At 37.5% G+C, this 203,979-nt stretch overlaps 2 protein-coding genes and 1 pseudogene across 2 annotated transcripts; 2 read left to right on the top strand and 1 right to left on the bottom strand.

Moving 5' to 3' along the window:
• Positions 1–11,549: 11,549 nt before the first annotated feature.
• On the bottom strand, positions 11,550–200,932 carry LYST (lysosomal trafficking regulator). Its single transcript, XM_072822986.1, has 53 exons — positions 200,736–200,932; positions 177,346–177,433; positions 173,326–173,524; positions 160,627–160,717; positions 156,365–158,444; positions 153,939–154,968; positions 152,095–152,256; positions 150,052–150,205; positions 147,660–147,886; positions 147,100–147,166; positions 142,888–142,997; positions 141,074–141,500; positions 138,151–138,295; positions 136,799–136,972; positions 133,547–133,707; positions 132,130–132,320; positions 129,522–129,767; positions 126,136–126,309; positions 125,047–125,196; positions 120,497–120,634; positions 115,669–115,867; positions 113,191–113,322; positions 110,354–110,981; positions 109,263–109,440; positions 107,113–107,282; positions 101,837–102,067; positions 100,123–100,289; positions 99,329–99,481; positions 87,646–87,837; positions 86,402–86,580; positions 84,591–84,797; positions 77,216–77,392; positions 76,617–76,693; positions 76,289–76,477; positions 73,831–73,976; positions 73,646–73,742; positions 72,624–72,685; positions 71,150–71,205; positions 66,050–66,202; positions 62,653–62,897; positions 58,586–58,652; positions 56,909–57,065; positions 54,133–54,273; positions 51,254–51,471; positions 38,050–38,280; positions 35,604–35,793; positions 31,789–31,925; positions 28,517–28,615; positions 22,175–22,314; positions 21,805–21,902; positions 15,405–15,561; positions 14,688–14,759; positions 11,550–13,589 (listed from the first exon to the last, which is right to left on the bottom strand). The coding sequence occupies exons 3-53, from the start codon at positions 173,515–173,517 to the stop codon at positions 13,451–13,453; spliced, it is 11,403 nt and encodes a 3,800-aa protein (XP_072679087.1). The 5' UTR covers positions 173,518–173,524; positions 177,346–177,433; positions 200,736–200,932; the 3' UTR covers positions 11,550–13,450.
• LOC140631459 (ATP synthase subunit f, mitochondrial pseudogene) lies at positions 104,915–105,391 on the top strand (annotated as a pseudogene).
• On the top strand, positions 199,954–201,672 carry LOC140631759 (uncharacterized). The gene is made up of 2 exons (XM_072822987.1): positions 199,954–200,815; positions 201,446–201,672. The coding sequence occupies exons 1-2, from the start codon at positions 200,080–200,082 to the stop codon at positions 201,538–201,540; spliced, it is 831 nt and encodes a 276-aa protein (XP_072679088.1). The 5' UTR covers positions 199,954–200,079; the 3' UTR covers positions 201,541–201,672.
• Positions 201,673–203,979: the final 2,307 nt, after the last annotated feature.

Raw genomic sequence — 203,979 nt, 5'->3', positions numbered from 1 at the left:
CAGGGGCCGTAAGTATACCTACAGCCCTAACTCTTTTTCGTAAGTGATGCACTTAAAATTCAACAAATCCAACATTGGACTCATTATCTCTACCCCCGCATTGACTTCTCCTGTATTTCTTGCCTCAGCAGCACCTCCTGCTCCTCCTCCCCACAGGTGGTTGGCAAAATCCTCCTTTCTCGTCATCCAAACTCCCATCTCAAGCAAGCCCAAGTAATGAGTTGTAAGGAAAATCACTACACTTCCAGGTACCCCTCTTCCTTATTTTATCCTTCTAATTTATTACACTCTCTATCAAGGCGGGTTTGTAATTCACTTTAAAGACAAAAAAGAGACTCTGAGCCAGTGGTTCTGGAGTGGATCCCAAGGCCAACAGTATCAGCATTACCTAGGAACTTGTTAGAAATGCAAATTATCAGAACCCATCCCAGCCCTTCTGAATTATGGGGCGCAGCAAACTGTTTTATGCCTTCCGGGGATTTCTGATTCTGTCCATCCCTGTTTTTCACCCGAGACTGCTAGGATTCGGACATTCATCTTCCTTCCTTTGTCCCTGGTAATAATAGTCCTTGTTTTCAACTCTTTATCCAGTTATCAATGTGACCACTGCAGATTTCTTAGACCGGTGTTTGCATTGAGTATCTTTTCCCATCCTTTTATTTTACCCTATGTCTTTATTCTTTTTTTTTTTCCTATGTCTTTATTCTTAAAGTGGAATTCTCTATTCTTGAAGAGAACACAGAGTTGGATCTCGTTTTTGTTTTTGGCCTTTTTTTTTTAATTAATTATTTATTTATTTACAGAGAGAGAGAGAGAGCACGCAAGTAGGGGGAGCTGCAGAGGCAGAGGGAGAAGCAGACTCCCCAGCTGAGTGGGGAACCGGATGTGGGACTCAATCTCAGGACCCTGAGATCATGACCTGAACCAAAGGCAGATGCTTAACCCGACTGAGCCCCCCAGGTACCCCTGGATCTTATTTTTTAATTCAGCCAGGCAAGCGGTACCTTTTACTTGGGAGTTTTTAGGTCATCTACTTCTTATGTAATTATCATACGGTTGGGTTTAAATCTACAATTTTGTTGTTTGTTTTCTGTTTGTCTTCCTTCTTACTCTTCATTTCTTTTTACCTGCCTTCTTTTGAATTAACTAAGTATATTTTAGTATTCCATTTTATCTCAAGTATTGGCATATATCCTCCCTCCTTCTCCCTCTCTCTCTCTCATTGTTTAGGGTTTATAAGAAGCATCTTAAACTTATCACAGTCTACCTTCAAATAACATTATACTACTTATTTTCTATAAGATTTTTACAGCAGCATGTTTCCTTTACTCTTCCAGCCTTTGATTTTTGTCATATTTTCCTTTTACGTATATAATAAACCTCACAACACATTATTATTTTTGCCTTAAGTTGTCAATTTTCTTATTTTGAAATGATTTTTTAAAAAGTCTTTTATACTGGGATCCCTGGGTGGCGCAGCGGTTTAGCGCCTGCCTTTGGCCCAGGGCGCGATCCTGGAGACCCGGGATCGAACCCACATCGGGCTCCCGGTGCATGGAGCCTGCTCCTCCCTCTGCCTGTGTCTCTGCCTCTCTCTCTCTCTATGTGACTATCATAAATAAATAAAAATTAAAAAAAAAAAAAAAGTCTTTTATATTTACCATTTCTGATGCTCTTCATGTGAAGTTTCCAATTTTTATATGATTATCATTTTCTCCTACCTGAAGAACATCTTTTAACCTCTCTTATAGATCTCCTGGTGATGAATTATCTCAGCTTTTGTTTGTCTGAAAGTCTTTATATTGCCTTCACTTTTGAGGGATCTTTTTCTAGTTTGACAATTTGAAGCAGTTTAAAGATGTCAAGCATTAAAAAAAAAAAAAAATGTCAAGCATTGTGCTTTCATAGTTTCCCAGAAGAGATCTGCAGTATTATTACCCTTGTTTCTTGGAATGTAATAAATATTTTTCTATCTGCTTATATGATTTTCCCTTTATTGTTGCTTTTCCCAGTATGAGTATGAGGTGGTTTGGTGTGGTCTTCTTTATGTTTATCCTGTGTGGTATTCATTGCATTTCTTGGATCTGAACATTTATAATTTTTAAAAAAGATTTAATTAATTTATTTGACAAAGAGAGAGGGAGCAGCAGGCAGAGGGAGAGGGAGAAGCAGGCTCCTACTGAGCAGGGAGGGCGAAATGGGGCTAGATCCCAGGACCCTGAGATTGTGACCTCATCCGAAGGCAGATGCCCAGCTGATTGAGCCACACAGGCACTCTCATGTACATTTATAATTTTTAACAAATTTGGGAAATTTCCACCCACTGTTTATTTAAATATTTTTTCTGGCCCCCTTCTTCCTTGTCTCCTTCTAGGACTCCAATCACAGTACTGATAGACCATTTGGTACTGTGCCACAAGTTACTGAAGCTCTGTTTATTTAAAAAAATCTTTATTCTCTATTTTAGTTTGGACAGTTTCTGCTGCTATGTCATCAAGTTCACTGGTCCTTTCTCCTGAAGTGCTGAGCCAAATTTTTGTTTCGTAATTCAGACATAAAGAAAACTGTATGATCTCATTTATATGGGGAATCTAAAAGAACCCTACAAACTTAGACACAAAGAGATGATATTTGTGGCTATAGAGGCAGGGGGCAGGGGTGAAGTGGAGTTGGAAGAGGGAGGATCAAAAGGTATAAACCTGCAATTTTAAGATAAGTACTAGAGATGTAATATATGATGACTATAGTCAACACTGCTGTGTGATAGAGGAAAGCTGTTAGACTAAATCCTAAGAGTTCTCATCAAGGAAAAATAATTTTCTTTTTTTGTCTTTTCTTTTTATTGTATATATGTGAGATGATGGGTGCTAATGAAACATACTGTGCTAATCACTTCACAATACATCAAATGATTATGCTGTACACCTTAAACTGATGCAGTAGTTAGTATATGTCAATTACAGCTCAATAAAACCGGAAAACATAAAATGGTAAAATCTAAAACAAATTTCTTTTTTTAAAAAAATATTTTATTTATTTATTCATGACAGACACAGAGAGAGAGGAAGAGACATAGGCAGAGGGAGAAACAGGCTCCCTGTGGAGAGCCCGATGTGGGACTCGATCCTAGCATCCCAGGATCATGCCCTGAGCCAAAGGCAGATGCTCAACCTGTTGAGCTGCCCAGGTGTCCCTAAAACAAATTTCATTTCAGATATTGTCTGTCTCTAGAAGTTCCATATAGTTTTTAATCTTACATTTTCCTCATTTGATTCCTTTTTCTTTAAATCCTTGAGCATTTTGAACATATTTTTGATAGCTATTTTAATATGTTTTTATGGGAGGGGTACCTGGGTAGCTCAGTTGGTTAGGTATTGATTCTTGATCTCAGAGTTGTGAGTTCAAGCCCTGCATGGGGTTCCATGCTGGGCATGGGGCCTACCTTAAATAGATAAAAATAAATAAATAAACAAGCAAATAAGCAAGCTTTATGGAAATTGCATCATTTCCTTTATTTTTTGATATATTCCTATCAGGTGAGCTTTCTCCTATTTTGGGTTACATTTTCCTATTTCTTGGCATATTTAGTAGTTTTTAAATTGGATGTTAGACATTGTACATGTATGGTGTTGCATGCCTAGATTTTGTTATCTTTAAAAAGTAGGCTTTTTTTTTTTTTTTTTTTTTTCTGGTAGCCAGCTAGGTTACTTATGGATGAGTTTGATTCTTTACATAGTTATTTTAAAGATTTTGAACCTTTATTCTAGGACTCTTCTGAGGTCTTATTTGTATGGATTTATATTCAGTGAACTCTTCCCCTCTGAGCAGTTGGAACTCAAATGTATCCCAACCCTCTGTGAGCTCTGGAAAGTGTTCAGCTTTGTTGCTTCCTGGACAGTCTTTGCTCAGAGCTTTTATCCTCTTCACATGTGACTTATGACTCAGCCAGAGTCTCCAGGGGTTCACAAATGGGAACCTGGTTCTCTTTGTCTGGGCAGCAACATTCTTTGGGCACTCTGTGCCACAAACTCCAGTTTCTCTGCCTCCTCAAATACTGATTTCTGTGTCCTCATCTTGGCTAGACTTCTTTCTGGGCCCTTCTTAGGATCCTGGGCTGGTAAGTGCCCTCAGGCAGGATCCTCAGGAGGCAGTGTCAGGATCCACTTACTTTGCAGCCTCTTTCCCTGAGATCAGTCCTGTGCTATTTTCCACTCCCTGAAAACTACTGTTTCTTGTATTATTTCCAGTTCCCTGTTTACAAGGACAGGGTGAATCTGATCCCATTTTTCCAAAGTGCATGGAAGCAGAAGGTTCTTAGCCTGTTGTTTGAATTCATTTCCCCATCTCTATCCTTATGTGACTGCCTCCATTTCCTGCTCTCCAACAGCACTAGCTGCCTTCTACCCTGGAGCAAATCTAGTAAGTTTCTCTTTTCTTCAAGTTTGGCTAAATCATTACTATCTTTGGGGAGCCTGACCTGACTGCTCCCCCCACTCCCTATTTTTGTCATTCTGATAAGCAAAAGTGACTGTTATAAAATTTACTTCATTATATCACAATCCTTACTTCTTTCCTTCCTTCCTTTCTAAATACCTTTCCACCATTCTATGTGTTCTTTGAGAGCAGATCTTATAGATCTTTGTGTCTGGTATATTTTAGAGGCTCAAACGATGTTAAATGAGATCCCATGTTCAATGGGACATCAAGAAAAAACATGTATTTATTAATTTGCTTGATTTTAAATATTTTTAGGGGTTTGGCAGACAATTTGGTGTAGGCAAAGGCAATTGAGGAGGAAGACTATAAAAGCCTTAGCTTTTGGGATCCCTGGGTGGCGCAGCGGTTTGGTGCCTGCCTTTGGCCCAGGGCGCGATCCTGGAGACCCGGGATCGAATCCCACATCGGGCTCCCAGTGCATGGAGCCTGCTTCTCCCTCTGCCTGTGTCTCTGCCTCTCTCTCTCTTTTTCTCTCTGTGACTATCATAAATAAATTTAAAAAAAAAAGCCTTAGCTTTTGAACATTATTCCTGAATAAAAAGTTTGTAAGGATCAACTGATAGGTTGATAATTAAAAATGGCAATGTATTGTCTGATATGGAGAAAATATAAGGATTACTGGATTGAAAGACTGCTTGCTTCAGGCACAATTCATCCCTAAGTAATAGTCAAATTTTTGGTCTTAATTAGGGGTCTACATGAGCTTTTTTTTTTTTTTTTTGGTAGATCTATAAGAACCAATTGTAATCCCCAAATGTCTATGTATATACAACTCTGTCGTTCTTATCCTATTTTAATCTTTAAAATAAGATAAGAATTATCCGAAATAAACATAGAATAACTGTGATCTATTAAGACCATGGACAAGAAAGGAGGTAAGGGACTCTTTGGGGGAAGTCAAATAAGTTTACTCCAAGACAAGGAGCTTCCTAGCAAAGAAGAAATTTGAGGAAAGTGTGAAAGTGAAGATAAATCAAGTGTGGGCTTCCTATTCTGTGGCAGACATTATCCAAAGATAAGGAAAGGCAACCCAGGACTTGAGTTGGGAAGTTTTCTTAAAGACAAGCAAAGAAACAAACAAATGGCATACTGTCTGTCCAGCTGTCTACTCACCCATCCCCTTGGTGTCCACATATCCCCCCATCTCCCAATCCCTCCCTCCCTCCATCCATGCATTCATCAATTCTTCCTTCTTTTCCAGTATCCACCTATTCTACCCCATTTCAATAATAAATTGCTCAGATCATTTTCTTCTTATGGAATTATCTGCAGAATCACAATTTTTTCTATCACCTTGTAATTGTACTTTGTTTTCGACTAAAACAGTTATCAAATATTTTATTTATCAGATTCAGCTTTGAATGACTTTCGGTTGTTTATAGGAGAAAGATCTCCCAACATTGAGTATCTGCCAAATAATCAACTGTAATAACTGAAAGAAATCTAAAATGCAGGAAAACACGGCAGGAAGTAAAGCAATGGGGAGTGGCTCATGTAGTGAGCACCAATATCAAGCACATGTATCTATGAGGCTGGCTTTGCAAATGATTCCTGCTCTGAGGGCCAAAGAACATGTTTGTATATAAATATGCACATGGTAGAAAGGACTAGGAGCACACATGAGTAGGTTTTACTTTTATTTATAGTAAAATACTATTATATAAAATATTATCTAGAAAACACATAATGGAATTACTTAATTAGCTTTTGGTGTTTAGGTCATATCAACAGGTATGAAAATTATAGCTTGATTTTTCTTAAAAGCTCAGAAAAGATAGCTTTTATTCTTGATGTTTGAACCTGGATTCCAAGGATTTTTATTTTTATTTATTTATTTTAAAGGATTTTATTCACTTATTCATGAGAGACAGAGAGAGAGAGGCAGAGACATAGGCAGAGGGAGAAGCAGGCTCCATGCAGGGAGCTCAATGTGGGACTTGATCCTGGGACTCCAGGATCATGCCCTGAGCCTAAGGCAGATGCTTAACTGCTGAGCCACCCGGGCATCCCTCCAAGGATTTTTAAAGCTCTTTCAACAAAATTAAAATCTGGGAATGAAAGAATGGCTTTTTTTTTTTTTTTTTTAAGATTTATTTATTTATTTGAGAAACAGCACAAATAGGGGAGGACCAGAGGGAGAGACTCTCAAGCAGACTCCTTGCTGAGTGCAGAGCCCAACACAGGGCTTGATCTCATGACCTATGAGATCATCACCTGAGCCAAACTTATTTGTTGGATGCTTAACCAACGGAACCACCTAGGCACCCTGAGAATGGCTTATTGCTATCAGCCCTCAGAAGTCGTGGTAAGACAAGTTTAAATCACTTTGGAAATGAGCCAAACTTTGTCGCAAAATCTTTTCTATACTCATCTCTCATTAGCTTTGTTCATGAGAGGAGAAACAAGCTCAGCACTAGAGTGAGAATATTATAGCCTGGCCTCAGATAACCATCTAGTCGTTTTGACCTCTAAGGACACATTGCATTGTTTAATTTCTCTCAAATAGCTGAGTTGCAACCCAGTGTCCCCAAAGTGGCAGAATATATTTTTCTGTTCAGGTCATATAACACACAATAAAATTAGTGGCATCTCTTTCCCAACTCATTGGATATTCAAGTGTATACATTTTGTTTTGGCAAATATAGTTGCTTTTTAAACTGTGAAGTTTAAATTGAACATACCTGGGGGAATGTGAACATAAAACGTGTGATGTGATACTCAGTGTGATACTCCAAAATACCAGTTTGTACTGAACCTAAAACCTCTTTTACTTGCCTTTGACCTCAGTTTTGACTTGTTATTTCAAATGGCTATCTACTCTGATCGACCTAACTACTAATGCTTTTCAGTTGTTTTTCTTAAAGATTTTAAGCCAGTAAAATTTTGAGGTGCTTTGGCATTATAGTATATGGAGTGTTATCCTGAGAAGGGGAGCATATTTAAAAATAATAGGGTTGTCTAAGAAATAGGACAGATTGGGAAGAAATGGGTATATGCTGCCCCCAATTTGTGACAAGTAGGGAATAGCTGAAGGTAATCAGTGAAGTAAAGGTAACGTGAATAATCCGAGAAATCCACAATAGTTTCAATCTCCCACTGTTAGGTAATTGAGTTTCTTTCCTCCCTACTCACTTTTCTAAATATTGACCATGTATCTCTTTAATTTTTGGCACTTTAATTATAGTGTATCTTGGTGTGGATCTCTTTGGATTCTTTTTTTGGAACCCTCTTATGGGCTTTCCAAATCTGGTGTCTGTTCCTTCCCCAGGTCAGGGAAGTTTCAGCCATTATTTCTTCAAATAAGTCTTCTGGCTCCCCCCTCTCTCTCTTCTCTATAATATGAACATTGGTCTGTTTGATGTTGTCCTATATGCCACCGAACTTATCTTTTTTTTTTTTCCTGCTCTCATTGCGTGAGTTCCACTGTCCTATCTTCGAATTCACTGATCCTTTCTTGTTCTTCATCTAGTATCTGCTGTTGAACCCCTTTATTGTATTTTTCAGCTCAGTTATTGCATTCTTCAGCACTGTGATTTCTATTTGGTACTTCCTTACATTTTCCTTCTCTTTGTTAAAATTCTCACTTTATTCATGCCTTGTTCTCCCGACCTTGGTGAGCATCTTTATGACCATGATTTTATACTCTTTGTCAGGTAAACCACTCATTTCCTTAAGGTGTTTTTCTGAGATTTTATCTTATTCTTTCATTTGGAACATATTCCTCTGCCTCTTCATTTTTCTTGACTTTCTATGTTGGTTTCTATGCATTAAATAAAACAGCCACCACTCTGTCTTGAAGGAATGGCTTCCTGTAGATGAACCTTATTCTTCAACCCTGCCTTAGCTCTTAGTTGTCTCTTGAACCTTTGTGATTATCCAAGTGACTTACTGGTTCTTAGTGGCCTCCAATAGTTTAGGGTGTGCCAAGACCAGTCAGTATACCTAAGAGACTATCTCAGTCAGCACCTAGATTCAAGCTCATTGGAAGCTATACCTTGGGCAGTAACTTTAACCTACACAAATATACTCCTTTAATGGGGAGACCAGAAGATGATCTGGAAGATTTCTGTTTGCTCCTTCTGCGCTGAGCTCTGATGTGTTAGTGAGTTAAGAAGTGTGTGTTTGTTAATGTCTCATTGAACCCATGAACACCCATTGGCACCCAGGGCCAGCCTGTTAAAGAATATGTCCTTTGGGAAGCAGCCACAAAAACCAGGATGCCAGATATGTACCTAAGCTCCTTTCTTGAAAATGGCACCCTGGGGAAGGGCAGAGGGACAGCATGAAGATGCTCTCCCTGGTCTCTAGAGAGGATTGCAGCTGACCCCTGGAGGTGTTTAATTAGAAACCCCCCATGCCTCCCCAACTACCTCCCTCCAACAGCTATGAAGATAAGCTAATAGACCCTTCTCAGGGAGAAACTGAAGTTCATACCTGCTGCCTCTGTGCTATACCCTGAGTGGGTAGCTGGTTAAGAACTAGTTCTCTATTTGTTTTTTGTTTTTTTTTTTTAAGATTTTATTTATTTATTCATAGAGATGCAGAGAGAGAGAGAGGCAGAGACACAGGCAGAGGGAGAAGCAGGCTCCATGCAGAGAGCCTGACATGGGACTCGATCCCGGGTCTCCAGGATCATGCCCTGGGCTGCAGGCGGCACTAAACCACTGCGCCACCAGGGCTTCCCTAGTTCTCTATTTGTTACAGTCCTGTGAGAGCCATGAACAGAAGCCCCACTGGCCACCAGAGCCTGGTGATCAGGGGGTGTCCCCTTGGTGGCACTGTAAAAACTGGGGCCCCAGACATGTGCACAACCTCCTTTCTGAGACATACTTGGAGCGAGGCAGAGGGAGAGTACCAAGATGGTACTTACCAGCCTCCACAGTCTTTGAGAAGTATTTCAGTGGCCTCTAGATGTGTGTTGTATTAAACGCCTGCCCTTCAGGCTGAAATTGTTTAAGATAAACAACAGGCCTCTTTCACAGAAAGACTGGTTGGATTTCAGTCAGTTGCCTCTATACCATGCCCCAGCAGTTTAGCCATGATGAGTCCACAAGATCTGTTTCTCAGTTTGCTGTAACCTTGTGTTCTTGTGGATATAAGCCCCATTGTCTTTCAAAGCTAGGTATTTTGGGGTCTCTTCTCTCAGATGCACATCTTAAAATTTAGGCACCAGGTGTGGCATTCAAATCCTTTGCTTCTCAAGGAGAAGCTCAAAGTTGTGAATTCTCTATTTGTGGGTTGTCACATTAAGAGTGTGGTTTACGGTGACATTGTGTCTCAGCCTCTCCTACCCTTTTTGACATGTTATTTCCCCCCCACCAAGATGTACGAGTTGCTCAGCTAGTTTTTGGATTTCTTCCACAGGGCATTTTCCTTCAGTGTAACTGTGGGAGGAGGGGAGTTCAGGATCCTCCTACCTCACCACCCTGAACAGGAATGCCCTGTAGTTCTTTCTTTGATCCGAAACATTAAGTCATCCAAAACCCTGAGAAGCAGATCATAGTATGAGCTCTGAAAGGCTAGAATTTCCCTACTCTTCTCTTACCTTACCCCATCACCTAGCCTTGGGCTTGTGTATAACTGGCATTCAATGAGTGTAGTTGAAAGAGGTGATTTGAGATTTTTGGGTAAGAGGGGACATTTAGGTTGGCAGGGTTCCACTGCTGGATGCTACTCTTGAGTTTTTTTGGGGGCAGACACCTAGAAACAGCTGTGCTCTACTCTCAAGAACCCTCAAAATACCTCAGATGCAAAACAGAATAAAGGAATAATTCTGGGTTCTTGAGCTGCTATTTGTTGAGGTTCACAACCACTTTGCAACCCCTGCCAGAGAAGCTGAGGAGTGTAGAGGATGCTCGTTCCTTCTTTGGGCCTTTGTTCATTGATATTCCTGCCTTGGGCACTTGTAAATGTATTGTCTGGAACATGTCTGCTCCCATCTTTAGCTGTCAAATTTCTATTCATCCATTTGGTTTGAACAAAAATTTCACTTTCTTAAGAGGTTTTCCCAGATCTTCTTGATCTGAATTGAATTCTTCCTGTTATATTCTCTCAGAGGACCATCTACCTTAACAGCACTTAACTATATTTTATAACTGTACACATTGTATGCTACTGATAGCATGTTCCTCTTTCCAGTCTGTAACCTCCAGGAGTGCAGGAAACAACTGTACCCTCAGCACCTAGTACAGTGTCAGGGGCTTATTATGGATCTGCTGTTGGGGGTGGGAAGGGCAGATGTTTTTTTCTTTAAAAAGTGTGGTTTAGGGGATCCCTGGGTGGTGCCTTTGGCCCAGGGCGCGATCCTGGAGACCCGGGATCGAATCCCACGTTGGGTTCCCGGTGCATGGAGCCTGCTTCTCCCTCTGCCTATGTCTCTGCCTCTCTCTCTGTGTGACTATCATAAATAAATAAAAATTTTGAAAAAAAAATAGTGTGGTTTATCACTTGACGGGATGAGCACTGGGTGTTATTCTGTATGTTGGCAAATTGAACACCAATAAAAAATAAATTTATTATTAAAATAATAATAGTAATTTCACCATTTTGGCTTTTGGGAGTATGTTGAAAAAAATCAAATAACACATTTTGTTCAAAAGACAAAAAAAAAGTGTGGTTTGACTTTGGCACTTCTGTCTAAACTCTAAGGTATTAAATAACAGATTGAAATAAAGGGTATTAAAGGGTTGAAGTAAAGTTTTTCATAAAAATTACACCTCATAAAAGGGCACCTGGGTGGTTCAGTTAATTGTCTGCCTTCAGATCAGGTCATGATCCTGGGGTCCTGGGATCAAGCCCTGCATTGGGCTCCCTGCTCAGCGAGGAGACTGTTTATCCCTCTGCCCCTCCCCGACTTGTGCTCTCTCTCTCTTTTAAATAAATACATAAAATCTTTAAAAAATATATAATTAAAAAATGAATGTTATCTTTTCTTAGTGACATCAATGTATAGGGGAGCTAAAGAGAGAACCAGTATAGGTTACAAAGCAATAAAGCCACCAATCTGAGCTCTGGTCATAATATTTAAATTGTATAAAGAATAGGTCTTTAAATCTATTTTTATGAAATTTATTCCCAATATGAAGTGGCAGTGTATACAAAGATAACAGAGCTTGTGATATTTTACAGAAATGTTTACTACGACATGCACATTATGAAGTGTTTCAAACATATACATATTAAGTTTCATGCTGAATAAATAATCCCCCCAAATTAATTTTTATTTTTACATAAAAATATAATATTGCACTCTTAACAAGACCAGTTATTTTGCATATTTTTTTCTTTAAATAAGTGATGGAATTCAGCCTTAAAAAAACAAAGAGGACTGAGTGGCAACCCTATTCTAACAGGGGACTAATTCAAAGTTCTTAGTAGAAAAAAAAGCCAGACAGTAGCTGCAATTTTTTTTTTTTTTTAAAACAAAGCAAATCACTTCAACGTGAATAGGAATAATCTCATCTCTGCACCTATCTGGACCTCAGAGTTTGGACCTGGTCTGTGCAAACCATGATCTAAAAGGCAGCCTGTGAGGTGTTCTTATGGATGCATGCCCCTGCAGGCTACAAGCACATGTGGCCACTCTTCTCTTATACATATCTCGACAGCAGAGACATCGGAATTGAATTTTATACAGTTTTTAAGCAGAATGTTTTAGAAAGTCTGGAAGTTACAAAAGGAGTTCTGTAAACACCATATGAATTGAATTTCCATAACAAACACGCAAGTTATTCTTAGGCAGGAATACATATTTTTATCCCATGGTAACACATTACTGAGCTTATTTTACAGTGTTTTCAAAGCCAATGAAGCAGCACCCCAAGTAAAAATAGAGCTGTAATATCATGGTAGAGATAGACTATGCCGAGATTTTTAGGAATTTTGTCTTTTTGGTGTGCAAGTTTTCTGTGGCATATACTTAGATTTTCTGTTGTTCCTAGAATTCTCAGGCAGCATAGATTAGTACAAACAGAGCAGACACTGTTTCCTATAAGAATTATTCTGCATCCTGTTGGAAACAAAGTAAGCTGTAATTCTCTTGTGGGAGAAAACTCTCTCTGTACATTAGATTAAATGCCTTATCTAGAATGTATTCTTAATATCTGCACCATCTTTCTGCATAGTGGAGGCTTTCTATTGCAAACTGCTAAGTATTCAGTGCCCTGTAAATGGCAGATAGTAAAATAATTGTCATTGTGTTTAAATCTTAGTGATTCAACTAAGTAAGGATATTCAATATCTAGTGTTATAGATTTTAAGCAGGATTTTTACGAAGAAACAGAATGTGTCTGAAATCAAATGTGTGTTTGTGGCTATCAAAAAATTCTGGTTCCTCTTTGAGCTAAGAAGGCAACTGGAAAAAAAATGCCTAATGTTGAGATTCATTAGTAATTTTAGTATTCATATATTCCATAAAATGTTTGGTGCAGAGGCACCTACTGAATAATCTACTTCTCAAAGAAAGCACTTTGCAAGTTCTAACTTTTTGTTCTTTTCTTTACTTTTTCTTTTTGTGTGTGTGTGGGGAGGGTAGATTATCTTGGCATAAAACTTTTTAAATATAATTTTTAGAGTATTTTATATAAACAATTAGCTACCCAATTTAAATTCTACTGAGTCTTTTTGGAATAATAGAAAAAGGAGACACCTTAATCCTTTCTTTAGAATACCCTTGTGGGTAAAAACTTTGAGAATACGATTTTAATTTATCATGTAAAACTTATACCTTGTTGGTTAGAACATACTCACACAACCCTCTAGATTATCACTAAATGAGAACAAAATTGTTCTCTCAGGACCTTGTGAGGCTGCAAAATATTGTGCAGATGAAGAGTTGATCGTTATTTGGATGATATTTTGGTCATCCATTTCTTCAAGTTCAACCTTCTAAAACTGGGTGAGGTCAACAAATCTAGTTTGGAGCTAAAGTGCTTTGGAGAAGTGATGTTCTCTCTCATCCAGCTGCATAGCTGCTAAGGAAGGAATAGAACATTGGCTGTTTCAAGCGCTGCTGATCCTTCCGGCACCAGGCAATCACGGTCCCATCACTATTTGCTGTGTACAGATGGTGGCCATCACAGGAAAATGTAAGGCTGTCAAAAGAAATTCCATGCGTACATTATCTCTTAAAATTGCATTAGCATATTGGTGATCATACAGAAATTAATATTAAGGAAGCTAAGATCTCTTTATCGGAGTAGAGAGACCAACAAAATGACTGCTTACAACCCACTGGTTTCCAATGTAATTCTTTTTTTTTTTAAGATTTTATTTATTTATTCATGAGAGACACAGAGAGAGAAGCAGAGACATAGGCAGAGGGAGAAGCAGGCTCAGTGTGGGACTTGATCCCAGGATGGAAGGATCACGCTCTGAGCCAAAGGCAGACACTCAACCACTGAGCCACCGAGGCATCCCTCCAGTATTAATTCTAATATAGTTTAGTTGCTCTGCTGGCAACTTTGTGAAGCTCATTCTAACTGGGTAATGGAGAATAAAATCAAGATCAAAGAGATCCGCACATTCTGTTCCTTCTTTGCATATTTTCTCTTACTGCCTTGTGTATACTCTATTACTTAAACAACAAATACTTGAGTATAGGAAAGTTAGATAATATAACAGTGCTACATTTTCTCTATGTAGAAATAAATGATGATTAGAGGGAGATATTTTATTTCCCTGAAATAGGAAAAGGTAAAAATGTAACATTAATAATTAATTTAAGTTCATTAAAATTTATTTCAGTGCATTGAAAACAATTTAATAAAATATAATTTGAATCACTTACTTCCAATTGATTTTTAAAGTCAAATTTGTTTGTTTAAAGCACCCTCCTGTAGCTATCAATCACCATTATTATATTTTTATTTTTTATTTTATTTTTAATTTTTTTCATTATTGTATTTTTAAAAAGGTAGAAAAGAAAAATATAGTTCCTACAATTTAAAAGCTTCTTTGGGCCCTTTCTCAGGATGCCTTTCTATTAGACTTGGAGCTTCTGACTCAGATATTAAGCTCTACAAAGACATGGACTGTGTTTCCTCTTGCAAAAGGTCCTGGTCAACCTGGTATTTGATAAATGGTCAGCTGTTTAGGACTCTCATCACATTGTTCACAGTCTGTGTACTTTAATATCTCTCTAACAAAAATAGAGTCACAGAGTATATTATAAAGAATCCAGGGGTATTTACCTTACAATTGGCTTATTTGATTTAGGAAATGTGATTTCCCGTACAGGCTTTAGGTCCCATGTACTCCATAACCTAGAGAGGGGAAAAAGTCATCATCTAATTACACAAACTGAAATTTCCTTCACTAAAAAAACCACTATATATGTTTGTTCGTTAAAAATCATCTGGAAGGAAACATAATAAACAATTAACAAAAAAAAAAAAAACAATTAACAGTAGTTACTTCTGGGAAGTCTGCAGCGGGTAGATTTGGGAGTAAGAAAACTTGGTAAATTTTCATATTGTTCATCTTTTATAAAATTAATAGACAATATATAATTTCTTTTTTTTAAAGATTTTATTTATTTATTCATGAGAGACAGAGAGAGAGAGAGAGAGCGAGGGAGGCACAGACACAGGCAGAGGGAGAAGCAGGCTCCATGCAGGGAGCCTGATGTGGGACTCGATCCCAGGACTCCAGGATCATGCCCTCAGCCAAAGGCAGACGCCCAACCACTGAGCCACCCAGGCATCCCGACAATACACAATTTCAAAACTACATTAAAGCCAAGTTTATTATTTAAAAATAAAACAGGAATCAGTGAAGAACCTATATCTGCAGGCAATTTTAAATCTCTAAATATTAAATATTAACATGCCTATATTTTAAAAGCTAATTTGTGCAACTGCTGTGTCCTTATGAACAGAGCAAACAAAAAGAATCAAAACTCCTCTTACCTGACAATTCCATTCTCTAATCCCCCAGCAATCACATTGATAGATACTCCCTCAGGCTGGTTAGAGAAGGCAACGGAACAAATGATCTCCCTGCAGTGGACATGTCCAACGAGGTCCCCGTTCACGGTCCAGAGTCTGAGGTCACTGCCTCCACCAGCTAAAGCACCAAAATCACCCCCTAGGTCAGCAGAGTGTGGGTATATCAGAGCTCACCACCCTGGGTCCCAGAGGGGCATCCCTGTGCACCAAACTCATTTGTTTTAGTGGTAAAATTTACAGGCAGCTCATGACTGAAGCTGTATAAGTAAAATTATTACAAGTCACAAAGAGCTCTGCATATTTATCTAGAGACAATGACCTATAGAAAAATAAAAAGATTAATTTAGAAATAAAAAGCAACTAGGTAAATTAATTATGTATCTTTGTGTAATCATATTTTAGCAAATGGGACTATCAAGATTGAGTTGAAAGTATCTAGAAAGTTAAACAATCTCCAAAAACAGAAGAAAATATTCTGTGAAACCATCTGTAAGAAGTGACTTCCATGACTTTTGAAGAAAAAAAGTTACAATAAAACTTAGCTGAGTTAAAAGCAACTTCTTAAAGAAAAAAAAAAAGAAAGAAATCGAATTCTTCAGAATGTCTAAGATTGAATCTTGTAAGTCAGCGACTTATTAGACTTTTTCTTTTCAAAGACCTTGGGTAACTAAACTTTCTGGAGTTTTCTAGGAGGGAGTGGAGCTTGCCAACTTCTACAGTTGGGGCCTCATGATGATGTGTCTAGCCTTCTTTGAAGAAATATTCTCAAGCTGATAAAGACCAGTTAAGAAGCATGGTAAAGGTTAGGTGCCATCGTTACTCCACCTAATTTTATCTCTCCATTAGAGCTAACAAAAAATGCAGAATTTAACTCTCTCCTTTATTAAGGCAATGAAAAGACTGTACAGATTTCATATTTTATAGCAAAGAAACAAATTGTGCAAATACTTATGTCAAGATATGCTGAAGACCTTCAGATATCACAAACCCAAATGCCTTCTGTGTTACAGCATTATCCACAATAGCCTAGAAGTGCAAACAACCAAATGTCCGTCAACAGACAAAAGGTAGATGTATACAATGGGATACTACTCAGTCATGGAAAGTGATGAAGTTCTGCTACATGCTACAACACGGTAGCCTTAACATGATGCTAAGTGAAATAAACAGACATAAAAAAGACATAAAAGGATACATAGTGTATGCTTCCACTTAGATAAAATATCTAGAATAGGCAAATTCACAGAGATTGAAAGTAGAATAGTGGCTACCAGAAGCTGTGAGGCAATGAGGAATATTTCTGTTTGGGGTGATGAGAAAGTTTTTGAAATAGTGGTGATGGTTATACCACATTGTAGGTGTGGTGATGCCACTGAATCATATACTTTAAAATGGTTTAAATAACAACTATCACTTTGAACATATTTATCACATATGTAGAGAAAAGAAGGTTAACAAATGCCCAGTGTTTTACTTAAGACTTCTTACTGATTAGGGGAGATTACCTAAAGAAAACATCAAGATGTAGGAGTTCAATAAACTACAGAATTACAATCGTAGATAATAAACTCATCTTTTCCATGAGTAGATATTTTAATCTTTTGAATTTAATATATTTTTTTAAATTTTTATTTATTTATGATAGTCACAGAGAGAGAGAGAGAGAGAGGCAGAGACACAGGCAGAGGGAGAAGCAGGCTCCATGCACCGGGAGCCCGATGTGGGATTTGATCCCGGGTCTCCAGGATCGCGCCCTGGGCCAAAGGCAGGTGCCAAACCGTTGCGCCACCCAGGGATCCCTGAATTTAATATTTGATAAAAGACTTAAAAATATATAAAGCAACCACATGTGTACTAGTAAAGTCAGAAGACCTATCAAAGATACTGATGTAGGGATTGATCATTACCCATAATCAATAGCTACTGCAGGCTTAGTCTTTCAAAACCAAAAATCTAAATGTGGGCCGGGACTCTCTGAAATATGGTATAGAACTAAATAGGCAAAGAATCATCCAACCAGATTACAGCAGCATCTTGGGCTACCACAAAATAAAGTAACTACTCATCTGCCTAAGATTATAAATATCAAAACTGAGGCCTTCACTCAAGACCAGATTGCTTTCATGTATAATTTAGCACATCAACTAAAAGGAAGTTGGGAATTCCTGAAAAAAAAATCTTTATTCTTCCCTATACATCTTCACTGAAATTAAAATAAATTGGGGAGTCACTGCCCACCCCAAATTTCATATTATATTTACTTTGTAATGCCATTGGCAACACATGACCAGGCTATAAACCTAGTTTAAAGGCATATATTTTGATCTAGTGGCAGAATGATTTTAAAAAATACAGAAACCAAACTCAACACCCAAAGAACAAATAATCCAGTCAGGAAATGGGCAGAAGACATAAACAAGTATTTCTCCAAATAAGACATACAGATGGTCAACAGACATATGAAAAATTGCTCAAATCACTTGGGATCAGGGAAACACAAATCAAAACCACAATGAGATACCACCTCACACCAGTAAGAATGGCTAAAATTAACAAGTCAGGAAACAACAAATGTTGTTTTGGCAACATGTGGCAAAGGATGTGGAGAAAGGGGAACCCTCTTACACTGCTGGTGGGAATGCAAACTGGTGCAGTCACTCTGGAAAACAGTATGGAAGTTCCTCAAAAAGTTGAAAATAGAGCTACCCTACATCCCAGCAATTGCACTACTAGGTATTTACCCCAAATATACAGATGTAGTGACCAGAAGGGGCACCTGCACCTCAATGTTCATAGCAGCAATGTGCACAATAGCCAAACTATGGAAAGAGCCTAGATGTCCATTGACAGATGAATGGATAAAGAAGATGTGGTATTATATATACACATACACAATAGAATACTACTCAGCCATCAAAAAAATCTTGCTATTTGCAATGATGTGGATAGAACTACTAAGTGAATTAAGTCAATAAGAAAAAGACAATTATATGATCTCACTCATATGTGGAATTTAAGAAACAAAACAGAGGATCATAGGGGAAGAGAGACAAAAATAAAATAAGATGAAGTCAGAGAGGGAGACAAACCATAAGAGACTCTTAATCATAGGAAACAAAGTGAGGATCGTTGGAGGGAGGGGGTGGAGGGAGGGGGTGACTGGGTGATAGGCATTAAGGAGGGCACATGATGTGATGAGCACTGGGAATTATATAAGACTGATGAATCAGGGACTTCTACCTCTGAAACTAATACTATGCTATATGTTAATTAATTGAATTTAAATTTAAAAATAGAAAATATTAAAATACTTACTTAGTTTAATAAATTTCACATCTTATCATTATAAAAACCACATCCCATAAAGACTGGAGAATGATCAAGAGGAAAGAGCTTGCTAGTGTAATTTCAGCCCTGACACAGAAATTTTATATACACATATGTAATGTGTATGTACGTGCATACACACATATATAACATACATACATATATATGTATTTAAATTTTGATTTATTTTTAAATATTTTATTTATTCATATGACAGAGAGAGAAAGCATGAGTGAGCACTAGCAGGGGGGTGGCAGGTAGAGGGTAAGGGAAAAGCAGGCTCCCTGTTGAGCAGGAAGCCAGACATGGGGCTCTGAGGACTCTGGGATCACGACCTGAGCTGAAGACAGATGCTTAACTGACTGAGCCACCCAGGGGCTCCTAAATTTTTATTTTAAAGTTTGGTACTCACTAATGGGTCAAGATGTTTGGTAGGCTAAATCTGATAACTTTCTTTCCTTCTTGGACCATAAGAATAGGAGGATGAACTCTTGTTTAGGTCTCTAAACATAACTTTGGCCTCTCTTTTTTTTTTTTTTGGCCTCTCTTTAAAAAAAAAAATCATTATTTTTATCATATTCTCCATACACCAAATTCTTTTTCTGACTTCTCTTATATGTGTACTAAGAGGGCTTAAAAAAATGGAGAAGGCCTTTTTGTTCAGATTGGAAAAAAGAAGTTCTAGCCATTACTCTATTAAACTATGCACTACCTAGGGACACCTGAATACCCTACTTGCAAGTTAGTAATTGCAGCAAAAGTAATTTTGTTTTTTATTCCCATATGACTAGCTGATATAATATCACAGATATAAATCACTACTGGCAGCAGGAAAGTAATTAACTTTACAAAATTCAGCTCCCTAAGGATCAGTCCTAACTTCCAAATGTTGCTAAAACAAGAAAGTTAGAGAACTCTATATAAATAATCATTATATTATTCCCCCAGATTCCCTCTTGATATGACATACTAAAAGCTGCTAATGTATAAATCAAGGGAGAACAATTAGCAAAGTCATCAATCATTGGCCCACACTTGCATTATCAAAGTCAACTGTTTAAAATCTTTCCCCTTAGTTAGATGATTAAGAAATAGAAACGTTTCCAATGGCATTATTTTATAACTGGATGCTAAGATTGGCAAATGCTTCACATCTGATACCTATAAAGCATGACTGAAGACATTACTTTTCTGGAATACAAGAATTAATGAATGTTTAGTAAAATCAACATTAAACTCCAAGAGGGAACCCTGGGTGGCGCAGCGGTTTAGCGCCTGCTTTTGGCCCAGGGCGCGATCCTGGAGACCCGGGATCGAATCCCACGTCGGGCTCCTGGTGCATGGAGCCTGCTTCTCCCTCTCCTTCTGCCTATGTCTCTGCCTCTCTCTCTCTGTATGACTATCATAAATAAATAAAAATTAAAAAAAAAATAAGCTCCAAGAGATGGCTGTAGTATAATAAATAATAGTGAAAGGGAATATAAGGGAAGGGAGAAGAAATGTGTGGGAAATATCAGAAAGGGAGACAGAACGTAAAGACTGCTAACTCTGGGAAACGAACTAGGGGTGGTAGAAGGGGAGGAAGGTGGGGGGTGGGAGTGAATGGGTGACGGGCACTGGGGGTTATTCTGTATGTTAGTAAATTGAACACCAATAAAAAATAAATTAAAAAAAATAGTTATTTGGTCTTTGTCCCAGGTTCCTGGCAGAGAGCTCCTAAACCCTTGTAATTTACCATCTTTTGTATGCTAATGAACTGACTTCTTGAGTGGTTAGGTCCTAGATAGCTTCAGGATGGGGGCCTCTCACCAGAAAAATCAGCCCAGTGGTTAGGAGGTTAGAATTTACAGTACCTCCCCACCTCTGGGGAGGTGAGGGAGGCTGAAGATTGAGCTCAATGGCCAATGATTTAGTCAACCTACATAAGAAAACCTCAGAAAAATCCCTAAGCAACAGGGTTACGAGGGTTCCTAAGTTGGTTGGGCACATTCCTGTGCCAGAAAAGGCAGTGCACTCTGACTCCACCCAGACAGGCCCTCTGGATCTCCCCCTATATACTTCTTCAGCTGCCAGCCCATTCCTTTCTTTTTAGGGAGAGAGCAGGAGTGAGGTGAGGAGAGAAGGAATCTTAAGCAGGATCCCCCAGCGTGAGCCCCAGGTGAGGCTTGATCTCAACAACCCTGAGATCATCACCCAAAATCAAGAGTCAGACTTCAAATTTGCTAACTTCAAGTAGTGTCAACCACATCACATTCTTGACCTAGGTGGTGTTACAGGATTGGAAAATTGTTGGATATCAGAAAAAAACTAACAATATAAAACATGCAAGCAAAGGATAGATGACCACCCAATATAGATACGTTGAAGATACTCTATACTGAGTGGGCAGAAAGAGAATTTTTTAAAGGATTCTTTTGAGATTAAGATCCTTAAAAATGGAAATGCAAACAGAAAATTTATGAATTTTCCAACTGTTCTTTCCTGCTGTATGCGTCAAGTTTTTCAATACTACTTGAAAAAACAAAAACTAAAAACAAAACCTCTGATGAGGAGATAGAACTGTCATGTAAATTTTAAGGCAAATTATATCTCCATTTAGGATTCCATAGTATTGTTCTCTCTCAGGAACTGGAAGATATATATATTCAAAGTGGATCACTGGCTGATGCTTTGCACTTAGTCAGGAGGAAGGCAGAAAGTTAATAGTTAAAAAGCAGAAGCCAAAAAAAAGACAGTAAAACAAAAGCCAGGAAAATTCAGATAATTATGTAACAATTAACTTACATGTGCTCAAATGCAATCTTACATATATCAGAAAAAGAGTTAAATGATGACAATATTAACTTTTGCATAAGTTGGTCCCTCAATTGATGAACTCGCTCTTGGACCTTTTTGTATTTTAATACACAAATACACTGCTACCAAGATATTAAGATGTCGTTAGGGACCTGAGAGATATAACCAACCCAACAGTTTAACTTATGATGGAACCAGCTTATAATGGCTCTGTGCTTTGGTTTTGGGGCTTGCTCACCTGAATCACACACAGTGGCAATGTCACCTGTAGTTTCACTGGCAGACACTGCTGTGACAGGACTTTTGTGTCCCGCCAGGCTTTGTACATAGCATAGCCTGAAAGACCAAAGACAAATCATTAAATGTAATTATATTCTCTTATATAATTCCTTTCCTTAGGGTATGGATCAATTATCCAATTATCCATAAGGCATTCCCCACTATATTCCTATTTGATCTTTTGATTTCAATTCAATTACAAAGTAAAGTTTATATTTCATGCTTAAAATAATCATAATGCAAAGACATTATTTTAGTGCATCTGTTTCACACAGGAAGAACTGAAACATAGAGACATCTATGTTTGAGTTGGAGACCTTCTTCTGTACCTGTTTAAGTCCCATATGATGCAGGTTCCATCTCTGCTCACACTTATCATTATGCTGTAGGGTTTGCAAACAAATAAGCTGGTTATCTCTTCTGTGTGCCCATACAGATGTATCTGAGACTCCATTTCTATCTCTGAGGGCTGAAATTTTAAAAAGTCAGTGAAGTATAAGATAAAAAAGCATGACAGAAGTTTTCCTAGTACTATGTCTCAAAAATAAAAACAACTCAATTGACTCAAACATTCTTCTCAAGCATAATATGTTTCAATCCACTGTAGTTCAACTCTTTCCTGAAGAGTAAAACTAATTAACCATTAAAATTTTTTAATTCTCCACAATTTCAAGAATTAAAATGTTTTTCATTTTTTTGTCTTCTTGTCCAGTCACACATATATTTTTATAGTTATGATTACTGCCACCCAAATAACTTATAGTTTGTATTTAAATATTCTCCCCCAAAAAAATTCTCTCATAAGTATTTTCTATTTTTGACATTGTCTTCAAAATGATTTTAATGGTGTTATGATATTCTATACAGTTGGCATGCCATAATTTACTTGAGCATTTTTATTGATAGACATTTAAGCATTTTATTGATAGACTAAACTTTTATAGCTCTTCTGAATTATTTCTTTACAATAAATTTCCAAAATCCTATTAGTGAATTAGCTAATACTAATAATTTTATAGTTAGTGTACACTGTACTTAGTGTACTCTCCAAAGGTATTATACCAATTCATGATGCCACCAACAGTAACACTCGAACACCACCATTACTTGTCCATAGTTACAGATTGGTTTTCTAAATGAAAGATTGCAAACTGATGTTCCTAGGTCCATGTTGGCTCACAGATGCCAGGTGTCTATACTAGGTTTGACACTTGTTTTCATTAGACTAAGCTGTTTATTGTCTTAAAGTATTTCAATATTGCCACTTCAAAGGATATAGGAAAGTAGAAAGAATAAGTATAATAAAAAGCTGTATGCTGGCCACTCAGTTAAACTAATCCTAATATTTTATATAATCAGTTCTTTAACCAAAGAAAAAATTAAACATTACACAGTTTGTGTATTGTCCTATTTCTTTTGTCCGAAGTTACTACCTCCTGAATTATTTGTTTCCCTTGTATGTAGAACATATGTTTTACTATATGTTGCCATAACCCAAAACAACATATTATATGGTTTTTCATGTTGACAAATCACTTTATATGTGTGCTATTATTCTTTACGTATCTTTTGTATCTTGCTTTTTTGTTTACCACTGTTTTGGAAACATATCTGTGTTGATATAGTAGCTGCCACTCATCTATTTTAAGTGCTATATAGTCCAGGGTTTTATTCACAGAAAAAGACCTACTTTACGCTAAAAGAATCAAATGACCAGGCAAAATACCAGGCTCACATTCTTAGAACAACTGGCTTCTCAGCTCTGTAGCAGTCTCGGACATGAGACCCTCAACCAAATACAATCACAGAGAGATGTGCTTTCACAAGGGCCAGAGTCCCAGGCCTGAGTCCCTGCTGTCTCTCCTCTGTGACCCTCCCCACAGGGCCAGGAATCTGCAGGGCCCAAGGGTTGTGCCCCAAACCCTTTCAGACCTTGCTTTAGGGTACCTGGAACCAAGGAATTCTCTGACGGAAAACGCCTAAACTCCTTTCTAAGTTTCTGAAAATTTCCCAGCTTTTAAATGTCAATGAAGGTTGCTTTAAATCGCATTTGTATTACAACCAACTTTAACTTTTTCACATATTCGTTTTCTTACATGTAAATTTGTGTGTTTTCTGTATTATTATATTAAAAAAAAATTGGGACGGCTGGGTGGCTCAATGGTTGAGCATCTGCCTTTGGCTCAGGGCATGATCCTGGGGTCCAGGGATGAGTCCCAAATTGGGCTCCCTGCAGGGAGCCTGCTCCTCCCTCTGCCTGTATCTCTGCCTCTCTCTGTGTGTCTCTCATGAATAAATAAAATATTTAAAAACAAATTATTTGGTGGTGCCTAGGTGGCTCAGATGGTTAAGCCTCTGACTACCTGCTCAGTGGGGAGTCCGCTTCTCTGCCTCTCTCTCTGCCCTTCCTCCTGCTCATGTGCTCTCTGTTAAAATTAATTAATTAATTTTTAATTAATTAATTAAAAAGAAAATAAAAACTTATTTGGAGGAATTCCTCTACTTGTGGAATAGAATGCAAATATCTTCCCTGTTTCTGCTGGATGACCTGGACCACCATATCAGTCTACAGACACCTTACCTAAGTCAAGTCTTGAGATCTGGACAACTTAGAGAATTCCAACCCAGGCTGTAATTCCATGCAAGAGGTGGCCCCACTTGGCTCATCCTCACCCTTAGGGTATAGTCCTTCAGGGACCAGCCTTTGGAGGAGGGTGTCCTTGGGACTCCCCAGCTTGCTCAGTCCTTGGGTATTGTTATCTATTCCTTTCACAAGAGCTGTCTCCAGAACTGACAAACGCCCTCAAGCAAGAGCTCCTCCCTGACTACTTACCTCTCTGGCTTGGGAATCATAGAGTTTGTCAACAATTTGATGCTTTAATTACACACACACACACACATATGTGTATGGTTTTTTTAACTGCATGATCATGAATAATATTTATAAGGTACATACAGGACTCCTATCCTGCAGTGATTCTTAATATTTTTTTTAGATTTTACACTTTATTTTTTTATTTTTTAAAGATTTTATCTACTTGAGAGAGAGCGAGCGAGAGAGAGGAGCAGGGGGAGCAGCAGGCAGAGGGAAAAGCAGAGTCCCCACTGAACAGGGAGCCCGACATGGGGCTGGATCCCAGGACTCTGGGATCATGACCTGAGCCAACAGCAGATGCTTGACCAACTGAGCCACCCAGGCGCCCCTAGATTTTATACTTTAAAATTATTTCAAGAGTTGGTGTTACTACATGATTCCCTGACAGATCAGAAAACCATTTCCATGGGCAGAATAGGAACCATGGCCTACTTTGTTTAAAAATGCTCTTGAGGGGCACCCTAGGTGGCTCAGTTGGTTAAGCATCTGACTCCTGGTTTCAGCTTAGGTCATGATTTCATGGGCCATGAGACTGAGCACTATGTCTAGCTCCAAACTCAGCAGGGAGTCTGCTTGAAGAGCAGACTATGCCCCTCCCCCTCCTCTAAAATAAATAAATAAATCTTTTTAAAAATTGCTCTTGAGTGACATAATACTATCTCAGATAAACCTCATATATATATACTCCTGCCACCACTGATTCAGAACAGAAATGTAGGTGTTTACTTATATGAAGATGAGGTGGCCATACTATTTGTTCAGTGAAAAAAATGACTCAAAAGTAAATATTTTAAAATCAGTTATCACTTTTATTTTTTATTTTTTTTAAATATTTTATTTATTTATTCATGAGAGACAGAGAGAGACAGAGACATAGACAAGGGAGAAGCGGGACTCGATCCTAGGACCCTGGGTTACGACCTGAGCCAAAGGTAGATGCTCAGCCACTGAGCCACCCAGGTGCCCCCAGTTATCACTTTTAGAAGACATTCTTCTCTAATATATAAATGGCTTATAATAATTCCTTATAACAAATCAACTTATTCATCTTTACCTAGCATACATTGTAGAAGATGATCTTGAGAAATTCAACAGAAACTTAACAATATTCAGAATTAGATATGCTTCACTAGCTAAGGACCATATTTCATAAGATCCTCTTGGAAGTATTTTCTAACAACAATTATTTTGGTCATATCCTATATGGCACTTGGGGAGCCTGTCTTTTGTCCCTGTTAAAGCTATGAGGCAAATGAGAACATAAATACTTTTAGAACCCTGGCGTTCAGTGGGTTGGGAGAAACTAGAACATGAGGTGCCTTCTGCTAGCCCTATAGGCAGGGTCATGATGCAGCGTTTGGGATGCCAAAATGGCGACGAGGTCCCTGAGCAAAAACCACAACAGCATCCACAAAAACCCACATCACCTTCGCTCAGAGCAAACAATGATAAAACCATAGAGCTAAGATGAGTTTTTCAACATGATTTAAATAGTAACTGTTAATCTCATGACTTGATTATCTAATACTATTATACTTAGGAGAAAAAAGAAAACCCTTATAAATAAAGCTGAAAATCTTACTTTCAGGCAAATATATAACTGTGGGAAGGTAAGCAATGGAAGGCTTCACAAGCTTACAGTGACTTCCAAAGCAAAAGAAGCATATGTCTTGCCATACTCACACTGTAAGAGCTATACCTCTGATCTGCTACGTTTGAAGCTATGCTGTGCACAATTACTCCTATACTGACAACTTCGTCTTTTTTTCTTTAGCCCATACTACATACTGTGTTAGTGTACAATTAAAATGTTAAATTAAAATGAAAAACAGAAGTAAGGAAAACTAAGGACAAGGCTATTCAAAGTGCTGCAGAAAGCAAAAGAAAATAAAAACAAAAGCAGCAGAGGATCCCAGGGTGGTTCAGAGGTTTAGCGCCTGCCTTTGGCCCAGGGCCCGATCCTGGAGTCCCGGGATCGAGTCCCATGTTGGGCTCCTGGCATGGCCTGCTTCTCTCTCTGCCTGTGTCTCTACCAATCTCTCTCTCTATGTCTATCATGAACAAATAAAATCTTAAAAAAAAAAAAAAAAGCAGCAGCCAGTTTTTAAGTAGGAGCCTATGGTATGGTGCAAAATGATCTGAGTACACAAGTAGACAACTGCTCTAGCAGCAGGGATTAGAATATATTTGGAGAAAAAAGAAACAGAAGGGTGAGCTTAGAAGACAAATGTGATGTCAGAAGTAATATTAGAGATGCTATAAAATTAACATCAGCTTTAGGTCTTTAGGAGTAAAAAGAAGACACTTCTCTGCTGATACCTTGGCATTCTTTTTGTGCGGGTATATAAGAACTTACCTTGTCTATCTCTCTCGCCCTGCTTTGACCACACGCCCCAGCATCTCATATCTAAACTACACATAAAAGTATTCACCAGTCCCCAAGTTACCAAGCCTTTGTTTCCGTGGGGTTAGTTTCATGTCCCTGAAATACTCTGTTCTTTTCTCCAGTAGTGAAATGATCCTTTAAGATCCAGCTCAAGTGGAACTTTTCAGGCTTTCTGACGCCTGGCCGCTCCTCTGTGCTCTTCCAGCCTGTGTGTGAACCGATCTCAGAGCACACGAGCACGTGCTTCCTTGTTCTGCAATAACCTGGACTTGCCTGTCTCCTGAGAAGGGCCCTGCACCAGAGCCCACCTGGGCCACTGCAGAGGCCAGTGGCACCCTTGCCTCCAGTCTCCTACCCCCAGGTGTTGGTCCTGCCAGGTGCTACAGTGGGCTGCCTAAAATGCTGATGGGATGGTATTACAACTGCTGAAAGCATTTTAATGGCTCCTTAGGCTAATGGATCCTTATGCCCCAGTGATCATGGGAAAGAACCTTAATAAGAGCTTAAAAGGGAATAAACTTGGACAGAAAAGTAAGAGGAACCTAGCATCACCCCATGCTAGGAAGACTGGATTCACCCAGTAGAAGATATTTAATATAATGGAATGTGATGGGCACTGGGTGTTATACACAACTGCTGAATTATTGAACACTGCATCTGAAACTAATATGTTGGCTAATTGAATTTAAATAAAGTAAATAAAATTAAATTAAAAATATTATAATGGAGAAAGCTATAATGGGGGGTAGAAGCAAAAGAAAGTTCTAAAATAAAATGATAATTATCTTGGTTCTAGAATAAAAGGATAATTATCACCCCAAATTTGCCATTTATCGTCAACAACACCACAGAGAGTTAATTCAAGAAAGGAACAACAGTAAATTAAAACAAGTATTGTATAATATGTCTTTTCTTCACTAGACTGTTTGATTAATTTTTAAATTGGAAATTCAGCAAATGGCTAAAATAAATTGAGTGGGCCACTTGGATTTTGCTACAGTCCAGAGACTGCAGGAAGGTTAAATATTAGGTGTTCTAAGCTTCCAAGTTTTACAGAAGCACTCTGGCCGACATTAAGAATACAGGCAAACAGACATCATGATGTCATGAAAAATTCTAAATACCAAACAGATCATGACTCAAAATACCATCTGTCTTTGATACCAAAAATAAGATCATAATAATTATTTTCAAAAGTTTTCATGATCCTAATAAACCTAAAACTAAAGAGTCAGGTATGTGACCTTTTACATTTTAAGAGCTCATGTGAAGAAAGGATTAAAGAACAAAAGACTGAAGCACAGACACTTTCAGTTAATCTTGTACCAATGAATTATATTTCATAAGTAATTTATTCTTCTCACAAACATGACAATCCCAAACTACCCATAAAATGAGTGCAGGACCTACCGTGCTGCTCGTAAACCTGTTTGCGTAAGCTGTGATGACCCCACACTTGCTCCCAGTGAACAGCTGGCAACTGTCAGGTACCCAGGCACAGCTAGTTACCTTCAAAATGATCATACGAAAAAGCATGAGAAATGCTTCAACTTCTCTGACAATTACTTAAATAATACATAACCACAAAATTTCATAAACATTTTACTTGAACTGATTAAAAAGGTGCAAGAGATAATAATATCCTGTAACTTTAAGCCAAGTGTCTTGGTGGTTTCCAAGTTAAAATGTATTATAATACCCCATTGTCTATGATGTTACATTTTTCTGTACACACACACACACACACACACACACACACACACACACACACGGCCATTTGTTCCTCTGAAATTTAAACAAAATGATCCAGGATTGACTAGATCCAAGGTTGAGTATGTGTGTGTATGTGTGTGTGTGTGTGTGTGTGTGTGTGTGTGTGTGGTTTCATGTATTTACCTGATTTTTACTTTTTTTTTCTTTTTTCTGCTTTTGGTGGGAATTGGGGAACATACACAGAAAGGTATTGCTTCTCACAGTTCTAGACTGTTAAATAGTTGGAGAAGGAAAGATATGTGGAGACAAAGATCTCACATTATTCCTTGGAGACTGTAAACCCTTTAGTCCTGACCGTGGAGTACTATTCAAGGCCACTCAACTCTCTGGCTCTGGGCACCAGCTGACTACCAGCACTGCTTCCTAGCGGCTCTGCTCCCATGTGTCCCTTCTCCAGTACTGTCCCATGGCCCACAGTCCCCTCATGCTGCGCTAAGACAGAGGTCATCAGCCACTGACCTCATCCTCTTCCCTTCTTTGTGTGTCACATGTCATGCCTTCTGATTTAAAGGAGGAAGCCGGGGCAGCCCAGGTGGCTCAGCGGTTTAGCGCCGCCTTCAGCCCAGGGCCTGATCCTGGAAACCCGGGATAGAGTCCCACTTCAGGCTCCCTGCATGGAGCCTGCTTCTCCCTCTGCCTGTGTCTCTGCCTCTCTTTCTCTCTGTGTCTCTCATGAATAAATAAATAAATAAAATCTTAAAAGAAAAAAAAAAGGATGAAGCCCCTCTACTTTTAAGGGGCTATATACCCCTAGCTCTATACCACACCCAGGGTTCTGAGGAGCCCTGGTCCTTGCTCTCAGAATGTCAAGCTGTCTTTTGCTGGCTTCTTCCCCCAGACCTGCAAATGTGCTCAGGTGTCTGCTACCTTCAGAATGACTCTCTTTCATATTTGTAGGGTCTAATATTTCATTTTATTTTTTATTTTATTCTTTCTTAGAGTTCTTCCAGAGAATGAAGAGAAAAATGTATTTTTTTTATGTACAAAATAAAACTTAGTGTCACCATGTGGGTCTACCAAACCCTTCCTTAAACCTAAGTTCTATTACAGCATTTTAATAATTTCATCTTCCCTCTGTCTTGAAACATTTTGCTGTTTCATTACTGTAGGAATTATTTCATTACTACTCAACAATTATTCCCAACTCTTCTTAAAAAAAAGAAAAAAACAAGGAAAGGAAGAATAATGGATCTCTGGGAAGGAGAACATAATCTGTGAAGTAAACTGTCATCTTTTGGTTTTCTTATTGTACTGTCTAAAGAATGGTGTCATCTTTCAAGAAAGTATAAAGGAAGACTGGAGACACTGTTTCTGTACTCTGCTTTTAGCTTTCATTGAACACAGCTGGCAATTCAAAATTTTTCATATTCTACTGATAATAGAAAAAAGAAGAAAACTGAGAAATAAACTAGGTTTCTCGACTATGAGATCAGTCAGAAGGTGAAGGCAAAGAGATGGTAGGACCCTAATGATGAGACAGTGATCGTGGAAGTGAAATCTGAGTGTGGGTCCTCATATGATAACATCTTGGATGAATTTTCTCAAACTAAAGAACTACTGAGTGGATAATATATTTCTAAGGATGAAAATGAAAGGCAGTCATTTGACTGGAATTCTTTATTACAGGGTATTCTGCTTAAAGAATCTGGACAGGGGATCCCTGGGTGGCGCAGCGGTTTGGCGCCTGCCTTTGGCCCAGGGCGCGATCCTGGAGACCCGGGATCGAATCCCACATCAGGCTCCCGGTGCATGGAGCCTGCTTCTCCCTCTGCCTGTGTCTCTGCCTCTCTCTCTCTCTGTGACTATCATAAATAAATAAAAATTAAAAAAAAAAAAAAGAATCTGGACAATCCTGTTTTGCTAAAAGGACTTAAGACCGTGTTCTTTTGTCTTTAAAGATGCTTGTGTGCCAAACTTTACACGGTGGAAGTAATTTTGCCATGCTTAAATTCTTATTAATATTTCTAATAAGGTTATTTTCCACTGTCTTATGCTTACTTTTGTTAGTTTACACTATACTAACAAAAGTAAGCATGATCTTTTTTTCAGGTATATTGAAGTTTAAGCAAACTGTTCTCCTTTCATTGCCAGAAATCCCCACAAGTAGCAGCTTACTCCATTTCTAAGGTGCTCAGGGAACGGGGAGATGTTAGGACACATGAATAGGCAGGAGATGTTATGTAGGTAATGGGAGTCATGGCAAAAGAATTTCCCACCGAAAGAAAGACACTCACAGAAAAAGGGTTTAACATACAGTTTAGTATGGGAAAAAGTTGTGGCAGTATTTTATATATACACACACACACACACACACACACACACAGTCTATATACAGTTTACACACAACTAGAAACATTTTTACAACAGCTTTAGGAGAGAGTAGTGGGGAGTACTATTACACCAGTTTCAAAGAAGTGGAAAGAACAAGTTTGGAAGGGTTAAGGTGCATGCCAAAGGCTAGAGAGTAAATAACAAAGCCAGGACACTAACACAGATCAGAGGGCTTTAGTTGGGCCGGATGCTCTTTCTATACATCATGACGTGATGCCTGAATACCCAGTCCATTTAGCAAAACCAAGTACAGAAGATAGCACTCTGGTTACAGAAAATGACAGAGTGACAAAAGGCAAGTAAACAGAGAAGAAAGCAGTGTTGATTTTGTTCCAACACTGTGCCTATTGCTGATGCTGACTAGGTCTCAATAAGATACTGGGGGGAAGACAAATTTTGGGAACACAGGATAGCAATGGTCAGGGAATCTGAGCACTGTAAACACTGCCTAAATCCAGTGTCATCAGCTTCCTGGGAAGATTAAGTGTAGAATATTAAAGACCAACGCTACCAGTCTGGCTCCTTTCTAAAGCATTACATGTAATTATTATGATAAAGTACTTCGTAAAAAACGTTACCTGATACTGTTGTGAACTTTGTATAAAGTTTATTGGAGGCTCACTCTGTTTACTCTTCAGCCTTAAAATATTGTCAGCGTATCCCCAGCTCAGGATGGCTGACCACTGAATGTCAGTACTGTTCATGCTTCTCACACCTCAAGAAGGAGAAAGAAAAGTATCAGATTGCCATAGCTCCACTGTTATTTGGCAGCCCCCTAAAATGGCGGGGTAAAAGCTGAAGTTTACATAGCAGAACACAGTATCTTTCCAGTGCAAATCACCTTTGTATTCATTAGCTGGACCAATTTAAGGTAGTTTTATTCCTTTAATACTAATGAAATTCTAAGAGTGGAACTAATTCTTTTTCACTCATGGTGTTTTGGTTAGGATTTATTTGAGTTAGTACTAAAATGTCTGTTAAATTTTTATAGAAGACGATAGTCAAGCTTACTCCATTCATGTTCTGTGACCCTTTTGCCTTTAAAAATAAATATAAACTAGACACTGTTTAAATAACTTTGTATTTAAAAGTTATTTAAAAGCCACCCCAGTGGCTCAGCGGTTTAGCGTTGCCTTCAGCACAGGGCGTAATCCTGGAGACCCAGGATCGAGTCCCACGTCGGGCTCCCTGCATGGAGCCTGCTTCTCCCTCTGCCTGTGTCTCTGAACCTTTCTCTCTCTCTATGTCTCTGGTGCATAAATAAATAAAAAAAATCTTTAAAAAAATAACTTTGTAGCTACTGCCTGGACAACCATCAATACTAGAAAGAACATTGCTACCCTAGAAGCAATACCTATCCTGCAAAGAGATCATTTAATCCTGTCAACTGCAAGGGCTTCGCATAGTAGACTTTGATTTAATGAGGTTCTGCTCTTTTTCTCTTTTTTACAACATAGTTTTATGTCCTTTAGGGATAAAGATTTGGTCTTTTTTTTTAAAGATTTTATTTTTGCATGAGAGACATAGAGAGAGGCAGAGACACAGGCAGAGGGAGAGGGAGAAGCAGGCTCCATGCAGGGAGCCCAACATGGGATTTGATCTTAGGTCTCCAGGATCACACCCTGGGCTGAAGGTGGTGCTAAACCACTGAGCCACTGGGTTTGCCCAGATTTGGTCATTTTGTCATCCTTTTTCAGTACTGTTCATAATCTATGCCTTGTTGGTATGCTTAATATAGCTAATGTAGCATAAATTGCTATAATTGGTACCACTCTTGAAATCTGCATTGCTTAAGTCCCTTAAGGAGAGAGAATGTGCTCTATTTATTCCAGCACCTAGAAAAATAAGCCCACATATAGAGGACTAAAACAAATATATATTTGTTGAAAGAATCAATAGCACAGTGAAGATGTAATTCAGATTTTTGTTTTCTTTTGTTGAGTACAATACCAAATGTTGACATCAGTTTTGCAACAAAGGAGTTGGAATATACCCATTTAATAAAAGCTCCTCTAAATATAAGCTGCTAGGGAAAGCAATCACATTCCATGAATCTCAGGGCTGATCAAATTCTACCATAATGCTTGGCATGTAGTGGGCACTCAATGAATGAAGTACATCTAGTAACTGTCCCCAGTTTCTTGTTCTAGCACTTATAAGATGCGCCATCTCCCTCTCTCTCTCTCTCTCTCTTTTTTTTTAAGAAAAATAAACTTCTCCTTTATTATTTTTTAAGGATTTTATTTATTTATTCATGAGAGACACAGAGAGAGGCAGAGACATAGGCAGAGAGAGAAGCAGGCTCCATGCAGGGAGCCCAACATGGAACTCGATCCCAGGACTCCAGGATCATGCCCTGGGCCAAAGGCAGGTGCTCAACTGCTGAGCCACCCAGGCGTCCCTCCTTTACATATTAAGGCAGTGAATCTTAAACAGGAGTTCTCAAGAAAATGGCGTATCCAGCAAGCCTAGGCTTGGACTTGAGCATCAGAGATTCTGACATTGTGGCTCAAATGAGATCCAGGCAAGAATATTTTGAAATTCTGAAAGCATTGTAGGCAATTTGGAGGCACAATTTTCAAGTAATTGGCCTACACTGGGTTTAAGATATCAAAACCTTATTAGTTACATTGTTTTATGCATGTATAGCACAGCAAAACCAGTTACTCAATGAAATAGCACTCAACACCTTGCAGCTGTAGCATGTGACTAAACTCCCATCTGCTAGCTGAGCTATTACTCCCAAAGCCAATACAGTGCATTCTTGTGTGCTGGGTGCAGCAATGAGAGCTCGCACAGTCCCTGGGCACAGGGTGCTGTGTAGCCTGATGGAACTTTACTGAGCACTCAGAATGAGTCAGGAATTGTGCTAATCATTCCCTATTTAATTTAATCTTTACACTAAATTACCCTATGAAGTAAATCCTTTTGTTATTCCCAATGTATACATCAAAAGCCAGGATTTAGAAGGTTTAAGTATTTTCTCAAGGTCAAACAGCTACTAAATTGCAGAGGTGGGTGGGATGCAAACTCAAGGCACTGCCCCTCCTGAGGCCAGTGTCTTGCATCTGTTATATTATACTGTTGTATATTATAATGGGTTGTATTATACCACTTCCCCACACAACCTAGATGCTGGCAAACCCCGAATACATTCTACAAGGGAATAAAGTACAATTTGAATGAACACAGCTATTAAGGGCTCTGAATATAGTGGCACAAATAAGATAGGTTGACAATTACATTTGACATATTTAGGTCTCATCGTGCTAACTGGTAACACTGCCCTTTTTCTTCTTCTCAACAGAGACAAACTTCAATCCACTTTAATTTTTTAAAGGTTAATTACTCACAGATTTGGTACTTTAAGTATTAGTAGTAAATTATTTGTAACACACCTCACAGCTAATTGCAACATATTGGTGAAAATAAACCACTGATATCACAATCATTACAATTAAACAGATTTATCTTATCCTACTAATTCACTAAACTTAGATAAAATGGTAAGCAGCCTCTTTTACTACTGAGAAGTATAAAGGCAATCATTGATTCTATGATATAAACAAGAGTAAGTCTAAAAAGAATTGTGGTCCAGCCAGCGCACTTCATTTCTTTGAGTGTCCTTGTTTAGCATGGGTAACATGCATCCTTATAGTGCAGGGCTATCCACGGTGGAAGGCTACACAGGCCCAAGGAGGACAGGGCATCAAAAATAATGTTAAACACAGTGTGACTGTCAGGAGGCATCTAGCCACCACATGCTGGCTTTTAGGTAAATCTGCACACACTTGATAGGAACAGTTGAGCATCCTCTCACAGATTTTAGTGCCCAAAGCCCATGCCTAGGGAGTAGGGAGAGTTTTTTTATGTTGAGCGAAATAGTTAATTACATTAACCATAAAGTAATTACAGCACTTTTCATGTGTTGCTGTTAGTGAGTTAGTACACAAAGGGTGAGAAAAGCATCGCTTTCCAGGCACACCTGTTTTTAAAACCTATCTTCAAGGACTTCCTTGTCTTGTTCGTTTTAATCTCATGACTATACCTTCTGAAGTACTAGTTTTGCTGGTCAAATTAGACTGCCTATTCTGGGATTCAAGAGCCTCAAAAGGTACATCGCTGTAAGATTGATATTGTTTTCCTCTTGTGAGCATAACCATTTATTCTGGCCTTTGATTCCTCTCATTTCAAATGGCAATGCATTTAATCCTTTTTTTTTTCATACAGTATGATTAATTCTTACTTTGCACTAAATAGCCACAAATTTGAACGATTTTTCACCATGGACTCAAAACTTACAAGTAAAACAAAACAGCAGCACAGAGAAGCTGGAAACATCAAATCTCATGAAAAATATACCTAGAGAGATTCTCATTATGTTTTCTTTTACCTTGTTCTTTGCTGTATGTCATCAGAAGACAGAAATTTTGGGACAAACCACAGATGGCCCTGGTGGGTAGAGCCTGGAGAGAACCAAATCTTTCTCCATGGGGCTGGCTGAAACAGACCACAGGTACTGGAGCACTTGGAGAACCCACATACTCCCCCCACTTTAAGCCTTTTATCCATGACAAAGGACTCTAAAAGGAAAGTAAAAAGTATGATTAAAAAAAAAATAAAAGTATTAAATATAGAATGACTAATTTAATTTAAATTCTAAACAAAGAGTAAGCAACCTGATTATAAACTCTTTGTAGGCAAGGATTATTTTATATTTTTTTACTTCCCCCATACTTAGCATATAGAAATATATGCTTCTTCTTGCTAGACACAGTGATGAGAATACAGACAAAGCCCAGTCCTCATGGAGTTGTGTTCTAGCTGGGATGAGGGGCAGACAAGAAATAGAGGCATTCACATCAGGTGCTGAAAGCTCTTCGAAGAGGGAAGGGAGAGTGTTGGAGCTGCTAACTTAGATTTGTGATTTGTGATCAGGGAACTGAGGAAGGGACATCTGAGCAGAGAACTGAAAGAAATGAGAGAGCAAAGTGGGGCTTGTTTGGGGACAGGCCATCCTAGGTGGAGGGAACAGTCAACACAAAGATTGTGAGTGGAATGAGGCAGGTCAGTACCAGGCTCCTATTCTGAGAGGACACACAGCTCAGATCTTTACATGTACCAGCTGCAAAGTTAGCTAGCACTAAGTATAGTGTAAATCAAATGGAATCTATTACTTTTCAGGGATGTGCTATTAAATTATTTTGACATGATAAAAGAATAGAATAACTCTTAACTCTGAAACACAACATCGGTGATCTGGTTTTGGCAAATACTACCATACTGATGCTTTAAATTTGAATTTTATTGGTTGTATCACTTTGGTTTAACAGGCAAATTTGACATGTGAGCTATGAGCATAAAAATTTACATATGTTCTGCGTTCTATATTTAGTATATTTAAGTAACATTATTTTAAGAAATGATTGTCAAAACAAGGTCTGTGAAAACCATTTTCTCTTAAAATGGGTCATGGTTTCCTGCAGTTGGGGATGTGTTGCTTCTCTCTCCACTAAGATTCTTCCCAACCATCTAGCACCTTTTCATTTTCTGCCATTCCCCTCTGCAACCCTTACATTTTATAGTAATTCACAGTCTCCCATCGCATGCTGCTTTAATGATGAAGAATTCAGTTGAGGGTTAGAATCCATTTTACTCTTAAGGTTTGCCTGCTTTAGTTTTGTATTTCAAAGTAAAAATTATGGCAATACTTTTTACCATTACAATCTAGGGAGGCCAAAGACATAAGTAAGGTCCTCCCTTAATTGTAAGCCAAAACATCCACAGTTAGTACTTTTGGTGGAAGATAGCCATGGCCCTGCTGTGCATGTGTGTAAAGCCATACACATACACACAAACTATTCTCCAGTCCTGGACAATTCCTCTCCTCTGGCTGGCAGGTTCTTCTTAGGTCACTGCCCAGGGGGGCTTTCCCTGGTAGGAGTCCTCTGGGAGTTGGCCATCAGACCTGAGTTCCCCAAAGCACTCCCTTGTATCACTAACACAGCATTTACTACACACAGAATATTGCTGTGAATGATGTGCCTCTGTGTTCAATGGCTGCAGCACACCTTCTGGCTATAACTATTCTATTAGTTGTGGTGTCCCTAGGGCCTTGGAAGGGGCCTGTGGAATTGAATCAACTTTTTGTTGAATTCTATTGAAATTCAAATGCCAAATGATAATTGTCTTTCTCTGATTGACTTATTTTTTTTTTAATTTTTATTTATTTATGATAGTCACACAGAGAGAGAGAGAGAGAGAGAGAGAGGCAGACACATAGGCAGAGGGAGAAGCAGGCTCCATGCACCGGGAGCCCGACGTGGGATTCGACCCCGGGTCTCCAGGATTGCGCCCTGGGCCAAAGGCAGGAGCCAAACCACTGCACCCCCCAGGGATCCCTGATTGACTTATTTTACGCAGCATAATACCCTCTACTTCCAACACATTGATGTAAATGGTAGGTATTCATCCCTTCTGATGGCTGAGTAATATTCCATTGTATATATACCATATCTTCTTTATCCATTCATCTGTCAAAGGATATCTTGGCTCCTTCCACAGTTTATCATTTGGTTTCACTCATAGGTGGAATATAAGAAATAGTAAAAGGGGCCATAAGGGAAGAAGGGGAAACTGGGAAAAATGAGTGAGGAAGACAAACCATGAGAGACTCCTGACTCTGGGAAACAAGCTGAGGATCACTGGAGGGAAGGAGGGCCAAGGGATAGGGTTAGTGGGTGACAGGCATTGGGGGGCACGTGATGGGATGAGCACTGGGTGTTATATGTTGGCAAATTAATTTAAATTAAAAGAAAAAAGAAATTCAAATGCCATACCGGATAGGTAATTTCTTTGACCTGTTCTCGGGTTTCCCTGAAAGCAAACTGCACCAACAAGCCCACAGCAGCAGGAAGCTCTCCTTCAAGGTTGAGCTTGGACCCAGGTCTGCTGGCATGGGCTGACTGGAACAACTGACGAGGGGTCTGGCCGTAGGTTTTTATCATGGTTTCTAGTGCGCGCCGCTGAACTGGATCTTCAACTGCAGAGACATCCATTCCAAAATATGTCTAAAGAGTGAAAGAGTACAAGAGAACAAGAGGTATATAAAATACAAGACCACCAAAGGGGAAACAGCAACTTGTTTTATTCTCTAGGTGGTAGTTTACTATCCTCTTTTTCAAATGGAAATGATTTTAAAATGTTTTTGATTAGTTCCTGGTTCACTGAGGGAAGAATAGAAGTATTCTTGGTCCCACTGAGAGAAGAACATAAGTAAAGTAATTGAAGTTTCTGAAAGGGGAAATGAAAATAATGTGTCTTGGTTGATTGGTGCTAATTATGTATGTTTATAAAACTTTTTTTAAAGATTTTATTTATTTATTCATGAGACACACACACACACACACACACACAGAGAGAGAGAGAGGCAGAAACACAGGCAGAGGGAGAAGCAGGCTCCACGCAGGGAGCCTGATGTGGGACTCGATCCCTGGACTCCAGGATCACACTCTGCCTCCAGGGCCGAAGGCAGATGCTCAACCACTGAGCCACCCACGGATGCCCTATAAAACCAACTTTTAATTTAAGACCAAAAGATATCATAGAAGATTTCATTTATATGCACAGCAAAGGAAATCATCAGTAAAATGAAAAGTCAACCTACTGAATAGGAGAAAATATTCCCAAATCATACTTCTAATAAAAAGATTTATAGCCAAAAAATACAAAGAACTCCTACAACTCAACAGCAAAACAACAACAACAACAAAAAAACCTGATTAAAAGATGGGCAGAAAATCTGAATAGATATTTTTCAAAGAAGACATACAGATGGCCAAGAGACACATGAAAAAATGCTCAGTATCACTCATCATCAGGGAAATGCAAATCAAAACCACAATGGGATATCACCTGATAACCTGTCAGAATGACTACTACCAAAAAAGACAGGAAATAACAAGTGTTGGGGGCAGCCCTGGTGGCTCAATGGTTTAGTGCCGCCTTCAGCCCAGGGCCTGATCCTGGAGGCCCAGGATGGAGTTCCACATAGGGCTCCCTGCAGGGAGCCTGCTTCTACCTCTGCCTGTGTCTCTGCCTCTCTCTCTCTATGTCTCTCATGCATAAATAAATAAAATCTTTAAAAAAAATAACAAGTGTTGGTGAGGATGTGGAGAGAGAGGAATGTTTGCTCAGTTGGTGGGAATGTAAAATGGTGTACCCACTGTGGAAAATAGTATGGAGATTCCTCAAAAGTTAAAATGTTAAAAAGTTAACATTTCTATGATCTAGAAATTCCACTTCTGGGTATTTATCTGAAGAAAACAAAAACACTAGTTGGAAAAGATAGGTACTCCTGATGTGTACTGCAACATTATTATATATATTACAATAGCCAAGATACGGAAACTACTTAAGTGTCCACTTGTGGAAAATGGATAAAGAAAATGTGACACACACACACACACACATACACACACACACACACACAGAGGAATATTATTCAGCCATAAAAGAGAATGAAATCTTGTGATAACACGGATAGGCCTTGAGGGCATTATGCTATGTGCAATAAGTGAGAGAAAGACAAATACCATATGATTTCAATTATACTGGAATCTAAACAAACAAATGAACAAACAAAAAACAATAAACCAAGCTCAAGGATACAGAGAACAGATTGGTGGTTGTCAGAAGTGAAGGGTAGGAGGTGGGTGGAGTGGGTTGAGAGTGTCAGAAGGTACAAACTTTCAGTTATGAAATACATCCTGGGATGTACTGTATAGCATGGTGACTATAGCTAATAAGACCACATTGCATATTTGAAAGCTGCTATAAGAATAAATCTTAAAAGTTCTCCTCAAAAGAAAAATAATTCTGTAACTATATATGGTGATGGATATTAACTGGATGTATTGTGGTGGTCATCCCAGAATATCTACAAATATCAAATCATTATGTTGTATATCAGAGACTAATATAATATTTTTTGTCAATTATACCTCAATTTAAAAAAACAAATGAGGCTTTTCTTTGGTCTTGTCTTTCAATGAAGACTGATGAAAAAATAAGCAAGATTTTCACTTAAGTTGATCCAAAATAACAAGCAGATTAGCAAGTGTATATATTTTTTCTGTAGCTGCCTGTCAAATAATGGTCAGAAAACTAAAATGAAGGGGTTAGTCAAAACGATTTCAGGTGGTCAACAAAACTGAACAAGACAATGTAATTTTCAGGTTATGGCAACAAAGAGGCAGAAGAAGAGTAGAGGATCCTGCCCCACCCTGATTTTCTCAGTTTGTAGAAATGAGGACTAGAAGTTCAAAGCCATTTGTATCTGCCTGAAATTATGTGCTATCCGAATACTCTTTTGTTCTTTGACATTAATATGCTTAAAGAAAGATTCTGATTCCTCTTCTTTCAAGACACAATGGCTGGTTTCACAGGATGATTTTCTGTTGCTAACTCATGTAGGGGCCAAGGGCAGCCTGCCCAAAGATGGGGCACTTTGGCATATTGGTTAGTTTATTTTAAAGATTTACCACTTATTTGAAAGACAGAGAGAGAGAGAGAGTGCAAGAGGATGCAAGTGCATGCACAGGAAGTGGGGGAGGGGCAGAGAGAGGGAAAAGGAGAATCCTAAGCATGGGGCTCAATCTCACAACCCTGAGATCATGACCTGAGCCAAATTCAAGACTCAGATGCTTAACCAACTGAGCCACCCAGGCATATCAATTTCATTTTAAATAAAAGTTACTTAGGAGATAGCCTGTGTAAGAAGACCCAGACCCTCCCCTGTCCCCCTGCAAGCAAGAAATAAATTTCCCATGTGAAAGGTACCCTCCCCATAGCAGGAACTAAAGAGGCATCTTTATCACCGGAGATGGGAAATTTAGAGTGGAAAAGGCTGTATAAACAATGCTTGTTACTTTTTACTAATTTAATACCCCAGCCCAAATTCTGTTTAGAAATCCTTACAAATTAAAGCTCTCAAAGTTAAGTTTTCTTTGTCCCATCAATTCTTCACAGATTTATTGTCTTTTTGTCTAAAAAGTATAGAAACTGCCTGCCTTGGTCATTTCATTAGGTCTTAATTTCATTATTGAGCCTCTGTGTGAACATAATTAAACTTTGGAGTTTTTTTTCCTATGAATCTGTCTTATGTAAACCTAACTCTTAGTCTAGCTAGAAGATCTTGAAGGGCAGAGAAAGAATTTTTCGTTCCCTTCACTCACATACATCATCTTGGAGAGGTCTATGAATATCAACTACTGAGGCATGTTTTCTCACCAATATATAGAAATTAGTAAGGAGCCTAGATTTTTGAGGTCTCTATCTATCCCTTTTTCCTGGGCAGAGGAGTCAGGAATTTTAACAGTAGTATCATTGAAACCCAAGCAAAGTCCTTCATGCTAGCATCCTTCTTATGACACGAAGCTGAAGAGAAAGCAGGTGGTGGTGGCTGGGGGGCAGGGCAATAATCAGCCTGGAAGAGGAGTAAAGATTCAGGACTTGCCATGGTCCTTTTCTTTCTCCTTCAGGTTTGGAATAAAAAAAAAAAAAAAAAAGACTTTATGTATAATACTAAATTATGAAAAAAGTCATTTGTTTAAAGTGATATATAGAAAAGGCAAAAATGACGTTAAGATACGATGTTGGTAGGTAGTTCAAGAGAGTATCATTTAGGTTCTAATGAAAACTGTGGGTGACTGAAAAAGTGTGGTGAAAATTGTAAGCTCTGTTATGTAAAGAGCACTATTACACTTTTCTTCCCCCTGTTGTCATCCCCTGCAGTCAGATGGAGAGTGATGCGCATTTCCTTCTTTACTTCTACAACTAACAGTCAGGAGCTGGTACAGATTTTTCATGTTCTGTGCATATGCACTTGTACAATGAGCCTTTTAGCATTTCATCAGGCGTAGCCAATTTTATTACATATCTAGACATTACCTTTCTATAAATGCCAAAATAAAATTTCAAAGATTCTTTGGAAGTTAAATAATCAGCACTACTCTTCTTGTGTCCACCACCCCCGCTGCCACCACAAGAGATCAAATACTTATTATAAATGCTTATCTAAGCATGGTCTTTTTTTTTTTTTTTAAGATTTTATTTATTTATTCATGAGAGACACAGAGAGGGAGAAGCAGGCTCCATACAGGGAGCCTGATGTGGGACTTGATCCAGGGTCTCCAGGATCATGCCCTGGGCTGAAGACAGTGCTAAACCACTGAGCCACCAGGGCTGCCCTAAGCATGGTCATTCTTAAAGGCTGCTTGACATGGTATACTCAAAAATTCAAATGAAGACTGGAATAATCCTCTAGCCAGGGCTTTAAAAAATTTATTTGAAAATAGTGTTTCTCGGGCAATCCGGGTAGCTCAGCGGTTTAGCGCCACCTTCAGTCCAGGGCATGACCCTGGAGACCCAGGATTGAGTCCCACGTCGGGCTCCCTGCATGGAGCCTGCTTCTCCCTCTGCCTGTGTCTCTGCCTCTCTCGTGTGCACTCTGTGTCTCTCATGAATAAATAAATAAAATATTTTAAAAAATGAAAATAGTGTTTCTCTATTCTATGGTATCAATTTCTAAGTGAATCTTATATATTAGCATTTCTACATTCTTTAACAAGATTAACATTAAAAAAAAAAAAGATTAACATTTATTTATACTTAGTTCCTCGGCAGACATTATCCTGTATGAATTGCCTTCCTTATTTATGAGGTTGGTATTATTGTTCACATTTTACAAATTTGTATATTTAGTTACAGTGAGGTTAAGCTATTTGCCCAAGGTCACAAGGCAAGTGGCAGCATCACAGGATGAGGGTTTGAACTCAATTCTGAATTCAGAGACTGTACACTTAATCACTCTACTTTCTCTGGCTCTGTGAATTGAATGTTATCATAGTCCTAGAACAATGGCATAAACTCTACTCTTTTTAAACCTCAAAGTCCCAAAGAAATAGTGACAAAAATTCCAGTAAAATGACAATTATGTGGGATATTTCAGCATGCAGATACTGTTAATGTGAATTTTACATAAGAATAATTGAAAAGATATGTTAGGATTATAGGCAGAGTATAATGAGTTATTTTTAAAAAATTTTTTAAAAGATTTTATTTATTTATTCATGAGAGATAGTGATAGAGACAGAGACACAGGCAGAGGGAGAAGCAGGCTCCACGCAGGGATCCTGATGTGGGACTCCATCCTAGGTCTCCAGGCATGACCCTAGGCTGAAGGCAGCACTAAACTGCTGAGCCACTCGGGCTGCCCTATAATGAGGTTAATGTCAAAATTCCTAATTGCTTTTAAAGTTATATTTTAGATCAAATATAAATGAAGGTAAAAAATTACACCTGAAGCCTTGCCTTTACTTTATACTACTCTTTTTTTTTAATTTATTTTTTATTGGTGTTCAATTTACTAACATACAGAATAAACCCCAGTGCCCGTCACCCATTCACTCCTACCCCCCGCCCTTCTCCCCTTCTACCACCCCTAGTTCGTTTCCCAGAGTTAGCAGTCTTTACGTTCTGTCTCCCTTTCTGATATTTCCCACTCATTTCTTCTCCCTTCCCTTATATTCCCTTTCACTATTATTTATATTCCCCAAATGAATGAGAACATATAATGTTTCTCCTTCTCTGACTGACTTACTTCACTCAGCATAATACCCTCCAGTTCCATCCACGTTGAAGCAAATGGTGGGTATTTGTCATTTCTAATAGCTGAGTAATATTCCATTGTATACATAAACCACATCTTCTTTATCCATTCATCTTTCGTTGGACACCGAGGCTCCTTCCACAGTTTGGCTATCGTGGCCATTGCTGCTATAAACATCGGGGTGCAGGTGTCCCGGCGTTTCATTGCATTTGTATCTTTGGGGTAAATCCCCAACAGTGCAATTGCTGGGTCGTAGGGCAGGTATATTTTTAACTGTTTGAAGAACCTCCACACAGTTTTCCAGAGTGGCTGCACCAGTTCACATTCCCACCAACAGTGTAAGAGGGTTCCCTTTTCTCCGCATCCTCTCCAACATTTGTTGTTTCCTGCCTTGTTAATTTGCCCCATTCTCGCTGGTGTGAGGTGGTATCTCATTGTGGTTTTGATTTGTATTTCCCTGATGGCAAGTGATGCAGAGCATTCTCTCATGTGCATGTTGGCCATGTCTATGTCTTCCTCTGTGAGATTTCTGTTCATGTCTTTTGCCCATTTCATGATTGGATTGTTTGTTTCTTTGGTGTTGAGTTTAATAAGTTCTTTATAGATCTTGGAAACTAGCCCTTTATCTGATATGTCATTTGCAAATATCTTCTCCCATTCTGTAGGTTGTCTTTGAGTTTTGTTGACTGTATCCTTTGCTGTGCAAAAGCTTCTTATCTTGATGAAGTCCCAATAGTTCATTTTTGCTTTTGTTTCTTTTGCCTTCGTGGGTGTATCTTGTAAGAAGTTACTATGGCCGAGTTCAAAAAGGGTGTTGCCTGTGTTCTTCTCTAGGATTTTGATGGAATCTTGTCTCACATTTAGATCTTTCATCCATTTTGAGTTTATCTTTGTGTATGGTGCAAGAGAGTGGTCTAGTTTCATTCTTCTGCATGTGGATGTCCAATTTTCCCAGCACCATTTATTGAAGAGACTGTCTTTCTTCCAATGGATAGTCTTTCCTCCTTTATCGAATATTAGTTGACCATAAAGTTCAGGGTCCACTTCTGGGTTCTCTATTCTGTTCCATTGATCTATGTGTCTGTTTTTGTGCCAGGACCACACTGTCTTGATGACCACAGCTTTGTAGTACAACCTGAAATCTGGCATTGTGATGCCCCCAGATATGGTTTTCTTTTTTAAAATTACCCTGGCTATTCGGGGTCTTTTCTGATTCCACAAAAATCTTAAAATAATTTGTTCTAACTCTCTGAAGAAAGTCCATGGTATTTTGATAGGGATTGCATTAAACGTGTATATTGCCCTGGGTAACATTGACATTTTCACAATATTAATTCTGCCAATCCATGAGCATGGAATATTTTTCCATCTCTTTGTGTCTTCCTCAATTTCTTTCAGAAGTGTTCTGTAGTTTTTAGGGTATAGATCCTTTACCTCTTTGGTTAGGGTTGTTCCTAGGTATCTTATGCTTTTGGGTGCAATTGTAAATGGGATTGACTCCTTAATTTCTCTTTCTTCAGTCTCATTGTTAGTGTATAGAAATGCCACTGATTTCTGGGCATTGATTTTGTATCCTGCCATGCTACCGAATTGCTGTATGAGTTCTAGCAATCTTGGGGTGGAGACTTTTGGGTTTTCTATGTAGAGTATCATGTCATCGGCGAAGAGGGAGAGTTTGACTTCTTCTTTGCCAATTTGAATGCCTTTAATGTCTTTTTGTTGTCTGATTGCTGAGGCTAGGACCTCCAGTACTATGTTGAACAGCAGTGGTGAGAGTGGACATCCCTGTCTTGTTCCTGATCTTAGGGGAAAGGTTCCCAGTGCTTCCCCATTGAGAATGATATTTGCTGTGGGCTTTTCATAGATGGCTTTTAAGATGTCGAGGAATGTTCCCTCTATCCCTACACTCTGAAGAGTTTTGATCAGAAATGGGTGCTGTATTTTGTCAAATGCTTTCTCTGCATCTATTGATAGGATCATATGGTTCTTGGTTTTTCTCTTGCTGATATGATGAATCACATTGATTGTTTTACGGGTGTTGAACCAGCCTTGTGTCCCAGGGATAAATCCTACTTGGTCATGGTGAATAATTTTCTTAATGTACTCTTGGATCCTATTGGCCAGTATCTTGTTGAGAATTTTTGCATCCATGTTCATCAGGGATATTGGTCTGTAATTCTTTTTGGTGGGGTCTTTGTCTGGTTTTGGAATTAAGGTGATGCTGGCCTCATAGAACGAATTTGGAAGTACTCCACCTCTTTCTATCTTTCCAAACAGCTTTAGGAGAATAGGTATGGTTTCTTCTTTAAACGTTTGATAAAATTCCCCTGGGAAGCCATCTGGCCCTGGACTCTTACGTCTTGGGAGGTTTTTGATGACTGCTTCAATTTCCTCCCTGGTTATTGGCCTGTTTAGGTTTTCTATTTCTTCCTGTTCCAGTTTTGGTAGTTTGTGGCTTTCCAGGAATGCGTCCATTTCTCTTAGATTGCCTAATTTATTGGCGTATAGCTGTTCATAATATGTTTTTAAAATCGTTCGTATTTCCTTGGTGTTGGTAGTGATCTCTCCTTTCTCATTCATGATTTTATTAATTTGAGTCTTCTCTCTCTTCTTTTTAATAAGGCTGGCTAATGGTTTATCTATCTTATTAATTCTTTCAAAGAACCAACTCCTGGTTCTGTTGATCTGGTTCCACAGTTCTTCTGGTCTCGATTTCGTTGAGTTCTGCTCGAATCTTTATTAACTCCCTTCTTCTCTTGGGTGTAGGATCTATTTGCTGTTTTTTCTCTAGTTCCTTTATGTGTAAGGTTAGCTTTTGTATTTGAGTTCTTTCCAGTTTTTGAATGGATGCTTGTATTGCGATGTATTTCCCCCTTAGGACTGCTTTTGCTGCATCCCAAAGATTTTGGATGGGTGTATCTTCATTCTCATTAGTTTCCATGAATCTTTTTAATTCTTCCTTAATTTCCTGGTTGACCCTTTCATCTTTTAGCAGGATGGTCCTTAACCTCCACGTGTTTGAGGTCCTTCCAAACTTCTTGTTGTGATTTAGTTCTAATTTCAAGGCATTATGGTCTGAGAATATGCAGGGGACGATCCCAATCTTTTGGTATCGGTTCAGACCCGATTTGTGACCCAGTATGTGGTCTATTCTGGAGAAAGTTCCATGTGCACTTGAGAAGAATGTGTATTCAGTTGAGTTTGGATGTAAAGTTCTGTAGATATCTGTGAAATCCATCTGGTCCAGTGTATCATTTAAAGCTCTCGTTTCTTTGGAGATGTTGTGCTTAGAAGACCTATCAAGTATAGAAAGAGCTAGATTGAAGTCACCAAGTATAAGTGTATTATTATCTAAGTATTTCTTCACTTTGGTTAATAATTGATTTATATATTTGGCAGCTCCCACATTCGGGGCATATATATTGAGGATTGTTATGTCCTCTTCTTGGATAGATCCTTTAAGTATGATATAGTGTCCCTCTTCATCTCTCACTACAGTCTTTGGGGTAAATTTTAGTTTATCTGATATAAGGATGGCTACCCCTGCTTTCTTTTGAGGACCATTCGAATGGTAAATGGTTCTCCAACCTTTTATTTTCAGGCTGTAGGTGTCCTTCTGTCTAAAATGAGTCTCTTGTAGACAGCAAATAGATGGGTCCTGCTTTTTTATCCAGTCTGAAACCCTGCGCCTTTTGATGGGGTCATTAAGCCCGTTCACATTCAGAGTTACTATTGAGAGATATGAATTTAGTGTCATCATGATAACTATTCAGTCCTTGTTTTTGTGGAATGTTCCACTGAACTTCTTCTTAAAGGGGAATTTTAAGAGTCCCCCTTAAAATTTCTTGCAGAGCTGGTTTGGAGGTCACATATTCTTTCAGTTGCTGCCTGTCTTGGAAGCTCTTTATCTCTCCTTCCATTTTGAATGAGAGCCTTGCTGGATAAAGTATTCTTGGTTGCATGTTCTTCTCATTCAGGACCCTGAATATATCCTGCCAGCCCTTACCGGCCGGCCAGGTCTCTGTGGAGAGGTCTGCTGTTACCCTAATACTCCTCCCCATAAAAGTCAGGGATTTCTTGTCTCTTGCTGCTTTAAGGATCTTCTCTTTATCTTTGGAATTTGCAAGCTTCACTATTAAATGTCGAGGTGTTGAACGGTTTTTATTGATTTTAGGGGGGGGATCTCTCTATTTCCTGGATCTGAATGCCTGTTTCCCTTCCCAGATTAGGAAAGTTTTCAGCTAGAATTTGTTCAAATACATATTCTGGCCCTCTGGCCCTTTCGGCACCCTCGGGAACCCCAATTAAACGTAGGTTTTTCTTCCTCAGGCTGTCGTTTATTTCCTTTAATCTATCTTCATGGTCTTTTAATTGTTTGTCTCTTTTTTTCCTCAGTTTCCCTCTTTGCTATCAACTTGTCTTCTATGTCACTCACTCGTTCTTCCACCTCCTTAACCCTCGTCGTTAGGACTTCTAGTTTGGATTGCATCTCATTCAACTGATTTTTAATTTCTGCCTGATTAGCTCTAAATTCTGCAGTCATGAAGTCTCTTGAGTCCTTTATCCTTTTTTCTAGAGCCACCAGTAGCTGTATAATAGTGCTTCTGAATTGGCTTTCTGACATTGAATTGTAATCCAGATTTTGTAACTCTGTGGGAGAGAGGACTGTTTCTGATTCTTTCTTTTGAGGTGAGGTTTTCCTTCTAGTCATTTTGCTCAGTGCAGAGTGGCCAAAAGCAAGTTGTATTGGGAAAAGGAGAAAAAGAGAGGAGAGAAAGAAGGAAAGAAAAGAGAAAGAGAAAAAAAAGGAAGAAAAAAAAAACGAAAAAAAAAAGAAGAAAAAGAGAAAGAAAAAGAAAGAAAGGAGAAAAAAGGGGGGTGGGGGAAGGAAACAAATCAAAAAGCAAAAAGCAAAAAAAAAAAAAAAAAAGAACCACGGGGGAGTATCTTCTGATTCTGTGTACTTTAAGTCCCTTGGCTTCCCCTGGAAGTTGTCCGTCTAGCTGGTCTTCTGGGGGAGGGGCCTGCTGTGCTGATTTTCAGGTGTTAGCAGTTGGGGGAGCTGCTCTGCCCCTGCCTGGTGCAGGGCTCAGTGGGGGTTGTTTACCCCGTGAGGGGGCAGGAGGCACAACCCCAGTGGCTGCGGCAGCTCTGGAGTCCTGGATTCAGCTCCCGCAGGAACTACTGTCTGCAGGGCCTGGAGGCTCCGGGGCGGGGCCGCTGATCTGCTCAGCTGGGGCAGGAGCGTCCTCGCTGTCCTGGGACCTCCCGGCCTCTGCCTGTCCCGGGGCAGGCCGGATCCTGGGCTGTGTCCCCGCGCCCTGTGCTCCGAAGCCCGCGCTGTTGGATTCGCGCTCCCGCCCCGCAGCCCCCTCCGCGGAGCCGCCCCCGAGCCCCCCCAGCTGCTCCCGCCCCGCAGCCCCCTCCGCGGAGCCGCCCCCGAGCCACCCCCCCGAGCTGCTCCGGGTCCCGCGGTGCGGGCTGCAGCCCTTAGGGAGCTCGGCGCACTCTCCCGGGGCGCAGGTGTCTGTTACTGTCCCGGGGAGCCCGAGGGCATCCTCGCCCTCCTGGGTCCTGCTCCACCTCCCTGCGAGCCCCTTTCCCCCGGGAAGGTTGGTGCAGCTCCTGCTCCTCCGGGACGGGGCTCTCCTGTCCTGGGGACACTCGCCCCGGCCTCCGCCCGGCTCCTCACGGGCCCCTCCCCCTCGGAGGCCTTTTGTGTCTTTATTTCTTTTTTCCCCGTCTTCCTACCTTGATAGCAAACTCTTCTCACTGTAGCATTCCAGCTGGTCTCTCTTTAAATCTCAGGCCGAATTAATAGATTTTCAGGGTAATTTGAAGGTTTTCTAGGTAATTTGGTGGAGACAGGTGATTTGGCGACCCTACTCTTCCGCCGTCTTGCCCCTCCCTCTCCTATACTACTCTTATGTAGAAAATTATTCACCCACTAAGCTGTATTATCCCCTTTTCCAAAACACTGTGCCACAGCATTTCTCTTATCAGAGTCATCAGTAAATCTTACTCTCTTCTAGACCTTTAAGTCTCTGAAGGAATTAAATTTTCTGTTATTGTAAAGATACTTAAAATAATTAGTGAGCAAAATGGACTAAAGAGAATTTTATTTTGAAATTGCTAGTTAGGAATGGGTCTCTGGCATAAATCAGCCCAGGTACAGAGCACATAACCATAGGTTCAGGTGTGCATTTTCCCTGCATTTGTTACAAACACTCCTTAAACCTACGCAGAGAAGTATAGCTGGAGGGGAAGTCCGAGTCAGTCTCACCCTACTTCCTGATTATAACATTAGGAAAGCAGAGAGGCTAAATGCCTTACATAGTGGATTAATGGCTACTCTGCTATACTCACTGTCTCTGAGTGGCCACTAGGCAACACCAGGCAATAGCTTTGTCCATATCATTTGCCTTTTTGCCCCATTCCTTGAGGAATTTTGTTCTAGAGGCCTAATCTGGACCCCCACTACCAAATCCATCCAGGCACCACCACCCAAACATTCCTTCTCACCCTTCTGTCCCCACTTAAATCTTACTCACCTTCATACACCCAGAGTTTAGCAAATTAAATGTTTCCTTAATGGATAAGATTTTTTAAAATAGAAGGCAGCCTATCTAACATCATCAAAAAGTATATGTGAAAGTGTAACAATTCTACTTAGAGGAATTGATATTGTGCTGAAGTTACCATGGCAGGCCCTAACTGCCCTCCCTGGACAGGTCTGCTTACAAGGTTGGCCCTTGGCTGGTACATGGAAACACGGATTTCAGGAGAGTTCCTAATGGGATAAGAGTGGCTTACTGTGCCAAAAATGTTTGCACAAACAATGTGGCTTATACTGAACACCTGATCTCCTTCTGGGAGCCTGGGATTTCAGTACATGTGAGAGAGCGTTTTTGTGACCAGCCCTTAATAAAAATCCTGGGCTCCTACTCTCTAATGGGCTGCCCTGCTAAACAACATTATGCATGTTGCTGGTGGAAATAAGCATGTTCTTTGTTATTTATTGGGAGAAGATTCTTGGAAACTGGAGCCCAGTATCCTCCAGCTTTGCCTTATGCATTTTCCTTTTGCTGATTTTGAATTGTATCCATCACTGTAATAAACCGTCTGTAAGTACAACTATTTGCTGAGTCTTTAAGTCCTCATCCAGCCTGGGGATGGTCCTGAGGAACCCCTGATGGATAGCATCTCAGTCATTTTTCAAGAGGTGAAATACAAAACCTGAAAAGTCTTGGGTAACAGTTTAGGCTGTTGCCAATTCTCTCTGATAATGGGTATTTTAAAGAAACAGCCCAACAGCTGACCTTTTATTCAGGTTTTGCCTTATATAAATGCATATTTTTAAAAGAGTCACTTACAGCAGGATGAAAAACGTTGATGGCTTGAACAGAAGCTTTCCCTTTTTGCTTATACCCGAATACCAAGTCAATCCACTGACAGATGTTCTGGGATACGTAGTCAGACTCTAGAGCCTGTCGATGAATGAGGATAAAAAGACGAGGATCGTTACGTGCCCAAGGAGGGAGGTTGACGTGATTAACCCGTTCACCATTCTGACGCACACCAAAATCAAAACCTAAAAGAGAAGATTAATATTAATGCTTACCTCCCCAAAGCATGCCTCATTTGGCCCCCTGAGCAGGTGTTAAGAGTTCCCAGAAACAGCTAAACAGCTATTAAAAGCAGGAAAAGCAGAGGCAAAGAGAATAGTGACATCATTGTTTATCTACTTACTTACCGAATGATAGAACTACATGGGTTAATGCTATCCTAATTAAATTTGACATCTTTCAACTTTATCCTTCTACCACTTTATACCATATTGAAAAAAAAAACAGCAGAAAATCACTGTCTGCTAATTTCAATATTCCACTTATCAAAACTTCAAATATAAGTGCTTACATATCTGTTCTATTCAATTATAAACTTGATTAAAATAAAACTAAGGCTTTGTATAAGCATTTCTGAATTATTGGTGTTAAAATCATAATCAAATTAAGACTATATTTAGTAAATATTAGCATTCTGTAGTTTAAAAAAATCCAACTAATACAAAATATATACATTCCTAAATGAACTGTTAACTTTATGGTAAGTATAGAGATCTGTCCTGACACCATTTCTACTAAGCATTCCTATGGACAACAAAATTATCGCAACACATTGAATTAGAGAGTTCTTCTGTGATCTAAATGAGCTGTTCTCTAATTGTTTCATTAGTCTGCTAGTGTAAACAAAAATCTCAGAAGTGTTTGTTTAAAAAAAAAAAACTGTCCTAAAAGAAATGTTACAGAGATGTTTTTGTGCTACCTTTTACAGACACCATAATAGAATAGAAACTAAAAAGGATCTCTTAAAAGCTGATTACACTCTACATAAAATTGAGTCGCTACTTCCTTTTAGATCTTGTGAAAACAGAAGGATATTCGTTAATTTTGGAAGTATTTTGAAATGATATGATGTGAAATATAAACCAAGGGCTTATATAAATTAACATGGAGTGAGGGTGGGGGTCATCTCAAAAAGCTCAGCTCCTCCCACAGACAGCTGCAGAGGGATTTAGGACAGACTGGCCAAGAATCTACAGAACTCTATGTGAGCCGCTTTGGGAGAAGTGGCAGGGATTTACTGATTTAACAATAGTGAATGAGACATCTAAGGACTGAGCTAGGGAGGGGCTGAGCAGCAGGGAGTCTGTATAAACTCACATCATTCTCAACTGTTATGTGCTTTAGGGACACATCACAGGCTGGCACACACAAAGCAGATGACTGGAGGTACAACGAAAGGCTTACGGGAATGCTGATAGGAAATGACATGATGTACATGATAGCAAACCATATTTTCCAAAAATATAACAACACTTGCTTTATTGCATGCTTTTCCAGAATCTTGCTGCTCCCCCATCAAGTGGTAAAATCTATATTCTTTCCTTTTGAATGTGGGCATGCACTTGTGACTGCCTCACAAACAGAATGCAGGAGGAGTCTTCCTCTGGACCTCCAGGGCTTGGTTAGAAGAGCCTGTGCAGTTTCTCCTCCTCTCTTGGGACACTCGCCTTTGGAATCCTGAGTTGCCAAGGAGAATGTCCAAGGCCACCATGCTGTGAGGAAGCCCAAACTAGTCCAGGTGGAAAGACCACATGGAAAATCACAGACACCACATAAAGAGAGATGCCTGCCAGCACCCAGCTGCTCTGATCCCCTGGCTGGTCTAGCTCCAGCTAATCTGAATGCAGACCCTAAGCCAAAACCACTAAAAGCACCAGGCTGAGCTGCCCCTGAATTTCTGACCTGCAAAACCTGTAATGATAACTTTATTGTTGTTTTGAGGCACTAAGTGTTGGAGGTATTCGTATGTACCAAGAGATAATGGAAACATACATATAAGGAATCACAGACACAGAAAACAAGCATAGATTTAAATGAGCCCAAGCCCGAAAGCTACAAGGCAGGTACCAAATTGTGGATGCTGACAATTCACTGAGGCATTTCTCATTTGGGCAACACTATGAAATGTGCTCCAGGTTATTAGCAGTATGGATTTATTAATGATTTTCTAAACAGCTCCAGAGAGGCCAGTTAGTATAGAATAAAATTCTAAAGTAATTTTCCCAACACTAACTTCTTTAAAAATACAGTTATCAATTTCATATATTCGTAAAGGTCACATAAAAATATAAAATTATGTAGAACAATGAAATTATGTAGAACAAACACCTCTTAAAGGATTATCTGGTCTATTTAAAAGTAGGTAAGGTTGGTCAAGATTGTTGGTGTTTGGCATCACAGAAAACTCGATTTTATCCTCTACCATCTCTTTTTGGTATTAGAAGATTCTGGCTAGGGTATGTTATTTCTATGTTGGTCACTCATAAAAATCATTAAGATTTTGGTTAAGTTACGTTGCACTTTCAGTAAATTCGTAACTTTTAAAATAATGAACATATGATAACCTTTGCAATTAGAAAAAATAAGCAATTTCTGTAACAAAACTAAAATACATGTTTACAAATACCTTTAATAGTTAAAAGTTACCAATTGTCCACACATATTTAGTCCTATAAAATAGTTAAAATCTTCATACTCACTTGGAAATAAAATGATATACTTGATAAATAAAAGGTATTTCTCTTATTGGGGAACTCAAATTATAGGACTTAGGAAAGCTCTTCTTATTTTTAGAAAATTATAAAATAAGTAGAGAAATATAAATTAGAAATGATTTACTGCTATACCTTCACGGTTGACTAAGAACTCTGGAAGATAAAAAAACTCTGGGATAAGTTCTTTGACATCAGTCATAGATTCAAAAGATGAGAGGCGCCAAGTTGTATTTGTGGAATGAAAAGTTCTGTCTGGAATGTCAAAACTTTGATCTACAAGGAAATACAAACAATGCAATTAAGACATAATGACCTTATTCTATTTGAAGCTTATTATAATTAATTTACTTCTGCTACTTTGAAAAGATTAAAATGATGTTCATTTAGTTTTTCAATTTAAAAGACGTTATTCATGTTCTTGAAAATAAATATTTCTACACACAAATTGAGACCATATTATAGTATTTTTAATCTGTATTATGTTTTCCTAGTACATATAACTGGATGAATTTATATCATTTATTTAATTGATTACTGTCTACCCAAGCAGAATTAAAGCCCCATAACAGCAGGGAGCTGGAGTATCACCCACAACAAGCACATATGAGGGACTTGATGTGACTTATTTATTGAATGAGTGAATAATAAAGAAGGAAAATTAAAGTTCAAATATGTAAAACAGGTTTTTCCCCATCATAAAGCAAAATTACTATTACTTCACCTTTAATAATTAAGATAACTTTTTTCTTTTTTTGGGGGGGGGAGTATTGCTTTTTAGATGTTGTAATTGAGCTAAAGAATGAAGTACAATTTCCTATAAGTGAAAATAAAACTAAACACAGTCACTCCTCTGCTAAGTTCTTCTGCTGTAGATGAGTAATTAAGAACTGAGTTTTGACCTGTCTCTTTCCTGTCAACAGTTACCATCCGCTAGCCATAGGGTAAGCCAAGAACATTAAATGTCATCCAAAGGCCAGCCCCTGAGAACATCAGCTGTGTAGACGCTTCTTAGGAACCATGCTGTATGATCTAAAACTCCTTTGAAGTTGTTGAAGTTTCGAACTTATCTTTTCATTTAGAGACTGTCACAGACTAATCTCAGCATCAAGCAAGGCATAGTTTTGAAAAGGTGTGCTAAATTTCTTCCCCAGGTCTGGGCTTCCCCGCCCAGTAACATTTTCTATTACTTTCACTACTTTCTCTTCTATTTTGTTGAGTCAGTTAGCTCAAGAGAAAAAGTAACCAATCTAAATGGAACCCAGAAAAACTAAAGGCAATTATAGATAAGGCTATGGTGGAGTCATAGTCTCTAGAATAGAGACTATGAAGCTGTGGCATAAAAGCAGCACAGTAAGGGTTCTATTCAGATTTTCAAATTCTTCATTATTTCTTAGCTTAAAAAAGTAATACTACAAATTCCTATGATCTAGAATGTGCATATACTAAATGAGTGATTCTTAAGTTAGCATTTCTGCCCCTAAGGTGACATTTAGCTATGTCCAGAGGTATTCTTAGGTTCTCACAACTGAACTGGTGAATGCCACTGGCATGAAGTGGGCAGAGGCCAGGGATGTTGTAAAATAGCCTATACAACACAGGACGGTCCTCAAAACACAGAATTATGCACTTCAAAATGACTGCCGGGCCAAGGTGAGAAGCCCTGGACTAAGCCAGAAGTCTAGAAATAAATCCAAAAGCCGACATCAGTCATTTCAGATGGCTAATCAGATGAAATTGATGGAGATTGCAGCAGCCTCTGTTTTTTAAAATCATTCTTAAATACACAATGAAGAAAACTTAGCATAATAGCAATATATATTAAAAATTAAGAAATTTTAGTTGATTGGGAGTTTTATATTAATAGATTCTTGGGCTACATGAGAAAAAGAAGGTAGTAAGAGTTCTGTTACACATTGCAGTGGTCCCAAACCATATCTGAAACATTCCTTTTTATTCTGAGTGTCACTTTTTAATAAGGGCATTGGCAAACCATAACATGTCCAGAAGGATGATCAAAATCGTGACAGGTTTGGAAATCAGAACAAACAAGGATAGCTTACACATTAGTTTTTAAAACTCTTTAGTAAGTATGGAACAGTCTTATTTATCTTTTGTATTCCTTGCAGAAGCTGAATAGAGGAGGCTCTCAACCTGATGTCCAATTAACTAAGGATAATTAGCCTGGGGATAAAGAAGACTGAAAGGGAAAAAGGAGACAGGGCAATAATTTTCAAATATTTGAACAGCTGTCATGTGGAACATTTGTACTTACACAGGGACAAATATAAGAAATATATAGAATATAAGAAGAATATAAGAAATATATAAAAATATATATAAAATATATACAAATATATATATATATATATAAAATATATACAAATATATGAAAGCCCCTTCTATATAGACCACATAGAGACAATATAAAATTCATTCTGCCAAGAGGTGGCATGTGAGTAAAAATATATAAAGAAGTTCAAGAAGGGTTGAGTAAATGAACGGAAAATGGTCCCACGAAGGATTCTGGGTGCCATGAGGAACAACTACAGAGCTCATACCACAGTCCTCATTAGAAACTGTTAGGACAGTATGTCCCTATTTGCACACAAGTCAGTAAATTCACCTCTAAGTAATCTTCCTGCCTGCAGTAGGTACTTAAACACTGAGATAGAAGATGATGATGATGATGATGATGATGATGATGATGATGATTCTTTTCTTGAGAGAGAGAAACAGGGAGAGAGAGAGAGAGATGCTTTTTTGAAGAGAATTTTTTTGAAAGAATAAATAGAATTCTTTTTCCGGTGGTTTGATTAGTCTCAATATGTTCTCAGAAAGAATGTCAAAAAAATTTTTTTTTCCTAATGACCCAATAGGATATTTTAGGTAGTTACAAAATAATTCTTACCTTGATAGGCTAAAAACATTTTTGTGAAAGGAGGCATTCTGACCAGGAAGTGAAGCACAGTGCCACTGTTAGAATAGTGGGAGCCGTAGTGGTAGGGCTGCACAGGAGGCATGGGGTCATCTTCCCTAGCTCCTTTGCGGTACTCTTCCTCCAAGTACTGAAGGAAACAAGGAATCAGACAGTATTCATGAGAGAGTGCTCCAGACAAAGCTGGAAAAGCCTCACTAATTTTCTTTCCATTTTCTCTACTGTCTGCCCCTTTTCAAAATTTTTATTTTATTTTACTTTTTATTTTGAGAGAGAGAGTAGGAGCAGAAGACTGGGTGGGGTAGGGGCAGAGAGAAAGAGAGAATCCCACATTGCGCAGGCTCCACACTCAGCATAGAGTCTGACACAGGGCTCTATTTCATAACCCTGAGATCATGACCCGAGCTGAAATCAAGAGTCAGACACTCAACCAACTGAGCCAAGCAGGCGTTCCTCTACTGCCCCTTTGACACCATTCTCCATGGCTTGCCCTCCCACTTGTGTTTGGACCTCAGCCACCTCGAGCATCTCCTCCTTGGTGTCCTGCTGAGGTTTGGCCACCTGAGAAGCATGGCACAGTCTGCACCTTTAGCAGTCTGGCTCCCAACATGACTTATAATGTTTAAGTTAATCAATCGCTCAATAAATGAGAGCTACTACTGTCACTAGAGACGTCTGCATTTTAAAAATGAGTCTCAAGATACAATGCTATGTTCTTTAGAGAAACTCTCTAGCAGTGGAAAAGCAACAGCAATGGAAAAACTGTACCACATTACTGAAATTCTTAGGTATTAACATTACACATTATGGCTGTTTTGCAATGTAGTTATACTGAGATAAAAATGAATACAGTGATTTTTTTCATGACTCCTATATTCCTATCATGAAGTAGGAAGCTCAACTGAATATTTAATATCTGTCACTCATCTCCCATAGCTCTGTCTGGCTCTGATAACAAAGTCGGGTGATAGTGAATTTCTAGAATCACTTCTCGATTCCATAGCACTACCCCATTTTCAACTGCAGAAGAATCAAGGAGTGACAGTTATAAGATGGCTGGAGAGATCTTTCTGGAACTATGACACAAAACAATGTGAATGCGAGAAAACTGCTTCTCTTACCTTCATACTGCTGTGAAGATGCAGCATGTGGCTAATGAGTTTTTAAAAAAATTTCCAACACAATTCCATTAATGTTAATTTCACAGAAATAGATAATTTATACTTTGATATATTTCTGCTAATAAACTAATGCATAATTTGCTGAATATGAATAAAAGGAATTTATGGTGCATTATAAATAGACTGATATTGTTATATAAATAACACCAGGGGATACAAATAGCAGGTCTCTGAAAATCTCAGTGAGTTTTTTTTTAAAAGGAATATAGTTATTTACATGTGGATTACAGTGGATTATTAGCTTCCAATTTATGCTATAATAAGTGTATTTCTTTGGGCAAAGTGTTTTCAGAGAATTGAGACAGACAATAATATTTAAAATCATATAATGATTTCCAGTTGTCTGTCACTCAAAGCACAAGAAAGTAAAAAACAGAAAAATTAATATTATAAAATTAGGCAAAACACAAGTCTATAGAATATAACTTAAGTTTTCATTGATCAAAATATGAGGAAAAACCAAACCTACCTTGTATGTGTCCACATAACGATCTTCCTTTTCTTTATACTGCACAGCTATAGGCTTAGAGAGATTTCTACAGACAAAGAGAGGATGGAAAAATATGAAGTATTTTGATACTGTCAAGACTAAGCTGCCTACACACCACCTGCATCGTGTAAGTAAATTGGTGATCAGCAAGCACTCAGCCCTTAGTTTAGTGCTTACACATCCTGCTTTGGAACTAACAGCCATCATTCAGTATTATGATTTAATCAATTGACCTAAGGTAGAGTTTTCCTAAACATATCCAAACCAATCTTAGGAATTCCTGACTTATGAGTAACAGATAAGAAGGGCTGTCACCGCCTCTCCTCTCCCTGCTTCCTCTACTTCCTCCAGAATCACCACGGATGCTGCCCCAGGCAGATTCCGGCCAAGTCCTGAAGTTCCTGCCCCATCTTCCAGACCTACACTGGCTAGGCAGTGAAAACCGAAGGGCAATTTGGATGGGAAATATGCTCATGAGGGGATGTTATATAATTATTAGACTAGTTACTGAAAATTAAAGAAATTTAATACTTAAAAAAAATTTTTTTTTTAATTTAAGTAGGCTCCACACCCAGTGTGGGGCTTGAACTCATGCCTCTGAGAGTAAGAGTGACATGCTCTATTGACTGAGCCAGCCAGGTGCCCCAAAATGACATGTTTAAAATGACCAAGTGGAGATTTGGAGTGAGAGTACTGAAATAAATGTTTTGTTGTCTAATTCATAGATCAGGAGTGACATCATTGTTCATAAAGTAGAGAATGTTTGCACACATGTGGATGTGTCTGTGCTGGTGTTCACGCTGTACCAGGGAGGCTAGAGAACTCTAGAATGAATCCTCACTTTTACAAGCTAAGAATCAAGTAGTGTCCCCGTGTGACACTTGAAAGAGCAAGAGGAAAAGATCAAACAAGGCAGAGCAGCCTGCCTAGCTGAGGAACCATCTGGTCTGTCATCAGGGTGTGGCTATCTGGAGTTTCAACATCTGGCTCAGTAACTAGATCAACATCTAAGATTTGCAGATATTTCAGTAGGTCAAACCAGATCTGCTGAGCCAGTTATTAATATACCAATTTTGGAGCACCTGGGTGGCTCAGCAGTTGAGCATCTGCCTTATTAGGCTCAGGTCGTGATCCCAGGGTCCTAGGATTGAGTTCTGCATGGGGTTCCCCACAGGGAGCCTGCTTCTCCCTCTGCCTGTGTCTCTGCCTCTCTCTCTGTGTCTCTCATGAATAAATAAAATCTTAAAAAAAAAACTTATCTCCTAGGGATATTGAAATTAGTGATAGAAAACACTAATTTTGTTTTTGAGAGCTTTCTAATCCTGAAAAAATTGTCAAAAAGTATAACGTTTTATAGAATAGATACAAATTCACCCCTCAAAATCATGTTTAAGATGGGCATGCAGTTTTTCCTAAACAGTGTTAAGTAGGTTTTTTTGAACACAAGTAATACTTATTGTTGTGGCTGAAAAATCAGAAACTACTGATGAGCAGATTGAGTAACTCCCAAATCAGCTATTCCTACTACTAATACCTACTACTATTCATAGGTAAAATATTTTGGTATATACCTTTCCAGAGGTTTTCCTGGTTATCTGTATATGTATACTCATGTTTAAAATAAAAACATCTTCCCCACTTAGACTATATATTTCTAAAATACCATTTTTAATGGCTGCAATGTAAAAGTTCACTCAAACCTCATCATGTTGGGCATTGAGGTTATTTCTAAATTTTAGCTACTTAAAGAAAATGATAGCAGTTTAAGGACTATCTGTATGGCCAGATCTTTGCTTGCAATGCCAGAGTCCTTGCCCTCATGAAACTTTAGTGGGAACCTTTCTGGTAAAGTACATATTCTTAAATATTACTAAAATAGAGTCCCAGAAGTTAATTTGCTAAAGCAGAGTATGCATATTTGGAGAGTTCTTTTGCTATATATTGTCAAATTGCCTTCCAGAAAGATTGGATCTATTTATACCAGTAGTGTAAAAATGTCTAAATGTCTATCAGCAGTGTATAAAAATGTTTGGAAGATAAATAACACGCCACTTGCTGTTTTTTTAAATTGACAAATACATTAAACTGTATCTGATTTCTCAAAAATCATCTTAAACTAGGCCTACTTTTCTGAGGTTAACACATTCTAAAAAATATACATTCTAATATACCAAGTAGGATATTTGCAGTCAATTTTTCTTTAAATTACATAAGGAAAATTTAAAAACTAAATAACCAACCAAACAAACAAACAAAAACTAAATAACCAGAATATTTCCTCAATTTGGTTACTCTAAAATGCAACTCATTCAAGAAAGGCAGGATAAGTGCACAATTCTTCTGCTTTAAGCGCCAAATTTCAAAAGTAAGGAATGGTGTCCTAGTTATATCCAATGGCAACCAGTAAATTTTGGGGGAGGGCCTTTAAAGTATCATTATTATTATTTTTTTTAATTTAAATGTGTTTTAATCAATTGTAGTCATTATTCTTCCTGATGCTCAGATTGTCCTGTCTTTGACAGTGAGAGCCATTGAAGTTGGCTCCTGAGTCCTTTATTTATTTATTTTGATTATTGTAAAAAACACACGATACAAAATTTACAATCCTAACAGTCCTCAAATATACATACAGTTCAATAGTGTTTACCATATTTACATTGTTGTCTAACAGATGTCTAGAACGTTTTCAACTGGCAAACCCCCCACTGAACAACTCCCCATCTCTCCCTCCCCTGTCCCCCAGCAATCACCATTCCATGCTCTGCCTCTGAGTCTGACGATCCTAGATAACTCATGAATGTCATTATATTTGTCTTTTTTTGTGGCTGGCTTATTTCACTTAGCACAATATCCCCAAGTTTCATCCATGTAATAGCATATGACAGGACTTCACTCCTTTTTAAGGCTGAATAACATTCTATTGTATGTATGTACTACATTTTCCCCATCCATCCATCCATCCATCCATAGACAAATACTTGGGCTGCCTCCCCAATTCGGTTGTTGTGAATCATGTTGCAATGAACATAAGCATGTAAATATGTAAATATGGTCCTTAAATCCTTCTGACAAGACTATTAATTTCCTTGCTTTCTGACACAACAAATATCCCAGGTTCATCTTATATGTTTTCTTCTGAAAAATTTAGAATGAGAGAATAGGAAATCACCATTTTGTGACCCCTAGTGAAATAAATAACTGACTTAAGAGATAATCATCAGTGACAGAAACAAGTTTTGTGGAAACCCGATACCGTGGATCAATCTGAGCATCATTAGCATGGAATAGCATATGTCTCCTGATATGGACAATATGAAGTTCACAACACCATCTACAAAGCATTCTTCCCCCAAAAAGTTGAACTTCAATCTAACCAAGCCTTTATTTTTTTTTTATTTTTTTATTATTATTATTATTTTTTAACCAAGCCTTTAGAACTAGTTTCCAGTCTCTAGGAAATACAGAAGCTAAAGGAAGAAGCTAAATACTAACATGGGAATGGGGGATATCCTACAAAATAAATGACATGTTCTTTTTTTTTTTTTTTTTTTTAACAAGTCGATGTTAGGAAAAAAGAAAGAGGAAAATGCATACCAAAAAACAAATGCTTATTCTAGAAGTATGACTGTAGAGACATAGCAACCAAAGGTGATAGTGGGCCTGATATAAGCCAATGAACCATAAAAAGACATCTTTCATATAATTGGGGAACAGTGTTAGATGACATCATGAAATTATTGTTAATTTTCTTAGATATGATAATGGCACTGTAATATGACAAGTAAAACAATGTTCTATACTTTCTCAGGAGATGTGTACACAGGAATAACATAACAAAATGTTTGTGATTTGTCTTAAAAATAAAAAAAAAAGATGATGCAAGTTTGGCAAAAACCTTCATATTTGTCAAATTCAGATGATGGACAGATGAGGTTCATTGTATATTCCTTTTGTAGTGGTGCACGGTTGAAAATTCTCATGATAGGTCTCTAATAAAACAAAGACAGCATATGGACAAAGCTAAAAGGTGATAATATTTTAGTTACCTGTAGACTGATGGATCACTGAGGTCAAGGGTCTCACTAACGTAGTCAGCAAGTATGAACGGGAACACTGGATACTGCATGAGATCATTGAAGGATCGGCCGGCATGTTTGTTTAAGTGAGTCAAATATTCAAAGTTAGTAATTTGTCCAGTATACCATAAATTTGTCAAAGCGTTGATGTTGCCATATTCCAGGAGATTAGGGAGGTTATTTGTTAGTATACTATGGTACACGTCATCACGAACCTGCAAAGGAAGGATAAAAAAAGTACCAGGCTACTGACACTTTTCTCCAAAGTATCCATATTTTAGGCATGTTACTAATCTCAAGGCCACTAAGAAAATACTTGTTGCTCGATTAACATCCACTGATGGAGAACTGAGATTCAACTCTGGGTCTTCCTCCAAAGCCTGGGCTTTTAACCATTATGTTTTGCTATTGGAGAAATCAGTTAATAAGAACATGAGAAAAAGTCTGTATATAAAAGTCACTTATATATAGATCCTGAAAAAAAAGTGGTAGATTTTATCTACATAGATATTGTAGAAAGAGCATGGTTTTCTTAATTAGACAGACATGGCCTGATTGTGCTAGTTACATTTGTAATATGGGAATAATAATATTTATTTAATGAGAGTTAAATAAAATATCGATGTAAAATATGATATTTGATTTTCACTACTGATTGAAAACCAATAAACTTTGGTGTTTTGCTTTTCCTTTTTTTCTTTTCTTTGAGATTCACAGAACTTGTCACAAAAAAAGGTAATCTGATTTTTTCTAAAGCCGTTGAATGTCGATTGGTAATAAATTGGAAAAAACAGTCAAGCCAGGCCTTTACTAAAAAATAAATTTGGAATATCTACCTTACATGTGTATGTACTTCAGGCTTAGGAATGAGAGTCACATATGTGGATAACCAGAGATAGGACTAAAAGTAAATGAGAAGAATGGGGAAAGGGAGTTATGGCTATGGAACAGGCAAGGTCACAGTCAGTTTAAGGACCTCCACCTAGAACACGTTTCACAACAATGTAAATATACTAGACACATTAAAATGGCTAAAATGAGGGCACCTTGGTGGCTCAGTTGTTTAAACATCTGCCTTTGGCTCCTTCCAGTCATGATCCTGGGTCCTGGGATGGAGCCCTACATGGGGCTCCCTGCTCAGAGGGAAGTCTCCTTCTCTCCCGCCTACCTTCATGCTCACTCTCTTTCTCAACTAAGTAAACAAAATCTTTTAAAAAATGGTCATTTTATTTTACATATTTTCTTATCACAATTAAAAAAGAATAGGTTCAAGGAAAAACAAAAAGCCCTAAACCTGTAGCTTAAATCTGAAGGCTGCCACCTTCTAAAGCTAAGGATGATAGAAGGGAGTTTATGATAGACTGCATACCAAACTCTGCAAGAAAAAGGAAGCATTCATTCATTTGACAAATATTGATCAAGTACCTATATTCACGCTGTTGATGCTATAGTACCTAGTAAAACAAAATGTCTACATTGTATTGCAGAGACAATATTGGATGTTATTAAGTCCTATATATAAAACAGAGCAAAGGAAAGGAGACTTGGGGATAGGGGTGACAGAGGTGTTGCTATTTTATTAGAAGTAGTCAGGAAGGTCTCTCTGAAAAGGAGACATTTGATCAAGGAATCTGAAAAGGTGAGTGAGTGAGTCATGTGAATTTCAAAAAGGAAAAACACTCCAGGCAGCATTCCAAGGAGCAGTAAATGAAAAGGTCCTGAGGCATCAGTGTACCTAATCAAGGAAAAGAAAATCACCATGGATGGAGTGAAGAGAGAAGGGGATAGAATGACAGAAAAGAAGGTGAGTGAGATAACAAGATGCCAGATCACTCAGTGCTTCATTCAGCTATTATGAGGACAAGTGACACAGGAAGTGATCGGACAGTTTTGAGCAGAGGAATGGCATGATCCAACATACCTTAGCTATTGTGTTGAGAATAGTCTTGAAAGAAGGGAGAGTATGGGGGGGGGGGGCAGTTAGGAGGCTTTTGCAATGATTTAGGCCAAGAGATGATACTTGCTTAGACTAGGATGGTAGAAGTTAATGTAAGCAGTCAGATTGTGGATGTATTTTTGAGGGAAGAGTCAGCAGGCCTGAGAGAATAGGTGTGGGGCATGAAAGAATAAAAGGAGTGTAGGATAATCCCCAAATTTTTAGATTGGGCAATCAGAAAGATCAGAGTTGCCAAGTTTTGAAATGGGGGAAAGTGGCAAACAGATTCTGAGGGAGAAGATTAGAAGTTTGGTTTTGTGCATACTTAAATATGAGATGCCAATTCAACTTCCAAGTGGAGATGCCAAGCAGGGAGTTGAGTATTTGAGTGTGGCATTCCTGGGAGAGGTTTGAGTAGTGATATAAACCTGCAAGTTGTTACAATACAGGTAGTATTTAAATTTATAAGAGTGGATGAGAAGACAAGAGGTCTGTGGAATGAGCCCAGAGGAACTCCAAGAAGCATCTGCAAGTAAAACTGAGAAGGAACTCCCTTAAGGCAGGAGGAAAAAAAAAAAAAAAAAAAAAAAAAGGCAGGAGGAGAGCTAACAAAAAGTGATGGCCCAGAAATCTAATGGAGAGGGTTATTTTTTTCCTAAAAGATTTATTTATTTATTTATTTATTTATTTATTTATTTATTTATTTAATAGAGTGTGGCTGAGGGAGAGGGGGAGAGAATGGGGAAGAAGGAGAGAAAGAGAGAAGAGGAGGGAGAGGAGGAGGGAGAGGCACAAGCAGACTCCCCACTGAGCGTGGAACCTGACATGGGGCTCTATCTCATGACCCTGAGATCATGAACTGAGCCAAGACCAAGAGCTGGACGCTCAACTATTCAACCAACTGCACCACCCAGGTGTCCTGGGAAGGTTATTTTTTTTTAAGAAAGAGAAAACAATCACTGGTGTCAGATGTTGCTGATAGGTCAAGTAAAATGAGGACCAAGAAATGTGACCATAGGGTTTAGACATGGAGGTCCCAATAACCCTGGCCAGAGGAGCTATAGGTGAATTGAGAAGAAAACCTGACTAGACCATTTCAAAAGAGAACTGGAGATAGCGAGCACAGATAACTTTTTCCAAAAGGTTTTCTATAAAGGACAGCAGACAAACTGTAGCTGGTTATGCATTCACTTGCTTTTTATAGATATGGTCACTTTGAAGAATCTGAATTAATACAGTTTTGAAGGACAAAAACCATTCTCAGCCAAGGGTTCGCTTTAGGACTAAGAAATAAGGCAGTTTTTATTTGATGTCAGAAACAGTGAACCAAAGTTTAAATAAGTTAAACTTTCATAAAATCAGTATGAGTATAGTTACACTGGTCCCATGATAATTTCAAAAATATGTATCTGTTAATAAGGCCAAACTTACCTTGGTGTTATCAAATGCTAACAGAAGTGTTCTGCCATTTGTTAGAAAGATTTCTACAGCATTGTCTCTCAACTGCCACCAACGTTTGTGAACTTCTTTAATTTCTTCATATGTCCAGGAGAAAGATGCTGGTTCCAATTCTCCCTGAAGGCTCTAAGACAAAAGAAATAAATGAAGTGTTTGCTTTATAGGAAATAAAAATAATCATTTTAATTTTAGATTTTTAAGATATCAAAATGAAATAAAAGGTCTTCCTTTTGTGACAATCTGACAGATAAGAGTCCCTGACCTGTCCCACCCTCCACTACAAAACACTTCAAAATGCTGGATAAAATTTAAGGAATTAAAAAAAATACAGACTTTATTTTTATTTTTTAGTAGGCTTTATCTTTGAGAGCAGTTTTAGGTTTGCAGAAAACTGAGCAGATAGTGTAGAGAATTTCCATGTATTCCCTGTGTGCACTCACAATTTCCCTATGTTTAACATCTCCCAATTGTGTGATAGGTGTGGTGCCTTTATAAGAATTGTTGAGCCAATACTGAATATATTATTCTTAACCAAAGGCCATAGTTTACATTAGGGTTCACTCTTCGTGTTATGCAGTTCTGTGGGTTTTGACTAAGGTTTCCTGAAATGTGTCCACCATTATAACCATCTCCTCATCCTCTCTCCAACCACCGATCTTTTTGCTGTCTCCATAGTTTCTTCTTCCAAGAATACCATATGGTTAGAACCATACAATACGTAGCCTTTCTAGACATATTTTAAAGCTGAGCTTGCAAGAAATTAAGGGAAAATGAAATCCCCAGGAGCCAAGAATAACAAGAAATGTGAAAAGCAGCAGTGAGGTGGAGGTGACACTTTGGCAGCCTGGTTGTGTGTCTGTCCATATGCATGCAGGTCCACACCTGGTTTCAGAAACTGTGATTTAGGTTAACAATCACTTGAAGAATGAAGATGAGGCATGGGTTTTCTGGATCAGAGTATGGAAGTGAAATTACTTCAGAAATCTGAAACCCATTAAGGGACATTTTCCCAATCACAGACAAACACACATGCCCATCAACAGAGGAATGAGCAGGAGCTTGTCTCTTTTGGCCTGGGGTCTGAGTGAAGAATAAAAAACAAGCCTCTCCCTGAGAACATGGATTTTGGTTAAAATTAACCTATCTGCATGGCCTGGGAGAGCCCCAGCATTGACACATACTTCCCATGCCTCTGGATCTTCAGGAAAGGCAAAATAGCCTCCTACAAATTCAGTCCCACAGACTGTAAGCTTACAGATCATCATGCCCCAGATGGCTATGTTCCTCTCCTGTGTGGTCAGCAAAAGGAAGGAAGAGATAAAGTGACCACCAGAAGGCTGGATCTCCCTGACAGCATAACATTAATCCTGGCCTCCTTCAGCAAATTCCCATATTCTAGAATGAAGGGTTAGGGACCAAGGTCCTTTACTTCTTACCATCACTGGGTGCTTGCCAAAGTACAAAGTCAAGAAAAATTTTAAAAACATGTCTAACTCTTTTGTAAACTGCAATTGAATACATGAATTACATACTCAATGCTTTTAATAGAAAAACCATGATAAAAGCTTCTACCTAGGTTTAAAATTAGTCAGAATTTATCTCATCAAATTACCCTGCATCCTACTTTGGTTTGTTGTTGTCAGTTTTCCCTTTTGGAAACAGCATTTATTTACCCTTTTGTGTTGGGACAGGAGCTCAGAGCAAAATTTAGAACTCAATTGCAATGACTATCTCATCCCAGGCTCTTCATCCTTCTAAAATCTTTTTTGAAATTTTTAAACTTTGACTTGCCCTCTTCTATGTGTGTTATAGTATTGTACTAGGCTCCAAATGACTTTTAGAAGTAGGGGTAGGAAATACATTACAAATAAAATTAAACATTTTAATGAAAATGTAGTAGTCTCATACATAAAACCAAATTCCTTCTTACTGAGCTTCAACTTTCATTCATTCATTCAGCTCAGCAGATGTTAATGGAGCATCTATGAGCAAGGTGCTCTGCTAAGTGCTCTGCACGAAATACATCTGTATAAGAAGGAAAGTGTATACACACTTAAAATGCAAGACAGCAAATGGCACATAAAATGTAGGGACAAATGCTAAAGAGCAGAGGAAAGGATTCTTCACTCTATTAAAAAAAGAGGGACAATAAATGGTGCTGGGAAAATTGGACATCCACATGCAGAAGAATGAAACTAGACCACTCTCTTGCACCAGACACAAAGATAAACTCAAAATGGATGAAAGATCTAAATGTGAGACAAGATTCCATCAAAATCCTAGAGGAGAACACAGGCAACACCCTTTTTGAACTCGGCCACAGTAACTTCTTGCAAGATACATTCACGAAGGCAAGAGAAACAAAAGCAAAAATGAACTATTGGGACTTCATCCAGATAAGAAGCTTTTGCACAGCAAAGGATACAGTCAACAAAACTAAAAAACAACCTACAGAATGGGAGAAGATATTTGCAAATGACGTATCAGATAAAGGGCTAGTTTCCAAGATCTATAAAGAACTTATTAAACTCAACACCAAAGAAACAAACAATCCAATCATGAACTGGGCAAAAGACATGAACAGAAATCTCACAGAGGAAGACATAGACATGGCCAACATGCACATGAGAAAATGCTCTGCATCACTTGCCATCAGGGAAATACAAATCAAAACCACAATGAGATACCACCTCACCCCAGTGAGAATGGGGCAAATTAACAAGGCAGGAAACCACAAATGTTGGAGAGGATGCAGAGAAAAGGGAACCCTCTTACACTGTTGGTGGGAATGTGAACTGGTGCAGCCACTCTGGAAAACTGTGTGGAGGTTCCTCAAAGAGTTAAAAATAGACCTGCCCTACGACCCAGCCATTGCACTGTTGGGGATTTACCCCAAAGATACAGATGTAATGAAACGCCGGGACACCTGCACCCCGATGTTTCTAGCAGCAATGTCCACAATAGCCAAACTGTGGAAGGAGCCTCGGTGTCCATTGAAAGATGAATGGATAAAGAAGATGTGGTTTATGTACACAATGGAATATTGCTCAGCCATTAGAAATGACAAATACCCACCATTTGCTTCGATGTGGATAGAACTGGAGGGTATTATGCTGAGTGAAATAAGTCAATCGGAGAAGGACAAACATTATTATGTTCTCATTCATATAGGGAACATAAATAATAGTGAAAGGGAATAGAAGGGAAGGGAGAAGAAATGGGTAGGAAATATCAGAAAGGGAGACAGAACATAAAGACTCCTAACTCTGGGAAATGAACTAGGGGTGGTGGAAAGGGAGGAAGGTGGGGGTGGGGGTGAATGGGTGATGGCCACTGAGGGGGGCACTTGACGGGATGAGCACTGGGTGTTATTCTGTATGTTGGCAAATTGAACACCAATAAAAAATAAATTTATTATTAAAAAAAAAAAAAAGAGGGACAGCCCGGGTGGCCCAGTGGTTTAGCACTGTCTTCAGCCCAGGGCGTGATCCTGGGGACCCGGGATTGAGTCCTACGTCGGGTTCCCTGCATGGGGCCTGCTTCTCCCTCTGCCTGTGTCTCTGCCTCCCTCCCTCTCTCTCTCTCTCTCTGTGTGTCCCTCATGAATAAATAAATAAAATCCTTAAAATAAAAAAAATTTTAAAAGACAGTATTTTAAGTAGAGTTTTAAAGGGAGGAAATGGCATCTTTTTGGATTCAGAAAAACGTTGGCTCCTATATCAATGATTAAATTCCTTGGTTGCTAAAAAGTGACATCTTGAAAAATAATGTAGCCATACTTTTACTAGCTGGGATCAATGCTGTGGCAGTTGCTAGGTAAATCACACGAAAGAATGCCTACTCAAATTTTGGGGCTATATTAAATATTTTCATGACTTTTTTCATATTACAACAAAATTTTATGTTTTAGCTCATTAATATTTTAAACTCAAGTATGTATTCACTATTAAAGCACATATAAATTTATTTAGTATATCCTTAGCAATTCCTGGTTTTAGAACTTTTCTGAAACAAAGGCCTTATTTTTATTACAGGAATCTCAAAACAATATTTTAATGGCATACAAGCTAATTCTTTGTCTTATTATACAAAGAGTAATTTTTGTTATTTTCTGATTAATATTAGTACTTCCAATAGAATAAAAATCATGGTACTAAGGTATGTGAATATCATGATTTAAGTTATTCAATTATACAACATCTTCCTTTCTTTGTGAAAGTAAGCGTACTTGATAGTGAACTGGGAGTGGTAAGGAGTATACATTTGTTGCTATGAGAATAGTGATAAAAAGAATAAATTAAATAAAATAACGGGAGCACTTTTTTCATTTTTATTATTTTTATATTTTTAAAGTTTTAATTTTAATTCCAGTTAGCACACAGTGTTATATAGTTTCAGGTGTACAATATAGTGATTCAACACTTCCCCCTGTGCTTATCACAAGACAAGTGCCCTCCTTAATCCCCATTACCTGTTTAACCTACTGTCCCACCCACTTCCCCTCCGGTGATCATCAGTTTGTTCTCTGTAGCTAAGAGTCTGTTTCTTGCTTTGTCTCTCTCTCTCTCTCTCTTACTTTTTTCCCCTTTGCTTGTTCACTTTAACAAGAGCACTTTGGAATTTGACTCATAATACTAATTGCTATGAGATCAGACTGTAAGCCAGAGGAGATGGTATGGCCTCTTTTTAAAAGTATCTTTAGGGGATCCCTGGGTGGCGCAGCGGTTTGGCGCCTGCCCTTGGCCCAGGGCGCGATCCTGGAGACCCGGGATCGAATCCCACGTCGGGCTCCCGGTGCATGGAGCCTGCTTCTCCCTCTGCCTATGTCTTTGCCTCTCTCTCTCTCTCTCTGTGTGACTATCATAAATTAAAAAAATAAAAAATAATAAAAAAAATAAAAAATAAAAAATAAAAGTATCTTTAAAAGAAAAAGCTTGGAATTAAGACTAATCCTTGTGTAGAGTGACAATATATGAACTCTCATAGTGCTACCTGCTCTCTGGTTATACTAGAGTTATACATTTTGGGCATCTGTCTAGATTTATGTAAATGCAAACTTAAGCCTCTACTCACCGAACTTTCGACTGTATCAGAAGCATTATCTTCCACAAAATACATCCCACATTTACCTATAGAAAGTAATTAGTTGGGAGTTTAAAAATAAATCTGCATATTACCATACGTGATTACAGATTTGACCTCTGGAGTCGGTTGGCCTAAATTTAAATCCCAGCACCCAGCAACAGTCCCTGTCACTCAATATATATTTTTTAACAATATCCATGGGATCTTGGGCAAGTTGCTTCTTTGTGTCTTAATTTCCTTATTAAAAAAAAGGGGTGGAAGACAGGACTTAATTTCACAGAGTTACTGTGGGAATTAAGTTAGAATATATGTAAAATGCTTATTACTAGTGCCTGGCATTCAGTGCTAAAAAAAAAACTTGGCTATTATTATTTTCAGTACTCTTCTTATATTACTAGCATATTAATTTGTTTTATTTTCTCACATGTTCATTGTAGTTAACTTGTAAACAAATTTTCTAGCAAAAGAGGAATCCTTAATTATATGTATTTAAACACTCAATAGAGCAGAATAGACCTTAAAAGATAGCCCCCAATGTTTCCTGCTTTATATGTTGACTGTGTTAATACATGTCCCTGCGCCATGGTAACCAAATGGTAGGAATTTCTCTGGGGCTCTGTATTGTATCCTGGTCACCCTGGAGCACTGAGCACTGATGGCTTAGAGAAGGGCATCATCTCCATCCTCCTGACCATGGGGCACAGTCCTGGCAGCTTGAAGCTCTGCATCTTGAGTCTTGGAGGCTGTAGTCCTTGCTTACAGCAGGGACTTTCAAGTTTGAAGGTACATCAGAAATCCTGGAGGGCTAAAGAATGCAGATTGCTGGGCCCCACCCACAGAGTTTCAGACTCAAGAAGTCTGGGCTGGGGCCCAAGAATGTGCATTTCTAAGAAGCTCCCATGTGATGCTGATGTTCCTGATTTGGGGACCTTGCTTTAAGAATTACTGGCCTAATAGCATATAAGCTGATTCTTTAAGGAATCAGAGACCAAGTGGTGCAACCTATTGCTTTATACCTTGAGGACAAAATTTCTCACTAAACGTAATTACATAGGTATCCATGGATGGACAACCTTGGTCTTTCTCTCAGAAGCACAATAGAGAATATAAATTATGAACTATCTCAAGGTGGACATATTTCTTAATATTCTAATAGTTCTTCACTTTAAAAACAAAAATTGCTGTACAGTAAAAAGAATGATTAAATATAAAAATATATACTTATGAGGAAAGTGAACTTTATAAAAATTAAGATGCTATTCATGTGCTTTTTAGAAAATAAGATTGTCATTTCTTCACATTTGTGAGTCATAAGCACTATATACAATGTTAAGGCAAAATCACCTATGTGATGTTAAGGAAAGTTTATCTGATTTAATGGTATTATGTCAAATACTGCTTCAAATTATCTAAGAATACAATAAGGCAGGGTATGTATAAAACTCTTCAAAATGTGACTTACCTAATAACAATTCACCAGCTGTCTCTCGAGATGGTGCAACACTGATACATCTTCGATTCACTCTGTCAAAACATTGAAAATCACTATGATTAAATGTTTTCACCAATTTTAAAGAGTATGGTATAAGACATTATTTATCTAGTAAAAGAGTTTAGCACAGCAGAGTAGTTTCAAAAACATGTCTTAAAAAAAACATGTCTTGTCTAAACCCACATGATAATATTATCTCATTTTTTAATGTTCTAGTAGAGGAGAAAATGAAATTTTTAGAGAAGGCTCATAATTCCTATGCCATGTCTAGAGAATATAGAGATTCATTGTTTTTAAAAGAAATTTCAGTATTTTATATTTTCTAGTAATCAAGCAAATGCCGGGTCATACCTCTGGTATTTTCAAACACATAAAAGAATCCTTGTATTCTAGGAAAAACAGAATTTAGACTCAGAAAAGATCTTTTGAGAAAAGATCTACTCTTTCAAGTCACTCACCTTCTTCGAGTCTCAGTTTTTCATCTGTTAAATGGGCATGATAATAACTGCTGCAATAATGATAATACTATCAATAGCTAACATGTACTGACTCATTTGATACTCAACAATACGCTGATACTTTGGGTACTGTTATCTTCCTCACTGACACGGAGAGGCTAAGTAACTTGCCCAAGATCAGATAGCTGGTAAGATGAGGAGCTAAAATTTGAACCTTTAATCACTGCACTAGATTGCTTGTCTCGGACGCCACTAGCAGTGCTATCTTTTTCACAGACACATTAGGACAGGTCAACCACAAAGATTTATGTATGCAGATAAGGGCCAGAATACGATGACTGAAGTCCACTGAATCCTATCAAAAATGTCTTTTCCTTTTGGGTTTTGGCCATTCAACCTGTCCTCTCTTGAGCCATGTGTAGGACCTTTCCTAAACCACAGCATTATCTGGAATGAATATAAACACTACAATAAATCACAAAACTCTTTAACTACTTCAACAAAAGTGAGGACATTTTAAAGATTCACACTTACCTTATAGACTCACTTGCAGCTTTGTCTTTTACAGTTGAAGAGAAAGAAGAATGAGTTTTATCTTCAAATAGGAAAGACAGTGGTGGTTTGACCACATCTGTTGAAGAAAAAAGTACATATTGTCTCTACGTAATGACCACAGTTACATACCACATTTGTATGTTGCGTTAAGAAGCCATTATTACCTTCTGATTTTTGTCTATCCCGAAGGAGATATTTATTTGGAATAGTTAAGTAGCATCTCTGTAGACGTCTCCTCTCTCGATTTGGCCCTTCTGTGGGATCCAGTTGCCATGAAGTCGGATAGTAGAGAGGGTCATACCAGGCTGCTCTGCAAGTGACAATAAAAGAATGTTCTAAGTGGCAATCTACAGTACTTATAGCTTATAATAAAATTATTATAGAACTTGAATAAAGAAATCAAAATTGATCTAATAAATTAAAAAACCCCAACTGCTTATCTAATTAGACTAGGGAATACATACATAGAGTACAACAGAATAAGATAAAAAAAATATATGTTCTACTCCTAAACCCCAGTCTTCTGGTTCCCTGCCTGGAGGCATGCTTTGCTACCACTTTCTTATACCTATTAAATTTTTAAAAGGATATATCATGACTACTTTGAATGCTTTAGCAACATGTATGCTTTAGCAGTACACTGATTGGACTTAATACGGCCTGATAAAATACATTTTCCAAAGTAAGTTTCTATATTTCTCATCTTGCCTACTAACGTAATGAATAAACTTAGTTCATTTTTGTAGCACAAGTTACACTTCTTAAAAAAATAAGCTCATATTTTAAATGAAAGGACAGTAGAACTGCATTGAATATATTTTTAGAAATAGGTAAGAGAAAAAAAAATCACCCTCAATCCTACTCCCCTAAACATACCTAATCAGGGCAGCCCAGGGGGCTCAGTGGTTTAGTGCCGCCTTCAGCCCAGAGCCTGATCCCGGAGACCCAGGATCGAGTCCCACATCAGGCTCCCTGCATGGAGCCTGCTTCTCCCTCTGCCTGTGTCTCTGCTTCTCTCTCTCTGTCTCTCATGAATAAATAAATAAGATCTTTAAAAAACAAACAAACAAAAAACAGATCTAATCACTGGTAGAGATTATTTTCTTTCATTTTTTAAAACTGTAGTTATAATTATTATGTATATACATTTCTAAATCCCTTCTTCTTTTACTAGACATATTTTAATCTTTATTGTCATCATTGAAAATAGCTGACTAATGCACTGAGTGTATTATCATGTATTTAACTCTATTACCATTATTATATATTTTCTTCCAGTTCATTCACTAGCAATAAATAATGCAGAGATGAAAACTTTTACAGTTATTGCCTTTCTATATTTTGAATATTTTCCTTAGAAGAGAATTGCTGAAATAGGATAACCGGGGGTAGAAATAACATATTTAAAGGATTCCTGACATATGCTGTCAAGTGTATAAAGCCATTGAGTCTCTACCATGGACTAGATTACATTTCTTTCTTTTTTTAAAAAAAAAATATTTTATTTATTTATTCATGAGAGACACACACAGAGAAAGAGAGAGGCAGAGACATAGGCAGAGGGAGAAGCAGGCTCCATGCAGGGAGCCCAACATGGGACTCAATCCCAGGTCTCCAGGATCATAACCTGGGCCAAAGGCAGCGCTAAACCACTGAGCCACCAGGCTGCTGTAGATTACATTTCTTTCTGCTGTGGGTATTAGTACCTAAAAAAAATTTATAACATAAAAGGTAAAACATGGTATTTAAAGGTTTTTAAAAAATCAAATTAGCCTCTAGTCACACTGGATATTTTCCTGTTTATTAATTCTATTTGTTTTATGTGGAAGAGTGTATTCACATCTCTTGCTCAAACTTTTTGGGATCTTAACATTTTACTTTTAAATTGGCATTAGTTTTTAAAACCATAAAAATGTTAACTTTGATGCGTTTGTTGAAAATAAACTTTCACATTTTGTTGCTTTTGTTAGAGTTATTAAGTCCACTGGAAAAAAAATTAAAGCTCAAATCCATTTTTTTGTTCTTGGTGGTTTCTTTTATGGTGTTTGAGCTTAGAAAGTTAACCATCTATCACAGAGTTGATAAACACTATTTTCTTCCACTGTATAAACTTTGAGTTTAATTCTTTTGTTCACCTGGTATCTCCTTTAGTGTATAATGTTTAGTGCATTTTAGCACCTTAAGTCATGCTTATACGTTACCTTAACCAAATTTAAAGAATAACACCTTAATTTTCCTCTTTTCATTATCTGTGATACATCTTTTAGATATTATTACTAAAATCTTATCTAGAAAAATATCTATTTCCCAACTATCCTGTTTCAGTGATTTCTCTATTCTTCTACAAAGATTCTATTTTAAAATTAAAACAATGTATAGATTTTATTATCTAGAAGAGCTAATGCCTCTCTTTCTCATTCCTCCTTCCCCCTGACCTTGCCCTCAAAAATTTAAAAAAAGATTCTTGTAGGATTATTCAAGATGAAATATATCACAAGTGATTAAACAAAAAATATTTAAACTAATGAAACAGTGTTATGAATCTTTATTCTGAAATGAAAAAAGTGTTTCACATTAATAAAATATGCTGGACAACTTGAAACGTCCTCCCACTTTGCTTACCTATCATGTGTCAGCTGTTGAATAAGTTCCTGCCAGTGTCTGCTGGCACTCAGATCTACTTTGTACATTCCTCTGATATATTGAATCACCTTTTTTCTCTCAATTCCTTGGGAGAGAGACACGGCCTGGGTGATGTCTGCAGCGATTTTAGATATGTCCTTTGATTTTGAATCCAGACGCTGAAAGAGACTAAATAAACAAACGAGACTGCCCGTAAGTTAAGCCTATCCGTTAGATAGACAGAAAAGCATGATACTTTAACACTAAAGGTATGTGTGAAGTCCAATGGATTAAAAAGGCATGACTTTTAGAACATAGCAAATCCTACCTTTGTTGATTATTATTAACCGTTCTCTGCCAGGTGGCTTTATTTGTACCTTCTTCAGTTTCATATTTCTTTTGTTCCTAAAAGATTGGGATAATAATATGCAGTATAAAACATATTATTTATCATTTGACATTGCCACAGAAGCCAACAAACTCATTTTAAAACCAAGTTAATAAAAAAAAAGTACTGTTCCCAAGAGACTAGAACATTAAAACACATTAACCGCTTAAATAATAATTCTCCTTTGTTTCTACACAGTTTGGGGGACAGAAATTAGGGTAGAATAGTTAACAGGGTTGCCAAACCTAAGGGGTTTACACAGTTGCTTGCTTCAAGGCTGATTCTTCAACGTGCTTGTTCACTATAACAATCTTTCCTTCACTGAAAGTTACTGATTTACGATAAGGATGACTACAAAGGATAAAGTGCTCCTTACAATAAGCCTATTTATTCTCTCATAGTAAAAAAAGTGGTATAAAAAATCATATCAAATTTATCATCAGTGATATTCTATAATAAAGAGAATCCTTCGATCATTCTTTAATTACATTCAATGGGATCTCCTAAGAAAATTGTGTCTTATGATTTCACTGACTCACCTCTTTGATCATTTTAATAAGGTCTGCTTTTGTTGTTGCTGTGGGAGGGATGCACTTCTGCCCGCACAGTTTTAAAGCATTCATAAGCAGTTCTGCTGTGTCTAGTTCTTCTTCAGTCAATTCATCTTGGTGATTATGTATCAACTCTGACAAATATAAAACCAACTTGGCTCCATGCTTTAAGAAAAAGAAACAATTTTTTAAGTCATAAAGAATTGTTATTTCTTATGTTTAAATTATTTAAGAGTAATTAAGTTAAATTATATTGTTAGATTTATTTGTTGGGATCTGGTTGGAATAAAGCAGCTAAAAGACATCTTGGGGATGATTGAAAAAATTTGATTTTGCATTGGAAATATGGTGACATTAGGGTATAAGCTAATTATGTTAGGTATAATGATGTTGTTATGGTTATGTAAGATAATGTCTTTTGAAAAAGATTTCTGTAATTTACTTTATTTTTTATTTTTTTTGTAATTTACTTTAATAAAAAAAGAAATGATGTCAATATGGTTAAAATATTAACAACTGTTAAATTTAGGTGATGGTTTTTATATGATACTCATTATATAATTTTCTATTTTTCTTACTATATTTGAGAATTTTCATTATAAAAGTAAAGAAAGAAAAGGAAAGTAAGAAAAGGAGGAAAAGAAAAGCAAGCAAGTAAGCTTTTGGGGAAAAATTTTTGGAGAGGATTTGCTGTAGGAACTGAGGAAATAAACTTGGGATAAAGGAAAATAATTCTTAGTTCTTCTCCTAGGAAAAATGAACTGGAAGGTAAACTTTCCTTTAAACCTTCAGGTAAGAGAATTATGCTGATTTATTTTTTTCCCTTTGATTTTTGCTTGGTAGAATAGAAGTTGGTGAAACTTCCACAATACAACCCTTTCTTTGGATCAGCTTGTAAGCAGTCATTACTCCCCATGGACAACTAAAGGTGATAAAGTCTAAAACCAGCAAGACTTAGGCACCAGTTCTGTGCATATGCCCAGAGAAGGGCTGGTTTGGGTCAGTCTTTTCTTTTTTTAAAGATTTTACTATTTATTTGAGCAAGAGTGTGTGAGAGAGAGATCATACACAAGTGAGGAGAAGCAGACTCCCCACTGAACACAGAGCCCAATGCTCTATCCCAGGACCCCTGGGATCAGGACCTGAGCTGAAGGCAGAGGCTTAACCAACTGAGCCACCCAGGTTCCCCCAGGCCAGTCTTTTATGAACTGCCCTGTAACCAAAATCAGAATGTTATTTAAGGCGATGTCAACTGTCTTTCATAGAATAGACCTAAACCAAACTTTGATTCATGATTTTTTAAGTGGCCTTTCCATGCTATAGATCTTATGCCTAATTGTTATATGTACACTATGTATTATTGAAACATTAATTATGCCAAAAAATGAAAGATGTGTTTTACTTTTTAAAAACTCGCATTGATACAAATACCACTGCATGGGACGCCTGGATGGCTCAGTGGTTGAGCATCTGCCTTTGGCTCAGGGCATGATCCCAGAGTCCCAGGATCGAATTCCACATTGGGCTCCTTGCATGGAGCTTGCTTCTCCTCCCTGTGTCTCTCTGCCTCTCTCAGTGTCTCTCATGAATAAATAAAATCTTTTAAAAAAATACCACTGCATTTGGCTTTATGACATTTTAAACTGTGAACAGTATTAAATGTCAACAAATGAATTTGGAAACTCTTACATTTTGGGTGATATTTAAATTAACACAGTGAATCACATCATATCATTTCCCAAAAGCATAAGATGAACATATGCAATGATGAAAATAGCAAAGCTCATTTTAATGCAACATTTTAAATTACTCAGGAGACAGCTGCTACCTGACCAAAAGAGAAAAGTGCACAAATACTCTGCGAGTAAAAGGCCTAAAAAGTTGGCAAATAAAGAAAAATAGTAAATGTCTAGACTATTTTCATGTGTGTTTTAAAGGTAATGCTCTTGATATAATCTAAAAATAGTTCAGTTTAGTATTCAGTGACCTTCTAAAATCACCTTGAAGAGCTATCAAAAATGTTTTCATTTATCCTGAATATCTAAAACACACGTGGTTTTCTCAGTGCCTGCAGTTGTTTTTAGAATCTCATCTCAACATCTGACCAATAATTTATTGATCATAGTTCCTGGGACCTGAAAAGGTGTTATAAGGGATGAACACAAAAAAGGGAAAAGTCTTGTTTTTAGCCCTCAAAAAATTAATTTAAGGAACTGAATTTATTAAACACAAATTCTTAGAAGATAATAAAATGCTAATGTGTGTGAAAATAACATTTTCAGGTATTTGTCTAAGAAGGAAGAGCTCTGAATGGACTCTGAAGGTAAGGAAGGTTTTGAAGGTGGGGAAAGGGAGCTGGACGTATGGATACATTGACCGAACAGGTATATAGATGGACACAAAGAGGAAGGAGGCACTTCGTGCAGAGTGGACAGCACAAATGGAGCAGCAGGTCATTAGAATACACAGGATGTAAAGAGGTTGCAAGAGACAAAGATGAGCTGATCTTGTAAAGAAGAGCTACAGACCGAGGGATTAATCAGAATCAAGTTATAACAATAGGAGAGAGGCACTGGGTTTTAAAAATCAAGCAGATTACAAACAGAATATAGCTTGTTGCCAGTTACAAAAATGCACAAAAAGATCTCTATGTACTGTTATGGAATGACCTCTAGAATGTACTGTTAGTTGAAGAAAGTGAAGTGCAGAATAAAGTGAAGAGTACAGTTCTCTTTGTGTTGAGGAGAGGGTGGGGATAATACATATACTCTGTGTGGTGTGTGCACGCACATGCACAGATTTGCTTCTATCTCCAAAAGAAATAGCAATAATAAAAAAGATGGTGACCTATAGAGAAAGAGATGGAATGAAGGGAGGGAAAGAGTTAAAAGCTAGAACCTCTCTGTGCCATGTTTCACAATTTTGATTTTGGAACCACGTAGACATTTTATATAATTAAAAACAAAGTAAAACAAATAAAAACCCAGTGGAATCCCTAAAAATAGAAAGTGAATGGCAAAAAAAAAAAAGAACATGACTAGTTAGTTGACGTTGGTGGCATGACTAAATAAAGAAACTTATTTGAATAGCTTTTACAATAGCTTTTTTTTACAATAGTTTATTTTCATGGCACACTCATTGTGATATCCTAAGAACAAAGAGCCATGAAAAAGTCTTAATTTGCATTCACTGAGCTTGTTATGTGAAAATGTTGGTCATCTTATTTTGAAAAGATATAGATATCTATCTATAGATAGATAGAGAAAGAGAGAGAGAGAGAGAGGGAACAAATAAGTGAGTATACTAATGGTATCAGGAACCAAGATTATCAATATTAATAAAAGGAAATACAGGTATAAAATCCAAGAAAATATGAAAATATAAGTAGGAACTCATGATTCATTTTTCTTTCTAAAAAGATTCATATTTTCCTAGCTTTGTCCACTAGAAATGCTGAGAAGAAATGACAACTGAATAGAAATGAGTGCACCTAGTCCCTAGATTTATAATTTCTAAATACCATTATCTCATGAAAAGGAAACAGGGGGTTCTTGGGGAGTGGGGGGAGTCTGGTTCTAGATCCAGGAAGGAAGGTGCAAGATAAGCCAGGGACATTCTTCTATTCCAGAAAGCAAAGAAGTTAGTCATATTAACTTGCTAAAAATTGAAAAGCTATATTAAAAAAACGCAACAATTTGAATCTACAGAGGTGTTAATTTGAATATCACATGGAATAATAACTGCAAAGGTTTGAAACTACTTTTGTAAAAAATACCTGAATTCATAATGACACCTCAAAAATAAAAACGAATACAAAAATTGGAGGTTGCTAGGGCACCAACTCATTATCCTAAAAATTAATAAACAGGGAAAAGAAGCAAGCATTTATCTTGCCTTTCCGATACAGACTATATTTTAGGGTACTCAAATAGTTAATAAGGGAATATTCTTCCTTACACAAGAATCAGAGCTAAAAGATGATGGTGGAATGAGAAACTTTGAGAAATAACTATTTTGCAATTCCTATTGAAAAAAGTGCATCCTGGCAACTATAATCAGCGGCTGCTAAAACTGTTAGGTTAAAGATTGAGGGTGAACTTTGTAATGCATGGATCAGGCTGATATAGTCTCAAAAAGCCGGACAACAGGCAGCCCAGGTGTCTCAGCGGTTTAGCGCCCCTTTCAGCCCAGGGCGTGATCCTAGAGTCCCAGGATCAAGTCCCACGTCAGGCTCCCTGCATGGAGCCTGCTTCTCCCTCTGCCTGTGTCTCTGCCTCTCTCTCTCTGTGTGTCTCTCACGAATAAATAAATAAAAATCTTAAAAAAAAAAAAAGCAGGACAACTAGACATTCTCTGTCTCCTGCTATGCTGTAATGGAAAACGCAAAGCACTTTTAATAAAGAAGTCTTTTTTTTTTTTTTAAATAAAGAAGTCTTTAAATAAACAAACACAAAAACAAATATGATTCCAGGAACTAGAATCCAGTCAAATCTTGAAAACTTGAGCCACAAGCATTTGATCAGCTAAACCCAGAATGTGGGAAATCCTGCAGAACAAATAACCCAGTTTCATCAATAAATAGCTGATATTTTAAACATGGCTGGGGAGGGTACCTGTCAGGGATTAAAAAGACTAAGCATACATCAAACAAATGCAATGTGTGGGCCTTGTTTGGATCCAGAATCAAGCAATTATAAAAATTATAGAACAATTGGGAAAGTTTATACACTATTAGATGACAATACGGAACACACTCATTACTGAGCATGACAAATTTTGTAGGAGTCCTTATCATTCAGAGCTGTAGACAGGTAAAGGATTTAAAGATAAAATGAATTGATACCTGACATTTATTTCAAAATACTACAAAGAAAAATTAATGCTGGGTAATGGTCACATGGGTCCTTGTTTGATATTTTAGGTATTTTTGAAAGTCTCCATAATCAACTTAAAAAACAGGTGCACAATAATGTGGTTTTAAGGTAGAGAGGAGGTTTTTGTAGTCATCTGAGCACAGGGGTGAAAGTCTGGACTAGGGTAGAGCATGTAGAAAACAGTTAAAGACAAAATAAATGACTGGCCTTGGTGATGACACCAAATTTTAAAAAATATTTCATTTGTTTATGAGAGAGAGAGAGAGAGAGAGAGAGAGAGAGAGAGAGAAAGAGCAGGGGGAGGGGCAGCAGGAGAGGGAAAAGCAGACTCCCTGCTGAACAGAGAGCCCAATGTGGGGCTTATCCAGGGCCCTGAGATCATGACCTGAGTGGAAGGTAGACACTCAACCAAGTGAACCACCCAGGCATCCCAAGACATAGTATATTTTTATCACTTCAGGAAGTTTCCTAATGCTTCTTTCTAACCAATTCACCTTCTTGCTTCCTCCTTCCTCACGGACACAACTACCATCCTGAATTCTATCACCGTATCTTAATTTTGCCGGTTCTTAGACTTCATATGAATAAAATCACAAAATGTTGCTCTTTTGTGTTTGGTTGTTCTTTTTGCTAACATAATGTTTTTGAGGGTTTCATCCATTATGGTAGGAGTATCAGTAGCCTGTTTCCTTTTACTGCTATATAATAGTCTATTATATAAATATATCACAATTTGGTTATATACTCTCTTGTTGATTGACATTTGGGTTATTTCCACTTTTTGGCTATTAGCAAAAAGGCTGACATGGATATTCTTGTATAAGCCTTTTTATGGATATATGTTTTAATTTCTTTTAGGTAAATACCTAAAAATGGAATTTTAGGGTCACAGGTTAAGTGTATGTTTAATTTTTTAAATTTATTTTTTATTGGTGTTCAATTTACTAACATACAGAATAAACCCCAGTGCCCGTCACCCATTCACTCCCACCCCCCCGCCCTTCTCCCCTTCCACCACCCCTAGTTCGTTTCCCAGAGTTAGCAGTCTTTACGTTCTGTCTCCCTTTCTGATATTTCCCACACATTTCTTCTCCCTTCCCTTATATTCCCTTTCACTATTCCCCAAATGAATGAGAACATATAATGTTTGTCCTTCTCCGACTGACTTACTTCACTCAGCATAATACCCTCCAGTTCCATCCACGTCGAAGCAAATGGTGGGTATTTGTCATTTCTAATAGCTGAGTAATATTTCATTGTATACATAAACCACATCTTCTTTATCCATTCATCTTTCATTGGACACCGAGGCTCCTTCCACAGTTTGGCTATCGTGGCCATTGCTGCTATAAACATCGGGGTGCAGGTGTCCCGGCGTTTCATTGCATTTGTATCTTTGGGGTAAATCCCCAACAGTGCAATTGCTGGGTCGTAGGGCAGATCTATTTTTAACTGTTTGAGGAACCTCCACACAGTTTTCCAGAGTGGCTGCACCAGTTCACATTCCCACCAACAGTGTAAGAGGGTTCCCTTTTCTCCGCATCCTCTCCAACATTTGTGGTTTCCTGTCTTGTTAATTTTCCCCATTCTCGCTGGTGTGAGGTGGTATCTCATTGTGGTTTTGATTTGTATTTCCCTGATGGCAAGTGATGCAGAGCATTTTCTCATGTGCATGTTGGCCATGTCTATGTCTTCCTCTGTGAGATTTCTGTTCATGTCTTTTGCCCATTTCATGATTGGATTGTTTGTTTCTTTGGTAAGTGTATGTTTAATTTTATAAGAAAATGCTAAACAACTCTTTAAACTGGTTGTACCATTTAAACTCTCCACCTATCACTCTTTAATAGAATTTATAGGCTCTGAAATTCTTTGAAGTATTTAGATTTTGATCATTCCATTTTTAAAAATTTTAACTTCCTGTAAGTTTTTTTTTTTAAGATTTTATTTATTTATTCATGAGAGACAGAGAGAGAGAGGCAGAGACACAGGCAGAGGGAGAAGCGGGTTCCATGCAGACAGCCTGACGTGGGACTCGATCCTGGGACTCCAGGATCACGCCCTGGGCCGAAGGCAGGTGCAAAACCATGAGCCACCCCCAGAGATCCCCAACTTCCCATAAGTTTTTTTAAAAAAAATATATCATATTTCAAAATATGTTATTTGAGCTACTCAATTTAGATGTTTTATGGATAACATAATGCTTTTAAAAAAGAAAACACTTGAAGATTTAGTAAAAAACTACAAAGGATCTTGTAGGAGCTTAGATACAGAATTATTAATTTTAGCTGGAAGAAGAAATGGGAAATAAAGAGGTCAATTTGAGTCTGGTATGGAGCATTTGAAGAAAGACCTCAGGAGATATATTCTTGATAAGAAAACTATGTTTAGGATGTTTGGCATGAAAATACAGTTTTATAACTTTAGTTTTTGTCTTGTTAAATTTTATACTTCACCACTACTTTTTACTTATGAAGTGCTAAGATACTTACTTGCAGGGATGGGCTAAGACAGTCTCGTAGTATCTCTTGATGATTCGGTTCATGAACTATTTCAAAAATTTGCTTTCTCTCTTGAGAAGAGTGTGCTGGTGACAAAATGTGCACTAGGAGTCTGCCAAGCTGCATTCGGAAGGTTTCCTTACAAGACCATAAGATTTTAGTCCACTGCTGTTTGGAGCCACTGGTTTTACTTGAACCCTTCAATCAGAACAGGGATGAATTAGGATCAGACTTTCCAAGCAATAATACACTAACCACTCTACACAGCTCTCTTCTTTAGAGAAGATCATGGAGCATGTTTTATTACAGATTGCTTTTTTAGTAGTAGAAATTAGAATGACATATGCATCCCTATGAACAGGTGGTTAAAAAAGATAGACATATACCAACGTTTACAGCAGCATTGTTCAAAGAGCCAAGAGATGGAAACAATCCAAATGTCCACTGATGGTTGAATGGATAAACAAAATGTATATACACAGAATGGAACATTATTCAACCTTTAAAAGGAATGAAGTTCTGATGCATGCTTTAACATGGATGAACTTGAAAATATCACGCTAAATGAAATAAGCCACATAAAAAAGGACAAATATTGTATGAAATATTATATTGTATAACTTATATGAGGTATCTGGAAAGTTAAATTTATAGAGACATAAAGTAGAATAATGGTTATCAGAGGCTGGGGGCCAGGGGGATGAGGACTTATTATTTAATGGGTACAGAGCAGTTTGGGATAATAAAAAGTTCAGGAGATGGATAGTGGTAATGGTTGCATAACATGAATACACGAGGCAGCCCAGGTGGCTCAGTGGTTTAGCGCCACCTTCAGCCCAGGGCCTGATCTTGGAGACCTGGGATCGAGTCCCACGTCAGGCTCCCTGCATGGAGCCTGCTTCTCCCTCTGCCTCTGTGTGTGTGTGTGTGTGTGTGTGTGTGTGTGTGTCTCATGAATAAATAAATAAAAACTTAAAAAAAACCAATGTGAATATACTTAACAACAATGAATTATACCTTTAAGATGGTTAAAATAGGAACTTTTATATTATGTGTATTTTACCACACACAGAAAAGAGAGCGATGGGTCAAGAAGCTAAGGTCACTCAAATTATGGCTTAGAAATTTTAAACTAAAAAAAAAAAAAAGGACCATCAAAAAACAATAGTAGATTGATTTTATAATTTATAAGAAAAGGAATCATAATAAAGAAGTAATATTAAAATATTGAATATAATAGTCATGAAATAAGAACTGACCATTCATATTCCTTAATAAGTAACCAAATAAGCTGCTTCAGCTGTGGTCCAACCAAAGCTAACTCAATCTTAATGAAATCTCCTGTATCTGGTTTAAAACTGGAATCAGTACATTTTAGAATTTATTCTGAGTTTTGGGAATGGCTCTCCAAATTACTGCCAGTCCTAAGGGCCCTGTGTAAATGGTTCAGCTCTAAAGTAAAACCTGCAGACACCAAAATCTAGTTTACATTTAGAGATTGCAGAATCATGACTCATGAGTTCTACTAGAATTAGATTGACTTTTGGCATCTATGAAATGTACTGGCTGATTTGATTTGTTCCCTATGGTCAACTGTATGTGACCCACAGAAACCCAAGCACATCAGTGATTAATGGAGCCTGATATCTGTTAGTATTCTCTATATAATTGTGAAGGTGTTAGATATGTTAAAGCTAAAATCTAACCTTCATAATAACTCATAATAACTCAAGAATAAGTAGACACATAAAACCTCATTCTTTTGTGTGAATGAACATGTCCCATGAAATTAATTTACTTACAATAGATGCTTTGAATCCTTCTATCAGATATGTGAGTATCTCCTTCTGAAATGGATGGAAAATGGAAGGCTGTTCATGATGAACATTTTCTTCAGAAATTTCAGTTTGGGAAACTGAGATCTTTCTCTGAGTTGCATTTTCTGGAGTACTCAAGATGTCAATAATATCTGGATTAAATTCTGAATTAAAAGATGAATAAATACGTAGTCAGAACACTGATGCCTAGCCATTACAAATGGTAATGAACTTGGTAAAAATATTCTATATAATTACTAACTCAGTTGTCACAATATAAATGTGTAGCAAGTGTATTAGATGTAGAAGATAACAATATACTGGAGAAAGTGAATTCACCTAAAACAATGTAGAAATTTAAACATATATGCCATGTAATTGTAAACTAAATATTTATTTTATTAATGAAGATGCGTTAAACTGCAAAATTATTAAAGCCATGAGGTTCTTGTACAAATCAAACATAAAGACCACATGATATTTACATTAGGTGGATATGCAGAGCTGTTTTAGTGCATGTGCTATCCCATTAAATCTACATGTGATAAATGGTTCAATTTCAGTTTAGTCTGGGATCTGGTTGCCCCAAATACAAATGAGAAAAGTTAAAGATAAGAGCCTTGGTTGTATTGTGTATTTCTAGTGATTAACAATTATTGTTTTCTTTTTCCTATTTTCTTGAGGTTACTGGACATTATTTTGGAACTCCATTTTGACTTATCTATAGTGCTTTTAAGTGTATTCCTTTGCATAGCTTTTTAGTGGTTGCTCTAGGTACTAAGTTTTATATATTAATATATAAACTGGTAGCCCCCATAAAAATGCAAATGCAATGTGATATCACTATACATCTATCAGAATAGCTAAAATTAGAAATAGTGACAATGCCAAATAGTGGTTAAGGATGTGAGCTCCATATGAGTGATTATTCAGGCAGCACATATACTAAAAAAAAACTGCATGTGGATCTACGATTATCTCAAAGAAACATTAAAATAATATATAGGGGGTGCTGTACTGTTTTAAACTCAATGGTCACTCCATGCCAGCATATAACTTAAGAAGTGAATTTTTATTCAAGTTCCAAATAAGAAATTCTTTAAACACTGTGATGTTGAGAATGAAAAATTAATGCTGTATAAAATTTTGAAACCTAATCAGTTTCCTCTTAAATCATTTTCCTTTTAATCTCATATCTGAGCAAGCCCATATTTATCCTCTAGTCCTACCTTGATAAATAATCCTGTTAACTGCTAAAATGGTGAGCCTCTGCAGCCTCTGTGCAAGCTCTGTTTCTGTTGCCTGGACGGGGTTCTCCTGGCTCATTCTCCGTTGCATCATCACATGCAGCTCATCACTTGCCACTGAGCGCATTTTCATCAAAAGAGAGTCAGTTTGAGCAAGAGGAAATTTTCGAGGACCTTCAAGTATATAAATTAAAAACATCAAATGCTGTGGTTAACAGATCAAGGAAATTATTTTTCTTTTTTTTATTTATTTTTATTTTTTTATTTTATTTTATTTTATTTTTTATTTTTTATTTATTTTATTTTTGTTTATTTATTTTATTTTATTTTATTTTATTTTATTTTTTATTTTTTTTAGGAAATTATTTTTCTTGAAACTTTTTGAGTATTAGACCATGAAGCGAATCTTAATTTATACCAAGGTAATTTACACAAAGGAAAATGCATGATTCAGAGAAAGTGATGTTTCTCCTTCTTTGATGAAGTATAACAGTACTTCTGATTTCAAAGTCCAAATAAGAATGTTGAAACTAGTGACATAGCTTAGTGAGATGGCCATCATTTGGCAAAATTTGAGTCCTCTGAAAAGCTCAGAAGAATTAGAAGGGTATATGTAAGTAGTTCAAAATGTTCTGACAAAATATGTTCAAATACTGTTTCACTTCCTTGTATTCCAAAATAATCAACAGGTTTTTAAAGCACATCATATTTCAGTAAGAACGTTACTATTTCTGGATAATTACCATTGTTAAATTTTATAAAGTAGTTTTGAAAAGTACATATAAGTGAGATAGTGGAAATCAGTCCAATGAAAGTAAGGAGATTGGAAAAGTGAATATAATTCCAGTGATTTGCTACTGAAATGATTCGGTGCATTTCCTACAGAAGCATTTCCTGAGAAATGTTTCCTCAGATCGAACAGTTAGGAGTAGCATTCCTGCACCATAACTGCACCTGCTTTGAAAGGTACCACACAAGTAGTGGATCCAGGAGGATACAGGGAGAATGAGTCTTGATTTAACTGGCTGAAGGAGCAGGACATCGGAAGTTGACCATAGGAACCAAAATGATGTTTTCGTAGGTGAGGAATAATGGAACCTTCATTGGAATTGAACCTTTGTTTTAAATTATGAAAACATACCAAACATAAATTTCCAAATATAGTCTCTATACATATTACTTACATGACTAAATTATGATAGGTTTTAATGACTCATCCTGTAAGATATTTAAATATTTTAATAGCATTTTAATTTATGCAGTATTTTAGGTAATCAGTATTTCTTAGCTGTTAATACATTTTGGTAGGTGGAGTTGCCTTTGAGACCAAAACAAAGCAAATAAGAAATATTCATTTTGGATAGGGTATATTCAAGAATAATATTGTCAGATTATGTTCTTACTTAATTTAAGCAGATTCTTCCTACTGTCTACATTTCTGGCAGCTTTCATTCTCTATAAGCAGCAGATAATCCTAATTCAGAGGCAGAGCAATATACTGAACAAGGAAATGTTAAGTCTTCTTCACTATTATCTACTTGAAAAAGTGAAGAGGTGGTATTTCAGCACTCATGCTGTGAAGCTATACCAGCTGGGGTGGCCTCAAGTATACTTCTTTCTAAGCCTCTGTTCCCTCCCTATGTTAACTGTAGATTAGAAAGGAAAATAGAGCTCACCTCACAGGTAGATATTTATCACTGTCTGACATGATATTAAATGTACTTGTTTACAGGTTTATTGACCATTTTCTCCAGTAAGAGACAAGCTCCATGAAAGCAGATAAAACAATACCTGGTATGTGGCTGATGCCCAATAGATATTTGATATTTGAATGAATGGATAAAGAGGGTTGTTTGATTGATTAATAAATAAAATAATGGATGGAGTGCCTAGGTGGCTCCGTTGGTTGAGTGTCTGACTCTTGGTTTTGGCTCATCAGGCTCCAACGCATAGTGGGGAGTCTGCTTGAGATTCAATATCCCTTTGCCCCACACCTGCTTGCACTCTAAACAAACAAATCTTTTAAAAAATTAATTAAATAATGGACATAAAACACAATGCTTATTTCATACAAAGCATCAAAAGTTGTTAATAATTGGTATTGTTATTGATGGTTGAAGTATAAAGGAAATTTATTTGTATATGAATCATTAGTAATACAACATATATATTTATGTTAGTTTATATGTATATGTAGCACTTAATGCTTACTTCTATCTTCATCACTAAGGTGAATGTTTAAAGTTTTTCATAGTGATAAAGTGGACAAGTGAAAAAACATAAGAGAATGTACATTGCTATCCTATTTATAACAGCAAAAACAAGTTTAAAAAAGCCTTTGTTTATTGATAGAGATTAGGAAACAAGATCATGGCAAATCAATATAATAGATTATCATGTGTTCATTAAACATAAAGAATACTTTTATTATATGGAAAGGTATCTATAAATATATTGATTAGAAATAGAAATCAGTTTACAAACAGAAGGTAGAGCATGATATCATTTAGGCAGAGTGACATCTCTCTCTCTTGTCTAGACCAAAAAAGATACAGAGGCTGAGGAATCCAAGTTTTGTTAACTGGGTAGCTGGAACCATTGAGGATATTGAGCAGGATAATGGCATACATGAGTCAGGCTGTCAGATCAGTCTGGCAATAAAATAGTATCTAACTCCTCCAAGAGTGTGAGAACTTAAAATCTAGATATGACAACAGTGCTGCTGAAGTAACTCTGGGCCTAAGCCATGGGTGTCCCGGCATCCACAGTCTGAGCAGATCTGTTAATGACCAAAGCATGTGGTGCATGGTTGGAACAGAAGCTGCAGCTGCCAGGTGACCCACAAGCCCTGCTGGAGGTGTAGGAGGTGGCAGTGGGGTTGGACGTGTCCCTTGTCAACAGTTTTCAATAAATGCTAAATGAGGAAGAAAACATTTCCCCAAAATATTTATCACTAATGAGAACAGCTTACTTTAAATTTTGGAAGTAACGGCTCGTTATATCTAAATGATGGAAATATAAATTCTTCTTAGTAACTTTAGCATCATGAACAAAGAGACTTAAATGCGCTTTTATAACCCATACTGCTCAGAAGCAGAGGAGCTCCAGGGACTTGTATCTTTTGTACCTGGATATACACAGCCAATACACTTTGAGAATGAGGAAATGAAACACACTCTTTCCCAAATACATGTGTAAAAACACGCAGAAGGGATTACAAAGCAACATAGAAGGGGGTATTTTGTAAATGGATTCAAAGAGACAGCATTTAAGTAACGGTTGTATGGAAAACAGGAAGAACTGGTGGGAGAGACCTCTAAGAGATGGGTCCTAAAGACGTGGCAGAGTTGGAAAGAGCAGATGTGGTGCTGGACACAGAGGGAGGAGCATCAGCCCTCTTCTTCCAACAGTCTCTAATGCCAGGCCTCTGTGCTTCTGTAAAATGTGGGAGCTGGTCCAGCAGACTTTTAACGTCTTTTCTCAAGCTCAAACTTTGTAGGACTCTATAAGCCTCATGTGGCTTACAGTAATTGCATTTACGTGGATATAGTGAAAAATGGAAGCCAAGGGTGAGAGGCTAGAGCAGTCAGGAAAAAAAAGGAGAATGGTTTAAAGAAAGGACTAAAAGTCTGTCATCCACTTTAAAAGGCCTCAAACAAATAAACAATTAACAAGCTTGGAGCTATGCACGGCTCTGAGGCTCAAGGTAATAAAAAATGCCAGTATCTAAAGAGAGAAATGACTGACTGTGAGGGAAATCACAGACCAAACAGAGGACAGCAAGGGCCCTATTGTGTCAGCCCAGGCATGAATTGATCAAAAAAGAAACCAGGGATCTAGGTATAAAAGCACAGGAGAAATGGACATGAGAATGAGAGATGTTAGCAAGAAAGAAATAGCTCCTGTGATCTGTGACACTGGTAAAGGCATATTTTCCTATATCAAAAGAGGGTGAATTCCACCTAAGCAGTCACTGACTATACAAGGAATCCTGCAATGGAAAAGTGGTTTGAAAGTCATCTCTTGGCATGCAGTTAGCTGAGCATTATTGCCAGATTCAGTAAAAGGCAGAATTCTACCCAAGACCAGAGTTACCACTGGGAGGTCCATTCAAGAGGAGAGGCTGCATTCAGATATTATATTAAGGGAGGATACGCAAGGGCAATAAAGTTATGTGGATGTCTCAGAAATTTTATTTACATAGCTTATATTTAGTATAAGCTAAATTCATAGCAAGCCCTGAGGTGGCATGCATTCTAAACACATGAGAGCCATATCTTCTGCTTTGACTGCTGATAGCTTCCTATCTGAACCCCCACTTCCTTTCTTTCTCTCCTCTAATCCACTCTACACACAAGCCAGAGTGGTCTTTACAAAATGAAAATCTGCTTATGTCATGACTTCCCTCTAGGATAAAATCTCAACTTCCTCACATGGCCTATGTCATTATCTATGCACTGGCCCACACCGTCCTGGACAGCCTCATCCGGCATCACGCTCCTCATTCTCTCCAGAGTATTCCACCCTAGCTAAATGACTTTCCTTCAGTTCTCGGAAGCTTCGCCTTTTCCTGCTGTGAAACCTTCACATAAGCCATTCATTCTCCCTGTAGTACTCTTTCTCTTGACTCTACCTTGCTGGCTCCTTTCTTACTCTTTACATCTACACTGAAATCTCACTTCCTCAGAGATGTCTCTAACTCCTGATGTAAACCAGGTTGCCCTGTATAGTCTCTACTTTGATCCTTTACATTTGTCTACTAATTTGTAATCTCTGTGAGGGCAGAATCTGTATCTGTTTTTTTCATCACTGTATCTTTAATATCTACACTGTGCTGGGCACATGGTAGTTGCTCAAGAGATAACTGAATGAGAAGAGCACTGAAAGAAATTAGTAGAATGGTTTTCACTGGGAGGAAACCTCAAATTTTATAGTTTACCTATTTTTTCCCAAATATTTATTTATTTATTTTAGAGAGGGGGGGGGGAGGAGCAAGATGGCGGAAGAGCAGGGTCTCCAAATCACCTGTCTCCACCAAACTACCTAGAAAACCTTCAAATTATCCTGAAAATCTATGAATTCGGCCTGAGATTTAAAGAGAGACCAGCTGGAATGCTACAGTGAGAAGAGTTCGCGCTTCTATCAAGGTAGGAAGACGGGGAAAAAGAAGTAAAGAAACAAAGTCCTCCAAGGGGGAGGGGCCCCGCGAGGAGCCGGGCTGAGGCCGGGGCGAGTGTCCCCAGGACAGGAGAGCCCCGTCCCGGAGGAGCAGGAGCTGCACCGACCTTCCCGGGCGGAAAGGGGCTCGCGGGGAGTTGGAGCAGGACCCAGGAGGGCGGGGATGCCCTCGGGCTCCCGGGGACAGTAACAGCAACTGCGCGCCCAGGAGAGTGCGCCGAGCTCCCTAAGGGCTGCAGCGCGCACGGCGGGACCCGGCGGGACCCGGAGCAGCTAAAGGGGCTCGGGCGGCGGCTCCGCGGAGGGGGCTGCGCGGCCCCGGGAGCAGCTCGGAGGGGCTCGGGCAGAGGAAGAGGCTCCGTGCGGAGGGGGCTGCGCGGTTCCAGGAGCAGCTCGGAGGGGCTCGGGCAGAGGAAGAGGCTCCGTGCGGAGGGGGCTGCGCGGTTCCAGGAGCAGCTCGGAGGGGCTCGGGCGGCGGCTCCACGGAGGGGGCTGCGAGGCCCGGGAGCGCGAATCCACCAGCGCAGGCTCCGGAGCACAGGGCGCCGGGACACAGCCCAGGATCCGGCCTCCCCCGGGACAGGCAGAGGCCGGGAGGGCCCAGGACAGCAAGGACGCTCCTGCCCCAGCTGAGCACATCAGCGGCCCCGCCCCAGAGCCTCCAGGCCCTGCAGACGGAGTTCCTGCCGGAGCTGAATCCAGGTTTCCAGAGCTGCCCCCCCACTGGGGCTGTTCCTCCTGCGGCCTCACGGGGTAAACAACCCCCACCGAGCCCTGCACCAGGCAGGGGCACAGCAGCTCCCCCAACTGCTAACACCTGAAAATCAGCACAACAGGCCCCTCCCCCAGAACACCAGCTAGACGGACAACTTCCAGGAGAAGCCAAGGGACTTAAAGTACACAGAATCAGAAGATACTCCCCGGTGGTTCTTTTTTTGTTTGTTTGTTTTTGTTTTTGTTTTTGTTTTGTTTTGCTTTTTGATTTGTTTCCTTCCCCCACCCCCTTTTTTTTCTCCTTTCTTTTTCTTTCTCTTTTTCTTCTTTTTTTTTTTTTTTTCGTTTTTTTCGTTTTTTTTTTTCTTTTTCTTCCCTTTTTTTTCTCTTTCTCTTTTCTTTCCTTCTTTCTCTCCTCTCTTTTTCTCTTTTTCCCAATACAACTTGCTTTTGGCCACTCTGCACTGAGCAAAATGACTAGAAGGAAAACCTCACCTCAAAAGAAAGAATCAGAAACAGTCCTCTCTCCCACAGAGTTACAAAATCTGGATTACAATTCAATGTCAGAAAGCCAATTCAGAAGCACTATTATACAGCTACTGGTGGCTCTAGAAAAAAGTATAAAGGACTCAAGAGACTTCATGACTGCAGAATTTAGAGCTAATCAGGCAGAAATTAAAAATCAATTGAATGAGATGCAATCCAAACTAGAAGTCCTAACGACGAGGGTTAACGAGGTGGAAGAACAAGTGAGTGACATAGAAGACAAGTTGATAGCAAAGAGGGAAACTGAGGAAAAAAGAGACAAACAATTAAAAGACCATGAAGATAGATTAAGGGAAATAAACGACAGCCTGAGGAAGAAAAACCTACGTTTAATTGGGGTTCCCGAGGGCGCCGAAAGGGACAGAGGGCCAGAATATGTATTTGAACAAATTCTAGCTGAAAACTTTCCTAATCTGGGAAGGGAAACAGGCATTCAGATCCAGGAAATAGAGAAATCCCCCCCTAAAATCAATAAAAACCGTTCAACACCTCGACATTTAATTGTGAAGCTTGCAAATTCCAAAGATAAGGAGAAGATCCTTAAAGCAGCAAGAGACAAGAAATCCCTGACTTTTATGGGGAGGAGTATTAGGGTAACAGCAGACCTCTCCACAGAGACCTGGCAGGCCGGAAAGGGCTGGCAGGATATATTCAGGGTCCTAAATGAGAAGAACATGCAACCAAGAATACTTTATCCAGCAAGGCTCTCATTCAAAATGGAAGGAGAGATAAAGAGCTTCCAAGACAGGCAGCAACTAAAAGAATATGTGACCTCCAAACCAGCTCTGCAAGAAATTTTAAGGGGGCCTCTTAAAATTCCCCTTTAAGAAGAAGTTCAGTGGAACAGTCCACAAAAACAAAGACTGAATAGATATCATGATGACACTAAACTCATATCTCTCAATAGTAACTCTGAATGTGAACGGGCTTAATGACCCCATCAAAAGGCGCAGGGTTTCAGACTGGATAAAAAAGCAGGACCCATCTATTTGCTGTCTACAAGAGACTCATTTTAGACAGAAGGACACCTACAGCCTGAAAATAAAAGGTTGGAGAACCATTTACCATTCGAATGGTCCTCAAAAGAAAGCAGGGGTAGCCATCCTTATATCAGATAAACTAAAATTTACCCCAAAGACTGTAGTGAGAGATGAAGAGGGACACTATATCATACTTAAAGGATCTATTCAACAAGAGGACTTAACAATCCTCAATATATATGCTCCGAATGTGGGAGCTGCCAAATATATAAATCAATTATTAACCAAAGTGAAGAAATACTTAGATAATAATACACTTATACTTGGTGACTTCAATCTAGCTCTTTCTATACTCGATAGGTCTTCTAAGCAAAACATCTCCAAAGAAACGAGAGCTTTAAATGATACACTGGACCAGATGGATTTCACAGATATCTACAGAACTTTACATCCAAACTCAACTGAATACACATTCTTCTCAAGCGCACATGGAACTTTCTCCAGAATAGACCACATATTGGGTCACAAATCGGGTCTGAACCGATACCAAAAGATTGGGATTGTCCCCTGCATATTCTCGGACCATAATGCCTTGAAATTAGAACTAAATCACAACAAGAAGTTTGGAAGGACCTCAAACACATGGAGGTTAAGGACCATCCTGCTAAAAGATAAAAGGGTCAACCAGGAAATTAAGGAAGAATTAAAAAGATTCATGGAAACTAATGAGAATGAAGATACAACCGTTCAAAATCTTTGGGATGCAGCAAAAGCAGTCCTAAGGGGGAAATACATCGCAATACAAGCATCCATTCAAAAACTGGAAAGAACTCAAATACAAAAGCTAACCTTACACATAAAGGAGCTAGAGAAAAAACAGCAAATAGATCCTACACCCAAGAGAAGAAGGGAGTTAATAAAGATTCGAGCAGAACTCAACGAAATCGAGACCAGAAGAACTGTGGAACAGATCAACAGAACCAGGAGTTGGTTCTTTGAAAGAATTAATAAGATAGATAAACCATTAGCCAGCCTTATTAAAAAGAAGAGAGAGAAGACTCAAATTAATAAAATCATGAATGAGAAAGGAGAGATCACTACCAACACCAAGGAAATACAAACGATTTTAAAAACATATTATGAACAGCTATACGCCAATAAATTAGGCAATCTAGAAGAAATGGACGCATTCCTGGAAAGCCACAAACTACCAAAACTGGAACAGGAAGAAATAGAAAACCTGAACAGGCCAATAACCAGGGAGGAAATTGAAGCAGTCATCAAAAACCTCCCAAGACACAAGAGTCCAGGGCCAGATGGCTTCCCAGGAGAATTTTATCAAACGTTTAAAGAAGAAATCATACCTATTCTCCTAAAGCTGTTTGGAAAGATAGAAAGAGATGGAGTACTTCCAAATTCGTTCTATGAAGCCAGCATCACCTTAATTCCAAAGCCAGACAAAGACCCCGCCAAAAAGGAGAATTACAGACCAATATCCCTGATGAACATGGATGCAAAAATTCTCAACAAGATACTGGCCAATAGGATCCAACAGTACATTAAGAAAATTATTCACCATGACCAAGTAGGATTTATCCCTGGGACACAAGGCTGGTTCAACACCCGTAAAACAATCAATGTGATTCATCATATCAGCAAGAGAAAAACCAAGAACCATATGATCCTCTCATTGGATGCAGAGAAAGCATTTGACAAAATACAGCATCCATTCCTGATTAAAACTCTTCAGAGTGTAGGGATAGAGGGAACATTCCTCGACATCTTAAAAGCCATCTATGAAAAGCCCACAGCAAATATCATTCTCAATGGGGAAGCACTGGGAGCCTTTCCCCTAAGATCAGGAACAAGACAGGGATGTCCACTCTCACCACTGCTATTCAACATAGTACTGGAAGTCCTAGCCTCAGCAATCAGACAACAAAAAGACATTAAAGGCATTCAAATTGGCAAAGAAGAAGTCAAACTCTCTCTCTTCGCCGATGACATGATACTCTACATAGAAAACCCAAAAGTCTCCACCCCAAGATTGCTAGAGCTCATACAGCAATTCGGTAGCGTGGCAGGATACAAAATCAATGCCCAGAAGTCAGTGGCATTTCTATACACTAACAATGAGACTGAAGAAAGAGAAATTAAGGAGTCAATCCCATTTACAATTGCACCCAAAAGCATAAGATACCTAGGAATAAACCTCACCAAAGATGTAAAGGATCTATACCCTCAAAACTATAGAACACTTCTGAAAGAAATTGAGGAAGACACAAAGAGATGGAAAAATATTCCATGCTCATGGATTGGCAGAATTAATATTGTGAAAATATCAATGTTACCCAGGGCAATATACACGTTTAATGCAATCCCTATCAAAATACCATGGACTTTCTTCAGAGAGTTAGAACAAATTATTTTAAGATTTGTGTGGAATCAGAAAAGACCCCGAATAGCCAGGGGAATTTTAAAAAAGAAAACCATATCTGGGGGCATCACAATGCCAGATTTCAGGTTGTACTACAAAGCTGTGGTCATCAAGACAGTGTGGTACTGGCACAAAAACAGACACATAGATCAGTGGAACAGAATAGAGAATCCAGAAGTGGACCCTGAACTTTATGGGCAACTAATATTCGATAAAGGAGGAAAGACTATCCATTGGAAGAAAGACAGTCTCTTCAATAAATGGTGCTGGGAAAATTGGATATCCACATGCAGAAGAATGAAACTAGACCACTCTCTTGCACCAGACACAAAGATAAACTCAAAATGGATGAAAGATCTAAATGTGAGACAAGATTCCATCAAAATCCTAGAGAAGAACACAGGCAACACCCTTTTTGAACTCGGCCATAGTAACTTCTTGCAAGATACATCCACGAAGGCAAAAGAAACAAAAGCAAAAATGAACTATTGGGACTTCATCAAGATAAGAAGCTTTTGCACAGCAAAGGATACAGTCAACAAAACTCAAAGACAACCTACAGAATGGGAGAAGATATTTGCAAATGACATATCAGATAAAGGGCTAGTTTCCAAGATCTATAAAGAACTTATTAAACTCAACACCAAAGAAACAAACAATCCAATCATGAAATGGGCAAAAGACATGAACAGAAATCTCACAGAGGAAGACATAGACATGGCCAACATGCATATGAGAAAATGCTCTGCATCACTTGCCATCAGGGAAATACAAATCAAAACTACAATGAGATACCACCTCACACCAGTGAGAATGGGGAAAATTAACAAGGCAGGAAACAACAAATGTTGGAGAGGATGCGGAGAAAAGGGAACCCTCTTACACTGTTGGTGGGAATGTGAACTGGTGCAGCCACTCTGGAAAACTGTGTGGAGGTTCCTCAAACAGTTAAAAATATACCTGCCCTACGACCCAGCAATTGCACTGTTGGGGATTTACCCCAAAGATACAAATGCAATGAAACGCCGGGACACCTGCACCCTGATGTTTCTAGCAGCAATGGCCACTATAGCCAAACTGTGGAAGGAGCCTCGGTGTCCAACGAAAGATGAATGGATAAAGAAGATGTGGTTTATGTATACAATGGAATATTACTCAGCTATTAGAAATGACAAATACCCACCATTTGCTTCAACGTGGATGGAACTGGAGGGTATTATGCTGAGTGAAGTAAGTCAGTCGGAGAAGGACAAACATTATATGTTCTCATTCATTTGGGGAATATAAATAATAGTGAAAGGGAAAATAAGGGAAGGGAGAAGAAATGTGTGGGAAATATCAGAAAGGGAGATAGAACGTAAAGACTGCTAACTCTGGGAAACGAACTAGGGGTGGTAGAAGGGGAGGAGGGCGGGGGGTGGGAGTGAATGGGTGACGGGCACTGGGTGTTATTCTGTATGTTAGTAAATTGAACACCAATAAAAAAAAAATAAATAAAAATAAAAATAAAAAAAAAATATTTTAGAGAGAAAGAATGAGAACAGGGGAAGGGGAGGGCAGAGGAGAGGAGAGAATCTCAAACAGATTCCCCACTGAACATAGAACCCAAGAAGGGGATGATCTCACCACCCTGAGATCATGACCTGAGTCAAAATCAAGAGTCCACCACTTATCTGACTGAGTCACTCAGGTGCCCCTCCAGTTTAACTTTGAAACTAAAAAATATTTTAAAAGTGTGAATGGCATCAGAATATAGGAAAGTCAAGCCACCTTCAATTTATAATTATTAAAATATTATTTCAATACTCACCAGCAACGCTCTTCCGCTTTTGAAATACTGCATGATGGGGAGCAGAAGGTAACTGGAATGTATCTGCAAGGTTTTCAGAGTCATGATTTGCAGTGGTCCTTATAAATTCCATAGCAGCTTGGAGAACTCTAAACTGTAGTGCAACAGCCATATCTAAAGACAGAAGACACTAGAATGTTTTCAAGCCATGTGGATGTTAATTTTTTAAATTGAGTTTTTTATTTTCTTGTGACATGAACTATCAATAATGTTTTATTAGATATAAATTTAAAAATTTTGATCAATGTGGGTTCTTGATAGTACTAAACATTTTTAAACTGCCTTTAAAAGAAATTTTAAAGCAAATTTCTAAATGGTCATTATAAAAAATTCAATGGAAAAATACCAGCTCACAAATTTATTTCATTTTATGTCACTGTTTTAAAGAACAGGCTTTTTAATATATAGGGCAAAATTTAACTAGAAATTGTCCTATTTTTCTGTTTCATACTTATTTAATATTTGCCATTAAAGAAAACTAAAGGGTATTTTTATTCAAAAGAAGTCTTTTAATTCAACTTGGTAAGAAAAATCACAGGCTTCTTTAGTGATGTGTTGCCAGCTACCAATTATATTGAGGCATCACTTGTTTAAATTTTGCCATTTAAAAAGACTTCTTTTTAAAGCTGATAGTTTTTATTGCAAAATTAAGGATGAATCTTCAGTAAAACAGTTTCCACAAGAAAGATTAGGTTCAAATAAAAATTTTGGCTACTATATAATTTCCTCCCAAATCCATAAAAACTAAATCTTACTTTGTGTCCTCTTGTTTTTGCTATTTTGAAGATATCCAAGCAGTACAATGAGGTCTTCGATAACTCTAAAATATTGTGAGCCTGAGGAACTGCAAGCATGAATTGTAACTGCTACAAAAATTTGCTGTATATCACAAGCAAGCAATTTGTATTCATTCAAAGGAACGCTAAAGAAAAGGAACAAACAAGGCAAAGAAAATTAGTTTAAATTCCCATTCTTACAGCATTCATTCATTCATTCATTCATTCAGTATTTACTCATGTTTACTCTATGGCAGGTTATTTGAACTGCATGCTAGAAACAGAAATAAGAAAACATGCTTCAACTCCTTCAAAAAGTTAACTGTTCTGCAGAGGACCAAAGAGATAACTATAAACAGTGAGTGGTGGTAAGGGTAATAACAGAGAATAACACAAGATCCCATGAGAACACATAGGTCTCTAGACCACACTGAAGGTGAAGATTTAGGGGATATGAACAGAAATGTTCTAGAAGGCCCCTCAGAGAAGGTGAATTTGAATATATTTATTACTTAACCTCTCTGAATTTCACAGCAATTTATAGTTACTTTAAGGATTAAAAGAGATAATAGATTTGAACACATATTAATCACTTATAAATATCTATTAAATATGAGTTAGTTACTTCTATCCCTCAATTGGGCCAATTAATAGAGTAGCATGTAAGGACATTCAGTAGGTCCAATTTATTAAACAAAAAAAAAAAAAAAAAAAGGCAACAAACCAGCAACAAACTACTTTTAGAAGAAGCCTGCAGGCAACTCTTCCCAGTGTGATATATTGTATTATAATCAAGACTAAATGTTTTGAGGAAGTAAAATATTTTCTTTGTCTTTCTTTGTATTTCTCATATGCCCAGTACACAAATCCTGAATTTAATAGATACCCAGTAACAATTGAACTGAACTCAGCACAAGGAGTCTCTCTTGCTCAGAGAACCACCCTGGCCTAGAGAATTAACTAATCATACACTTGCCTTCTCTTGAAAATACAGATAATGTTTAATGTTTTAATGTGCAGTAAGATGGTACTTCTGAAGATTTATATTTTAACACTATGCTAATAAAAATGTTGTGCTATACATCATAAATGCAGGCATAAAAGGCACAAAATCCAAGTAAAAATATAATCTCACACATTTTTTAAAGCTGTTAACCAATTTGGTATGCAGCCATTTATTTGCTGATATACATCTAGAAACAGGAAATTCATTTACGGTAGTAGAGAGCAGGAGAGCATCTTAAGTTCAAAACACAGCTGTCTGAAGTGAGACAGGTTCCAGTTTCAAGCCCTGTGCTATTTACTAGTTGGGTGATCTTCAACAAGTCACTGTCTCTTTCCAATCCTCAATTTCCTATTCCTCATGGGGATAATAATTTTTATAAGACCACAGTGGAAACCTGGTAAACGTTTATTTGAGGACAGGTGAATTTATTCAACTTGTCTTGGGTTCTAAATACTTTAAAGTAGGTCATATAAATATCTTTTTTTAAAGTAAGCTGGTTGAAAATGATGGAAAATATTCCTCCTCCAAATTCAATTTAATTTAATTACTCTAATCAGTTTAGTAGGAAGAATATCCTTTGAAAATGTTTTGAAAAATAGGATGCTCTAATGTAACCTATTATTAAAGTTTTCCCTTTCTAAAGTATTTATCAGATGATGTGGTTTTAAATAATGCTTTAAAACTTACTTTTTTTCTAATCCATTCAGAGCGGCTACTGTATTACACAACACATAGAGGAGACCATTATCCAACAACATATCTGCTACCTTAGAACAGGAATTTAATATTTGGAGAAGAAGTAATAGAGAACTATGCAGGAGCATATTGTCATATAGAGAGGTCTCTATGAGTCCCAGAAGAGGAATGACAGACCACTTCTGAAAAAGTCCCATGTTTTTCACATCTTCCAGATCAAATCTATAATAAATAATAAACAGTTAAGAGCATGTTAGAAGCATTTAACCACCAAATAATCAAAAATGATTGCAACATGAGTTGTTTTAATAACTTGATTTTGAAGCTATAAAAAATGAATTTGGGGAGCATGGAATCTCAACCTTTAAGATCATAGGCCCCACCCCCAACAAAATAAACGTATTGTTAGAAGTCTGTCCCAAGGTAAATATACACACATTCAAATGAAACATGTATACAATTTCATGTTTTTAATTGATTTGCTTTAATTTGTCCACAGGCCCTTTAAGGTGTCCAAAGGACTCCTGCTTCAGAGGTTTATATAACAAACGCACAGGAAGATATTATGAACTAATTATTAATAAAATAAAATTATTAACAATAAGTTAATTATAATTATAGTATGATCATTAACATATAAAACAATGTACATAATTTGTATAATTATATGCATTACTATTACATTAACATATAATAATAATAATATTCGACAGGGAACTAGTAAAAAGAGGTCCTAATGAAAGGAATGAATCTTGAGTTCTTGTTCCAATACTATTTGCCTCTGCGATGGAAATAAATTATTTAAGTGTTTTGTACCTTATTTTCTTATGTGTCAAACATGTGGAGACACCTGCCCTACTTTCTTCTCAAGGCTGTTGTGAGCAAGGAGATACTGCAGAATTGCTTCGAGAGAACTAAAAGCTGAACGCAAATGAAAATGCTATTGTCACTACTATGATTAGTAAGTAAATTCCTCAGTTTTTCCCCATTGAGAATGATATTCACTGTGGGCTTTTCATATGACTTTTAAGATATTGAGGAATGTTCCCTCTATCTATCCCTACACTTCGAAGAGTTTTTTTTTTTTTTTTTTTGAAGAGTTTTAATCAGGAATGGATGCTGTATTTTGTGAAATGCTATCTCTGCATCTATTGAGAGGATCATATGGTTCTTGTTTTTTCTCTTATTGATGTGATCTATCACGTTGATTGTTTTACGAGTGTTGAACCACCCTTGCATCCCGGGAATAAAACCCACTTGGTCATGGTGAATAATCCTCTTAATGTACTGTTGGATCCTATTAGCTAGTATCTTGTTGAGAATTTTTGTATCTGAGTTCATCAGGGATATTGGTCTATAATTCTCCTTTTTGGTGGGGTCTTTGTCTGGTTTTGGAATCAAGGTAATGCTGGCCTCATAAATGAGTCTGAGGATGCATCTGTCCCTTTCTATCCTTCGAAACAGCTTTAGTAGACTAGGTATTATTTCTTCTTTAAACGTTTGATAGAATTCTCCTGGGAAGCCATCTGGCCCTGGGCTTTTGTGTCTTGGGAGGTTTTTCATGACTGCTTCAATTCCCTCGCTGGTTATTGGCCTGTTCAGGTTTTCTATTTCTTCCTGTACCAGTTGTGATAATTTGTGATTTTCCAGAAATGCATCCATTTCTTCTAGATTGCCTAATTTGTTGGCATATAGCTGCTCATAATATGTTTTTAAAATCGTTTGTATTTCCTTGGTATTGGTTGTGATCTCTCCTCTTTCATCCGTGATTTTATTAATTTGAGTCTTTTTTCTTTTAAAAAAAGGCTGGCTATGGGTCTATCTATCTTATTAACCCGAGAGCCTTTCCCCTAAGACCAGGAACACGACAGGGACATCCACTCTCACCATTGTTATCCAACATAGTACTAGAAGTCCTAGCCTCAGCAATCAGACAAAAAGAAATAAAAGGCATTCAAATTGGCAAAGAAGTCAAACTCTCCCTCTTTGCAGATGACATTATGCTGTACATAGAAAACCCAAAAGACTCCACCCCAGAATTGTTAGAACTCATTCATACAGCAATTCAGCAATGTGGCAGGATACAAATCAATGCACAGAAATCAGTGACATTTCTATATACTAACAATGAAACTGAAGAAAGAGAAATTAAGGAATCAATCCTATTTACAATTGTACCCAAAACCATAAGATATGTAGGAATAAACCTAACCAAAGAGGTAAAGGATCTATACCCTAAAAACTACAGAACACTTCTGAAAGAAATTAAGGAAGACACAAAGAGATGGAAAAACACTCCATGCTCATGGATTGGAAGAATAAATATGGTGAAAATGTCTATGCTACCCAGGGCAATGTACACGTTAAACGCAATCCCTATCAAAATACCATGGACTTTCTTCACAGAGTTGGAACAAATAATCTTAAGATTTGTATGGAATCAGAAAAGACCCCAAATAGCCAGAGAAATATTGAAAAAGAAAACCAATGCTGGAGGCATCACCATGCCGGATTTCAAGCTGTATTACAAAGCTGTGATTATCAAGACAGTAGGGTACCTACTGACAGTAGGGTATTGACATAGATCAATGGAACAGAATAGAGAACCCACTGGAAAAAGAAAAGTCTCTTCAATAAATGGTGTTGGGAAAATTGGACAGCCATGTGCAGAAGAATGAAACTGGACCATTCTCTTACACCAGACACAAAGATAAACTCAAAATCGATGAAAGATCTAAATGTGAGACAGGAATTCATCAAAATGCTAGAGAACACAGGCAATGACTTTTTTGAATTTGGCTACAGTAACTTCCTGCAGGATACATCTATGAAGGCAAGGGAAACAAAAGCAAAAATGAACTATTGGGACTTAATCAGAATAAAAAGCTTCTACACAGCAAAAGAAACAGTCAACAAGACTAAAAGACAACCTACAGAATGGGAAAAGATATTTGCAAATGACATATCAGATAAAGGGCTAGTATCCAAGATCTATAAGGAACTAATTAAACTCAACACGCAAGAAACAAAAAATCCAATCATGATATGGGCAGAAGACATGAACAGAAATTTCACCAAAGAAGACATACACATGGCCAATAAGCATATGAGAAAATGCTCCGCATCACTTGCCATCAGGCAATACAAATCAAAACCACAATAAGAGAGTAGACACCCTGGATTCCAAGATGGCATCATCTGTACCAGTGAAGGAGAAGAAGCTCATGGAGGTGAAACTAGGAGAGCTGCCAGGCTGGTACTGATGCAGGATTTCACCCCTAAGCGCATGCTGGAGCATTTCAAAGAGGCTACTACTGGTATTACAACAAGTATATCAATGTGAAGAAAGGGGGTGTCGCTGGGATTTCTATGGTACTGGTTGCTTATGTGCTTTTCAACTACTGTCGTTCTTACAAGGAACTCAAACATGAACGGCTATGCAAGTACCACCAAAGAGGGGCCAGTGTGGAAGCATGTTTGGCATTCCTGACCATGACTTTTGCCTGGCACCCTTGAATCCTTCCATTGCCTAATTCACAATTAATATCCAATAAAAGTTGACTTGTAAAAAACAACAAAACAAAAAAACCACAAAAAAACCAAAACCGCAAAGAGTTACCACCTCATACCAATGAGAATAGCGAAAATTAACAAAACAGGGACACCTGGATGGCTCAGTGGTTGAGTCTGCCTTGGGCCCAGGGTGTGACACCGGAATCCTGGGATGGAGTCCCACATCAGGCTCCCTGCAGGGAGCCTGCTTCTCCCTCTGCCTGTGTCTCTGCCTTCTGTGTCTTTCATGAATAAAAAAATAAAATCTTAAAAAAAAAAAAAGGGGGATCCCTGGGTGGCTCAGTGGTTTAGTGCCTGCCTTCGGCCCAGGGCGCGATCCTGGAGATCTGGGATCGAGTTCCACGTTGGGCTCCCTGCATGGAGCCTGCTTCTCCCTCTGCTTCTCCCTCTGCCTGTGTCTCTGCCTCTCTCTCCCTATCTCATAAAAAACAAATAAAATCTTTAAAAAAAAGAAAAGAAAAGAAAATCAACAAGAGAGGAAACAACAAATGTTGGAGAAGATGTGGAGAAGAGGGAACACTCTTGTATGGCTGGTGGGAATGAGAACTGGTGCAGCCACTCTGGAAAACAGTGTGGAGGTTCCTCAAAAAAGTTAAAAATAGAGCTACCCTACAACCTAGCAATTGCACTACTGAGTATTTACTCCAAAGATACAGATGTAGTGAAATGCTAGGACACCTGCACCCCAGTGTTCATAGCAGCAATGTCAACAATAGCCAAACTGTGGAAGGAGCCTCAATGTCCTTCAACAGATGAATGGATTAAAAAGATATGGTATATATACAAGGAATATTACCCAGCCATCAGAAAGGACAAATACCCACCATTTGCTTCGATGTGGATAGAACTGGAGGGTTCTGATGCTGATGCTGATGAAGTAAGTCAATTGGAGAAAGACAATCATCTTATGGTTTCACTCATACGGGGAATATAAGAAATAGTGAAAGGGATTATAAAGGAAAGGAGGGGAACTGAGTGGGAAAAATTAGAGGGAGACAAACCGTGAGAGACTCCTAACTCTGGGAAATGAACAAAGGGTTGTGGAAGGGGAGGTGGGCCAGGGATTGGGGTAACTGGGCGATGCGCACCGAGGGGGGCACTTGACAGGATGAGCACTGGGTATTATACTATGTGTTGGCAAATCAAACTTCAATAAAAACAAATGAAAAAAAAGTAAATTCCTCAAGGTCTGAATCGGTGTACTCAATAAGTAGAAGACACTTAATGATGACAATGATAAGACACACATTTCTCACTACTCTAACACAGACAGTGGTATCAGTTTCACTTTTCAGGCAAACCAGGAATTCCAGGTGAGGGATGTAGTGTTTTTTTGTTTTTTGTTTTTTCTTTTTGAGGGATGTACTTTTCTCTCAGAAAACGTGGAGGCTAAGGGGACTAGGAAGCTTCTCTACGGACCACTCACGTGATCTGCTGCTGTGAAAATAAGAGCCTTCTTTCCAGTTACGCTTCTCATGTTAACTAAATCTAACTGATCACCTTCTTTCTTTTGATGAAGCATTTGTTTCTAGTTTCTTACTAATGTTGAAATACACAGGAAGAAACTAATTTATGGAAAATGACATTTAGAAGGTTATTTTTAATGACCAAATAATTTTATTGAGAGTCAGCTTAATAAATTTTATTTTTAAGACAAAAGATCCCAATTATGGTAGAGGAAAGAATCCACTTACTCTTCATCAAGGCCAATACGACGACCAAAGAACATTTCAATGAAGCATTCTAACAATTCCTGTGTTCCCCGATGAAGATACAACTGGTTGGCTAGCAAGGAAAAGCCACGGTTCTTTAGGAATTTATCTTTTTGTTCCTTAGATGCTCTATTAAAATATGCATCTAACAGCTAAGAAAAGAAATGAAGACAATTTACATAATGCATTAACATTTTATATGATGTACACAAATCAGACAAATACTTGTTAACTTACCATTTAATTTCATATCTTTAGAACATAGAAAGCTCAAAATTATGCGATCTCCACAGCAAAACAAAAATAATCTTTGTTTCTGACTACTTTAGAATGCTAAAGATGACTTTATCTTGGAGATCTGAATATTTTTGTTATGGGGAGACTAGCTTTTTAGCTGAGCATGGACACCTAGTAGATTGGTAGCCTTAGTTGAGCAGAAGTACAATATTTGTGGTTTATTCTGAAGTGAAAAAAAATTAGTCAACATTGTACTACCCTCTCTGTAAATATGTATGTGTGTGTGTGTGCATCTCCTCTAGGAGAAGTCTACCTCCATTTCTAGACCTCTTGACAAATTATTTCTCCTGAGCACAGGCCTAAATTTCTACCCTTCTCTGGCATCTTAAGTACAACACGTGTAAAATCCAATTAATTATTTTCCCTCCAAACGTACATCTTTCATGGTTCCAATCTTACAGCCACAGTAGCACCATCTTCCTAGATTTCACAGCTAATCTTACTTTTGGCTTTTCCAGCCCTGATTGCCCATGTGTAATTATGAAGGTCTCTCCCCTTCATTCCAGTGAATGTCTCTCAAATTTGTGCATCCTTTGACTTCCCACCTACTTCCCCAGATCAGAACTCATCACTTCTCCCACGGACTACTGTGCTATCCTGCTAAACAGAATACTTCCACCTCTCTCTCCCCTGCAATCACTTCCTCACAGTGCTGATAGATGATTCTTCCCCAAACACACATCTATTTACTGCCCTACTTAAAAAGCTTTCTAAGTTTATAGCTTAATACCAAATATACCTTTTGCATGAAGCCTTCCCTGGCTCCCCCATCAGAATTAATTGTTTTTCCTATACTACCATTCTTCTTTATTAATGTTGTCACTGAAGCACCTACCATAAGAGGTCTTTATATTTTACTTAGTTGGGTATATGCCTTTCTCTCTCACTAGATAACCGCCTGGAATGTAGAAATTATTCTAAAGAAAATGAGAATCTTTAAAAGACCATTTCAATATTGGTTTTTTTCTAATGGAAACCATTCATATTAAACATTTATTCATTCAACACTATGCTTAGTACCTAGTGTACACTAGCACGAGATGCCCACCCTCATGGAGCTGATATGTCAGCATGGGAGACCAAAAGAAAAGCTCACAGACAGAATAAAAAGATAATTACAAGACATAACTGGGATGCTAGAATCAAAGAGGAGTCAGACACTAGAGGGAAGCTATTCTGAAAGGTGATCAGGTCCCTGAAAAGGTGACATCTGAGCAAAACCCTGAAGTTAAATGCTTAAGATTTGATACTACACTGCAGGAAAGATTTCCAATGAACTCTGTGTTCCTTGGTATGAATTGATATATGGAGGAGAGCTTAAAATTGTATGATAACAAATATAAAAGTATGACTAAGAAGCAATAAAATACAGTTGGCCCTTGACCAATATGAGTGTTAGAGGTGCCAATCCCCTCCCACAGTTGAAAATCTGCATATAACTTCTGACTCCCCTAGGACTTAACTCCTAACAATCTACTGTTGATGGGAAGTCTTACCAATCACGTAAAAACAATCGATTAACACAAATTCTGTATGTTCTATGTATTCCGTGTTGTATTCTTACAATAAAGTAAGCTTGAGAAAAGAAAGCGTTAAGACAATCATGAGGAGAAAATATATTTATAGTACTCTAGTGTATTTAAAAAAAAAAAGTGTATAAGTGAACCCATGCAGTTCAAACCTGTGTTATTCAAGGGCCCACTGTATGTATCAGTTCATTGTTCCTTAGAATAAAATAAAGCTTTAGGTCTACTTTAACATACATATTCAAATTTTAAACTACGCACATGTTTACTTTTCTGAATTAAAACAACACATCTAGAGTCTGTCCTTACTTTAATAACTCCTTGTTGTATAGCAGGTGATGGGTGATTAACAAGGACTAGCAGTGTGTCTGCCTGAATGAGCTTGTCCATCACATCTTGAAGCATAACATCAGGCAAGATGAGAAGAACTCCGCTTAAGAGCTCATATAATCCACAGCATATAGGAACCAAACAGTCTTCTGTTACACTGAAACAGAGACCCCAAAAGTCTTACTAACACAATATCAGGAAGACAAGTACATGATTACCTTAAGAACTGTGAGGAGTAGTAATAATTTTAACATGTGAAACAAAAGTTCATAAAATTATGGGGCACCTGGGTGGCACAGTGGGTTAGGCATCTGCCTTCAGCTTGGGTTGTGGTCCCATGGTCCTGGGATCAAGCCCCACATCAGGTTCCCTACTCAGTGGGGTGTCTGCTTCTACCATCTGCCCTTCTCCTCTGCTCATGGTCTCTCTCTCTCTCTGTCTCTAATAAATAAATAAAATCTTTATAAAAAGCTCATAAAATTATAAAATGTTTAACTGTGACTAAGAAATTTGCCGTCACTTTTTTCACTTTATTTAACACCAATATAGTTTAGGTACATAGTCTATTAAACACCATTCTATTCCACAGCTATGATGTGCAAGAGGGTGGTGGTCACTAGCCACTTACACTATTTAAACTATTTAAAAGGACTAAAAAATTCAGTTCTTCAGTTGCACTAGCCACTTTCAAGTGGTTAGCAGGTATACATAGCCAGTGTCTACTGTACTTCAGGGCACAGGTAAAACTTTCCCATCACCACAGAAACTCTCACTAGATATTGCTTGTTACTTATAAATATTATAGTTTCCCTGATAAGTTTTTTTCCCTAAAAACCATAAGAATTAAATAAACCACAAGGCATTTTTTTTCTTTAGGAGCTACTTATGGTTTAGCCTTTGGTAAAATATGGAATTCAATATTATATAGCATTCAAATAAAGAGAAAGGTAACTTTCTGTTTGTTATATATGTTGTATATGTGAAGTGACATAATGAAGACATTTCTGGAAGGTAGATATTCTTCTAAGAACAGTAAGAAAAAGGGTAGGGGCTGCAAAACACCTGAGTACCTGTGAGTACTTGCAGTTCGGCTGGAGTATGGCTCATAACCAAGAGAAAAGGCAAAGTTTTCCCAGTCATCGGTGTTCCTATCAACGAGACTTGGCCAACGTCCAACTGCTGCAGATCCATTCTGGGAAGGAAAAGCTAGCCCTAGGCTTGCAATAGTGCTGTGGCTTCGCTGGAATGAGGCCAGTCCCTTCAGGTAATCAGGTCGGCGTGGGCAGGACTCGTCCCCAGGACTGTCATCATCTAATCTGAGTTCTGCTGCCAATTCTTTATGATCGACTTTGACCCCCAGAAATCCCAATGTTCCTTTTGGGACACCATTGACAGAGGTGCGGGCTGAAAGGGCAGCTTCCATTTCACACACAGTTTTTGCAGAATCAAAGCTACTGACAAGTACATCTTCTTTGCCTTTTTTCAGGGTCTCAGAACTCGCCAGAGAATTCAGTTTCTCTGCTTGGGAAGCAGCATAATTATCTGCAATATTTTGTAACTTGTCAATACTACAACCCAAACTTCCAGTCAGTTTTTGTGGTTGCACTCGAGGTGAAGCAGTAGGAAATGCTGGTAGGCTTCTAGAACGCAGCATGTTGATGGTCATCCGTTGTGGGATAATATTGGAGGAGTTGTTTCCTGGTAAGGGTAGACAGAAAAATACTCTTCAAATCTATGAAGGGGGAACACTTGTTTTCTGCACTATCAGTCACAACCACAGCAATAACCCACTTATCCAGCAGTGTTAAAAGAATCCACATTAAAAAAAAAAAATCCACATCGGTTAATGTTCCTAGTAACTTGTGCTTAAAATTCTTCAGTGCTCAAAAGACTTTTTCTTTTAACTTTTTATTAAAATCTTCCAAAAATGTAGGTCTTTTCCTGTCTCCTTAACAAAATAATGTTGATTGAATGATTCAAAATCATAGGATTAATGGCTCCATTGTATCGAAATTAAGTGAAAATTTACTGTAGGCCAACAGTCATTAGGATGCAATTTGATGTAGTAGAAAAGTGTGGGCTTTACAATGAGATATAACTAGATTCAAGTTCTGTTAGTTAGGTGGTCTTAGGTAAATCATTAAATTATTTGAGTGTTAGTTTCTATAAATGTAAAAGGAAGGTTCAAATATCAAGTTTGCAAGGCTGCTTTAAGGATTAAGTGAGATGCTCTATTTGTGATGCTCCCAGTATAGTGTCTGGCATATAAGAGGTACTCAGTAAATGGTAGTAATACTCATACTTGTTATGATGCCTAGACTAAATGCCCCTGGACTATTCTGTCTCTCATTCTTTTTTTGTAGTCACTTCTTGATGTTGTCAGTGAGAAGCAATGGTTTTTTGACTTCTAGCTGCCCAGTTTGCTACTTTTAATACTCTATGTAAGGCAAGACCAAAAAATCACTGTCATTCTAATTGCAGGATAAAGTGAATGCTGCTCAAGGTGTGGCTTGTGAGCCAGGAGCATGGAGATCCACAAGCACAACCTGTGTGATTGTTAGAAATGCACATTCTCAGGCTCCCCCGGATCTACTGAATCAGAATGTATGAGGGAGGGGCCCCAAGTTCTGTTTTACAAGCTCTCCAGGCAATTTCTTTTGTGTGCTAGAACTTGCGTATAAATATAAATAGAAACTGGATGAACTGTTTCAGAACATAGGCTTTTTGGTAGTAGTAGCTCTGTAGCTCAGAAGTCTTCCCTAGTTATTTCTGCATTTTGGCTGGGCAAGGTCGCCAAAAGATTCTGTTCAAAAGACCTGGAAAAAAGCGGGGGAATGACTGTATTTGAAAATGTTTTAGAGTAATGTACAATGATTTTAAGAATAGATAATTCCTATAAAATTCTAAATAAAACTAGTTAAAACACATCCCTCTTCTCTAGAAGAGTGCAGCTGTCAGGAATGGAAAAGATGCACAGCCAGTTAGCAACTAGGAGATGTGTACCTATTTTTTCTCTATAAAAGTAGAGATGAGGTAGTCTGTTAAGTATGTTAGGAAGATACAAAAGTGCTATAAGCTTAAAGACTTGATACACTTGCTATGGAAATAGAAGAGGGAATTTATTTTGAACACACTAAAGAATGATAGGGCAGCATTAAAAGACCAGCTACAGTTGGAGACTCCTGTAAAGTCAGAAATTCTCTCTGGCAGCTTTCAGTGGTCTGAGGATGGTTAGATTGAGACAGGGCTGGGTTTTTTTAGGTCAGGAATGCCCAAAGGCCAAGGAAGCTGCAGGCAGTGTCAGGAAAATGACTGGTTAATGGGATCTAGGTGAGATAGGGAAAACAGGCAGAAGGGAATGTAGGATGGTGATAAAGAAACCAGAAGACAAGAGGTTGTTATCAGAGAGTAAGATACTGAAGTTTCACAGCTGGGACGTATTCTTGATGATGATGGAGTCCATGCATAGTAGTAGTAGATAAAATAGAAGGAAAGGTCCCCAGAGTTCAGGAATTCGAGCTGGAGTACTAGATGAACATTGTCTAGAACAATGTTTAGAGAGAAAGGAGAGAGTAAGCCAGACAAAGCTTTTGAAGAAAATGGTAAAATAAATCCGAAACTTCATGAAAGACAAATGACTATGATAAAAGGAGACAGTTCCAGAGCGATACAGCACATGCCTCTTCTGTTTCCTAACTCCCTGGAGTATCTCTTGTTATACTGAGTGTGAGCTACTGATCCAGAAAGTAATAAAGTGGATTCCTTAAATATAGTCTATAATTTTTGTTTAATCATCCACTTACTTGATCTATCACATATATCATACTGCTAAAACATGTACAATTTATTTATCTGCTAATATTCAGAACTATATGAGAAAGGGTTACACTGTCATCATTATGTTTACCTTCAGGTGGTGAAGCAGTAAAACCAGATGGGCTTATTACCATAAATCCAGGGCTAGGAACAGACTTTCCTCCACTGCTGGAATGTCTCAGGTACATGATTGACTGTACTTTCTCCTGAAAGATCTTGCCATCTGAAATTTTTTAAAAATTGGGATAGTAAAATTTTTAAAAGGATAAAATGAAAATATAATTTTAAAAGCAAATAATTAAATAGAAATTTTTACAAAAAGATGTTCAAAGTGAAAAAATATAGCATGTTTTATACTAATGCACATTTGCTATGTGAGTACATGCTATTCTTTCTTACATGTAAATTTTTTATACTGTTACTTGCCAAGTTAACTTTTATTTTCTTTGAATTATAACCATATTTACAGTTATTTCTACATTTCAACAGCTAACTGTTCACTCCTTGAGTAAAGGACTATGTCCTATATTTTTATATATCCCCTTAAATGTCCAATATGACTCTAAAATGGATACCTACAGCTTAATCTTCTTTTCTGAGCTTCATACTTGTAAATTCAATGGCTTGATTTCTTTTTATTTTTTTAATTAATTAATTAATTAATTAATTTATTTATTTATTTTCTCAATGGCTTGATTTCTTAAATGCATAACAAATGCTACAAATCTAAATCTGAATCCTCTTTCTGCCCTAAATTCAGTCCTGTTTTGTTTTCTGGTTCATTTGGCAGAAGTACCCATTTCCCAAGTAGAAGCCAGGAGCCACCCTTGGCCACTACCTTTCCATCATCCATGTGAAGTCAGTCTCCAGGTTCTGCTGACTTGATTCTGCATCTTGAGCTCCTCTTATCCCTAGCACAGTGCCATAATGGGGGCGCTTATCATGGCTCACTTGGACGTGTGTCGCAGACTTGTAAACGGTATCTACAATGGGCATCGGTCACCCTCAAATCCAAGCTTTCAGAATTCTATCAAATGTCAACCCCTGCTAAGAACCCTCTAGTGGCTCTCTGCTGCCTCCTTCCCACTCTGGATAAAGCCTAACTTCCCCTTTGTAAGAATCTCCGTGATCTCCCTTCAGATTCCTTCCAGCCTTTCCTCATGACACTTCTGTAGCACCTATTTCTCACAGCTCCCAAGCAAGCTGTTTGCTTTGTTTGGAAGCCCCCTCCCTTCAACTCCTACTCAATGTTTAAGCCTCAGAGCAGGCAGGCATCACCTCCTCCAGGAAACACCTCTTCTCCGTGCTCTATGCTACCAGAAACAAACAAACAAACAAACAAAAAAAAAAACAAACAAAAAACCATCACTGTCCTTTCCACACGATGTCATTACCTGTTTATGTCTCTTTCCCCTCAAATAGGTTGTAAGCTTAGTATGGGAATGGACACATTTTATTCATCTTTGCAACTACCCTGTTTCCAGAGTCCTGACAGAACTTTATTTACTAAACGTGCTGAATCTAACACAAAGTCATGTTGTCTGTTTGCATTTGGATTTTTACTGCTGTTGAATCATTTTATTCATTTATTACATTCCTAAATGGATGTTTTACAAGTTTTCCTCTCCAAACTTACTATCTAGTTTTCTCAGAAGTATATTCATGCTTGCTTTCTTGCCACATTACATTTTCCTGGTTCTTTTTGAATTCTGATTTTTCCATCTTTCTTTATACTAATTATTCTTTCTTATAGTTCTATCCTTAGCTTCCTTTTTTCTTTACTCTCTCTCTATACCTTTCTTCGGTGGTCTCATCTAGTCTCAGAGCTTCAACTCACTTCTACATGGGAGATTCTCCTTCTTGAATTTTATTGCAGTAATTTACTTACATATTTCTTTGCTCAAAACAAACACAACAAAACCAAATCCTTTAGTGATCTCTAAATAGAATGTAAGTTCAAATTCTCTGGCCTCACCTTCAAGAATCCATTTAATATGACATCAGGGGAAAAAATAAATAAGTGGTGGTCCCAAACTATGTTTATGGTTTTGTTTATGGTATCACTGATCCTTTAAAGAGCCCACATACTTGAGTAAAATTCATTATTCTTTATTTTCTCTATTTTTTTTCTCTCTTTAAGTCATTCTCTTCACCTGGAGTGCTAATTTTCTAATATACATCTCAAATTTACCTAAATTATTCAATGCCCATGTCATATATAGGATCTATTAAATCTTCCCTCTCCATAGTGGCCTGATGAAACCCTCACTCTTCTAAAATCAAGTAGTTCTTCTTTTGTATCTACTATTAGGTACTTGCCAGATATTGCTTTTTACTATAGATATTTGGGTATTTGACTCCTCTCTCCTCTCAGCAATAAAGCTCTCTGAAGGCAGAGACTGTGTCTGGTTCATTCTATATTCCTTTGCCCTGTTCCAACCCCACTGTGTGATTAGGATAGTTCTTAGCATACAGAAGCCAATGAATATCAGACAAATGTGGATTGGGTGGGAAGAAAAATAATTAAAACTGAGATAGCCAAAATCTAACAAAATATGATTATACCTACCTATGTGCAAAGAAAAGTAGAAATTTGTGGGGTTGTGACAAACGTAAGTATTAGTAGGAGGGTGAACTGCTAAAAGGAAATTGAAGATAATTGTCAATAATTCCAAATCTGGAGGAGATCCAAGGACTTCTGCTATAATTTTCACAAATGAGTTACAAACCTCTCGGGGCATGGATGTAAGCTGCCCCTCTTTGTGTTCCTGAAAAAATAAAAAAAACTCTTTAGATTTAAAGAGAACTGCCAACTAACATTTTCCATTTAAGCAATAGATTCCTTTTAAGACAGAATTATGTTGGTTTACTACTCTAGTCTGATCATATTTACCACTAAACTGAGTTGCAACTTCCCCATTCAATATATCCTGCCATTAAAAAATTCATTAAAACCAACAGCAACTTACTCTCAGTCCATTTATCTTAATTAACAGGGCAAAGTTATATTACGGTGCTCATGAGCATGGCTCTGAAGCCAAACCACCTAGCTTTGCATTCTGGCCTCTCCACTCATTATCTGTGTGATTTGGGGCATATTTAATACCTCAATGCCTCAGTTCAGTAATATGGGAATGGTCATGTTACTTCCTATGGCCGTCATAAAGATTAAATGACAGAAACTCTTGGAAGAGCACCTCACATTTAGTAAGTGCCATATAAATGTTAGCTAATAGTTGTACTACCACGATGACTATCCCTACTTCTGTCCTACTATGATGGGATCACAAGGAGAAATTCCTGATAGACCAAACTGATTACATTACTACAATGTGTGCCAGTTTACAAACCACTTTCTCATAACCGCTCTGAGAGGTTTTATTCTTCATTTCTAGAATGTGAAGCTCAAAGTGATTATATGACTAACTTAAACCACACAGAAAATATGTAAATAGTTCAGACCTCTGATTCTTCTCTACTGTGTCATCGATTGCCTGGTATAAGAAGACCTGGCAGAGTGCCAAGCAACTACTAAAAATAAAGACAGGTATAAATAAATAATTTATATTCTCCAACTCCATCTCCCCTAGTAGGTAGCAGTCACCCTCTAGATCAAGACCAAGGGGGTACACTTCCTCATCTTCCCTCTCCCTGTACATGTGATACATCCAAAAAATGATACATCTCTGCACCCACTTTTCTTCATTTACTCTTTTGTAATTGCTGAATTAGAAAACTAAAATCTAGATGTTAACTTTGAAACCTCAGATTTAAGAAGAGATCACTGACTCTACAGAAGAACCAAAACCCCTCCGCCAAGATTTTCATTAGTGCCAAGTGGTCAAGCCAAGCCAAGCCAGGCACATAGGTCTTCTGATTTTCAAGTCAGTGCTACTTCTGCCATAGCCATCTGCCCTTTTTCTGAATTAGGCACCTGGTGCCTTCCACTTCCCAGGTCACCACTGCAGTCATTCATTCCTATGTCCATCCCAGGCCATGTTTCCTCAATCTTGTCTTTTCCACTGACCCCTTACAAATAGTCACTAGTATCCTATTTCATTAAAAAAAAAAAAAAAAAAAAAAAACAAAAACATCCTTTGGGACACCTGGGTGGCTCAGTCAGTTAAATGTCCGACTCTTGGGCAGCCCGGGTGGCTCAGAGGTTTAGTGCAGCCTTCAGCCCAGGGCGTGATCCTGGAGACCTGGGATCAAGTCCCACATCGGGCTCCCTGCATGGAGCCTGCTTCTCCCTCTGCCTGTGTCCAGTTCTCTCTCTCTCTTTCTCTCTCTCTCTCTGTGTCTCTCATGAATAAATAAATAAAATCTTTAAAAAAAAATAAATGTCCGACTCTTGATTTTGGCTCATGATCTCAGGGTTGTGAGATCAAGCTCTGAGTTGGGCTCTGTGCTGGGCATGCAAGCTGCTTAAGAGCCTCTCTCCCTCTCCTTCTACCCTTCCCCCAGTCTATTAAAAAAAATCCCTTAACTTGAACTTTGGGAACCTTTTATTAACTGTTTCTTTTACCCTTCACTTCTAGACTTTCTAATCATTATTTATTCTCACTGCTTCCAATGAGTCCACCACACGTGCTGTCTAAAGTCCTTAAAACCAGGATCCCTGGGTGGCGCAGCGGTTTAGCGCCTGCCTTTGGCCCAGGGCGCGATCCTGGAGACCCGGGATCGAATCCCATGTCGGGCTCCCGGTGCATGGAGCCTGCTTCTCCCTCTGTCTATGTCTCTGCCTCTCTCTCTCTCTCTCTCTGTGTGTGACTATCATAAATAAATAAAAATTATAAAAAAAAAAATAAAGTCCTTAAAACCTAGTTCTTGCCTTCATTCCACTGAAATCTTGAGTCATTAAGAATTTCTATCAGTGACCCTTTCTTTACCTGTCCACATTTTCTTTGAACTTTCCACATTATTTGGTTCCCTCTCTGCCCACCCTTGGTTTCCTGGTTCTTCTCTTAGCTCTTTGACTACTCTTTCTACATCTTTCAATAGCTCCTTTTTCCTGTTTCACACCTGAAAATGGATATTTCCAGAGGTACAAGCCACAGCCCTCTATGATCCTTCCACTACATTGTTTATCCTGTAGTGCTTATCCATCCCCGTGGCTTCACTGTGACATCAATGCAGACAGTTCCCCATCTGTCCCTCCCATCCCTCTCCCCAGTTCTAATCTTGCATATCTAGGTGCCTAGTGGTCACAGCTGCTGAACGTCCCACTGTAATCTCTGATGCACAATGGATAAGCTATACAACTTGCATGTTCAATTCCTTCTTTGATGATGCTATCATTCTTCTAGTCTCCCAGCTGGAAATTCTCTATTATATATTTCATTTCTCCTGCAGCTCCTATTTAGACAGGATCAAGCCCTTTTAATTCTCCTTATAATCTTCTTTATATTTGTTCCCTTTCTTTTACACTCTATTTTCATCACTTGAGTTCAGGTTCTTTATACTGTACTCATGAACTAATGAAACTGCCCCATGTCCAATATACTACCAATTTATCAATCTTTCTTAAATAATCTGAGATACCATAAAAGCAACAATTAGGTTCATTTCTTTATATAATTCCTACAATACCTACCATAAAACTATTCTTAATAGCTGTTTATTTGGTAATGGGCTCTTTCAATGAAGAAGGATGAAGAGATATACTTTTTAGGAAAAGGAACTGGTACCTCAATTTTTCTAGCATTTTTATAAATAAATGAAAATGAGAATATATATAGAAATCTCCAGGTTTACAAGTGTTACTCTGCTGACATGGAAAGACTAAAAGAGAACTTCACACTGTCTTGTGAACTTTTTGAAAATTGGTCAGCAAGTTTCAAAATGGATATACAAAGAAACTGATTTAGAGAAAAAATGCTATATAAATGTTACATAAACCATTCCACAAGCTAAGGGCCTCAGAGCTCACTGTATTGTATTCCTGAAGACAACAGTCTAATTTAATTTACTATAGGGCCCAAAAAAGGCAATACAATGTTTTTTTGTTTTTTTAAAGAATTCATTCATCCAACAAATATTTATTAGATACCTGTATGTGCCAGTGTGATCAAGAAAAAACATTATCCCTGCCCTCAGCAGATTTACAGAGGGAAACAAATCATAATTTTATAAATGATGTGATACTAGGAAATGGAGATATGTGGAGCTAGTGGAGGAAGGGGAAGGGTTACTTTAAAATGCATAGAGATAGGAGGGCTTCTCTCAGGAAGTAAATTTAAAGTGGACGTATGAAGGATAAGCAGGAGGTAGCTAGATGGAAAGAACAGGATTAATAACTTCTCAGTCAGAAAAAATATTATGTGTCCTGAGGAGTGAAAAGAACTCACTGTTTAGGAAGAGAAAATAAGCCAGGGGGCCGCAGTGGCATGAAATGAGGCTGGCATGGTCACCAGGGCATATAGGCTTTCTTTAGGTATAGTCACAGATTCTGGATTTTATTCCAAGTACAATGGGAAGGCCTTGGTGTTATTCAAACAAAGGAATTAAAAACATAAATATTAATGCTCCCAGGGAACATCTGAACTTCTCTGACTTGATAAAGTTCTACTAGATGCCTCACTGAAAAAACAGACGACCTTGAAAAATATTCTCATATGCCAACCAAGGTTGTAAAAGAATATTGGCGAAGGCAGAGCTAAAAAATTAACTAGAAGCCAGGCCATAGCACAGACACTACTGGTGAGGTGCCATTTTTTAATATAACATTTAAAAAATTTTTTTAATTTATTTATTCATGAGAGACACAGAGAGAGAGAGAGAGGCGCAGACACAGGCAGAGGGAGAAGCAGGCTCCATTCCATGCAGGGAGCCTGACATGGTGGGACTTGATCCCGGGTCTCCAGGACCACACCCTGGGCTGAAAGTGGCCTTAAACCGCTGAGCCACCAGGGCTGCCCTTAACATAACATTTTGGATATATTTTCTATACGCTAATTCTAGTGCATATAATAGATCTTTGGCAAATATATGCTTATTAAGACAAAATATATTTGCTTGTTATTTAAGGAATGTGGAATGAGTTTCAGTTAGCAATAATCATGTGTCAGTTAAACTTTACTGGCCACCATACTACTACTGTGCAAAGCTTTGCTATTGTTGATATTTAAGAGATTACAAAATTATTATTATAACCCAGCATAAAGAGGCATTGTAGGTATACAATAGTTGTTGTTCTTTTGTAATTGAGCTATGAATGACAGTATGAAGGTCAAGCTGTAGGAGGCAGGAGTTGAGAAGAAAGAATCTGGGAGATTAGGGAAGATGGAGAAGACAAAAACTCCACTGAAAGTCCCACAAAAATCTGAGTTCACGGCACTGAGTTGTTAAACAAATAACTGTGGAAAATATCTCCCAAAGTAAAGTTACATGAAAAGTACCTGCAAAACCTGACATGTGAGTAGAAAGTGATGGACCACTCGGGCTTTCAGTAATTGCTTAATATTAAAGACCTGCTGGTGGTGATCTGCTCTGATGAGGACTTCGAGAGCCGCCAGCAGTGTTTCCCAAGCTCCTTGCTGAGAAAATAAAACACACACAAATCAGCACATGGTTCCTAAAAGACATGTTACCTGCTTTTTAGAAGACATAAAGCAATCTAACATTGTGGGTATATTCATGGCCAAAGATTAAATTCATCTGAAAAAGTAAATCTTAAAATTTACTCCACACTAATGTTTTTTGTCAATAACTCATTTCTAAAAACTTATGTTGAATGCAATATTGTATTAGGTGCTTTGGTACATTAATGTACCAAATATTTTATAATGTATAGTATTTTCAATAGATGAATTATCTTGAGGAATTTGATACAAACACCTGTTATCAACATAATTGCTTACAAATTGTTTTCAGAGCCTTATTAAAAATGCATAAACTTCTATTAAAAATGCATAAACTTCTATATGTATATAGCATTTAATTAAATTATTTTAGAAAAGATTGTACTAAACTGAAAAAAACTCACTGACAATGAGAAAATTCTGCATTTTGGGATTGATTTACTTTTAAGTCCAAATAACAGAATTCTGTGCATAATTACTGTGTATCTTCAGACTTCCTTTTAAGGTGCCTTAAAAATGATTTTCCCATGTGGAATCAATCTTAAATTACCCTTAATAATGGAGAAGGGGGAATCTTCTATAGATAACTAATACTGAAAAATAATCTTTGCCTCATTTTATTATTCCAAATGACCTATCAGCAAAGCTATTCACAAAAGACAAAATTAACTGGCTTGGGCTGCAGGTCTTCCTATTTCTCCTTGGAAGGTAATGAACAATGAAAAGGCCAGGGAACTGACAGACTTAATCATACTATTACACCCAAGGTCTTTCTCTTCATAAGATAGGGGTCAAGATGCCCTAGAAGAACAAGGCATATGAGAAATGGAGCACAAGGCAGCCCAAGTATGAAAACTTGATTCAGGTATGAAAAAGAGTACCAAACAGAATAGTGGCAAAGTAAAGAAATGACTGAAAACAGAAGACAAACTCAGTTAAAAATTATTAGGAGAGAAAATCTTATTTCGAACTCACAGAAGTACTTGTGTGTAACACTACTGAATTCAACAAAAAATGTTTTGTTTTTAATCAACAACCCCAAAGTAGTATCCTCTTTTGAAATACTAAAACGACTGTTGACCAGTTAGGTTCGATCTTCCAATCTACAACTGAGCTGTTTACTATACACTTATATTTATACTGCCTTTGTTTGTTTACATCTGCTATAACTGTACATTTTCTTTTTCTTCATGCAACATTACTCATATTTTTGTGCATACACATGTATGGTTATTTTTTATTCTAAAAGAGAGAGTTTATTCAGAATGAGAAAAGAAATAACGACAAACTAAAAAGTTTTAGAAATTGATAAGCACCATAAAGTCCAGAAGAAGCAATAGTTCAGTTAGCTGCCTAACACAATACTATAATATCTTCCCCCATGTGTGGCTGCATATTCTTTAATTGCTTTTTTTTCTTTTGAAGCATAATTGACATATAATATTATATTTATTTCAGGTATACCACACTTAGTGAGATTCAATATTTATACGCATTATGGAGTGTAGAAATCACAAGAAATGCAGTTATCATCTGTCACTATATAAAGTTGTTTATACCATATTATCAACTATATTCCCTATGTTGTATCTTATATCCCCATGGCTTATTTATTTTACAACTGGAAGATTATACTTTTTTTTAAAAAAAGATTTTATTTATTTATTCATGAGAGACAGAGAGAGAGACAGAGAGAGAGAGAGAGAGACAGAGAGGCAGAGACATAGGCAGAGGGAGAAGCAGGCTCCTCACAGGGAGCCTAATGTGGGACTTGATCCCTGGACTCCGGGATCACGCCCTCAGCCAAAGACAGACACTCAACCACTGAGCCAACCAGATGTCCCAAGATTAAACTTTCTTTTTAATTATTTTTTTAGAATTTTTTAAAAGATTTTATTTATTTATTCATGATAGACACAGAGAGAGAGAGAGAGAGAGAGAGGCAGAGACACAGGCAGAGGGAGAAGCAGGCTCCATGCCAGGAGCCCGATGCAGGACTCGATCCTGGGTCTCCAGGATCATGCCCTGGGCCAAAGGCAGGTGCTAAACTGCCAAGCCACCCAGGGATCCCCCAAGATTATACTTTCATATAACAATACATTTTACAAATAGAAGAACAGAAAAATAATTCTGTCTTTCCTCTAGCATGCTTGATCAAAATTTATCTTTATTAATAATAGATTACAAAGGTTTCTTTCAGCATATCTCAACTCATTTTAATAATGAGTAAATTTTCAGGGAGTATTGCCAAATTTAGGAATAACTGATTTTTTAAAAAATCTGAAAGGTATATACTTTGGTCTTTATGTTTGATGGTAATGCTGCTATATCTAACTCTAGATAATCTATAGTCTACACTAGAACTAAGAAGTTTATATGAGCCCATACCATGAAGATTGTTTAAAACTAGGGCATGGGGCACCTGGGTGGCTCAGCTGAGTGTCCAACTCTTATCTTGGCTCAGGTCTTGATCTCAGAGTTCAAGCCATGCGACGTGCTCCATCCTAAGCATGGAGCCCACTTAAAAAAATAAATAAACAACCTCTTGCCCCCCAGAAAAACTAGGGCAGAAAGGAAATAGCCTGTATCCATTCCCTGGCTGAGACCAGTGCATCCACCCAGTTGGGTTGAGATGCTGTGCCTAAGATCAACCATGTTCCTCAACTTATGCCTATAATGAAGCCAAGATTTCATAGCCTTGCCCTAATTCAGCTCTATGACTCGTGGGCAACTTGACTGCCCTACTCAGAAGTGTGTACATTTTTCCCTCTCCTTGACTTGACTGTCTAGTAAGTCTCTAGACTAAGACTCTAGTCTAAGAGTCTCTGGACTCTTAGCAGAATCCCTTTTGAGATTTATGGTAAATGCAAATCCTCACTTGATTTGAATGAGCCCCATGTTCTCTAGCCTGCTCTAGCTATTTCTAGTACTACTTTAGCTATATCCAGTTATCCTAAGTTCTGATCCTAATCTTCCAGCTCAGCATTACCATGGATGTTCAAAAACCTGCACAGAAAATAATCTCCACATTGCCATTTATAATTAACATTACACTAAAGTAGTAAGTTTGTTCTCTTCTCCAGAAGAATGATGAGATGAATATTTAAAAGCACATATCTGTCTGTGCAGCAAAGGAAACAACCAACCTATGGAATGGTTGAACATATGGAATGGGAGAAAACATATGCAAACACATATCAGATGAGGGATTAACATCTAGAATATATTGAGGACTTCTACAAATCAATAACAAAAAAAATCAATCCATTTTAAAAATGGGCAAAGAACTTGAACAGACATTTCTCCAAAGAAAATATACAAATGGCCAACAAGTATATGAAAAGATGCTCATCATCACAAAATATTGGGGAGATGCAAATCAAAATCACAATAGAATATCACTTCATACCCAATAGATAGCCACTATCAGAAAACCAGAAAATAACAATTGTTGGCAAGGATGTGGAGAAATTAGAATCCTTATACCTTATACAATGTGGGATTATAAAATGGTGGAGTTCTTATGGAAAATAGTGTAGAGGTTCCTTAAAAAATTAAAAATAGAATTACTATGATTCAACAATCCCACTTCTGGGTATATATATCCAAAAGAATTGAAAATAGGACCTCAAGGAAGCATTTACATATTCATGTCCATTACAGTGCTATTCACAACATCCATATCTAGAAGCAACCTAAATATCTATTGATAGAAGAAAGGATAAAGGAAATGTGGTATATACACACAATGGGTATTATTTAGTGTTACAAAAGAAAGAAATCTTGTCATTTACTACAACACAAATAAACATTGAGGACATATACTAAGTGAAATAAGCCAATCACAAAGACAAATACTGAATGATTACACTTCTATGACATATCTAAAGTAATCAAACTCATAGAAACAGAAAGTAGTATGTGGTTGCCAGGGACTGCGGAGTGACGGGGTAGGAGAAATAGGGGGAATTGTTCAATGGGTATAGTTTCAGGAAAGCAAGATGAAAATGTTCTAGATATCTGCTGTACAACAGAGTGTATATAGTTAGTACTATATTGTACACTTAAAAATTGTTAAGAGGGTAATTTATGTCATATGTTTTTTACCATTAAAAATAAAAAGCACATGGGGGCATCTAGGTGGCTCAGTTGGTTCAGCAACCAACTCTTGATTTTGGCTCAAGTCGTGATCTCAGTCAGGGTCATGAGAGTAAGCCCCATGTCTGGCTATGGACTCAGCAAGAAGTCTGCTTAGATTCTCTCCATCCCCCCTCCCTCTGCCTCTACTACCACTCACACATGCACGCACACTTTCTCTCTTTCTCCGATAAATAAATAAATCTTAAAAAATAAATAAAAGCACATGCCTTGGCTTTATTCCATATCTTCCAGTCAAGCAACAGCTCCTCTAGCAGTTTAACATCTTGGATTATAGCATTAGACTCTACATCCAACTTAAACTCTCCATTCTCATTGACATGAATAATATCTTCATCACAGCAACCTTCAAGAAGTGTCTATGGAAAATTAGCATTAATACAGGATGCGTTAATAATTGATTAATCCAAAAATTCAACAGAAACGTTAAGCTTTCAATCTTAGCAGTCATTACATTAAATTCAAAGGAAAATTAGTGATAATTCAACATTTCACAAAGTATCTTTAATTTGTTTTGCAAAACAATTCAAATTAGAAAAATACAAACTTCCAAATATTTGTAAATGACTATTCAGTAATATAGGTGAAATAAACATTTTATTTTTTATTTTTATTTATTTTTATATTCTTATTTTTTAAGTTCAATGAATATGTTAGACTTTAAACACTTTTTCCAAAAAAGTACTAAAGATTCATGCCATAAATGTAATAGTTTAAGGGAGTTGGGGATTGAAGGGACGGGTGGAGACATAGTCTTTTGCCTTACTACTAGTACCCTCAGAGACAAATAGTTTCACAACATTACCAAATGCTCTTAGTTAGAAAAGTATTTTAAATATATGATGATAGCTGGATCAAAATAAAAACTAATACAGCTTTGGAAAACTAACTCTCTTGCAGCATTGCCTACTGGAAGTGGCATAGTAGTAGGTGTCAAGAGAACGGAGTTATCTTCCATAAGGGGGAGCTGAGGCAAAAAAACAGTGTCTCTGTGGGTCTTAATCTCATCAATCTATGGAATGAGGGGCCAGCTCTAAGACACAGCTCCAGTTTATCCAGATCCAAAAATTTTTTTCTTACTCTTCTAAAATGCTTTAAACAAGAAAAAATGTAATTATGTAAATGATGAAGAAAACCAGAAGTGTTTAATACACAACAGTGTATCAAATATACACTGTTGAGTTTCCTTCGTTTTCTTCAGGAATAACTGAAACATAAAAGTTTATTGTTGGAAGACTAGTGAAGAAAGAAGTATCATTGCATATGAAACTGTAAGAATAAATATTATGAGGACATACCTTCAAAACATGAAAGCCAACAATGCATTTTTGTTTAATCAACACCTGATGAATCATAGAAAGTCCATTACAATTTTCTAATTCATGTATTCTCTGTTGGTTGTATTTAGTTAATGAGAGTATAACTCTCAGTGCTAATGCTTGGGTTTCTTCACAGCTACTGAGTTCCACAACCTAAAAAAATATTTTTTTTAACTTATTAAAAAAAAATTAACATGTATGATTATTGACTATTATATAACATCAATCTATCAGTTTTATTTGAAAGCTATTTTTTTGCTCACACTTTGCTTGTCATTAAGCATTATAAACAAAAATGAAAGACATAAATCCCATGATCCTTAGTCTCTTAAATATACTATAAATGAACTGAAATAACATTTAAAACTGTATAAGTCAGTAGCATTTCATTAGTGATCTGAAATGCCAGCAAAATGCCTCAGGTTTTTTATTGGTCCATCAACAAATCAACTCTACATTACATGCTATGGAAGATAGCAAAGAAGTAAAAGGCATGATACTTGCTCCCAATGGGGCCTACTATCTAGTCAAAAGATAAGTTTTATGTATGAAAACCATAGATTTGCCCTGTACTTCAATTAAACCAATGCTTTCTGACCACTGCTATATATGAGAAACATACACCTTATTATCATGATTACAGACAAAAAAGAATGAGATATGAATGTCATAAGGGCACAGAAACTATTTCTGACTCTACTTTGCTTAGGTTAGGGAAGCCTAAATGGAGAGAAGATGGTCTGGAAAGACAGTAAAACACTAGAAAGTAGGAATGGCAGGTAGCCGGGAGCAAGAGACTGTAGAAGGTTAAGGGTTTATTTTTATTTTTATTTTTTTTAAAGATTTTATTTATTTATTCATGAGAGACACACACAGAGAGGCAGAGACATAGGCAGAGGGAGAAACAGGCTCCCCATGGGGAGCCCAAAATGGGACTCATCCCAGGACCCCAGGGTCACAACCTGAGCCAAAGGCAAACACTCAATCACTGAGCCACCCAGGTGTCGTAGGGTAAGGGTCTAAAGCTAGAAGTTCCTGGTACAGCTAGGAGGCTGCAGGTTGCCTATTTGACTGATTCGGATCAAAATGCAGGCTATGTATACAAGGTTTTTAAGGACCAAATTTTATTTTTGTAGGGGAGGAGGAAAAATAGTGAAGAAAGTTTATAAGTTTTTTTTTGTTTTTGTTTTTTGTTTTTTATTTTAGAGTGATCCCCAGACCAACAGCATCAGCATTACCTGGGAACTTTCTCTCTCTCTTTTTTTTTTTTTTTTAATTTTTATTTATTTATGAAAGTCACACAAAGAGAGAGAGAGAGGCAGAGACACAGGCAGAGGGAGAAGCAGGCTCCATGCACTGGGAGCCCGACGTGGGATTCGATCCCGGGTCTCCAGGATCGTGCCCTGGGCCAAAGGCAGGTGCCAAACCGCTGCGCCACCCAGGGATCCCGAAAGTTTATAAGTTTTAAGCATGACAACATACTTTAGAAGTCTTATTGGAAAGATCCTAAATGTTGGCAAAATAAAATATTAATCATTGTCTCTAGGATCTAGTCACTGTGTAATAGTAATCATAACAAAATTACATTCAGTAACAAAATGTATATTTTGAAATTATACAAAGCTATAACAGTTGATTACAAAATGTTGATAAGGAGTTAGACAAAGAGCTTTTAATTTTAAAATACTATGGGAAAATTAACTAGATATTGGATGCAAAAAAAATTGAAAAAGGAAGAAGAAAAGAGAAAAACAGCTTAGAGTATGGCAAATCAATGCTGACAAAATATTTATAAGAACAGTAATGGTAGTATCAGACACTGATGCACCCCTTGCTGCAAAATCAATCAAAAGTGGTCGTCCAATTGAAGAAAGCAAGCCAGTTAGGAAGACTGAAAATTTGAGAATGCTGCAGAAATTACACTTAGGAATAAAATTCTGAGGATGAAAGAAGACCAAGGCTGCTTTAATTAAACAAGGATATGGGCCTTGAGGAAGGAGGGATGATTAGTACATTTGTATTCCCTATTTAGGATTTCAGCAATCCCTGTAAATAGTATATACTTATTGATTGTCTATGTCAGGCAAGTTATTGTCCCTGCTCTAAGACGACTAAGTAGAACAGATAATTGAACAGTTATTTCTAATACAGTACTCATAACAGTCAAACAATATTTCTCCTTCTCTTTTAGAAAAACTTCAAATAGGGGTGCCTGGGTAGCTCAGTCAGTTAAGTGTCTGCCTCTGGCTTGGGTCATGGTCCCAGGGTCCTGGGATAGAGCCCCAGGTCCTGCTCCCTGCTCAGCGGGGAGTCTTCTTCTCCCTCTGCTCTTCCTCGCATTCATCATATCTCAAATAAATACAAAATAAACATTAAGGAAAAAACCTTCAAACAGGGGTGCCTGTGTGGCTCAGTCGGTTGAGCATTTGATCATGATCTCAGGGTTCTGGGATTGGCCCCAGGTGGAGCTCCTCACTGAGCAGAAAGTCAACTTGTCCCTCTGCCCTCCTCCTGCTCATTCTCTCTCTCTCTCTCAAATAAAATAAAGAAAATATTTTTAAAAAATGACTTCAAACAAACTCAAATTATTTTTTGTACTTATTTGCGGACTCTTGTTTTTTTCCGTGTATCTGTAAGCTTGGGAAAAACAAGTTTCACAACCATTATTTTAAAGACTACATTACTAAGGCTCCTGAGTGACGCAGTCGGTTTAAGTGTCTAACTCTTGGTTTTGGCTCAGGTCATGGTCTTAGGGTTATGAGATGGAGCCCTGTGTCAGACTCTATGCTCAGCAAGGAGTCTAAGATTCTCTCTCCTTCTCCTTCTGCCCCTCCCCCCCACTCTTTCTCTTTCAAATGAATATTAAAAAAAAAAAGAAGAATATATTCCTTGTCTATGGCCATACCACCTTGAACATGCTCAATCTTGTTCAAAGAACACCTTTCTTCTTTTCATTACTATAACATGTAATTTTTCTTATTGACAATTTAAATCTTGTACATTGAATGACTGATTTAAATGTAATACCTACCCAATGTGGCACTTGAACTCATGACCCCAAGATCAAGAGTTGCACACTGTACTCACTGAGTCAGCCAGGCACCCCATTAAATCTTGTGCATTTAATATTTAATTGTTCTAATTACATTTCTGGATAATAGAAAACTTCTAAAATCTCCACAATTAAAAGAATTTTCACCGTTTGTGGCAGAGAACTTAATGACAACCTAATCATGCAATTTTTTTTAAAAGTTTATGATAATTGAGGTATAAATGGTTTTGTAATTTAAAAAAAAAACACTGAAATTTATCAGTATTAAAGAAGAAGTTTCTCTTCAGGTAAAACTATAGTCAGTGATTCTTACCCTAGCAAAGAGAAAAACAAATATACCAGTTCCACCAATCTCGTGCAGAATGCCTTGAATAGTTTTACATTCAGTAGGCCGTAGATTCTTTAGATGATGAGGTTCTAACAAGATGCTCTGAACTTCTTTGGAGCTGAAGGGTCTTTGAGAGAGTTGGGTTTTCATCTGACCTTTAAGTCTAATAACTGGTTCATAGATGGTATACTGAGCAGGACAGTTAGTTGTATATACAACTGAAAGACTTTCCTGAAACACAAATATTTTCCTTTAGTCACTAAATAAAATTTAAAAAGTTATCAACCAGCAAATATATATTTCAAACTGAAAAGGTGCCGAACAATTTTTTTTGACAGACACTACACTAAATAAAGATGAACATGAGAGGCAAGGTGGCAAAGATCCATTTCAATTAGCAGTGACCAATAGTATAAACGTTGTCAAGGCTGAGAAAGATTCCGGCTTTAATCATTTTAGAATAAACATGAAATTATACTTACTTTTGCTACTAAGAACAGCTGAGTCTCATACCACATTCATTACATACCAGGCTTTGTTGCTTGCACTTACAAATATTAACCAATCATTACAACCTTATGAGATAGGAACTCTGGGTCAATGCATTCAAAATTTTTGCTTTAAATTTGTTCACAGGCTGGCTACTCATTTAAGAGTGACTGTGAGCCAGATCTTTCTACTAGAATAAAATCCCAGGCTATCATCATTCCTAACTAAAACAAAGGAATTTTCAATATTTCTCCCCACAGAGAGTAGTTTCCATCAGGTTCTAACTTTAGGTGAGTTGCTCAGGCTTAGGAAAATCATGTACTGTGTCAGTGTCTTCTCACAGAAACTGTGGGGGCTCTGATCATTTTCAACCATGATGATATTAAAAGTTTCACCTAGACATCATGTAGTATATTTGCATACCAACTAGCATGACTACACAGTCTATTGTATATGATTATGCTGGGCAAAACAAAAACTTAAACCTGCAATAGTTTTCATCAGAAAGCTGACAAAATGGTCATCTATGTAAGACAATCCCACCTGACACCAGTGCCTTGCCAGACTTTAGCTCATGACCTCATAATCCCCAAGTTACTAAATCAGGCTTTAAAAATTTGCTTTCTAGAGTTTTCACATCAAACCCTTAGAATTTTCATTTGTGATAATTTATGTTAAATTTTGTGACTTATATAACCTATATTCTTTTCAAGCAAAATAAAAGTATTAGGGAAATTTTATGTATGTGTAAAAACAAATGATTAAAACCTAGAGTTAAAATTATTATTTGAACAAACACTAGTTGTGTGAACTCCCTGGTCTCCCTAAAGCATGGATTCTCAGTGTGTGGTCCTGAACCAGCAGCATCAGCATCATCTAGTATTTGTTAAAAATGCAAATTCCAGGGCCACACTTCAGACCCTACTGAATCCAAAACACTGGCCCAGCAATTTGTTTTAATAAGTCCTCTGGGTGATTCTGATGCACGCTCAGGTTTGAGAAACATTTCCCTAAAGCATGTTTTCTCAATGGTGAGACATTTAGGGTGGGATAATTCTTTGCTGCATAATACTGCCCTTGTAGTATGGAACACTTAGCACCTCTGGCCACCACTCAATCATAGTAGATGGCCCAAATGCCTTCAATCCTCATTTTTAAATACTTTCTAGGGAGAAAAAGATCATATATGCAGTGTCAGATCATTAGCTAAATTCCATAGGTATCTATTCTCTATCCACTTTATAGATATATATTTAACACCATTTAAGACTTGTGTTTTACAAAATATCTATGCTAGAATTTCTCCTTTCCCTTAATCAAATGTTACAGCTTTAAAGTATAATTTAAAAAATATGAAATACACATCTCATTAACAACAACAAAATACATTCCAAACCAATAGTTTCCTTCAAGTAAAAACTATCTCTGACATATAACTGTACCTCTTATAAGAAGCAAGAGAAGGAGGAACACAGTTTCATGGCCAGATCTACCAGTTTTTAGTAGATCTTCTAAGATTATGAAGGCTCAGCTTTCTAGTTGCTATAATGAAAAATATCCACCACAAGTTCCTAAATTATATTCTAGAACAAAATATTACAATATTGTATAAAAAACAGTCTGAGAGTCTCATATAAGCAGAGTTAGCAATATTTTGAAAGCCAATTCCTGTTACTGATATTAAACAAATATTCTAAAATCTGAATATATGTAATTAAGACCAATATTATAAGTAAAAGTTAGTATTCACTTATAAATATGGAAATGAAATGCAATGAGCAATATTGTTTAGGCTAACATATGTTATATTTTCACTATATCATAAACATTTTTCTTAAATGATCAGGAGATGTAAACTAAACCAATACTTAGTATAGAAATATAGTTCTAAGGAAAAGGGGATAAAAATTTGAAACCTGAAAAAAATTTCTGAGTATTTAAATTGTTTTAAAGAAAAAACTGAGTTTTAAGGAACAAAAATGTTGAGAAAGAAAGAAGAGAAACTTTAGAAATTTAATTGATAGCTAATTACATATTTAATGAACAGTTACTATATTTAATTATCAGTTACTATAAAGTTAAAAATCATAAAATGAAAACTTACAATTAAGAGACCAATGTCCACTTCTTTCTTGGTCATAAAAAGTTCTCTTATTTGTTCACATTGCAAAATTTCTTTATTAATATATTTGGAGTAGTCATTCACAGGCTTGCCATATCTGCATGGCATTATAGATGTGTGGTTGGGTCCACAAGCATATAGATAAAAGGCCTCTTGTGAATCAATCTTAGCTCCTGAATAGCAGAAAAATAAGCTTACTGATTTAGATCACTCCAGTCAGAATGTTTTAAGACTTTACATTTATTTATTTGAGAGTACGAGCTGGGGAAGAGGCAGCTGGGGGAGAAGCAGACTCCGTGCTAAGCAGTAAGCCCGATGCTGAGATGTTGGGTACTCCATCCCAGAATCATAACCTGAGCTGAAGGCTGATGCTTAACTAACTGAGCCATCCAGACACCCAAGCAGAATTTTTCATAAAAAGCAAGAAATCAAGAATTAATTTATTTTGCTAGATTCTTTTATCTCAATAAAATTGATAAAGCCTCAAATTCCAATCTGGTTTCATTAGCAAATAACCTATGCCAACTACGGATGGAAAATGAATATACAAAGTTAACTGTGAAGCTTGTGATAAAATAAAATCAAAATTTCTATTTGTTCCTTAAATAGAAAACAGCTATTTTGGTTTTGTTCTGCCTTTTTTTTTTTTAAGTAAATGGAAACTATAATCAGTAAATTTCTTTTTAAAATAAATATGGATTGATGTCTCTATTCCTTCCATCCATCTATATATTCAATAAGCACTGCCTGAATGTTATTATGTGTCAGGTTTAGTGATATATATATATATATTTTTTTTAAACATATTTTCCCTAAAATTTATTATTTTTATAGAATACCCTAAAATTTTAAGAGAGACAACCATTCTAAGTTTACTTGTCATAATACTGCATATTCCAGGATTATAAAATAAAATTGATTTTTTTTAATAAAATTGATTTAATATAAGCTTTCTTTTTGGAGGAGAGGGGTTGGGGTATGACGTACATCCCTACATTAAATATATATATCGGGATCCCTGGGTGGCGCAGCGGTTTGGCGCCTGCCTTTGGCTCAGGGTGCGATCCTGGAGACCCGGGATCGGATCCCACGTCGGGCTCCCGGTGTATGGAGCCTGCTTCTCCCTCTGCCTATGTCTCTGCCTCTCTCGCTCTCTCTGTGTGTGACTATCATAAATAAATAAAAAATAAAAAAAAATAAATGTATATATCAATTGTAAGAAACATCTCCAATATAAAAATGTTAAAATATTTTAAAAGTGCATCCTGGCATCTAAGTAGTATAGTACTTACTTAAGTGAAGGAAGAGGGATTAATATCTTATCCTGGATAATTTATTAGTTTAATAACTTGTTATCTGAGAGAAAAATTTAGAAGTTCTTCAAAGGAGAAAAATATACCATTGAAGAGGAGTAAATTTCCCAGGTCCCATTTTCCAGCCAACTGTAAAAACTCTTCTTGGGATGATAAACAATGGCCAATCATGCAAAATGTTTTATTGCTATCAGATGATAGACTTGTTCTTCTTGGAAGCACAAAATCCAAAGAAACATCAGGCTTCCTGCATCAAAAACAAAGTTAAATCAATTATTTCAGTGACTTAGAGTATTTCAAAAGTATGAATGTTTAATAATGGGAAATTCTTGAACAGTCTTGGTTTAGTATCACAGAGCTGGTGATGGGAATTATTCTATTAGTTCAGAAAGTGATAAAGATAGTATCAAATTTAAATCAAAGGAATAATATATTTGTCCTTGGTCACTTGCTCATTGCTCTATTAACAAAAGAAATCATTACTTTGTACCAAATGACAAAAAAAAAAAAAAAAAAAAAATCCTTCAAATGTTTTCTCAAAGAGAGACACACATGACAAGAGGACTTCATTATCTAGTTGGAAGTATAGTATGCTAAGTTCTATCCCTATTTGGTGAATATTTTAAGCTCCATAGTAAGATAATTAAGGTAACTTATAAAGGTAAAGTTTATAAATAAGATAGAATATGCAGACATGGTTAGCTCTTAATGAGAAATTCTACATTGGTATATCTATTTATTTAAAATCTCTTCCCTAAGGCTTTCTGTTTCATATTTAACATATAAATTTATTTTAAAGAAATATTTTCTGATAAAGATATGAGACAACTTTTAAAAATTGAGTTATAACTGATATACAACATTAGAGTAAGATCATTTCTATTACCTGCATCTTTCTTGAACCAAATATATGGCCATGACTGAAGCACTACTGCCACCTATTGGCAGTATGACTTAATATAGTTTTTAAGGGTAAATGCTTTACAAGATGAATTTGATAAATATTAAATAGCTACTATGTGCCATGTATTTCTACCAGATTTGTGTGCTCATCATTAAATAACAACATAAACTATTAATAATTTGTTTTTAAGTGTCATTATGTATTATTAAAAACATTCTCTGGAAATGTGTTATAGAAATTATTCTATTAGTTCGGAAAGTGATAAAGATAGTACCAAATTTTAATCAAAGGAATAATGTATTTGTCCTTGGTCACTTGCTCATTGTTCTATTAACAAATGAAATCATTACTTTGTACCAAATGGTAAAAATAAATTCCTTCAAAGTAATATAGAAATATGTGAATTCAGTGGCTATGCTCACTAACTGTCTACAATGAACAATCTAATCTAAACTCCCACTCTGAACAAGTCTAATAGTTTAGGACTCCTATAGCTGTCAGGTGGTCTGATTCAGAAAAAAAAAAAAAAAAGCTGTGGGGCAATAAATCTTCAGGTTCTAAAACATGGGTTGTATCTGGGTTCAAGTTTCCGGTGTATTCCATTCTTGTGACATGACTTTACCCCCCACTTTGGGTCTCAACTTTCTCATATGTAAAACAGAGAAAACAATATGCCTACTTCCTAGTGTTATCAGGAGGACCAAATGAGGTAATTTGTGTAAGGTGTTGAATACAGTGCCGGGCACATGTTGAGAGCTCAAGAAATGCGAAAAGAGTCCAAGAGAAAGAGGTTCACTATTCCAGCCCTATCCCCAACTCCAACGGATCTCACTCAAGGTTCTGAAAAAAATTTACTAATTGGCTGTCTCAGAAAATATTTTATTTGGAATAGAGAAGCTTCAATGGCATATTTCCATGTATTTTAAAAATGAATACACAAAAACTGAAGTCTTGATTTTTTTTCCAAAGCCTGTTCTTTCCTGTGGCAGATACCAGGGACTGACTACTCCAGGTCATTCACAGACCCCATCTCCTCTGCCTTCCTCTAGCATTGAGGCTGGACAGCTGGAAGCCATTAACTTGATAGCCTCCCTTTCAGCAATGACCCAGCACACAGCCTTCCCTTTGTTTTCACAGGCCTTTCCTCTCCTCTGTTCAGAGCATGCTCCATCTCCCCTTGAGGTCTCAAATAATCCTTGCCCAAAGAGGCCTTTCCTGATCCACCTCTTAAGTAGAAAACCAGTTATTTTCTGTCTAGGGATCTGTTTTATCTCCACAATATTTGTCATAATTTGTATATATTCATTTAACTGTTTGCTTGTTGCTGCTTCCCCATTAGACTGTGAGTTCCAAAAAGGCATGGAACTTGAGTCTTGAGTCTTGTTTACCATTTCCCTCAGGCCCACTACGGCACATGGTGGGTACACAGTAATTCCTCAATATAGATTTAATGGATGAACAAATGAATGACTAAAAATAGATTCATCTACGCTAAGGCATATATTGTTTCTGTGGTCTAATCTACTTCAAGGGATATTTGAGAGAATTAGGAGGTAATGTTTATAATGCACCTAGCAAAAGATCTTTAACATAACAGGTATGCAATATTTTATAGTCCATTCCTTACATTCTAGATGCCTCATCTTGAAATTCAAAACTTGCCCATCAGCTTTACCATATCCATTCGTTTTTCTTTCTCATTATTCAACTTAGGATCTTTCTTCGAGCCAGCTTGATCCCATTCCATGCTATACCAGTTTCCAATTCTGTATCCGCTTTCATGTTATTTCATTCATAAAATACTTCCCAACTCTTACAAATCCAAGATAGCTCTCTTGGGGTTAAGTTTTACATTAAGATATTCCAGAAAATATTTCTTATTAACTTGACCCACAATTCTCCTGGTCGGTAAACATCACACAGTGTTATACCTGAATCTATCACCTGGTACATTTCTAGGACCCTATCTCAATCTATCACCTGACACACTGGCTTATATTTTTCTCTAGTCATTCTAACTTCTTTTGAAATCTGACTTAATTTAGGTATTAGCCTTAAAAAAATTAGGTATTAGCCTGATTAGTCAATTAATTGAAATAATTTCTTGTGGAGTCATCTTATAAATGTATAGACATGAAGGACCAAATTATAGGTTCTGTTCCTTGATCTAACGTATATTCTACATAAATGTCTAAGTGTCCAGATTTCTGCATGTTCCCCCAAACCCAAATGTTAATTTTCAATAGTTACTAGTATGAGAAATTAATTTTGTGTTAAAGTGATAAATAGGAAAAAATATCCAACTCTGACACAGATTCTTGCATTAACATACAGGACATTTTATCTATAGTTTTCTGTAACATATTTCAGAAGCTATGACAGACTAAACTTAAAAATGTAACTGAAGTTAGTGTTTACTAAAAATGTTTCAAACCTCTGCCCAGAAATCCATATGGAGATTTTCCCATGGTTATTCTTTTTCCCTTGGGACTGCTGTAAGTAGGTAAGGACTAAATGCTGCCATTTGCTTGGGACGAAAATATTCTCCTGTGATTCAACCTGTGCCAGTAAAACAGCTTTCATATCATCATTTGAATCCAGGCACATACTATAAAAAAAGAGAAAAAGTATAGGCTGAAAACATGAAATTTCTGATCTCAGCATTTAATAAATGTATAACAACAATAATTCTAGATATTTAAATGAGATTAAAAAGCAGTTCTACTTTTAAACTAACCTGAAAGGTCAGTAGGTCATTGTTTTATACCATAAAATATGCTTAGTTATTTTCTTATAGTATTACCTCAATTCATGAGATGATGCTCATTTGCTGGTGCTAATAATTTAGGCATTAATTTTCAAAATTCAATTTGCAAAAAAACCCTTTATTGTTACTATTTCTACAGTCATTGCTCTTTTAGACATTAAAATGTAATAGTTGGTTCATACAAAAATTAATACATGTTGTACATAAATGTCTAAATGCCAGGATGTACTAGAGGTCTATCCCACTTGGAAGGACTACTGAGAGAATTAAGATAGGATGTATATAAAGTACCAAGTAACATTTACAACAAAAAGCATGTATCATCTAAATAACGTATTTTGGTTTAAAGTTTTATAAAAATAGTATCATACTATTTATACTCAATACAAGTAAAAGATTTATATCTACACTAGTTAACAAAGGAGGTAGGAAAAAAAGACAAGATTGTAAGAACTGAAGTTGATCAGATAATGCCTATTAAATACATAATCTGCACGGAAAACAGCTGTCTGATAATAACATCTTAAGGTAATTGCAATCTAACAGAATAGTTCCATAGATAATACCTCAGCAAGTATTTGGTCTAAAATCTGAGAATTAACATAATCTACTTTAGAGTTCAGTTACAGATTTTTGGAATGAATAATATATTGTTACAAAGGTGGTATTAATAACTATTAGAATGTTTGTTTGTTTATTTATTTATTTATTTATTTATTTATTTATTTATTTATGATAGACAGAGAGAAAGAGAGAGAGGCAGAGACACAGGCAGAGGGACAAGCAGGCTCCATGCTGGGAGCCCGACGCGGGACTTGATCCCGGGTCTCCAGGACCACGCCCTGGGCCTAAGTCAGGAGCTGAACTGATGAGCCACCAAGGGATCCCCTGTATCTTCTTTTTAAATACTATTTTTATGATTTGCTGTAGTGATCTTTATTAGCAGATTTCACATTAATGTCTCACATAGATTATTTAAATACATGATCTATTCATGGGCAGTTGAGGATAATCAATACCGAAAGATAAAAGTGCCATTGTGGGGATCAGCCCACACTTGGATCATCAGCGCTTTGGATCCCAATGAAATCATGTGAATACATCCTTCTTCTATGAGCCTTTCACCAGGATTTGTGTACTCTGCACATTCTGGACTGTTGTTTTCTATGGTAAAAAGATGTTAGAATAATCAGTAAAGCAGTTGATAAAAACTGAGTAGAAAAGTGAATTTAAAAGAACACAAAGTGTGGTTGTTCATTTGTAGTAAATTATTTACCTGGATGTCAGAACCTGACCTGTTTCAAACAATATTCCCAAAGTTCTGATGTTAACTCCAAAAAAGCCCCAGGAGTGAAAACAGTAATTGAATGTATTAGAAGTTTTATTAAATGTTTCAAAATACATGATAACTGAGGGCTAATTGGGGGAATGAACAGACTGCTGATGTAATAGGTCACTGCAGTGACCTATTACAATCTGTGCCACAATTCTTTTATTGATTGGATTGGGCCACTCTGACATTATGGATCCCAGCCCAGGGAGCACACATTGTCACATGCACTACTCCAATCATCCTATATTATTACAATAGCATGATTTTTAAAAATTGATTTTAGAAAAATTGTGGTGTTTAAATATATTCCTGTGTAGGCTCCCTGATGAGTCATCTTTGAATATAATTGCTAAGTGAGTCTAAAATTCTAAAATGTTTCTCTAAGGTGTGCTAAGGAAATGCTATATGCTTTGGACTGTCTGGTTATTCATCCTGACTTAGTTTCTTATCCAGCTAATTCTAGCACCATCTAAGTATGTATAGTGAGCTGAATCCTCAAGCCACCCACACTTCCTGCTACTATGCTGCGTGACTTTACGTAAAGCTATGTTAATGAAGATGCACCAAAATGCACATCTGAGGGCTCAGACTTTCTGAGAAGACGAACACTATCAGTTATTAGGCAGCATATATATTTGTTGCCATTTTTCAACAGTTATAAACCCTATCAATTTTTCAGAATACACCTCTTAAACAATTGTAGTCTTTAAAAGGAAGAGTTAAATTCATTATTTGGAGAACTGTTGCAAAAGATAACGAGATGTATAGAGAACTCATGGCTGATATGACACTAATGTTTCTATGTCAAAACTGACTTTGCATAAATAAAAGACTATAACAAAAAGCATGTGTACGCAGGTGCTGTTAGGTAGGAATACGACAAATATTTCTTAATTTAATGCGCATAACAATCTTATGAGGTAAATTTTATTGTCTCCATTTAGAGGGTGATAGAATTGAGGTGCTGAGAGGTTCAAGAACTTGCTTAATGTCACAAAGTTGGTTTAGTGGCAAAGGATGCATTATCACTATAATATTTTCTTCATCGTTCCCTTCATAATTTTGGGATATATACTATTTTTTAAATGTTCTTTTTAAATATTTATGTAGGGTCCTCTTTCTAAAATACATGTTTTCTAACATATTTTTATAATAAAAATTTTAAAAACTTCCCAATACTGACTTTTCTCAGGTCACTATGTATACTTATTTCATTTTATTAGAGCCTGTTTACATTGTGATCACCCCCACTTAAATACAAGAAAGCAGTCTGTACTGTTTAGAGTGTAGTGGTGGCATTTGAGCTCTGGAATTAAATATAGGTGAATTTAAATCCCTTTCCATCACTTACCAGCTATATAAGTTGGTCATGCTGTATAATTTCATCTACAAATATGGACAGTATGAGCACTTACCTTACTGAGTAGTTGTGAGGGTTAAAAACATATGTAGAAAGAGTAGAGCAAAGTGATGCCCATAGAGAGAGCACTCAATGCACATGAGACAGCATCATCAACAGGATCACATATGTGTTGCTTTGGGGCTATCAATTCTTAGATGGCAAAATTCAATTCATAAAAGAAAATGCTATAACTACCTTATTTCAAAAAAAGTTTGGCTTTCTAGGCTAACCCACAAAAGTACCTAAGTATGCTATGCTGAGAACATGGAAATGTGTCTGGAGGAGTGAATCCAGAGCTCTACCTGTGGATATCAGGTGACATTTCCTACTCTTTGGTCTTGAGAGTGTCATTACAGTCTTTCCTTTCTATCTGTGTGAGTCAGTGGTGGAGAACCTGCCCTGAAGGCATCGTGCTCTGTAGCCGGGTGCCAGTGGGGCATGTAAGCTCTGTGCAATTAGAGCTCCTGAAGCCGGGACCTCCCAATAACCATAAACCCCTAACCGTCTGTCTCCTCTAGTCATTTCATTCACCCCATGGCCTCTATTAATTAGCCCTGTATTACTTCTCACCACAATAACCTGCTTTTTAGCAAACAGGTTCTTCCTGCCCTCATCATATGAGGAATGAGGCAGAGCTTAATGGAAGCATAAAAGTGATCATAGAAGGCACTAGAATGGGAAAGATTCTAACTCTGAAGAAAGGCTGACACATCCAGACATGCTGTGACAGGAACCAGGAGGGGGCACTGAGGTAGGATGAGGCACGAGGAGGAGAGGTGAGCTACAAGAAAGAAAGGAGATGAAGTGGGGCTCACGGGGGCTGGGGTGTAGGGAACAGAAAGATGGAAAAGTGGCCTTAGGGTTGCATCTTCTCCTTCTCTAACATCAGGAATCACCCTAATCCAGTAACAGGAACAGGAAAAAGTCAGGAAATGGGGCTGGTGACCCCCAGGAAGTTGTATATGTGGTGGTCCTGCCACCATAGAACCCTCAACCCTCACCCCAAAGCAAAAAATACAGAAGAAAATGAAGTTTTCAAAGCTATCTGACAACCCAGGCTTTGGTAAGTCAGGGCCTGCCATCACTAAGGCACTTAGGGAGAAGAACATGCTCAGAGCACATGAGAATGTCACTGTATTCTTACAGCTCAACCCAAAATGCTGTCTGAAAAAAGCGTAAGAGGTAACAGATAACAGGAACATCATACCTGTTCTGTCCAAACTACTGTCCCGTAAAACTAAGGATTTATTTCTTTTCTTGATCTTCTTTCCTTTCTCCATGATGCTCTCAGCTTCCTGGATGCACTCGATGTTAAACCACAGGGAGACACTGAAGCCTTCTGACAGGTGAGGCCAGCAGTTCTGCCCCAACAAAGGCAAGTGGATTGGAGCAATGTGCCAGGAGGAAAGCAGCTGCTGCGGGAGACTCTCACTGTCCGCCTCCTTCCTGCTCCGAGAACTCCGTGCTCTTCTTAATAATCCCAGGGCCTTACTGTTTAGAATGCCAGGACACTTCTGTGATGAGACGCCATTGCTTAAATTTGGAGTATACAGTAAGGGAAAGGTTAGGTACTGTGAAGGGCTCATTATAATGTCGCTTTCAATAATTTTCAGAATACCCACAAGAAGAACTTCCTAGAGAAAATGAAAAACAAATAAAATGTGACGATCATGTATGTAATATGTACAAAGTACATAATAATTTTGGAATTCAGGTTATAAATGAAGGTACAAGCTCACCCACAAACATATCAGCATTCCTAGTTATGTACTTTCATATCCAACATAGCATTAAAATGCTCATAAGATATGAAATGGAGATTTTATTCTTAAAATATATAATCTCTTGTGGTTAATTTTAGATTTAGGTGGGGTTTTTTTTGGTACAAGCCTAAAAGTTATGAGTTGGTTTTAAGTATTAGAAATTAAATACAATAATTATACCTGGTATCATTTCTACTAAAGAAAGAGGTTTATTTTCAAGTAGGCTATAGTTACTTCTCTCAATTATTTTTAAGTGAGGGATAGAACCAGAGATCTTAAAAATTCTCCAGATTTCAAATGATATTTATAGCATGACTGGCTTCATAACATTGAGTGGCTTAACTACTTTCCAACTTATTCTACATGACTCTTCCCTAATCAAATAAATTTTCTTTCATCTGTTTGGTAAACTGAAATAAGAGTTTTTAGGTTTTATTCATTAATTAAAAATTTTGGGTTAAACTGAAATGCAGAACTGTAGAAAAGATAAGAGAGGAAATGAGCATTTAATTAAAGAGAAAAGTAATACCTAAGAGACAAGTAAACTAGAAAAAAGAAACCTAGTCCAATGCCCTATGCAGTGTATGCCCTACGCATAAAATAACAGCTAATGTTGATGATGATAATGAGAACTGCACTCAAGAAAAGTAAAAGAAACATTCAATATATACAGTCAGTTATCAAGTGTCTACTTTAGTGATTTTTAACCTCGTGTTCCACAGAGCTGGAATAAGGTGGTGATATGGGCAGGGCTCAGGAACATTCGGCCTTGCTTCAAAGAAAGTAGCTCTAAGCTTTTCTGTTTTATTTGCTTATGCTTCTAGTCAAGATTTGGTTATAAAAATGAGTTTCTCAGCAAAGAGTCGAAAAGTCACTAAGCTACACCAATAGAAAGAAGTGATAGAAAATACTTGAAGGGTAGATAGTAATTTTCTTAAAAAAGGATAATCCTTCAAATAGTGTAAACTACTCATAATTAAGTTCTTTAGAAATTAAAATTATTTAGCATTTCTTAAGCACAACAACTAGGGGTGGGATGAGGCAATGAGACTATAAACCCAATGATATCTGGTTAGCCAAAACAGAAGTGAAACAGTTAAGTACGTGCAAATAATAAAATGATTGAAAACTTTACACATAACAATTGACTACATAATAACTTCCATATTACAAGAGAGATCTTAGTGACTTCCAAATCATTTTTTAAAAATATTCTATTAGGTATTAGTGAAAACATTTTAAATTATAGTATATTTACTGTACAAGGAGATTTCTCCAGAAATATTCTCAAAAGAAGGGTTAGCTCTTCTGAACATGTTCTTGAGCTCATCAAAGATACCAAAAGATCCACCAATACCCTCTGGCATGCTAAATTAAAGAAAGATAGGGGGAAAAAAATTAGAGCCAATACATAATTAAAGGTTCCAAACACACAATTTCACTGAAAGAGATCAAATACTATTATCATATCTTCAATGGATTACAAGCAATTTAATAATCCAAAAATGTGCTGAAAAAATAGCAATATGATTAAGTGTAAACAAACCCATTGACAAAAAAAAAAAAAAACCCTACTTTTCTTAAAGATAGTTAATTCACAGGAGAGGTATTATTTAAAGAAGCATAAATTAATAAAGTATTTGTTAAATAAGTTGACACTTATTTAGGTACCATAAAATATTCTACAACCTTCTTATCTTGAAATTGTTTAAGTTATAACTTTTAATTTCTAAATTAGATGACATAAATAAAAGTGTAAATATTAAAGATATTAAAATACTATATCATGAACAATTATTTTGAACACTTTCCTCATTCCATCATGGAGTTTAGAATAAAATATAATGGGTAGTACACAAATTCATAGAACTTTTTAGAATAAAGTAACTAATAGTTGTAGCACACGTTATAGTGTTCAAAGTATATTTACATGCATTATCTCAGCTAATCCTCACCAAAAAAAAGTCCTACAAATGAAATATTATCTCCATTTTAGACATGACAGAAATAATCCTGATGTGCAAGCTGGGAAGAGAAGCGATGTCTCAGCACCGTGTTTTGTAGAAGCAGCGAGCTGATGCAGTAGTGTAATAGGTGTATCTGGAAAGAAACTTGCAACCAGACTATAGAACAGCATGGACTTTACCCTGTAAGTAACATGAATCCATGAAAGGTTTTAGAGTAAGAACTATGAAAACTAGTAAATAAAGAAAAATAATTATTTCTCCTGCCTTTCCTTTACAAATTTTATCTTAGAGTAACCAAAGAGTTGATGAGAGCAAGTTTTCTTTAAGTATTCCAGCTTATCCAAGAAGATGAAATGATAGTGTGTTACTGTTTTCTAAGTCCCTAGGCTATGACTATCCACGGCTCCTAGGGTCCCCCAAAAAGAGATAGTCAGACATTACGTGCCTCTGATAGAGGCACAGACTCCTGCCCATAAAATATTCTGCTCAAAAAATGGAACTCAAATCTGATTAGGTTTCTAGATCTTACCACCAATTAAAGGAAATAAAAGACAGAGAGGATCATGTTAAACAACCTCTCAGGGACATAATCACCAAAATTGCAGGAGATGCCTCGTGCAAGATGACCTGGCTTCTTCAACAACAAAAACTGCAAGAGGGTGTTGTTGTGGGGCAGGAGGGGAGTAGACATCCACAGATTAAAAGACTTGAGACATATCTGCTAATGTAATATATGAACCGAACTAGGATTCTGATAAAAAAAAAAAACCATTATAAAATAAAGTGTTAGATAATCATGGGGGGTGGGTGGGGGAAGAAAGTAATATGATCAAAGTGTGTGTATGTGCTTAGACTTATTTTTTTTTTCAGTTCAAAACTAAAAGGTTCCAGTTCAAAATCAGGGAATGAAGATATATATATTTACATATATTTGCCTTTGTCTACTACTGAAAACCCACTGAACTAAAAGTACAGAATTACAAAAAGAAAGAAACTCATAAAAGTAAAAAAAAAAAAAAAAAAAAGTGGGGGTCAGTGGGCACTGGGGGCACATCAGGTTTAAAAATATTTCTTGAAGCTGGAAGGGTAGATAGATAAAAGAGAAAGCTGTAGCTTACAATCTCTTTGAATTACAAAGTGGCTCAGAGAAGTAGCCCATCTGTCTGTCTACATTCTGGAGAGGAAGTAAGGATGGGGCTACAGATGCAGGAGTTAATAATACAAGGTCTGTCTGGAAACACCTATATCTCTCCTTGATTCTGAATTAAGAGCACAGAGAGCTCAGCTTTTACTTTTATGCCTCAACCTGATAACTCTTTAAAGAAACCCACTGAATTCCCAGGCAAAAGCTGAGATGGAGAGTGAGACATCAGGAACAGGGGTACCAGGTACACAGGTACAGTCTGCAGACAGGCCAAGTTGCTTAACCAAGGGGAAAAATATGGGCTAAAATAAAATCTGAATTCTACTGACCAAACCATGCATCCTGGCATTGGGCTACGTTGCCCAGATGAAGGGATGACTTTCTCTTGAACAGAAACACTATACACTAAGACAAGCCCTATGTGTGGAGGATATATTTTTCTAATGTACGCAAGATGCCATTATAAGGTAACAGTAGCCCTAATGGCCCTCCCACATAAATCTCTCTTTATTATAGTATTTGGGGAGCCTCTATCATCCACTGGTACATCCACACAGAGCTCTTCAACAGATTGCCCATTCAGGGAAGATGCCAAATAGAAAAGCAAATTTACAGCATTGGCTCCAACAGATTTCTCTCTCCCTCTCCGTCCGTCTCTCTCTCTCTCTCTCTCTCTCTCTTTTTAAGATTTTATTTATTTATTCATGAGAGATACACAGAGAGAGACAGGGACACAGGCAGAGAAAGAAGCAGGCTCTCCACGGGGAGCCTGATGCAGGACTCAATCTCAGGACCCCAGGATCATGACCTGAGCCAAAGGTAGATGCTCAACCACTAAGCCACACAGGTGTCCCTCCAACAGCTTTCTTAAACAGAAATGGGCAAAATAGGTTCACAAAATATTTGAGAATCAGCAACATAAATAAGAAAAACCAAGATATGGGATCCCTGGGTGGCGCAGCGGTTTGGTGCCTGCCTTTGGCCCAGGGCGCGATCCTGGAGACCCGGGATCGAATCCCACGTCGGGCTCCCGGTGCATGGAGCCTGCTTCTCCCTCTGCCTATGTCTCTGCCTCTCTCTCTCTGTGTGTGACTATCATAAATAAATAAAAATTAAAAAAAAGAAAAACCAAGATATAAAAGACAAACAAATTGATAAATTGACCTGAGAGAGAAAATAAATAACTTAGAGTAGGGAAGATACCTTTCTAAATAATGTTAGTTACTAGATAGATAAACTTAAGAAGATATTATATCTTTATATGAATATGGAATAACCAAAAAAAAGAAGCTCTTATATATTAAAAGATAACTGCCAAAATTAAAAATTGAACAAAAGGTTAGAATAGAATGGGAGAAATCTCCCAAAACATGACACAAAAAGACAGAAGTAGGTAATGGGACAGAAAGCTAAGACATATGCAAGATCAATCTGAGAAGGCCTAAGATTACAATTAGGATATAAAAAAGAAGACAGCAGCAAATACGGAGAGGAGAAACTTACTTTTTATCTGTAACAGGAAGTTAGACTTTCCTAGATATCAAAAGTAATGGGACAAGAGCAAAACAGATACATTGGACTTCATCAAAATAAAAAATTTGTGCTTCAGTTATACATCATCAAGAAAGTGAAAAGTAAGCCAAAGATTGAGAGAAAATATTTCAAATCATACACATCTGATAAGAGGCTTTTATCTAGAATATATGTGGAACCTCTTAAATTCAATGATTAAAACCACAGTAACTTTACAAGGCAGAAACCCAGCAAGACACCACCTTAACCAAGTGATCAAAGTCAACATCACAGTAATAAAATACAGACATTACAAACCACAAAACAATGCACTGTGAAAGGAACGTCACTTATGAGGTCTGCTTTCCAAAAATGAATCACTTGAATTTAATCATGAGGAAACATCTGACAAATCTGAATCAATGTTTCATGTATGTTAGACTTCTCCAACTAAAATCTAGTAGGTTTCTATTACCTATAGCCATATTATATATTCATTATGAATTCTTCAAATGTCTGTGAAAGGACAGAGTAGAAAGTGGCACTCAATGTCTGATAAAGCAGCAACACAGTGTTTGGACCAGAGAACAGTCCTTGCAAGGCCACTTCTACGTACATGACAATGAACAACTCACTTGATCCCTTGGAATTGTGACTTTCTCCTCTATAAAATCAAGATACTCTATTATCTGGGTGATTCTGAATAACAAAAGAGATGATGCATATAAAGCTACTTTTGAAACCACAGGACACTATGCCAGTTGAAGTCATTATTATTAACTCTTCATTTCACATAACAACAAAATAATTTCAAAGCTATTGTGTAAAACTAACAGTTTCAACGCACCTTGAAAATCAGAATCAGCCTGTGTTAAAATACTCAAGAACCCTCCTAAAAGATTTTTCACAGTTCCCTGAAGATTAAAAAACAAAACATAAGAAATTAAATTTCTTACCTCATGAAAGCATGAAGCAACTGTACTGTCATAATAACTGATTTGATACTCTACTATATATACATATATAAATATTTTCAAATAATGGGGAAGAATGCTATGTACACAATTATGCACTTTTCATTTTCTTTCTATTTTAGGTGGCTTATACATTTATTTTTTTCATACTGTTTTTGTTTTCTGGTTTTTAAAAAACAGTAACTATATATTAAATGTAATTTCTCATAAATAAATGAGGATTAGTTAATGACATTCATTTTTTTAATGCGGCTTTAGAGAACTATAGAATTTTTAGAATCCACTTGTAGGTTAAAGCATACCTAAGGTCTTATAAAAGATAAGCAATCATCTCAAATAATTTTTAGACAAGTTGGGTTCTAAATATGGAGATGAGTGATTGGGGCATGTATGTGATAAATCTTGAACACATTTAACTAAATGCATCTTTTACCTGTTGCATGAGTAGAAAAATATTCTTTTCCTTCTGTCTGATGATTTTCAAAAAACTCTCAAATACGTGGGCAAGCACATCAAGTCTGGCTTTACCAGTAGAAAGTAAGCTTAATTCTAGCATACAAATCTCAGGATATATTATTTCCCCGTCAGTAAGGTTTTCAAGCCAGTCCTTTGGACTGCTTGATGCACTGAAACTTTCTGCTTCAGGCTTTATGTCTACACCTGAAAGAAGAAAACAAAAGATGATATTTATTCCCTAACCACTGAATAAATATTTCAAATCTCACTTAACATTTAGGGAGATCTTGTGGCAAAGCACTCTTTATAAAAAGATTCTCACACAGCCTTTTCCTACAAGGTAACTTTTGATTACAGTAAGTAATCAAGTCTTAGATATCAAGTCTTGTGGATATTTTGAAGATAAATGAGTAGCTTAAAAGTAATTTTGAACTTCAATAGAATTACAAACATCCATAGTAACTTTTATAGACATGTGATACAGATTTAACACATTCCTCCGACATAAGTGGGAAAAAATACTATTCCAAACTTTCTGACTCCCAAAATACCTAAATCCTAGGGTAGTTCATTTGCCTGCTTAGTTATTTTTAAAATAATAGGTTTGGCTATTGGTTGGATGAATTCTTTCTTTTGTCTTCTTCATAAGCGAGAAACAGTTGCTGAATATTACATTTTGGAAAATTTGACTGATGTGCTCTTAAAAGTGACCACTGTGCTCTTTGAAAAAATGTTCATGTAGTTAAGAAATTTATAAATGTCTACATAGACCAGAGTTCTTTAAATTAAGATCTAGTTAGCAAACCTATAAAAGGAACAAGTCGTTATAAAATATCAGTACACCGATAAAATCAACACCATTGAACTAATATTTTTTTAAAAGCACTTGTTCAGAGGTGGGGGTGGGGAGAGATGGAGGAAGGTAGTCAAAAGGCACAAACCTCTAGTTACAAGATAAATAAGCACCAGGGATGTAATAGACATAGTTAATACTGCTGTGTGATGCATAAATAAGTTGTCAGCAGCATAGAACCTAAAAGTTCTCATCACAAGGAGAATTTTTTTTCTTCTTTTCTTTTTACTTTACCTATATAAGATGATGGATGTTAACTAATACTATCGTGATGATCACTTCACAAAATATGTAAATCAAACCATCACGCTGTATAACTTAACCTTATATAGTGATATATGTCACTTATTTCTTAATAAAACTAGAAACAAACAAGAATAGTTTAATAAATCAAGTAAGCTATATACGTAGCTTATATATACCCACACACATATGCAGATTCTTCCATTTGTAGCTGTGCTTTTGTTCTTTTCACTCTATTATACACAAACGAATACTTTTTTTTTTTAAGATTTTGTTTATTTATTAGAGACACAGAGAAAGAGGGAGAGAGAGAGAGAGAGGCAGAGACACAGGCAGAGGCAGAAGCAAGCTCCATGCAGGGAGCCCAACACGGAACTCAATCCCGGGTCTCCAGGATCACGCCCCGGGCTGAAGGTGGCGCCAAACCGCTAAACCACCGGGGCTGCCCAACAAATACTTTCTATGGGCCCATTAAGCCCTTTTCAGGACATCTGTGATTATTTCTTCATTCAATGGGAAAGAGAAACTAGATTGAGGAAGACAAGCTCCTGGAAACAGTGAAGACTAGCAGTACTGGGACGGTATAAAGCCAACATTAAAAAGATGGAGCCCTCCCAGAGAGCTCTTGACTTCAATCAACTTGTTCTGCTTGCTCTACCCAAGTTTTAAGCCCAGAGAGAAAGAAAGGATCATGTGCAATGTAGTTCCATCCTAGGGAAAAGTCGGGTTGTGGTGAGCTATGAAGAAATCTGTGCTGCAGCATCCCTGGATGTAACAAATCCTTGAATGTCACAAAAAGATGCCTGTATTCCTTACATTATTTAATCTTTATAACAAACTGCCTGAAATGTTCTTCCTGTCAGTCTCTGCCGAGATAGATTTTTAAAATTTAGGCCTCAATATAAACCGAACATCTTCAGTGAGGCTTTCTCTGACCAACCATTCACTACCACATCACCTTGTTTTTTTTCTTTATGTTGCTCACTCTGACACCTATTGTTTATTTTTTCTACTAGAATATCGATGAAAGCAGGGACTCTCTCTTCCCTTGCATTCTCAGGAATTCAGTCAATGTTGACAATAACAAAATATATTTGTTTTAAGTTGCATATACAAATGCCAGGATCTATTCTTAAGATCAAATAAAAATGAAGCAATGCACTTTTTAAATTGCAAGGCAATACAAAATTCCAAAGTGGTATTATTGTAACTATTTTGCTAGTTAATAATCTGACTTGCAAATCTAATCACAAGTACTTCAGTGATATTTTACCATCATCTCGGGTTTCACTATCCTCAGGATTGCTCTCACCGTCTGCTTCATAACCTTCTTCTAGCAAAAGTTTGAGACTGCAACACTGAGAATCCTCAGCTTCTTCTGAAAAATCACCAGGTTGAGGTGACAATTCTTCTTCAGACTGATGACTCTATAGGATCAGTGCAATTAGAAGGCAAAAGCTTTAATATCTGCTCATGTTTAGTACTAGAATATTTATTACTCAGTGTTTATTAGTCATTTTAAGGGAGACTTCAGTGTTTTCTTTGAGAAAACAAATCTCAGGAATCAACATGAAGCACTATAAATTATGAAATTCATGCAGCAAAATTTTCCAGAATCTCTCAACTTTATTAACATCTCAGAAATGGGGGTCTCTAACAGATGAAGCTATAGGTCATTTCAGTTTCACCGAAAAAGAAGTCTATAAAATTTCCATCTAGTTATATAATAGGAAATGACTAGAAACTACAATCAGGTAGAATTATACTTCTTACAATTTAATGTTAGGAAATAAATATTATTTTTACACATTTGTTCATGGAAGAAGACTTCTCCATAGGATTTTTATAAATAAAAATTTTCAGTAGCTAGATAACCAGAGTAGACATAAAAATTATTCAAAGGGATTAATTTCAAGATTTCAGAAACATATTGTCTACAAGCATTTAAAAAATCAAGAGTTTTAGCATTAACTTCTGGTACAATATCTTGCAGCATGAAATCTTTTTCTTATAAAAATGCTACCAATACCTTCATTTTAGAAAACATTTTCACTTAATCTCAGAGTACTGTATTACTGCAACAACATTAATTAAAAGTAGAATAAAGTAGGTATTTTAACATTTTCCAGTAAAACAATGGATTCAGGAATATGAAGGCATCAGCTGCTATTTCAGTAAGTTTTTTAAAGTTATGACAAATAGCAACATAAATATTGTGGCAGGAGATTATAAAATGTCATATATATGGCTAGACAGGGAAATTATTATTTATTTATTTATTTATTTATTTATTTATTTATTTATTTAATTTATTTATGATAGTCACAGAGAGAGAGAGAGAGGCAGAGACACAGGCAGAGGGAGAAGCAGGCTCCATGCACCGGGAGCCTGACATGGGATTCGATCCCGGGTCTCCAGGATCGCGCCCTGGGCCAAAGGCAGGCGCCAAACCGCTGCGCCACCCAGGGATCCCTAGACAGGGAAATTAAAAGAGAAGTTACATAAAGGACAGATGACAATTAGTTAAAGGTAAAAGAAACACGAAAGAAGAGGGTAGTGAACTAAATATGCATCACTGTTTCAGGAAGAAAAAATAGTCCTTTTAGAAAAAAATGTTAATTTAAAAACTATGATTGCTAATTTCTGTGCAAATACTAGTCATTTTTCTGTTGAGTGATTTAAAATTAAAGTGGATAGAAGGTTCTGGAAATACTAACTGTACCAATATAGGATCAGAAAAGATAGCTGAGTCATTATCATCCTTGAATTATCTTTTTTTTTAATGGTAAGATTTAAAAAAATTTTATTTTTTTTATTTATTTATGATAGTCACAGAGAGAGAGAGAGAGAGAGAGAGAGAGGCAGAGACATAGGCAAAGGGAGAAGCAGGCTCCATGCACCGGGAGCCCGACGTGGGATTCGATCCCGAGTCTCCAGGATCGCGCCCTGGGCCAAAGGCAGGCGCTAAACCACTGCGCCACCCAGGGATCCCTGAATTATCATTTAATAAACTATCAGTTATATGTAGTTCTTATCAAATCAAATAATACATTTCTATCTCACTGAGAGTAATTCACAGTAAACTGTCAGCTTAGATGAAAAAAAAAGCATGTCTCATTGCTCTTCTGTTTTTTATGAGATAGGGCACTGAGTAAACACTGTCCGTCTTACATGATGAAGATATGACCTACAGAACTCACCTGACCAAATCCTGTTCCATGCATTCTAACCACATTCATTAGTGCCCTAGTCCCATCCCACACACATCTGCCTCTACTGGTCAGACCCAAACAACACAACGGGATCTTGTCCGTACCTTCTCAGTCATAGCATCATGGTGTTCAAAATCTGCTGAATGATCCCCCAGTGCAACTCGAAGCAGGGCATCAAATAAAGGCTTTGCTAATTCTGTTTCAATCACCTTTGACTGGGAAAGATGGTCCCTCATTTCAAACAATATATTTTCCACAGTAAAGTTCTAAGGTAAAATAAAGGATATTAAGAAAATTAATAACATACTTTTAAAAAATTAAGGTGACAAAATTAATATTTACTTAATAAGTGGAAAGCTAGTCCATTTATTTGTAATAGATATGGAAGCAAAATGCCTATAAATATCTAGCTCTTATACAAATACCTACCATTACAATCAATAATAACATTTTTATTTATCAAATGCTTCACTAATCTTATTTCATTCTGAATTTTAATGTACCATAAATTAACTGTATCACACACAAAAAAGATTAATTGAAACTTCAGAGTTTTGATTAACCATCTCTACATTTTACAAATGACTTATTCTTAGAGCTTCTGTAAGACTCTAAGAAGTACTTACATTCTAATCCCTTCCCCCCTCTCCCTTTACTCCCTCCCTTCTGTCTTTGAAGGAAACTCTTGCTGTTTGCCTATGTCCTGTATTAGGTGATGATGCCATAAAGATGGATATGAAACTGACTTCTCCCTTAAGGAATTTTCTCAGTCCAGCATAAGAAACAGATACACATAGATATGATGATGACCACACTGGAGCTATAAAAGTTCTCCAAGAAACAAAAGGAGAGAAGGTGCCTAAGAGACCTGTTAAACGTGTCCCAGGGGAGGGTTTGTATGAGATGAATGATGAAGAACAAGTAAAAGAGAGCAGGCATGGGGGCAGACGGGGAGAGTATACGAGGTGGAAAACCATATGGAAGTAATAACAAAGAGTGGCATCTTGAGAAGCTGCCAGCCAGCTCAGTGGTTGATGGCAGCATGGTAAAAGGATGGCAGGAGATGAAGATAGGTAAGGAAGTGAGAACAAGACACTGAAGGGCTCTGTACGCTGTCCAAAAGAGTTTGGATTTTTAACTGTGAGCATGTGAAAACATCAAGATTTTTTAGATAGGAGGAAGTAGGGAGATGGAACGGCAGTTGGGAGAGTCTGTTGGCTGACAGAACAGTTAGGGGTGAGGTATTAACAGGGGATCTGCCATATTTGAAGTTTCCTTAGAAGCAGGGCCTGAAACTGAGGATTTCCTTTTCAGTTGGGAAATGCCCTCAGGAGAAATCTGTAAGATCATTAAGAAAGCAGAATATATTGGGGGTGGGGGGTGGGGTGGGGAGAGAATCCAGATAATAAATGCTTGGCTCCAGCCTAATTCCATGGGAAGCTCTGGAGCCTGAATGGCACCACAAGGACTGTCCCCACTCCACAGAGCTACTTCTATGCATCACTGGCTACGAGCATCCTTCCCACACAACTACAGAAGATGAGTGTAGATGTGAGTCCTTGTAGCAGGTGGCAGACGGGTGCATCAGCTTGGTAAAGGGGACCTGAGCAGGACACCAAACAGTATCACACTGAGACTGTAGTCTAAACTTTGAAACACAAAGTCCATTATTACTCATCTGACATTTGATGTGTATTGAATGTCTTTCAGGGTTGGTAACCTTGACATGTGTGCATTTTGCATTTCAAGCTAAACTGTACACTTCTTGAGGGCATGAACTGGGTCACGTACTCCTCTGTCCTTCACAGTACCTGGTACTGTGCTAAGCATACAGGAGCTTCTCAAAACTTAGAATCTTTGGAAAAACAAAACAATAGTACTATGTTAGAACTTTGAAATAAGTAAACATATATATGGCACAACAGCTGAACAAAGGACAAGTTATTACCTGATTAGGTAACTCTAATTCCATCTTTTGCTGACTAGCTCTGGTGCTGTGAAGACAAATGGCCAGAAGGGCTTCCAAAAGTCGTATGCTCTGAAGTGAGGTCTCATTCTCTCGACTCGTAAATACCTTTGTTTCCTCAGGAGCAGCTTCAGTAGCTGAAATATGTCCCACATTTATGGACGAAATATGCTGTGACTCTAATTTACCTAAACTGTCAGGACTCTTGTTTAAACTACCCAGTTCTGATGGTGTGGGGTCTCTCTTTATAGTCAAAGATAATAAATCGTCCTTCATGGTGATCTCAGGTTGAGAAGTTCTCTTTATATCTTGGTTTTCATGTACATTTAGGTCTCCTTCCCTTTTTCCTTGCTCCTCTTCATGACTTCTGAACACTTTCTGGATGATCATAAATATTAATTTGTGGCATGCTTGGAAACCACCAAGCCTATAAAACTGTTTCTGGAAAACTGGATTCAACATGTAGATCCAACGACACATGGACCATATGTCTGCTGCGTGGTGCATATGTTTGGGAGAAGGCAAGACAAGGCTCTCGGGAGATAAACACGGTGGCATATGATGCAAAGGTTCACTCGCTGTACTGTCATAGCCAGAAGTATCTTCTGAATCATTGGCTGACTCTCTATCAGATTCTGCTTCTTTACTTACACATAAGAATGCCACACAGAGGAACAGGTTTATCATGTTGATATGAACATCCTGGTTAACAGACTTCCGTTTCTTTGGATAGGCTTCTTTGAGGCTGGCATAAAATTTGCTAAGACTCTGAGGAGAATCTGAGTAAGCTTGCTGGTTACGAAAAGAAGTACCTACATTTAAAGATGACAATTCCTTCTGTTCGACGTCTATCCCATCAATACCTGGAACTGAAGAATCTTTTTGTTGTTCCCCTAGGCTGATTATCAGAGTTTCAAATGCTTTTAAGGAATGACTTCGAATACCATCTAAGTAATTTAATTCAATTATTTGATTTACTCCATTACAACTTAAAAACAAATCTCTTATTACCCTGTGAAAGAAAAAAAATACACAAGATTTACACACAGAAACATTTATAAACAGGTACATATACTATTTAAATATGTCATTGCTGCATGTGGTATTTACTAAACACTAATCTAATTCATCAATTATCTGGCTGGCTTTCTTCATTAGATCAGGATCTCAAATTACTTTCTAATTACTTTCATGCCCTTCTTCAAATACTGCACATATGACTCTAGCATCATTTAGAAAAAATAGATTACATGCATCCCAAGTTAAATGAAACCAGTTCAGGGAAGAATACTTTTCCCCAAAGGGAAGATTCTGTATAAATCCTAAATGCCACAACCACTTCTACACTTGAGATGCACAAACTCTGAAAACAGGCAGACATCTGTGTGTCCATTCATTTGTCTGCCTTGTGGTTTACTCAGGACTTTTTGTTTGCTTTACATCTGCACCTCATAGAGAGAAGGAACCAAACTACAGATCTGAAGATTTTCAGCTCTGTCTCTGTCACAGATCTGGATCACTGGAATCCTAGTAATAAGTCAGCTCAGCAAAGATCCAGGTTGTTCACAAATATGCCCAAAGAGTTACAAAACTTTTCAAGTCAGTTCTATTTAAACAATGTCAGAAATTAAGAAGATAATGATGATATATAGGTTATATTTTATGTTTTTAAAATGGTGTATGCATTAATTTGAAAGGCCAGACAATCAGAAGCAAGCTTTATTGATAAAATTATTAAGGACCAGTCTTGACAATCACAAAATGTGAAAAACTCATTGGTAGAATTCTAAGTAATTTTAATTTTTTTTGCTTATCTGTATTTTCTATTTTTTTCTATATACATTATGTACATAATAAATGTAAATGTGGTATTTAAGAAACAATGATCCCCTTCAATCTACTGCCTTCACAAATAATTATCATTTTGGTTCTGTGTGTATTTCACAAAACTATAAATAAGTAGGTGATATTTTTAATTTTGTATATTTTATTGATAAAATGTTATAAGCAGTTTTTCATGTCATGGTATGCTTTTTGTAAACATTATTTATAATGGCTAATAATATTCTGTCTAAATATAAATTAATTAGTTTAACCTTGCCTATACTGTTGGATATCTGTGTTGTGTCCATTTTTTCCTCAGAAGTATATCTAAAACTTCACTTTATTTCCACTGAGAAATTAAAAATCAATGGCTCGATGCTCTCCTCTATAACCACTCCAATAAAATGAAATAAATAAATACAGAAATAGATCAATCAATCAATAAAAGTAAAACAAATTCTGACATGAGACAGTAACTTTTTTTGTTGTTAAACTAAAATTAAATCTTAGGGCAGAATCATGGGTAAAGACATTCAAAAGCACACAATAAGAAAAAGTATCTGCACACGTGCACACATACAAACCTTGATTTAAGCAGTGTAGGCAGAGTTTTTAAATAAATCTGAAGCACTTCCTGAGGTAAACACTGGTTATGATAGCTACATACATGAGTCTGAGCTGAAGTGATGCTAAGGTGTTGACAATGATGTGCTAATTCAACTCCTCGTTGGAGCACAGGATTAAACACATAATTATACAGTTTCCACTGAACAACTACATTGCCTTTCTGGATTAAATTGCAGATGTGATTTGCAATCTGTATACTATGTAACCTATCTTCTTCAAAAACAAAATTCTGATAAGCCTCTAAGGCATCCCACTTCCACAGCAAGTCTTCAGATCCACTGCTGGGCAGGATCCCGTGAAATCTGTAAGAAAGGCTGGATAGATTTGGGGATGATTCAGCATCACATGAGTTTCCCTGCAGTGTCTCTTCTAATTTGGCTAGTTGATCAGGGTCAATGGTACAAATATTGCAAGCTGCTTGTTTGATCTTTTGTGGTTTCTCAGCTCCTCCTAACTGATCCAAAATAAGTTTGTTAAGGATATTCAATATCTGCTGCTGGCAATGTTTCAGTACTGGCAATTTAAAAGCATGGAGCAAAGGAATGATTACAGATTTGGGGTCCATGCAGCAGCATATTCCGACATTATGAACACCTGACAGAATCTGGACGCAGGTGCTGCTCAGGGAAGCCTGCCGGAGTAAGCGTAAGCACTGGTGAGCACACACTGCAATACAGCAGCACCGCTCGGGATAATAAACATCTCCGTCTGCAGTCTCTTCAAATGGGTTTTTGGAAACCTGATTTTTAAACGCGGAAACCAGAAGACCCGAGAGATCTCTGTGGTGGTGCATAAAGTGAGAATATTCACATCGTCTGTGCCTTTTTCTTGTACACATTGAATGATGAAGTTGCTCTGATTTCACTTTTTTGACAGTGCTCATTATTTTCAGCACACTACTTATTAGGGCTTTCAAATGTTCTGAGGCCTCAGTAGGAACTCCATCTCTTACAACCAGCCATTCCATTTGAAGAACGGCTGTTTCAAACAAATTGAATCCATGGTGCTGAATGAATTCCTGAACCAGATCCATGGCTTGACTAAAGGAGAAAGGATTCGAAGCTGCACTTTGAAGACAGCAGATCAGGATCTGCAGAACCCCTTCCAGCAGCTCAGGCAAAAGAAGGGCTCTATGACGATACTTTGAAAACACAAAACCTTCTCGAACCTCCTGTAGTGTTCTCTTTTGTCTTGGTGCAAAAGGGTCAGGCTGCTTTTCTAGGCAAGTTCTAATTTTTAAAGCTGCTCTAAGCAATTCTGTTAAATTTTTCCTAAGATTTTCTGGCATCATCTCTTCAGTACTGATATCTACTGACATCAGATGCAACACTGTTCGAAAAAGCATCCGTTGAATCAAAGCCACTGGTTCTTCAGTCCAACCTGTGGAAACCATCTGACTCTCCAAATTGTCGCTTAGATTACAACAGTCCCCAAAGCCTGCTAGAAACTCAGTCAGTGTGGGCACGACAGTGGCTGCTAGAGCAGAATTATGATTCAGGGTAATGTCAAACTTACAAACTTTCTCTAATAAAGACAACAAAACGTGACATAAGTCAAAAGGAGAGTTATTCATGTGACTGATAATGGACAAGGCAGCTGGCTCACTCAGGATGTCAGTGTTTGATTCCAGTCTTGGAACAACCTCCTTGGGATTTTCCAAAGCCATGGTGTCAGGAGGAGTCTCTTCTTTGGTTGGTAAGCGGTCAAGTTTAGCTGTAAGGTGGTCTTCTTTAGGAGATTGTGTTACAAAATGTTGCAGCAGACGGGGTCTTCTGTGCTTACTCATTGCTACACTCTTGTCATCTGAATTGGCTTCTGAGTCTGAGGTGGAGAGCCGTGTCTTTCTTGCATCTCTTATAGAATAGCGGTGGGTAATTTTACGCTGTCGTCTGCTTTTTCGAAAAATGTTTACTTTTGCAGAAACCTGACCAGATGGGGCACTTCCTTCTAAATATAATTTTTCCTGAGTAGATCTTTGTGAACTTGAGTTCTTTTCTTTGGTCAGGATGATATCAGCTGAGAATGGTAGATTAAAATCTAATAAAATAGAGAAAGGAAATTTAGAATAATACCTTAATATGTTTTCAAAATCTATTTGTATAGGTGATTACTCTCTTACTTATCTTCCACTTTAGGAACTTCTCCTCAGTTTATTTTTACTGGGGCTGATTTCTTTTAGCTATTTGTTATTTCTCTGGATCACTTCCCTCTACACTTTTTTTTTTTTTTTTTAAGATTTTATTTATTTGAGAGAGAGAGAGAAAACACAAGCAGGAAGGAGGAGCAGAGGAGATGGAGAAGCAGACTCCTTGCTGAGCAGGGAGCCCAACACAGGGCTCGATCCCAGGACGCCAAGATCATGACCTGAGCTGAAGACAGACACTTAACTGACTGAGCCACCCAGATGCCTCTATCACACAATTATTCTTCTCATGCTAAGTACCAGGTGGCATTAGTTCAAAGGATACAAACTGATTTTGAAAACAACAAAGGAGAACAAAACAAGGGAAGTAAATCTGATTTAATACCATACACTGCACTCTGACACCAACATGAGACCATAGATTATCTAGGATTTAGTATTACTATTTGCACCATTTTACTAATAATCTCCTCCAATACTTCCACTGATTAAGAAACAGTAGTGTAGGGGATCCCTGGGTGGCTCAGCGGTTTAGCGCCTGCCTTCGGCCCAGGGCGTGATCCTGGAGTCCCGGGCTCAAGTCCCGCATCGGGTTCCCTGCATGGAGCCTGCTTCTCCCTCTGCCTGTGTCTCTGCCTCTCTCTCTCTCTCTCTCTGTGTGTCTCTCATGAATTAATAAATAAAATCTTAAAAAAAAAAAAAGAAACAGGAGTGTATTATATTCTCAAAAATAGCAATTAGTTTATATCCCTGACATGACTTAAGAACTTTAAGATTTTCCAAAATTATTTTAAAATCATATAATAGATACCAACTGTTCTCTAAGACTAAGGTTAAAACAGTTCCTCATTCAAAATATTTACTGAATGTACCACACATTGAACTAGATGCAGGCATCTCTGTTTCATCCTCTATTTCAACCTAGGGCCTGGCATGTGGCCTGCATGCAATATCTACTTCTTGGGGAAATTAATAAATCCTCCTTACTAATTCAAAAGTTAATAAAATTGGTCTTTCCCCTTGCAATAGTATATAGTAAGATCTACATGAAAAATATAGTTGCAATTTAGAATGAATAAATAACAATCTATAAATAAAAGATCTGTGCCTTAATTAAGAGAGGAAGGGAAAAAAAAAAGGAAAAAAAAAAAAAGAGAGGAAGGGAAAAATTAAAAGGAGTCTGACAAATTCTACCTATACAAAAGCATCAGGCAATGAAGATAACTTTCCCAAAAGAACACCAGTCAGATATCTTAACTGATACACAATTTGTGAATTCTACAAATTCAGAAGAAACCGAGAGCAGAGAGTTAAACATTACAAGGCCTTAGATAATCCCCTAAAAAGAGAGCTTTGTATCAGAAATGTATTAAAATGTCACATATGGCATATGGCATTAAAATACAATATAGGAGGATTTATGTTTAACCTGAGAGATCATTAAACATCTCACAATTCACATATCCCAGAAATGGTTAAGGGGAAAATTGTTAAACTGTTAATTCTTCCACTGAAACGGTTAAACTAAGTTTCATATACTTATTATGGTGTGTGTGTGTGTGTGTAATTAAAAAAATTGTTTTCAAATCAAAAACTAAAGGTATATATTGACCTTCAGTGTAATAATTCTACCCAGTCTTGAAACAAAATATTACTTCAAATTAATCCCTTCAAAGAACATTAAAAAAACCAAATTGCAAAAGTCACTGGTAGAGTACTAGTAATAGAAAGCAGTCTTTAAAATAAGCAAAGGAGTTTTCATTTCTTTCTTCATACTTTCCACTATCCATTTCTCTGATGGGGTCACACACCTAGATTTACTCCTTCCACTAAGTGTTCTGGTTCTTCATATATTTTCTGATAATCATTACATTTGAGTAATCCCCTATGAAGCACCATGGTTTTCGTATTATTAGCAGAAATAAAAATGCACTTGCCTAAACAATTTCTCATGTCAAGTATCATGCTAATATACACAGTTCTGTATCGACTATTAAGACAGAAGGAACTTTTCCATGGAACTTCTTTTCCTGGTGGAATTTTGATAACACAAGTAATGTGATAAAAGAAACATACCTGTTGCCTTTTCTTCTTGAACAGGTATCTTCCATACCAGTGGAAGAAGTGACAGAAGTAGAGTAAGGAGTTCTTCTCTACATGTCAATGCCTGTATTAGAAACAAAGCAATCCTTCATGTTCTGAGGTTCGGAGACACATAATTCCTAGTACCTTGTCTGAAATTGAACCAAAAATATCCTTTTTCTTGAAAGGTTGCATTTGAGAAACTAAGAACCAAATTAACCTATCTTAAGTCCAATTAAAGCTGTGGTACTTTTCAATTTATAAACCTTTCCAATGACAGAAGAATGTAAGACTATTTGACGGTATTTAGCACAGTCTCGCAGATTTTTTCCCAAAATAGCTGTTATCACCACCATACACATGGCAAGAATTTCTCACCTATGAAAAAAACAAATTTGCTAGGTGAAAATGAAAAGTTAAGCCCTATTAATTAGCAAACTGATAACATGAAGCTACTAGAAAAACAAAGTCTTCATGCAGTTAAATGTAAAACTCAGAGAACACAATTTTAAAAAGAGAAATTGATGTTATAATAAATAATATATATAAAGAGAGAAAGACTTATTAGTGAAAGTAATCTAATAAATATGTATTGACTGCACACTATGTCCACAGTGCTTACTGTATTACCCTTTCTGAAGGATATGGTCCTGGAGAAGGTCCCCTCATTTGGTCCATAAAATACATACACACAAACAGTTAAAGAACAATAGAAGGCATGTAGTATAAGTAAGTACTCAGATGTGATACAGATACTCAGTTTAGGAATTCAAAAAAAGGAGCGATCATTACCAGTTAGAAGTGTGGAAGTGGGACTGCAGCTAGAGAGCTAGATTGGGGCACTGGGGACATGAGTGGTCAAGGAATTCATGACAAATCAAGTTTCAGTTCCTCACTTCAGTTAGTGGGGAGGAAGGCAGAATAATATAATCCAATTTGCTTGTTAGAAAGACCACATTGTATAGAGGACAGAATTGGGTGGGGAGGGAAAGGGACTGACCAGTGTTAGAGGCAGGGAAACAATAATCCAGATGAGAGATAATGATAAACGGAAGTGCTCTACAGTAAAATTGAAAAGGAGACATACTTGAGAAATTGCAAGGAAGAACTGAAATGCCTTGCAGTTGATTATCTATGGAGTGGAAGGGGAGGAAAAAAGAAAGATCCAGAAGAACTTAAAGAATTCTGGTTTAGGCAACAAGGTGACTGATACATGTCTTCACAAGATTGGAAATTTAAGACTGGTACTAGGTAGGGACAGAGATGATGATCCACTGTTTGGACATGTTAAGTTTGAGGTGTCTATGGGATATTAAAATGGGGAGAGCTTTTTAGTCAACAGTTGGATATATAGATCTGGACCTTAAGAAAGAGATGTGAAGTACATAAAAAGACTTGGGAGTCACTGGGGCAGAAGTCAAGGACACAGGAGATTTCCTAAGGATGGAATGCAGAATGACATGAGGACGGATAGGAATGGAGCTCTGAAAAAAAAAAAAAAAAAAAAGGAATGGAGCTCTGGAGAGCAACACTTCAAGAATGAAGAATGGTAGTGCTGGAGAGAAGCCTGCCAAGGAAGCCGAGAAGTACTTCCCCAGAGAAGAACCAGAGAAATCAAGGGAAAAGAGCAGTTCAGTAAAGAAGAAAGTCAACTAGGTCAAGAGCTGTTGTTCTTTAGCTGGTAAGATGATGGCAGAAAAACACTCATCAAGTAGAGGGCCACTGGCTACAGTGTTAATGTAGTGATAAGGGTACAGAGTTGAAAGTGGGCAGTGGGCTTCAGAGTTGAAAGGGAATGAGAAAGCAGGGATATGGCTTCAGACTATTCCTTCAGACTATTCCTTCTAGTGCTCTGGTTATGAAAAGGCTGAAAATACTTCAAAAGTAAAAATCTGAACTTCTTTTCAGGCTTTGAAGACCCTTCATGATGTGATTCCTATTGATTTATCCAGTTTCAGCTCCCACCACCAACCCTGACCCATCCCCATGTCCTACAAAACCACAGGCCTGTACCCCCCAATACATCTTCCTTACAGGCATTGCTCTTGCAATTCTCTACCACCACCCTCCCATCTCCCCAATGCCTACTCATTCTTCAGGCAAGTTCCTCTGTGGAGTGACTTCTCTAATCCCCCCTCGGGCAAGTTAGATATCATGTTCCTGATTGATTTCTGGTACAGCAAATAACTTGCTGAATTGTTAATGTCTGAATGCCAGACACTCTGGATGGAGTGGTGAACAAGGAAGACAATTCACCTTCTCATAAAGCTGATACTCTAGCTGATACTCTAGGAGCTAGAAAAGAATGGGTATGAATAAGAAAATTTCAGACAGAATGCTATGCTATGAAGAAAATTAAACAGGACAGGGATTATAAACTGACATTTAGATAGGCTGTTCAGGATGGGCCACTTAAGCAGATACTTAAAGAGAAGGAATCCGTGCAAAGATTTGCAGAAAAGGAGCTCTTAGGGAAGTATATAGAGGGTCAGGAATGGGCTTGGTTATTTCACAGAACAGCACGCAGACCAGTGTGGCTGGAGTAGCAAGGGGGAGAGTGCCAGGAGATGAGACTGGAGGGCATAGGTGGTAAGGTGGACAGTGTCAGATCTCGTGTGGCGTGTGGGCCACGCAAAGGAGTTTGGATTTATCTCTAAATATGATGGGAAACTTTTATAAACACACTTCCCAGTCCTCTCTCAGAGCATGGACTCCCAAGCCCAGGCCCTAGTCCTTAGCGGTCACCTCTCTTTCCTGACACCCAATACCTAGTAAAGAGTTGGATGTTAAATGTTATCTGCACGAATGACTTTAAATTCTGGATGCAAAATCAAAATTATTTCCAAGGAGCCTATTTCCATGTGTTTTACTTCAAAATTAGGAAGACTAAAGAGGTCTGGATAACATTTCCATGTACAGCTCATAGTCAGTATGCACCTTGACATTTTTAAAGATGCCAGCCAAATGTATATGGTCTTTTAAAAAATGTAAACCAATTTTACATTTTTTACTCTACTCCTGTAGAGTCCTCCTGGTCTGAGTCTTTACCTTTGGTTGATGAACTAATAACATTCTAACAGAGCTTGCAGAAACCTTAAGAGTGTGTGAAGTGCCACAGCCCTTGCTCCACAACAGTACACTGGCAAATCATCACTGCTATGCGAATTGGCATTCCTGCCTCCCAGCCTCTGCGTGACGCATGGTCTGCAACTTCTCTCACTCGTTCCCACTTAGCTAAAGGATCCTTTTGAGGCCCACCCCAGCAAAACCTCTTTAGTGAAGCTTTTCCTCCCACATCAACCCAAATTGACTGTCTTCCCCACCCCTACTCAGGACTTCATGCCTTTGCCCCCATTTCACCAAATGGATTATTTTTTGGAAACCATGGGCCTTTCAAAAAGAATGAGATTGAAGTGTAGGATTTTGGTTTTTGCCACCTCTGCTGGAATTGCAGTCCCAAGGAGAACATCACTCGCAGCCCCATGGCCCAATATAACAGTGAGTGAATGACTCTTGACTTTATTCAATCACAATGATTTCTAAACAATTCATCACTGGGGAAGCCCTTGATAATCTTCTGGATCTATTACTTTTTTTAGGTACTACATGTTTCCAGATTATTCTTTCAAGTTTCAAAGAAATCACACATGTAATTCTATCCCTTTGCAAGTCATAAAATCTTTTTCTCTTCTTTGCAGGCATCCTGGCAAACTAGAGCTTGCACTCCTCTATTTCAAACAAAGTTCTGGTTTTCCTCTCCCAAGTTCCTAATCAGTTGCTGTGTCCAGAGGAATGGGATGTTACCTCATGTCAACAAGGAGAAAGTTCTCAATATGCCATATTTGGCAGTATATGCCATAAACAGATGGATTTCCTGGCTATTCCTAGACTGTCCAATCGATAGAAATCACACCACACCTCATTTAATACTTACATTTTTATATCTCCCCTTCTGTAGGGAAAGGACTACATACAACATGCCTTTTTAAATTCCCCACAGCAATAATACACAGCAAAATCACTCATTCAGGTGGTAATTTGTTAGCTCAATTGAAGAAACATATTTTAGGTACCTACCAAGTGTCAGGCACTGTTTCTTCCACAATTCAAGTGTTTAGTTTAGACAGGAATATTCATTGCCTACCCTAGTCATCCAGAAGTAATAGTGTTAGGATGGGAGATAAAGGGCAAATGAATCAGTGGAAAAGGCTGAGACACAAGGCAGACAGTGTCCAGGGGGCTGTAAAGGCAGGTTGGTACCAGATCAGTGGGGTTTGAGGACCTCAGGATGACAGGCTAAGTTTAGTGCTTATCACTTCCATCAGAATGTGATAGAAGACTACTGAAGTTAAACTAATTGGTATTAACGTTATTACTTTAAATCAGCATTTTGACATGCTAATTAAATTTAATGTCCCAGATGTAAACAGAAATACAAGTCCTTTACTTCTTAAGTCTTTTATTTCTTCTCTCAGAATTTTATAATTACTTCTAATGTACATGTGTGTATACACATATATATAAGAACATTTCTTCATTAATACCATAAACAGAATTTTTCTTGTATTTTCTAGCTATATAGCTGTGGCTAAATGAAACAATGACCTTTTGGGTTTTCCTGTCTATATTGCTTTAAAAATGGTATTTTCATTTCTTCATCCTTCCCGCATTTTAGCTGTCATTACTTTCATGATCCACTTTACTATTGCATGTTTTTAAAACTAATGATATCACACAGAAATAGTCATAAAGAGCTATTCTTATTGTAGAGCTTCTTCCTAAAAAATATTATTAGTTTTTCTATTCTTTGTATATAACACCCTCTATAAACCCTGTATAAAACTTCTTCAAAGTTTTGTTAAGAATGGATTAATTTTGTCAAACATTTTTGATGTCTCAGTATATTTTTTTTTTAATTTTTTTAATTTATTTATGATAGTCACAGAGAGAGAGAGAGAGAGAGAGAGGCAGAGACACAGGCCGAGGGAGAAGCAGGCTCCATGCACCAGGAGCCTGATGTGGGATTCGATCCCGGGTCTCCAGGATCGCGCCCTGGGCCAAAGGCAGGCGCCAAACCGCTGCGCCACCCAGGGATCCCTGATGTCTCAGTATAGCTAAATGTACTGCTTTTTCCCACTGATGTCAAACACTATATGCATACTTTTTCTTAGATAACAGGGATTGCAATCTTTTTTTGCAAACAGCCAGAGAGTAACATCTTAGGCTTTTTTTTTTTTTTTTAAGATTTTATTTATTTATTCATGAGAGACACAGAGAAAAAGGTAGAGACATAGGCATAGAGAGAAGCAGGCTCCATGCAAGGAGCTCGATGTGGAACTCAAGCCTAGGACTCTGGGATAACGTTCTGAGCCAAAGGCAGATGCTCAACAACTGAGCCCCCCAGGTGTCCCCAGGTTAGGCTTTTTGAATCACACGTGGTCTCTGCTGTATATTCTTTTAACAACTCCTCAAAAATGCAAAAACTAGGGCAGCCTGGGTGGCTCAGCAGTTTGGCGCCTGCCTTTGGCCCAGGGCATGATCCTGGAGACCGGGGGTCGAGTCCCACGTCGGGCTCCCTGCATGGAGCCTGCTTCTCCCTCTGCCTGTGTCTCTGCCTCTCTCTGTCTCTCATGAATAAATAAATAAAATCTTTCTTTAAAAAAAAAAAAAAAAAGCAAAAACTAGAGGCTCCTGGGTGGCTCAGTTGGTTAAGCACCTGTCTTCCATTTAGGTCATAATCTCAGGGTCCTAGAATCGAGCCCCATATCAGGCTTCCTGCTCAGTGGGGAGCCTGCTTCTCTCTCTGTCTCTGCTTGCTTCTCTCCCTGCTGGTGCTCTGTCAAATAAATAGATAAAATATTTTTAAAAAATAAAAATTCAAAAATTATTCTCAGCTTGTGGGCTGTCCAAGAACAGATTACTGGCAGCAGAATTTTGGTCTGCAGGCCACAGTTTGCCCAACCAGTCCCTGTTGCCTTTCCTCCTCCCCTCTCAGCAAAGCAGGGTTATAAAATGGCTGTATTACTCTTTCTTAGGACTCCAGAAAGACTTTAGGTGGTACCTAGTAAATCCCATAAGCTAGATAAAAGTATTATTAAGAATCCTGTAGGCATTATTTCACACAAGCTTTACATTCCTAAAGTAGAGAGGTCTGTCTCAAAAACAATTATAGATGTGCTTTTGGGGGATGTGGGGGACCCCATTAAAATTCAGAGGAAACCCTTAACATTTTTAAAGAAAGCTGTATTATTAAAAAATACCAATAGCTTGGACTAAAAGGAACAGAGACAATTCAAAATGAATAGAGACCACTGGGTCCCCACTTTTCTACAGGAGTGAAGCAGGGTGAGAAAGCTGCATATTATAAGCTGTCTCTTAAGGAAAAGAGAAGATGTGTTGGAGGGTGGAGCCAAGAGCCCTGGAGAACCATGGATTAGGGAAGCACTACCACAGAAGAAAAACATTCCCTGCTCCAAGAATAGAGGGGGACCAATAATATGTGCCTGCCAGGAGTTCAGTGGATCAGTGACTGCTACATGCCTCCAGTCACTCTCCTTTTTGAATACGCACATCTAGTGTGGTTAACTTGTCCCTACCCAGGGTGAGTGTGGCTTTTATGTTCATAAGTCTCTCCATTAAGAAGAGTTGTAACTAGAGCACTACACCTGGAAACCTCATCTGCATCCAGAACTGCTGCATAACATGAAATCAGGAAGTTCAAGCCTGAAGCCAGAATGCAATGATACTCTGAGAGTCATGTGGGAGAGGGGATGTGGGAAGAATGCTAAAGGTTGCGGCCAGGGAAGAGACTACGGTAGATAAAATATGGCCACCAATTATCTTCTCCCGAAATGATGGAGTCTATGTTACCATCCCTTTATTCTATGCTGGCCTTGTGACTTGCTTTGACCAACAGAATGTGGCATAAATGATGTTAAGTGACAGACACTTTGCAGCTTCTCTGCTCCCCTCTTGGAATGCTTCTAGAACCATGTAAAGAAGCTGAGCCTCATCTACAAAAACAGGAGAAGCCATGTGGATGAGAACTGAGGCAGCCTGGCTGACAGCCCCATCCAACAGACCGCACATTCAGAGATAAGCCCAGCTGACATCACAAGAAGCGGAGGCGGCGATCCCAGCTAAGCCTACCTGAGCTGCCAACTCACAGAAACATGAGCAAAGAAATTGTTATCGTTTTATGCTACTAAGTTTTTGGAATGTGGTCTGTTATGTGGCAATAAACTGATATACTCATTGCTCCTATTAACCTGGGTATGAAGAGAGATAACTCACCAGATTACCTACTCCCTGAGGATAGCTCCACCGTCTGGTGGCCAAAATGATACTGTCCCTCCTCGAAGTAGGAAAACCAGCATCTCCCTACTCCCTCATTCCTGCCAAACTAATCACAAACAAATAGATCTTGCCACATGTGTAAACAGAATCTGTAGAACTAGAGTAGCAAACTGAAGTTCACTTATTATAATACCTTTACTCAACTTAATACAGTATTCAAGGCTTGCCATCATACGGCCTCTGCCTTCCAGTCCTCTGACTAGCCAAAACCACACATGCAGCCTTTGCTCCAACCCCACTAAACTATTACTTTCAGGTTACTGAAAGTTCTTTCTTCTCTAGCCTCCAAGGTCCGCATTTTGCAGTTCCCCTGGACTAATGCTTCCTCCCTTTTAACACTGCTAATTCCTACTTAGAGATGCCAATTTCTCTAAGAAGCATTTCCTTATGGCCCTCTCCTCTGTGCTCCCCCCCAAATACTTTCACACCATTTTGTCATCATTGCCTTTCTTCAATCTGTCTCTTCAAAAGCTAAGAGCTCCTGGTAAGGACAGTCTCTGTTCTTTCATCTCTGCATCTAGCAGAAGCGCTGGCATTTAGTAGGAACTTAATGGTCCACTGAATAAACCAGTGAATGAACTCTTTAGCACACTTCTAAAGGTCTGCTATTTTTCTACTATACTTATTTTATATATTATAATGATAGGCCATTTATGTAGTACTACATATTAAAGTGATAATACTACAAAAACGAAAGAAGAAAAAAGTAATCTCTTACACAGAAAATAGCTCAGAAAAGAAACCTATTATAATTTTTAAATAATGTTTTGTTCATAAATGTATAACCTCCTCCAATAAAACTGCATATTTTACTCAGCAAAATAAGTAACAACTTTATAGAACATTCATAAAGTGTGAACAGGTATGGAAATTTATATATTGAAGTTTAAACAGTAGTATTTATCACACGTTAGTAATAAATTACTGTGATTTTCTATTTATTATATCAGAATTAAGCTATATATATCTATAACCAGGGTATAGGAAAAAATCTGAAACTATTATTATCAAATGTTATATGAAAACAAATACTTTTTATATATTAAGTCTTCCAACTTAATGTATTTAAATTGTTCCTGATGAGGATACACAGATATGAAGCAGTTAGATCATGAACTGAAGTCACCCATCTCATTGATACTGGTGCCAAGATTAAAATCTAAGATAACTCTTACTTTTGGGCTGGACAAATTTTCTTTCATAAAACCTGTAAAGTTCTGCATATAAACTTCAACCATGACACCTTTAACCGTTGAAAAGAACATATATTTGCTATTCAAGGAGAGTATTTTTTTCTAAAGAATAGACAGATTAATTTGTCTATATAATAAACCATGACCAAATGGGTTTTATCCCAGGAGTACAAATGATGGTTTCAACATTTAGAAACCATCATGTAATTCACCCACATTAATAGGATAAAAAAAATATGATAGTCTCAATAGATTCAGCAAAGGTATTTGACAAAATCCAATATGTATTCAGGATAAACATTTTAATAGGTTGGGAATAGATGAGAACTCCCTCATTCTGATAAAAGAAATCTAAGAAAAACCCAGAGGTATTAACAACATGGTTACTGTGTGGGGAGGAGGAGGAGGAAGGAACCGTAGCTCCTGCCTCATGCCATACACAAACATTATTTTAATGTGTGTCACAGACCTAAAAATAAAAATACTAATTAAAAAGCTTCTAGGAAAAATTCAACACAGGACATATTTGCCACATTGGGATGCAAGATAAGGATTTCCTAGAAAGAATACAAAACACAATATTCACACAAAAAGTCTGCTGTTCTAAAGGCATTGCTAAGAATTGAAAAGGCAAGCCACAAAGAACATACTTGTAATCCAACAAAGACTTGTATCCAGAATACATTTAAAATAAACTGTAACTGGACATTAAGCAAATAACCTGACTTTTAAAATGGGCACAAAACTTAAATAGACGTTCACAATGGAAGATGTACAAATGACCAACGAACACATAAAATAGTGCTCAGCATCATTAGTTTTTAGAGAAATGTAAATTAAAATCAGTGAGATACTACTTCATATTCACTTAGGATGGCTAATAATAAAAAGATTGACAATGTCAAATATCAGAGAAGATGTAGAACACCTAGAATTCTCCTACATTGTTGGTAAGAATGAAAAATGGCACAACCACCTTGAAAAAATAGTTTGGTACTTTCTTATAAACACCTACCCTTTGATACAACAACTGTATGCCTAGATATTTAAACAGGAAAAATGAAAATATATTCACACAAAGACTTTTTAAAGAATGTTCACAGCAGCTTTATTCATAATAGCCAAATGGAAACAAAAGCCAAATGGTTTAACAACAGGTGAACAGTCAAACAAATTGTGATATATCCATACAACAAAATACCGATCAGAAACAAAACATGGTGAGCTACTGATTCACACATAATGGATAGAGCTTTGGGACACAAGAGTACATACCGCATGGTTTCATTTATATGAAATCCTAGAACAAGCAACACTACACTTAGATGTTAGAAATTAGAATTGTGGTTGTGCTGCAGTCGGGAAAGGGGAAGGCTGCCTGAAAAGGGGCGTGAAAACCTTTTTCTAGAGTAGAAATGTTCTAAACTTTGATTGAGGCTGTGGTTACACAGGTGTTTGTAACTGTCAAAACTCATCCAACCATACATTTTACATTTGTGTATTCACTACATGTAAATATATAGCAATAAAAAGTCTGTTTCATTATTTCTACCAAATATCTATTAATAAAGTCCGTGCACAAAAGTGGAAGGGTAGGGGCTTAATTTCCCTCTTGCTCAGAGTACCCAAGAAGTGCTCCTATTCATGAGAAGCACAGATATAGAAGCTGAAGTTCCTCTTGAAATGCACAGCTTTGAATCTACCGTTTTGATTCCACCCTAAGTGATTGAACCTACACAATTAAATTCCCCTTAAAGACCCAAATTATCATCATCCATTTCCTGGTTTATTTTTTTTTAATTTTTATTTATCTATGATAGTCACACAGAGAGAGAGAGAGAGAGGCAGAGACATAGGCAGAGGGAGAAGCAGGCTCCATGCACCGGGAGCCCGATGTGGGATTCGATCCCGGGTCTCCAGGATCGCGCCCTGGGCCAAAGGCAGGCGCTAAACCGCTGCGCCACCCAGGGATCCCCATTTCCTGGTTTAAATAATTAAATGTCAATAAGCCCTATTTTTTAAATGGTTACTTATTTGCTCTCTACTTCTACTATTCATACTATCATTGCTACAGATATTCCAAAAGTGAATGAGGAAGAGGGAATACAAGATATTACAAGATTTTACCCTAGTAAAAAATATTGTTGCAATTATGACTTGAATGATTTTAGTCATTTAATAATATATTTAAGGTATTTCATGACTTAAAAGAAAGTATATAATCTATAGAAACAGAAAGTAGATTAGTGTCTGCTTAGGGCTGAGGGGGATAGGAGGGCTGGGGAATGACAGCTACAGGTCCCTGTTTAAGGTGATGAAAATGTTCTAAAATTGAATATGGTGACAGTTGCACATATCTGTAATTGTGCTAAAACCACTGAGCTGTACATATGAAATGGGTAAATTCTATGATATATGGGTTATATCTTAACATCTACAGCTTTAATTAAAAAAAAACCTACTGAGATTTTGATTAGGACTGCACTGGAATCTATACATCAATTTGGAGGAAACAAGTATCCTTACAATACTGATTTTTCCAACACACAAAAAACTATGTATTTATTTGGATTGTCTTTAGTTCCTCTTAACAATGTTTTATAGAATTATGTACAGAAATATGTACATATTTTATTAGATTTATTCCTGGGTATTTGATATTTCTGATGCTACTTATAGGATATCCTAAAAAAAAGAGCACTGAAATGTAGGTGAAGAAAATGAACAGAGCATGATATGCTTACTAAGTCATCAAAATTTTGAAATAAAAATCACTATACATGATCTAACAAATCACTTTTTCTAAATTTAACATTCATTTATGGAAAAGTCATACATAACATAAAAACTAAATTACATGTAGTCACGCATTTAATAAAGAACATTCATGAAAAGGAGTAACAATACATACTATTTTGGAAAATATTCTGGACAATTTCATGACAGGTGGACACCACGATGAATAAATACTACCTGATATTTATTTGTGAGGTTCTTCAGTGTAGAGTAAAAACAGAGACATTGTTTAATTTTAGTTTCTGTTTTTATCCAATATATGCATTCATTAGCAAAATGCCTTGATAGCAAAGAAATTTCAACATGGTTAAGTTTCTATCTAAAGCCAGTAACATTGGTAAGTGTTGATAAATGTCTGTCGTATTGGTGCTACAGAGACCTTATCATCTTTTCAAGTTAATTGAAATATTATCTAACTACATTAATTAGTCCCCTGAAAACAGACAATATAATTTTTCTTTCATAAAATACATATTTGTTTTTTTACTAAAATGAAGTAAAGACATAAATCATGTTTGGGCTACAAGTTAACCCTGTCTGAGTTAGTTAATGTTCTGCTTCTCAGTTTTTTGTTTTTGTTTTTTTTTTTAAAGATTTTATTTATTTATTTATGAGAGACACAGAGAGAGAAGGCAGAGACACAGGCAGAGTGAGAAGCAGGCTCCGTGCAGGGAGCTTGACGTGGGACTGGATCCCGGGTCCCCAGGATCACACCCACCCAGGGCTGAGCCACCCAGGCTGCCCTGCATCTCAGTTTTCATCCAAAAAAGAAGGTTGGATGGCATCTCTATTTCCCAACTAACTTTAGAATTCTGTTAATTCTGTAATAAGGAAACAGCAAAATACTTTCTGTTCAGACCATATTTTAAGCACACACAATGAGGTATAAAAAACTGGATGTATACAAGCTAAAGGACCCAATAATTATTGGTTTAAGGATTCTCTACTTTCACCCCAGAATTAGTAAGCTCTTTAAATATAATTACACTAAACCTTTCAAAAGCATACCCGACACTTCTTGAAAGTGCAAATGTTTTTCTGAATCATAATCTTATATCTCTATTAATAATCATAGTTATCTCATACTGATATTAGGATAAAAAACATAATATATATGAAATAATTTTAGAAGAAAAGCCATTTAAAATCCTAAGACATTCCAGACATTTTGAAAAGTATTCAAATAAACAGAATGTTCATAAATGGGTTTACTTTTCCTTATTGGAGTGATGTGAGAGATAGGACTTTATCTCAAAGAGACTCTCAGAAACTACGCAACCCAGAAATTATGCATCCATAATCAACTATAATATACTGATAAAAAAATTATTTGATATGAAAATGTTACCTGATCAATGATAGAATTTAGCTTGGTAAGTAATAGAAATCCTCGACCATGGACAAGGTATTGTCCAAGGGTAGCCATGTGTGTCTCCTCCTCTTCTTCCTCCCTGGCCTCCACCCTCTGGACCACTGCATTGCAAAGCCGGTTGACATCCGTCAGAAATTCACGTGCCAATGAGTTACTGTCGATGCTCATGACCGAGCTATAAAATAAATATTGCAAAAAAAGATTAGAGAAATGAAAACTTATGTTTATTTTTTTTATTTTTATTTTTTTGAAAATTTATGTTTAAAACTAAGTGTCTTGAAGGCTGTTTGTTTTTAATCAAAGACTGACTTTAAATTATTGATCACTGGTATTTAACGCTATAATATTTTCAGACATAGTTCTGATCCAGTTAGGTGCTCCTTAAATATTCTTACATGGCAGAAATTACTCCTGAGTGTGGTACTCCCTGAGCATAACCAAGAACAGGGAGTGAAAGTACCTAGATATAAGATACACTAGTGAGTGGTGGCAGTTAAGGTAGATCTTGACCTTCTTAAATAGCCTCATCATAGAATAAAAATAAACCCATTACTTATAAAATATTCTTGGTCTATATGATTTATAAATATGAATGATCTTTTAAAAATATACACTCTTTCTGGAACTGACAATCAGTGAGTGGTACACCATCCCCCACAACAACCAGAGTTCAGTTAATGGAGAGAAAAGGGATTTACCCGTTAGGTAAATAAAAATTGAAGAATTCCAGCAGCTGAAGTTACATCACTTCATTTCTTACTGTACATTTAAATCAAAGGGCAATGTGACGTTTTAGGATCAAGGAAAGTAATGAGATAAAGCAGACAGAAGAGAGGAAAAACGTCAATATAAAGAAAAAAGTGTAACTATTTAGAAAGGAAAAATCATGAACAATAAAATTCCCAAAGAATTTCATCTTAGGGCTAAAAGTAATTTTGAAACACCCAGCATTAAAATTTTTAACTTGGAGAGATTAAATTAAGATATACATTGTGGAGTCAGTCTTTCTTCATCCACTTTGGCGAGGGGGGTGCTACTTCCTCCCCCCTGCTGAGAAGGCAGTGGACCATAGGACTGTGCCTATTGCCAGGGAGCAAGGTCAGCCTCTGAGCCCTAATCAACTGAAGCACACCTGATTTAGGAGCAGACAACAAACATCTGGCTGCCAGATGTGACTTGTATGATGCAGCTTGCAAAGAGGCATCTGGCCAATCAGGCTCTTTGTGCTTCATGGGAATTTGAATTAAGGGACATAGTTGATGAGCCAAAAAGTCACTAGAGAGATGGCCTTCGTAGTCATTATGAGGTAGTTAAGACTCAAAAGCCAACTGGGTGAAAATGAACCACTAGGATGCAAAGGGAAGCAGATAAACATGAAAGGGAGAGACGAAAGAAATTTCTAATACTACTTTTGTTCCTATTCATTCTTGGACCTGATGGTTTAGACCTGGATTCCATCAGAATGCTAGGTATTATTACCATAACAATCCCCTCTGTAACATAACAAAGATCATTACTTTTAATACTGTTGGATCACTAGGAAAAAACATAAAAAATAAAAGTTACATTACTCATTATCCCAAAATGTAGCAATATCCTCTCTTATATAAATATTGGCCCTTTGTAAAGTTTTCATAAGGTAAAATTGTTCAATAAATCAAATAATTTAAAATTACAATAAAACTAAGTATATATTATAATATTTACATAATATATAAACTTATTTATATTCAAGCTATTGTTATCCAATTTTATTTACTTATTTCACCTAATTTGTCACTGATTTTAAGGTACATAATTATTTAGTGTACCATTAAAACAAATAACTGCTGGGATCCCTGGGTGGCGCAGCGGTTTGGCGCCTGCCTTTGGCTCAGGGCACGATCCTGGAGACCCGGGATCGAATCCCACATCGGGCTCCTGGTGCATGGAGCCTGCTTCTCCCTCTGCCTGTGTCTCTGCCTCTCTCTCTCTCTCTGTGACTATCATAAATAAATAAAAATTTAAAAAAAAAAACAAATAACTGCCAGTTAAAGTATAACACAATACCTTCTTATCACTTAGAATGTTTCATACAATATTATCTTGTAGGCCATTAAGACCCACCCACCATGCACCATTTTTTAAGAGTGCTACACTATTACTGTTCCTGGGATTTCTTCCAAAGATACTGCCATCATTCTGTAAGTTTTGATGCTGGAACTTTCCTGATCTTACCAGACAGATCAGCAGGAAGTTTCCCAAACTGGAAATAGTTTAAACTTGGAAACATTTAAAACTCATCAGGTATAGTCCCTATGATGCATATAACTCAACTGAAATGCTGATATGAACAGCCATGACCAAGTCCCCTCATGAGGAACAACAGCTCCCTTACCGAGGGCAGCCTGCTGCCAGTGCTAACTAGACAACATTCATTACAAGGCACACTGCAACTTTAGCAATATTAAAGACGTGAGAAACTTAAAAATTGTGCTTATAATTAGTGCCTATTTTCCAGAAATTAAAATAATGAAAATTAACATGAATATTTAGGCATGACAATTACTGAGGAAATCATTTCAATCCCACTTCCTAAAAGCACCAGATGCCAGGTTGGCATAAAATATTATAAAATATGCAGAAATATATGTTATTCCTGATTTTTAAATGTACATAAGACACAGACACAGTTACACAAATAAATAGGGTATTATATATATAAATGATCTATTACCTGTTTTGATTCATATAGCTATTTTGGAAATCTTTTCACATGAGCTCTCTCTTACTCTTTTTGCTACCTTCCTGGTGTCCTGCTGCATGTATATATAACATGTTTTTCATTATATAGATGTACTATTAACTATGCAGCCAATCTCTCATTGAATATTTAGGCTATTTCTAGTTTTTGTTATCATAAACAGAACTGCAAAGAACATCCTTACACTACTTGCACATTTATCCTCTATGTCCTTGTGGTAGAAACTGTTACTTCATATAATAAGTTTTACACATTTCTTGTTAGGTTTCCCCCAGAGTGTTTTGTAGTTTTTGCTGTTATTTTGAATGGGATTTTGTTTCCATTATATAATCAAATTAGGATAGAAAGCTGGTATGTAGGAGGCAAATAAGTAGTAGGTTTATTTTGATATAGTAAGCATATATCCAAGCTCCTTACTGAAATCTCATTTTTTTGAAATTTCCAGATATAAAACCCTATCATCTACAAATAACGAAAATTTTATTATCCACACACTTCCAATATTCACACACTTTCCACTCTTCTAACTATTAGCACTAACAGAACAACATTGGTAGGGGTGAGGGGGATACTTTTGCCTTGCACATTAAGAAAATATTCATTTTTTTCCTGCTCATCTAATAGTAATGTTGAATTTCACTGAATGCCTTTCAGCCACTTTGAATGTCAACTGAAAAGATGATTGTATAGTATTTTTTAAAGATTTTAAAAAATATTTCAAATATTCAGAAAAGTACAAAGAATGTTTAACATGAAGTTATAGCCAATACTCAGATTTGGCAAGTCTTAACATTATGCTGTGTTCAGATCTGAGAGAGAGAGAGAGAGAGAGAGAGAGTGTGTATGTGTGTGTGTGCAAAGAAATCAAACCTTACAGTACAGGAAAGCCACACCCCACCCCACTTCTTCTCTTTAGTTGGTGTTTATCATTTCTATACATGTTTTTATAATTTTTTGTTTATAGTCATAAAAATATTGTGTTGTTTTAACTATTTTAAAAATGTATATAAATAGTATGCTATATGTATCCTTTTATAACTTTATTTTTCATCTCAACATAATGTTTGTTTCTTTAAACCATTATGTAATATGCCATTGTATGAATATGCCACATTTACATATCCATCTCTACTAATGGAAAGTTTAGTTGTTTGTACTTTGGGTTTTAATTATGTTACATAATTATATAGTTTCAAAGGATTAGACTGAAACAAGTATTTTGACTGCTTAAATCTATTACATTAAATACTTACCAATCTCTCAACACTTTTGTAACATTGAGTCTTTATAATTTGAGCTCATGAATCAGATGAAATAAATATTCTTAGAATAAAGCTTCACCTATTTAAAAATAGAAAAATATATTAATGGCAACAGTGAAACAAATAATTTTAATAAAGTTCTGACACAAAAACTTATGGCCAGTCTTCATATTTCATGTAAGAGAAGCCAACTAAGTTTTTGAACCTCAAGGACACACTAAGAAATTTCTATTGCTCCAAGAATGGAATCTTGAGACAGGAAGTGTTGGAACATACTTGATCTGAACGAGGCAGCTTGATCACAGCAAACCTATTCCTCCTCTCCTCCCAACTCCTTACAACCTCCAGGTAAATCACCAGTTAACTATAAAGAAAGGAGAATCAGACCAGTTAACAGTCTCCTTAACACTGAATCCTGGAGGCAGTGGAATACCACCTACACACTTGGGTAGCCAAGTCATTACTCTCCTGTAAAAGTGAAAGGTATTTGAGGATATAGGAAAACTCAGAAAAATACTAAAACCAAACAATGAATAAACTACCACCAAATTTCATATCCTTGTTGAAGTTTTAAAAATGAATTAACCTTTTGTGTACAATACAATGAAGGCTATTTCTGAATACTAAAGGATAAATTCCTACTTCTGGGCTAGCAACAAATGCTTCTGTTGAGTTACCTGTTTTCCCCTTCTCTGTAGTTGTGACTAAGCAGAGGCATAGAAAATATTTCCTTATTACAAATACAAGGCAGCCATGAATGTTTATTTCAAAACAAGTTTTTAAATCAGCATTATCTTTGATTCCTTCAAAATGCCCAAGTCTAGAGAACTTTCTTGAATTCCCTTCAGCTTGGTAAATAGTACTTGTACCACATTATTCTGGGCACTTCAGGATAAAGGAGGCAGGAAATGGGATTAGCTGCTGTTAAGACCACACAAGGCTTTTCGTGATGCAAGAAAAACATCTCTCCCCAGACTAGCAGCTCCATTGGGCACACAACTATCCAAGCCCAGGCTAGATTTCAGTCCTCTTACCCCACTCCAAGCACCGTCAGCCAGTGCTTCTGCTGCCCAACCAAATGAAAAAAGAATGAAGTCTCAATATACTCTCCAAACCTGCTCCTGCTGCATCCTCAGCTAATAAAAATCAACCATATATTTTCAAGTCTAGAAGGACAGAAGGGGAAACTATCAACCAAATTATGAGCATAAAGATGGTATTTGACTAATTGCTGTGACTCCTACTACCCTTTAATTTGGACTACCAGAGGTACAGCTGTCCACCTTGAAATGCTACAGTGATTCATTCCAGCATGGTCATTACAAGTGGAAGCTGACAGACAACTGGATCCAACTGTTTTTCTCTGTTATCAGGGGACATTTCTAGGGTATGCAGCGGGATTTACCTAATGCTTTTAAACAAGGATGGCTTCTTTATCTGTATTTTGCATAGCCCAGCTTAGATGTCCATGGAGTTTCACTCTATCCAAGATTGTAATTCTATCAGCCAGCACAGTCAGTTCTGACCTCCTTTATACTGCCACCACCCTTGATAAACAGAGCTACATTCCAACTTTTATCAACCTGTATTATGCTGGGTATCCATGAAGTTTGCAAATATAGTTTAAAAAAACAGACTGAAGATGTCCTTGGGGCATTATATGTATTTGTCTCTGTTTCTAAACTACATAAACACCCTATAGTTACTTATGACTGTCTTCTCTAACCCTATGTCATGAATTCCTTTAGAACAGGGACCCTGTCTTATTACTTTTTCTATTTTATAGCTAAAATGCTAAATTTAAAAATCATCATTATCATATTCAACTTCCAGTGCAACTATTATAATGTCATAATAAATAAAACTTACTCGCAATATTACAAGAATTTTTGTGTTCTTAAAATAAATGAAAAGCATAATAATAAATGATCATACAAATAAAATAATCATATAAACAATCTCAGGAAAATAATAAGTTTTTCTAATACAGTGACCAGTAAAGTATAACATAGGAATGGCCAAAACAAAAAGCAAAAAGCTGAGAGTGTGTTAGCTACACCTCTTAGTTTTATTTCATCAGAAATTTCATTAATATGGCATTTAATTCAAAAAACATTTATTGAATATTTATTATCTAGCTACTATCTATTATCTAGCTACCGGCTACTATTTTTGGCACTGGGAATAGAGCAAAAACAAAATCCCTACCCTTATGGATTCCAGTGAGGTAGAGACAGATGAAAAACAAACATATTGTAATGTCAGGCAGTGCTACATGCTATAAAAAATAAAACAGAATAAGGATACAGAGTGACAGGAATGCTACTTCAGATAGGGTGACAAGGATTCTAAAGAGGAGGTATCTGAGCAGAAACCTGAATGAAGTATGAAAATGGGTCACATGAGCATCTGGGAAAAGTGTTCCAAGGCTTTGAGATTAGTTTATGATATTGAGTGCAAAAGAAGTTAAAGAGTATTACAGAGTGAGAAAAGACACTCATTCACACTGGCCAGGTTCTGAAGTAAGATGTGGAAAGATTAAATAGAAGTGTCCCCCACCGGAACTGTTTCTCCCTAAGAATGGCCTCCCACCCCAGAGAATCCATAAGGTTTTTTAAGCCTGTGTGAAGAGCAGTGCTGTTTAGTGACAGACAAGACTGACAGAGGGAGCAGGATGAGAGGGAAAATCAAGTTCAATGTTAGCTATGGTAACTTTGACAGGTAGTGTGGAAACCAAGCAAAGGACATGCAGTAAATACCTGGATGAGCCAAACTGGAGTTCAGGCGGGGAGGCTGGAACTGGTGAATCAATTTGAGAGTTATCAGTATCTAGATGTATTTTAACAGGACTAGGTGGATGAAATAACCCAGAGCAGTACTGTCCAACAGAACTTTCTACAATGACAGGGCTGTGGCTAGTGGCTACTGTACTGATCAGTGGAAACCTATAGAATGCATGCAAATGAAGCTGAGAAGAGACTCTAGGACTGAGCCCTGGGGTTAGCCATCCTGAGTAAGAGGGAGGGGGAAGATCCAGTACAGGAGACAGAGAAGGAGCAGCAAGTAGGCAGGAGAAAAATCAGAAAATTGGTGCCTCCCAAAAGCCCGGTAAAAAAATCTTGAAACAGTTAAGACTGACCAACTGTGTCAAATATGGCAGAAAGGTTGAGTAAGATAAAGACTGGGAACCCACCACTGGATTTAGCAACAGGGAAGTTACTGACAACATTGTCAAAGAGTAGTCTCAGTGGAGTGGCAAAGGGGATGAGGAAGTGGAGGCAAGGAGCTTAAGACAACTCTTTTGGGAAGTTGTTCTGCCATAAAGGGTGGCAAGGAGGTGGGGGTAGCTGAAGAGAACATGGGATGGGGGAGGTGGTGCGTTTTTTCTTTTTCTTTTTCTTTTTATAAGTGATGTTATAGCATATTTGTAAGCTACTATTATAGCATGTTTATATAACATCTTTCTCCAATGGAGAAAGGAAAATAGATGAAAAACTAGAACGAGAGGAGGTAACTGCAGGAGCAGTGAGCAGGCAGTAGGAAGAGGATGTAATGCACGAGTACTAGGAACACTCACAGTTCATGTAATGGAACAGAAAGGATGACAGAACACATAAGCACACACACAGGAAGGTCAGTATATCTGGCTGTAGATGGACCAAGATTTGGACCAAGATTTGGGTGCATCTCTTTTCTTGGTGAAATAAATGCAAGGTTGCCAGGGGGAGAGTAAGGAGTAGGAGGCGGTGTTAACTGATGAGTGGAACAGGGTCAAAAACAGCTACCTGGAAGAGACTTCCCAGGAGGCTGCCATTAGTAATTGAGATTGAGTTTCAGCTGTTCAATCCCTGGACCTGTACTACAGTCCAATTCCCAACATGTCCGTAAGCATGGAATGACAGAATGGATGATGTCAAATAGATGTCTAGATATATTAGAGACACAGCATTCTCCCCATCTGTGCATGCAGTGTCCCCGCCAAAGGTGGAAACTGGGTTATCTGGAATGAATTATTTTTACAAAACTCTTGTAACTGGTGGAAGGGGAGAGGGTGGGGGTGAGTGGGTGACGGGCACTGAGGGGGACACTTGACGGGATGAGCACTGGTGTTATTCTGTATGTTAGTAAATTGAGCACCAATAAAAAATTAATTTATTAAAAAAAATAAAAATGAAAAAATAAAACAAAACAAAACTCTTGTAACTCTTACTGCTCATCTTTCCCTTCTGTAAATATTTGAGAATCTTTTAAATCGATCTCTAGAATCTTTTGTGGAAGTAACATCAAGCTCACTAAAGTCTATGGGATCTATGTTGTTCTTTTATAATTTTTTGGAACTTTAGTTCTCCACGTCTTCCGGTAGCGTTCAAATTCCCCAGAGTTGCTCAAAGATTACCACCTCATCAACGACATTAACACATTTTCACAGAATCTGAACCTGAGGTGTGAACACATTTAGAGCAGCCAGAGGTTCTGGTACAATTTCCTCTCTAATTGTGCGTGGGCTTAAATTTTCTATTATTATTCTTACATGTAGCTTTATTAATTTGTGTGGAGATCATTCTTCATGTCAGAGAAGTTGGAAACAATACAGAAGCTGGGAAGTTTCATTTACTCTGTATCCAATTATAGGGTCAGGTTTTTTTTTTTAATTTTTAAATTTGAGTATAGTTGACACACAATGTTACATTAGTTTCAGATGTAAAACATAGTGATTCAACTTCTCTATACTAAGCCATACTCACCACAAGTGTGGCTACCATCTGGGGTCCAGTTTGTTAAAAACAAAAATCTATTATTTGCTTGCTGTTTTCATCTCTCTATATAAGTTGTAAACGGTCAGCCTTAACCTTTTTCAAAACCTTGGCTCATTATTCTCTTTGGGTGTATTCCTCTTTTATATGAGATATCTGTATGTACATCTATATATTTTTGTTCCATGTCCTTCTTTCCTTCTTCTGCACATATTATTTTAAAATATGAGTTCAACTGGACACATTGCCTCACTCTTTTCTTCACATACTATTTCCAACTGTTCAATAAAACTCTACCTATGGCCATCTTATCTGCACTTTCCCTTCTGGAGACTATATGCATGGCATCCTATCTACCCTTATTTTAAGATTTAGGAACTCTGTCTTTCTAATTCTCTATATTCCAGGTTTCCTCCACATTCCTCTTCCTGTTTCTTATTTATTCATTTAACTACCATTTACTAAAACACTCACTCTGTTTTAGGAACTAAGAATACAAAATGTGAAAATAATTTTAGTCTCTGCCTCAAGAAGGTTCCATTATGGTGGCAAAAGCAAACCAATACACAGGTGTTGTGTACTGATAAGGGACACTGAATCCAACCTGAGTGGTCAGGGAAGCTTCATGAAGGATGTGATATTTCAGTAAAAGCTGAAAATACAAAGGAAGAGAGAAAAGGGGAGAAGAAAAGCATACAGACACAAAGAGAAGCTCAAGTCAAGCCCCTGACAGAATTATGATACATTTGGTATCAAAATGCAAAATGAAAAAAAAAATAAAAAAAAATTTAAAAAAAAATGCAAAATGAGAAGCAGGAAAATGATGGAGAGAGTAGTGACCAAGGATAAATAAAAGGACCCCCTGGTGGCCTGAGAGCTCAGCAGAGGTTGAAAGCCATGAATTTCAGATAGTATAACTCTTCTCAGATGTTTGAGATTCTCCAGCAGGGCTCAGCTGCTTGGATCTAGTAGATAAGGCAGATTGTATCACTGATGTAAAAATGGGAGTTTTGGTGGGAGGAAGAAGTTTAAGTGAAAGAGAATTAAGGTACAAGTGAGAGAACAATCCATATGGTCAAAACTAGGATACAAATTGGCTAGGAAAGAGAAATAGGCTAGGCAGATGTTGATATACAAGTTGAAATACAGGCAGGCAATCAATCTCTCTGAGACTGAAGAATAAAAATGAGGGAATATTAAAAAGAAAAAACCATGAGGAAATGAAGGATATTAGAATTTTTAGATTTCTTCTGAAAGAGGATGTGGCACAACTATTTTTTGAATTTGTTAAATGAATGATATGGTTTTCTCTCAGGATTCCCATTATGTTCACTTGTCTAATTAAGCCCTCATAGTCAAATTTAGTCTCAGAGTTATCAGCTCCCCTCCTTATTTCCTTAACCTTTGTAAAATGAAATGGTCAATAAAATTAGTCAATAGCAGCACTGCTTTTACTGAGTAAGACTCCCCACAGACATTTGGATAGTTGACTATGTATCTTAGCTCTATTCTGATTCTGTGATTAATTGCCACAACCTATTATCCAAAGGAGCACACAATTAAGCTATCACCCTTAGTCTTGTGGATTTTGACATAGTTATTTTATACACACAGTATAAAACTACTACACTCTCCCCCTATGCCAAGTCATCCCTTCATATATTTTCCAGTTTTAGGCATTTTTAAATACCTTGTCATTTCTGTGTCTTAATCAGTGCTACCAATAACATTACATTGACCATTGAAAATAAAATCTCAAGCTCAACAACACAACAAAGAGGGCTCCCTACGGGGTTGCCTGGGTGGCTCAGTAGGTTAAGCTTCTGCCTTTGGCTCAGGTCATGATCCCAGGGTCCTAAGATAAAGCTTCAGGCATCAGGCTCCCTGCTCAGTAGGAAGCCTGCTTCTCCCTCTCTGTCTTCCCCTCCCCCTGCTTATGCTCTCTCTCTCTCTCTCTTAAATAAATAAAATCTTAAAATAAAAAAGGGAGGGACTCCCTATGTCACCAGGTTTCCTCCCCAAGAACTATCAAGTCACTCACTCATTCATTCATAAATTCAACCAAAATTTATTACTTATTCAATAAATATTTCAATAAATATTCACTAATATATTTATTCATTCTCTTTTTCTAAGTTTTGAATCTGTTGTGAATAGTCAAACAGGCAGCATTGTGACAGTGGTGAAAATAAAGGCAGAAGAGTGCGAATGTAGCAATTACTAGCCGCCACACAAAGCTATGTGATGTCTGGCTTCCTTTTCCATGAAACATCTATCCCACAGAGTTACTATGTGGATCTTCAAAGATTATATAACATTAGTAAACATTCTTGATAAATATAGTTCCTTTGAAGTGCTCAGCACTAGGTGACAGCAGAGAGTGCCATCTGGAGGAAGAAAGAGATCATTACAACCTTCCCCCAGAGCAGTATGGAAATGTCAATGTTTGGCTTTATGACTACATAGTTTCCAAGGAAGCTCTGAAAATAAAAGTAGGGAGTACCTGTATATTTTGTCTTTTCCCTGTCTTGTGACTTCTAAAGAAAAGGAGAAGAGGAAAGACAATGAGAAAGTTAATAATAATGAACTATTTACTCTTATAGCCTAATTAGAAATCATACATTTTCTTCATAAAATGATAGTTATCTGAAGGGCTCATTTCCTAACTTTCACCAAGTGTCCAAAATCCTGATAAATTCATTTAAAAAATAATATTGGGTACTTACATCTAAATTTCTTAATTAAAATAATATTAGAGAAATTACCACTGGAAAAATATGTTTTAGAAATGTATTATGTACCAAAAAAGAGGAGACCACTATCAACTGCAGGATTATTGTGAGGATCAAACACAATACTACACAGAATAATAAATATTCAATGAATTCTTTTGAATCAGAACCTGTGGTGATTTAAAGCAGCCTTCTTGAAAATAAGGGTTGGTCATTATGGACTACTTATTATGCTAAATCCCATCTTCTCCAGAGTTCAGTATATATGGAATATAGACTGATTAATGAACTTTCCCAAAGATCTCATATATTCTTTGCAACACATCACTAAAAATTAAAAACCCTTAGAGAAAAACAATGATAACACTATGCCACTTCATGAGTAACATAAATAAAGGTATCAATGTTAGAATCATACATTCTCACAATGGCAGAAACTTTAGACATCATACTCTCCAACCCTACATTCTACAGGTGACAAAAACTGAAGCCCACAGGTCCATGGTCCCATGGTTAGGTCCCACAACAGTTGTCTTAGGAGTTACAGGATATTTTTAGAGCTAATTAACTAGAACTAAAATAGCCAAGTTTAGAAGACACAGCCTTTCTTCTGTTAGGTCAATTAAAAATTAGACAATGGACAAAGAAGTTTCCTTAACACTAAATACTATCTCTAAATGTTACCCAGAACCTTTACTGAAGTCTACTAGATTGCAATGTGTTCACCTGGAAACAAGCTTCAAAAACCTCTATAGGGGGATCCCTGGGTGGCGCAGCGGTTTGGCGCCTGCCTTTGGCCCAGGACGCGATGCGATCCTGGAGACCCGGGATCGAATCCCACGTCAGGCTCCCGGTGCATGGAGCCTGCTTCTCCCTCTGCCTGTGTCTCTGCCTCTCTCTCTCTCTCTCTCTCTCTCTCTCTCTCTCTCTGTGACTATCATAAATAAATAAAAATTAAAAAAAAAAAAAAAAAAAAACCTCTATAGGGACGCCTGGGTGGTTCAGCAGTTAAGAGTCTGCCTTTGGCTCAGGGTGTGATCCTTGGGTCCTGGGATTGAGTCCCACATTGAGCCTGCTTCTCCCTCTGCCTATGTCTCTGCCTCTCTCTGTGTCTCTCATGAATAAATAAATAAAAATTAAAAAAAAAAAAAAACCTCTCTACAAACTTTCGCTTGTTGCACTAAGTGCAACTTAGTAATCCTGCCTCTCTGTCCTATGCTGTTTCACTCCTCCAGGCAAATATCCCTCCACCCCAAACTTCTCAGGGTATTCTATAGCTTCATGTTATCTTTCTCTATGTGTTTCCACATTTCTCATTTATATCAAGAAGTAAGCAAACAAAGACAAAACAGAAAACAAAAAACTCTGCTCCTCCTAGAAAGAAGTATTTACATTTTAACAAGAAGTAATACCTTCAGTTCTAACTGGAATTACAACAAAAGAGGGGTAGAAGTTGGCTCTGATGTAGATGTTCCATATTAAAAATGTAGGGCTATAATAATCCTTAACCAGTAAACATGGGGGATGGGGAACAATTGAACTGTTCTTACTTTTATTTGGTATTATGCCTTTAGGCTAAGTTAAAGTACAAAAATGTGCTGAATGAAATATTTTCAATTTATGTAGAATTGTATGGGCTATAAAGAAAATAATACAATAAAGAGGGCAGTGGTTTGGGGGCAAAGGGTGGAAATCTAAGAAAGCAGTGGCCCCAGAAAAGTGAACATACTGTTTTTTCCATATTTCGAGGATTGACAAACAATACCACCTGCTTCCCTTCCCTTCCCTAAGCTCACATCTTGGTTACCACTCTCCATCTTGCCTGCCTGGACACCTGTGACTGGCCTACAGAGAAGTCATCATGGCTCCTCATTTGACAAAGCTGGCCCAGCCACGTGTGGCAAGGCAGAATTGGGTCTCCTTTATTAAAACAAAACAAAACAAAACTGTTTTGCCTAACACAGTGCCACAAAAGTAAGAGCTCAAAAAATCAACACCAATCCACTTAATGCTAACTTTGATAGAAAACACTCTAATATTCAAATTCCTGCAGGAAATCTTCCTGCAGCTAAACCTCTGAGAAATAAATAGCCACATTTACAAAAGCCTTTTTCTGTTCCTTAGCAAGCATTTAAGGTGCTAAGGAAAACACTACAGAAATACATAAAAACTTCACCAAAAAATTTTAGATTAAAAACAAAAAACTTAAGCAATAAAATCTTGGATGTTTATTCTTCCTATAAGGACTATAAAAGCATCTGCCTTTGGCTCAGGTCATGATCCCAGAAGCCCCACTTGTGGATGGCTCCCTGCTCAGCGGGGAGTCGGCTTCTCCTCTCCTCCCTACTTGTGCTCTCTATCACTCTGTCTCTCTCTCTCTCTCTCTCTTAAGTAAATAAAATCTTTTTTTAAAAAAGAGATTATAATCAGAATATACAGTTTAGAAGTTCTTTAAAATCAATTCTATAAATAATGGTTTTCTATACCTCCTAAAGAGACACTAAAAACACAGCTTGGTGTCTTATCCTCCATGTGAAATGAAAAAAATAAAAATAATTTATATAGCAACACCATAATGATCAGTAGTTTTTAATAAATATTCTGTATAAGGTAAAAGATTCTGCAAAATAAGTTTCAGAAATACTGAACAGATATGTACAAGCTTTAAAGACACCACATAAGTGTATATAGCAAGAGTTTCCTCTTATTCCTTCATAGAATAAGAAGACACAGTGAAAATTAGCTAGAAAATTATAGGCACAGTGAAAATTAGCTTCCCTTCTAAAAATCATTTAGTTGAGGCAGTCAAGTACAGACAAATGTGTTTACTGCTATAAAAAAATTTTTTTTGCTATAAAACATTTTACATCAAGAAAAATTAACAGTGAGATCAAATTCAGATCTAGCTGCTTAATCTACTGCTCTTTAACCATCCATGAAGATGGATAGATAGTAGGAGACAAGGGAATAGGGAATGAGAGCGATAGAGAACAAAAACAGAAAAGTAATATATATTAAGCAAATGCATTTCAGATTCAACCTACACTTTTTTTTTCTACTTCATTGAGTATCATCACAATTTAGTTTCTACCACCAAGGTATAAACTTAGACACATGTAAAGACAAAGGGCTAAAGGTATAAATTAATTACATACTGGAAACCAGCCATCATCACTTTCCATAGTGTATAAGGTTTTGGCTATGAGATTAGTTTCTTAAAATGTATTAAAATGTTCAATAGGTTAGTGGCATAGTAGAAAGAATACTACACTAAAAGTCGAGACTTTTGGTTTTTTATTTTGCCTCAGACACTTCTTAGGATCTCAGGCAAAATGCTTAACCTTTCTGTGTCCCATTCTTCTTAAACACATTAAAACAAAAACAAAACTAGATCTCTAAATATCTTTTAGGCTGTGAACTTTCATGATAGTGCAGCATTCAGCAAATAGTAATATAGTAACAGTAAACATCAAAGTTCAACTAAGATTAAAATTACACATTCTAGGGGCACCTGGGTTGCTCAGTCAGTTAGGCACCCAACTCTTGGTTTCGGCTCAAGTCATGATATCAGGGTACTGAGATCAAGCCCTGCCAGGCTCCACTCAGTGCAGGGTCTGCTTGAGATTTTCTCCCTCTCCCTCTGCCCCCTCCTCTACTCTCTCTCTCTAAAATAAATAAGTAAAACCTTGTAAAAAATTATACATTCTAAATGTTTCCTTAAATTATGCATAATCAAGTTTTGTCAAAACTACCTTACCGGGATTCTGTATTTTTAGAAGTCAAGTGTAGAGAAAATAAATATGTTTCAGCTGTATGGAATACATGACTCCAGAAATATTCTCCAAAATACTGAAATAAGGCTAACAGAAAAAAATCACAAGAACAGTAACCAGCATTACCATCTTTGGAAACATTACCAAAGAGGAAATCCAGAAAACAGTAAAGGGTTTTAATCTTTAATCAACTCTGAGCTATAATGCATTAAAGATCTAATAAAGTCTAGACAAGCAAATATTAAAAAGTAGCATAAGAGCAAGTTGATAGGTATAAGCAGCTGTTCTACAAGTTACACCAGTAAAACCTCCTTTTGCCATTGGCCAGGATACACTGAACTATGCACTTCAATGAATCAATACCCAGAAGCAGTAACAATGAATGCATTTTATGAACTGATAAATGTTTTGTTGCCTTTTTAAATAAGCCATATTAATATAATAAAAGAGGAAATCATTCTTATCATTGTTTTAATTTCATACTCATCCAAACTCAGTATAATAATTACTCTGTTGGAATAATATATATGCAATTATGATTATTATTCTTCCATCCAAGGAGCTCAGACAAGTGAACTACAGAGCTAACAAGAATTCTATTGTAGCAAATCACATTTTTATCAGAGCAATCTTAAAGACTGATGAGAAAGGAAAAAAATTAATATCCTATTATTGTTCTTTAAAAGTTCATAATACTCAAATGTAAGAAAATACAATTTCATTTTCAAAATTCATTTTTAAACCTCATTATTTTGTGAATATGTGACACATTTGAGCTATATGTATGCATATGTGCATTTGTGTATATAAAATATGGACGAGATTTTAAAACAACAATCTACATTCCTATGCCAAAGCTCTGCTGACATAATAAATGATGTTGAACCAATAAAAAAATTTAAAAACATTTTTTAACGTTCATAATACTCAAATGAACATATAGAATTGATTTCACTTATGCTAAATAAATTGCTAAAAACACATTTGGCCAAAAAACAAATGCTACAACAAAAAATTTAAATACTTAATAATGAAAATATATTTCCAATAAGCAAAGACACATTTAACTTTGAAACAGTTAAGCACAAGAACAAATTCCTAAAAAAACTAGCAAATCCATCCCAACAACAATCGTGGGGGTGGGACATGGTTAAACATGCCAAAAACCAGGCTTAAAAGTAGAGAAAAAATAACATTTTTCACAAAACTATTGACAAATAATACTAAAATTTATATGGAACCATTAAAGATCCTGAATAGCCAAAGCAATCTTTTTTTTTTTTTTTAGTATTTAAAAATTTTTTAATTCTATAGTTAACATACAGTCTTATATTAGTTTCAGGTGTACAACATAATGATTCAGTACTTCCATACATCACCCAGTACTCATTATGACAAGTGCCCTCCTCAATCCCCATCACCTATTTTACTCAACCCCTGCCCACCTTCCCTCTGGTGACCATCAGTTTGTTCTCTATAGTTAAGAATCTGTTTCGTGGTTTGTCTCTTTTCTCTTTTTTTCCCTCTGCTCGTTTGTTTCTTAAATTCTACATATGAGTGAAATCATATGGTATTTGCCTTTTCCTGACTGACTTAATTCACTTGGCATAATGCTTTCTAGCTCCATCCATGTTGTTGCAAATAGCAAGATTTCATTCTTTTTTTTTTATGGTTGAGTAATACTTCATTTTACACACACACACGCACACACACACAGGGATACATGAATTACTGTTGGGCAAAGCAATCATGAAAAAGAAGAACAAAGCTAGAGCTGTCACAATCTCAGATTTCAATATATACTAAAAACCTGAGGTAATCAAAACAATATGGTACTGGCACAAAAACAGAAACATATCAACAGAACAGAATAGAGAGCCCAGAAATAAACCCACGCTTATATGACCATTTACTCTGTGACAAAAGAGGCAAGAATATACACTGGGAAACAGGCTGTACTGGACCACTTTCTTATACTATACACAGAAATAAACTCAAATGGATTGAAGACCTAAACATGAGACTTGAAACCATAAAAATCTTAGAAGAGAGCTCAGAGAGTAATGTCTCTAATAACAGCCATTGAAACATTTTCCTAGCTATATCTCTTAAGGCAAGAAAAAGCAAAAGCAAAATTAAACTATTGTGATTATGTCAAAATATAAAGCTTCTCCCCAGCAAAGGAAACCATTAACAAAATGAAAAGGCAACTGCCAAATGGCAGAAGATATTTGCAAATGATATATCTGATAAGAGGTTAATATCCAAAATATATAAAGAATTTATATAAGCCAATACCAAAAAACAAATTATGATTAATAAATGGCCAGAGGACTTGAATACACATTTTTCCAAAGAAGATATACAAACAGACATCAGACACATGAAAAGATGCTCAACATTGTTAATCATAGAAAAATGCAAATCAAAACCACAATAAGATATCACCTTATACCTGGTAGAATGGCTAGAATAAAAAAGGTAAGAAATGACAAGTGTTGGTGAGGATGTAGAAAGAAAGGAACAAGAAAGGAACCCTGGTGCATTGTTGGTGGGAATGCAAATTGGTGCAGCAACTAGGGAAAACAATATGGAGGTTCCTCAAAAATTTTAAAATAAAAAAAATAATAAAAAATAAAAATTTAAAAATAAAATTACCATGAGACCCCTTTACCCAAAGAAAGTAAAAACACTAATCAAAAAGATATAAGCACTTCTGTTATTGCAGCATTATGTACAATAGCTAAGATGTGGAAACAACCCTAGAATCCATCAATGGATGAATGCATAAAGAAGATGTGGGGTGTATATACAATGGAATATTACTCAGCCATCAAAAAGAATGAAATCTTGTCACTTGCAACAACAAGGATGGAGCTAGAGAGTATAACGCTAAGTGAAATATGTCAGTAAAAGAAAGAGAAATATGTTATGATTTCACTCATATGTGGGATTTAAGAAACAAAATAAATGAACAAAGAAAGAAAGAGAAACAAACAAAAACCCCAGACTCTAAAATACAGAGAACAAACTGGTGGTTGCCAGAGGGGAGGTAGGTAGAGGAATGGATGAAATAGATAAAGGGACTTAAAAATACCCTTGATGAGGGATCCCTGGGTGGCGCAGCGGTTTAGCGCCTGCCTTTGGCCCAGGGCGTGATCCTGGAGACCCAGGATCGAATCCCACGTCGGGCTCCCGGTGCGTGGACCCTGCTTCTCCCTCTGCTTGTGTCTCTGCCTCTCTCTCTCTCTCTCTCTCTCCCCCCCTCTCTCTCTCTCTGTGACTATCATAAATAAAAAAAAATTTTTTTAAAAATTCTATTAAAAAATACCCTTGATGAGCACTGAGTAGCATATTCAATTGTTAATCATAATATCATACACCTGAAACTAATATAACACTATGTTAATTCTGTTTCAGAAATAAATAAATAAATAAGAAATAAGAAATAATATGTCAAAGAAATAAAAACCTCAAAAGAGTTAGGAAAATTAGTATTTCTCACCAAATGTATACTAGGCTTCAAGCATTGTCCAAAAACGTGACATATAATATATATTTAAATAATATATCAAATATAATTATATATAACTTAATATTTACAAGTACCATATAAGAGAAATATTACTGTTATGATTTTAGACAGTTGAAATATCCAGAGATAGTCAAGAATGATTGCTAGTGGGCAGCCCGGGTGGCTCAGCAGTTTAGTGCTGCCTTCAGCCCAGGGTGTGATCCTGGAGACCTGGGATTGAGTCCCACATCGGGCTCCCTACATGGAGCCTGCTTCTCTCTCTCCCTGTGTCTTTGCCTCTCTTTCTCTGTGTCTCTCATGAGTAAATAAATAAAATCTTTAAAAAAAAATGATTGCTAGTAAGTTAGATAAGCTGTTCCTAAAAACCACATTTCTCTGGCCTGGAAGCCTATATTCTTTTCGGTTTTTTAAGAGAGACTTCTTTTTTATTTTTATTTTTATTATTTTTATTTTTATTTTTAATTAAAAAAAATTTTTTTTAAATATTTTACCCAAGGGATGCCTAGGTGGCTCAGCAGTTGAGTTTTGGCCTTCAGTTCAGGGTGTGACCCCGGAATCCCGGGATCAAGTTACATATCAGACTCCCTGCATGGAGCCTGTTTCTCCCTCTGCCTATGTCTCTACCTCTCTCTCTCTCTCTCTCTCTCTGTGTGTGTCTCTCATGAATAAATAAATGAAATCTTTAAAAATAAAAAAATAAAGATTTTACCCATTTAGGAGAGGGAGCGAGAGAGAGCACACAAGCCAGCTCAGGGCCTACAGGGGGTGGGGGCTGGGGAGGGGCAATCCCAGGACTCTGAGATCAAGACCTGAGTAGAAACCAAGAGTCAGATGCTCAAATGACTGAGGTGCCCAGGTGCCAGGGAGAAGAGATTTCTTAAAAGAGACTTTGCAAAAGAGACACCTTAAAAGAAAGTTCAATTTTTCCAAGCCCTTCATTTACACTAATAATAAAAATAATTTATAACATTTTACAATTTTCAAGTAAAATCTTAAGAGTGTTTTGTTCATCTACCACAATAAATCCATACGTTAGGACCTCTATTTTACTTATTTAAAAAGATTGTCTTCTACAACCTGTCAGAGTCAAAGAACAAAAAGAGAAGATGTCTCAGCAACAAGAAAGTAGCTGGAATAAAAATCTAGCGGTTGTAGGAAATACAATTCTAGAATGAGTCTCACTGAGGCTCTGTGCCTCAATCTGTACATCAAGCATCCCTAGATCTTTGATTTTGATTCCCCATGTGAAGAATGAGAAAATGGATTTTATCTCTTCTTAGTTTTCAAGCTTTAAAATGTGCTGGCAGTGTTCCTGAGATGTGTTAATGTTGCATATAGAGAAAGAAACTTTGGTCAAAGCTACTTGATAAAAACTAACACAAGTTATTTAAAAAGCATCAATGTTATGGGATCAGGAATCCTGAACTAATAAACCTTATATGCACATTCCTCCTTCCCTCAAAAAATGTAGAGAAAAAAATAGAATCCTAGAGTTATTCTATAACCTAAATGTCACTTTTCAGTATTTCACCAGATTAGGAATTCTCTCTCTTCAATAAACATTTTCTACCTATTTCAGCTTCTGATGAGTTGTAGTTATTACAAAGTTTGTCTTACTTAATTTAAAATGTATCTTCCTCTTACTTTCACTCTTTCCATTACAACAAAATTACTAACTAGACATTACCAGAAGGCATTGGTTAGAAATCCAGCTCCCTCCTAGTTTTTAACCCTTTGTCTCCATTGGCTTCTTCACTGCCTTCCTTAAATGAATGAATGAATGAATGAAATATATATACATATATGTATGTATATACACACACACACACATACACACACAAACACACACACACATATACAGGATATATATATATATATATTTATACACAGGATATATAGATCCTGTTAACACCTTCCTCTTTCAAGATTACTCAAACGTAGTCTTCACTTAAAGTAGTCTTCCTGTCTCCACCTTACCTCTCTGTGTACTGCAGACTGACTTTTGCCCACACTTCTCTACCAAAACTAGTCAGGCCAAGATTAACAACCCTCTAATTGCCAATGGACACATTCCAGTCCTTATCTTATTTGACCTCTCAGAGGAACATAAGGCACATGAGAGATTAATTTCTTGAATCTCTCTCTTCTTTCTGGATTTGTGGATACTAAATCTCTTGTGGCTTTCCTTCTAACCATTCCTTCTCAGTCTCCCTAGTTGTATTCTTCTTTGCCAGCTTCTTCATGTTGGTGAGTCTCTGGATTCTGTCCTCCTCCTCCTCATTCTCTTTGTGGGTTTTTTTTTTTTTTTTTTTTTTGTGATCTCATCCACTTTTAAGGTTTCTAGTATCACTTATATGTTAATGGATTCCAAATCTTCATATAGAAATGAATCCAGAACTTCTTTCAAATCTTCAGACTCTTACAGAACAAAATGTACATAGAACATTTCAGGGCAATGCTATAGGGCTAGAGAGAATAATCCTGGGTAAGTTCCATTCATATTCCTCTAGTTTAGGGCTCAATTCATTCATTTTCAACATCCACAGCCCATTTCCAAGGTGACAGCTCCTCTAGTTACCTGTCACTGATATGACTAAACATCTTGATTTGCCTACGACAGTCCTAATTTATGAATGCTGTCCCAGAGTAACTATTAAAGACATTCTTTCCATTTTCATAATAATACCTGTTTGGTCAATAAATTACATGATCACCCTACCTGCCCACCCACCCTTTCTGATTTTCCACACACGACTAGATGAGTCTTCCTTCCTCCCTGGATTCTTTACTCTCTAGCTTTAGGAAACCTAGTTCCATTGCTAAACAGCCCTATCTCCTCTACCTTTACACAAGAGGTTCATTTCATCTCTTCCTCTTAATAAATCACTATATACACCCAGATCCCAGGCCAGGAAGACAGATCAGCATTATTCTGGTTATCACCTGGTTCCTAAGGTGGCCTATGCATCATTATTATCCCATTTTTATCCAATTTTAAGGCTATATTATATTTGTAGTTGTCAACTACTGACTTTGAGTCTTTCATCTCCATTTACTGAGAACTTTGTCATATAATTCTTATCTTCCACTCCATACAAGATCTATTATTTGGGAGCTTCATTATCTATAAGAACAAATAATCCCAACATACTAGGATTCAGAGCTCTTTGATTTCCTTTTCTTCAATGACCTCTACTTTGTAGAGGGTAAGCATAGTTTAGTAGGTGGTTGTGAAAAATATGTATAATAACTATAGAAAAAGCATTTACTATAGTGACTAGTATACAGCATTTGATAAACGGTAGTTTTTATTAATATTACAATTGTAATTAGCACTATTAATTTCGGCTACCAACCATCATTGGTCATACTTTGGCCCTTATCGTCAGCTATGACTGTTTCAACTCCAGAATCTTAAAGTTAGGACCTCACATCTTGTGCCTATTTTTCCATCTCTAGTACTTCTTTACTTCTATTAATCTTACAGCTTACTCACTGAGATTCTTCACCCTCTTTGTTCTGTACTTTTATCAGCTCCATCTTGGCTTAGCTGTCTTCATTAATCAAGCAGGATACCTCTGGTTCAGCCCTTCAATTAGCAACCTCATTATCACCCTCAGTTTCTTGACTTTATACCATCCCCCAACACAAGTTATACATCATATCCTCACTTCCGATCACCATCTAGATTCAGTCTAATTATATGCTTTCTGTACTGCTTAACCATTCTGATTGGCTGCTTTCCTCATTTGTGATTTCAAGGGTGTTTATCATTATTCAGCAATTAGGTCAATGTTCCCTAGTCAAGCCCCTTTTCCAATCACAACAGTAACCTTTCCCATGAAACATACCCCAACCCACGCCCTTCCTTCTCAATTTCAGCAGATAACCTGGCTCCACGGAGACAAGAGATGTTATCCTGGACATGTACCTATATTATATCAGTATTCACTGTCTATTTCCTTTTCTTTTTTTAAACAGGAAGGTGCATCACTGCTCTTCTCCAAAATAACCCTTTCACCTGTGATCTTGTTCCCAACCCTTCCAGTTCCTCTGAGGTTATGTCTGATCATCTTTCTCTTGTGACTTCAATTTTCTTTCTTCTTCAATGGACCCTTTCCATCAGTCCACTAAAGTTCCTTGACTCTTTCATCCTTAAGGAAAAACAAACCTTCCCCAATCACATTTCCCTGCTCAAGCTTCTACCCACTGTCCTCTCTTCCTTACCAAAAGAATTTGAAAGGATATGTTTACTGAATGAATGAAGACTTTTCATTTGGTTTAGACTTCTCTTCTTCTGAGTTCCAGGCTGACCTACATATTTTGAAAAGTTTAATTACATGTGACTCAGTTCTGACAAAGAAAACAACTATTTTCACCAAACTGATATGAATAGATGAATTTCACATCTCCAAATCTGTTCCTCCACCTATATTTTCAAATTTATGATCAATTACCAGCATTACCATTCACTCAGTCAGACAATCTAGAATCCTTAAAGCCCACTTTGATTCTTCCCTTTCTTTAACTTTGTATCTAAGTAAGTCCTTTCTAAAATCTCCCACATCTGTCCCCTTCATGACTTCCCAGGGCTCCTACTGTTGAGTCCTCTTCCTCTGACACTACTTCACAGGGATGTTCTGAGGGTTAAATAAAATAATGGGAATGCACTCTGTAAGATGCAAGGTGCTTAAAAAGATTATTTAATATTATCATATATTTGGCAAAGTGTGCAAGGGGCTAATATGACGTGTTCTTAAAAAAGCAATTCTGGGTCTTAATAATCAGTGCCTTGTTTTCTAATCACAAATTATAAAGCATCTGCTTGGCAATCTGGCCTATAATTTTTCTAGGAATCACTTAGTATCAAGACATTCAATGTACAGTTTCTAAGCTTTCCCCCTCCCCACTCTGTTTTTAAATTTAAAATATGTGATTCAGGTTTCTGGCAAAAATCTTCTATCCTCTTTACTTTATAAAGATGAGTGGCTCTAGTTATATAAACATTTCTAAGTAGGTGCAATACCCTCTCTTATCATTCATCTATTTCTTCCACTCATTTAAAGTGGCTAGCAGTTCTCTTATTTCCTCATGCATTTTGAGTTTCAATTTCAAGGAATCACATTTGAATGGAACAATGACTAGCCTTCTGGAAAATTGTTTAATTCCTTTCTTCGCTAATTAAGATGGTCACATTTTAAGCATTACTTTTTCTTTTTTTTTTTTTGTAAAGATTTTATTTATTTATTCATGAGAGACACAGGGAGAGAGAGAGAGGCAGAGACACAGGCAGAGGGAGAAGCAGGCTCCATGCAGGGAGCCCGATGTGGGACTCAATCCCGGAACTCCGGGATCACACCCTGAGCTGAAGGCAGACGCTCAACCACTGAGCCACCCAGGCATCCCTACTTTTTCATATTACTAAATAAGATTTTTATTTTCCCCCAACCATTAGACCTGAGAAGCATTCAGAGTTTCTAAATGTATCAGGTCTCTCTCAATTACTGTAAATCAAGGCCAGGAGTATTAAGAGAGACAAGAACAAATACTGGTGAGAAGCAATAGCAAAAGAAAGTAGGATCTAAGAGAATACAGTGTTCCCAATGACTCCAAGATCAGTTTAAAACTAGTTATTAATCTGACAGTTTTAAGATATACTTTCAGAATATATTTAGGTTGAAAATCCATTAAAAAAATGTTAGTTTATAACCTGGGTTCTTAATGTAAGGGATAGACCTTATATTCTAGGGTCCTGATACATATTTTTGATACAAGTTTTACAGGCCAAATTCTGTTGTTCCGCATACTGCATAATTTGATGAAAAGATCTCCATTTAACATGTGATGGCCCATTTATTTCAAGCCATTTTTTAATGAAACTAAAGAATTAGGATAATCCCTCTATATTACTGAATCATTAATAAAGTATTAAAAATACAGGTCATTTCCATTGTAATTTCACAAATGCCAAGTGAAGTCACATTTGATAACGAGATTTCTGAAGCTTAAAAAAAAATTCTTGAACTTAAGCCAGCCATCCAAACATAACTTGGGAAAAGATAAATCATTGGAGGTGTTCAATACAGGAACAAACTGCAAAGATACTCTGAAATTCTGGGTGATACAGCTTTCTCTACAACTGAAACTAAAAGACAGATGCTCTGAGTGCAAGCAAATAAAAACAAAACTGCACTTGGTGAAATCAATGATTAAGCTGGTCCAAAAGAACTAAAAAGAAAATGAGTATGAAAAAAAAGTTGGCAGTTCATGGGTGAAAATATTAAGCCCCTGATAAAGTCAAAATAATGTAATGTCTTCAATACAAAAATCACTGGAATCTACTACTAATAATCTCTACTTGAATGTCTCATTTTACTGTCCTCTCAGCACCCCCTAACCCTCTCCCCATCAAATTGCTCATCTCATAAACCTCATCTCAGTATATGTCTACTTCATCTTCATTTTTGCTCCGACAAAAATTCTGGTATAAATCTCCTGTTGAGTATACCCCCAATTCATCCAGAAATCAACCACTCCACCAGTTTTACTCTGGTCTCAATTATAATCATCTCTAGCCCCAGCTATGGCAAGAGTCCCTGAGTTGATAACCCTGCCCCTGCCCCTGCCCCTGCTCCTGCCCAATCCCTCCCTCTGCCCCAGTCAATTCTCCAGTCTAGCCACCAGAATGATCCTTTTTAAAAGTCTGGTTATATTTCTTCTCTATTCAAAGGGATGACTCCCCTTCTCACTCAGAGTATTAAACCAAGTCTGTACAAAGGCTTACAAGGCCTCACCCAAGCTGTCTTACCATTCCCACTTACCTCACTCCATTTCTACTACTCTTACTTTGCTCACTCCCCCACAGCCAAATCAGCCTTTGAGCTGTCCTCAAACACACCCAGTACACTCCTGCCTTAAAGCTCTTGTAAGTGCCTTTCCCTCTGCTTGAACACTCTTCCTCTAGAGAGGGATATGGATTACCTTCTCACTTCCTCCTAGTCTTGGGCTCAAATGCCATGTTCTCTGAGAAGTCTTTCCTGGCTCTAACCTCTAGTTAATTCTAAGCTCCAGTTAAAATTGCAACCCTCTCCCCCTATCCTCCCTCCTTCCTGCTTTTTCTTCTATAGTCCTTGACACTAAATGACATAGCACATATTTTATTATCTGAGATCCCCCACAAGAATGCAAGCTCTGTGAAGGAGGGGATATTCATCTGTTCAGAAAACTGTTTGGCACACAGTACATGCTCAATAAATATCTACTAAATTCATACATCATTTTATAATTTACAAACTGCTTTCATGTCAGTTAAATTATATAATAACTCATTTTCTCCTAATCCCTCCTCTTCTCCAACCTTTAAGCAGTAACAACATGGAGGACAGCAAAGAGATATCAGAAAAAAAGTTGCTGACTACTCGTAAAGCTCTTAAAAACAAATACCCCATATTAATAACTATATCTATAAAATGAAAGCTCAGAGTCAACATCTTTATTAGCATAAGGTTTCTGGGTGTGGAAGTTTAAAGCAGCAGCAGACCGGCCAAGAATCATCAGGAAGAAAAGCCCAACTCAGTTCGTCCTATCAATCTGTTAAATAAACCCTAGGAAAAACGCGAGCTGCATTCAACGTGCAAGGAAACACTGGTCCGTACTCAACAACAACGTATTCAAGGCAAGACGCAACTCCCTTAGTATTTTCTATCTGCTTCAAACAAGCCTCAAGTACCAAGCGCCGTCATAGGGAACGTTTTGTTTAGCCCGATAAGAATTGAGGCTAGGGAGCGGTTCTGAAAGCCTCCTCCCTGACCCCCTCCACCTCGAACAACCCGTTGACCTCCACTCTGTGGTGTCGGGAGGTCTCCCGGTTATTTTTCAAACACCGTAGTCCCCCCGGAGGCTAAGGGGCATCCCAGCCAAGGAAGGCTCTAATGACGCCCCGGCACAGACGGCCGCTATCTCAGAGGCCCCTCTGGCCCCGCAGAGGGTGTCACAGACGTGAGACGAGCAGCAGACGGAGGCACGCGGGGGAGAGGACAGATGGGCGAGCACCGCGGGACAGGAGCGCGGGAGCCACTGCAAGGGTGGTGGCGCGGAAACTGCCAGCTCCCGCGTCGACTTGCCAGTCTGGGCCCGGCCGGGGTGGAGCGAGTGCCACCGCACAGGACAATGAATACGACCGCGCTAGCAGCACCGCGTCGCCAGCCTCGTGCACCTCCGGCCCCGCGGCCCCCGCGCGCGCGGAAATAAAGTTGGTGGCGGGTGGCCGCCGCAAGGGTCCCCAGGGGCCGCGGGGAGCTCCCGCCTGCCTCGCGGCCGCTGTCACACGCTGCCGGCGCCGCGGGGAGACATCTCGGAGACCGGGAGCCGGACGAGACGCCCGAGGACCGGCTCGGGGCCGAGCCCCCCGCGCCCTTAGCCCGGGGGCCGCGACACCCAGCTCCGGCCGGCGGCCGCCACCCCCAATCCGCCCTCTCTCCAGGCCGGGGACGGTGTCCGGGACCCCAAGCCCTCGGCCGGCGTCATCCGCGCCCGGCGGCCGCCTTTTTTACCTGCTGTGTGGCTGCCGCCGCGCGCTTCTACTCACCGGGAGAATCCCGAGTCGTTGTCGCCGCTGCAGCTGCCACCCCCGTCGCCGCCGCGAACTCCCCACCCCCGCCCCCTCAGGTAACCCAGGAAACCGGGAACACCACCCCCGCCCTTCCCCGGTCCTGACCCAGTCCCGCTCGCCTGCGCGTGCGCGCTGGCCCCGCCTCGCGCGTCCCGAGCCCCGTCCCGAGCCCCGCCCCTCGCAGGCAGGGCAGCGTCGGCGTCGCAGGCGTGACGCGTGGAGCCGCCGAGCCAATGGGGAAGAGAGGGGGGCGGGCCGGCCTCAAGGCGGGGGCCCTGACGTTTCTCCGGCGCGACGGAGGCTCGGGGCAGACCTGCCTCCGGTCTTCGCCCCGTCTGTGCCCTGCGAGGCTGGTTATGTCAGACCCAGGGCCGAGCGACCAGCGTTTGGAAAGCATCAGGCGCTCGCGCGGCGTCCGCTTCCTGCATCCAACATGGACCGGCAGGCGTCCTGTCCTCCTTGTGTGGGCCCAGAGGACGGGGGCACAAGAACCATGGGAAGGGGTTGGGAGAGGGAGGACCGGTTACCCCGAGGAAGCCTAGCCAGCCTTCCTCTGCGGGCCGGGAGAAGCAGTTTTGCAAAGGTACCGGTACGCTTCTTTCGGAAACGAAGCCGCCGTAGAAATCATTCAGCGCAAATGTCTATGTTTCAACTTAGCTCTCTTCAAACACATTTGTTGTATACAGTGCGCACCGTCCACAGCACATACCTTCAAAGAGCTGTGCCTCCAGCAGGCGGGCGCCGGAGCTTTAATACGGAGATGTTTTGGCTGCGTCGCTGAGCGCCGGGCCCAGCACGTGGCTGATCCACTGCGGACGCCAGCAGTTTGGCCTTTTAGAGGACACCCCTGCTCCCCACCCAGTCTCGGGTAGTCCTCGCGAGGCGTGTCAGAGGTGCTGGGGAAGACCTTGAACGGGGCTCAGGTCCTACCTAAACAATACAAACTATAAGGGGATGGGCTACAAATTGACAGCAATTGCTTTAGAATCAACAACTCCTGTTTTTTTTGTTTTTGTTTTGGGGGGGGGGTTGCACAGGAACCAAGAAATAGAAATAAATCAGGATGGTATGTCTTAAAGCTGTATACCAAATGCAATTCTCATCTGACCCAATGACGAGCAAAGTAAATAGTTGACCAGTGATGTGGTTTAAAGCGGCTCTTGGGGAAAATTCTGCACTTTAAAATATCTCCCCACTGACGCCTGACGTTCAACCTTTAGCAGTTCATATCTTTGGGCAGAGGTTGCCGGCATCCTCTGGCAATCTTTTAGAATGCAAACACTCCAAGGATGGACAAACAACTGAAGTCACTAGCAAATTAGTGAGGAGATGTCTTAGGGAAATCACTACTCATTTAACAAATATAATGAGCACCTATTATGTGCTAGGTATCCTTTGTGCTAGCTAGGTGCTAGAGATACTTTGGTGAATTTCCCTGAACTAAAAAGAGGAAGAGAAAGCCAGAGGACCTATTTCACAGTTTTACCTAACAGTGAACCTACTCTTACTTTCACATCAACTTTTACCCACTAATCTTAAAAAAAAAAAAAAGAAAATCTTTTTTTTAAAATAGACAATTCATAGAAATGATAAGTAACAATCCAGTTTCTTTTTTCTCTTGAATGCAAGATAATTGATGATCATGATTTTGTTAAACCAAACAGAATGAAACAGACTTTGTATTACAAAAGTACACAATTAGTCCTCAAAGTATTACTTATTTGTAGAAGGCACAAAGTAATGTCATTTGTGACTATTCTTTTCTCTATATATCTGTATAGCCGTCACCAAAGTATTTGTTCAAAAGTATCTTAGAACATAGATATTAAGTATACATAATTAGATAAAACTTAGTTCAAAAGATTTCAAAAGAGCACAAGAAATGTGTAACTATGTACATTCAATAGAAGAAAGAAAAAAGAAAAGGTAAAAGGTGTATAGAAGGAAGGATTACTTATATACGTACCACACTTTGGAAAACTTTGTTAAGTGTGAAGCTCTCCAGATAATTTGACTCTAAAATTAGATTCTAAAATCAAGGTTTTGATAGATGCAGTTAATGTACAGTTGGCCCTTGAACAACACAGGGGTTAGGGATACTGACCCCTGTGCAAAGAACTTTTGACTTCCCCCAAACTCCACTATTAACAGCCTACTTTTGACTGAAAGCCTTACCATGACATAATCAACATGTATTTTGTATCTTATATGTGTTACATACTGTATTCTTAAAGTAAGCTAGAGAAAAGAAAATGTTAGTGAGGAAATTATAAGGAAAATACATTTATACTACTATATTGTACTTGTCGAAAAAAATCCATGTATAAGTGGACCTATGCAGTTCAAACCCATGTTGTTCAAGGGTCAAATGTAAATGTGCATAACTTCACTTTAATTATTCACCAAAATGCCTGAAAATAATTTCGTGGCCATGTGGCTGTATAAATCAGACCATGTCATACCTCTGCTCAAAACCCTGCAATGGTTCTCCCATTTCACCCAGGTAAACACCCAATTCCTTATAGGGGCCTCCAGAGCTCTACATCACCCAGATACCCACACCTCATCTCTTCCTACTCTCCCAACCCTTCAGACCTACTGTTTACCAAACATTCCAGATGCATTCCTGCCTTAAGGCCTCTGCGCTGGCTGCCCCCTCAATCAGAAATGCCTTTTTCTCCAAAAGGCTATATGTATAACCCTCTTACCTCCTGTATCTTTGCTCAGATATCCCCTTCTCCATGAAGTCTATCTCAACATTGTCCTTAAACCTTGGCAAGAGGATAACTCTGCCCTGGGCCCCACACTTGAGTGTCCCTCATATCACAAATGCCATATGTTATGGATGGAATGACTTCTGCCTCCCCTCCCCAAATGCATATGTTAAATTCAAAAGCCACAATGTGACTCTGTTTGGAGACGGAGCCTTTAAAGAGATAGTTAAGGTCATAAAGGGTGGGACCCTCATCTAATAGGACTGGTGTCCTTATAAGAAGGGTAAGAGACATCAGAGCTTTCCACACACGTACAGAGGAAAGGCCACCTGAGGACACAGCCAGAAGTCAGTTATCTGCAAACCAGGAAGAGAGGTCTCACCAGACGTCAACCTGCTGGTGCTTTGATCCTGGACTTCCAGCCTCCAGACTGTGAGAAATTACATTTCTGTTGTTTTAAGTCACCCAGTCTGTAGTATTATGTTAAGACAATAAAAAAAAAAAAA

Source organism: Canis lupus, chromosome 4 (genome assembly GCF_048164855.1).
Source record: "Canis lupus baileyi chromosome 4, mCanLup2.hap1, whole genome shotgun sequence".
In the NCBI taxonomy this organism is placed as follows: domain Eukaryota; kingdom Metazoa; phylum Chordata; class Mammalia; order Carnivora; family Canidae; genus Canis; species Canis lupus.
Note: the sequence above shows the minus strand (reverse complement) of the source record. Positions and strands in the feature narration are given on the sequence as shown.

What these genes read in the sequence shown, in the direction of transcription:
- LYST (XM_072822986.1), bottom strand. Translation starts at nt 173,517, where the DNA reads ATGAGCATCGACAGTAACTCATTGGCACGTGAATTTCTGACGGATGTC. An exon ending in AAATTTACTCCTCTTCAATG is followed by an intron (nt 132,321 to 133,546) that starts GTATATTTTTCT and finishes TCTGCTATTCAG; the next exon opens with GAGCTAAGATTGATTCACAA. An exon ending in TGGACATTGGTCTCTTAATT is followed by an intron (nt 129,768 to 132,129) that starts GTAAGTTTTCAT and finishes TTTGTGTTTCAG; the next exon opens with GAAAGTCTTTCAGTTGTATA.
- LOC140631759 (XM_072822987.1), top strand. Translation starts at nt 200,080, where the DNA reads ATGACGCCCCGGCACAGACGGCCGCTATCTCAGAGGCCCCTCTGGCCC. An exon ending in CCCCACCCCCGCCCCCTCAG is followed by an intron (nt 200,816 to 201,445) that starts GTAACCCAGGAA and finishes TGTTGTATACAG; the next exon opens with TGCGCACCGTCCACAGCACA.